Below are 288,358 nucleotides of genomic sequence, written 5' to 3' on the forward strand. Positions count from 1 at the left end.
GACAGCGTAAAGATATAAGTCAGCAGGTACTTCTGCTCTTGTAATGGGGCTCCTTGAAGTATTATCTGGCAGTTAACAACGTTAAAAGAGGCAGGTTTTGTCCTTGCCATTGGCAAGAGTGGCCGGTACTCTCTATGGAGAAACACAATGCCTGCAGCCCACCCGGAAAATCACTTGTCCCCAGCACCAGGGCTCTCTTTCTCTACTCCCAGTCATTAATGATTTGTGTAAATCTTGACTCATTGGCTTTATTATCTTTTGCAAAAAAAATCAAGCTGTCCAAATTTACTTTGACTGTGACAGCCATAAAAAAATGCTTGAGCTTTCTCAGAATATTGTGTAAGCGCTTGGAGGGGAACTGCCCTTATTGATAACCAAGTTTAAATCCCGCATTTGTGAGGATTCGCCATCACCTGACTCTGTGTTAGATGTGCTTCCTGCTCCATATTTCCATTACAGCTTTTCACCACCTGCCTTGCTCTCCTTTCCAGAAGGGCAGCCAGCAGTCATGGCCGCCTTCTAGCGACTGCCAAAGATAGGTAAACTTCTCACTGGAGCAGCAGGTGGAACTGGGGACCCCTTTCCAGCCCCTGCTCCAGCCATACAGGGAGCTGCGTGTCCTGTGGTACATGTGGCTCATACACGCACATCCTTTGGTGGTGAATGCTTTACAAAATTAGAACAGGTTCAACAGACGGGAATGAGGAGGTCCTTCCCCTATGTTACCAACCTCCGGGGAAGTGTAACAAATGAGCTTGAGAAAATTCTAATAGAAGATTAAAATGGAAGTCGAATTTTTGGTAACTTGCACTAACTGCTGAGCTGTGGCGTAGAAGAATGTACTTCTTACGTGAAGTTTGTTGTAAAGGATGAGCTCCTGTGATGGGAGAAATAGAAGGAGACCTAGTTGTGATTTCCAGGGAGATGCAGGAGATCAATACTAATGCATTTTTTGTTAAGGCTGAATCATTTCAGAACGTGCAAAAATGGTATCTGGGAAATTGAATATAGAAAATGTGGGTGTGGACAAAAGTTAGTGAAAGCTGAGACTGGGTCTTGAAGATCTAAATTTTTGAGGTAATGCCTTTTAGTGGGCAGGAATCTTAAAAAAATTTGCTGTATAGCTATTTAAGTGGTGCACTTGATAAGGCAATGTTGGAACTGGTTTAAAACACGAGAAACATGTAAACATTTCACAGCATTAGTGTTCAAAAATGCTTCACTCGGTATTTGTCAAACTTCCAATTTGCTTTGGAACGCAGTAAGTTTAGCAGACAGGGTTCACCCCAAATGCTGATTTGCACATGTGTGCAAGAGCCAGGGAAGGTCACAACAGATGAGCGCCCATCAGTGCTCTGCAGTTAGTTGGCTGTCACACAGTTCAGCATTTCCCCACCCAATCTTTTGTCATTACAGTAACTTTTAGCCTGCTCAGACTTGTGCGTTGCAAGCCTTCTGCAGTACCACAGAGAAAAAAAAGCGTTTCTTATGGCCACTTACTGCAAGTGCAGTTCTCTGTTGCAGTTGAGAGACACCAGTGTCATTCACCAGCACATATCTGTCAAGGGTGAACCTTCAGGAATCAGAAAAAAATCTATGCAGATAATTCTCCCATTCACAGATTTGATTAATATTTATTTCCAGATAAAATTGTAGGAAGAGAAAGTAATTGTGATGGTTCCGCAGCATTACGTGTATTTCAAGAACACAGGAATCTGTACATATAACTGGATCTGGCATCTCCACAAGCTGATTGTTTAGTTCTGATGCTCCCTGTGTCATTTCCAAAGGCTGTTCATCTCACACTGCATTGTGTCTCTCTGACCAAGGTGAGATGACCAGAGTCCCATCAGTGTCACTGATGTCCCTTTAGCACCAGCCCGCACCCAGTCTGGGCTGCGTGTGTGTTCTAGGATACTTCCTCTATGATTAGAACGTATCTTCTAATAATGGCAAGCTTCACCCATTAAATTATACTAAGATGGCATCTACAGTGTGTCTGAGCCTGGCGAGCTGCCCTGGCCTACTGCTGGAGCTCAGCAGAGTGAGAGATGTAAGCAAGTAGAACTATATCAGAAATCATTTGAAAACAGGTGCTACTCAACCGCAGCAGGAAACTGATCTGCTGTTGTATGCACAATATGATTTTATTGCTGTGAATAATCTAATTAAAATGTACCTTATGCAGCCTTTTCCTGGAAGGAAGCATATTTAAGAGTGGAGTAGCTTGTAGGCTTTGTGTAACTTAAAGAATGTATATACAAAGAATGTTTGTAGTTTGGATTTTCCACTTGAATGTAAATGTCAGTAATCATTAGTTCAAAGATGTTATGAATGTGAAAATACAGAAGATTGTATTAAGCTCAGTGTATGCAAAATGTAAGAGTGAGCTGAGGTGCTTGCCCGCACTGTGAGCTACTGAATAAAGATAATGTTGAAATGGAAGATGATGCATATAAGCTGAAAGCAACCAGATGCATGCCATTTTGCACTCCTTGTCTGATAATCATGTCTATCTGTCAAGTCATTGTGTATAAATTACAAATTCCTGTGAAAAGCGGTCATGTGTTATGTCTGTAAACTACCAATGCACAACTGTGGCGCTGTATAGCTAATAATATGTATTAGCCTTTTAAAAATATTTACTTGAGTAATTAAGAATGAATACAAGACCTTATTTTCAGGACAACTTTGTGTCTGAACAGTCGAAGTTTCTTTGAGCTTTGAAAGTAACAGGATAAATCGTAGCAGAATTTCTCATTAGTTTCATTAACTCTGCATTCTCTACTGAACAGACAGCAGTTGAGATAATCTGGAGAATAAACCCTAAGTAAATACTTAAGCTGGCCTGACAGCTGGAGTAAATGCATTGGCCTGTAGTAGGTTGATAGCCCTACATTATAAACTATGTATATTTTACAGTGGTTTTGGCATAGAGTCTGACTAGTCATTTAAAATAATATTAAATAATGTTGGAATATCTTAATGGCCCTGGAAGTCTTGTAACATTCATGTGTTTTCTTTTTTCCTTACTTCGAGATCCAGATTTAGGGTCCCAGCCCTATATAGAAAGAATAAATAAGCTTTGTGTCTTGCTGGACTGAGCTTTAAGGTAGCAGTGGTGTGACTGATCTGTTACAGATCTGTACAAAGATGCTAGAGGAGCTGCCTAGCTATTCCCCAGGAGTCACCGTACACCATGCAAGCAAAAAGATAACTTAAACCCCAAGATAATGTATACCTACATTTGTAAAGTATGTGTTTGCAATGTAATTAATCTTATCACTTTTTTTCTTGAGCTTAAGTAAATAATACCCCTTCCAAAATTGTGAGGAAAGATTTAATGTATCTGGTTGTCCAGCAGCTCAAGGAGAGGTAATTGTTCAGAAAATGGACTGCAACACAAAGTCAAACCTGAGTGTAGATTTATGTGTGTGATTAAAGAAGAATATAAGGGATAGCACAATCAGTAAGCTTGAACTATTTTACCTCTTCTGTTGGTAATTTTTGGTTCATTGAACATCCTGAGGTGCTCTCATACATGATACCACAAATGTACTGGCAACAGCACGCACAGTCCTGGTAGAGTGGTATTGCAGGAGAGATTGCACAGTTGGGAGGGATGTCATGAGAATGGGTAGCACGACAGTACCCACAGACTGACAGCAGCTTGTCCATATAAAAAGCTGAATTTATAATGTGTCTTCCCGATTCTGAAAGTACAAGTGGCTGAAGTTATTGTGAGAGTGATCCCCTCTGTTGGCCTCTTTCCATCTCAGATGCCTTGGGCAAATGGTAAAGTTCTGCTCTTGAGCAGCAGCTACATCAAACCTCCTTACTCAACAGGTCTTTCCTTTGGTTTGATTTAATACTAAATGTTACTAGCTTTTCCTTCTCAGAAAGGAAGTTTAATTATGTCTCCTCTTCTGCAGTATCGATAGTGCACTAATTCGTGCTATTTCCAAGCAGTTCCCTGTGCCTCCAGGTAATGGCTGTGTGTGTGTATTTGAAATTACCCGTCACATCTGGTCCCAGTCCTTGTAATGAAAACACAACAGAACCAAGTGTTTTGGTTATCGTGATATTAGCAAGAGAGTGAAAGACCTGAAGTTTGACTTTTTTGGTCCCTTGCTGAGTTTTTAGAGCTGGCACTTAGCAAATATTTTTTGACCTGGAAAGTCAAGTAAAAGTGACTTGACAGTAAATATTGAATTCTTTAGTGCCATTTTTTACAGTAAGAAATTTAAGAGTAGGACTGTATGCCTAATTTGCAGAAGAATATTCAGGCTCATGATGTAGTTGTGCATATTCAGTAATTGCTCCCTGTTTTTTGACCAGGTTGGGGTAAGGGAAGGCCAGGAAAGGAAGAATTGATTTTTTTTTCTTAATCTGTTTTCAAGTTTGAAGAAAATTGCTATGCAAGAAAAGAAATAAAATTTCATAGCTTAATTTGTAGAAACTGTCAAGTTTTTAAACCAGGTATATTTTAATTTTTTTAATGCGACGTTTAATTTTTATTGCTTGGCAAACAGCATATACTTCAGAATAAACATGTTGGCTTAAATGATTCACCATGAAAAAAAAAGTAGCTTTCGTGGTATCTTTTCTTCACACTGTAATTACAATTCTTCTTGGTGCTACACGATACAACATTTGCTGTGATTCCTTATAGCAATGTGAGGAGTTGTGTATCTCGTCTTTATGCATGAAAATTATTTTCTCCGTTCTGCTGGGGAAAATTATATTTGTACGATGCTACAAAGAGAAATTTAAATGCTTAATCGGAGAAAATAAATCACCTTTAAATGGCTGAAATTGTCCAGATGTGTATTTTATAAGGAGCAAGACTGCATGAGATTTTCACCAGTTTAGTGTCTCCTTAATGTGCCTGCGTGCTAAGGCTGTTTTCCCAGGGCTCTCAAAGCCGGTGGCCGAGCGCGGGCCGGCCCCGTTCTCCCGCCGTTTGCCGCCGCCCCGCCTGAGGGACCCAGCGGCGGGAGCGGGAACGCGCGGGACCTGCCGCCGAACCGGGGCGCTGTGAGGCGGTGAGAGGAACCGGGTGTGGGCGGACGCCGAGCGGCCCGGGGGAGGTGAGGGGCGGCCCCGCTGAGGGGAGGGAGATGGAGAATGGCAGCCGGGAGCGGGAGTCCCGCTGGCTGAGGCCCGTGTGGGAGCCAGGGCCGAGCGGCGGGAGGCTGGCCGCGCAGGGCAGCATGGCGGCGCCGGGCCGGGCTGCGGCTGTCAGGGCTCGGCGGGCGGGGGCTGCAGGTGCCCTCTTATCGCACACCCGCCTCTCTTTTTTTAGGGGCTGAGGAGGGTATCCGTGAATTACCAGGGCTTAATTTGCAGCAGGAAGCGGAGCGATGGCGTTGCCATATATTGACCATGTGACTGACGTGATGTCCATTATTCTCAGAAAAAAACTATATAGATCAGGTTATGGGCATCATGAGTGAGATGATCAAAATTGGTTGGCACTGCAGGCCGCTGGTAGTGCCCACTGCTCACCCCCCCCAGGGAAGGGTGTCCTTGTGGAGTGCTTGGCATTGTAACAACAGGCACCATGGGGAAAGTCATGAAAACAGCCATTGTGCCTGTGGAGCAAGTTTTGAAGGGAATGGCATGGGGGGCTGTGGAAGAGTGAACGAGCACGTCACAGACAGATCCTTTCCCAAAAGAGGTCAGGATTAAAGATGTGTAAGCCACTGTGGTTCAGGTATTTCCTAGCGTTTGACATAACAGGGGGCTTGGCAGTTAAGTACTTAGAGCACAGACTTCAGGGTGTAATTGCCAAGTGTTCAAACTAAAGGGAAACTGAAGTGGGGGGAGCAGCTTTCCTTACGGGTTACCTGAGTGACACAGCCATGTGTTATCTCTTGGGGCAGAGCCACAGGATCCGTCACGTGCTGGATGTGTCATCGATGAGGACGTGTGTGTATGTGTGATAAGCCCCATCACTGGCATTTCCAGGTGCTGGAGAGCAGCAGAGGAGCTGAGGCACACATTGCTCCAGCCTCTGATGGTGACAGACCTCTGTGTCTGCTTCCTGACCATCCCCATCTCTGGATCCACATCCTTCTCTCTGGGCAGTCTCAGTCCTCATCTCCTCATCCATTTGTCTTCTGCCCCCTCCCCCCAGTCTGTGATCCACAGCCCCCTACACCCAGAGCCCTTCTGCAGCCCCAGACTGTCACAATCTCTTATCCATTTTTCTCAATGACTGCTCAGTGCCCAAGCTCCTTGTCCTTCATTTACTACACCTGTTGCTGAATCCACATTTTATATTTTGCCTTTGAGTAGAACAGGCTAAGCAGGGAAGTCACTGAGAGCTCAGGAGGGCAGGCTGGCTGCTTGCACATCCTGCTCGCTATACAGCACTGTGGGTAGTGGTAAGGTGCTAAGACCCATTGCTTCTTTTAAGGTGCCCCTTACACAAAAAAATCCTTAGAAAATTCTAGTTCCTTTTCATCAAATCCCAGCTGAGCAGCATCAGCCTTTAAATTTTCATGGTTTTAGGAAGATTCTTCATACAAGTCAGAGAAATCACCACCTCAACCACCAATCTGAAGTCCTCCCTACCACCTAATTTTCAATTCCCTGCCTCACGCTTTGAGACTGTTAGAGACCTACTGCAATTTCTCATTAAATGACCAAACTATCACAGAAGAAATCTTCCATAGATACTCAGTGTAGGGCACATAGCATATGGTGTTTGAAGTTTGACAGGGTTCTTAGCAATTCGAAACACGGTCTTAGTAAAGGAAATCTCAGGCAATCTGATGATGGTAGCAGCCTTCCAGTGTCAGGTGGGAGTGGAGGAGGAAACATTTCCTTGGAAAGCTCTGTAACTTAAGGCTCATTTGTTCTTGAACTGAAAGGATCCTGCACATTAGCTTTCCAAAAGTGTGTACTAACGGCCTTCTCTTGTCTCTAGACTTTCTTGTGTGGGGGAACTCTCTGTACATGTGCAGGCACGTGGGTGCTGGGGAAAGAAGAGGAACATTGGCCTTCATTACAGAGCACAAGAAGATAAATTGCTTTGGCAGCAGTAGGTGACTCTCATTAACTGCATACTTTGCACAGTGACTGAAGAACGGAATTACGCAGCAGTAGGGGAATCATCTGCCTGTTTCGCTGTTCTTTGCTGTGCAGTGGGACCTTCCTTTTCAGTCACACTGCTGGCTGTGAGCAGCCCTGGGCTGCGCTTGCCCGTGGTGGCTCGCAAACACATCTGCTTGAAGAGACGCCTGGTTTGCACACTGAAAGGATAAACTACTTATCCTGTTCTCTGTAATTCTGTCACAGAGAGCAAAAGCTCATCTGAGTGGTTTAACGTAAGGGTAATACAAGGCAATATGGTTGAAGGAGATAGAAAATAGAGAAGGGGCTCTGAATCAGCTGATTTGTATTTAAAGGGTTTATTCTACTTGCTGTCTCTTTCTAAATTTTTTTTTTCTGGTTTGGAGAAGTAAGATATAAACTATACCCTGGCAAGAAGTGCATAAGATCTGACAGATGAATAAATTGTACTCTCCAGAGCTGTAAGCACAAAAAGAACATTGCAGAGATAATGCATGTTCTTGGCTTGAGAGAAGTCCTGTCCATTAGAAATATACCCCTCTGAAGATTGATCTGAACTTTTGAGCTCTCAATTGAATAGTAGCTTTGTGAGATTTGAAATATTTTGAATTATTTAATTTCCCATCCACCGAAATTGAATAACATTGCAATTGGTGATTTAAAATGTTGTTGAATTAATTATGACATTTTGTTAAATTCCCTTTTGTCTTTCCTCTGTCAGTTTTTTTTTATTTCAAAGACTTCAGTTAATGCAGAAAGCGTATCACCCCAGTGCAGAGGAGAGATGAGTCAGAGATTTGTCAGCTTGAATGGCCTTAGACCTTATGCCTACAAACCACCGTGGTGCAAGTCTCAAGTGATTGCTCGCATGTTAAAGAGCAAGACTGAGAAAGACAAAGCTTCCTTGCTAAGCTCGGTTCTTCTGACCCCCTGTGCTCCAGACTGGCACTCCTGCCACCGCACACCTGCTCTGGGCAGAACGGGTGCTGCCAGCCCCTGCGCCTGCCAGCAGGACCACCTGCATTTAGAGTGTACTATTTATGGGACTAAAATAACTGTCAGCTTGGAGAAGGGACATTTCCTCCTGTATACAATGCAGGTTAGAAGGCCATTAGAAGGTTGCTGTCCCAAAATGGACAGCAATATACCTGTACATGTGTTTCATGTTCCAGTTTCTTGCCATCCTCTATTCATGTAATGAATAGTCTAAGTTTAATTTCAGGACTCTCTATTCTCTTTCTGTTTTAGCTAACCTATAGACTAAACATGCTCTTTTTTACTTGGACTTCCTATGCCTAATATTACAGTTCATGATTATTTTTAGATTATGAGTTATTGCCGTCATATAAATTGCCCTGAGACACTGGTTTTCATTTAAAAGGGCAAGAGCATTTGTTTTGTTACTGTACTCTTGTCTGCATTTTACTGCATGGAGCAAAATTTATTTGAGACAAATGGTTCTTGCATTTTTTTATATATCCTTTTATATGCTGTTCATTAACTTGAAACATCTTTTGCTGAGAGAGCAAATCAACAGCCTAAACAGTAATTCTCTCTCACAAATCACCAATCCTTGATAGAATAAGGCACATTTACAATTTATTCACTGGTGTTTGGTGGCAGCCACTTTATGATAAAACAGAATGCTGATTTTATGAGGTACAATCCAAAGACAAGCCATTATCTAGATAGGACTTCAAGAGTATGATTTGAAAGCTTGGGAACAACAACAACAACAACAATAAAGTGAATTTATATTTTGGGCTTAGAAAAAAAGGTGAAGGCTTGAACTGAGAACAATTACAAACCTCAAATGAAAAAAACCAGTGCACAGTTATCACCTTGCTGCTTGCAGGCAGATGCAAAAAAATCTCAGCTCCACAGCAGGTGCCCACATGAGGGAAAAAAGCAATCTTCCCCTGGGATTCAGTCCTCAGACTAACCACCACCTGCTGTTTTTTGAGAGAGGAGTTATCCCTGGACCACTGCATTTGCATTGTCTCTGCTAATGTCAAGGCTTAGCATAGGACAAAAACATCCTGAATTTAGCAGAAGTACCAATTCAGATAAGCACAGGCTCAGCTGTTGCTAAATTGGCAATTATAACGAGATAGTCTCTGCTCCCCCACCATCATCATTGTTGGCGCCTGAAGTTTTGTCTCAGTTCAGCAAGTATTCTATTTTGTAAGCTCTCATTTGTCTTCTGTTTGACAGCTTACAGTGATTTTGTTTAGCTATACTGAGGAACTGCTGTCAATGGAAAAAGTTCCAACCACCAGAGGCGTACAGGAAGGATTAGCCAAGATCTGCAATTCCTACACAGTTAGAAAATGGGAGATTAACTATAAAAGGACTGAACTAGAATATGAGATCAGACCATCTTCTCAAATACTGCATGTGTTCAGGGATTGCAAACCCATATCCAACTACCTTTATCTGTGACCTTCCAAAGTAACTTTTCAGCATAACTGTAACTACTGGCAGGAGGAACAGAAGCAGGAAAAAGAAGTGCTGGCAAGTCCTAGCATTTTACCTGCTGGGGACCTAGATCTGCTTTCAGAAAATGCAGAATTTTAGAATTCCAGTTATCTGCTCCAGGCTTACATTGCAACCACAGCTGTGATAAGGAAGGATGATCTTGTTCTAGACATGATATGAAATCTGTATCTCTTTCCTGCCAAGCAGTTGGTATGGGTCCAGAATCCCGCTGCAATGCTCTCATTTATGTATTTTGTTATTTTGCAAACTCTGAGGCTAACCTGGCCTCTGTAAAGCTGTTGTACTGAGGTCTGTCCGCATATTGCTGTCGGAGCCTTATAATGCACCACTAAAGGATTTTTAAATGTAGTACCTGCTGGGGGAAAAATGTGCATGAAGCTTGCTCAATAGAGCAAATTAGTCTCAAACCCTTACTTGAAGCGAGTAACAGCTATTTCAGCCGTGCTCTCACCGTACAGCACTGGCAGAGGGCACCTTGTGCCCTTTATGCCTTTGACACCACAGCGTGACTCACGGGCCTTTCCTGTGTCCTAGAACTGCGCTTGGCTTCTGTCCTAGAGGAAGAGAAGGGTGCTGGCCTGCCAGCCCGGCTCCAGTACAAAGCAATAACTTTCAGGTCAGCCCAAAGTTCTGTAGGTGCCTGCTGCCCCAGGACCAGACCCTTGGTGCAGGTATGCAATGAGCTGGCACCATCTCCGGTCTGCACATCCCTCTTTTGTATGTGTCATTAAATAAGAGTAAGGGAAAGAGGGTCTCAGCCCAGCTCTGAGCTTTCTCCCAGCAGCCCTTACACCTGTCCTGCAGCCTGGGTGAGCTGTCAGCAGCGTGGTGGTCGGGCCCCAGGACAGGGCATCTGCTGTGGGCTGCAGGTGCTTCCTCTGGAGGCAACTGAGCCTGAAGGCAGGAACATCATGATCTCACCCAAAGGAATCCCAGTTGTGTCCAGCAATCATGTGGAAAGTAGGAATGGGCAAGGTGCAGTACCATTTGAAATACCAGGTGGCGTATCCATGGATCAGTGCATCACAAAGTTGCTGTATGTGCCTCTGCTCATCCAGCAAAGATCATACCTGAGCTGTGTAACCACACCTTGAACCAGCTGAAATTCAATCTGCAAGAACATCCAGATGTGACAAATTTGACAAATATGCTAGAGAAATCCCACTCCTCCATTAGGATTGACCATTTACGTTGTCAAATGGTTGCTTTGTTTCTATAGATGGAAAAGGGAATTTGTTTGTAGGCCTTCTGGGACTGAAAAATCACATCATGCAGATAAAAGTGACCCTGCAGTCATTGCCTGTAGCATCCCTCACACTTCGGTCACTAGCTGATTTTGTGTCAAGTGATTCTTCACATCCTGGAGCTTTCAGCACATGCTGCTGTCGCCAGCCAGGTGAGACCCCTGCACAAGATGAAGAGAACAGCAGTGGAAGGGCAGGCTGGCCGGTACAGTAGGCTGCCACTCTGGTATTGCCCTTTTGTTTTGCTATCAGTATTGAGCAAAAAGGCAGGTTTTGTTCTGTATGTGCACCCTTTTAAAATGCTAATATATTTTAAAAGACAAATGAACTAAACGCACAACTCAAAACAACACCAAGTTCACCTGTTAACAGTAACAGAATTTAACTTCATTGTACGCTGTCTGCATCCTTCAGCTTCCTTATCTATTAGACAGGAAACATGAAGTCATGTTACTGTATTTTGATGGTGATACTGTTCAGTTCCTTTGCAAGTCAATTAGTAGAGACTTGACTTTCATAAGGGTTGTTACAGAAAAAAGATATTTTGAGACCATCTAATTACATCTCAAAAATGCAATAAGGAGGGAATCGGCTTTGTGAATACAGGAAATGTTAGGATGCAAAAATACACCACTCGCTTTTGGAGTCTGCTTGTCTCATGCCATATCATTGTGGTGCATGTTTGATTTATCCTAATTATATTTCTGTATATTTATTTGGAACTGCCACATACAGAATTCAGCTTGCTTATGCCTTTTGTGCCTTTCCCATGGTGTGAAATATCACAAGTCTTGATCTTTTAAATGCAGAATGGAACTAAAAGAAAAGTAAAAATGACCATCCAAGCTGCATGTCATGTTCGTATGTATGCAAACATGTTTTAACATTGGCTCAGTGGCTGCAATTTGTAAGAATATGTAAGGTGCAAGAAAAGGATTACGTGGCTTCCCAGATCATGATTATGCAGCTGCCAGAAGGGATTAATTCAAGTTTTATGCAATGCTTTTTAAAACACTTTGGTAATTTGCTCCTAAGCAATATCCAGATGCAACTAATTACCCTGTAATGAGGCTCTGAAAGCTGCTGACCATCTAACCAAGGTGTCCAGCTTATTATATGGAATTTTTTGTTTTGACTTTCCTTAAACTGTTCATGTCTGGATGCCATAAATGGTCGTATTCCAAAATGATTAGAGACTCTAAGTGAGGTTTATGGGATTTAATTAATGTGGTAACAAGGACAAATAGGATAACTACAGAAGATGCATTCTGTTTGTCAGTACAGGTTTGCAGATAATTACTTATATAACATCTGAATGCCAGCTGCAGTCAGTAAGGACTTTGGCCACCACTTTGACAGTGAGACACTAGTAAAGTTAGTTAATACATACATCTCACAGCAGTTTGGGGAGCTGTCTGTAGTATTGTTGCCCATTCTAACAAACTCCCATAATTACACTATCTGCAATTGCAGTTTTGCACACAGGGAATTTTTCCTGTCTTGATAGTTGGTTAAAAAGATTGAGGCACAGAGAGCTCAGTGCTGGAACCCACCTGCGACTGACTTTGCAGAGGATGTGCTCAAGATTCATGCATGGTCAAGAAAGGCCCCATGGTGCTCAGATTTTTGAGGAGACATGATGATCCCTGACATCTGGGACAGTTTCCACAGTGTGTTGCTGGAATCATTTCCAAAATGTCTCTACAGATTCCACTAGTAAAGCTGGTTTTGGTTGGCTGTTTTTTGCCCTAATCTTTAGATTAGGATAAAATATTTCTGTGGGCTGCTACTGACTCTGCTCTTACGTGTTACATGAAAGGATTCCACCACATAGTCTGTGTGCTTTAGCTCAGCAAGAACTGAAATGCTTTGAGCAGGAGTGCTAAGGGGAATGTTATGGACTGTCTGTGATCACCCACTCCAACTCTATCCCAAATAGCCTTAAGGCCTGAAGACTCAGGAAATAAACACACATTTTCTGTCATTTGGCACAGAAGTAGCTACATGTAAATGTTATAAATGTATTTAAAAAAATAAATATTATAATGAGTTTCACCACCTATTAACCAGAAGCACTTTCACTTTAGAAAGGAAAACAGAACAATTCTGTTCATAAAGAATCTAGAGCTGAAAAAAGAAATGCAAGCACCCATACTTTTGAAAGCACTTGCAAATTTACTCCTTAGATTAGTTTGCATTTTTATTCATCTTTGAAAGGAAATGGAAAAAGAAGCCTAGTTACCAGCAAGGTGGTATGTGACAAATATATAACACAATTCTGTGTCTGCGACAGGAGACGGGGCTTGGTAATGTGGGAAGGTCAGTTGTATTGCATGGTATTTTATTTATGCTAGATGGAGAGCACTTTCATTTTTATAGTACCTTGACATTTAACAACACTCTGTGGTAGAAAACCCTGCAGTTAAAATATACCATTGCTTTTTCAAAAGAGACCACTGACAGAACAAAAAAAAAAAAATATTGCATTTAGAAGTCAGCAAATAATTTAACAAAAAAACAAAACTGTTGTTTAATGAAGTTCAGACTGAATTATCCTTATAGGTTAGCAATAATTTTCTATGCCTCTCTCAGCTTTCAAAAGAATTGCTATTGTCTTGGTTATGAGAAATCCCAGTAGACATTCTTAACTTGGTACTGAGGAAATTTGGTCTAAGTCTCAGATTCAGTTTGTCAAACTGGCATTTTTTTTCTACCTCTGGAATTATCTTCAAGTAAGCTTTTATTTCTTCAATCCCCTCCTCTCCAAACAACTTTCATCATGTAACTTGCTTTCCACAAAGCTTCTGCAATGCTTCTCATCCAGAGGGAGTTACTAGAATGTGATGTATATTTAACAAACATCTGGCTTGGATTAAATTAAAAAAAAAAAAAATCCCTGAAGGTAAAGCACACATATTCTGGAGAAGCAAGATCTTCCTTCTGCACTGTGGCCTTGTTTGGAACAGAGTAGTGCAAGCGGCTCATGCAAAAGTAATGCTGGAAACTATCAGTAGTAACCAACTTGGAATTACCCATAGGATTTTAACTTAGAACCATGCAAGGGAGGCAAGGTGGTAGAGTTTTTTTTTTCCTATCTGAACCAGCTAACATTTTGCTGCTGAAGAAACAAAAACCACTGTTGATTTTCATAAAAATACAAATGTTTTTGATTCTGTGCTAGTTTATGTATTCTGTTTTCTGTGCATGAGAAGTATCTGGATATTTGTTAGGGAGAGGCTCTTCCAGAGGTAGTGAGTCGGGGAGTTGGTAATGATTCATGGCAGAAAAAGGACAATTACTCAAAAAAATAGTCCTTAGACGTACAGTAAATACTCAGATCAGTGTGTTCTTTTATCAATTCCCATTAGCTGCAGCTAAGTGTTACTGAATTGTAGTAAGTGCAGAAGAACAACTGCGAAATACAAACCACCCAAAACATAGACCTGTGTACATGCTGTATCACGAAGTGGTCTGATGCAAGAAGTGAATTGCCTTTTTTGTTTTTTTAAAAAAAAAAAAAATGCATAGTAGTTCCTACAGCAACCCCCTGCTTCGGCAATTGCTTTTCCATGGCTTCGTCATCCAACATTAAATGAGGTGCCTGCAAGATATGTTTTGACAGGTGCTGCTGAGCTGTTTAGTTGAAGCAGTTTCAAGTCATGTCTGCTATTTGCTTTTAGTGGTTCTGGAATGGAATTTTTCTACTGAACTACTGAGTGTAGTACAACCAGAAAGAACTGCTTTATGCTCACAATATTCAGAGGTGCAAAGCAATTAAATACACAGAGCATGTGAATAACTAGCTGGCAAGAATGGAAAAAGAGGCCACAGATCAGGGGCCATGTTCGAATGGAGATAGTTCATCCCAGTTTACAGAACAGATATTTTCTTTTTTCCCTCCAGTCGCAGTAACATTCTTGTGACTGCTGCCTTTCTGGAAAGTGAGCTGTATTACTCAAGCCATTGAATAAGGCCTTGAAATGAATTAATAAAGCCTATGCTGGACTTGTATAAATGAGTAAAGCAGAAAGAATCTGAATGATTGAAATGCTGGGCAAACTTTGGCACAAATACTTCTCATTTTACAGCTCATTCCAATACAGCAACCTGCTCAACAGCAATGAAGCAAGAAGTCTTGGCCTCAGCGCCTACAAGAATCAAACCAACTAATTAAGGAACACTGGCTTCTCATTTCCCCAGGTTATGCTGGAATTTATTGGAACAGATCTAAGAGAGAAGCTTTGCCCAAATCACAGCAAGTGGGAGAAGATGTGCCTGTTCAGTCAACAGGGCTAGAAGATGTTAGTTCAGGTACTGAGAGGTTGTGAGGGTAAGGAGGATGATGTACTGCCACATTTAGTGGTATATTCTGAGTACACGTGAGAAGAGTACTTATTTACCTCATTAAGTTTAATAACAAAGAGTATGTGTCATTTCTTGAATAACTTGAAGATTTTCCTGCCCAGAATTCCAGGTAGAAACAGTAAGAATAAATTGTCAGTAAGTCATGGTAAATGAAGAGTCAAGGTCTCAGTTTAGGGAAATGGAGATAAGAGTAGCAAGATGGCAACAGCAGGATTCCTCAAATGTTAAAGTGAAAAGAAATTAAGCCATTAGATTAGCAAAGAAGAAAGTAGATAATTAAAACTGCACAGCCTTAATGTTTTTAGGTATCTTAAATACTGCCTGCATCAAACTTTGTTTAGTTGACAAAACTGTAAAGAGTGTTGATCCTGACTCCGTAGTAGTGCAATGGATTAAACCGTTGCCTCAGTCCTAGCAAGAACCATTTTCCAATCTATTGCTGCTTACATGGATGTACTTAGGACACTTTTAGTACAATTTTTTAATTTAAATACACAAAAGTACACTGGAATGAATAAAAACTTCTCAAAATTCAGGACAAAGGTTGGTTTCTATAAAGAGTTCCTCTCGCAGGCTAATGCCCCAGGTTAACTGAGCCTCCTTGAACTTTCTGTCAATCTGGCAAGTGCCATCCCAGTTAAGTACCCATGTGTCCCCATATTTTGAGGAAAAAAAAAAAAAAAAGGAAGAAAATTAAGGTCATGAATAGTACTTACATGCCAAAACAGAATCACTTCAATTTTAGTCACTCTGCAAAACCATTATCAAAACTTATTATCGAACTGCACAAGAACTTATGAATATTCAACTACTTACTGGGTTTGGATAGTAAGTTCCATTTCACATTATGTAGAACAAAGTATTGACTTTGCAAGTGTGCAGAGGAAGGGGCCTGTTAGTGAGAGGACAACCACTAAGACTGTTTTCCAGAATTTCCCACCTTTTACATATGATCCTATCTCATGCTTTCCTTTATCAACCCCCACCCCAGCATGCTTAAACAAAGCAACCAACCAACCACAAAAACCAAACCAATGACCAAAAAACACATAAACATAAGTTTCAGCAGCAGTTGCCTGCTAGAAAAAAATTCCAAAACCAGACTTGTTAGTGAAACTGGCAATTGTACTTAAAAATGGGGAGCAGGAATTGTTATCACAGCATTTCTTATGAGAACAGATAACATGACTGTACTCGATGCAATAAACAAATTTGATCCTAGTTCTTCAAAAAAGAAACCCTGAATAGAAAGTGGCATGGACACAGAACATGAAGGTTCCAAAAGCAAGATTACTGGTGCAACAGAAAATGAAACCATGACCTTTGCAGTTTTACTTCCAGTTCTCTCCATCAGCAAAATCCACTATGCAAAGAAAGAGACATACTTGTCTGTGGTTCAAAACTTTTATAAAAAGCAGCTAGTGAAAAATACTGCAAACAACCTTCAAACGGTTACTCCATAAACTTGTCCAGGTTCCACAGTATGCATTTAAAAAGGGGACTCCTCACAGCTGCCATGATAAACATTATGCAGCTGAAATTCTAGTAAAATTTGGGTCCTCAATTAAAATACTCTGACTGAAGTCACTATACCTAAGAGTATCTTTTCTTATAAGGACAGAACTACTTTAAATGCTGGAGAGGCCTTAAATAGCTACATGGTTGGATCCTTCTCTGATAACCAAGGGAGACAGCAAACCTTTGAGAAACAACACCAGATGAGGAGGGGATCAATATGCTTTAACTAGGCAACTTGTGCAAATTGTTACAAAGCTTTTGCAGGGGAAAGAAGATGAAGGAAAGAAGCACCATTCAAATTAAAAAATACTGAAAAGTATAGTAGGGCTCTGTCTAAACCTAAGAGTTTAAGATAGGAGGGGAGAGAGGAGAAGCATCTCCCATGGATCTCCATAATCATGGCTTAGATAATTTGTGCCTGTATGTTGATGTAATGGAAGACAAAGTTACAGATAAGAAAGTACACTCAGAAATGCTAGATAACATTTCATATTCCTTGTTCTGAAAGTAATGGGACATCAATTCGCTATTAGTGAAAAAATCCTTCCTACAGCTAGTATTATCTTTCTCAATGAAGAGAGATCAGTGTATTCCCCAAATAAATGCTCCACACATCAGCCAACCCAGATATATGTAGTAACTCCCAAGCCGGGTTCTGTATTACCCGAAGTTGTTCATGTTGCAACAATTCTTTTGCTTAAAGGATTTGAGAAATGCATTACCCAAAAAAATGTAAGTTTAAAGTCTTATAGTAATTCTTCCATCATCTCCAAGATATTTCTTTAGGCTATCAATTTAAAAGTGTTTATATAAATCCTTAGATATGCATTAAAACAAAACACATTTTTTTCACCCAGAAGTTTTGCTACAAGCTTTTGTTCAACTGAAAAAATACACAAGGGAGTGTAAAAAATATTTATTCAACCTAATTCAATGTCACTATGATTTGCAATACTTAAAAACAAGATTTACAACAGAGTCATGAACTTCTGACACTTAGGTGAAATAATTTTATAATCCATACAGTATTTTTATAATTGTATTTCTACAATAGCTTTAACTTCCAGAGAAGACCATGAGCTTTCCCATGGAACAAGTTTCAGACTCAGTAATTTTTGCATCATTCACTTCTTCATGAGACTTTAAAAAACAGTAATAAATTGGTTGGAAATATATACAGTGAGGACCACTGAAAAGCTCTTTTCTCAAAATGAGGAATTCTGTAAGAAATACATAATATATTGTTTCAAGACTATCTTACAGAAAGCAGCAACTTTCAGAGATTGCTACTCTATATTTAGAGTTTTTATATAAAAGTGAGCCCACTAAGACAAATATGATCAGCAGACTTATAAGATTATAGTAATTCTTCAGTTACAGCAAGACCTCAGAAGTGTTTGATATTGATTGACTGTATAATTTTCAATACCTGTATAGTTTTGGAATACTAGTTGGCCATTATATACACTTTTGTACAGGTCTAAAATATTACATCTCAGTAATTTAAGATAAACATACTATAGAAAAAGTATCATATTTTGAATTTCTCTAACATACATTATTGCAGTCAAACGTGAAGACCATTCTGCACTTACTGTATTACTGCTGAAGAGAAATATTTACTTATGAATACTTCCACTAAAAAAAATTTTAAACCTTTCTCCATGCATTTGACATACTAATATGAACAAGGAAAAAAAACAACCACCCACAACTTTGAGAAAAATCAAATAAATTGTTGTTCAGAAAACACTTCAACTACTAAATCTAGGTTAGGTGTGGTATGAATATTCAATGGCTGTATCATGTTTGTCAAAATTTAACTTCACAAAACAGTTAATTTCTGTTGAAATTAGGTGCATGAATACATCAAATAACTGAAGTGCTAACAATCTCCCTCAGCTGGCTACTCTGAACATATTGTAACAGTAAAGCTTACTGTATAAATAAACTCAGTTTATTACATATTTAAAGGTGTGTCCTTTACCAAATGGAGCCCAGTTGCCTTAGGGGCGCCTGTCCCACTGCTGCGGGTCAGGTACCACTGTGTAGTGTCATCCCCTCACAGGCAGTCCTGCCTTGGAACCCAGTCCTGGGACTGAGCCACCCCCAGGCCTGCAGGGTTAGAAGGCTGCCCTCAACTGTCACTTAAGTCTAGCTTTAGCATCCATTGTTGTTTCCTCACACTGCCACTGCTCTTTGTACTGGTACAGATATTTACATAAGCAAAAGGAACATGAACGCTAAACAAGTGCTCTAATACTTGAATACAAAAGGAGGAACTGAAATTTATTTCCCCTCATGTAATTATTTTACTGTGGAGGGAAAAAATGCTATCCAGCACCAGTTACAAAACTAGAAGAGCCATGAGAAAGTAACACTAGGCACTGCAAAAGATACAACAGGACAGTAGAAACAACCAGTAATAAAAGTCACCTGGAAGCCGCGCTAATTTCACCACCTAGTTCTTAGGTGGCTAAAGCTGACACACAAGTCTTGTGGAGTGATTTACTGCTTTCTCTGACCAGTCATTTGAGTGTTTTACACTCCCTGGTTGATATCAGTGACAACCAAGGAAATCTTTATTGACTGATGTCCCACAATTACTTCTCCTTGGTAATGACTCTCATTTCTTTTCTAAAAAAAATTCCCTTCATTGTGAGAAATGCTGAACTGGATGATAGCATGGGCATGAAAACACATATAGAAAAGGCATTTGGATATAGCTTACATTAACTACACAATTTAAAATACTTTTGTTCTATAGTTGATGCGCTTTTTTTCCATTCAGCATATTGGCTCAAGAAAACAATTCATAAGCCTGTCACCCAACAGAAATACCCAAATATAATGAAAGTCACATTCTTAGGTTCAGTGGTTGCTGAAGGATTTACCCTGCCACAAGACAGTGCTTTATTATATATCAAGAAAAAAAAAATAGGAGCAGCAACTTATCACAATTCTCCACTACTGTGCAATAAGGATGGAACCAACACAACATGGAAACCTGTTAGGTGAGACTGTACGACATCTGGAGGTCACAGCCTTATGCTCCTTCTTGCTCAGGATAATTTAAAATCTTGCGGTGAGCTTGGCGCAAATATTGCTGCTGTTTGAAGTAAACCTTAAAAGCTCCTTTTATAGCAACAAAAGCTATTCCACCCTGAAATGAAAAGATATTTTGAAAACCTGCACAGTTCAGTGTCATATCCTTAGAAATATTATTTTTAAAAATTTCTGCTCAAAGAAAATTTCTTTTCCAATCACATAGCATTTTCTTTTGAAGTTTAGCTAATTAGACCAATTCCAAATGAGCATCTCAAAGTTTTCTGTCACAGTGCACTATTACAGAGGTTAATTTTACTTAAAGGGATTACATAATGGATCTATAAAATCTTCTGAAACCTTTTATTTGCTTGGAAGTCTGACGAATATTCTAAAAAAAAAAAAAACCTCTAAAAAACAAAAACAAAAAAAAAAAAAAACAAACCCCATCCTATTTAAAGAACAAAGTACAATGCAGATATGTATCTGCTTTCCTCCCTTCTCTGAATATATACTATACATGGCATAAGGAATAATACTATTTATGAAAAAAGCCCCTTGCCAAAAGCAAGTGTGGATTGAAATAAAATCTGCTTTTTTGTAAAGCAAACTTCTCAGAAAGTTTTACAAAATGTTCATCTCAACTCTTCCAAATAAGAAGAGACACTAAGAAGCCTTTAGTATGCATGAACAGTTGTAATATCACTGTTTGTTCCATATGGAAGAGAGGGGCATACAAACATGTTGATATTGAAAACAGGTCTGAAGTGACAGTCAGATGACCAGAGGTAGCATCTTAACCAAATACAGTGTGTTTTCCTCTGAAAGGCTCCAAGCCAGAAAGAATATTCACAAAGGAAGATATTTTTCTCTTTTTCCTCCACCTTCATTCCACTTCTACAGAGATTTCATTTTTCTCTCCTTATTAAAATAAGTAATAAAGTGATTCTCTCAAAGAATCAGTAAACAAACACTAATATGAGCATGTCGATAATATGAACCCCAGACTTCACTTGCAGAGATTGTTCTTAGAAGCTGCTGGTTCCTCATCGTCATTATCACCCTTAATTACTGCTTAGCTCTACCTAGTACAGTACCAGATACAAGTTTCAGCCTTGTCTTGAATTGAGATTAGTTTCAGTCATAAGGATAAAGCCTCTAACACATGTGATGCTTGTCCACTGCCAAGACAGGCAACCTTAAAAAAAAACACCCTTCCCTTAATCAAGTGCCACTCACGTTCTAGATCAAGTTATGTTATTTTTTTCCCACTCCTTCCACAACTCAACACTTCATATTCCCATTTTATAATTGTTTATGAAACAAAAAAAACCCCAACTAAATCTTACCAAGATTGTCCTTTGTAAATTTGAGTTAACGCTGCTGAACATCAGCTTGCCAACTATTGTGGCAATAGTAGGGAAAACGAGTGCTCCACATAGAATACGTGTAGCAGAGACATGATCTGCCAAAGGGTTGGCCTCTGCTGGAATACGAGGAACAGGACATCCAATGCCTAAAGGGATGAGAGTGGGGGAAGATAAGGTTACACAGCCATGACCTCCGACAGAACATAGCACGTTAGTTCCTACCCCCCACTTCATTACAAGTCTATAGCCCAACTACTTTTGGAGAACTAGCCTTCTTCTCAGTGAATGGTCCATTTCTATTAAATGACTGTATTCATTTTTACTTTCAAATAAGACCCAGGATTTTTCAGTAGCTTCTTCTGTTATCAAGGCCTTAACTGACACCATGCTCCTGCTCCTCTTGCCCAGCTTTCTCACCAGGCACTTTACAAACTGAATCTGAATAGACTGAACATAAAACAGAGTGAAGGTGTTAATCACCTTTACTTAAGAATGGCAAAAACTACTTGCCTATCCCCATCTCCTAAAGACACAAATTCAAGCTTGATATTCCCTTTTAAATTTAATCACATTACCTGGAAATATGCTGTTCAAAATTTGTAGCTTATTAGAATATTTGCGCCACAGTCTGAGCACGTAGTCCTCCCAACGAATCATCTTGCCCAGTATTAGCATGACTGGGATAGTGGGAAGTCCAATCAGAAGAAATAACGGATCAGCTCTCTCCATGACATCAAGACCTTCTTTGTGACCCACAACCTGGTAAACATGCATATAGTTGGCAAACATAACACACACAACTGAACAAGTAATATAATTTTTAAAAACACTAGTTTGTTTGGGGTTGCCCATGCATTTTAAGTTAAGAAAAAAGAAAACCGTTTCACCTAAAGTAGTGAGTATTCCCTTTGTGTCCTTGGTTGCTTATCAAGTGTAATGCAGGCAAGCTACCAGCTCTAGCTTGCAAATCATTAATCTTGCAGAGAGCTGTAACACAACTCCTTACCATCTCAAGAAAAGTTTCATGTGCTTCTGTGTTAAGTAAAAGCCTAAATATCTGAAACATCAAACCAGCATGCTTTCCAAAACACATAGAAGAATTTACAATTTGCTCTTTAAAGGGTAAACTGATAGCAAGTATCTCAAGATGTTTTAATAAAAAAGGACAGCCATGAACAAGTCTTTCAATAGTTAACAGCTGACCACCTATCAACATTATTTTTATATTTAAATAGCAAGTTCACAAGAACAGAAGAGAAATAAGTATTTTTCCCTTTCAACTAACCATACAGTCTGAAGTAATTAGAAGAACATACTCTTAATTTGCAGTGTTTTGCATTTGTTGTTTATGAACAAAATGCACCATCCAGACCATGCATTTTCCTTTATAAAATAAAAAAAAAAAGTGGTAGGACTGAAAAATTCATTTCTCAACCCTTTGAATGTTACTAGCAAAATTTTTCTATAGGTAAAAGATTAGTCTCACGTATTTTCTGAAGAATTAGACTATCCATTAATAGTTAGGTGGTAATGGCACCTTTTCTGTAAGAATAGAAGTGTGTTCACCACCATGCCATACAAAGGACAGCCAGCTGCAGGAGTAGGGAATTTTGTTAGTTGCACACCAAACCATGTCTGAACATGCCTACATGGCTTTATACAGTATCATCAGTTAAAAGTGAAAAGCTTTCTATCCAGCCATCTTCAATTCATTTATTAACTACACTGAAAATGCTGAAATCAGCTAAAGCATGTTTTAGGCTGAAGAAAGAAGAGTCTTCATTAATGGACTATTTCTTTAGAAGTCTTGCTTTCAAAGCTGGTAAGAAGGAATACACGTGTACCTGCATCACCGTCACAGCTCCGTATGTAACAGCTGTCCAGTATATAGAGCCCACCATTATTCCAGCCGCAGCAAACGGACATGCCTTTGAGATCAGTCGATCTGCAAGATCCAAAACGTAAACAACTGGACCTATGATAAAGGAAAAGTAAGGTTTCAAAATATATGCATATAAGCATACTGAAGAAAACTCTCAGCTTCTATCAGTGATAAGAAAAAACTTGGCAAAATGCAAATCTGACATCCCACGCATGCTGTTGAAATGACAACATATAATTAAAAAGCTAGTAAGCTAAACTTGTATCTTATTTCTACCTACCATTTCATTCATCACAACATCTTTCTGAGAGACTAATATACTGGTGAGAGCACTGACTAAATTACCCACTAAAGCTGACTAGCTTGCTTTGTGTTGGATCAGAATTTTTCTGTTGTAGAAAACATTTTAGGCTTAGTGGTTTTTTTTATTTGTTAGATATTTTAGTTTTCAAAAAGGAAATACTAATTAGTAGTAGTGTACTTCATGTGCTTATTTTTGACAGCCTCACCTGAGAATTCTGTCACTAAGCTATCCTGCTCTACAGTAAAAAGTAGCACAGTCAATATGAAAGATTCTTTCTGCTGGAAGAGGCTACATTCAATATTTTTAGAAAATGACCTCTCAAATGTTGGAGGAAAAACCGCTCCTATTCAGGTTATTTATTGCTATGGACAACAACACATGAATAGAGTTTCATTGTTCTGCCTATGGACAACTGCACCTTCCAGACGAGACAACTACCCTGACCAACTTTGGTGACATAATCAAGGGTACGCTTGCATCTTTTCTTTGAGAGTGTGCAAAAACACCAGCAAAGCAAAAGCCAGAAACTGAAATCTAAAATGTTTGTATGGAAGTGAAAAATGTCAACACTATGTTCAGATTCCATATTACTTTCCTATTTGTCAACAAATTCTACAGACTAGTCTCCTCCAGTTCTGCATTAGCTCCTTCCTACTTTTTCCTTACCAAAATCAGTGAAAATATTGAAGCATTCTTCAAGTAACTAATCCTTCATGTAATCATCACAGTTTATCCACTTGGCATCTAATTATTTTACTACTCCCTAATCTTTTTTTTTTTTGGTCTTCTTCCGGGGTGGGGGGGAGGCAGGAAGGGAGTGATCTCTTGAGCAATGGTGTTAAGTGGCTTACTGAAGTCCTGAGAGACTAGACTACAGCACTTCCACTCAATGAATTGCCAGGCTAGTTCACATGCTCTGTTTTGTGCACGATTCTGAGTTGTGTCCTAACTTCCAATTAATCCAAACTTGTTCAGAGCTTGCACAGAACTGAGAAGATTAGGTGTCAAGGCTTTTCTCTTTTTTAGCTTTCTAAAGGTAAAAGCATCGTATTTGACATTGTCCAAATATACAAAAATTACTTGCTGTTCAATTCTTGGCTTGAATACTCCTAGTACATAGCAATTTTATATTCCTAGTTTTTTAGGGTAGTGATAACTTATCAACCTGTTCCCACAGAGATTGTCTCTGAGCTATCAGATTTACACCAAAAGAATTAAAAGCTATGCATTTAAATGTATGATCAAGATTTGAAATTCACATTAAAAAAAAAAATTGCAGAAACTTTATTTCTGTCAGCCACATTGATAAAATTGTTTCACGACTTGGTTCTTCTCTTTCAAGAAAACAGCTCTAGTGTGAATGCTTTCAGAACAACCAGCTCTACTCAGCTCAAGTCAGCCAATGAAAACAAGCAACAGGAATATCTAATTAAACTTGTTCATTGTTATGTTTTATCAGCATTGGTATTCTTCTAAAGCATTCCCAAATACATCTGGTTTGTGATATGGCGCTTTTTTTAATTTTTTTGAGAACAGGGTAGGATTTACATACTGTTTGTACAGCAATAGCATCCAGACACCTTATAGAAGGATTCCACCTTTTTTTTCCATACATAGGTGTGTGTGCAAATGCCAGACTGAAGCGCTGCAATTTAAACACATGTAGCTTATATGCAGTCTCAACAGAAGTCACTGTAAATATTGCCAAGTTATTTATCAGACTAGTGGGCAGTGCTAAACAACTTGGGCAGAATCTTGCTTCATGTAGTCTCTAGCTCTGCTGGAGCTTCAAGTTCTTAACCAATTACTCATGTACTTCAAACTGGTTACCTTTGCATACATCTTCTAGCACAGTGTGCATTCTTTGTTTTAGTAATAAGTTCTAGTTTAAAGTACAGGAGGCATCTTCCTATGTGGCTTGTAAGCCACTAAACACTTCACCAGCATCCTGCTTCAAATACATCATCCCATGTAAATTAGTCCATAAGTAGCTGACAAAGCACAACTATAAAGTTAATTTATTCTCAAGTTGAGCATCTTATTATTGATTAGGTACGAAAATTAAAAGAACACTCTACTCAAAATACAAAGAACTGGAACAGGCAGTTCAACTGTATTAACAGTTGCGTTTAACTTTCCAGAACAGACTTAAAGTGCTGGGATGTCTATCAATGTGCTGAAAGTATCAACAAGGTCATAACGTCAAGTGCTAAACACACAGTAACTTACACATCTTGACTGTTTCCCACAATCACTGAAAAAGCTGTTTAATTGTGACATTTTGAAAATTTACATTTGTTTGAAGAATGTGAAGACAAGAGACTCAAAAAACCCATCATATTTGTTGAGTCCTAAAGGGCAACACAAAGCCCTGAAACTTGCCATATACGTCTTGGCAAGGTGATATGGCAACAGAAGTCTAACTAAAAGCACTAACAAATTGCACCTACTAATACTAACCATTAAAAGAAGCAAGCTGCAGAATTAGGTATAGAATCCTGAGAAAAAACTAGAAAAAAAATCTTCTTCCAATATTTTTTGTTTTAATTAGCCTTTTAGGAAGAAAGTAGTGACAAAGGAGGACAAACATAACTGTTTCTTTTAAGGTAGCATTAAGGAAGATGCAGGAAATTAAATATCACTGACACAGAAATTAAAGGAAATACAAAAAATATTATTTTTAAAAAACTATAATGCTTTAACAGAGCTTTTTCTGCAAAATTGTTTTCTATCTATTAAATTGAAATAATTATCTAAAAGATACTTCAGATACTTTCAAAGTAGCAATAATATTTTCCTATTTAGTAAAAAAAGTTCTCAGAAGAGAGGAAAATAGTGAGTAAGAACATAGTTACTACCAATCTCTAAAACTGATAAGCACTATCAAATTTGAATGGAATTGTAATTTTAAGAAGATAATCACTAGGGGGGTTGTTTTCAATTGGTAAATACACAGACACCCACTGTTACTTATAGAGATATTTGCTGATGTCTCCTCAAGTTGACAAAACTATAATCATATATAAAAGCAGTTGTGTTAGGGAGTGCCTTTTCACAGAAATTTTATTTTAGGAAAAAGTTTCCAGCAGTACATCTGAGAAGTCTTAATGTAAATAAGTTTCTGAACTATGATAGCTCCAGGAAACTTTAGTTATTACTTCTTCCCTGCTCAAGTAATTTTAGTTTCTTGAATGATACAACTAGTAATGTCCTCAAAAGATACCTGCAGCAGAGACAGGGCTACTGCTTGAAAACATCTTACTGTCCTAACTCTGCCTACTGTGACCTTGACTGACTTACAGCTCCAGTTGTGTTATAACAGTTTTGGGTTACTATAAAGAGCTACAAAAAGGCCAGACTGCCTCATTTGTTTAAGGCACTTCAACGTCATGTTTAATGGAGCCAAATTAATCTCCCTGCGCTGCTATGGAGGTCTACTATACTCTTACACAAGTCTGAATTTTTATGCCCTTCTGATCTTAAAAATAGAAAAAGATTGTATTGTGAGGGAAAATATAATACATCAAAAGATTACTGCATGCAAGAGCTGAACAATCTTGTGCAAGCATTTAAGGCTGGCTTCAGAAGCCAGAAATGTCAGCATTTAGGGATTTTAGCTTTCAAATAAAGTATGCCACAAATTGCAGGAACAAATGAAAATTCTTGTTGTTGTCTATGTGCACATATCCTCTCCAAACTATACTTGCTTTCCTTTTTTTCTATTACCAAAATAAAATGCAAATGCAGCTGACATTACAATTTCATCATTCAAGACACAAGTAAGAATTTTAAACAGCTTCAAGTTTTGTGGTACCTTGTAAGTGTCCAGATATCAAACCATTCCCCCCCACACCCAATGCTTTGGCATCCTTTGATGCCTTCTTTATGTTGGAGATTAAAATTCCTCTCTACCTTATCCTTATAGCAAAGCTGAACCGTGGTGGATATATGAATAACTTGGTAGTAAGGTTCATGCTGGTTTATGTTTTCTTGAATATCAACAATATACTAGTACATATTTTCTTTCCCATTACTTAGTATTCTATCATGGAAAGAAATGGCATCACCTATGTAAAATTCCCTTCACATCTTAATTTCATCAGCCTTTATACTAAAAGAAAAGAGGTTGTGTCCGAAAGAACTGACAGCGCAAGTTATTTTCGGCTGTTGCATTACAGAAATAAGATACTTAAAATATTATTTAAAATCCTCTAAACAGCTATACTTACATGCTATATCAGCATTTCTTTAAGGTTTTTAAACAAAATTAAAGTTTCCATGGCAACATTTCATTTTCCTGCCCTACTTAATACACCATATAGAACACATTGGCAAAAGAGGGCTGGAATAACAGCAACCACTGCTTATTTAAATATATGCAACATATTGTGCAGTGTCCTACTCGGCTACTCAAGTAAGTAGACTCTGGAAGAGCATCTCCAAGTTTTTTCTTTTGCCTTGACAAACAGAGCTAGAGCAGTGCCCATCAACCACAGATATTCTGCCTCTTGAATACAGGGCAACATTAACTCAGGAATACTTCCCAAACAAAGTAAAAATACGTTTTTCAGGTAATGAAACAGGTTGATCAGTAAAATTTTCAGGATTTCCTGTGATAACAGCTTCTCTGCAAGCTGAGGAAAAACAAAAGGATGTGTTTATGTGCTGACATGTTGCAGTTGGTGAAAGAAGTCACCCTTTCCTCAACAAGAAGTCGCATTAACTGTGAATTAATTATAGATCAATTACTAATAAGATTTATCAATATATCCAAGTGGAACATGTCCAAAATTTTCAGAAGGTATTTAACTAAGCCACCAAATAGGACACAAGCAGAATATAAGGTTATTTCTTTCTGTCTGGAAAAGGGCACAGACAAGTTTGCACCAGAATTGATGTTCTGAACACAAAAGAGAAAAAAAAAAAATCAGAACAACCCATTGTATTATGTTTAACATTTAAATGATACATAACTTACCTAGCTTTGGAAATACTATTAAATATTCTGCATTGCACTGAGGACAAGCAACTCTAGCAGTACTGTTTCCTCTTTGTTTTTCATCCACCCAGCGCTGTAGACAAGTCTGATGCACCCATTTGGTGGAGCCCCTGCACCTGCAGGGTCTCACCCACTCTGCAGTCCGATCGTCCTCATCGGTAGCAAAGCAAACCCAGCAGCTTCTGTAATTACAGGAAAGAAAAAATATATATACTTATATATATGAAAGCATATAGTTTTAGAAAATGTTCACCTAGAGGAGACAATGATTGTTACTTCATTCTTACAAAAAATGTAAGCATTTTGCACCACAGTCTTGTTCTGGTATTAACATAATATTACAGACAGCTAAACAACTGCTGTTAATACATTCTGAATTACTAATTTAACTTTCAGATAATTCATAAATTAAAAAGCATTGAGACTATAGGTCAACCTCAGAATAATGAAACATGAAAAATTCATATATTTTAAATGTATTATCATCTCCTACAGTAGACATTTTTCTAAGTTTTTAAAATCAAAAATATAAATCAATACAGTAGCCTGTTACTTGGGAAACTAACTCCAATCCACTTAGATGACAAAACAACAAAATGATACAGTGTATCACAAACCAAACTGTAAATCATTATATTCAATTCATTCCCTCTCTTTGAAAATAGACGGTACTTCATTCAGATATTGATTTTGTATAATATAAATTAAGTTACAAAGTATTTAAAAAATACTACTGTACTACTAGAGGAGGAATTCTGCACTGAAGAATTATCTTGATATATAAAATTCAAACATGTTAATTCTATAAGAAGAAAACACAAGACTGACAGGCTATGTGACCTGACCTGAAGGGAAGACACATCCTGGCAATTCCCAGACATCTGATCTGATGATTAGGCCAGAGCCTTGTAATGTGTACGACTTGCAAGAGAAAGTAAAATATGGATCTACCTAGGAACATATCAGATATGTTGAACCAATCATTTAGTTTTTAGTGTGAAATAATTTGCTGATTCCCATACTGAAGATATTGAAATTCAGATAACAAACCAGACCAAAAAAAAAAAAAAAATCTAACAAAATAAGGATATACTATATATATATAATCTGGTTAGATCCATTTTTAAAAAGAAATATTTTGCACAAGCCATTGCAATCATAGTCAAACTTTTGTAAGTGTATGGCAATAGCATCCTTATAATTTAACTATCAAAACAGATTCTAATTAGACATTATGCACTAACTGAAGTTTTGCAGCACTGTTTTGCTGCTGAAGTTTTGTTCTCTTAACAATAATGTTAAGATTCAAGCATTGTGATTGTAGTTTCTATGTGGGGATGTTACCGTGGTTGATGATGCCTTTCCTTCCCCTGCCCTAACATTTGTTGTCAGTTATACATTTTCTGCCTAGCCTTTTAAACTCTTCAGTCAAATTTCTTCTTTGTTTCAGCTTCTCAACTACTCTGTCTCCCCTTCATATTTTTGTTTTGGTCTGCCCTTTCTGCATCCCACTTCTGACCTTTGTTAGCACCTGGAAGGAGAAATTACAATTCAGCAGTCCCCTCTAACTCCAGTCATTTTGCCAGATTGTCATCTCTCTTTTATGGAAATCAGTGCTAAATAGCTGTCAGAAGACTTACTTGACAAATTTATACTTGAACATACACATATTGAAGGTCTCTCCTCTGCACCTCTTAATAAGAAAAAAAAAAAAAAAGAAACAAGCTTCTAACTAACAAAAGCTCATAAAACAAAATTTAGAAAGGAAAGACATGCATAGCAAGGGCCCATCTTACTAGAGCCACTTTCAAAGCAACAAAAACGTAGTAATTCCTTTAAAAGGTCACTATTTCTCCTTACCATGTCACTTGTAAACAGGTTGGGGGTTATGTTCTGGTTTTGTTTTTAACTCCTCTATGAGGAAAAATGGGGTAAAAATATACAATGGGAAACCTGAATTTTGTCAGGCTCAGACTTGAGGTAATTAAAAATATTTTTGTCTAACAGCTTCCTTTTAAGACCTCACTACTTTGGATAGTATTCTATTTGTAAACCGAAAATGTTTCTCTACAGGAGAATAATCATGTTTTGTTACTGTGCCTGTGAAGTATCTGTAAGATACTATTTCAAAGCATTAAGTCTTTTTCTAATTTATAGTGGTGAAGTAATCTGAAATTAAGCTGTAAGCATCTAAGAGCAGAACATAGCCTGTAGCAACTTATTACTGGCATGCTTGTGAGAGGGAACACAATTTGACATGGAGATTCCAGGGAAGACTCCAGGAAAGGCAATTTAATATTCAACAATAGGTAAAACAAACATTACTGTCACATCCACATGTCCAGTTGTGAGTACAGAACTTGTCATAGTAGGTATAGATGTAAATTGTTAACATTGGCTCTAAAACCAGAAATGTATCAGTTTGAGTTCAAGAAAACTGTTCAGTTGGAAGACTGACATCTTGAATCAGATCTGCAATTTCTTTCATTTGTCTTAATAGAAATGAAAAAGCAAAGTCTGACTTTGCTTCTTTCTGTCTTTTCCCACATCTGTTTAAATCACAACTGTTATGTTATGCTCTCCTGTAATACCATCCCTCTTGTCACCTTCATGCTCCGAATATGCACGTATAGCAGTCCTAAATGAAAGGACACATTAACCTTCCTAAGCAGGAGGAGGGAAGACGGCCAAGCCACCAGCTAGTAGTAATCTAGATAAGGATGCTGAGACCACCACAAAGGTTGGAAAGTATTACAAAGAATAGCAGACATTTTGATTCATTGCACTTGATATCAAGAAGTTCTTTCAGTGTTTATTAATTTTCTATTTATACCAAGAACCACTGATTTTTCTGTAAGAACAAACAGCACAATACAACACTACTGAGAATTGTTCCTCTTCGACAGCTTTTTTTTCTGCATTAAAGGTAAATGTTCACTCATTCATTCCACATCCTACTTAGGTCTATGACTGCTCTGAATTTGTAATTCAGATTTTTGGTTTTACGGTAAAGGCATCACAACAGAGCTAGTCAGATCTTGTGGGTGCCAGTAAGGTCATATGCCACCATAACACAGAAGGCTAAAGTTTATTCAAATGACAGACTTAAGCATGAACATAGTCTTGCTATACTGCAATTTCATCTAGTGATTTTGTCCATAAATACTACATAGATTAAATTATATTCAAGTTTTCTGTTAAGGTTAATAAGTCAAGAAAAATATGCATCTTTTCTGTAATTGCTTCATCCAATTTCTTGCCAGGCAGTAATACCTGAAAACCTGAAAAACCCATGAAAAGAATAACAAAATCCTTTACAGACTTAAACCTTTAGCAAGTCATGAATAACGAACAGTAAATTCCTTGTATTCTGTCATCAGCTTAATCTCCTTCCATTGACAGCAGCTGTAGCAGAAAGGGCTAAATAAAACCATTTCAAAACAAGTAGCTTGGCTCTTGCCAGATTTTCCATTTTCTTGTACTGAATAAAATATGACCTTGATTCTTACCACTGAATCAGGCTGCTACTCAGATAACCTGAAATAGAAAAGGCTGACAAGGTAGAACAAAGCATTGTTTCTGATAGAAACTCAAACCTTTTTCCTTGATGACTTTCTGCAGAGCCAAATCAATAACACTAATGTATTTTTCCACGCTTCCTTGGCTTAAAAAAAAAAACCAAACCAAAACATATACAAAAAACATGCCAATATCATTATTTCAGCTTTGAATATAGGGTTACAAATGCCTTTTAAATTCAGCTCCCCAGCAACTAAATCTCTCTGGTCTCAAAAATTCTATTCTGACTCCAAAAATAGCTCATTTATCACATCCAGTTTTTTCTCTATCAAAGACAAACTCTCTTCAGGACATTACATACGTTAAGAGCAAGTGGATGGAGAGGAAGTTGTATTCAAGACTACAGAGCCTACACTTGACATGTTATATGACTAATCTAGAAAGCCAAGGACCACCTAAAAGCAGGTTTCTCTAAACCATGAGTTTCTAATCAGTAAGGAAGCTGTTCTCTGCCGTACCTGGTTGGAGTTACGGCTCCCAATGCACCAGTAAGATCCTTCAGCACTAACAGGCATAGCTAGAGGCAGACTGCTTCCCTTTGCATTGAGTTATACTCCTTCTAAAGGTTACTTTTCTCCCAAAAAAGTCTTAGGTTCTGAGGATCTAATTAATGTTATTTAAATCAAATCTGCCTCAGTCTGTGGGAGCTGAATTCACCAAGATACAGCTTTGTTTTCAAGAAGGAATGACTGTGTAGGCAATACAAAACAGTAATTTAATTCTATATACACTAGTTAAAAGTTTGCAGAAATATTTAATGCCCCATAAGCCCAGCAGATATCATGTCCACAAGATGACCTGCAAGACTAGGACAGCACAGCTGCTTTACAGGCTGGTTTCAAATATTTAGTACTGCAAGACAGAATGCAAAAAGTCTTGGAATTTTTCCCCCAGTGTTCAGTGGCACATAAGTATGAATGGCAAGCAAAACCAGGAAACTTCTGAAAAAATGAAATTCTTGCAAGACTTTTAGCAGAACCTGACCCTTGCCATGGGAAATGCAAATTTGAACATGCATTACATGCTCTAGAGCCATGAGCTAAAAAGCATTTTTCCTCTCATTACAGACCCTTCATAAAATGTAAGAAATCTCTTCAAGAAAACTTTTCTGCATTTCTCCCACATCATAAAGCACACTGCTTTCCCTTAAAGCAACAGGAATTTGCTGGTATCTTGCTATGCAAGTCAAGCATCCTTGTTCTGCTAACTATTAAGTGACTGAGTGGCTTATTGTAATTGCATTCCACATCCAAAAAGAAAAAAGTGAAAAAGCTGAAACATAAGTGATAGCAATGATAGCACAGAGAGCCAACACAGCGAGGGATGAAAACATATCTTGGAAGAAATGGCTGAAAGCACTCCAGTAAGTGGCCAGAAAAAGGCACTGTTCCAAAGGATGATCCACAAATCTGGTCTTTGGAAGAGACCATTTTTCATGAGCATCTATAACAAATTTTTATGCACAGTCTATACTGACAGATAAAATATCTTTGATGAAGAATAGTAATAAGCTTCCAATAAACCTGCCAACTACACTCTAAATACCGTAAGATCATTTGTAAGCAGGAAGACTATGATGTTGGAAAAGTCAAGGGAGTTACCTAACAGAATCCAACACAGACAAGCTGCTTTGGAGCTGGCTAGCATTTTAGCAGGGCAACACAGCAAACTGTTCTCTCAAAAAGCAAAAGAAACAATGCATTGCAAATGCTACTGCTAAACACTTCCTTTTCCCAAGTTTGAAAGAACCAGCAGGAGTAAGATTCTTGTGCTACAGGGCCACTATCTGGTCACAACAGGATGCGAGCCTAGCCCAGGTACCCCTGATAAAGGCAACAAAGGGGAATACCACCTAACCCAATAAATGCAGCTCACACCATGCTTCACAGTTTAACTGCTGGAAGAGATGAACTCAGCTGTGAAGCCTAACACACAACAGGAAGACTTCAACAGCAGAATGCATACAAACCTATCAACCACAATAGTAGAAGCTCGTTAGCAGAGCAAGACTGCAACAGGATTACACATGGAGCACCATTCTTTCCCCAATATTTTCCTGGCCATCACACACAGCGGAAAATAATTTTTATCTTTGATCCAAGCTCTGTCATACTCAAAAAATCCTTACGCTCTCCTAAGGCTAAAAAAAACAACACACACAGGCAGAATGAGGAACAGAGATACCAGTGCAAAAATAGTAGTCTTAGATGCTCCATCATGACTTCTGTGGATCCTTTTTAAGGCAGCATGGCATAGCAGCCATATGCCATCCTGGATCGTTCAGCCAGAAAACACACTGTCACCTCCAAAGTCTAAAATCTTGAAAGGAAGTTCCTGAAAGTCATCTAACCTAATAACCAATTCTGCTCTATCTAGTCAGCAAGGAGAAGCTGATGACAGTCTAGAAACAATACTAACTAGCCTTTATTGTAGTAGCGCTTTCATTAAAAACAGCAGGGAAAGGTTAAATAGAGAACACCAAGCTAATATTGCTGTGAGCATGTAGGCACACAATTGGTATCCATATAAAGGTTCTGGCTTCCTCTAATCACAGGATAGCATTGTTTAAACTAGATTTTTTAAAGCTTTTAATAAAAGCCCATGGATGACTGAAAGCCAATAAGCAGTCAGTCAAACACAAAAACCAAAACATAGAATTATTAACTAGAAAGTGTACCAGAAAGATCTAATGATTACTGAAGTTCAACTTAAACTTATTTATATATTCTGAATTATAGCTCTAATTAAGGAGAAATATTTTACACTTGAGTTAACCACACTATATAAAGGCACAGATATGAGTAAAGGACAATTCACAGAATCCTGCTGGCAGCTTTCTAGCTTGTGGATAAAATTAAACCTTCGACTGCCAGCCACCCCCTATTGTGCCTTTGCTTCTACCCGGCTTAGAACAAGACATCCCCCACAGATTTAGCTATCTCATTGGGTTTTAGTCTCTAGCTTGTCAAAGACAATCTAGGCTATCAGTAGAAAAAAAAAAATAATCACCTTTCATTCTGGACAAATTAAATCTTTGCAACCAGTTATTCAGGCATGTGCCTTTTGCAAAGGCTTCAAAACTGAGTTCTCTTAAAAGATTTGTTTAATATTACCAGACTCTCACTTTTTGAAAAGGAAAATCTGATAAGTCACCGAGGCTCTGTGGCCTTGCTGTGAGCCTTTAAATATACAAAGAACTTTGCTATTACAAACATTTGCTTTATTTCTTGAGGGAGGGAAGACAGGGCCCTGCTAAAAAATGTGCAAAAGACAAATCAGGTAAAACTATTACTCATGCAATAAGCACATTACTAAAACATTACACATTTTCCTAATTGAACTGTTACTATCATATATTAGCAGCTGGGCATTCAACAATTTAAGCTCCTGAGTACCCACTAGAGGGCACTACCACTGATTCTTGCCCTCATGTTTAGGAAGAAAAATAAGCGATTAAAACCAAGTGGAAAAAAGAAAAACCAAACAACAAAACCCCATACACACACAAAACAATTAACTTCCAAAACTGAAATATGCCTCAAACACCAGGACTTGAAAAGCTGAACAAGTAGTCAAGTATATACATTACATAGCAAACACTGAAGAATTCTAATAGCATTAAATTACTGCCTTAAATATTTAATGGATTCTTTTTATAGTGCAGATAGCATACACCATGGGGAAAACATTTGCTTGAGCATTGTTTGACAAAGCTGTCAATAATCACAAACATTGAAAGTAGCAGAGATATGAAGCAACTAGCAAATTATGTTTAAAAGCCTATTTAAAGTTACTTCCTTGAATGTTCCTTTAAACACCTTATTTATGTACTAATTGTCTGTAATATTCACAAAATTGTATAGCAATATGTCTGAAAGCTCCTCCTGATCAGAAAAATGAAAACCTGAAGAAATTCCTTTGAGTCTTAGCTTATCTCAGTGTCCAATGGCAAAGCAGCATACTGTCAAGGTATAACTGAAGTAGTAAGAGGCTCGATGAGCTAGAATTCATACACTAATATTTACAGCCACTGATGAAAGAAAAGCTGCTAGCACAGTCAAGATACTGCAAAAACTCTAGACGGCAGGAAGGCCAAATGCAGCTTTCTTTAACAGGTAACAGAACCTACTAGGAATGTAAGACACCCAACTACTGACAAGCTGAAATATATGATTTATGTACAATAAAGATTTAAAGGAGGATGGATTATTATTTGAGGCTAAAAAATTGTTAAAGTTCTAGCAACACTGCCAGATTTAGCAAAGGATGACAGCTTCAGACCTCGAAGTAGTTTTAAAAGCCATTCTTGCTGTAATTCATCTGCAATATATTGTATTAAATTCTGACAGCACTCCTCACTCCCTCAGGATATTATACATTTTGCCAGGTGCTAAACGTTGGGTTTTGACTGTCTCCATGGTTTCCAACACATCGGATTTACTCGCCAGACAATAAAAGTGTAACAAGTAAGTAACTATATCTGTCTAACTTCAATCATTTGAGGCCTCCTGGAAAAAGTATCTTCAACTATACCCTTGATCACAGTCAGCACGACCTGCATTCTACTCTTTTTGAGAAGAAAAAAGAGCACTTGCATCGTTTTTCAATAGCTCAGTCAATACTCTCTCCAGTTAGATAGTGACACTGAAATTAAACCAAGGCATACAAAATGTTGGGGGGGTGGAAACAACAACAACAAACAGAACAGTGCACAGAAAATTACTCATTTAGCTCTCTAACTTATTAATGCTAAATGATCACAGTTAAATAGAGGATAGATGGAAGATTTCTATGAAAAATATCAATGTGGGCAGCAGAAAATTGATCTGAAGCTCTGGAACACCAGAGGTTGTTTCTTAGTAAAAAGAGACTCAAAGTATGCTACAATGCTCTAAGATACTGCTATAGGTTAATTACATACATGAAATATTCCCCAGTCAATGTTCCCAGAAAACTTCCTAGCATTATTAAAGAATCTCAAAATACTAGCATTGAGGCTCCCCTTGCCATCAAGGCAACTCTGCCTACAGCACACTGCTTGCTTGAAAATGCTGCCTATGGACCAAGGTTAGGAACCGCTGCACAACTGCTTCATTGCTTTGCCAGAATTCCCTAATTAGCTGTGCCATTCAATGAGCAAATCTATATCTATTTTTCCTCTATTAGACAAGATGTAAGTTAAAGCAAGTGTTTGGTTGACTTAAAGGAATTTAACCTTTATTCCTTTGAGTTCTGAGATAGAGGATAACAAGCATTAGCCCTTCGTACCTCCTGGAATATTTACTTTTCCATAACAGTAGGTTAACATGTACTTAATAGCTTCCTTAATCGAGCGCTAACCATATCTGTGTTTTCAAAGACTGATATCAAGATTTTTTTAACCCGCTGTTCTAAGCTGGAATGTTAAAATACAATTCCCATTTTCAAAAATAATATAAAAATATGTTCTTTCTATTAAACTAGCATTAAACAATGTTACTTTGCACTAGGAGAAAGGGGAAGAGAGTTACATCCTGAAAAATACCAATACTTGTATTTGTGGTACATGTACTGAGTTACAAAGGTTACAAATATCAGGAGCAACATACATACAGATTAGACCAACTTTGACATGTCTGAAACTGTAACCATCTTGACATTAAACTATTGCTGTGACCAGTAAAAGACAGAAGACAAGAAGTGCAAAGTTACATTCTATGAACAAAGGCTGCATTATGTGAGCTCAATCTCCCGCAGCAATTTTCCAGTATCACACAGGTACCATAAAAATACAAAATAGTCTTTAAGCACAATGTCTTCAGTTACAAAATCAAACATTTTAGCATAGATTAATCTGTTAGAAACCAAAATCATGACTACTCACTTTACCTTCCATTCTTAGGAAAGGCAATTGTGAAATGAAAGTTCAGTTTCTGCATAGAGAATTTCATGGTTAAACTGACCATAAGCAATTTTTCTGTTATCTTCTTCCAAAGAAAAGAGAAGAAAAATAGGAAGTGTAGTCCTAAAGCTGCAAAAATTCACAGGAAGACTCCAAAGCAAGCAAATTGCTTTGAAGTCAAGGGTTTATGTAACATACACTATTTCTCAAGCTATTCTCTATTTATAACTTCTATTTTTATCAGATAATTTACACTGTAAGAGAGCAAACCAAACTACTTAAGTAATCTTAAATCCTCCTAAAATACATAATAAAACTGAACAATCTGAGCCATAAGAATTACCAAAAAAAAAGTAAACCCCAAGAAGGTATATTACTGTGACATATCTCAAGAGAAACAAAACCCACTCAAATGTGGCAGACACTGAAAACTTGGAAACATCGTTACTCTGAATAAATGTGAACAAAACTTCAAGGTGCCTTGGTGAAAACATGAAGTAACTCTCCTGGGCACTCTGTAGAATTGACTGCGTGACTCACCAGCAGAACAGTCACGAGCACTCAGCACATGGCCTTCTGTAATTATATCCTTCACAGAAGGCTAATTGGTCTTGGCACATTTTAGTCCAATATAAAATACCCACTTCTAAACAAAATTATTCTGATCCCATAAGGAGGCATTTATAACAGGAGAAACAAATGAGAAGGTATGTAACGACAACATTACAGCTTTAAAATAGAGGGTCTTTTTTTTTTTTTCTATAAAGATTGTGAAGAAATAACTACGATATTAAAACAGCTTAAAAAAAAGTCTTGGAATGTCAGCCTCCCTTGTCCATAACGATTCTAATATTCACTACTTTCACACTGTGTTAACATTTTCTTTTCATATGGACATCTTGAAGAAAAGATACATGAGCTGAGACCACTAAGCAGTTCATAATGCTTATCAGCGATCAACCACCTAAAAGCCAAGAAACGCTAGCTACACTTATGCAAAAAATTTGTTTTCTGTGACAGTTATTTCCAAATAAGTACACCAAGATTCCATGGTTGGCCCTTGAATCAGCTGGTGTTTACTTATCATAGAGAAACTGTAGGTCAGTTTAATAGCAGGTCAGTTTAATTTTCATTTGTATCTTTGTCAGTTAAGATAATTAAGATTTAAAATTATAAACAAATGAACAGCTAATACCAGATTTAATACAACTTCAGCACAAACATGTGGGGTTTTTTTCTTACAGCTGCATTTAAAGGTAGAATTCTAATTTTTCTTATCCTATATTAGTGTTAGGCAGGAGCTATATAATACTTTCCCCAAAATTACTGTCACAAAAATCCAAAGCCTAAGCGTTTTCATTGAATGGTAGAAAGTTATCATCAAAAAGCACTTGTATTAAAATTAAAATGACATGAGAAAAAAAAACTTAGAGAAAATGAAAGAAAAAAACCAATATTCCAGTCCAACTAGGCAAGAATTCATCTTAACTTTTATGTACAGATTTCAGAACAGATGCTAAAAAAGGCAAAGTGCAGATTTGCCAGAGGGTATTAGTGGACTGTAACTCCCATGTTGGCACATCCAGCACAATATGCTCATGTCATGCAGTGCAAATAGAGCCCTAACACTGTGTCTCCCTGTTTAAATTGGGGTTGCATCTAGAGTTGGTATCATGTAATTATTTGGGTTGGAAGGGACCACAAGAGGTCTCTAGTCAAACCTCCTGCCCAAGGCAGAAGCAACACTGTGAATTCAGACCAGACCATCAGAGCTTTCTCCATCTGGGTCATGAAAAGCCCCATGGACAGAGATCCACAGCTGCGTTGGGCAACCTGTTCCAAAGCTCAACTGCATCACTGACCATCCCCACATGCTGAAACCCTCTCTGTTCAAATTTATGGTCGTTGTTTCTCATCATCCTGACAGGAATCTCCAAAAAGAGTCAGACGGTCTTATCAACAATCTCTTTGGTAGGTATTACAAGGTTAGTAGGTATCCTCAAGCAATCTCTTGTGCAGGCTAAGCAGGCCTAGTTCCTTCGAACTTTTCCTAGTAAGTCATGTGCTCCAGCCCTTTGACCATCTTGTGTAATCTTAAATACAGTTTTATTTAGAAACATTAACCAGAAGCAGTTTGCTTAAAGAAATATAACCACTTCAGATTGGGTCTTCTCATTCTTCCTACCAAAGATGAATTTGCTACTTGTGGTTAGCCACACATGCCAGTTAAAAGTGCGCAAGTCATGTACTGTTTTGGTAAATATAGACATTACAATCTTATAACAAGGTAGTACCAAACTCATTCTGTTGCTGAGAGGAAGAAAATAAGATGCATCAAAAAGCTCTTACCCCTTTCACATAAGGAACTCTGCAGTACTGTAAGACCATGAGCAGGTTAAGATGTCAGAAGCACCAAGCAAACAAGTCCTAAACAGCTGGTACAGTCACTACCATTTAAGTAGTACTTATAAAGATGTTCCGAAATTAATACCTAAACCTTTCAATTTATTCTTCTCTGTAAATTGTTATACATATTAAGATATTTATTCAATACATTTGGATTAATTGTCAAAAGTTTTAACTTCAGTGAGCAATGTAAGACAGCATGCCAAAGGAAACAATCCTAGTTAAGCACTACTACAGAGGTCTGAGTACTGTTATGTGGAAGATATCAATAAACAAGTTTTTGTATAGCTTTTTAAGATGAAGCAGATAAAATGTATGAAAATATTATTTGAAGGCCTTGATAATACATGGAGCACCAAGATTTTTAGTACCAAAAATTATAAGTAGCCTCCTAGCAGTTTCCGCACACTTAAATAGCAGGAACAATTGCCTTCTGTCTGCAGGTAAAAGTTAACAGTTAAGCAGCAATTAAAACATGTATGTTTGTTCCTAAGCACATCAGAGCAGACATCAAAAATGGAAATATAATGCATGTAAGATGACAGAATTTTAACATAGTTTATAAATAACATGCTGACACATAGTAGAGATGGGCAAAAGGCATTCTATAGGTCTGCAATAAGTTTTCACTTATCTTTACTAATAGGACACAGGAAGAACTCAATCTATGCAGAATCTTCAGCATAGACATGGAAGTACCTTGGATGAAGCAATAATGAAAAAGTCAAGCTATTATAAAGTTATTATGGTTTCAAACTTTCATTCTTCAAACCCATTCTAAGATACACAAAATTTTACTTTTTCCTTCCTATATCAACATCAGCTTCCAATTAGCTGGAGTAAAGACAGGGAAGAACGCATTGTTACCTTTCTGGTGAGAGATCAACCCACAGCACAGCCCATTCTTTTTCATACTCTTTCCTTTCTAAACATGCATAACCTAGAGGAACAACAGAAAGCCAGGTACTTCTAGCTGCTGATAGACTTCAACCAGAAGCCAGGCAAAGTCCTCTTTAAAAAAAATGAGTTTAACTGTGTTGTATAGAAAACAATTCTTTCACGTAGGGCGATGACGAGAGGCCAGCTTCATCAGTGCAAGTAGAACAAACAGACAATAAATAACTGCAAAGATAGTAAACAGTTTGTGAGAAGCAAAAATATTGCATAAAACCTATGAAGTGTTTTATGTTGTCTATTACTCTACATATCTTATATGACTGAACTCCACTTCCACAAAGATTTACTCATGTCAGTTTTAGTCAGTGAGATTATTCACAGAGCCCAACAACCAGTAAAAGTTTAAGGAGTTCAGAGTAAAGGTCTTAAATCAAGGACCACAGTGCACTAATTACATTGCCTAGGTTGCAGCATTAAGGTCTTAATCTGAACCTGTGTCTTTAGTTACTACAGCATCAACCATTAATTGTCTAAGTAAACCTAAATCACTGCCCAAACTTCCAAAGAGGGAAGGAAAAGATTCATACCAACGCAACACCACACATGTTAACTGGGAATGAAAGAAGCAACTGGAAATGATGCGCAAAAGCATTGCATATGATTTTTTTATTTAAAAAAAAATTACCATGGAATAGGATGACAGTTCAGAAAACTGAAATAGAAAATCCATTAGTTTGCTATTTTGGAACTTTTGAACATCAACTGATAACATTTTTCTGACAAATCAGTGCTCTGGCAAATAGCAACAGTATTCCACTCTCGATAGTACAAGTAATTTCTTAAGTCAACTACAATTCTGCATTTTATCTTTTAATTGCTTTTAAAGTCTACCTGCAATTTTTACTCTATTGTCTCCTTTAAATAAGGAATGGCAAAGGACAAAACAGTCGTATGATGTTACTCTAGTTTTTATCAAGGAGGGCTGCATATTGACCACAGTTGAATCAACTACTATCCAGTCAGAAAATAATTCATGCTAATTTAAAAGTTAAACCATGCTAAAATTACTGCTATACTGATTCTTCAGCATATACTTGCACAAGCCTTCACCAGATTATTTATCATATTTTGACTAACATCTTCAAATACTGAAAAAAAGAAGGTGGCAAAAGTGCCCATGATCTGGCCAGCTGGCAAATACATGGGAAAGAGCAAGTTGGAGTTGTCTTTAATTTAGACAGTATGAGGAGTACCACAAATCACTACCACAGAACATGCTTTGAAAAAAACCCTACAAAACAAAAACCCATCATTCTGAAACCTTGGTAAAACCAACTGCAAAAGAATTCCACACACAATCCAACTGAAATCAAGAGAACAAAGCTTAAAAACATGACTCCATTTTAGCATTACGGCTCACATTAAGGCAGATATAAGCAATGGCAGAGCTAGGGAAAAGCTGACTGACCAGATTATCTTCACAAACAAATAAATCAGAGAGCATCTGATGATACATTTATCATAAAAGTAACAGTATTTTTTAAAAAATTTGACTACATTGAAGATTTCTTTTAATCACTCAAATATTGACATTGTCTAGGTTTTCTATCAACATGGGCTTGCCACCAACTTCGTTATGGCAAGTACATGTTCAATAACTATTTTTCAAATCTTGTCACTTTAGAAAGTGACTGCTTAACCAACACAGTACAAAGTGCATAGTAAGATAAATAATTCTTAGTTTTGTTTTCTTATATGTATTCTAAGAGCAACTTTGGTGAGACCCGATCAAGTGTTCTGTAAGAAGGCTACATAGGATCACAGCCAACCCATGTTCTGGCAATAACAAGCAAGCTATTACAGAAAACTACAAAATATGAATTGACAAGATGTAACTATAGACATAACTTAAAAACATACTGAATTTACACATTAGTTCTGCTTAAAAAGATAACTATTAAAAACATAGGAGGTAAAGTCAAATTGCATTTGATAAGCAAATGACACAGAAAAAATGCTAAGTATTTAAAAGATTTTTAATCAAATATAGCACCAAAATCTGCCAGAAAGTTCAACATATTAACTCCAAAGTTACCCAGAAAAATGAAAAAGTTTGAAAAATGCATTAAGAAGCCAGAATACCTGTTATGACAGGTACTATACAGGGCAGCTTGAAGAAACCCTTAGAAGAGTTCAGTTGGAAGAACTGTTGTCAAACACTGCTGAGAGACAGAAATTGTATAGGACCTAATTGAATGGGAAACATGAAAAGAAGCACATAAAAGACTGAAGGGTTTTTGTGTATTTTCAAAATTGTATTTGAAAACACCAGAAGGACTGACTCAGTTCATGATCTTCACATACTGGGCACAAGAATTTCACTGTAAAGGTTTGACATCATAATACCATTCAAAATACAATATTTCTAAGTATTTCCTTTAAAAATGCCTTTACATTAAAAATATGTATAGTGTATCAAATAGCCTCTGCCTGTTAAAATTTGGCAAATCCATTAGGACTGACTTTCAAGTAAAGTTTGCCTTGTGCACCCAGTAGAGTCATAGCTATAATTTCTAAGATATTTTCATGTAATCTGGCAATTTAGTTTAAATCTTGAAAAACATTTTTACATTGATTAACAGCACATAAAAACTACTGCCACATAATTTAAATTTTTAATGGAAATTTCTATCTTTCTGTAATTTATGCATTGAAACAACACGAATAAAGGGACTAAAACAAATAAAACCTCACAATTTAGACAGACCACTAACCACTACCTTCAAGTGCACGCATTAGTCCAGGAATATGGCCTTTCACTATAGATTGCAAAGAATTCTGGATAGGGAAAAGGGCAGTATTTTAAGACTATTCTCTAGGCCTTTACCTAAACATGAGTTTGAAGAGAAAAAATGAGAAGAGGGATGGAAATTCCAGTTTTGAGGCCAGAAAGGATCATCACAATAATCTGGATTAGTTTCGTAAATGCTGCAGACAAGAGAACTCCAGAATATAGTGTCACTTCACAGTCATGTCTACTTCTCATGCTTCTTGTATTTATGCTGTAGCCAATCCTCAAAGCAAGTATAAAATCCTTAGCTAGAAATTCCAAATAACAAACTCCTTACACTTTAACCTTTACCTTCTATGTTACAAACATACAGTTAGCTTCCAGACTGAAATTATGCAGGGAAAATAAAGGAGATGGACTACAAAATACATTAAAAAATATTAATCCCAGGCAACCATGTTGAGATGCTACCAAGACACTCCTCACACCGGAGAAATCCAAATTGCTTTATGAAGGAAAAAAAAACCCCAAAACTGTAAATCATATAGTCATACAATCTAAGAGTCAAGAGAAGCAGTCAATTGTTCTCTCTCACAAATACATAATTAAAGAACTTAACATATGAGCTCTGACCCTTGTATACAAAGCAGTACATACATTCAGATCTGCAGCAACAGCTTACTCCTGATACAACAGTACAACCACTGTCAGTGTGACCACCTAGGTATTGTCTTAATTATTAGAACAAAAATAAAGACTTATTCACTGAAAAGCTATTTCCTGAAAGCTTCACTAAAAGATCTGAATTTGATTTAGAAGTACATTCTTTGTGTTAAATTATATTAACAGTTAAGCTTTTGCATATGTACTTTTTCCTCTTACCCAGGAAAAGTCTGTCATTACCAACCAAGATAACAGGATATGCCTAGATGCCTCTAAGCATTTCAAGCTGTCAGAATCCCTACAGAGGATTCATCCCTGGGTTACATCCCCTTATGTGAAATATTGAAGGTTTATCTTGATCATCACTACATACAACATGAAAACAGTTCAAAAATGAGATGAATATTTTTTTTTAAATAACCCCGCTCCATAAACCCAATACATAACTGAAAAATTATTTATACTAACTGTATTTTGAGGTCTTGATTACCCCAAAATCATTCTACTGGTATTGTACTACATTCTGAATTAAATTCAAATCCTAAATAACTGGCTAAATAAATTCAAATCCTAAATAACCATCCCATTCACCAATTCTCACACTGTTTCTAAAATTTCCTACACTGAGCTCAACAAATTCTTATATAAAAGCCACAATCTCTCTTCATACCTTTTATACCACCTAGGTACTTAAAACTTTTTCCCTGCTGTCCTTGTTATTAAGAAAGACAGGGACATTTCCTATTCTTTTAGACGATATCAACTCTCCTACTCCAAGTTTACTGGAAAAAAAAGTCTTTGAAAAGGGCCAGAGATACAACTTACAATGTCACAAAGCTGAAAGGATACAAAAATATTAAGTATACATCAAATCCTACATACCCATTACACGTAACAACTGAAGAACAGTAAACTGGTTTAGGCACTAGCTAACTAATTTCCTTTTTTTAATTAACTGTTTAACAGGATCATAAACACCACCTTACAGCCATTTCCCAAAAGGGTGAACTAGGACTTCGTAGTATGATGTAATAGCCATAGACAGTAGGGAATCCACTCAGAATATCATGGTTTCCTAGATCTTGAAAACATAAAATATTATATATTACTGGACTACAAACTTCAGGAAACAAAAAAAACAAAACAACACAAACAAACAAAAAAGTGTTATTTTCGTTTTAGTTTCAGAGTTAATTCTGCAACACTCTTCCTGATATTTTCCTTTCCCCCGCCACCTCTTGCACAATAGTTCTATCATCCTCCTTCCAATCCTTTTCATCTTCCTTAGCTTTCCCATTTTATTCCCTACATTCACAGGAATTGTATAAAACTGAAAACTTTGCTGACAGTATTTCTAAAAATCTACCTACCTACTTCCTGTTACTTACTGGAAAGGCACTTATGGTTCCTAACTGTTAGACTCCTTGACAGACATTGTTCTAAATTATAGCCTAAATCATCCCATTGCCATATCTCACATCTTCACTTTTTCTAAAGCACAGACAAATAACCTTTCCTCCCTCTTCAACTCACTTTTATCCTTTTTCTACATCAAACTGAAACTTCTGATCCTTGCCTTCCAGGTTGCACAAGTTCTGTCCCTGCCTCACATAGTTTGTATCTCCATCACTTGCCTTATGGCAGCCTGTATTTTGCTAAACTCTCTTTCCTTCGAAGTGATCTGGAAAGGAAAAAAAAACACCAGGGGTTTTGTGCTTCCTTATGATGAAAAATTGATAGGTTCATCAATGGAAGCCTGATTTCCTTCGGGTCGCCACCTTCTGAAATATCAGGCTATCACAACTCCTGCAACAAAGGTCAGCAATTTGTTTTGTTTATAGGGGCAGGTCTTAAGGGTTTCCTGGATGACTCAAAATTACACATAAGGAACCTTAAGCTCTCAGGAGAATGGGGTGAAAGTGCTACACATTCAAGTAAAAGCATAAAAAGAAAACAAATGCAACAAAAATAACTTTAGAGTTAGTAAGCGTCTTCCCTCCCCTGCACGTAAGTCAATGCAGTCTTTAGGTTGCACTTTTTAACAGCACTCCAAAAAGCAATTGTAGGCTTTCTCCAAAGATCATAAAACCAGTAACAAAACACACAAGGCCAGCTAAGCTTCAGTTGTCTTTTGGTGCCTTATTTTAGATGCACATCAATGCTTTCCATACCTACAGTATCTCCCAGACCCACAGAAACCAGCCAGCCTTCTGCAGGCCTCCACCACTGTTACCAGAACCCGGGTCAGCCCAGACACACCTCCTGCTCCTCCTGCCCAAATACTGCCAGACCGATCCTTCCACACCCGCACTGCTGCCCGCGGTACATCGCGCTGATTTACGACAGAGCTTGCACGACTTCGCCCAGACCACCAAAGTTTCAAGAAGCCAAAAAGTGAAACCGGCGCACACCGCTGGCCCAGGCCCTGCCCCACCTCGGCCCCACGCCAACAACCACCTACCGCAGCTCCTCCCGCAGTCCCAGACACGCCGCAGGGAGTACGGACCGACCCCGCGGGCAGCCGGGGACACGCGGGGAACCCACACGCCCACCCCGAGTGTTCCCTCCCACAGCGCCCAGGGGCCGAGCCCTTCCCGTACCTGTCCATGGTCTGCGGCAGGGCCAAGCCCGTCTGCTCGGACATGGCTCCCGGGAGGAGGAGCGGGCCTAGCCACGGGCCCGGAGCCTGACAAAGGCGGCCCCGGCGCCGACGGAACGGCGCGTCACGCGTGTGGCGGAGGGGGAAGGGAAGCCAGAGGAAAGGCAGTGAAACCGCCCTCCCGCAGCCGGAGCGGCCCCTCCTTCAGCAGGCGGGGACGAAGCAGAACGCCGGTCGCTGAGGAGGGACGGAATCACACGCAGAGCCTGCGCGGCCCAAGCCGCCGCGCTGCTGGGGTGAGAGGCGGCGGCGGCAACGCCTCTGTGAGGTCAGTGCTGAACGCAGCCGCGACACCCGTCACCACCTCCCGTCGTCGCAGCGCGCCTGCGCCGGGGCAGAGGCAGCGGCTGCCGCGGCACGCTGGGAAGTGTAGTCCTGCCGCCCTCGGGAGTTTAAAGGTCCGGCGGGGCGCGTCCCCCCTTTCCCATCCTGCCCCCCCACCCCCCGTCTGTGGTGCTGCTCCCTCTCTCCTCCCTATGCCGCTCCTCGCCGCTGTCGCGTAGCCACTGCCCGGCACCGCGCGCGGGGCAGGTAGGGGAGCGCGGTGGCGGGGTGGCCCCGTTGGCGTACGGGGTTAGGCGGGGGAAGGTCAGCAGCGGGCCCGGCCCCGCTCCCGCAGCAGCGGCCGCCAAACGTCCCGCCGCCGCCCGGTTGCCCTGAGGGTCTGGAGGGGTGGGGGAGCGGGAAGGGCTCTCGCGCCACCACCCTCCTTCTCGCGCAGCGGCCGTTGCCCTTCGCCGTGTGTGAGGGGGCGGCTCTGCCCTGCGCACGGGCGGCGGGAGAGACTGGGCCGCCTTCTCCTCTGCCCCCACCCTGCTCACGCAGGGCGTGAGGGGCCCTTAGGGAAGGAGCACCCTCCTGCGTACCCCAGACATTCCTTCGCCTGCTGAACAGGTGCCGGCGCCTCCCGCCTTGTGCTCGGCGGTCGGCTCCCCCCACCCCGGGCCCTGCCCTTGGGGTGGAGAGGCCTGAAGGAAGAGGGCACATTGCCAGGTGCCTACCCCGGTTAGGCTGCGGAGGGCAGCGGTGGCTGGCATGGCAGAAATCGATCGGTTTCTGTGGGCTTGTTGGCGATGACAGGGACAAGCACCTGGCGCCCTTGTAAGTGGCCCTTGGTGCTTGATGGAGGCTTGGTGGCCACTAGCTTCTGTGCACGAATGGGGTGAAGTGTGGGACAGCTGGCGGTAGTAGCAATGCTCGCATTTCACTTTGTGTGCTTCCTAATGAGAAAAAATCCTTCTGAAGTGCTTTTAAAATTTGTTATATGTTCTCATGTTAATACAGACCATCACAGTCTGTGAAACTGGGAATCCAGAAGCTGAAAAGCCTTTAGAGCACAAAGGTGGATAGCACCTAGAGAGAAGTTGCCTTCCTGTTTGTTTCCACTTCACGTATCTGTCTCCACTCTTCTCAGTCCACGTGTATGCAGATTTGCATGCATGTACAGGCTCTGCATCATGCCACGTTCCCCAAACAAAGGGCGAGGTTCCTCTATTCAGAGGCAGTTGTGACATTCCAGATTCTTGGGAAGGTTGGTTAGTGAAAATCAACTTTGAATTTTCCATTTCCGGTTATGTATAAATACGTATGTATGTATATTTTTAATAAATAGCTTGTAATAAGTTTTGATACATGTAACCAGTCACTGATACCTTGTGTAAATTGCAACTTTGTTATGCTGCAGTTGCTGTACAAGGTAGTAATTTATGGGACCCACCTCACAATTGTACAGCTGGATCAATCTACATTGGTTCTTGGTTGAGACAAGTAGCATTTGCCTGGTGGATAGACATGGCTACAGAGATAGGTAGAACAGGAAGGAGACTTCAGTGGATACACTGGATTCTTTGACTGTGCTGCCTTAGCTAGAGAAAAATCAATCTGTCACTGAGAGGGAAGTGTAAAAATGCATGTAAAACATCCAGACTTGGGACTTGTAAGCAGTATTATATGTATAGAGTAGGGAGGGTGGTGTTTATTTTCTAATTGCTGCAAATATCATAAATAGGAATGCTAAAGTAGTTACAGTGATGTAAATGTTCTTTACAGGATGTATAGAAGCGTGTAGGAAGAAGGCATCATGCTAACATCCTGTCCCAGAAAATTTATTTTGTACTTATTCTTGGAACAGTGAGATTCAGTTTTGCTTGCGCTACCGATAAGTCTTGTATGTATAGTGGCTGGAGTAAACCATATGGGCATGACTTCCTGGAAGAGAACCTAATACACATTGTCCCAATTACAGCTGTTCGTGAAACATAAGAGCAGTATTAGATATCAGAGTTTCTGGTTCCTAATCTTGGTCTGGAATAAGTGCATTGTCAATTGGCCAGAGCACTGATCAGCTAGACTAGCCAAATGCTTAGGTTTTTAAAATTTATTCTCAAACATTATGAATGGAAATAGGGAAACTGGTTTTATTCGTTGGATTATGTGATTTGTGCAATTTCTGTATTTTTGCCTTGGAGCGGGAAGGATATGCTAGTTGTCTGCCATTTAGGATAATGCTATGAGGTCATGATGAGTAATAATGGCTGTGAACAAGACTTACCTGAAGAAATGTAACCAGAACTCAGGATCACTTGACTACCATTGGAGGCTAAAGAAGTCTGTGACAACAGTGGCTGCTTTGCTCTATCAGTGGCACAGGGAGGGATGAAAAGACCAGGTAAAACTTGAAAATTAGGTCAAAAAGTGAACATTTGGTAGGTTTGGATGGGGTTTTTCTTAATTTTTTTACCAAACATGGAATATAATAACATAATAGGATACATAAAAACATGATAGGATAAAGGGTAATGATTTTAAACTAAAAGAGGGGAGATTCAGGCTAGACATGAGGAAGAAATTTTTTACAGTGAGGGTGGCAAAACACTGGCACAGGTTTCCCAGAGAGGTGGTAGATGCCCTATCTGTGGAGACATTCCAGGCCAGGCTGAACGGGGCTCTGAGCAACCTGATCTAGTTGAAGATGTCCCTGCTCATGGCAGGTGGGTTGGACTAGGTGACCTTTGAAGGTTACTTCCAACCCAAACTATTCTATGATCCTATAGTGGCAGACCTCTTAACATCCCATAAATAGCTTAAGGATCCTGAAATTTAAAAACTGATATGTGTTTTTTTATTGTTCAGTAGTTTGTTGGAGAACTTGGGGTATGTATTCTCCATTTTTCTGCTCTTCTCAGAATCTAAGTGTGATCCTAAAATACATATATTACCATTTCTTAATTTGAGAAAAAACTCATTCCCTCACAGAGCAAGAGTTGTCATTCCAGCCTCATCTCTTCCCCTTAACAAGACCGGATATGCAGCTGCACTATTCAAATGCTTGCTTTATTCTCCCCGACAATCTCCTCCTTCATTTCACTTTCCCTCATCCCCTTTTTCTCCATTTTCTTTCCACTTTTTATTCTTTATGCTTCCTTCTTTGCATTGGTGATTTCCACTACAAATCTCAGGTTGCCTTTTGCAGATTTTTTTTTTTAACTACTGTTTCCCATATCATTCCTATGTAGATTGTTCCTTCCTTCTGTCTCCATGATGTTCATTGCGCTCACTCTGTCTTCTCTTGCCTTCACCTGGTAGCAGCTGCATTTGAGCCTCGAGAGAACTCTCTTGGGTACAGATTCCCTTTTGCCAATGCAAAGTGAGAGAAAATGGTTGCTACTAATTGAGCTTTAACTGAGCTCAGCCTCACTGATACTGACTGGAGATGGCAGCCATTTTGAATGAAATAAAACTGCACATTTGAAGGCAAGTACAGAACTTAATTAAAATCATCAAAACCAGCATAAGCTATTTTGGGCTTAAAATTGAGCCCTAAATTTGGCTGTCAGATTTATGTCAAAAGATCAAATTTTAAAATACTAAATCGTTTGATAACAGATTTATACAGTTTTAAGCTTAATAAAGGAGTTGACTAGCAATTACTGTAAAAACAATATGGAGGTATATTAAATATTTATCTGACCATTTCTTCAAAGCCTGAAAAAGAGGCTGAATAATGAAGGAGCAGAATCTTAATACAGTTCTTTTGATCTGGCAACATTAAGATTGTTGGAATTATTCACTGTTTTCAGTGAAAGCTAAGTAACCTGGCAATATGAAAGTGTTCTGTTTTGGCAAAACTGCACTTTAATGGCTATGAATGTAATATATAAAATTAAATTACAACATCAGTTAGGCATTTTTTATCGACTTGATTTCATCTTTGGAAAGACAAGGAGACCTCTATTAAACAATGAAACAAATCTAAAGTGATACAAACATTTCTACAATAAAATTTCTTTCAGTAACTTAATTCTTCATTTTAACCTTCAAGTTAGTTGAAGTATTCACTTTCTGACAAAAAGACTAGCATGGTTTGTTAGTCATAAAAAGCTTAAATAGTTTCATAATAAATTTTATAAAATAAAAATACACTTAATACAATGTTGATTGAGTTATCTAGGCTTATTTAGGCCTTTTTTATGTTTGTTTCTTTGGAGCTGGCCCAGGTCAAATAATTTAAATACTTGATTGAATTAAGGTCTTGTGTTCTGATACAACTTCTGTTATTATAGAAACTGGTTCTCTTCTACTGGCTAGTTGATCAAAACCTGTCTTTATGTCCCAGTTTTCTTCAGTTCTGGAGTGTTTCTCCATTTGCAAATATCATAAGGAGCACTCTCCTTATCTTAATAATTGATCTACAAAGTGAAGCTGTGTCCTGGAAAGAACTGACAGTAAGGATGCGGTCCCTTCCACATGCATTCTCAAATAATCTGAAAAGCAATTACCCAGAGGTAAATAGCTATGTAAAGGAGGGGTACAGAAGACCTAGAACCTGCCCTGTGCTAGCTGGGATATTTCAACAAGTGAGGTATTTTCAGCTGCTTTAGGAAAGCAGTTTTCCTGCCCTTAATGATTCAGAGTAGAACAAACAGGTTAGAACAAGTGTTGAGAAACTCTTTAATTTCAGCTTGATTTAAGGCAGGCAGATCATACAGTCCAACACAAACAGACTGTAGAAAGCAGAGACATAAGTGTTTTAACAACCTGTTTTCAACTGCCCTAATTTACCTTTCTCAGCTTTAGTCATCTCTCTTTCACACATAAAGCTATGCATATTTCATCCTTGGGAAAAATCAGCCTCCAATTTTGTTAAACACTCATATTGTCACACTTCTGATTTTAAAAATGTAATTCCCATTTGGTCCTGAATAATTAGTATTATGAATGATTATCCAGAATAAATATCCAGAATAATTCATGGACTGGTACTAAATAGAGCACAAGTGCCAGTAAACAGAATTCTGAAAACTTTACCCAACCTACACTAATCATGAAAAAATTAATATCTTACGAGAGTAACTCCTGTCAGGCTATATGTTGATGGGAAGGCTGGAGATACATGGATAGTGGGTAGTTGAAGGGAGGCAGCCAAAATGTGGAACCACAGTGTACAGAGTAGATAGAATGTTAAATAGTAAATGATTTAAATAGTGCAACTTTTCACCTACGTGCTGATTTTGGTTTGTTTTAAATGTTCCCACTTGACCTATTTCTGTTTGAGTTTCAGAATGTTTTTAGAAGTTGTGACAGGTGATTATTTAATATTTTCTTCAGCTAAGCAACATGACACAATCTCATTTGTAATAGCTGTATATAGCTGGTGTGAGCTTCTAATTAACTTCTTATATTACAAGTTTGAAGTTTGGAAGAAAGTTTGGAAATAGTAGAACTATTTCTTTGTCTAGCAATTGTTGTTGTGAATAGCTAGCTATTTGATCTGGGCTTATAAATTAAACTGTTAAAAGCTCTTATTTAATTACTCACTTTCAGCTCAGTCTGACACATGTTTATGTCCTCAGAGCTGGTGATTCAGACTGCAGCAATTTTCCCAGAAGAGAGGGAGTGTGCACATATTTTGTTTCCTTTCGAGCCCTGTTCCTTTCAGGCTAGCAGCAGTGAAATGCCATCTGTAGACTTCAAGCCCCATGATTCCTTGGGAGAGCATGCGCTGAAAGCTTCCAGTTGTCAAAGTGCTCTTGCCAGTGTGGTCGACTATTTGTCGACCTGAAAGAAGAAAATAAATATACTGTCATTTTATTGATCTTTAAATACAGAAAATCAAAAGGTAACTGTTCCTTAAAAATTTCTGTGTTGACTGCATGGGCTACTGCATGCTGGTATTGCTGTGGGGACATAGATTTCCTGTACTGGATTGTAAATTTGTACAAATACTTAAACCAGCAAATAATTGAGAGGTACTGTGTATTAGCCCAACATTAGATATTGACTGGCTTGTCTTTCAAAGTCATTTATTGTCCAGTGGTTTTCCATTCGGACTGGCATAATTCATTAAAGGTAGATCTTGACCTTGACAAGAGGGTTGAATTGTACAGTGATTTTTACCTTTTAGAAGCAACATGAAAATGAATGTGGATTACAGTCCTTAGGATAAAGCTCAAAAGCAACTAGCTAAGCCAAGGTACATATTTGAAGTAACTGCTGTGCTAGCCACTATAGCTGGTGACTAACTGATTTAAATATACCGTGTTGACAACAGAATTTCAACATTTCAGCTGCTGTGTTTTTTTCTCTAAATATATTTTTATACTGATAGCTCAGAACCAGGGAGGGGGTACATATAATCTTTTTCTCTCTCTGATGTGGATCATCAGTAATTTTATGTAGTCTTAGGAGTAACGGTGATTTTTGAGAGAAATGAAGCTAATGCAAAGCTATTCAGAGCTTGGTGTATTATGGCTTACTGCAGTATTGCTTTAGAGTGCCTCACCAGGTTTTCTGCACCCCCAGCAGCAGCAGAACTGCCTGTTACAGATGCAGTAGTTTACTCCATTCTTCTTAAGAACTCGCTTTCATGTTCTTGCTGCATAGTCTGTTCATGGACCCTTGCTCTTCAATAATAGGGAGCATGATTAGGTAAATAATAGGGAGCATGAGTAATAACTTGCTTGATAGCAGAAACCTGCCCTTGACATTAATTTTAACTAAAAAGTGTGTGTATGGCTCAGAAGACATTTAAAAGAAAGAAAGAAACAAAAATTGTTAAATATACACATGGACCATCTAAAAACTGTTGATGTTGGAAAGGAGAGGGTCACGGACTTCACTCTTTGCCACCTTTCTTGAACAGTTAATTGATTTGGCTTAGCTTTTAGTTTGTTACATGAAAACAACTATCCTAAAAACATGCAATCTTAGGAATGTTGATATCATATGGTTAACTCAATAGAAATGCAATTAGGTATTTAGCAATGACCATCTTTGACATAGTTACTCAAAATAAGTGATTTTTGGCTCATTTAAAATACTTTTGAGATTTATAATGATCTCTTCAATTGACTAAAAATCTGCAAAATGTAGAGGTTCGTGTTCTAGTTTCATACAATTGCTGTTCATTAAAATCTGTATATACATCAGTCCTATTGTGTTTCAAAATAGTAATCAAATTATATGATCTGTCCGATTTCATGTGAAGCACCTTTTCTAGTTGATATATGACTCAACCATTCTACATAAATTTACTTTTTAAACTTAAACTTATGTAGTGATTTCACCAATAATTTGAGTCTTGTGCATATAAAGATGGCTTTTCAAATGTGGCGTGTCTATATTTCAAGTATTTTGATTTCCCCCACTTTTATTTTTCATTGTGAAAGCGTCAGAAACGACACAATCTAATAATACCTCTCAGATCTGCTCATTTTGACCTTATTTTTTCCCCAATGAACAAATTACTGATGACTTCATGCATATAGAAATATGGCGAGTAGAAATACCTTTAGACAAAAGACTGCTTTGATGTAAAATAGCTTTTTACGCAGAAAGCTCTTAAGGTCACCGAAGGCAAATGTAACACCCGTCGGTGTCTTTGCACATTAAGTGTCTCCACATTCCGCCCCCCGGGCCCCCCCCCGCGCCCCGTCATTGCGATCGTGTCTTATGCCCGCAGCAAGCGGCGAGCTGGGCGGCACAAAACGGCCAGGAAAGGATTGTGCGGCTGAGAACCGCTTCGTGTCAGGGCGAGATTTCATCTGTGCTTTCTCTCTGATAAATCTAAATAATTGAAAGCTTGCTTGCTAATTAAGGAAAATCGGTACCCGGCTCCTTTAAAGGTCCTCTAATAGAAAAGGGGGAGGAGAAGAGTGAAGACGGGTGTCTTTTTAACCTTGCTGAAGGACGCAGCAGTATTTATTGACGTATGCAAATAACCAGGGGGAGGAGGTGGAGGAGGAGGAGGGTGCTTGGAAAAACAGGAACCAGAATCAGTTTCTCATTGCAGGGTGAGAGCTCTGAGTTCCGGTGTAAGAGAAAAGAGACGTGGCGAAATTGCTGTATATCTCTGCCCTATAAGCACATCTCTCATTTAGACTGAAGGGAAACAAGGCATCAAAAAGGGTGAAGCATCTTTAAAAATATTTTGAAGGCAATCTAGCACGATCAAAGGTTACATATTCCTAAATGGGGGAGGGGGAAGATTACAGGTTTGCCTTGCAACTTGCTGTAGCATAGCAGTTGGACGAGATTTTTAGTCAGCAAATGATTAAAACAGCCTGGTTTGTGGTATGAATGACAATGTTAATAATCTGTCTTTGTGTTTTTTTTTTCCCTACTGTTTCAGCTGCGCAAACCATGCAGGATGATTTACTGATGGACAAAAGCAAAGCCCAGCCCCAGCAGCAGCGGCAGCAGCAGCAGCAAGATCCAAACTCAGCAGAAGCCCCCTCTACACCCATCTCGTCGGAGGCACCCAAACCAGAAGATAGCAGTTCAGTGACTAGTATCGGCACATCGGCTCCTTCCCAAAATAGCAAGGAGAAGATGCAGATGGAGTCTCCCATTTTGCCTGGGTTGAGCTTTCACCAGCCTCAACAAGAACCTGCAGCTGGCACCTCCTTGTCTCCCTCCTTTGGCAGCACCTGGTCTACAGGGACCACAAACACGGTGGATGATAGCTTTTTCCAAGGGATTACTCCAGTCAATGGGACAATGCTTTTCCAGAATTTTCCACACCATGTCAATCCTGTATTTGGTGGCACTTTCTCGCCTCAAATTGGCCTAGCTCAGACTCAACACCACCAACATCAGCAGCAGCAGCAGCAAGCTCAGCAGCAGCAGCAGCAGCGGAGGTCACCTGTGAGCCCTAATCAGGCACCTTTTGCCCAGAGAAATGCTGCTTACAGCCATCAGCCCATCATGACCAGCAAACCGTCTTCCTCCTCTGCCTCCTCTTCTTCCTCCTCCAGTTGGAATAACCATCAAAATGCAGCTTGGAGTACACCTTCCAACCCTTGGGGTGGGCTGCAGGCTGGAAGGGACCCTCGCAGGGCAGTTGGAGTGGGAGTCGGCGTGGGAGTGGGGGTTGGTGTGCCCTCTCCCCTCAATCCCATTTCACCTCTAAAGAAACCATTCTCCAGCAATGTCATTGCCCCTCCGAAGTTCCCACGGGCTGCACCCTTAACCCCCAAATCCTGGATGGAAGATAATGCATTCAGGACGGACAATGGCAACAATCTGTTGCCTTTTCAGGTAAATGACTACATGCACTTTCTACGTGATGACTGCTATCGCAAAGTTGTATTTTTTGCAGGAGTGTATTTCATGTTACGTTTTACCTGAGAGACACCTCCATAACTCATATTTGCACAAAATAATCATAAGAAAGAAGTGAGGTTGATCCTAGGGAGTGCATACACAACATTTCAAAATTCTGGCATAAGGTTTATAGTCTTATTTTTCTTGTATCTTATTCTTAAATGTGACAGGGCTTTTTGCTTGTTTTTGTTGTTGTGTGTGGGGTTTGTTTGTTTGTTTGTTTTAGCATATAAAAGGTAGTAGCCTTCCTTCGTGATAAATAGGTTTGGTAGGCTACATTCTGTTAGTTCTCTGTGTGTGATAATTTTTTTCTTCATATTTTCCCATATTTGAGAAACAGGAGACATTAAAATTGCTGGCTTCGGTTTTCTAACTGGCATGGTAATTTTAATCAAAGATGCTTTTTGACCTGAAATCCAGTTAATTATTTTATCACCACTGAAATAACTAATTGTCCTTCTGTTGTGGTGGGATTTAATGGGGAGTCTGTTCACATAAGGTATATATATGAAAAGCTGTCTGATACGTACACCCTGCTGTTATATTCACAGTGCACTTTTTGAATACATCTAGAAGCGGCGTGGGTGTGTATGGAAAGAGTGGCGTATCTGTCCTTTCCAGTAAGGAAATGCCTAATACAATTGATGTGATTTAGAAATGGTAGGGAGGTATTGTATAAAATAGACCATTTTATGCTGTTCAGAGTATTTGCAGAGAAAAGAGACAATAGGACACGACCTTCAGAGCCATATTGCAATGGAGTCTATTTACTAGCTACATAGCTCTGAAATATTTAAAGCTGCAGTGCCCTTCACTGTTGTGGTTTGTTTTTTGTTTTGTTTTGTTTTTTTTTTTTAATCTATGACGACAAAGCAGATCAATTGCAGCTGAAACTGGGCCACATAGAAGATTTGCAATTTTAATGCAGAATGAAATCTGTCATGGTGTGAAATCCATTTTAAGTTGAAAAAAGCACAGCATGCAGTTATGGTTGTCTCTATACAAGGTGAAGTGAATCTCAAATTGCTTCTACGTTAGCTTTTTTAGTTTCAGACAAATTAAAATATTCTGTTTTGAAATACAGTGAAATCATATATGCTTTCTCTTTAGGTAATCACTTTCTCAACAAAGTATGAACTGAAAGATTTTCCACTTACCAGTATAGAAAGAATAGCATCTAGATTGACACTTAGTATTAGAAACAAAGCAAAAAAAAACCAACCAACCAACCAAACAAACAAAACAATAACCCAAAAAAACCCACAACCAAACACCCCCTCCTGGTTACTTTAAGAGATTGTTGAAGTAAAATACATGCATTCCTGTGCACTTTCCAATCCCATTCAAAGAGGGCACCTTATAGCCCAGAAATTTCATTTTGCTGCTTCATTCTGTTTAAAGAGAGAGTTGCTAATTTTTTATTGGCTGCCCTAAATGAAGGCGGAGTGGCTGCTGGTGAACTGCTGGTCAATGTGTCTGTAACACTGAAGTCTGAAGAAGGATTATACTTTAGACACAATGTGCCTGGTGAAACAACTATGTTGCACAAAACAGAGCCACACAAAAGCTAATTAATATAGCTCCCAGTTTTTTTTTTTTTTTTTCCTTAGGAATGGGAAATGTGTTTCAATTTACAGCTATTCTTTTATTTAAATTGTCTACATGTAAGATATTAAAAATTCTAGTAGATTTGAATTAGTAGGGAAAGCAACAGTAAATGTTCTTATTTCTGTGGTTTGGTCAGTGAGATACATCTTTGCTAACTAGACAGCTTTATTATCGTGACTGTAAATTGTCACAAATTAAACTAGCAGGTATTTAGTCTTCACTAGGAAAAATGCAGATAAATGTTTTTAAAGAAAAGGTCCTTTGGTTTTAAAGTAAAGGTTTTGAAAATCTAAGTTAGCCAATATGTAAATTTGGAAACTTGTTATTTTCTCTCTGAATTTAACCTGGTATTTCCCTGTTCAACTGAAAGCCAATACTTAGACTACACTCAGCACCAGCTGGAATAACACTGATTTCAGAGACTCAGAAAACTTAAAAACTTAGAAAACTTTTTTTCTCTTAGACTCTTTTTAATACAAGCTGCTGAATTTTGCATAAAAGATTGTAATCTGGGTTAGTCGTTATTGCTCCTATACTTAACAAACTGTCCAAGTCTTGAAACTGTACTATCAATAGGAGGCAACTGTTTAGTTACATTGATAAAAAGAAATTCAAATTAATGTAAGAGTGACTGCCTGGGTTCTGGTTGCGTTTTTTTTTCTCCTGCTCAGAAATCGGGCAAGGTGTTGACACAGTTGACACAGTAAGTTCTGCTTGTCAGCACTATCAAGTAATTCTGGCAGGTTTATCTATGTACATCTGCTACCCTTCATAACGAAGCATTTTTGATCTGCTTCAGAAATATCTTTCAGTAAACTTGATAGCAACACAATAATGCACATTAGCGAGTTCTTTGTGCTAACCCATTCTTTTCTCTTATGTTGAGATTGTAAGACTTCTAAAATTTGTGGTTTAAATTTAATTAATTCCTTAATAAGATATGAAGCCTAAGGTGTTCTAGGTAAAAATAAAAATATGAATACATTTGCTGGTTGAATTAAGATCAGTGATACCTGTTTTTTAATTCAGATCTTTGCAGTGATTAAAAAAATTTTAAGGAGAAGACATCTATAATCAAAGTTTGTGTTCCGAGTCTGTAATATTTAAAGACAGTTGATACTCAGCTGCTGATATATCTAGTTCTAGGAAAAAATGTTGAATTTGAAAATGTTTGTTTGTTTGTTTGTTTTTCTTAAGAACATGTGTATAAAGCAATATGCTAGACATCCTCATCCCGAAATTTGAGTAATATGTTAGTGTACCTTGTACGTCAAAACCAATTGGCATCTGTCCCAAGGAGTTGTGCTGCAGAACATATAAAAAAAGTAAAATATCAGTTGTTAGGAGTTTGGTTGACATCTGGGTTGTAATTGGTGTTGAAAGGCAACCAAAGTTGCTTTAAAGGAGAATGGTTTCTTATGTGTACTGAGGGAAATTCATTACACTGTATTAAAAAAATAAAAATGAAGACATGAAGTTTGTAGCTGGAAAAGAAAAGAAGCAATCAGTCTGGAATGAAATTTAATGTAGCAGATAAGAGTTGGAGACAAGATCACAGGAACAGATGTGGAACAAGGCCAGGTATGAAATATAGATGTTTGGCCAGTTTGTTCTTTCGAATGTTCTTCAGCTTCCAAGTGGTTCAGGGGAAGGTCTGTTGTGATTGTCCTGTGACAGGCACTAGTGTTGTGCCGTTAATGCCAGGTGATCCCCATTTCTGGCATTTGAGTGCTGATTGTCCCTGGAGCCTGGGCAGTGGTTCAGGTCCTTTTTACAGCAGAGCACTGGGGCTTGAGCAGAGCCAATGTCACCTCGTGCCTCTGAGCTGCTCCCAAAAATTCTCTTTTCTTTCACTTCTCTCAGGTAAATAGTGTATTGCTTTTGGCCATATGAAGACATTTGGACACAGCTTGTGGGACTAGGAGGATTGATAGTGCCTGAAATAGACCCTTGGAAGCATGAATAAGAAATTAATGGATAAAATAGAGAAGGAATTAAATGTTTGGAGACCAGTATACTAATTAAGCGAGTCTGCTCTGTGGATGTTTAATAATAACAACACTAAATCTATTTCCTAGAAGTTGTTCAAATTTGGTCCTTTCTGAGTAGTGTTCTTTCCAAACAATAAAAATGTATAATTGCAAGTTTTAGATTTAAAAAATGCATAGCAAGTTGGTGCTCTGAAGAGTCTGACACACATCAAATCATTCTTGACAGTTTTACTGATAAATACTTCTCTAGCAGGAATAAATGAAGTGATATTGTGGATAAAGATAGTTTTAACATACTGTTTTCTGCAGGGAGGCTGAGAAAGGTTGTGTTTGTTTTTTTAAGGCGAGTTGTTTTGGTGTTTGTTTTTTTTTTTCTCTTCATTGATTTCAATAGGAATTAATCTGGACCAAGGTAAAATTTTAAGCTAAATTTAGAAATTATATACAGCTTCAATATTTCATACTGAAACAAATGCAACCCAAAATGTGCAGCAAGTTTGAATATAGGTATATATGCATAAATCTATGTTTGTATGAGTATATATTTATGTATTTAGATATGGGCACAATAATTAGTGATCCATTAGCAATCACAAGTACTTTGTCGTATGTTGTACTTAACACACTGTGGCTGTTTGAGTGAAATGAAGGACAAGGGAATGGCCACTGCATCATGTTTATACTTCCATTGTGACTTTTGGTTGGTGACTAGTAGACAGCTCCTTAAGAAGCTGCTTGCTTTAAACATTTGAAGTTCTTCGGGCCTCTGATATTAGCCCATACTTAGCTTTCTCCATGCCAATACAGATTGATACTCAAAACAAATTATGTGCATACGTGCACATACATATAAATATAGACACATATGCAGTAAAGTAATGCAGAGTAATTTTTGTCTTCAAGTCCTAGGGAAAAGAATATTATATACACTGTAAAGTTCAGTTTTATAGTGTTTGTGATAACTTCTTCACAGGCAGTGAATTAACTGTAACTTAATTGTCATAGTTCTGTTTCTTAACACTATGATGTGTGTGTGTGTATTAAAAATGACTGAATTAAAATGGATTCAGGTATTGGAACATTCACAAGTGTAACAAACACAGTTTTATATTTATGAGTAAGGGAGTTTTACTGGCTAATACCCACCAGTGACTGTCATTTTGAAGTCTGTTTAAATCTAGTTTTTGTTTTTGTTTTTGTTTTTTTAAAACCAGAAATAGTTGTATCCAGTAAGTCTATTTGAAGATTATTTTTGAAAAAAACATGTTTCTTTATCCTAAATTTGACATTCTGAGCTCTTACTTCTTGACAGTTTAGTAGATAACCATACTTAGTTACATTACTGGTGTCTTGAAAACTATTTCTTGACATTTAGGAAAAAGAAAAATGTCTAATCTTAATTTTTCTTACATGGAGACACACAAGTACTGGCAGCCTGCAACCTTATGAACAACAACAGCAAAAAAGGACTTAGTTGCTGGGGAAGTAACTTATCCCACTGTTGTTTTTTCTTTTTCTTCTTCTTTCTTATATGCTTGTATAGGGACTATCAACAAGTATCCTAATTATGAATATTAAAATGTGAGAACACATGTCATGATATCTCAGTAGTCTAACAGATACAAGCAATGCATGATATTCTGGCCGTAGTAGTTCTGAAGCATTTTACAATTTTTGTTAGATTTTAGATCTGAGTTCTAAATTTCTGCATTTTCAAATATGTTAAAATACAGTCGGAGTACAGAACTGTTTCATAGTTAAAGTATGATGATGTGTGAACTAGTTACTTATTGATTGTTGTCTTGATTTGAAGTAACCAATTGAATCATAGGTAAGCCTTCAAAGTCAGTGAAGGTAGGGCAATGGTGTGAGTTCAGTCTGTTGGTATTCTGAGCAACTCCATATATAGGCAGGACTTCCTTAAAAACATTTAAGGTATTAATATAGAACAATGTATCAATAGTTTTGGCTTAAAGATTTGATAAAAGAATTATCTGTCTTTCCTTTGGGAGGTAAGGTAGAAAGGAAGGTGAAGGCAGTTTATTTTGCTATTTGCTGTCTTGTATCAACCCCAGTTTTCACTTTCTTGCCTAGAAGCTGTTCCTGTTAATTGAATGTGAGAGGAGGAGAGACCTGGAAGACTAATGTGTTCTGTTCTAGGTGATTTTCAAGAAGTAGTATGAGTTTGCTGAGTGAATGATGAACATTTCCATTTCTTAGTAGTTGGTAAAAAAGCTCTCTTTTCATTCAGATCACTCATGAGTGATTTCTGACTGAAGCATACGAAAGGGAAGATAAAAGATAGCACTGATTAGTTTGAAGTTATATAGTGATCTTAAACTGTAGAAATCTGAATTTTGCTTGGACTGGGTAGGCTACTGTGTTTTCAAAAGCGTTTAAATTAGGCTGAAGAGAAAAACATCATACCAAAACTATCTAGTGATGAATCTCTGAGAGAGACCCTCTGGCTTTTACTTGTTCTTCTTTTTCCTACTGATCACTTGAGATTGTGTTACAAGTTTAAAAATACTATTCATAAATAAAAGAAGTTTGTCCTAGAAATTTAATCAAAACATTATTCCAAATTGTGGCATAAACTCCCACAGCAAATAAAGGCCTTTACAAACTTATTTGTTTTTCCCAAAATAAGCTGCTGTGATTCTACTTTTATCATAGTAACGTGTAATATGTTATTTAAGGAAAAGGATCTGTTTAAGACCTTTAGCATAATGGCAGCTAGCAGACTTTAGGGAGAGAAAGAGAAAATAGATACTTTTTCTTATTTCCCCCCCACACTCTGTCTTCTTAACTCCCAGAAATCAATATTGAAAGCTTTTAGTGTATAATTGTTGGTTGCAACTAACTGCTGAAAATGGAACACCATATTTTCTTGGCATGAAAGAGGATGGTTTACTTATATTCCACATCTTCAGAAAAATTCTATTTTTATTGTCAGAAGATATAAAAAAAAACTAGGAGAGAAATTCTGTATGATCTTCAAATGGGAGGAACAATACAAGCAGGTGAAAGTTACTGTCTTCTCTCAGGGGTAATCAGATTGTTATGCCCTTCTAACCTATTGCAAGCTCCGTTAAGTGCTTGGTTTTGCAAGATGATGCCTGAAGTAGTTTGTACCGTTTCTGATCTCAACCTACTTGTTTGGTACACTGGAGTAGAACTATAATTTCAGAAAGGTCGGGAAACAGAGTTTTCTAATTGCTGCTTACTCAGCATAAGGTCATCTGAATTTCCCTTTGAACTCTTTCTGGTGCTATGTGGGCTAATAACTTCCCTTCTATAGGGAAACTTTCTACATGTCCACATGCGTTTAGAGATTATATATTTTTTTCTCTCTAGTCAGCAAAAAGAGTAAGTGGAACATGTAGTATGAGAGAAACAAAATATGCATATTTCAAAACTTCAGGGAAATTTGCCATTCCTAGTAATATTAGCATTTTGTGTATAAGTATACACAAAATATATATGCACATCTATAGTCTATATCTGTGTATGTGTAAGCAGTTCATTTTTCTCCAGAAAATAATAGTAATTAATTTTCAGTAACACCTACTTCAGAATACCTAAAGCTTTCTTTCAGCAACTATGCAAGTTGAAATGTAGTAGTTTTCCATTCTCATTTTCTAACAAGTATGTCAGACCAATGTTTAGACTTTCCAGTTTTTAGGCTATCGTGACATTTTATTGATTCTGTAACTAATTCTGCGTTGTTTTTTTTTTAATTACCATGCAGTGTTTCATGATTTCTTCTTTATTTAGTTTTTTCCTGTTTTATTTATTCAAAATTTACAAGAAGTGCAAAAGGATTGCTTTTAAGCAATTACTAAATATTGTACATACCAACAATAAGCAGATGTCTCAAAGTAGTTTGATGAATGAACTACTGTTATATAGAAAGATAGATCTTCATTTGTGTGATCTTTTTATTACTACATGTAAATTTTAGGATTTTAAAAATGCAAGTTGTAAAATACTGCAGAAACGTTGCTTGTGTATCTTCAAACTTGGTCAACATTTTCATAAGCTTCAATTACATGATTCTGTCTATAAGTTCTCAGTGGCATTTGCAAAATACAGCTACTTGATACCTTCCTTTTTCTCATTGTTTGGTGTGGCTTTGTCTCTTCATTGCATGCCTTTCAAACTCATCCCAGAGATAAGATCTAATAGGAGAAGATCTCATAGAAGTAAAGCATGGTGCTGATCAGGACAGATATTGATCTGCTTTGTCACAACAGTGTTAGAAGGGCTGGTGTGATCTCCATTCTGTGGATGTAATCAAGAGGAACAGATGGGGAAATAATTTTCTTCTCTATGTTCAATCTGAGAAGAAGAAAAAGTTGTGTTTTGTTTTTTCCTGAAATACTTAGCATATGTAGCTCTTTGAAAACAGAACATCTATTGACTGTCTCTAAGTCTACTGCTTGTGCAAATCTCAAATTAGTCACCAAAAGGTGTAGAAAACAAATTGTTACCTGTAAAAAGTTATAGTTTAAGCACAAATTATTCAGGAATTTTGAATTTTTCATGAGGGAAGAGAAAAGAAGGAAAATAGTTAATTTCTTGAATTGCAAGACCCGCTTTTCCTGCAACTATCTATGTACCTCTTCCAAATTCTGCAGGAAACACCATAGAGCTTCTATAATCAAACAACCTCTTAATTATTCAAAACCAGCACTGATGGGCACTGGATGAGATAGAGGTTTTGTTGGAAAAATGTTTTTGAAACTTGGTTATAGTTTATTAATGCAAAATGGTAGAACTTAAATTGCACTGGCAGTCTTACTCCTGCACTTCCTAAATTTGTGTGTGTATGGCTTTGCAAAATTTGTAAGAATTATGGTTTTCTTTAAAATTTCCTAGAGCTTGAGTTAAATACTTAAGCAAAACCAGAGATTCTGTTACATGTTAGGATGTTGATTTCACATGATTCATCAGCCAAGTTAGAGTCTTTTGGTCAGCTCAACAGATTGCTCTTGGTTTAACAAAATAATGAAAGTAGTGTGTACAGAACACATACTGTCAATGGCTTTCAGTTGTGGGTGAAACATAATTTTTGTGGGCTAGACCCCTTTTTTTTGTTTCATCCAGCCTTGAACTGTTCAGCTCCACTCCTGTCAAACTTCCGTTCTTCACTTCTTTCTGTTTCTGCTTTTTGATCCCCTTTTTCACTGAGGCTTCTTATTTGAGTTGTCCTTCCCTATTCTGCTTTCCATGTTGAAGCTTCATGTTACAGGCGAGGGCCCAATAAAGCACTGTAGTCATAAGCTGAATCATGTTCACTTTCTCTGTGGGAATTGCTCCTGTGCAAACTTAAAAGCATGAGGGGTTTAAAGTAGGTTTAAATAAATTCAGGGACAATGGAGTTTTCAGATATATTAGCTAGAAGTTCTAAATTTTATAAATTCAGAAATTCTAACCAAGTGATAACTTAGTCTGAACATGCTGAACTGATATTCTTTTGCCATCCCCACACCAATCTTCCAGAAACCACTTCTGACATAAAATGAAAAAAAGCATTATGTCTTTAATATCAGCATTATATATAAATATATATAAAAAATTTTCATTTTTAAGCAAAAGCACGGATAATTTTTTTTCAATCATAAGTGGATGGCCCAGTGAAATTCATCTTTCCTACATGGAAGAATTATTGTGAAGAAAGAAATGTACAGTTCTCCTATAAGGTCTCCTGGATATTTCTTCAATCTTAAACTTGCTATGCTTCTTTCTTCCACTAGCCTCGAATTTCTTCTGCCTCTATATTTATTTTAAAAACTCAAATCAATAAAAAAATTGAAACAAAATGACAGTTTTTATTTCTAAATCTTACTTTACTGCCAAAATCAGTAACCATAATGATTTGCTAAAAGTATCTCACTGGCATCTAAGTGTGAAATGCCATTTAATTTTAGTTACATGTCATGCAGTGTATGTAGTGAACAATTCTGAAAGCATTTAGACTGTTAAACAGAAAAAGGTATGGAATGGGTGAACAACTTTGGAGCTTAGGCCATGTATCGTTGGACCATCTTTTTAGCTCAGCTATGCTGATATATATATCCTTCATACACGTATTTTTACTTTCACCTGGGATTGTGTTCTTTTATGGAATTTTAGATTTTTTTCTTTTCTATTCCTCTCCAACTGTTTTTTTTTTTTTTGTTTCTTTCCTATTAGCCTAAAAAATAACAATTTAAAAAAAAAATTGTCTTTCCAGACCATCCAATTAAGCATTAAAAACACAGTGTTAAGTTGAAAAAAATTGTCTGGAAAATTTAACCCTTATTTATAAGAAAGTAATTGTGGTTTAGCTCAAGTAATGCATTTTTCTCATATGCAGTAATATTTTTCTTTTTTAATCTCCTATGCAGCTATGGCAAGCTCTTCTTGAATTGCTCGGAGCAATTCTTGTTTGTATTTTATTGGTGGTGTGCATTGATTGAGGTGCAGAAGAGCTTGTATCTGCTTAGTTTATCAGGCAGACATCTAGGATGTAAAAGACAGAAACCTACACTTTTTTTGGAAATTTATCATGTGTTAAGCAGCTGGAAATAGGGTAGAGAATTAGCAACATGTGACAGACAATCATGAACTGTTTTATGACCTTACAGCGGTCAACAGAACATACTTCAGAAGCCTTAAATCTAATATATTAGACTTCCATGTTCCCTGTGGTCTCACCAGGAAGTGTTTTCCAGAGTACTACTCTGAGCTTTTTTTAGACAGATCCTTTAATGTAGTATTTTACTCCGTGAAGGAGATTTGTTAGAAACATTAATGAATTAACATGTAGGTAGCTAGTGTTACTACCATTTACTACATAACCTTTACAGTAACTGTACATTTGTAAAGGTTTCATAAATGATTAATGTGTTAACTGATTGCTAGGGTCCAGTACTTTAGCAGATGGCTTGTAACCCAATCTAATACCATATATTGATGTGCTTAGTAAGCATTAAGATATAATAACCAAGTCTGTCAACTGTTCATAACATACTTTGTGGCTTTGACATTTTCTTTAAACTAGTTATAAAGATATGTTTTAGTTTTAAATTATGATTACCATAACAGTCTGACCTAATATTTCATCTCGTTAAATAGTTCTCTTAGTCATGTATTCTTTCTAGGATCATATTGTTTCTTCCCATGTCATTAACCATCCCCTACCACCCCCCCCCGCTCCTGCCCCGCAAACAGTGAAACCTTTCCCAGTAGCAGAAAGGGCTTTTCTTAAACCTCAGAAAGCCCTAAGTGGCAGCGAACTGTGCAGCAGGAAAACCAGGGCAGAACAAGAGGGTAAAGGAAGCAAAACTCAGGGATAAGAAAAAGTAGCATTTTTATAATACAAAATGAAAGTGTAGTTGTGGTATTTTCCTGTATAGTAATCCAAGATGACAGTATACCCATTCACTTTTCTGTGGATGAGAATGTCTACAAATAAAAGCTTGCAAACTTTAGGTTGGGTTTGACACTCGAGCTTGGTGGCTCCTGCTACTTTTGACTGCTAATAAATGAAGCTGTACCTGTGACTTCTGAGTAATAAAATCAACCACAATTGTCAGCAGAGTTTACAAGTAATGTTTTGATGCAAACGTCTGCGGATAGTCTTACCTCCCTTGTCTAAACAGGAACACGCTTTTCTGACATGATAGTAGATTACTTGTAACAATTTTTTTTTTTTTTTGTTAGGCAAGGGAATAGTAACTCATGTTGTGTGAGCCATTTAGAATCCCTTGAAAATGGATTGTAGTAGATCTTACAGTTTGTTTGGAATGCTTCATTTTCCAGAGAAACTGGAAAGTTTTCTTGCTGTTTCACTTACATGGTAGCCTTGTTAAAATATAAACTTGAACTGGTCAGTGTTTCAAAATATAGCTCTGTCCTTGACAATGTTTGGCGTGTAGAGTGAAGGGAATAATTTAAAAGAACAAATGCAATGAAAATATTAATAGCTTTTTTTAATTAATGCAGATGTGGATAGATGCAAAAGGCAACCCTACTAGAAGTATGACTTTTCATACAGACTGCAATTTTGCACACCTTTTCTCGCTTAACATTTGTACTCAGGGTTTGTAAATTGTCCAGAAATTAACTAATAAGCTCTGGTCTGTGTTCTTTCTGTCTCCTTTCTGATTGGTGAGGTCCCAGTTTATTGTGAAAGTTGAATCTTTGAAGTCATAACCTTTCAGTTAGTGCTACTATATCATCCTGCTTTGCTGCAGTTCTTAAAATTTTCAGTGCTTTCTGTATGATGAGCTGATCTCCTCTGTATTAGTGATATCTTGTAAATATTATTAGCATGTTCCTACTTTAATAACCAACATTATTGATAAAATTGATGTCAAGATTTGACTATAAGAAACTCCATTAGTAACTTTCTGTAGTAGATTTCTGTTTAACACTTGTTTCCCTTTTTGTCATTTCTTTTCTTACCTCAGTTGCACTAATTACCATTTCTTCCCATTTAGTTACTTTGCTTGTAGCACCGAATGAAATGCTATATTGAAATCCTTGTTAGGTCAACCAGATTATATTCTTTCAAGAACCAGAAATCATACTTTCCAGGATATTGCATCACCAAAGGATGATGCTACAGTATCTCTGCTTCTTATTTCTTAAAGAGAAGACATCCTGAATTTCAGTCATAAAAACTAGAAACAGTGTTTGTAATCTATGGTTTCATAGCCTGCTTCAGTTGTTTTATTTCTTTCATTTTAATTTGCCGGTCAGATATACACAGTACTGACATTCTTACTTGGACCAGCTTTAGTTGTTCCACTAACTGTGCCTTAGCAACTTTGACTTCTTTTGATTACAGTGTTCACATACACCTGATGCATATTATTGAATTGGATAGATGACACTGCTTTGTCTCTTAATATTTACCCGTCTTTACTGTTTACTCTTGTTTACCTGATTTTCATAGAATCATAGAACACTTTGTGTTGGAAGGGACCTTCAAAGCTCATCTAGTCCAACCCCCCTGCAATGAGCAGGGACATCCTCACCCAGAGCAGGTTGCTCAGATCCCTGTCCAGCCTGGCCTTGAATGTTTTCAGGGATGGGGTATCTACGACCTCTCTGGGCAACCTGTGCCAGTATCTTACCACTCTCATTGTAAAAAATTTTTTTCTTCATGTCTAGCCTTAATATCCCCTCTTTTAGTTTAAAACATTACCCCTTGTCCTGTCGTAACAGGCCCTGCTAAAAAGTCCGTCCCCAGCTTTCTTACAGGCTCCTTTTAAGTACTCAAAGGCTGCAGTAAGGTCTCCCTGGAGCCTTCTCCAGGCTGAACAACCCCAACTCTCTCAGCCTGTATGTGAATACTGATTATGGAGGCTACATTATTTTCTCATGACTACTTCTGATAAGTTTTTGGTTATTCTTTTGTCAGTCTTGCTAGACTTTTTCCTAGGCATTTGTTGCCCAAGATATTAATGCTGAACTTGTCATGGTCTCCCTGAATGTACTTAAGTGGTTGAACATTCTGCTTCTTTCCCTGTAGCAACATTTCTTAGGGCGTCTGTCGCTTCTAATTAAAACATAATTTGGGGTTGGGGTTTTTTTCGCTCTCCTTCTGCCCTTCCCCTAAATGGAGCTTGATGCTATGAGTGGATTGCTACTCTCTGCTGTTTCCTATCTGTTCAGTTCCATTGCACAGCCTTTGGTAACTTTGAAGCTGATCCAATAGTTTATTGCAAATATTCTTAAATTAAAATTTCTAATGTAATGACACTTTAGGAAAAGAATAGACTTGTTTCCCAGTGGCTACACAGGGGTCCCCAACTCATGTTTAGAAGTAGTTGCACAGCTTGAAAGAACCTGTAGTCCTTTTTCCCATATGAGAAAGTGGCTGTGAGAGCTTGGGATTCTATGAAAGATTGTGTCCCAATAAAGTCCCAGAATGCAGAACATTTACTGCCTAACCATTCTCAATCCCCATCAAGAAGAAGGTGCAAGAGTGGATTTTTGTGTGTATCTCTTTAAAGAAAGTTTTAAATTCCTGAGCCATGATTTGTCATGCATATTAATCATGCTGTGATAATATAAAATTAGGACTCAGCTTACACAAGTAATTTTAGTAATTAAAAGTATATGACAGCTAATATTAATAATATAATTTGCAGTGTTTGCGTCTTTGTAGTGCTTTTGTCTTGTGATTTGAAGTTTGCACTTGTGCTGATTTAGCTGACAAGGTGTTCTTAGGTCAATGGTATTTTTCCTTGCTATGGCAGACAGGCATCATTCTGCTGAACAGAGTGGTAGGAGCCTGAAGGTAATTTATCAGCGTTGAACTCTTGCATAGCAGGCCAATGAACCAGTTAAATTATTTCATTTTAATAGCTCAAGGGTATAAGGAACAGCCTTATAAATTCTACTGCTGGCATTTTTTTTTTTCCACTTGCTTGTTTTTGTGAATTGATTATCATCTTGGGTGTAACTACTTTAATCCTATATTTTACAAGTGTTAGAACTGCTTGTTAGTGGAATCAGTAACTATAATAGAAAGTGGATGCATCAGCTTTTTGAGATGTATTCAGCAGCAGGACTGATGAGCAGATTTTTATCTAAAGCATCACGTTGAACAAAATATGACTAAACATAAATCCTGACAGTGAGTGCTCAGCTAGTTGTAATGTCTGCAGATCATTCCCTACAGTAGTGTAATGGATGTAAGGATTATAGCTGTTTTGTAGATTGTTTTGATTTTTTTGGTTGTTGTGGGGTTTTTCTTTGGGTTTTTTTTTAAACACATTGTCTAGCTGTTTTGATGACAAAAGGAAGATGTTTGAAATATGAAGTATATTATACTTCTGTTTTCTGGTAATAAACAGTGTTCCCTATTGGAACATTAGGTTAGGTGATTTAAGGATTTCCCTAGGTGCTTTACTGTCTTTGAATCTGAGGTGGAGAAATAACACTAGTGATCATGTCAGTAGTACCTTTGACCTATTATAGAAATCTGTATTGAAAGAATAACTGAAAGTGCTTCAAATAACACAGTGTGTCAGGCTATGAGGAAAGAAATGAATGATATAATACAGAACAAGAGAGTTTGTATCCAGTAGAGGCATATGGTGGTTTGTTCCCTGCAACTCCAAAACATGGATTGCTTAAACCAGGGCAACAGTTAATGTGTTCCTCTCAGTCTGCCCTGCAGCTACCACTACTAATTTAGGAAAAGGCAGGGTGAATTCTATTACTTTTTTGCCCCGCAGTTTGCAAGCAAATATTGAATAGTTGGTAACATGTCAGAATATTCTGTATAAGTGAATATAATGCCAAGTCTTGTGGCTATAAAGCTTGAACATTTCTGTATATATATTTCAATCATGTATTAGTTGTGTACAAAAAGGGAATCTCATTTGAACTGCAAAGTGAAGTGAGCTTTAAACTGAGTAATACAATTTATATTAGTTTTTGTAATGCTATATAATGCTTGTTGTGCCTCTTATTTCTGTGTTTTTTAGTTTATTTGGAAATAAACATTGCAAACATTTCACTGAAAAACTTCAGTTTTCTTGTAACATTTTGGAGCTCATAATTTTTAAGGGGCTAAAGTTTGAATAGAACCATTACCTGTTTTTCTGAAAAAATAGATGCTTTTCAAGGCTTTTGGATTCAATCTGAATTCTTGAATTTTAACTGTAAAAGTTTATATAACACAGACAAGATGATTAAATATCTTTGGAGTTCTGAAATGCTATTTTTCAAATGATATGGAAATGTTTCCATAACCTATATATAATTATATGTTATTTTATATTTGTATTAAACTTCCTTATTTTTCGTAGAAGCTTTTTGAACAAGCTTTAAAAAATTCACCTTTTGCCCGATGAACTTTTGAACACCTTTGAAAGTAAAATGTGCTACATTTGGTAGTGAGCAAAGAAAAATGTGTGAAAAGTCAATGTGTTTCTTCTGTGGGCATTCCAGGAGCAGTAATAACATAAGAAAACATTCCTTTTTTTTTTTCCACTAAAGGAACATAATAAATCCAGCTTAGCTTAATGCTATCTGAAATTAGCTGGAAAGATCAAAAAAGAGAGTGGAATTAGAATAAAATTCCATTATGACTTAGTAGTTCTACTGTAATGGTCTTTATCATGGACATAGTCAAATTTACCCTGTTTGTCCCTCCTACTTATATTTTATGCCTTCTTATTTGTTTTGTTTGATTTTATATTTTCATGAAATCATAAGGAAATTTTTTCATAAGGAAAAAATTATTGCAATTTCTGGTTATTCTAGTTCTGCGTGCATCCATGTTGTCAGTCATGTTGCTACTGGCAGCATTCCAGCACCAAGCTGCAAAGGAAGTAACACTTGGTGTTTACAGTTTTTTGGTTCTTTTGCTAAGTGATAATTTTACTTTACCATGTGACCATATTCCTCAGATTTTTTTTTTATTTTTTTCCTCCAAAATTTACTGAGAATGCAAGTGGGATTGTTTCACAGCTGAAGCTGCTAGGAGCTGAAGGCTGCTCAGTGAGCATGTAGAGCTTGCTGTGTGTGATCATTCATGTGTACCTTCATGGCACATTGGGCATGTCCCAAGCCAAACTTCCGTAATACTTTTTTTTGCAATTGCAGTTCTTGCTGCTTTGGATTGGGAAAGACAAACTTGTTTTACTCATGTTCTTAGTAGTAACTCCTGTTGCAGGTGTTAGAAGGGAATGAGTGAGTCCAGTTTAAAACAGTGTTGGCATTTTACCCTGTATTTATTTGAAGCTGTGTTTCCGTTGACTTCAGCTTTATTTGGCAATGCATAGCAATTGTGTGCAGCCAAATCCAGGCTTATGTCAGGCGCAGAAGAATGAAACACAGCAGTGACCACACTGAAGAAGTTCACATCGATAGAAAAGTTGTTTAAGCCATAAGAATTTTAGCCATTCCCCGGGATCTCATCTCTTCCTTCTGATCAAAATGCTGCATGTAATGTCCCAGAATCTAATAGGTAAAAAATACTGGGACTTTGCTGAGCCTGACTGGAGTTTCGGTGTTCTCCTGGAAACAGTGAACAAACAGTTCAGTGAGCGGAAGCTATCTTGCTGCTCGGCAGAGCTGGGCTGCGTTGTGCCACACGCTGGTGCAGGAAGCTTGAAAATCTAGGGCAGCATAAAAATGTAGAATGCTGAAATAAATTACTGAAACTGAAATATTGTTCAGCTTGGAAACTTAACAGGAAATCAGTTTGCAGATGGACTGAATTATATAGGCAGAGGGAAATGTACATTTGGAAGTGTCTAGGTACCTGAGGTTTTGCTGCTTGCATACTAAAAAGCAGGCAGATCAGGTGTATGTCTTAGCTTAATATATATTTTATGCTACAGATAGAGATGACCATGCCAACAAGGATTGAACACATGCATAAATGCCTGGTTAAGGATTTTGAGTATGGATGATAGCTAGGCTTGGGCAACATGTATTAGATTCCCGACGTGCCTTCTCAGGGTAAAACTTTTTACTTCGTGACTGTAGTTTAATCAATAAATGGTCAAGTGTCTCCACTGCCTTAATCCCCTGCAGAGACAGAAGAAAAAGATACACCTTGCTCCAAAACTGAAACTGTATGTTCTCCATGTTTCTGCCATGGGATATGTTGGTCATTTTTTTTTTTTTTTTTTTTTAAGTTAATTAGTTCCAAGTACTATGTGTTCAAGCTGAAAGAGGTAGTGAGGAAGCCATGCTGTATTAAGGTCCACTTAACACCTTTTATGGCCCTAGGTATAGACCTGATCTTGGCTTTGTTATCCATAATATAGTCATATTTTCTTTTCTCATTCTTTACCTTTCCCTCTTGCCAGTAAAGACGTGGTTTGTGTATCTACTGGGAGGGAACTGAAGCAGCACTAGGTATGCCTTGTCCTTACATGCCCGTGCTCTGAGTCTGAAGGGGGCAGGACAAAGCACACCACATTACAGGGTATGACACAGGGAAAAAGTTCTTTTGATTACAAATGATACTTAGTTCAGGTACTGCTAAGTAATCTTTGTTTCATAATTAAGATAACACTTAATTTTAAGTATGTGCTTTCCCCTCCTGAAATTTGCTGACACACTGATTATACCTCAGCCATCTCCTGGGATAAGAAACACAGGCATCTGCCCTAGAGATAAACGGATGTCTTCAAGGTCCTGTTTTTGATTAATTTCTGGACCTGGTCCATTATGCATATTGGAGGGAGACTGGAGACCTCTGAAAAATTGTTATGGCTTTGTAATTGAAGACTAGCATAATATACATGCACGAAAGCGTAAAATGTAGGCAAAAAGCAAATTATTGTATTTTGTCATTTTAGTATCTCAACTCTGCAGTTATTTTTGGCAAAGTTACTGTTGTGATTCTTCTGTTTGTTTTAAATTAAAAGACATAGACACTGTACATGTTTTGTGGAAGTCTATGCCATGGATGAATGTATAGATAACAGCCAAGGGCAGGGATTTAAAGTTCTGGGACCCATATCTTCTCTAAGAGTTGTTATTACTAAGCTGTTTTTCTTTTGTTCAAGAATAGAGTATTGTAAGAACTGAAATATGCTGCCATATACACCAGCAGCAAACAATGAAGGAGCTGCTCTCTGTATACAGCAGAAGTGCAATCCCGCATGGGCAGGCTGGACTTAATCTTTTGCTAACTTAATGCTTGCTTGTAGCTGGAGATTTGTCTTTTATCTATAATGTAGTTTAAGTAGGTCTTAGGATCTTTGTCTCCTCTAAAAGATTCCAGCAGATCTTCCTGACTTGCTAGATTTTCAAGCTGCATTTCCGAGTTCTTTATTCTGCTGTATCATTCTGTAGTTTATATTTTGATTTCCATTCAGGGTCCTAGTCGCAGAACTTCCTTGCAAAGTTCTCATGGGTCACTAAGGACCTTTATGAACTGTTTCCATTGTTGGGGTAGTTTGGCAGTAGGTCGGTAGCCTGTGGAAACAATGCAAAAGGCAAATCAGGGAGATGGAACAGTATCGGTTCACAAAAGCGGGAGAACCAGTTCACTCTGAGAAATAAGGAAACATCATTTTGTGTGTGTATCTGCAAAAGCACCAGGCTTCTTGCAAGAAATTGCTGAATTTAGGAAACAGTCTTCAAATCTGCTGAGTACAAATGAGTTGCTACTGAAATGAATACTACTAAGACAAAGAGTAGTAGCTGTTCCACTTAGTAGCTGGAATGTTAGCCCTGACTTGTTTGTTTTGTCACCCATACTAGAAAAATCTGTAGTCAGCATACATTATACTTATGCACATGCCACAACATACTTGTAAAAATCTGTTGTGTCTAGATTTCTGTTACTTGATTTAGCTTACTCTAATACTATAGTGGATGTGTTATAATTGCCTCGATAAAGGGTGTTGATTAAATTGATCTTTCATCTTGAAAATATATTGCGGGTTTGTATGCCCCTTGAAAGGTTAGAAGGGTCCTGCATTCTAGCAAACCTGCCCTGTGAAGCCTTGCTTTTTTCTCCCCTTTTTTTCACGTGCCTCCATCTGTACAGCTCCTTGGGGAGTACGAAGTAGGACCTCCCAGGGTTTTGCTGCTATAGTAGCGTATTTAAAACATAACTAACATACATTTTAATAAAGGAAAATCAAATTCAATTTGTAGGCTGTGTCCTCTTCTGAACTTACTCCTTCTGGCCTTTAAGACTAATCTCAGGAATGTTTAAAGCTGGAATAAACTATCATTGTGGAAAAGCTGCCCTTCTGCTCTCCTGCCGGTGTTGGTTTTGCCAGCTCAGCTCTGCTGCAGCTGTATAGTAAACCAGATCAGATCTGATTGAAAAATACTCTCCCACCCCTTTTTAGGACAAAGTCTGTATGTTTGCTTTCATATCTTCTCTTCAAAAAGGTGCCGTAGTTTAGTACTGTAACACCTGACCTCCTTACATGTTCACAGTACAGGTATTTAAAAGAAATAAATAGAAAAAGATGATCAAAATTTTTACTTTTAGGGAATAATATAGATCTTATTTAATCAAGTTACTAATATATCACAAGAATGAGTTTTACGTTCAAGTTGCACTTCTCAATTTCTTGCGTTTCTTTTAAGAAAGGGAATATGAAATAAAACAAACTCTTCTCTCCTACTACGTATTACCTAGCAGTGGGTTGTTTTAACCAAAATGAAATCTTCTGTTAGGAAAGTTTTGGTGGTTTTTTTTGGTTGGTTGGTTGGTTGGTTGGTTTGGGTTTTTTTTCCCCCAAGATCTACTTTAGATTTCCGGGGCATAAATTTTATTTTGCATTCCATATGTGTTGATCCATTTGGAGAGGTGAACAAGTACTCTTTTGAATACAGTGTACAAATGTGGCCATTCTAAGCAGCTGTTGAAGACATACAAATCATCAACAATTAAAATTAAAAATCAGTGAGCTCATTTGAACTTTTGTGCTTAGTATAACTTCTAACAGAAATCAAGTATTATTCTTTGGACATCATGTTTGACTGCCAAAAATGGTCAATAGATGAAACAATGTGTGAAGAAAATAACGGCAGTCCACTTCCAGAAAATACAAAATTAGCGTGTTGGAGAAGGGAACTTGGATCTTCAGTTTAGAGTAGGTTGACTATGGGAACATGAGATTTTTTGCAGTAGGAAGATCTGTATTTCAGAGCTTTTAGTAATAGCAAACTTTTAATAACATGTATTTGTTTGAATTCCAGAACAGGAATATTGAAAGAATGCTTAATTATACCAGTGAGCTCATGCTCTCCTTTAGTTTTATTTGAAGACAACCTAAGAAAAAGAGGGTTTAAGAAAAATAATACTTAAGAAAAAACTTGTGTTACGTTTGCTACAGATACTGGTGCTTCTTGACTGAGGATTTTAAGTTTTATTTCAAGCAAGAAGATTATCATGTAGTAACCAGCAGATGGAAAACATTGTTCCAGGAATTTGGGGAGCATATTAAAATGAAAGTTTCATTTTGCACAGTAGAATGTTATAATACTCTTCATTAATTGTAACATAATATAGGGTACAAAGAAAAATTGCTATCTTTTACATACTTCTACTTTACTTTTTTTTAATGATAGTGATGAGAATAAGAAAATCAATGTTTTTTTAGAAACTGTTTGGCTACAACAAGGGGACTGTTCTGTTATATGGCCCCATTGTGTACAGTACTCTAAATACATGGGCATGGATAGATTGTTCCCGAGCTTTGCAACAGTCTAAGGGTTGGTTGTGTTTTATGTGTTTTGTTTGTTTGTTTTTCCTTTTACTTAAACAGAAGCTGAACTACAGCAAATTAAAAATGAGAGATCCAAACAATACAAACCAACCCTGGCTCAGGTTTTTGAGTGCCTTAGTCTAGAAGTGTTGCATATCCTATCTTGCTTTTTTTTTTTTTAATTTTGCATCTAGTGTACTTTATTTAAACATGTGAGATTCATGTTAGACATTTGAAGAATTGCTTGGTACTTTCTGGAACAAATGTGCCTGCTGGCATCTTGAGCATTGCTTGCTTCTGCTCTGCTGGTAAGGTAGCACTGTGACAGACAACAGATGATGAAGCTGTATACCAAAAATCTCCGAACTCTGAAACAATTTTATTTCTCCAGTGTAAACATTAATATTGCTGTATTTTAAAGTTCTAATTTAAATGATAATTTTTAGAATTAGCTACTAGTTGTATATAAATTTTTAGAAGTATTAAAAAGCCTCTCTGTGTAGCTATATTGGTGAAAGCAGCAGTTTCAAAATGAAGGGTATCATTTTAATAACTGTAGGCTTATAGGTTTTTTTTAATTTTATTTTTTTTTTTCGGTAATATAAGAAGTTCTATCAAGGAAAAAAGTAGAATTAGATGCTGGAGTTCTACAAAATAAAAAATGAGCCTGTGTTAGAAAATGATTTTTTTTTCTATAACAGCCTTTCTTTCCTTTCATGTTTTTTGTTTTCTCTTCTAGGACCGGAATAGGCCCTATGACACTTTTAACTTGCACTCTTTGGAAAATTCCTTAATGGATATGATAAGGACTGATCATGAGCCTCTGAAAGGTAAACACTACCCTCCCAGTGGCCCACCAATGAGTTTCGCTGATATAATGTGGAGGAATCATTTTACAGGTTAGGAATATTCATATGTCCATGCTTGCTTGGTGTTTAAACAAAAATCAGCTTTTCAGTACCGCTATAAACTTTTTGCTAATGAATGAGTTGTCAGTTATGTAAAACTTCTTTTTTCCCCATCTTAGGACAATAAACTCTATGGTAGGAAGATAAGGTGAAATGTGTATACATTTCTTATAAGTGTGCAATCATAATATTTTCTAACTGGTGTTTCCAAAACTTGGTTTTGCGTATCAGCAAATTGCACAGTTGGGTCTCCTGCTGCAGTCATTCAGTTCAGAAGATGTGTACTGCAACTGTTCAATTGTTATGTTCAACCTCTTTTTTAAACTTAATACTGTTCTTATTTTTGGATCATCAATCTAGTATACAGGGTTCTAAAACAAACAATGTATCAAGCTTAACCTCTACAGTTGTTTCAGTTTTCTTTTTTAAAAATGTATCCTAATTTGGATTTCACATTGTTAGGAGGAACCAAAATCTGTTAGATGTTGTAAGTGCTGGGGAAGTTTTGATTATTTATGCTACTAAACTGTGTTTGTTCTACCAGATGTAGCATTGGAGATGATACTGAATAGTGAAATGCTGCAGCAGCATTTCAATTAATAAATATTCCTGATCAACCTGCACATTCCTCTGACAATATTTCATTGATTAAGCTTAAAAATAGGTACACATTCTTGCTCACATGCATTCTTAGTGACTTTGAAGACTGAAGCTAATAGTAAACCAAATACAAAGGAAGTCTTGAAATAGAAATGATTTCCAGTCTTTAAAAAGTCAGGACACTGAAATTGATAGAGAAGAAATTTACTCATGTATGGCACTTCCTATGCTAATGCTTATATACATACTTTTCTGATGCTGTGACTTCCTTATTTGTTCTCCTCCCCATTTATATATTATCTGTGGGAAAATATTTCTTCTGGTCTAAGGTCGTGTTCCTCTTTCACCATTTTTCTGGGTACAGAGTATTTTTACAACCATAACAAACTGGGTTCTGTACTGTCAACTATTTTAACCTGTGCTTTCCACTATTATCTTGCATTTTGCCCTGCTATAGCCTTCACGTGTCTTTAACCATTTTTCAGCTGTATAAAATGTCAAGAAATACTGTCTCATATCTGTTCTGATCATAGTCCTCCAGAATAAGTGTTAACCTGAAGCCACTAAAAACAAGCTTAAAAAAAATTGAGACTTCTTCCAGATATAATTTTCATATGGCTGTTATAAAAAAAAAAAATTAAATATAATACATTTAATAAGATACAATGAATAATCTAGCTAAAAGTTCATGGTTTTTAAATCAGTATTTATTTAAATATACAAATTGAGACTAATTTTTTAAAGACTGAATTTCCATATGAACGTGAGTGAACTATATGAACTTGAACTCCTGTAGGAGTGGCTGTTTCAGGACATGTTCATTCTCCATTCCAAGAAGTCACAGAACCCTAGAATGGATTGGGTTGGAAGGGACATTTGTTCCAACACCCTGACACAGGCAGGGGCACCTTCCCCTGGACCAGGTTGCTCAAAGCCCCATCCAGCCTGGCCTTGAACACTTCCAGGGATGGAGCATCCACACCACCTGTGGGCAGCTGTTCCAGTGCCTCACCACCTTCATGGTGAAGAATTTCTTCCTTATATCTAATCTAAATCTACCTTCTTTAGTTTAAAGCCATTCCCCCTTGTCCTATCACTCCATGCCCTTGTAAAAAGCCCCTCTCCAGCTTTCCCACAGATCTGCTTTAGGTACTGGAATGCCACCATGAAGTCTCCCTGGAGCCTTCTCTTCTCCAGGCTGAACAACCCTATCTCTCTCAGCCTGTCTTCACAGGAGAGGTTCTCTGGCCCTGTGAACATCTTTCTGGCCCAGCTCTGGAGTCAATCTAATGAAGTGTTGCCTTCCTCTGTTATACAGGTCTATGTTCCTATTTTAATTGAATCCTTTTCATGAAAACATAACATTTTTCTGAAAACATTGATCTACTCCTCAGATCACTTTCCTATTGTGTTTTCATTGTTGCCTTGGTATTGATCCTTACCCTGTACCTCCAATTTTCTGCTTTTCCTCTTGCAAAGATGCAGAAGGTTTTCAACTACTGTCCTTCTCTGCACCTTCCTCAGAGTTCACTTACTCTTGTCTTCTAAACTCACTTGTTTTGTTTTTTTCCTTATTTATCCCACTCTCCTCTGGCTTCCCCCCTTAGAGTAGAAGCATATTTTGGTCTGTAATCATGTTGAGAAAGTAAGTGATTGGCTCTACTTGCTTTTGTTTCTTCAGTTGTTGTCACATTTTCATTTATTTTCACCTTGAAGCTTTTTGAATATACTGTTTATGTATGTTCAGCTTGATTTTTCAGTTCCTCATAGACATTCCTGTGTGAATGCCTTTTGTGCGAAATTTCAACTACTTTTTCCAGAATCTTATTAACTTCACCAGATCTCAGAGCTGCTTCTTCATTTTACCTCCCCTGTCTTTAACACTAAACTTAATGAGTTTTTCCCCTTGGATCTTCCCTTCTCTGGCATGTGTGGCTGCCATCTCTTTTTCTTGTGTACATAGAAAGTAAAACAACTACAAAAATACCAATTTAGAGAACAAACAAAAATAATGAGGTGGCTTTCAAATGAGTTTTTAAATTGTTCACCCTTTGGTAAGTGAACCTTGTTTTCACCAACAATTTTAGCTAACAGCACTTACATGTCAGTTGGCCTTATATTTACTATTCACACTTCTAAACAAAAGAGATGAAAAGATGAGTACCAAAAGCCCCTGATTTTGAAAACACAGACAAATTTAATTCTAGAAAAGCTCTACACGTCTTGGAGCCTCCAATGCATGTCACAAAGCCAATGCAGCTATTTCAGGATAATCTCAGCCTGCTGCTGGCAACAGAGTGTTCAGCAAATGTTTATTTTTAGTAGTACTGTCTGTATATGTATTCATTAGTAAAATATTGCAGGTGGTTTATCTGGAGTTTGAAACTTTGCTTGGAACATAGCCCTTCTTGGCGTATGTGCCCCCTCACATCCCAGAAGATACTTGCAACAAAAAATAATTATCTTGGATATAGAACAAAGGCCTTAGATTAGAATGTGGATGAGAGGCTTAACCATAAAAGATTCTGATGTGAAGACCAAACTGAAATGGTTCTGGGATATTTTCTTCTCCTTTGGGGTACAAGTTCCTCATGAGAAAGTGTCTTTCCTCTTGTTTGTAGCAGCTGAAGCTGCGTCTCTGAATCTAAGGTACAATCAGACTTTGTCCTGCATGCCATGGAAGTTTGGTTTATTTCAAGGTCACCAAAGCAGGTCACTTTTTTCAAAGCATGATCCAGTTGGCCTCAAAAGGGCATGTGATTAAGTGACTTTTTTTGAGGGGTGTTGCTTTCAATTGTGGAACAAGAGAAAGGCTGAAGGATTGTTAGAGAAGCAGAAAGTAACTGGTCCTCAGTCTTGCAATATTGAATTACTTAGCACTCAGTGTGATTGGCATGCTGGCTTGGTGCTCTTCACCTAGGAGAGCTAGGGTCACTTAGTTCTTTTTGGGTGTTTCTCACTGTAGGAGAGATTTGATACCTAGCTCTGAGGTTTCTGGACTTAGATAAATTACCAGCTTATCCATCTATGTTGCACTTTTTCCGGAGCCCAGTCATGTAAGAACACTTTCAGTGTCAGCTCTCACTCTGTTTCTGTCTAAAACCGATTTATTTTTCTCAGCTTGTCCTGCTAGATAGGTGTACCCTGCTCTAGGTTCCTGTTGTTCTCTTCTCATAGTCTGGGAACTGTGTAACTTTACAAATTGTTTGCCATTTTCATGCTTTGAGATCTAACTCACTCGTTAAAAAGGAAGTCTCATTTTCTTTTCTTCCAAGACAGCTAGGCAGACTTCCTTACCTGCTTTCTCTGCCATCATGACTGGCCTCAAATTTTTTCTTTCAGTCAATACTTGTAAATATTATTCTCCTTTCAAAAAGGGGAGAAAAAAGAGCAAAAAAAAAAAGGTATAGTAAAGGAATTGTAAAGCTTCTTCTAATTAAAGGCAAATTACTGTATATGGCCAAGAGTATCTGGTTGCTCCCTGTGTCAGTCATAAACATGCCCATATGACAGAATTGTGCAATATTTTCTAAAATGTTTTTCCTGAATTGTCTGATTTATTTTCTGGGTTGCCAATAAAATATATTATATGCTACAAAAACATGTGAGAGAGTTTAGCTTTAATGAGGAAAGTATATATTTGCAGTATTTTGTAACCTGTTGGTACTTACATACTACTTCTATCTAATGCTGTAGGGTGAAACTGAATTATCAGAATAACTATAGGTAGATGCTACTTATTACTGACCAAACCATTTCTTTCCTACATCAAAGCATCTCCTGCCTATGGTGCAATATGTCACTGTTGCAATATGTTTATCTGTGTCAAACTATTGCATTACAACACAAACACATTCTGATCTATAAAAAAATATTTTGATCAGTAGTAACTAACAGCTGCCTTTGCTCTATTTTAAAATAATTAAATAAAATATTTCAGCTGTGTTAGATCGTATGCTGTGCACATGTACTACTGACAGATCATGAAACTGAATCAAAATATAAAATTGAGGAGAGAAATCATGTCCCTTCAAAATATTTTTTAAAATTTACTGTTACAGTAGATAACTGTAATATTTGGGTTTTATTCTATATCAGAATGGAAAGAAACTTAGTAAAGTGCAACTAACAAATTCTGAGATTTTTATGTGTATCAGTGTGACACACCTTAAAGTATGAGTATTTCTACACAAGTACAAGGTGAATTTCTACACAAGTATAAGGTGAATTTCAATTTCAGTAGAATGTACATGCTCTCTGACTATCTTAGCATTTTTTATTCTGAGATTGTTTGAGACTCTGAATACAAATGTACAACAGTTTGGAGGTAGAAATAGCATCTGTGGGGAACCTTTTTATCTTGGTTTTCAGTGCCTAATATGAACTACACCCATATATTTGCACAAGAGAAAACTGAAGTTACTCGGGTTACTACTTTTTAACTACTGTAAAGACTGTATCAGGTCATATGAAAACTAAATAAATTTCAGATTTCTGGTTTACATTTAACTTAACTATGTTGTTAATGAGTTATGACAGCAGTGGTTCAAGATTATATGCAACTTAGACAATATTGTAATACACATAGAAGGGATCTTTACTTTTCTATCTTGATCTTCAGTTAACTTCGTTGCATGCTACCAGATTCTATTCCTCTGTAATTGTTCATCAGCTTTTTGTAAGCAAAATGGTAAGTTTGCCACATGACCTGAGAAAAGTGAAGGTGAATAGATGATATTTGTGTTTGCAGTCAGCAGCTGAACACAAAGGTCATGCAAATAGAACAAATGTTGTCATCTCAGTCCTAGAAATGGTGCCACCCAGGAGAGCGTTTTGCAACACTCCCATTAGAAAAAAGTGCGCTGTAACAGTGTTTCTCAAAATCTCCATGCTCATCAGACACCTTTCTGTAAATGCACATGAAGACCAGAGTGAGCAGACAGCTGCATTTGCACATCTATTTGTGTGTTAAGGCAGGCCACTCAAGCTAATTACAGAATCATAGAATCATTTCAGTTGCAAGAGACCCTCCAGATCATTGAGTCCAACCATAACCTATATCTAGCACTAAACCATGTCCCTAAGAGCCTCATCTATATGTCTCTTAAACACCTCCAGAAATGCTGACTCAACCATTTCCCTGGGCAGCCTGTTCCAATGCCTGACAACCCTTTCTGTGAAGTAATGTTTCCTAATATCCAGTCTGAACCTTCCCTGGTGCAACTTGAGGCCATTTCCTCTCATCCTATCACTTGCTACTTGGGAGAAGAGACCAACACCCTCCATGCTACAGCTTCCTGTCAGGTAGTTGTAGAGTGCAGTAAGGTAATCCTCTTAAAGGAAATGTGCTCTGTTTCCTTTCTATTTGAGTCTCTGCTTAGTGAAGAAAATACTTTTTAATTTTTTTTCCAGTACAGAATATGACCATTAAATGGTTCATATTTCTCTAAGTGCTTTCTTCAATGATCCTGTATTATGATTGTACTTCCTAATTTCCTACTGGCATCCAGCGTGACCTTGTCTTTGACCTACAGAATCATTCTGGGCCAGACTGATGGGATTTTTTGTTTGCTTTGTTTAGTTTAAAGAGTGGTGATACAGATATCAATTTTCCCTTTCTTTATTTCTATTTTTTCATCGTACTACTAAGACTGGCCTCACAGACACCTAAAGTTGGTTTGTTCCTCCCCCCCTTCTTTTTCTTCCTCACTTCTGTACTGTTTTGAGGGTTTTGTATATTTTAGAATAGCATGCTAATGTCTGCTTTCATATTGGTTGATTTTAATCTCCCCAAACTGCCCAGTAAGAATACCAATATTGCTCTTTTTAGTACAATTCTAGAACTATATGTAGAATGGATATATGTGTATGTATATTATACCTGTCTACCCCTTACAAGTAAAACCAGATTTCATTTTATATTCATCAGCTCTTGCTTTTAAAGTACCAAAATTTTGAAAATATAGCTGGTTTTGAGCTAAAAATGTTTGCACTACTTAAATACATGCAAGACCTTTGTGCTTTATTTGAGCAATGTAATTTACTTATGAAGAGTACTTTTCATTGTCTTGTATATGCTGTTAGATTGTATAGGTTGCTTTGTCTACTGATCACATGTATTTGTTTAGTCACTAATAGGAAGCAGTTCACATCAGCAAGCTTTATTACTGATATTCATAGCTGATAATTATACACTGCTGTTCACATTGCCACAATATGTATTTGCACAGTAAAAATCTATACATGTAAACATAGTAAGAGTTCTTCATATTTCCCTTCTGGCAAATAACAGTATTTTTGTTCCACTGAGTGCATTAATGTGTAAATGATATGTAGGTCCCTAATAGTTGTTTAAATTATAAGTGTGAACAAAAGACAGACTTACAAAAAAAAAAAAAAAAAGAGGGGAAGGGAAGGGAAAAGAAAAAGGAGAAAAAAACAACAAACTTCTTCAGTGAGTTACCTTTTATTTTTCTAATTCTTTATGCAGACCCTGGCTTACAGAGTTCTTGCTTTTGGAATTGTTTTGGGCATGTATATTGAGTTAGTGTAGCATCAGTTTCAGGTGTCTGTATTTCAGGGGGAAGAGGAGAGAGAATGTACTGAGGTCTAGTCAGGGAAAAATGATTAAAATTCTTATATATACACACACATGCTTCATGCTTTTAGACCATTTGTGAATCATGGCGCAAAGACTCATGGTTGAGCTGGGGTATGTTGAGTGAGAGTTTGGGGAGGCTGTTAGGTTTTCCTGTAAACTAGACCCCCAAATACATGTCAGTTAAAATAACCTTCATTCAGATGTTTGAGGGAATACTGGTATTGCTTTGATTTTTGCACTTTTCTGTGTCTAAACTTTACCCACTTGCTACCTGTCCATCCAAATAACTATTGCTGTTTTGTAATGCCTTTTGTTGGCACCAACTTTGAAATCACATGCTAGAAAAAATAAGAATGATAAAGGAGGTATTCATGCTAAGGAAGTATAGCAGACCTAGTTCTGTTGCCAGTTTCATTTGACCTTGCCACTGGAGTCTCTAGTCATAACTTGTAATTGATATCAACAATGATCTTAAAAACTATGTAAGAGGAAGTTCTCATTCCCAGTAAGTTCGGGAAGGTCGGAAGCAGGCCGGTTTTGCTATTTTCTAGCAAATCTTATGCCAAATAGCAATTGGTGTAAGTGGTCAACCTTGGTGAAAGCCATGAGGTGTAACAGTGGAAGAAGTTTTACTCAGCATATGGTCAATAGACATTGTTTCTTGGAATGTTGATTGTGACATCAAAATGATGAGACTAGGTATTATATCTACAATCTTAAAAATTCTTAACTGAGTTATTGTTTCATGTCCAGGAGATGATTACGATTTCACAAATTCAAAAAACCATAGAACACTTAGGAAGAGAAAAAGAATAAAAAGAGAAAGTGAATTCAGAAATCTCTTCATGCAAAAGCAGTAATGTTAGATCTAGAACTGATTAATCACTGGTGTTTGTTTCAAACCTAGAAAAATAATGATAATGGCAGCACATATAAACAATGATGAAATAAAATATTAGTTTTACACTTAGTTGTAAACAGATTGTGCTCATAAGCTACAATATCTGCTAAAAATAGTGGATTTTAAAGTTGAGATTAAGGGGACCACTATAGGCAAGTCTGGCTCTAGAGACTGTCAAACAAATGCCATAGTGGTAAAACCATGCCTGACCTACAGGTTTGTTATTTTTGGTGCAACATTATTTCTCAGAACTGTTCATGTAACTTGCAATTATCTAGATGATTAAAAAAAAATCAGATTATCTACTTGTGAAAGATTTAAAAAAGAGATTCATATCTGGGAAGGGTATACTTAAGTTATTGGAAAGATTTCAGAATAGTTTCAAAATCATGACTTTTCTACAAAGACTGAGGTGAAGTTAAATTACATTTGAGATCTTCTTATTTCCTATATAATACAAAGAGAAGACACATATGCTTGAGATGTGCTTCAAGAAGGAATGGGGTGCTCTGCCATGACAAACATGATGTTGGACATACAGCAGAGCATTTAGGCAGTCCAGCTGGATAAGTCTCATCTCTCCAAAAGCTGTTAGGAGAGAGAATTTAAGGAATTTAGTGACAGAAGATATGCAAAAGAGCAGCCCAGATTAAACTCTCATTTATACCCTGAGCAAGAAATATACAACTACTCTTTCTTTTTTTTTTTTTTTTTTTTTTTAGGTATTGAAAAGACTTATGTAAAAGAGTGATTATTGTTGCAGCCTGTGTGTTATAAAAGCACATAATTGAAAATATACTCAATAGATAGTTATGAAACCAAGACAGGCAAACTGAAAATGGCAGATGTCTGCTGAATACAAGTACTGGGGATGTTATTACTGGAAGGGTTCCTGTTTATGATTTCAGTGGACTGCTGGAGTCCATAGCTTCTGTGCTATAACTTCTCTGTGTTTGTGCTTATTGTGCTTAAGATTCTTGAAAACCAGACATTTTATCCAGAGATGTCATTTTTAAACTATAACTAGAAATATGTGCTTGTATGGACTTCATAAAGGTCTGGGTAGCACATATGTGCTTTTCTGAAAATTGTTTTCCTGTAGTAATTTCTGTGTTTAACCCAAATATGTCATTGAAAGTACATATTCTTATTTACATTTAATAGTTTTACATTGTCCATTTAAATGAACAAATTTATAATTTTTTTTTCCTCTTTCTTCTTGTTCCTTAGATAACTATGTAGTTTTGTAATCTGCATATAGCCTCTTGGTTTCAACTGGATAATTTGCTTTCAGACAGCAAGATACTCGAATGTTGTCGTTAACATGAGAGGCTGCATAATTTTTTGGTAACTAATTGTCTTATGATTGGTGCATTACCAGTCTGTTTTGAATGCTTTTAATTCAGGTGTGTTTTGAAAGCATTCCATTAGTTTGTTTCTATAGAGTTGCACTAGGGAACCTCTGAAGGTGCACGGAATCATCCCACACTGTTGCTTAGCTCAGTGTGAGAACATGTCCTTCTGCTTGTGCTGCTCTGTATTTTCTGCTCCTCTGAAAAGATAGCTGACAAGAACGGTTTAAAAATAGCAGGCCAAGGGCAGGTGACAAAATGTCACACCAGCAGCACCTGGTCCAGTGACAGCCTGGAGGGAGGAAAAAACCAAACCCAGATGTCACAGATACAATTCTATTTCTGAAGCTGGTCAAACAGCAGAATTTCAGCTTCAGCAAAGGAAAAGGGAAGGGCCTGTCCAAGTATTATGCATTTGAATTTTACTCGTCTGTTTGTTTGTTTGGTTTTTTAATAGCAATTCATATTTTTTTTCTGTTACAAGTATTAACTTAGAAGTGTAGATTATTATATACACCTTTTCACAAGTAATACCTGTAACCTCACACTCGTTAATATGCTGTTAAAAAAAAGGGAATTAATGTCAATCTGGCAGGACTCCTGACTTATTTTGGCACAAGCTTATTATACTAAGTGAAATCATAGCAGCTTTAATGTTTCTGCAGTGCCAGATTAATGTGAAAGTATGTATAGGAGAATGATATCTGTAATTAGGAAATCTGAAGTAGTTAATGAAGTTTTCTTTAAGAAGCTTTGCTGAAGGAGTTGGAAAGTAAAAATGAAAATTTTATTTACCTTCCTTCTGCCCCTCCTTCTTTCTGGAGGTGGGATTTGCTTCACAGTCTTATTGCGGGGGCAGTTTTTTCTAAAAGAGTGAGAAAATGATAATGTGAATAATATATATTTCCTTTTCTTAAACTGCTTGTGACTTCGTTTCAGAAGTGTACTGAAACTTCGTGTTGTATCTATTCAGAAATAATGCTAATTACAGCACAGCAGTCTCTGTGGCTGGAAATAGAAAGCTGTAACTTATTAATAGGAACTAAAAATGTTGGATTAGATTGGCTTTAGTTCTGCTTTGTCAACACTTGTTAAAACTTGGTTTTGCAGAAGTATGGAAGAGAATTTACACTACAGGAACTTAATGGCTATGTTAGTTTGTCAGTATAGTGAGTGAGTCTTGATCTCCCATATATGAGTGCCAATATAGTGAAAAAATGTAAATTGCCTGCTTAGCTCCCAAACTTAACCACAAATCTAGAGACATGGAGAGCATATAAAATGGATTACAGCACTTGTAAGTAACGTAAGTTACTTGCATTACTTAATTAAAATATTTTTTTATGCAACTATAGTGATTCTTTTATATCTTTTTCTCAATGAGGACTAATATAAATTACACCTTTCAAATTGTTATGTGGTGTTTGATTAAAATAGTCCTGTTACAAAGTTTCTTCAGGGTAAGTTTTTAATACTTCAGCTCAGTTAAATAGTATCTAAAACTAATCTGAATAGTAGGAGTGTTGTCTCATTCATTGCTTTGATGGTAGAAGTAGACTTCCGTGGACTGCGTCTCCTGTGAAACAATGTAATTGCATGTGAATTTGTTCCCACTTCCAGTTCTTAAAGATCTTCTTAAGCCAACCTTTCGTTTGTTAAATTTCACCCGAGAAAACTGGTACTATTTTGCGTTCCTCTAGCTTCCTGAAAACTAACACCCGCAGAGTTCATTTGGGTTTAATGGTATATATGATGGTCCATATTGTGGGTCAAGAATCCATGTTTTTCAAATACACGTGAACGTACTCCATGAGAACAACACTCCCTCCAGCTCAATGTCTTATCTCAAATAGTAAGTGATGGCAGATTCCTAGAGAAGATTATAAAAGAAGGGTGAGCACTCCATCTCCAACAATCCATTAACTCTAGAGTTTCTGGTGTCACACGTAGTATAGAAAATAGTGGTTTATTTTTACCAATTGAGCCTTCGTATTGCTGTACTTATTATTTGAAGCCTACTATAAATGATGCAACTGCAGCAACATTGACATTTGAATCTCTATTTTGAATGAGTAAATGTAATACTTTCCTAGTACAAGGCAAAGGAATGTATTAAAAATTATTATTTACGTGTTTATTTTGTGATTTTCAGTGTTCTGAGTGCATAACACTAAAGGTGCTATGGTGTTAAATACCTTGAATGTGTATTCTTGCAAAGTTGCCTTCAGTAGGTGGAAGATTTGGCTACCCTGGCTGCTGTTCTCCTTTTAGTAAAATTTCATATTATTGAATGTAATTCAGGTTTGAAATAAAGACATTAAAAATAGCTTTTATTTACATTGTAGGACGTATGGGAATAAACTTCCATCATCCAGGAACGGACAATATTATGGCTCTTAATAGTAAGTAGTTAATATTTAGTGACTTACTGTCATATTGAGTATTATTTTTTTACATCTACTGTGTATGTAGCTGTACAGTCAGACATAAATATGTGTAATAATAATATTTGCACAGAAGTTTATGTGCACTATCTAAAAATTATTCTCATAAATCAATTATCTCTGATTTTATTGGTAGAATTGGTGATTCTTTATATTAACTTTATAATAGATTTATGTGTTCCACTGGAAACTTCATAATGCCTGCTATATATAATACTGCAAAACAATCTCTGTTGTTCCCTCTTTTGTGGGTGTGTGTGTTAAATTTGGAACTTTAATTTCTGATATCTCTCCAGATATCTTTTTCTTGTTGGGATGAGTTGTTACAAGTTTTGTATACACCTACGTTGACTGTTGGAGTTTACTTTCTTGTTTTCCTTTAAACATTATGTAGACAGGACTGGAGAGTATGTTTAGACATCTATAGGCTACAGGAGAAGTGTGGGGCTGAAATTCACTGAAAGATTATTGCTTTTCTTTCTGTCAGAAAATAAAAAGTAATTAAAAAAATATCCAGTCATGAGCACACACATTGAAAAAACCTGCCCAAATTGATGTGGAGGCTCTAGAGCCAGCCCCCAACGTTGTGGGGAGCTGTGGGGGACGTCGGGTCAGGCACCGCCATCATAACGTAGAATTGAACTGTGCAAATTAAAGCATAGTTTTTGTCCACCTAATCCTAAGAAAAGCTTACTGCTTTGAAATGCCTGGTTTTGCTTACAATGTTGTATGTTATGATTAATTTACTAACTGCTCTAAAATTTTTTGCCTTTGCACCATCTATATAAATTATGCTGTGTATGGTTGAAAGCTGCAGGGTTTTTTAGAGTCTTAAAATTAGATTGTGTTTTGTGTACTGCCGAACAGAATTAAAAAAGAATATGTCAATGTGAAGAACGAAATATCTGTAATAGACAGGATGCAAGGACTTTGACATTTGGCTTTAAATGCCAGCTTTTAGAACCTATAAGACCATGCTTGTGCCCTTTTATTTGGTTTGTTTTACACTGCTAATGATGTTGAGGTATTTTGTGGAGTTTCTATTGTCATAGTTAGCATATATGCCCCATTTTATTATGGGCACATGACATTACAGGAAATCAACTAGGGGAAATGCTCCATTTAATTAAAGACCTTATTAAAAGGGAAAGCTGGGCATGTAGCTCTGTATGTGTGTGTGAATAAATTCCACACAGTACAGTCTGCTGCTGTTGAACATAAATTCTGGTCTCAGAAGGTATTTGTTTCTCTAATGTGGGCATTTCAATAAGCTGATTGCAATAGTAATATAGTTGTGAAGATAGGGGATTAGAAGTGAATTTTGAGATTTTTTAAAAATTGACAGTTACTATGCAATATATAGCAGTATTTCTTACAGGGTCTTCTAGAGGTTTTTGAAAGACAGGACTGAAAAACTGATACAAAAATCTATACTATATACTGTATTATATCATATCATGGTTGTTTCATTTTGGGACAACTCACTTTTATCCTAAGCAGTTGAATATATTCTATTTTGATTTTTGTCATTGCTAGATAAACTTAAAAAAATCAGTTGCCCTTTTAAAGGAAATAACATTTAAGAAATTATTTCTTTCTCCCTGTCTAATTACTGTGAAATTTTTAGAGCAGCTATATAATGTAATAGTTTGTAAAAATAATGATCCTTTGCAGCTATAGTCCTGGTATATGGCTAAAAGATTAGTATAACTAACTGAGTGACCTAACCAAGATATATTTAGGCATTTCCAGTATTTAAAATATTATGCGATTATTGAAATATATGCAAGTTTACAGACTTGCATAAACCTGGAAACATAAATATGCAATTTATCCAAAATAATAGTGATTGTTCTTTTGAATGAAATTAATTGCAAATCAAAAGTCTGGATATGTTCCCATAAGTTTTCCTTCTCCTGCATCTCTTCTCCCTCCCATTCCATAGTAGGCGAGGCCATACTGGTTTTGGCAGTTACAGAGTCCAGAAACCAGAATGATTGTATTGGGAAAGCTATTGGGTTTTGCTCTTAAATCTTCAAAGAGTGGAGAGTAAAAGCAAGTATTCAAGTACCTGAGCTTAAAAATTACTTTCTGTGATTTAAATCTTCTTTTGTCTGCAGCTAAAACTGAGAAATTTAGAACTATGTAATTCTTGTGTCATCCCTTACTTCTGCATGGGGAAATATACTAAGGAAAGTTGGTCCAAGAAGAAATATTCTTTCCTGTGCTGGAATGGTTATGATTTGGGATTAATATATAGATATAAAAGTAAACTAAACTAAAATAAAAATTCTCCAGATATATTTAATCCCAGTAATTTATGGAACAATTTGGAGAACTTATGTAACTTCTTTAAATCATAATACTTGTAATATCTATATATAATTTCTGTGAAACCGAACACTGTCTGCTGAAACTGCAAATCCAGCCTTCACATTCTATTTATAGTCATTGCTACATAGGCATTTTCCTCTTTTGCTGTGAAGACACAGTAATAATCTTTAAGATTTATTACTCAAAGCTCAATTTCTCACTAACAGCATACACAGTCTTTTGAAGCTGGAAGACAACATAGGCTGATGCCAACAGCAATGCAAAACTTTAGTTCACGTGGTATAGGAAGAGAGGAAGTTTTCTGGGGGCCATTCATCTCTTTAGCTCCTTTTTATCCTTTGTGGCAACACTTTCAACTGTACTTCAGCTGTTATTCTGATTTATTGATTACAGCCTTTAGAAAGTAGGGATTTTCCTGACTGTCTCGAGCTACTGCTTGTAAACATTGAAAGGGATGGTTTGGCTTGAGGGAAGGTGTTACTTGTTTAGTTGCCAGTGCTTAGTGTAGAGCATACTACCACCCTTTTGTTCATGATTGTGCAAAGCTATGAATTGTCATCACCTCACAGCACTGAGTTCTGAAATGACAAAATTAGTGAGACAGAAGAGATTGCTTTTAAATGCATAATAACTGTGAATCTCTGCTTCTCACTAATAGCATTATGTTTGTGTATAGGCATACAATACAGGCACTTGAAGTTTTCTGTCAGAATTAGGCTTCTCCTGAGGAATGCAGTGTTCAAATATTCAGAGATATCTGAGCATAATCCTAAAGAGCATTTAAACAAAAGGAAGATGCAAATATTTAGATTTGAAACATTGTGCAAAGGGAAAAAACTATAGCTTTTGTCTATGTGAGCTCTAATTGAAATTCTCTAATTGAAATAGTGTTTTTAATCAAGTAGTGACACCTGTTTGTTAATTTTGTAATAGTGTTAGTCATACTGAGCTAAACAGTAAAATAATTCTAATGAATTTTTCATCTGCAGCACACTAATAAAGACAATTGATACTGTAATTTTAGGGGAAATCTGGCATAAATTGAATAATTGAGTTTAGCTGTGTAAGTTACTGTATGGACTTAAAGGGAAACAATGTATTGACAATATTTTTAGGAGATGTTTGCAAAACTAATTAAAAGTTATGTTTACAATAATAAGGAAAACTTGAAAAGAAATCAATTTTCTTTGCCAAATTTAACTCAAAAGGTCTCCTCCATCACCTTCTCTTGCTTGTACTCACAGTCATTTGTAGTCATACATTTCTGCAGCGTTCTCTTGAATTAATATGTCCTCCTTTTTAATTAGCTCTATAAATGGGACTAAATGACTGGCATGAATACACAGTCACCTATGTGCTAGGTAGTGCGCTGTCTTCATTGCTTCTTATGAACTCCAGAAAGCCAACAGTCAGCTTTAGTGGGAGACAAATTTAGCAGGTGAAAACAGGAGATGGGGAGTAAACAAGCATGTGTGATCTTTCTAAGGAAGCACTGAACTGTATTGCTGGGATCCCAAACAAACTTCTGTAAAATGAGTTTATACTAAAGGTAGTTAAACCAACAAATGAGACAAAAACCCGTTGTGAAATGTCGAAATTGTGTTCTTTCTAAAGCTGCTCTGTACAGGGACTTTACTGTTGGGCTTCAAATGTTCCATCTGCTTCCAATGTTCATTCTTGTCTCATGAAAATATGTCATCTGTGAGGTCTGGTGGTGTTTGCTCTCTATCCGAGTGTCTTCTTTTCATTAATGTCATTTAGTTCTGTTTGTTCTGAATAAAATAACTTGAAAAATACATGAAGGCAAGGATTTGGAGCACCTTTTTAGAAGTTTGTGTAGAGATTTTGGGTTTGTTTCATTAACATAAATAATAATTATGTGGGGAAGTTGTCATGCCATGACAGAAAATGTAATGGCAGCAAAACAACTTCATTTTTTATTTTCATGCTTCTATTGTTTTTAAAATTTCCTTGTCTCTTTAAGAACTGTTGTACTTTGCTCTTCTGATATTCTAGTGTATTGTTTTCAAACATATACAGTGTTTAGATATACTAAAGTTGCTGAAATAGAATTTTATATTGGATTTTCCTGCTCATGCTTTTGGTATACCTTGGAATGAACTACTCTGGATAGAAAGTTTATTGAATTATTTTTGTTTTGCAAAATCTTGTGTTGACAGTGTAATAGCTAATAAAAGCTTGGTTTTTTTAGTGAGAGAAGTCTGGGAAAATGTGCAGCTAAATTTTGAGATGCATTGTTCTGTTCTAATAGTTTGGTACCTGCCTATAGGAATTTGCTGAGCTTATCAGCCCAATTGCCAAGTTGGGTTACTAGCTTATTAAGATATAAGGAATAATAGGAAGGAATAAGGGACACTGAGAGAAGTAATAAGGTTTGCAAAACTAGACCTAATTTAATTGTAAAGAGATCAGACTTTATTTAACTGAAGGGGAAAAAATGAGTGATGTAAAGTGTGACATAGCAAAGGTAGCAGTGTTCATAACAGTCTCAGAGTGTGCAAACTGGCACTTCATACATAACCTTGTTAAGTTTTTCAGAACCAGCTGTACAAACAGTATTGATGCTGCCTTGGGGGTTATGAGGTGGGATAGCTGATATCTCAGAGTCCCTTCTATACCTGTTTAATTAAAAAAAAAAAGTGGGGGGAGGGGACAGAGAAAGACAGGGGAACAATAAAATATGTTTTTTCTTCTTTCCTCCCTTCAGTTTTTTTATATTAGCATCTGCAATTCCCATGATCCGATTTGGTTGTTACTGAAGGCAGGATCTCTTATCAGTGACTGCTAAAGTCTGTCTTTAGTAGAGGAAGATTGCTTAATTTTTTTTACTTTTAATCCAACTTTGTAGCTCTTTATTACCTTCTTGTGGTTTTCTTTTTTCTTTTTTTTCTCCTCTCACCATGTTTCCTGCCTTATAACCTCACCAATGTGCTTTCCTTTCATCTGTGTGATCCTCTCTGTTGTGGGCGAGTGCCATCTGTTTCTGCAGAATTTTAAGAAAAAGATTTGCCAGGCTATTCCAAAAGCATTATGTATGATGGTAAAAGAAATGAGACTGCAGTCCAGAATTAGGTTTGATAGGTTGGAAGCAATATGAAGGAAGTTCCTATCGAGCTCACTGTTAGAAATGTGAGTTTTATCATTAATCTATTTTTTTAAACTAAAATGAAGAACTGAAAATAGATAAGTCTTCCCTCTTGCACAGATGCTTGGCTGCTTAATATGCCTAAGGATGAAAGACCTAAACTGTTTAAACAATAGTTTTGAGTATCAAATGCAGTTCATGTGTCTGATCAAGTGTTTGAGGCCTACAGCTTGCCATGTAGGTTGTATTTTTCTGATGATGGGATTTAGTTGTGTATGTATGTCATCATATATTATCAAGGAGATCGTTGTAATGCTTTCATTGCTATCATTGGGAAAAAGGCGAACCAGAAGAGACTGTTGAGGCTAATATCACCAAATGATCACAATACCTATCTGCATGTCCAGCCCATATATCAGTGGAAATTGAGAACCACCTTTTGAACCACTCTTCGATGAGCAATAATCCTCCCAATCCCAAAACTATACCTCTTTAAAATGACCAGAGGGTAGAAGTCTTGTTCTTTGTGAATAGCTTTTCTAGCTGTAGAAAAAGGGGAAGAAAGAGCTTTATTTTCTTAAACAAGCAGTTCTGTTGCATTGCTTATCATGAGTGTGGGTCACTGGCAGAGCTTTAAACTAGACTTGAAGGGGGAGTGGGATAATATCAGGCTTGCTGGTGACAAGCTGTGGGGTGACACAGCGAGGCTGGAGGGATGGGTTGCTAGTGAGGGCCCGTAGCCTGTTGCTCTGAGATGTGCTGGCTACACTGCAGCACACGTGAAGCTTAATGGAGATGAGCCAGGGGCTCCTGAGGTAGTAGGAGCCAATGGGGAAACACCAGTGAAATACCTCAGAGGAATAAGGCGGGCATGTCCAACTCATTTTCACCAGGGGCCACATCAGCCTCGTGGTTGCCTTCAAAGGGCCAAATATAATTTTAGGACTGTATAGATATTGTAGTAGCTGACGTACTTCTACACCAGTGCATGCAGTATAGGTAAAAAACAGGAGGCAGCTGGAAGCCATCACGCTACTAGAAAGCCACAACCTAGTTGCCATTACTGAAACTTGGTGGGACGGATCCCATGACTGGAGTGTGGCTATCGATGGCTACAGGCTGTTCAGAAGAGACAAGCAAGGAAGGAGGGGTGTAGGTGTTGCCCTCTGCATCAATAAATGGATAGAATGTGAAGAGCGGTCTCTGTATAATAGCCACAAGCAGGTTGAAAGCTTATAGGTGAGAATTAGAGACCGAGGCAACAAAGCGAATCTTGTGGTTGGTATCTGCTACAGGCCGCTGATCAATGGGAGCCTATTGATGAAGCCTTCTTACTCCAGCTCCAGGAGGCATTGCACTTGCAGGGTCTTGTCCTGCTGAGGGTCTTCATTTTCCCTGGCACTGTAACTCACTTGCCAGATCTCTGAGAACTTCAGAGATCCACTATTCAAAAGAAAAAACTTGACATATTTTCCTTTTTGATCTTAGAAAATTATTGGACAACTCTTAATGTCATTAAAGCAAGTATTGTTCTGAACTGCTGACTGCTTCAGGTTACAAATTGTTTTTTCAAGTTAGAAATAAGATTCCGGTACCTTAAATATCAAGGTTAATCCTGTCCATACCTCTGCTGAAATCTGTGAGGAGAATCTTTCACAGTTTGTCAGTTCTCTATCGCTGTTAGAATCTGGATTAAAAGGCAAGTCAACATATTATAGAATCTGGATTAAAAACCGAGCCAACAATTTATTTGGGTAATATTATCCTCTGAACATACTGGAAGTACATCAGCTTGTCTATGGACTTAAGCTATTATATTTTTAATAAGATATGATGTATTTGAAAAGGTTGTCAGAAAGTTGTCTGTCGCAGGTTATTAATTAAGCCATATTGAAGCTGCTGAAAGCTTTTGATCTGCTTGATGTAGGTGAATGATACTCAAGTTTCTATACAGAACATTTTCTTGATGGTAGTGATAGTATCATGTTGAATAAATATCAGCATGTGATTGGTTGGCTTTACTAAAAAATATGTTTCAAGAAGGTGATTGTATTTCAGTCAAGCTTAATTGTGCCACCAACTTTCTCTCTTGTGTAGCTAGCTGTCTTCCCAGGGGAACTTTTCCCCACGGGTTCTGATCCATAAAAATTGAACCCATAATTAGAGATTAAGCTGTTAGACTGGATACTCATTGTTTCACATGACTAACATCTGTTGTCTCTAGGAAATGAAGTAAGGCCATTTTTGTTTTTGCAAGTGCCTCTTAACTTCAAAGGCTTGGTTCACAGAGATATTGAACTGTAAGTTATTATTACGCCTTCTTGTACTGATATATTGTGACAGTGTTTAATTGAATCATGTCAGATGATATGCATTCCTAGGTTGGGCTTTTGTGTAGTAATCGCTGCCATCGATTTTTATTTTCTGTTGTCTTGTAACTGAAGTGTGTTCTGAACAGGGCATACAACATGCCTTACATGAGTATAGCCAGGCCAGTTACAGGTGTGATTTGAGACTAGAATAATAAACCAGTACAAACCCCAAAGCATGCGTATATTTTCTGTGAAAAAGTGTTCTCATGGCCTTCCTATGGAATAGTCATACTCCACAGGAATAAATTAAGGCTGTGACACTACATAACTTTGGGTTTTAGAAGCTTTTTGTCTTTACAGCCTTGGGAAAAGTTAATGAGGCTGATAACGAACATGAGTTTCACTGCTCTATTTCAGTTTCTCTGTGCCTTTTGAAGTGGTTTTTGTTTATTTTTCTTTTTTTTCCCCTTCTTTTTTTCCTTCAGCTAGCTATGTTCTTATTTTGTATTATCAAAATAACTGACTATTAGAATATACTTTTCTCTGGATTTTGTGATTTGTCTTTCTTCTAGTCTCTTTCTAGTCTAACTGTACCAAGTTACCAAGAGATTAATGAAGGTGAAATGTTTCAGTTTGGAAGGGAGAAGGTTGAAAGTGAATGTGATGGTGCTTTAGAAAAATCACAGAGGAATGCAGAATTCCTGTTCACCATGTTCCCCAGAGCTGGAATTAGTGAGGCAACTGGTGAAACTTCTGGTAGATCCACTTAGAACCCATAAAAGGAAGTGCTTCGGTAGTTTACTTTTGGAACGTGCTTCCACAGGAATTTCTAGAAGCAGATAGTATCAGCAGGTTCAAAAAAAACATTAGACAAACGGCTAACAAAAGACCTTTAAGTAGGTATTAGAAGTAGGTGAGAGTGTGCCTCCTAACTTGTTTCATCCAATGACCATGAATAGTAAGGTAACAGGAGAGAAACAGATCGCTGATAGTGGCCAGTCTAACGTGCTCCTTCTAATGTCACTATTGAAGACTGAATACTTGTCTGGATGGTTCATTTGTCTTACCTAGCAGGGCATTGCATATGAACTCTCATAGATTTTCCAGATGAGTTCATGTCTACATTATAACATATGCTAAAAATAAGTTCATAAGAATATATTTTAGTCAAAGTCCATACTTTTCTGTAGATCGCTATTTCATTTCATGTCTTTCAAATAAATTGCCGAACGCCAGCCTTACTAATAATTCTCAGAAATAGTTTGTGCAATTCTGGTATTTGTTTACATGGTTTGCTTTTATCACACAAATTACACAATGTCCCTTTTTGTGTTGGAACCTTCCAACACAAACAACAGGGCAAACCTAAACTTATTCCCAGCCTAAGTAGTGACCTGAAGAATGACGTTGGTTTACTTGTTGAGATACAATAGGCAATATTCTGTTTCTTGATTGTTTTCTTGGTTAACAGAGCAAGAATAACTTTAAAACGACAGAATAACTTCCCTCATCCACGTAACTTTTTTTCTCTTGCCAACTTGTCACACTGTGGATATTCTGGTCCTCTGTCTTTCCAGGGCCAGAGACAAGGATTATGTCACCGCTTCCTTTGGAATCCTTGAGGGCTGTCTTGTGTGGATGTGTGCTTCTGTGTGCTATGTGGCTGTGCTCCTCTCATAAACCATGTTATGTCAAAAGAGTTTTGTGGCTCTTGATAAGATTTTGCAAGTGTGTTCTGATGCCACCAGTACAGTGCCAAATAAATGTTTGCAAAATGCAAGCCTTTAAAGTTCTTTTTAATCAGTTTCATATAGGTTTCTTTGAGATTAAGTTAAAAATCAAGCATTTGGGTGTGTGTTGAGTTATTGCAACAATTGGTAATCTTAGCTGCAGACTTTCAAGAATTCCAGTAGCATTAGCACTAAATTTACTCAATTTCATTGGGGTTTGGGGAGTTTGCTTCGCTTGTTTGGTAGAAGCTTAGAGTTCTGCAACATACAGGTTCATGTTTGTAAAAATACACTTTCTTTCTGGGATGAGGTAATAGTTTCAGGAGGGTTATCAGGAGGTAAAAAAAGAATGTATTGTTCCTTTGTATTTGAGTAAGTGCAACTTGGGACATAGTGGTTATGTAACTTTCTACCTGTCAGTTAAGGAAAATTACAAAGGGATGGAGAAACTTGAACACAGTGATGATCGTTCTTGGAGTTGCACAACTGATCAGTGCCTGCTTGCAACAATTTCACATTTTACATGGGAAAATGTTTTCATTGCTTCTTAAAGCATCTATGTTGTCATTAATACTGTAATGTTCTATGACATACCTAGAGAAGAATCAGTTTTGCGTTGAATTTTGAAACCTTTCAGGAGATAGTTTTCAGTGCAAAATGACATCCATACTTGGCACCAAAATGAATAAATCTGAGTAGCTTCATTTTTTCTGGGTACAATTTTGGGAGCTCCCAGTCTCTTATCTTTTTGTCTTCCATTGGAATTGCCCAAGAGACAAAGTAATTTCAGATATACAACACTTGAGATTTAATTGTAATAGTACAACCGTTTTCTTATCGCCTCCCAAATGTCTTAATTGAAGAATAATTTATAAACGGTTTATTTTCTAAAATATTTACCCAAACTGGAGGTGTTATTAAATTTACCTGATGAAGCATTCCTACTATTAAATCTGTTCTATTCTGACCTTTGATTTATGAATAAGATGGGAATTTTTCTATTAATGTGTCTGAAATGACACATTCTTATTTTGCATCCTTTGTAAACAACATAATAAAGTATGTGTTGACATTCTTATGTTGCCCTAGTGAATAACTGTCTGCTTTTTGGAAAAAGTAAATTTTAATTATAGAATCATAGAAATATTTTGGTTGGAAAAGAGTTTTAAGATCGAGTCCAACCATTAACGTGTCACTCTTAAGTCCACCTCTAAACCATCTCCCTGGATGAAATCCTGTTCATTTTCTAATTGTGTGTCTATATATAAATCTATAAAATAAAATCAACAATGGTGAAACTTCACCTTCTTTGAGTGTTTAAATGTGATGCAAAATTTTTAAATCAGCAAAAGCTGACTAGGCTGATTGTTTTCCTATTTAAGTGGATCACACTGTTTCCCCCCTAAAATTTACAGACAATTATAAATATACCTTCAGTAATTTTTTTATGGACATAAAGGTTATGTCTGTGAGTGCATATATAAGATAAAAGTAGTATTATGCAGTGTAGTATAACATAGAAGTGTTATAACACATGAATAGCAATAGTTTATTCTAAAATTTACAGAAGTCTGGTAGATTTCTGTTGTCACATACTTCTATTTTGTTCAGAGCCTAAATGTTTATGTTAAGCATATAACGCTTTATTTTCTTAGAAAAAAACACCGAAGTCTTTAATCTCATACTAAAGTAATACTTCTTTATTTAGTTTTTAGATTGGTAGCATTCTGTTTGAGAAACCTCTCTCAAATGAATGTTTCTCAAGACTTGTTGGTAGCTGTGCTTTGACACATGCGCTTTTTTTTTTTTTTTATGTGGATATTCAACAAGACAAGGACTTGTGACGTAAGGTCTGGCAGTGTTTCGTTGCCATCATAAGTAATAAAATATGGCTTTAGCAGTAACTAGAAAGGAGGAGGATTAATTTTATTTTTACTGCAAAGCCAACCCTAGTATTAATTCTCCCTGTCACTTGCTGTGCGAGGAGCAGAGTCTGTTTCAGGACTTGCAGCTGCCTCGCTGAAGTTGAATAGTTATTCACACAAAAAGCTTCTTCTGACTTCGTTAAGCATGAATTGTGAAGCAGTTCTTCAGAGTAGCCCTTGAGATATTTTAATCCCCCTAATGAAACACTCATTCTTTTGTGGACTCATTGATGGCAGGGGAAAAAGACATGTATGCTGTCTGAGACTGTTCTTCTTCAGGGCTTGAGGAAGAAGCTGCTTGAGTAGAAGAGAGGTAACTAGTGCCTGTGCTGAAGGAGACTCAGCCTCGCTCTGGGCAGCTCCTGGGGACAATCAGACGTGACAGCCGGGAGACCAGTCAGCAGATGAGTAGTTCGCAACCAGCCACGACTCATCTGTCATGTAATTGCTGGCCAGGGAAAAGTAGACAGGAAAAGCTGAGGAGATATGGTGGGTCACCTCAGGATGCGCATTTGAAGACAGAAATAGGAGAATGGGATGAATTGAAGGCTTTATGGTAGAGAACACTTGGTATATGGAAGGAGGGAGTGGGAATGAGATGAAGTGGGCTAAGGCGGAGTTTAGGGAGAGCTACAGGAATCGCACCTAAAAGCTGGGCATGTAGGGCAGGAGCGGAAGGCATTGTGTTAGGTTTGGAAATGGATGGGGTTGGGAAGGAGGAGGAACACAGGTAGTATTGCAGTGGCAGTAGAAAGAAGCAAACCAAAGCTCTATCACGTATTACCTAAGCTCACTGTCTGATAAACTATCTGATCCCAAGCCTTACACATCTAATTACCTTGGAAGACCACAGATACCTTTTGTGACAGATTGAAGTCCCTGTGTAGAAGACACTGTTTTCCAGATTATTTTCTGATATTCTACAATTTCAGATAAAAAATTGCAGCTTTTTGCATTTCCCATTTTATCATGAAATATACTTCTGCATTTGTACAACATTGTGGATTTTGCCCTCGAAGCGTGTCTCATTGAAATGCTGTATTAATTCTGGTGGTTACAATGACATTTTGTCAGTCTGTTTATTCATCTGAACATACTGGCTATTGAGTTCATATGGTTTTGGTAGGGTTTTAGTACTTAGAGATGGTTAACTACTTAAATTGAAACATAATCAGAAAATATGTTCTCCACAACTAATTAATAAAATGCAAAATGAATTCTTTTAACTAGGATTACCATTGATGATGTTTATTGCCTCTTAAAACCATAATCCTAAATTAATATTTTATAGTACTGTATGTCTGATATGCCTGACTTTTTTTTAAAATACTTTTGCTATTTAGAGAACTTGCATAGCAGGTATGTTCTTGTTCTTTTTTTATTTTTTTTTTTTTTCCTTTTTCCTCCCCTGGCTGTGTCAACTTCAAACTTTTTCTCTTGTATTGGGTTGTTTGAATTTCATCTTGCACTTTTTTGAATGTCTTTTCCTTCTTTATGGTGGGAGGGGAAAAAGAGAAGAGGTAGAATCTACATTTTCTTTGCTTTCGGAGCTAAATCTAATGACAGCTGTACCGACAATTTTCTTCTGTGTTTACATGCAGCCAGGAGCTATGGGCGGAGAAGAGGTAAAAAAATTTACTAAATGTTTTGTTTGCTGAATAGTGGGAGAAATAAATATTTATTTCTCTTATGGTAACATGTTACCAATTTTTAACATTATTTGGTTGATCAATTGCTTCATATAAATCGATCTCATATTCTTCATTTGCAGAATGTCTCCCTTTTAATAGCAGCTTAAAACAAGAATGATCTTGAGCTGATAACTTCAAGTGTGTTGCTATTACTAGTGAACTGGAGGATGACTGAATGTAAAGACTTTTTTATTATGCATATTTATGACTTTAAATGCATATTGTTAAAAAAAAAGATTGTTTTCAGTTGTGGTTTGGTTTTATGGTTGCGTGTTTTTTTTCTTTTTTTGTAGGACTGCAATGTTTAACTAGTGCATTGAACATCTAAAAAGTACTTTTTTTTCTTAGATGAAACACTTTTTGTTTAATATTTCACTTGAGTATTAAGTTGGATTCTCTTAGGTAGACTGTTGTGAATACCAACACTAATAACTGTCCTCAACAGTGAATATTGATAATAATAAGAAAAGGTACAACGTTTGAGCGCATTTTAACTTTATTTCATCATAGGAAACCCTTAAAAAACAGAAGGCTGAAAACATTTTACAAATGTACAGTGCTGCACAGAAGTTTATTCTGAGAGATTAATGCACATGGACAATTGCAAGCTCACAGACTACCAAGAAAGCTACTAATGTACCTTATCTTTCTGTACTGTACTGTAGCCTACACAGAATGTTTTTATTGAGGGGAAAAAAAAGTGAACATTGCAGCTTTTAAGAGTTAGAGTTGGGTAGTGCCATCTGCTTGGAGTACTTCAGCACTGAACTTCATTTTGCCTTCTTTTTCATGTATGATCTGTGACAGCTCTGCATGTGACATCGCTGCTTTTTCAAAATGTAGAATTTGCGTCATGTTTCCAAAGTAACCCATGGGAGACAAAGCTTACCACACAAGCAAGCTGATAGCCTATAAGTGACTCGTAGTTTGCACATATGTATGGATTGAGGTAGTAAGCTGTACAGGCTGTACTAATACAGTTGGTGATATAGAAATTGAGCTGATTTTGTTCAAAGCTGACTGGTTTTATTGTTTATTTGACAACAAATAAAAAAAAATGCTTTTTTCCCACAAACGTACCTTCCTATTTTTCCCTGCTTCCAGAGAACAGACTATTGTTAACAGATATTGAAAGCATCCTAATACTTAGACTTTTTCAGTGCTCTCATAGCAGTGAAACAAATGGGAAAGTATGCAAACTATATAATATTGTATACTCTCTGTGTATGTGAACACTGTTCAATTTCATTTTAAGATTGTGTCACGTGTTTTCAGGTTGATCAAATGGCACCAAAGTAGGGAAGGAGGTGGGAATCAGCTGGACACCACTAGCTTCATGCAACTCATGTTTACTTGTAGAAGCAAGATTAGTAATGTGGCAGTAATTGTGATGAAGACAGTGTAGGCTGTTTTATACTAACTGTAGCCATGACAAAACAGGGCAAACAAGTTCTGAATGTGCTGGACTTTCAGATTTATTTATTTTTTTTTAATTCTACCAAAAAGCATGTTTCATTCCATAATAATCATTTCCTATAGGAAATTCAGGTTTTTCTATAATAACAAGTGGGTGTGTGTGCGTGCGTGTCTTGTCATTAACGTTAGGGATTTTGTAACCTGTCTTATTCATACAATACTGAAGTTTGTGATATTTATAGTTTTTAATTACCTTTAATTTTATAATGTTGTTTTGAGCTTTCTTAACCTTAAGGAACATGAAACTCTGAAACAGTGTGTTAAAAAATGATGTGTTTGTCAAATGTTCCCATATATCCCTATTATTGTTTTTAATATTTGCATTGTGGTAATATGCAGAGTACCCAGAGGCCAGTCTGTACAGGGATTAATTTCATGTTTATTATACTTGGATATTTTAATTAGCGTTTGATTCTGTCACTGTGACTAAGCATCTTCAGAGAGAAGAGGTTTTGTCGGAAATTTCTTGCCATAGTCAGTTCCTTACCTGATCCTCTGTTTTCTTTGAGTAAAGAGGCAAGCATTTATTTGAAGGTATCATGCTTAGAGCTGCTGAGTCACGTTCTTCCAGGTACCTTGTTTTCAACTTTTATAACCAGTTTTTCAGGTATAAGATGTAAGCACAAGCTACGGGAAATCAGCCCAAAATCTATTCTGCTACACTGACAACTCAGAAGGCAGGGCAGGGGTGCAAGAGTATAAAAGCAGGGCATTTAGCGATGCTTTCCCATAATACTCTCCCAGAGATTTGCCTCTGGGGGCTTCTTTAGTTGCTGTCTCAATATTTATTACATCAGAAAGGGTTTTTCTCCTCTTCTTGCTCATTCTCTTTTCTTGAGCCTACATAAACTTTTCAGCATCCTAAAAGGCCCATGGCAAGGGGACCCACAGTTTGATTTGCTTGCAGCCCTGCATGTGCTGATTGGATTCAGTGTGCTTCAGTTTCCCATTACTGGAAGAGACAGTGAACAGTCACTCTCCATTCCCTTCTCTGTATATTTTCCATTATTGTAAATGTATACTTCATACATTTAACTCTACATTTGACTTAACTATACAGTTATAGATCATCTTTTGCATTTACTTGAGTACAATGCTTCCAGAGTGTCAAGCATCTGGCGGAAGAGGTGATATTTTGCTTTTTAAGCTGCTGTGCATTTTTTTTTCTTCAGAACTTTAGCACTAATTCAGCTTCCTCAGTAGATCTGTACAGACCTGTTAGTTGTTATGGTATCTCTTAATTTGACATGTCAGCTTCCACTAATGGCTCATATAATGTAATTCTCTTACAGATATTTTGAAATTTCCTAATTTTCAATGGGGCTTCTGATCTTTTTACACAATTTTAGCCTTGCTATTTAATATTTCCCTCATGCCTGTGCTGTCTTTTATGCTGAAGTGCAGACGTCTATATATGTGCGTGACCTGTTTGCCGATTAATGGAATATTCATCAATAGTCTTTACTGTTTTATGCTCTAAACTCCCCATTTCTGACAACAAGCTATAGTAGATTTTGAAAAGCACCGTCTCTAAATCCTTCTCTGATTGTGGCATTTACTCTGTTTTTTATGTTGGTGCTTAAAAGCACAGTGGGATTTTTAGTTCAGTGGACTTTTGCATCCGTGATCTCTGTCAAGGTTGTGCATTCAGTGTCTTCTTTCTGATCAAGACTTTTCTGGCATTCATAAAAAAATCAGGCTGGTATTCATGTCAGAACATCTTTCATGGCTTTTGTTCGTGACCTTGTTTTCCATATATAGGGTTGCTGCTTCTTTTTGTAATCTGTCCTTTATGACTGGAGACTCTATCACTGATATTTTCAGTGTATACATTTTTCTGATTAGTCTCCCTCTGCACTTCTTGATTTTGCTCCCTGTTCCTGTTTTATTTCCTGTGTTTCCCTGTGCTTTTAATACCTTTATGATATTAATGCTTCCTTAGGTCTTGCTGGAAGTCAGTTTCATGTGATCCATTACTTTTGAGTTTATGTGTGCTGCTATTTGTAATTAACACCTGAAGGCTGTTTGTATCAATTAATTATAATTCTATCCCTGGAAGCAATCCTCCATGAGATGAGGTGACAATCAGTCTTTTCAGAGTTGAGATATGGTTAAAATTTATACATCTCTCTACATTGCAGGATTTATTTTTCAACTCTGGTATAAGGAATTCTAAAGCTGGTGTGTTCTGCAGTGCTGCTTACACACGGACTTTGAATATTTCTTTATCTTCTGAGTTAATAAGTTTGTTTTTAAGACAATGTGTGTATACTTTGGCAATAACAGCAACAAGTTAACCACATCAGGTGATCACCAACAAATTCTTCACTTTTCATTAACAAACTGAATAGCAGCCATTTATGTTGCTTTTTGTCAATTCTTTACTGAAAGGGTGTTTTAACACTGAGTAACAGCTCAACAGGCTGTCCTACTTATGAACATTTTTCTTCAAGCACAAGTTTTTGTGTTTTATTTAATAATATTCTAAAGATTTATTTTTTCTTGTTAGCTAAGCTTCTTGCTTCACCTACGTGTTCAATATCCACAATACAAAGCTCTTCTATGTTTATTTTGCTGTTTGCCCCTGTGCTCAGCTCAGGCCTCCATTCACTCAGGGAGGGAGGTGAGGCAGCCCTTGCGGGCAGGACCCTGCCAAGCGCTCTGAAGGGACCGTCCTGCTCTGCCCCACGGGGCCTTGGGTGATCTGCTCTTTAAATCTCAAAGAATGGGTTTGAAATGTAAATCTTACAAAGGTTCTTTCCGTAGCTATTATACACAATTTCAGCAGATAACTTCTTGGGTTTCATTGCTATTAATTTGCAAGGGATTGTTTTAAAACTAAATTAGGTTTATTGTCTTGTAAGGATAAATTAGTACTGGAAAAATAGAAGCTATACTAATGAACCTCATTTCAATAACTGGACCATCTAGCTGGGACCTTTAATGCAAATTCTGTTAAAACAGTAAAAGGAAAATGTAACATTTTTTTACTGAAATACTTGCTTCTCCAGGAAATAGCGTTAACTATGAATACTACAAAATCTGTTACAGGTCGGTCTTCACTTTTTCCTTTTGAAGATGGCTTCCTAGACGATGGTCATGGTGATCAGTCTTTATCATCGGGTCTCAGCTCTCCAACACGCTGTCAGAATGGTGAAAGAGTGGAACGCTATTCTAGAAAGGTGTTTGTTGGAGGTCTTCCTCCTGACATTGATGAAGGTACTGTGAATAAGTTACATTGGTGACATATGGGAATTACTTTTAAAAAGTCAGATTTCCATAAAAACAAATGTTTTCCCAGGTATATCGCTTGTAGAGCTTGTGGCGTTATTCAAAACAAACACCACCACCCCCTGCAAGACCTGAGCATTTATTTGACATTCTTCTGTACCTTCGGTCAGAAGACATGGGGATAGAAATGCCTGCATAGCAGGTCTTCTCATCTGCAATAGCGTCATGTGTTCCCACGTATGTAAGTGGGAAAACTGAAAAAGGGAACTTGGTGGGTCCTGTCACTCCTCCACAGTCTTTCCCTGTTCTTTTAAAAGGATGGGGTTGACTTTAAGGACTTAGTTAATACAGTCCTTACCAAAATAAGTTAGGCTTTATTTAATCAGCTCTGATATCCAGCAGACATGCAGAGCAATTAATATGATTACAAAATAATAACCAGTTTAGTGGGGCTGGTCAGGTTTTTTCTCAATCGCTGTCAGCTCTACTTGTGTGTTCTCCCACACACCCTGACTCCCAAAATAAAATTGTGAGTTTTTGGTGGTTTTTTCATATTATAGCTGGAATCCAGCACTATCTAGCTTCAGTTGGCATGCACAGGGAATTTGATGATGCCTTATAATGACAAGAGAGAGATCTCTGAATCTGATCTACTAAATTGAAGCCTAAACCACATGCAATTTTAATAGAAAAATAGTAGGAGTTACCAGGCTATGGTTTGCAAAGAGCTCAAATACAGTTCCCACGTCACATCATGAGTTGCAGGACTGTTGACAGAGAAACTGCTGCGCAATCTGAATCCCCAGCTGTGAGAAGCAGCAGACCAACAGGTACGACTGATGTGACATTGCTTTGTCACTCAGAATCAAAATATATGCCCAGCCTATCCTGCAAGGAAGTAACATGACTACATGGGAGCCGTTACCCTCTTCCACAAGAGGTTTACTCCAGTAACACTTCTTTTCCTTCAGCTCCTGAGTTATACAATATGTGTGGTGTGGCTCTAGTCACTTGAAAAATCTGAGGTGTAGCCCATGGGGTCAGACAAACTGGACGCATCTGAAACAGCAATCACAAATATTGAAAAACCACTGCCTTTCTCTTCAAACTTTTCTCCTGATGGATTGTTGTTCCTATCTATCTAGCATCACATTAGACACAATTGTAAACAACTTCTTTCTTTAAAGTACATAAATAGATGCATTAAGAAAAATAATTTAAAAAATAACTTAAAATACTTTTTTGGGAAACATTTGTGTGTAAACCAAAATTGTCCTCTAAGTTAGTTTTAGATGTGTGTTCCACGGTGTTTCTAAACTCATGCACAAAAAGCAAAGAAATAAGTTGGTAATTCAAGGCAGATTTCTAGAGGAGACTGAGGAAGGTGAAATCCCTGGAGTCGCATGACCTGACGCAGCCTGCTTTCTAGGGCATGCTGCAAGGAGTGGCCATGCTGACATGTCGCTCCTCCGTCAGTCCCATGTGGCTGCATCTGACCCTGCTTTGTGGCTATAATTAGAAATAGACCGCAGCTGAAGCATATTCACTTCTGATAGATCATGTTTGCATTTAATCCTACTGCAAACGTGTATTAGTGGCATGTAAAATTACTTTTATAAGCAGCCCTGTATAGCATAGAGGTGAAAGAATATTTAGGCATTCTCTATGTGCATTACTGCAGTTTTCACTGCTCTTAATAGGTGTAGAAAATACTGGTGGTGTTTGGTGTGGATTTTTTTTTTTTAGTAAGAATTTTTACCTTGCCACTGTCAGTCTTCAGATTTTCTCTAAGGTGCTTCATTTGTTTTTTGTAGATGAGATCACTGCCAGCTTTCGTAGGTTTGGACCTCTTGTGGTGGACTGGCCTCACAAAGCTGAAAGCAAGTCATATTTTCCACCTAAAGGTAATTAGTTTAATATATATTTATGCAGGCTGTTTTGGTAAAAGGAATCTATGTCCGCAATGTGGCAATCCATTATAAAGAAAAGATTAGACTCTTTATGACAAATTTTCTCTCAACAAGCATATTTTCAGCAGTTGTCATTAAAGAAAAAACACAATTCAGTGACTGAAATGTGGTTCTGTATGTGTACTTCTTCAGCAAATCTGGAGTTCTTGAATCATGCCTTAATATACATTAGGCTTACTTTAGAAGGCAAGTTGCAGAAATTTCCTGGTGCTGATTCTGTTGCAAGTTTGCATATTGTAGAGACTATAGGAATAATGCCAGAAGACACTGTTGGATTGGGTAACTGGGTATTTTGTAGAGAAGCATGAGTCCTCTGTGTGTGTTCTGAGCCAAGATGCTGCGATCCTGCTCGGAACCCCAGGCTCTGGACTGCAGCAAGGAGCTCTGCTAAGGACTGGGCAGGCTGGTGTCATATGCAGCTGTCGCTGGGATTCTAGGTTGGAGCTTATTTGGTTCAGGGTGCTTTAGAGCGCAGGCAGGTGAGGTAATTTTTTGTCTGCCAGCAAAATATTACGCAGACCTGTTTTAGCTGAGAAAGAACAGTTTACGGGGAACCTGCCTGGGAGAGTTACTTTGCTAAATCAAATTGCTGTTACTGTATCCTAGTCTCTCCTGTGAGTTTTTATTATAGTATATTCATTCCATTTTCAGTCATGCGTGCCTCTTGCATGTAGTTTGGGAGTTCAGTCATGATCTGAAACAGTAGCATAAAGTTATACACAGAATTTCTGACCTATATGTTAAGATTCTCTGTTCTCACTGATCCTGAAAGCTCTTAATTGCTCATTAAGGCCACTGATTATTTTGGCAGAACAATGGGCTGTTCAGTCAGTGGACCAGCTTATCCTACAATATTTTGATAGATTTATTTGACTGTAAAATCACAAAAATAAAAGCCAACTTAACTTATCTGGAAGCTTAAGTTGCTGGAGGTGAGAACTCTGTGACAAATGCTTGCCCTGTAAACAGTATTTGGGGCACTTAAAACCAGAACAAAACCCCATGAATGCTCTCTCCTTCCTGTTCCATTCTCACAACTCAGCCTTGCTGTCAGTAGTTATGCAACATCTGTTATTGAATCTAAAAAAACAAAGCAAGACAAGCAAACCAAAATTATTAAAAAAACACCCCAAACCTCAAAACCCCTGTATTTTCCTAAGGACAGTTGATGAAAAGATATGATTTTCCCTTTTTATTTTATTTTTGAAGGCCTTTAGGGTGTTTTTGGCTAGTGAACTCTGATTGTGGCTTCACATAGAAGTTAAAAAAATTTAGTAAAACCAGCTTCTCCTTGTCCCTAATATCTCCTAGTACTACTTTCTTTTTTCTTATTAATTCAGTAAGTAACTATTCACAGTAGATCAACATGGGACTTGCAATTATGATTTTGTTCTGTATCTGACAGTGGACTAGTTATGCCTCACCATACTTGTAGAAATGTTTTTGAACAAGATCTATTTTAGCAGAAGACAAGGGAATGCAGCCTCACTTCTATTTTTGTCATGATTCTAATATAGGAAACAGCTTTCAAAGCCCCTGCCAGTTGCCCTGAATGTCTGTCTGAAAGTGCTAAACAACAGTCAATCCCAACTGTTCCAGATTTATTTATAACTGACTTCTTAGTTATCAGGCAGGGCTGCAGCATCAAGCGTCCTGCATTCCTGTCTTTGTGATTCACTTACATTTATGTTAAGTTTGGTAGGGCAAATGTACTTGACTTACTGTGATTCTGTACAGGCAGCATCTGCATAGGAGAGAGAATGTTATTACCAGGAATCAAAGGGTGAAGTTTGGATGTATATTACATTTTTTTTTCACAGCTTTTGGTCTATTTGATATATAAAGAGTACTTATTTTCCAAACTTATTGTGGAATCATTGACCACAATAAAAATTCTCCACTGCTGTTTTTCACTAGAAGTTCCTGTAGAACTTCTTTTTTTTTCTTTTACCTTTTTATTTTAAGCTGGTTTGATGCCTTATCAGGCATTTCTTTGGGAAATACAGTGAAATGAGAGGAAATATTTGAAATTAGGCTTGGTACAAATTCAGTGACATGATTTACTCAGCTGTCAAACACTTGTGAATTCAAATGGTTTCTCCCTTTTTCTAGGCATCCTCCACATTGCATTGCTAGTTTGTAAATTCTGTGACATTTGGAATATGATTCTTTCAAATGGAAAATATGTAAAAAAAAAAAAAAGCACAAATTAAATTATAGAGGAGAGAATGAGTTTTCTCATGTGTGAGCAATCTCAAAGGTAAATGAAAAAATGGATTATTGGAATGCAGCAGGGATGATGTGGAGGCTAATCTTTGTTCACACATTAATAAAGCTTGACTCCAAGGTTTCTCCCACCTACCTGAATGTGCCCCACTGGCAGTAAAACTGAACTCTGCTCTTTCTGAACATACGGCATCGCTTCCAGACAGACATGAGTGTCCTTTTGATGGATGTCCTTTTCATTACTCCTTCGTGTCTGTAGGGTCAGACCAGCGGGCAGTGTCTGGACTTATAACCAAGTTCAATATTTTTTTGTTTGCTTGCTTCGATAAGCTTTCAGTCAGAGGTTGGGAGCAGACAGCATCAGCAGTTGATGCTGTGGGTCAGCAGAGTCAGCTGAGTTTTACACTGGAGCAGCTGTACATCATGGTTTTTGTCTTCATAGTTACATCCAGGTGATGAGATCCCTCGCAGTCCTGAGTATATTAATACAGACTTCCAGTATCTACTTACTGGTATAATTTATTGAATCTGTGGAATGTTTACTTATTTGGTGCAATATATTAATTCCTTAGAGTAACACTATGTTAGGAACACTTTGGTATTCTTAGGACTAGGAACAAAAGGCAGTAGGAACTATTAGCCACGACTAATCTGATCAAGCATGAAATCTGAAAGATTAAAATAAAATGTTGCTTCCAGTCTAGTGACCTCGCCCCAACCCTGAGGGCTTTATTTTAGTCAGCAAGTCAGGCCACAGATGTGTAGTCAGTTCTAACAAGCCGTATTAGTTAATGTATTAGTTGGTATGGTCGATTAGCTTAGGTGCAGTTGTATGTGTGCTGTGTTCAGGACTAGCTGTGCTCCAGAAACATTCCTGCAGCAATCAGCTTGAATAAAGAAGGTTTCCTGGATTTGGGATCCTGAGCAGGATGGTGTCACCACAAGCTTGTTTTGGCGCATTACTTCAAGTTTAGTATTGGACCTGATGGACATAAACTGGTTGTGTGTGAAATAAGCTTAACTGCAGTCTCCAGCATGGTGACTTACACAAGGCTTATTTCAGTGCAATGCCAACATTATGACTGTGGACCTTGGGGGACTGCAGATCAACATGAATGTGGCTATGCCAAAGTCCCCAGGCACATCTGTACTGTCTGTATTATCCAGGTTTTACACTAGGTTTTCACTACCCTTACTGAACCTTGCCTGACATCACAGAATACCCTGTGATCATGTGTTTGGGAAAGTGATCTGTTTCGTGGATGGTTGAGTTTTCGTTATTATAATAACAAAACCAAAATAATCTGATGGATCAAGTAGCCTTTACAGGATGTGTTGGTTGCCAGCGAGTTCAATATTTAGGTTGCTGAGAGAAGAGGGACCGGTGGCACCCAGTGTTTTGTCTCTGAAAGTGTGTAGTACGCACTTGGGCAAGAGAAGCTGGTAATAGCTGACAAAGAGTACAAGAGGTTGCTATTTCTAGTTCTGAGCATCTGTATTGTTGCCTTCACATTTCCTTTTACTCCTCCTATGCATTGTAAAGCTTAAAGTGATTTTAATGCCTTGCTTCTGAATAAGGCCAATTCATTCCCATTGCCTGAAAAGTCTTTGGATGACTTCTTTCGAATCTGTTTGGATGTGTTAGTAACAGAACTGGCAAAATTGTATATGCCATGTGTTGGTCTTGGGTAAGCAGGTGCCCAGTTCGGAATGTATTTACTTGGCTTTCAGCAGAGTTTTGGGAATTAATCACAGTATCACAGTATCACAGTATGTTTGGGATTGGAAGGGACCTCAAAAGATCATCCAGTCCAATCCCCCTGCTGGAGCAGGAACACCTAGGTGAGGTCGCACAGGAATGTGTCCAGGCGGGCTTTGAATGTCTCCAGGGAAGGAGACTCCACAACCTCCCTGGGCAGCCTGTTCCAGTGCTCTGTTACCCTCACTGAGAAGAAGTTCTTTCTCAAATTTAAGTGGAACTTCTTGTGTTCCAGCTTGATCCCATTGCCCCTTGTCCTTAGACAAGTATTTTTTAAGTACCTATGAAATGTTGAGAAATAATGAAATATGCACTGAAGAATGTAGTTATCGAATGTAGTTACACGTTACCATGACACAATCTATTTCACTCTGGCAAAATCCAGATAATACATATTTTATTGAAATATAAACTGAGGGGTTTTATTACTTATTTGCTGGTCTGCTGAGTTAAGCAAGGCTTATGCTAACCACAGTCATTTTTTTTTCCTTTTTTTTTAATTAAACAGATGGTGCCGACTGTTTCAAAAACATTCTTTTAGGTTATTTTTTAGCAGATTGCTAGCTTTAAAACAACTTTACTGATTTTTTTCCTTCTGATAACTACCATTTTTCTAGCAATCACTAAAAACTGCACAACGTATTTTAAAATGACAAAAATTATGCAAAAGCCTTCCTCTGTTCCTTTCCATTGAGGAGGACTGATGTTTGGATAAGGGTGAGAGATAGGGTGATAAAATAAAGTCCAGCATAAAATGCCAAGCCAATTTCTCTCCTTTAAAAGCAGAAGTCAGAGATCATAGCATTTGCTAGAACGGAAACTGATGTTCCTTATCCAGAAATACACTGCGTGGCAAATAGCGATGCAAGATCTTTATTAAACTTTATTTACATATGTTCCAACACACATGTGTGCAATATCAGCCTTTCACCCACTGCCATCTGAGGCCATGGATACATTAGGTTGGCGCAAAAGCAGTTGCAGTTTTGGACCATTAATTTTAAATCATTATAACTAGGATCAAACATATCTCTATTAATCAAAATAGGAACCAGTACAATCAACACAGTTCTGCCAAAATAAGAAATAAGTTGATTTATTGCTATAGTGTAAAAATCTGTGCCTTGGGATTCAATGAATTCTTGCAAAGCATTTCCTGCATCTTGCTGGTTGTGGAAAAGTTTTCTCTGCAAAACATTGTCAAGATGCTTGAAGAAGTGGCAGTCAGTTGGCAAGAGGTCAGGGGAATATGGTGATAAAGGCAAAACTTCGTAGCCCAATTCATTCCACTTTTGAAGTGTCATTGGGGCAATGTCTGGTTGGGTGTCGTTGTGGAGAAGAATTGGGCCTTTTCTGTTGACCAGTGCCAGCTGCAGCTGATGAGTGCATCTCATTGATTTGCTGAGCAGACTTCTCAGCTGGAAAGGTTTGGCTGGGATTCAGGAAGCTGTAGCGGATCAGACTGCTAGCAGACCACCAAACAGTGACTGTGACCTTTTTTTGGTGCAAGTTTGGCTTTGAGAAGTGCCTTGGAGGTTCTTCTTGGTCCAGCCACTGAGCTGTTCTTGTATACAATCTACTTTTCATCGCATGTCACAATCCAATCGAGAAATGGTTTGTTGCTGTTGCATAGAATAAGACGACACTTCAGAACGATTTTTTTGGATTTTCAGTCAGTTCATGAGGTGCCCACTTGTCGAGACTTTTCACCTTTTCAATTTCCTTTGACTGCTGAATGGCCATGGAATGATTGATGTTGAGTTCTTTGGCAACTTCTCATGTAGTTGTAAGAGGATCAGCCAATCAGAGGATTGGCTGAATGGCCAATTTCCAATGGCCAGGCACTATGTTCCTCGTCTTCGAGGCTCTTGTCTCCTTTGCGAAACTTCTGGAACCACAACTGCACTGTACATTCATTAGCAGTTCCTGGGCCAAATGTGTTGTTGATGTGAGTTGTCTCCGCTGCTTTATGATCTACTTTAAACTCGAATAACAAATCTGCTCAAATTTGCTTTTTCTCTATCATTTCCATAGTCTAAAATAAATATAAATTAAACAGCAAGTTATAAGTCAGTAGCAGAGAAACCATAAAGTGACAAAAGCACATTCAGATGACGTAACCACATTTAAGAATGTATTCCAATATCAAATGATGAATTTCAACAATGCAAAAACCACAATTCCTTTTGCACCCACCTAATAATTTCTAGTCCCTGTTGTCTTCCCACAGCAGGGCAGCATAATCTCAAATCAATGCAATTCATTTGATGTGTGGTAGCAAAATGAAGCAGATACTACTGCTCTTCTTTAGCTGTGTAACTTAAGGCTGGTTTTGTATAGAATTTTATTTTAGGTTTTCAATGACTTTTGTTTAAGACTCTCTTTGTAATACTCTTCACACTATTTCCTGTCTTCTCCTAAATGTTGGAGGGTTCTTGGTGTACTGATAATGGTAATTTTAAAATATCTATCTTTGAGACTGCTGTGCCAGTTATCAAAGAGCATTCAGGGAGATTGCTTCACAGAGAGAATCTCTGTCCCTAAAACTGTGTCATTTGCAATTTCTTTTTCTAGGGGTAAGCAAGAATCTGATGAGGAAAAATATAAACATATTTTTGAGCAATCAAGCCTAGGCAGAACAAATCTGATTCTGAAATAGCTTTGCAGGATTATTGTCTCACAACTTTCATGTTGCTTTCAACAAAAGCAGTTTTCTTTTGTAATTGTTAGGTTGCTATAGAATTTTTTTTTTTATCCCTGAAGAAAGCACATTTTTTTAGCAATCCTTTGTGGACCCTTCTCCAGTCAGCCCCTTGTGATGCCTAAGGAGTGACCAGGGCTCTTGAGAAAGGGCTCAGCATCCATAGTCTCCACTGGATGTAGAAGTGAAGGTGTTTGTCTTACCTAGTTGCTTACTAGTAACCAAATAAATTTTAAAAAGCTATTTCTTATGAGACAAATATAATGACTGGAGCCAAATATTCCTGAGGTAGTTTACGTTATTACTGAAAACCTTATTTTGAGAGCCAGGCCATGCAAGTTTAGAAAGGATGTGTGGTGTAGAATTCAAGAATGAAATTTGGGTTTCTGGGTTCTAGCACAAGTCATAAAGCAGAGTAAATCCAACCCCAGCAGCTTCTGTCTTCTTCAGTAGTATAAACCAAATGTTCTTATGAGAGAAAAATCTTGTTTTTCAGAAACTGATTTCTCCCTTTCTGCCTACTTCTCTCTCTTCTTTAGTCTCCTTATGTGGTGTCAGAAGGCTTGTTCCAATCAAGACAGGACAAATCTGATGTGATGCCCGCAATTACTGGGTTGACTCATTTTCAGGACCGGGGCGGGGGGAAGGGCAGATGTTGGTCTGCCATTACTGATAGTGGCGCCCAATTATTATGCTGTAAGAATAGATCTAAGAACAGATCTTGTGGCACCACATGCTTGATAACACTCTGTAAGATATTTTCCTAAGCGGAGTAAACTCTTGTGAGATTTTATGTAATGGGACCAAATCAAATTATTTTCTGCCTATAACACAAAAGGCTGTTGTCCAAATTTAGATCTGTCCTATCAATAAATTTAGCCCTCTTTTTTTTTCTTTTTTTTGGTCATGTTCTTAAGAAATTGTGTTTGACTTTTAGTCTACAGGATACTTGTCTGTGTAGAGTTTTTTTTAACCTTCCTCCAAAGATTTCAAAGTTCTTGAGATATGTCCGACAGGCTGCAGTACATCCTCCATCCTCAACAGGTTCTTGGGTACTTGCCGGTGTCCTGGCATTTCTGGTAGTTCTTTTGTTCCGCTAAATAACATTTTTAGGATAAACAGTCTAATCACATTGGATGATACAATGTCTGTGTGCTGTAGGATGTTGTATGTGTACACCAGACAAACAAAGGACATTTTTCTGGTTTCTGAAGAAGTAATATGCATTTGGGGATAATGTGTCATAGCGGAAATAAATCCAGTAGCTCTCCATCCCCCGGGTTCCTCTTTATAGCTCGACCAGATTATTTAAGCAGGAAAAGTTCTGTTGCCTCCGAAGTGAGAGTTCAAGGGCTGTTCTAGAGTAGCCTTTCCAGTGTCTTTTGCTAATATGATGCATTTTACTGTCAGACATACCTGTTATCCACATGAAAATGAAGATTTTAGTATTTGGTATCTGAAGACGAATACAACCCTACAGTTTCTCATGGCTGCACTCTAATCTGCTGGAGAAACAACTTGTTTTCATACTCTTCCTCACTAATGTATTAGTGCCCAGAGTCTCCAGAAAAAAAACTGGAAAGACAATCCAGTGATATGTTTTCAGTTTTAGCCTGGATATGCATCTGTCAACCAGCCTCTTTCATATCTGAATCTATTGCAAAGTGTTTTATATAATCAGGGGGGTGGCTGCAATTAACCATGTAACTCCATTTTACAGCATGAGTAATAAATTGCTAGAAGAGTTTTATAGTCATAACTGCTCAGAAGCTATTCAGAGGTTTTTAATACAGGCAAAATACCTTTTTTATAACACAGACGTCAATTAAGTTGTTTTACTTCTGTTCAAAACTGTGTTACATTGTAGACTTCTTCTGTTGGATTATATGATTATAGGAAGAAGATAGGGTGTCTCATAACTGGATCAGCAGTCTTATGGCCAGTGTTGTCAGAAGGCCTTGAATTTCCCACAGGAAAAACCCATCAGGTTTCTGAAAGACCTAATTGATTTCTTGGTAGCAATTAAAGAGGCTACTTGGGAAGCCTATATCATGGTCTGCAGTCTGTGTATCCCTTTCCTGTTAAGTTGTATCTAATACCCCTCAGCTTTGCTTTGACTGATGGGCTCCATAGTGTGTTACAGGAGGAGAGATACTTAGGCCACATCCATTGCTTCCAGCAAAGCCGGTTTTGAAGTTCATAAGCATCACGTCTGCACCTACTGATGGGTTTTTTCATAAGCCTCCTGACTCTTTAGCGAAAAGCTAAAGGTCACATGTTTGATTTACATAATTTTCTATTTCCAGAACAAATTCTTTCCATAAATCATCTAGACACTTTTCTGTTGGCCATTCGCCACAGAGGCGGGCTGTTTCTTTCACTCACAGCCTGGAAGGGTTAAAATTGCAATGGGATTTCTTATACTTTACATGAACTGTTTTATTAGACTACCTTGAGTTACGTCACGGTTGATATTTAAGGCTTGTCTCAAGGGGATTGCTGCTTCTAAAATCTGAAGAGCAGCTGGTTGGAGTCTGGGTCATGCATCTACTAATCACTACTCATCACCACAAGCTTTCAATCAAATGTCCAGTTCAATAGGTTCTGTTTAAATAGCAATTCCAAGCATCCGCTTTCTGGACTAACTGTTGCAGTAAATTTGTTTGGGTACATGCTGAAATAATTGACTAGGATTCTTCAGTAAGACTTAACTATGTATAGTGCTCATATATTTTTCTTCATTGTTGTGCAGCTGTTACCTGCAGTAAAACCTCTTGAAATTTTCACTTATTTAGACTAAAAATTCCTCTGACTTACATGGAAAATAGTCAAGTGTTTGGTTAAGTGATGCAGTAATCTGAAGAATTGATGGTGGCCAAAAAATAAATCAAACTGCAGACAAGTTTACTGGATGTCTCTTTTGCACAAAAAAAGGAAATCTTAAAGATAATCCTTATTAAAGAATGCATTATTTTATGAGATTTTCAGGAATGTGTCTTGGGTATTCAGTATTCTGTACTACATAGGTAACTGAAACCACCTTACATGCAAATTGAATATTTTTTAATTTATTGGGCAATTAATTTTAATAGAGCTAGACATGGTTATGAGCACAGGTTTTGAATCTTAATGTTCTTAAAGATTATCTCAAAGAGAAAGGAGGAGCCCCATGAATTTATCTTCTAATAATCAAACATGAGTCTTACAAATCACCGGCTATCCAAATCCAGGACACGGTTAAGTTCAAAATTTCAGCTATTTTTAGCTCTTTCTTTGGGGGAGACACATCCTTTTTTAAGGATGAAACAGAAGCACATAGAGCTTGATGATTGACTTAATGCCATTTCCTAAATAAGAGCTCCGAATCATGCATCTTTAGGGGTGTGCATCTCTGTCATTTTTGTGAATTATAAATATATTAGGTTGTGATATATGGTATACTAATTGAGTGTATATGTATGTTATACTGCTATATCAAACTGAGTCGCTGAGTAGCTTACACATCACACGTGGCCTACTCAGGAGGGAAAAATACAGTCTGGCATAGATTCCCACTGGATTTGTAGCTACTATGAAATGTCTGTATGGAGAAAAAAAGTCTGAATTCTGATTGAGAAGCCTCTTATTGAAGAAACACAGGATGTTTCAAAAAGATGGACCCAATTTCAAAACAGGCATCGTTTCAAGTGAATAGACATTTAAGCTAAAATGAAATATATTAAATAATTCTATGTAGCTGCTGTCTATAGTGAAATTTTGCATGGACTAATGGCTAAATGTCTCATAAGCAGACTGAAAAATATGTTCCTTCTTCACTCTTCTCCACTTAACAGGACACATATGAAAGAAAATGCTGTTTTGAATGACAGTTCACAATATCTAGCTGAATTTTCTTTCAAAACCCACTAATGACTGAGACACCAAAAAGAGGTTTAAGGCAGCAAAAAGAGTGGAGAAGTGAAAGCATTACCTGGGATCTGAACATATCTAAGTAGAGGAAAAGCTTTCCATCACTCACCTATAGGAAGTAATCAGACCTCTTTTGTGAAATGGAAGCAGTAGAATGTTTATCAGATTCTCATTAACCACTTCTAAAGCTAAGTACGTTCTACTGTGGTTTGCACGCCCCACCCTGCCATTGAAATGCGACTTTCTTTAAATGTTGCCTTTTGTTTTGTAAATGGTAATACATGAATTGATCTGTTAAGTATTACAGGCTCTAGGATAAAAGCAGTCGTTTCAATAGTGATATCAAGGACTTGATAATATTTAGTGCTTTGCTAACAGCTTGTGCCATGTTTTGTTTTGCTAATAATTTATGAAGCACCAAATTCTTCCTTCAAATCATTGAAATAAGTTCAAGGGCATGACTGAGCGTGGTGGTGAAGAGAGGGATTCTGTACTAGTACTGCAGCATGTTCACTGTTTCCGAGGGTCATCTGAAAACCACGTTGTCTCCTACTCCCACCCCCCTGACAGTTGTAATAGCTTCATGCATTACAAGCTCATGCTCTCTTCACTAATTCCTATAAGCATTATATTTTTAACATTCAATTTTCCATTCCTAGAACCACTGCAGTGATGCACACAATTCTACCCCTAAGACAATGATACGATAATAGTGCAATATCATCTGAATATATAAATCAACAATTTATCAGAGGTAATATCCCAAATTATACTTCCATTCTCTGATTTCAGAGGTTAGGACTGGCAAGGAGAATTCATCAGATGCTGGAATGAGAGGTGCTGTGGCTGCCTCTGCCCAGGCAGGGTATCTGCCTCCCTCTCATTTCAAAAGCTGGGAGCAGCTGAGAGCTGCTGTGTGTCTCATATCTCCGTGCTCTGGCTGGCAGTTTTTAGCTACTTTATACCATGCAAATTCTACATAGTTTTGGGACCTATGATGTACATGACTACTGATTATACTATATCTATCTATATAATCAACAGTCTGTTGTATACCAATGGAGGCCATGAAGTTTTCATTTAATAAAGTGAAAACCATAATTTTTTAGAGAATTTGATAGTTCAAATATTTTATTTTTTTTAATGTACCATTCTAATCTCCCAGGAAAACGCATAGTTTTGGAAAAACCTTACATTATTAAGGAAGGTTTTTCAAGCTGCATCTTTTCTGTATAATTAACAAAGACAAGAAGCTTGAGCAACTACAACCTGAAAACAATTGACATGTGAGTGGACATTCAAACCAGTTACTAACCAGCCACGCACCACAGCAGCAATTAACAAACTGACCACTTGAGTGAAAGAAGACAAGTCAAAACCTGGTGCTGAAGCTCTGCATTCTGTTTTAAAACTGTCTTACAGCTTCAGTTCCTCTGTAGGCACAGTTCACTCAGTGTGCAGAGCAGATCATCCGTCTGCTCACTGGAGAGTTGGAATCATACAAAATCAGGAAATACGTTGCTGCTTTGATCTGTGTAAATGACGCTGGCTATCCTTTTGATGGAAATCCTTTACTTTGCATGAAGCTCTTGACAACAGTCCCAAGTGTTTTTTCTAGTACAGTGCCGTTTCCTTCCTTCTTTAAAAACAAATTTTAAGAAAAACATATCATTTAAAATGAAATATATTGTAAACCCCAATATCAAATTTTATTATTTAAAAGTAACTGACCTCACCTAAAAAGTAGCCTAGAGTTTTGGACCTTTGCTTTTTTCCCCTGAAAATATTTGTTTTGAATTTATTTTGCCTCATGCTAAGACAACTGAAATCAAGCAGACAATTTATATTTATCTAGAATTTTTCTATGTTAATGTTGGTTGGAGCAGAATTGGAAATTGGCTTATTTGCAAAGAAGAGTAACGGGTTTTGTTCAAGCTTGGAAACTGATCTCTTTTCAGCCATCTGTTCAGAGTAACAGCAGCAGCTCTGACCCCCTCCAGAGGATGACAATGAGCTGCTCTGCTCAGAGCAGCCACCATTTCATATTGCCCTTGAAAACCAAAACCGAAAAACTCAATTCTGTATTTAATTGCTCTTTTGATATTTATGAACATAAACAAATGTTTTTTTCAAGCTGCTAACCCAGTAAACTTCACAGAGATAGCTCTTGCCTCATCAAAAATTTAGTCTTTGTCATATGATTAATTCATGTGGCTACTCTTATAACTACAATAAACCAAATTGTATGTTCTAGCCTTTATGTTTTTATACCCTTTAATGCTGATTTATAGCTTTTATAGATCATGTTGCAGTCTGAAGTTTTAAAATGGCTATGACCTTTGAAAGAAGAGACAACCCTATAAACTTGCTGTTGCAATGTTTTACGCTACTGTAGAAGTAAAATGCCAGGTAAAAAGATACATTATTTTAGTTGTTTGGTTGGTTGTTTTTGTTTGTTTGTTTGTTTTTTCAAAAAAAGGCATTTCAATGTTTTCTTTCTCCATACAGGTGGGTAGGAGTATTTTTACTACAGGACAAATTGATATGGTATATGTATACTGATGGCTTTTTTCCCCACAAGCAGTGAAAGTCTTGAAGTAGTGATGACTAACAAATCCTTTCTGCTTCTTGACTTGTTTTTGAATTGAAGGCACTTTGTGAATCTTTAGCTGTATATATTCACTATAGCACTTGGGAAATGTCCTTTCTGTTCAGCACTGAAGTGCAAAGGAAACATTTGGTTACCTCTCTCATGTCTCAAAAATAATGTATGTCCTCGTGGAGCAAGCAAACATTCTGGGGGTGGGTAGGTTTTTTTACGACAACATAGAGTATTTCTAATTTCTCTGTTGTGATATGGTAAGATCATTAGTAGTAAGGGTTAAATGTTCATTTCCATTTAACTCTTCCATATGATCTACTTGCTTGCTGCCTTTTCTTGGTATGCATCCTGTCTTCCATTGAACTTCATGCACTTCATTGCTACTTAGATTCAGGATCTGATAATTAAAACAAACAAAACCTACCCCAAAACCTATCTTTAATGTGGCATATGGGGAATTTCTTCCATATCAGACTACTCAGGCTTAGTCTGAGAAACATGTAAAAATGAACAGGAGTCTCGATGTAAGATGTTAAACTATTCACATTTCTTATACACATTTTGTTTTTCAGATAAAGGAATCAGCTGACAGGGCCATACACTGACATTTAAAATTAGACTCACTCAAAGAAATTCATCTTTGCAGCTCTGACTAATACATAATTTCACTCTTCTGCAGTAGCTGAGATTACAGCCCTATTTTGAGGTTTCTTAAGTATTTAAAGCCTTTGATGTTTTTTTTAACAATCCAGTCATGTCACTGCAATGTTTAAAAGAAATTTGGCATTTTTTTTTAACACCTCGGATTTTTATTTTCCAAAAATGAGTTTCATTTTTAATAGTAATTTATCTTTGGATTTAGAAATATGTTTTATTCATGTTCAAAGCATCTTCTAATAAGATTACTTTGAGCAATGACCCTTTGTCGTCACATTAACTGATTTAGAAATTTGGTTCACACTGTTTCTAAATGTTCTTTTGCTGTGGGTTTTTAAAATAAATTTATTCTAGAAGTTCTAGTAAATACAACTGTAATCCAATGCAAAAGTATTTTTAAAAATCCAGAAAAAAATAAAATAAGTACTATTTGGATTTCATTTAAAAAATGCATCTATTTAAATCTACTAATTGAGGTAACCATCTAAAAATAATCCCAAAGACATGAGACTAGAACAGTAGTTTTCTTTGCCAGTTTAACTCCACCTTATTTTTTTTTTTACATAGCAATATGAGGTAGATATATATATTGAAATACTTTTACAGAGATCTTAAGTGGATGGTAGATTTTATTGTAATCTTGGAACCTGTAAAAGATCAGGAGAGACATTGTCTAAACTTTAAAAAGACAGAAAGAAAATGTGCTTCAAGGTAGTTTTACATTTTTCAAGTAGTCTTTCCATTTTGCATATGAAATGAATACATGTGACTACCTAAAGACTCTCCGGACTTGCTATACAGTACGCAGAGAGATAGACCCTTAGAATATGATTTCTGTATCTCATTTTGTAAGTGGGCTGAATTTTGCCCATTATAGATTTGAGGTCAATTACACAGGAAATCAATAGATAATATGCAGACCTCTGACATGGGTATTCAAATACTCTTTGACCGTATATATAAATCTTCATTATAATTTCTTTTTTAAATTAAAAAGTAGCCCCTATCCTAAGGGCCAGCAATAGGTTAATCTTTCCCTATTGCTTGTATAAAATGTTTGAATGCCAAAATGGTGTCTCTGTATCAGAAAGCACAGCTCATGGTTGATGTATTTGAACAGCAATTTATAAATTGCTGTTCTTGAATGCAGTAACTTAAAGAACTTATAAATTACATTTAGTATTGACAAGCTGTGCATCAAATGGTAAACTTCAGCTAATATGAAGTAATGGAGCTAAGTCACAGTTAACTGAAATTTCTAAGAAAACCTTCTGATGGAGTCCAATCCATCCAGACTTCCTTAAGTGAGAGATCTGTGCAGCTACTTCATTAGCACCTTTCTGAAATATTCCTGTATCACTAAGTAACCGGAGACTGTTCAGACAACCTTAGCACTTTGACATTAGTAATTAATCACTTAAGCTGAAAGGAGTGTAAAAATTCTAGTATATCCAACTTCTTTCCTATCTTCTCCCATAGGTTATAAAATTCAGGAAACTATTTCATTTTACTCCACCAAACTTTGTGCCTAATGATGGCACTGTACAATGAAGGTGTTACCAGGTTTAGAAGAATGAAATAAAGCCTTTTAAAATTTTTTTAAACATATTTTATTCATGGATGCTCTGAAATGCAGTCAGTCTTTTTCTGGTGAGCCATGAAAGGAATGAAGTTGGGTCATCTTTAAGTTTTGAGAAATACTTTGGTCTAGAAAAGAAGATGATCTTCTCTGATAAACTCTACCAGCTATGGCTGGCTCAGTTGAATGGTGTCTACAAGGCCCATAAGTTTATTTTCTCCCTTGTCTGGTACATTTAATACACATTCTGCCCTAATAAAGGTTCGTGAGTAGTTGTTTTCACTTGACATTGAGAAAGGATGGGTAGAACACATGCATGATGCACTTGTAGCTAAAACTCCAATATGATTGCCTATAATTTGTACCATAATGCCAGTTTTTAACGTGAAAGTATGAATATCAAGATTCCGCTATCATGAGAAAGGCAGAGTAAACACCTTAATAAGCTTTCCATTTAGCTTGTTCTGGAGAGATCATGGAGGCCTTATTACAAGATGTGTTTTCAGTAATACAGAAAGGTTCCCATCACTAGAGAAGGTTTGCCTATGTCGATGTTGAAATAAGAGATTTTACAGACTGTCTAGGCTGACAAAAATGCATTTTCCAGACTTTAGCAACATTATATGGTAGTTGAAGAGTATCTTGCATTTCAAGCGATAACCTTGTTTCAAGCTTGTGAGACACAGTGTATGTGCCAGATTTTCCAGTTTGTTCTCAGCAAGGTTAAGTGAAATTAGACCAAGTGATCTAAATTATCCTTTCTTATGGAAATTGTGTCACTGTTCAGATGTCAGAATGGGACATGTACAAAGGAGCTTGGTTCTTGTACCGCTTTCTGTAAAATAATGAATCCTTGAGCTCACGGTTGAGGAGCTCCTAGGCTGTGCTTCAGAATCTAGGGAAATTAATCTTCTCATCTTCCCACTGCTGTACTCATTTAAAAACTGTAGTGAGATTTTACAACAAAATACATTGTTGCCTTTTTCCAGTGAATTGCAAAGTGCAATGTTTATTGTCAGCACTGCAGTGATGTGTTGTACCAACAGCTGAGGAGCTGGATTGTTTCTGCTCAGCCAAGAAGCTGTGTAACTGTGCATATAGAATATTCAGCTGCTGTCAGGTACCTTGCTGTTTTCTGGGGCTTCAAATATCTTGCCTGTTTGTGGAATCTGTGTCAGGAGCAGTCTCTTGAACCCTCAAACATTTAGAACATCTAGTCAGGTAAGAAAGGATCACTGCTGAGGTCTGTCTGCAGCGTACTACCACAGCACGCTACCAGCATTCTTCTGTAGAGGATTCAAATGTTGAAATTCAATAAATCTCTTACTTCTTGTGAAGTAAACGCATATGCTTTTAATTCATATGATATCTGTGATACACAGAGAGGAGAATGTGCTGAAGCACACGGTGCTGAGGAATTTTAAACAACTTTCAGCATCTGCTAAATAATTCAAGTTACTTGGATTAATAAATTTTTATTTTAGAAACTGATCATCTTATTAATTCTACCTCTACTGTCTTTAAACATGGATTAAATTTTGTTTAAACCTAGATGCCCCTATAATTGACCATTCTGACTGTTGGAAGTGAGTGGCCATGGACTAAAGCTTTTTGGGGACTAGGCTCATCTCTCATTGTGTGTAGTAGAAACAGGAATGGTAATATACAGTAGAACCAGGATATAATGCCTAAAGTAGATCTTTTTGAGAATCTCTTAAGGAAGGAATACTCTTAAGAGTTTTATAAAGTTACAGCCAAACTTGGCATTTAAACACAGCTGATGGAAAAAGAAAATTAATTACTCTTGATTTACAAATTGGTGTGCTGTTTCTGCTTTAAATTGTGGCTGAAGTTATTAAATATGATGTTTTGTTCCTGTGTAAAAAAAAAAAGTTATTTCATTATTAAATTGCACCTAGTACGAGATAATACTTACCTAATGTTAATTTTGGTACATGTATTTTCCAACTCCATTTTTTGTACTAGAATCTGAGTTCATTTTTTACTGGTACTGGTATCTTTAATCTACTCCCACTATAGGTATGCAAGCTCCTTATTTACCACCAAGAGTGATTATCAAATTGTTTTGTTTTCTTGGGCAGATCATTCTTTCTAGATGTGTTCTGGCCTATGTGTATGTTGTTAACACAAACTTTTTTTGCCTCTGAAGCCAACAGCTGCATAGAATTTAATATTCTTCAAGAAGTCAAACAGGACTAGAGACAGTAGGATAAGAGAGAACTTGGTAGATAGTGACTGTACAGAGGAAAACACTTTTTCAGTGTCCTATTTTTTTTAATAAATCAGAGATGTGTAGTATTTATCTGAAAAGGACATGTCAAGAAGTATTCATTCAATGCTCAGTGCAGAATTAGAGTCACTACTATATTAATAGCAAATAGACTGTGTAAAGCTCAATCAAAGGTTGTCCTGATTTATATATGGTGTATCATCGTGTAGGCGCTTGGTTTGTGTCAAAGTCTTAGGCAGAAAAAAGTCTAGCAGGCTGTGCTGAGACTCCAGCTGCCTCTAATTGCTGCAGGTTTTCTGAAAAGAGGTACGCTGTAAGACACACAAGTGCCAAATAATAAAGGTCAAAGCCAACAGTTCACACTCAGTGAGAAAACTGACTTGTCCTGATTATGGAGCAAAAGATTAATGCATGCTCCACAGAAAGTCCAGCGGCCAGTCTGTACATGGCTTTGCTTCAGGCAGGGTGTGCTGCATGAGTTTCGCTTCTGAGGTAGCAAAAGCATGGACTGCTTGGGTCAAATCTTCATTCAAATGTAGTAATATTAGATAAAACTGAAGAAAACTTTCTTGCCAGCTGCATTCAGAAGAGCACTGAATGCCACACACACTTAGTTTTACTGGCTAAATTAAAATCCTAAAATTCTGAATCACTTAGAGCAATTTTTATTTGACTTCCTTTTTTCTGTTTTTTGAACTGCTTTTTTAAAATATAAATAACAACAGCAGGTCTGTTACTTATAATAAAACACAACACATGCCATTCTTTTTGGCTCATGCTTATTGTTTTTAGGTAAAAATTTTTTTTCATACTTAAGTATGTGATCATAGAAGTCTATTTATCTGTCTACCTGTCCACAGTTTTGACACTTTCTTCTAATATTTATTTGTTGTATAGTAACCACAAACTCGGTGCCCCCCTTGTAAGATGATAATCACTGATACTAGCAGATACCACTGATAATTAGGTCAGATACAGTCGTTGGATAATAAGAACCCCTTATTCACCAGCATATATTATCACACTCAAAATCATTAATTAATCCAATAAACATACGCAGCAAACACACTTGTCTCTGTTCTGGAATTCGTACTGGACAAAGGTATGATCTCCTTGGTGAACTTCATTTATGAAAACAAACTAACAGCCTTAACACTTATTTGTAATTTGTGTATCTCATTAACTTCTTGGGTTTGTTTTCTTATTAAAAATGCATTATAAATTAATCTGGTTATTTTTTTTTTTTTCTTTCTTGTGCCTTTATCCTTTCCAAGGTTATGCCTTTCTGCTGTTCCAGGAAGAAAGCTCTGTGCAAGCTCTGATAGATGCCTGTCTGGAAGAAGATGGGAAACTTTACCTGTGTGTGTCAAGTCCCACAATCAAGGATAAACCAGTAAGTAGCTTATGCCATGACACGCTGGTTGCTAACCCATTTGCTGTTCCTCTTTTCAGTTAATAAAGACAGACATACTTACAGTTAATTGACTTGTCCATTTCCTGTTGCTGTCCTTGCTGTTACATTGAATTGACTTTCTGTATCAGTGTAACATGGTTTTAACATTTGCTTCTTTCTGATAAATGCCATGTTCAATTAAGTTTTATATTTGATACTTCTGGTATCACACACGAGTATGGATCCTTTTACAATGTTAGCTGTAAAACAATCGGATTATGCTTTTTCCCTCAATATTATTTGAAAGGAAGGAAAACCTTATGCAATGAAATGAAGAAACTTTATCCACCCCCATTAAAATCCAGATAGCTTCAAATATCCCCATACTTCATTAGGTTTCTTAATTACTATTTTTATTGCATGCAATAACTAACCAGTTTATAATTTAGGTCTCATTTACCTTAAATAAAACTGCAGGATAAAAAGAAGTAATGCAGACAACTATAGCAGAATAGAAGAAACAGAGTAACCTGCTTCTATTGTTCATATCTCTAACAGTCTGTAGTGTGAGTCTTTTTTGTGACTAGGGGTATATACAGATGAAAACTACAGACAAATATGATTAGATAAAAAATGTGCTGCCTTTTAAAAATACTATTTAAAAGCTTGCACAGATAAATGAAAAACCCCACAGTGAGTGTGCCTCTGTGGTTTCTAGGATCAAAAAACTACATGGATGAACAGCTTTATCCAAGTAAATTCTGAGGACTTTTTTTTCCGTGTGATCTAAAGATTCCTTATGAACTCTGGTGCTTGCTGCTTAACAGAAGTGAGCATTCATACATTATAAAAATTCCTTTTGTATCCAAGTACAGAAATTAATTTTATCTCCACCCTATCAGTGCTTAAAATTTGTAGATCACTGTATGTCATTTCAGAAAAGCCAGAAGCCCCAACTGCAACTGTAATAGCACATACACAGTAAAATGTTCTGAAAGTCCTTTCACAGGTTTCCTGTCATAATGGCGATTAGGGGCAGGGAATTAATGAGGTAGTTTGCTCTGCTGGAATTTGACTCAAGCCTGGCCTCTAGAGGTGATAGATGAACTGTCCACCTTCTTTCAAACACTTCAATAAGCTTATGCCACTGAGTTGCTGCTTTTGCTAAGTTAAAATTATATCTTTAATTACAGAAAGATTTGGAAGTTGTTCCTTAATTTTAATGGAGTTATCAAGTTCCTCTACTAAAAAGAATCCTTAATACAGGTGCAAATCCGACCTTGGAACCTAAGTGACAGTGACTTTGTGATGGATGGGTCTCAGCCTTTGGATCCAAGAAAAACTATCTTTGTTGGAGGAGTTCCACGGCCCCTCCGAGCTGGTGAGTACAAGGAAAATGTAGGACATGTAGTACCAGCTTCCAGATTAAGCTGAAAAGATGACAAAATATATATAGTGTATGTAAAAGAGCAGAAAGTATACCCTGTGTTTTCCAAAGATCGTAGCTCACTTTCTAAGTCAGTAGTGTCTTCCTGTCTAGAAAATACAAACTGTGAACATTTTTTATCTTTCATGTAAGTTACTGATTAGGATTTTCAGTCGAAACAGTTTTCCCCAAGTTTGCACAATATCCTAGAACTTGGCTGATTTTTTGTAATGTATACCACCTTAGTCTGAACCCTGACTTGCTTGCTGAGATGCAGACAAGTTCCTTTTTCCTTTGCCTAGAGGACAAATTTCTCCCAGCCCCTTTCCAAACCAATTCTAGCTGCAGCTCTATGATTTCTTTCACTTTTTCTCAGCCTTAACCCTAACTTCCCCATGGAGCTATAGACAAGGCTTCTCAGCCACTGTTGAGAAGAAAAATCTCTCCCAGTCCAGGTCTCTTGGTGGCCCCACTCTGTGCTGAAGACCACTTACCAGACCCGCACCTACTGTAGATCTTTTTCTCAATCTTTTTTCTTCACCCTTAACTATTTCTTCTCTTTGATTTGCAGAGCCATAAACAAGATTCCTTAGTCTTTGGCCAGAGGAAAAGATTTATCCCAGCCCAGATCTCCTGGCAGCCCCGACTTTGTTTTGAAGGCCCCCTTTCAGCACCGCTCCCAACTGCAGCTTGACACTCTTTTCTTCCTAACCCTTATATTTTTGTTGAGCCAATGACAAGGTCACGAAGCCAGTTGAAACACTTCTCCTATCTAGATCTTTTGACAGCCCTCACTTGCATTCAGTAGTTCCCTCTCCATCCTCACTCCAAGTCAGCTGCACGGTTTCCCTTTTTCATTCTCTCAACCCTAATCCTAATTTTCCAGGGCTGTAGTAGACAAGGCCCCTCAGTCACTGTCCAGGAGAAACACTGCTGGATCAGGTTCCCTGGTAGCCCTCACTTCCCTTTGGCAGCCACTTTCCAGCCCACTAGAACTTCAGCTGCTCATTTATCCTTCTCCTAATACTAATTATTTTGGGAAGCTGTACACAAAGTGCCACGGCCATTGCTGACAATAAGATTTGTGCAAGCCCAGGTTTCTTTGCAGCTTTCACATTCCTCACCATCTTAAAATAAGGCATAATTATAAGATGGCAATTATATAAATAGTAACAATTAAATATTTCCTCATTTTTAGTCACAGCCTTTATAAAATTCTGTCATTTGGCCTGTTGTAGCTTACATTTGAAATGCATTACATTTGAAAACTGATGCCTTTAAATGGTTAACTTCTCCAAGTCTTCCAGTTTTTCTTGTTTGCAACTTTAAAGATCTGATACAGAAGTTTTTGCTAAGATGTCTGAACGCTGTATGGTTTCCTTGCCCAGGAATCCTATATATTCTTTGTCTATTGGCAAGAGTAACTTACTAGAACCCCCTATTGTAAATGTTTTTAAGTGTTCCTGATGTTTATTCTGTAGTGTCACTTTCTGAAATCATTAACTAAATGATGATTCCAAATGATTAATAAGCAGAAGAATCTACTAGTCACGACATTATGCTGACGTTATGCTTACTTTTTGGAGCAAGAGTAGTATCTGGTTTGATAGAATGAGTCAGACATTTGCTTGCTCGTTACAAGTGGACAAATTAGCGTATGGTCTTCCCTTAATGTGACACATACATTTATACTCAGTCTAAAAATTTTCTCTATACGTAACTAACTAGTGAGAATTTTGGATGTAAGTATTTAGTATGTATTTTTCGTTTCATCTTGGATAGCTAAATTTTACTTTGCTACTGAAAGTGTTTTCACATATTAGCATAAAAAATAGCTGACTTGGCAGGGTCTGTATGAGTCCCAGTATCTTGCTTTTCAAGGGTCTGTCCTTTGTCCATCTCACAAATTTGTCTGCCTGCCAACTGTTATAGAGAACTTGGTTCGGTGGCCATACATCTCCGCACAGTGTACATGCTGCTTCTGTACTTCCTTCAGCCTCTTTTCCACTTCCTTCAGTTCTTTCCCTTAACTTTCCTCCTGTATGTTTCCCAACCAGGTGCTCAGCCTGTCTTATTTTATGAATAATATTTATAACTTCTTCAGAGTTATTCCTAATGTCAGAAGAAGCAACAAACCATCTTAAAAGATCCACAATCAAGCTAACATTCTACAAAAATACGAAGTTGCACTCAAAATGTAGGCTTACTTTAAGTGTAATAACTTCTGATGTTTCACAAAATTTTGTTTCAAATCTAAAACACTTCCTTCATGTCTTTTCAACCTTAGTACTTAGGGCAAAATATCAGATTATAAATAACAGGAATATCTTTAACAATCTTATATGTAAAGTAGCATTAACAAGCCTGGCTGGAGCAGAAGGAGATCATGAATACCTAATCCCAAATTCCAGAGTTTTAATTTACAATATGATAAATTCTAAAACAGTTGACCTGGTACCTACTTTAACAATGTAGCTCTACATTTTTTTCACACTTCAGTCACACCGAGTTTCTTTTATAGAGCCTAGTTTTTGCCTTTCTATTTTACTATCATTTATGTAGAGTTGATTCAATCTGCTAAAACCAACTTTTGGGTTTGCTGGTTTAGACTTTGGAAGACAAGTATGCTAAGGCAAACAGCACTTTTTTGAATGTAACAAACCAAATGCAACACTATTATTTATGTTAAATCTATAATATTTAACAATTGACTTCTTGCAGTTGAATTGGCGATGATTATGGACCGTTTATATGGAGGCGTCTGCTATGCTGGCATTGATACAGACCCAGAGCTGAAGTATCCAAAAGGTGCTGGCAGAGTGGCTTTCTCCAATCAGCAGAGCTATATTGCTGCTATCAGTGCTCGCTTTGTCCAGCTCCAACATAATGACATTGATAAACGGGTAAGTAAAATGGCATGGAACAGAATGATTGTTACTCCAAAAACTGTACAGAAATGAAAAACATCCTTATATTAATACTGTGTTGGAGAAAACTGTAACCTCTATTCTTCAGGTGACATTTGTTAATTATTTATATGCCTGTTTAAACAGCTAAAGTAGAGTGAAAAAAAGGATCTTAAACATCTTAAATAACTGTTTAGCACTAAAACCAGAGAACGGTCATGAGCTCATTTCTTTTTGGCTTTGTTTTGAATTCTGAAGGTCAAGCACTACAACTTCCCAGCTTCTTTTTTCTCTTTAGATGTTTGCTCATTCTGCAACAACAGCTTTTAGTTAGCGGCTACCTCTATAGCTTCTGGCATTTCTGCTGTTCTTAGGCAACATTTTCTCTAAGCAAGGCTTGAGGATCATAAATAGGTTTATCACAAGTATAATAGGTAATGCTGACCTCAAAAGTCTTGAGAATTATTTAACTAAAACCAAACACCAACTAATGCATGATAGGCAAAAGGGGAGAAAATGAGATGGTTTTGTTGAGTCTAAATGAAATCCTGGTGTCTAAAGGGTTTTTCAAGTATACAGTATAGTTAAGGTATTTACTAAGATGTTAAAAGAAAACATTACTTAATTTCTGAAATTTATTTTTTTTAGACCTTCAGTCTTCACTTCTTTATTACATGTACAAATACCACCTACGATTTTGAGGACTTTTAGACTTACTCAAAAGAACATACAAGATGTACTGCTGCTATGTATTTTTACAATTGGGATGGCGTATTTGCTACTTAATCTGATATAAATTGTTTCTTAAGCAGTCAGCTTCACAGGTATAGGGCGTGTCTCTGATGTGCAGTATACAGAAATAAAAAAAAAAAATATATAAAATCAGAACTCAACTTTTTGTCAGATTAGGTGAGGTAATGGAGTTATAAATCTTCAAACTATTTTTCTATGGTCCTACTATACCTTATGATTTTAACTAAGACAAAGCTGTTCCTAAATATTTTTGGTCCATTGAATTCTGAAAAATTTTACAGAGAGACTAAGATGATTAATTTTGGAGCCTTAATCACAGTGGTGAACTCTTTGAGATTTATGTATCTACCATGCTTAAAAACTTGACATTTTTTCTAAGCTTTAGGATAGAGCCAGAAATTATGCTAGCTGGTAGTTTTTTCCATTGATCAGTACTTTTCCCAGTTCGTTGACTGATAATTTAGGTTTACTTAATTATCTTTTAGGTGTTTTTAAAATAAGTTTATTGTGAGTTTGAAGAAGTATTAAGTCTCTTAATCCATCCTTAAATACTAGTTCTTAAATCTAATAGATTGAAATCCCTGAATGGTACAGCACACATTCTTGAAATTATTTTACTATTAACCAAAACAAGAAAAAGAGTGCGAGAGAGAATCTATTTCAGACCCTCACAATTCATGCCTTGGAAATGTGAGTGGGGATCTAGAGATGTACTGGACATTGGACCTGCTTCCTTCTAGTGTCATTTGGAACAGTGCTATTTTACACAATGCTTTTAATTTTACTGGTAGGGTATCTGATATGCAAAATGGCACTTATTCAGACTTGGCCCTTAGAATACTAGTGCAGTGTAAAAAATAAAAAAAGGCAAGAAATATAATTCACTATATAAGCTTTACTTCAAATGAATGATATTTGTTGAAATGTGATCAGGATAAACTGAAGTAAAATTCAGCTTAATGCTTTTTTGTATAATAGGTTTTTTGATTTCAACTTACTATCTCCTTCTGTGTTTAATACTGTAGGCATTTAAGCATAGTTACCATAATTAAATTTTCCTTGCAATATGCAAATTTTGCCAGACTAGCACCTGTCTCTTTCAATGTAGTTGACTGTACTTAATCCACTTTATAAATAGCATCATAGAGCCATAAGAATTACACATGCATAAGCTAATGAATTCCCCAGCATGAATAAGCACTCAATTTAAATTGAAATGTGTAGGTTTGATTCTTAGGAACAGACACACAGGAGAAAACTTGCATGTTGTCAGCTTCTGTAATAGTATTGTTGCAAGTGCCCAGTGAGGCATCAAAATACTGCTGTATTTGGCACAAATGCTTTAAAAACAAAAAGAATTCCAGTCCTAAGATGTCTACAACCGAGCGTAGGACAAAAGTCAGCAGCTCTCCAGCCTATTTGTAATTGATGGCAAGGCCACAGTTGGAACAATATGAAATCTTGCTACATTTCTAGAGCTGAAAATCTTTAGATAGTGATTTTTTTGTCAGCAGAAGGCAGAATATTTAATACAAATGCGTTTAATCTTGTTTAATTTGAATTTTCTCTTCGTGTATTAGTCTAGTCCTGCATTTTGCTCCCCAATAGAAAAAAAAAAAAAAAAAAAGGGGCGAAGAAAAAACAAACAAACAAAACACCCAAGAACCTACCACAAACACCTCTCTGGAAAAAACCACCACCACAAACCAACCACCACCAAAAGAACAAAACAACAAAACTCTGAAGCTCACCAGACCTCTGAAGCTTAGAAATATATGTTTATTCTTTATAATTTTTCTTCCTAAATGGTGCTCTCTTTGCACTCTGCCCCCCGTAACAGCTGTATTCACATTCTGAAGGTTTCTTAGACAACAGCAAAATCCTTGGAGAGGCTATTTTTACTGTATTTCCATCTTAATACTTTCACATACCTAACTTTTCCAGGAAATGTTGAATAGTTACCAAAGCACACCCTTTCTTGAGATTTTTTTGACAAGTGAGTGATATGAAAATTGAACTACAAACCTCTTTGTTTTAATCCAGCATCAGCTGAAAACCTTCAACAGACTCAAAAGAATTAAAATTATTCCCTCTGTTCATACTTAGCAAAACTATGTAATCTTCTTACAGCTATTTTTCTTCTTCCTGGTGCAGGTGGAAGTGAAGCCATACGTGCTGGATGATCAGATGTGTGATGAATGCCAGGGCACTCGCTGTGGTGGAAAATTTGCTCCATTCTTTTGTGCCAATGTTACCTGTTTGCAGTATTACTGTGAATACTGCTGGGCAAGCATACACTCTCGTGCTGGGCGAGAGTTCCACAAACCACTGGTAAAGGAGGGAGGTGACCGGCCCCGCCACGTCCCGTTCCGCTGGAGCTGAACACCAGGCCTCACCCAGCAACAAGTACTGGAGTAGATAAAATCGAGTGAAAAGAGAGCGCTGCCTCAGGGCTTAGTGTTCTGGAAATCTGTGCATTCGTCCTCGACTTTAATGAAGATATGGGTCTTTTTATTACTATGATTATTATTATTATTATTTACAGTCACATTACTGAACTCAGTGTCCAGTATAATACAAACCGGCAGAGTGTAACTGTACTGATTTTGCACTTTGATTCACACAAACATCTGCTTGGTACCTTAATTTCCTACACAAGACTTGTCACTAGTGACATTACGTAGACTGCCATTCTCATCAGCCTTTACTGGGTTGATGTGTATGTGATGAAGATTTTTTTATTATAGTTCTAATTATTTTTGTTTATAAACTGGAGCATGCACTTATTTTCAGAAATTTAGACTTGCCCCTAGCAGATGACTTACCAAAGGTAATATTCACAAGTAGGTGGCAGATGTAGCAAAAACTTAAACAGATATTCAGCAATCGTTAGTTTGGGTCATTTAGAATAGTAATAACCCTTAAAGAAAATAAGCGTTTAGTTGCTCTCCATTTTGACTTGTAAGGATGATACCTCATAAGCTGGATCAGACTTTTTTCTTTCGTTTTGCTGAGGGTTTTTGTTTGTTTTGTTTAGTTGTGGGTTTTTTCTTTTTTTTTTTTTTTTTTTTTCTGTTTTTTGGTTAGGTCTTTTAGTGTTATGTAAATGTATGCTGCAATAGCTTTTGCTGCTATTAAAATGGTATTACTAATACCATAATACTCTATTCAGGCTAGTGTATCAGTTTAAAAATGAATATGTGATTAAAATAGTGATGGCTGCTGAAAGGAGATCAGTATAGCATACAGAAAAGCTTCCAAGGAAGGTCAATATTTTTTGACTGCATGTTTACTTAATCAGGTTGCTGCATGCAATAAATTTTATATATGTCTAATATAAAACCTGCCCACGATGCACAAATTATGAACCTACGTAGGCTACAAAATACTCAGTAACAAAAAAAAAAAAATGGATTACTGACTGGAGGAAGGCATGCCTCAATAAATGTAATGCTTCTGAAATTAGGATCAGCCCATTACAGAATGACCTATATTACCACAGATATAAAAACTAGCTGTAGGATATTCTTAAAACAAATTTGTGGATGGTAGATGAAGTACTTTGCGGTGCTCTGTTATATATCGTGCAATTTATTTTATATAGTAAGGTGATTATGTCTAGTACTGTGATCAAACTTAACTGTTAAAGCCTCTGTATCCAACATTAACACATTTTTTGACAGTTCGTAACAGGTACATAAACAGAAATGAGCTCTTAGTTACAATCTCTCTCCTAATGCTTGCATCTTTCACATAGCTGCAGACCTTGTCCAGAAAACCAAAGAGCTCATGTTAGCGTACATACACTACCGATTAGATAGTCTGTCAAACTAATAAACTAGGCACATTTAAGAAAGTTAGGAAAAAAGTGGTGCTAAAGAAATGTCTGCATATAAAAGTAACATGAGATGTCTGCTCTGTGGATGTGGTGTTATCTCTCTAATCCCTGGATGTATCCTGTGAAGCTTGAATATGATTAAGACCTGCTAACACAGTGGACATTTTTTTAGCATGAACTATGGGGCTGCAGATAGCATATAAATATAAACACACTTGGTGTACTAATGATTGTGAGAATGTGTACACTATTTTTTTCTTTTTCCTCCTTTGTTCTTGTAGTTCTGGGGACAATCTGACTGGATATGACACCGCATAGTAGATTTAAGTGTTCTGGGTTTTGTTTGTTGTAATGTCCTTGTTTGTGTCTAATTTAGTAAAATGTTTTTCCCTGTGTTTAGTTGCAAGTATTGGCTTTGAAAGGATTTTTTTTTCTGTTTTTGGAGAAAAAAAAGAAAAAAAGAAAAAGAAAAAATAGTTTTTTACTGGTTTAAAATGCTTATTATAATTACCCTTTCGAAGTCACTTCTGGGCATTTTGTGATATTGCTTTTTGCAGCCCAGGTGTCTTTTCTGTTTTTCGATTATTTTGTTTGTTTGGTTTGGTTTTTTTCACCTGTACAAGACATTTTGTTATGCACTACTTTTTGTATCTAGACAGTTTTCAACAGTCGGCTGATGATTTTTTTTAGAGAAAAAGGCATGCTTTCTGACTGACATGATCTTTTGCAATACCTCAATTTTGAAATATAGGAAAGAAAATGATATTTTCTAAGTAAGTTTATTCAGAAAAATATATATTAATTTAATTCTGCAAGAAAAATGATTTAACAGATGGGTAACTTTATTTTTTTCATGCTTATTTGAGTTTTTTTGAAAATGAAGAAGTTAGAGCTTTATAACTGTAATATTAAAGATCATAGCTAACCTACAGAAATCTACCTAATTATGTGAAAGAAGTAAACCTTTTTGAAGAACTACCCCTCTTTCATGTAGAAAAATACCCCCCAGAGAGAAAGAGAGAGAGAAGCAGGAAAAAGTACAATATAGCATAATGTTTGATTAAATCTAAAGCAAAATCATCATCAAGAACAGGTGTAAACACAAAATCCATTTGGTGCTGAAAGTTGTGAATAGAAGGTGAAAAATATTTTCCCTTAATTTGTATATTTATAATCAAGTGTGATTATGCACGACTGACCAGAATTGTGAGTTCTTCTGTTTGTATTTTTTTAAAGAGAACTTTTTTTAGTTTATTAAATTATGACATGCTCCCTTTTGTTTTGTAAATGAATGTGCCCCTGAGTTGTTAATATGTTATATTAAAAGAGAGTCCTTCAAAAAAAGTTATTTTTTAAAATACGGAGTTCTGAACTGCAACTTGACTAAGAAGCCCCTGGGTACAACAGGTCCTATTGTGGCCTTTTCTGATGTGAGACTTGAACTAGTCGATTTTTTTGAAGGCTAACCTAACCTCGACTATTTGTTGTTATGTGCAATACTGTTTGTACTGTTTGTATAAAAAAAAAAAAAAAGAAAAATGAAAAGAAAAAAGGCATAAATCTTTATTGCAGATTTATTTTCATTGCAGACTTTAGACATTGTGATTCACTAAAATCATTTTTCTACTGTCAAATATGTACCTTTTCTTCATGCTGGTATTTTTTCAATAGTAATGTAGCCTTTGTACTGAGACAAATTTTCATTGTTATTTTTAGAAAGATTTTTTGCTAAGAAAAAAATTAAACATATTTACATATTTTTCATTTTTATTTCGTATTTTCTTTAAGGAGTGCTTTCTCAACCATTAATATAGTTGTTTCTGGGAGAGACTTTCATATCTGGTCAATGTCATTAATATTATTTTGTATTTTTACTTGGAATAAATTAATTTTATGATGCTAATTCTTTAAAAGTTTATTTTTTTCATTTTCAGTTATTTTTGAAGCTAAAATCTTTGTAATATTGTTACTAAAGTGTCTAGTTTTTTGAAATGCAAAGCTTTATGTATTAACTTGCTGATGTGGTTTACAATAGTGTGGCAATGATGAAAATGGTTGGTTATGTAAAGTGATTGGAAAACTGTAACAAAGAATTGGGCAATAAAATGACAGAATGAAGCAGAAAAAAATGTGATACTTTGAAAAGCCTTTTCCTTTATCAAAATGATTTAGGGAGATAATAGGGATGTCACAGTACCAGTTCGCTGTCTAGATTTATACACCACCAGTGCTGATGAAATACTATTGCCGTTTTAATGAACTAAATCTATTGAAACAATGGGTTTTTGACCCTGCCCATTCAGCATAACGCTCCATTACTTTTCTCGTCATGAACTCGAAAAAACTCGCTTTTCAATAGTCTTAGATTGAACCTCCTAAAATATATATTCTGCATTGTATTTTGCCACCGTGTTATTTATTAAATTGACGCTTTCCTGCACAACTTTATTCTTGCATATGTTCATGTGGCAGCATGGAACAGACTGTAGGTACCCACATAATTTTCTAATGAAGTTACCACACAGTGTTGGTAGCTGCCTAGCTAATGCAGAATAATGTATGTCCATTCCCCGGTAGCAATGCACTTACATTGCCACCACGTCTGAACATCTGTTCAGCTTCTTTGTCTTTCTCTGTTCTTCTCAGCCTCTCTTGTGTCTGTGTCCTTTTTTTCTTTTGTACTGGCAATACCAAGTGCCAGTATCAAAACACCTTTTGCTTCACCTCCATTTACATCACCCTTGTTTCCCTGTGCAGCCAGAAGAAACCCCTTCCTGAAGCCACTGACTCTCTGTTCTGGCACCTAAAACAATCCAGACTAAAACTGGTGATGCGTAAACAGGGCATACAATGACTTTCTCTAGACAAAACAATTACTTCAATGAGTTACTGATGACCTTGTAGACTAACTTATGCTAGAGTGTTAGAGTGGCTCATCTGTAACTTGTGGAAAGACACGTCCAGAGCTGGTCTATTGTGTGTCCTCTGTGTGTTCAGTTCTGTAAGTAATGTATAGACTAGATCAAATAGTGAAGTAAAATTTAGACTCAAATTAGGTACTACTGGTTGGAATGTATGCAAATTGCAAACAAAGGAGATTAAGGAATGAAGAAGGAATGAAAAAATTCCTGCTAAGTGGTACAAAGTTTATGCTTATATTTCTGCCTACATGCTTGTATTTTATAGCCTGCTAGCAAGGCATGGGCTAAAACAAACTGTATTGCAAATATGCAGTTAGCAAATACCTTTGCTAATTTCACTATCTGTTAGAGTAGTAAAAAAAAAAAAATAAAAATAAAAAAAAGGCGCTTAATTGGGAAAAGCTCCCATGTTAATATTTCAGTATTGTGACATCTCTACTTGCAAGGTATGAGTGAAAGATTAGTCACAGATTTGTAGAAATGTTTCTTTTGTTTAATCTGGCTTATATGCAGTTGCTTTTATGCTGGTTTGTATGATGTCAGCTAAACCCTTTTTCTTCTTTTTTTTTTTTTTTTTTTTTAACCAGACAAACTTCCTAATCTCTACTGCTATAGTGTTCTCTCATACCACAGAGTATTTTATATTCATGTTAGTGACTACTCTATACCCCAAATGGGTAGCTGGTCAGAAATCACATTGATCACATAATTCTGACACACTCAAATTTACATCAGAAAAAGTTTAGCAGTAAGCAGAAAACCAGGGTGCTAATAAGAGATAATTTGGGGTCTTTTTTTTTTTTTTTTCTTCCCTGGATGCAGTTCTGTTGGGGTATAAAGTATTAGGTATTTGTAATTTTACTGTCAAAATAATGGACATAACTTTTAGAGCGTTCACAGCTAAGATCTCTGTACTTGTTTTTCAACTAATTTTATATGTACTGTATCTTTTATTACATGTTCTCTTAGATTGTTTTTGCTAGTAATTCTAACAAGGCTTCTTCCTTTTTGGCTTGGACTAATGCTTGTATGGAACTGCAGTACTGTGACTAAACATGGAGCTCAATGCTGCTATTGCTTACAACTGCTTAAACTTTGTAGTTTGGACTTTATTTTTTTCTGTAATAACTTATTAAATATAGTTGTATGAAGTACTGATACTTGTCATCCTTTGCACATGCTAAGGAAATCCTGGGATATGAATTATGGGATTGTGAACTACCTAAAAGAAACCCCAAATCTTGTATTGGAAAACCGTTTACACTAGATAAGGTTAAGCAAATACACAACATACTCACATGCACAAAGACTATGTTTTCTAGTAATTTCATAATATAAGTTTACAGTCCACTTATGTTTTGTCTCTAAAATGGAAAAGCCATTTATTATGCTAAGTCAAAAGTAAATAAAAAATTTATACTATGTAAATATTTCTGACAATGTAGTTTTCCCTCCCAAATGCAGTATTGAGTGCCTTGAAAAAAGGAACTGTTGAATTATTTTCTCTGAATTTGACAACAATTGCTGGCTTATTTACTTTGCACTTTTTAATTACCAGTTTCACAATAGCTGCAGGCTAAAGATTAAGCTCATCAGTTGTAAAAGAAAAAAGCACAACACCACTATTTTTTAATGGTTTCTATTTTAAGAATACGAGGCAATTAAAGCTCAGCAATATAGCTGTTTGGAACTCTTAGAATACTTCCTTGAATAAATGTGAATTCTGCTACATCAGGGCAAGTGAAGACCACAAGAATAGTACATGTTCTATATCACTGCTTTCTTTTGATGTCTACCTAAATGCAGCTCAACAACCCTGCTGGAACTATCAGCACTAGAAATTAGAGGCTGACTTCAATGTATGTGCTCTACTTAAACAGGAACTGCCTATGATTACACTAGAAATTACATGCTGATGAGATTATGTGTGCTGACTAGGTATTGCGCATGCTCCTTTAATGCGCAGAGACCTGTGGCTTGTGTTATGCTATTTTATCCTAACACTACCATGTGCAATAGCTCATATGCATGAAAGAAGAACGGTTGGATGCCAGAAAATAAACAGGATGCTCAGGCATGGACTTATTTTCAAACTGATAGTGAATAACCAGAACTCAGGAGAATGGTCTACTGACCGTTCTTCCAGAAGTGGATTTACAAGACAGCCATCTGTAATAGGAATTCTAGTAGTAAATACATTTATGAGAATTTGTAGGCTTCTGGTAATTTCCGAGTTAAATTTGAGAAGGGAGTTCCTACAAACACCTTCCAATTAGTGAGTGTTAAACTGCTTATTGTAGCTTCTGTCTGCACAATGTTCTGAGTCCATCTGGACAAAGTCAGCCTGGATTTACACCTGTCCCTTACTACAGAGAACAATTGTGGAAAGGAGCGCAGCCGCTCTGGATCTTCTAATCCCCAATCCTTCCATTACTGATAAAGTAAGCCATGCCACTTGTAAGGTACTGATACTGACAATTTTCCTTCTCGAGTCGATAGCAGTATTTAACTCAGCCATTGCATTAATTCAATTTCAACCAATACCCTTAAGTACAAAAGGCTGCATGGCCTCTCGCTTTTGGCTTGTATGCATTATTTTTGCTAGGCTTAAACTGAACTACCTACCTCTATGACTATTGAAGCTTGTATATTAAACCTATTTAGGCACACTTCTAAACTAAACATTTTTGTACTCAAGGCACCAAAGCAACATGTCACCCCTCACACAGGCCTGCAGAAAAGCCAAAGCCAAAGCTCTTACAAGCCATAATCCTCCTTAGCAAAAGCTAAACAGCATGAGTGCAAGGTGAGAATTGTTGCATTCTCTCTCTTAAGGATCAACCAGAGAACGGCTTTTAAAACAAGCAATGTTCTTAACCTGTTATCATAAAAATGTTACTAGCTACTTGCAATACCCTTATACCACATAATTTTATTATGAACACAGGGCAATGTTGCATACGCTAGCTGCACACACAAACTATGTCTGTTCAAATGCATTCTCTCTCCCCAGTGGCAAGCAAAGGTATGCAAGGTTTATCTTGGGATGACAAACTGTACCTAGAGCAATTTGAGATGGAAACGTGATAGAAGTCCAGAAATCTCCCCCTTTTCCTGTCTTGGAAGGCAAAATAAAATACCAGCAAGTATAAAGTCACATGCAGGCCCTTGGCAATAGTTAGGACAGATCTCATGCCGCCCCATTCATAGCACAGTGGCTTCCCAGTGTGGCCACGCCAGCCATTCCTTGAATAGCATGGTAGGCACTTGGGGGCTAAATTATTAAAACCAGTTATCCATTTGCTACTTTTAGGTGCCTGAGTGACATTTAGTTGCTAACAACTTCCTAAAATCTCCTCTGAGCTGTTGCCTAGCATTGCTTGGCCCAATGTTTTTGAGAACAGGAAGATTAAAACTGCTTAAATACTTCTAGATTGTTCAGTACCCAAGATCTACGTAGATTCTCAAAGTAATTTCTTGTATTTTTTTTAACCTGCAAGACTAAACACAGAAAACACTTGCAAACATATGTATCAGACCAAGCGTCACATAAAGGAGAAGAAAAGTGTAGTTCTCCTTCTCTATGCAGTAGAGGCTTTTTGTTTTGGGTTTGGTTTTTATTTCTTTTTCCAAATTTCTTGCACTATGGAGCAAGGCCTAGACTTTTTTGCTCATTGTTGTAGCAACTACATTGAATATTTTGAGACACATACTTTGTCACAACTCAGAAATGGACAGTTTTACTCTTCAACACGTACATTTTCATCCCTTCATCTGCTGCTTGCAATGACAAAAGGAAAACATCAAACGTGAATGAACACAAACAAAAGCATTCCACTCGCCTTAAGAACGTGCTACCTATGTTACAAGATGTAAATACCTTTAGACAACACTCAAACAACATGTCACCTCTATATAACAATCATTTTATGCTGAACACATTGATTTGAAATCACTTGCTAATCAAAATTGTAAGCAATATCAAAGGCCAAAAGATGCGTAAAAGGGACAGAATATTGTTCCCACTAATTCAAAGACAGAATTCTGTCTTACGGACTTCAGTGGAGTACCACTTCACCAGAAAGTGTTTCAACTTTCACCCAGTTCTCATGAGTTCCAGCTTTACACAAAACATTAATGTTACTCTGGTTACTTTCTTATGTTACAGTCTTATCTAAACATGTTCTAGCTTAGGAAATGTCTAATCATTGCTTTCTACCCACTGATGAACTTAATTGCATCTAATGACCTGCAAGTGCACACTAGCAAATGTGAGGTGAGGTAAGGTGAAGTGGGCAGAAATGGGGAAAGGTTAAGAAGTCCATTTTAATTAATGTTTCATCCAGAAAAAATTATCTGGCAGAGATAAGTATTTGATACTCATTATAACATAAACTCAGAAATGGCAGAAACCAAGAGCTCCTCCCAAATAGGTGTCCAAGCCTTTCAATTTCTAAGTCATCCCTTTGCTCTCACCGTCTTAGCCCAAAGAGTCTTGACTTGTATATAAAGTGGAACAACAGAAAGCAAAAGCCTTCCTCCGGCTGTAGGCAGCATAACACAAGCTAACTCCACTGTCATGATCATGAAATTCTTTGTGTGTTAATCCACCCTCAAAAGCAACTTAATTAGCAAATGTTAAAGCACCTTGGGTATCTCTGCACCACATTTACTGTACAGGTGCCTAACTCAAGGACATGGATTATGCTCTAGCCACCACAAACCAGACAATTAGACACAGTGATGCTCAAATTCACATCACCTATATAACTTTGTGGATCTGGCTTTGTGACCTTGACCCTTTTTTCCTCCTCTTAGCTGAGATTTGTTTATCTGCTGAAATGTTTACATAAGGTGATTATGTTGTTCTATTCAAAGATGGTAAATATTCATGCTTGACAACAGCAGAAATAATATACTCCAACAAACACTGAATAAAAGACCTGCCACACAGGAAAATGACAGTAAAGCCTCAAAGTGCTGAAGAACCTGCAACCTAAAATATGAAACAAGTGATAATGCAAATCACAGACACATAACCCTAAAATGACAAAAAAAAGCAAATCCAGAGCTAGAATGTTCTAGCACTTTTCTGTCAAGAGAGTTTATAGGCAGAGCATTACTGTTACTTTACGGCCATGTAATGAAAGCACTACTCCCATGGCACACAGGATATAAATATGACAAACCATAGCAGTCTCTCTTGCTGATTAAAATAAAAGTCCACAGTTGTGATTCTGGGACACATTTTCCTAATGATCAGCCAGCAATCTGGTAATGCTTTGTTCTGAAAAAATCCCTGAGGCACCAAGAAATTTCACTGCTAAAATTCTTCAGTTACACTACTTCAATCACTGCCCTGAAAAAAGCTTAATATAGACTATATAGCCAGAAGACAAAAAGAAAAAAAACCGACCAACCTAGTCATGAGGAGATATGACTGAGTCTGCAAATCTTTACACCATTATATAACACAGTAACTCTTGTATTTAACTCACTAGGCTGTTGATAGCTAATCCTCAGTGAGGCTAGGTGTAGTATGAGACAAAGAAAAAGGAAAACAAATGCTAAGATACGTGGAATCTCTGCATTTGTCAGACTATTCATGCAAAATATACTGAAAAATCTATCTTAAATTCACACCCATCTTACGAGCCTGGGCTCCATTGTACAGTGTAGAGAGTATACAGCAGGTGTACAAAGTAAGAGGAAAAGTGGCAAAGTGTGGGGAGGATGAATCCCTCTTGCAGTTTAGCTTTTTGTTGACCCCAAATTTGAGACATAAAAAAGGGCTGCTCATAGAAAACATATTTCAGTATGTCCTTAGACAGAGCAACTGCAACCCTGAACTGAAGATGCCTGCCTCTGCTGTAAAGTAGGACAACAATTTCTGTTCAGAAAAGGATTTTAAGGAACATCATTTCTGTCTTGTTCTCGATTTCTTGTTTCTGAATGGCATATGAGGCTAGATGGGTGATTGATAATGGCCTCTCTACTGAGGAATGACAACAGAAATAGAACACTATATGAGATTCTCCTTTTGCTCTTTTAAATACTATCCAAACTCATGCTTTCCTAACCTGAGTACAATTTAGAACTACATTTATAGCAGCTTTTCTGCTCTGGAAACTGCCTTCACTTGCACAAATTATGTTCTCTAGTAATTAATTGGTACATTATAAACTACGGTATTGCCTCTGAGCAGAACAGCTCGGCCTAAGCCTGCCTGCTTCTGATACAAATTTTCTAATTTTCACGGATTTTTCACTCTTTATCTAGGTTTCTGTCAAGTGTGAAGAGTTCATGGCGACTGGTTGTGTCAGCTCTTTTCGCAGAGAAATTAAGCTGCATACTAAATGCTGCAGGAGCAAATGCAGAGTCAGCAAGTAGAAGGGCCTTTCTATCAGAGAACACTCTGAAATCACACTCTGAAAGAGGAATGCAACAGAAACAGCATTAGCCAGAAGTGAACATTTCATATCAAAAGACTCAAACTAAATCTTTGCCCAATTCCTAAGCCAATTCCAAATACTCTGTCAGATTAGAAATTTGCAGCAGGGGGAAGCTGGTCCTCTGTTCTGTGATCCTTGCAGAAACAGGACTGTAAGAACAACCCACTAACCCCAGGAAAGGGAGTCACTGGGCTGCAGAGTCACTCAGCTACAACATGCATGTTTGGAAAACTTTGTTCTCTCAGTGTCCTAAAGCTCAGGCTGTACAGCTGAGCCAGGTCCATGTGACTGTGAGTCTGCCCAGCTCCTGATAAAATGAGTTCTCCCTGGCTATCTCCAGCACACACACTGTTTCCCACAGACCCAGCCTGTCATCACCAGCTGTACCACCTGCTTGGACTCCTGGGGCACCTCTACAACTCCTCCTATTACCAAGCCATTTACTTGTAATAGCCTCATCCTGGCAGTGGGACAAGGCAACCAGTGAAGACGCTGCTTCTGTGTTGATCTGAAGAACATGATATCCCTTCTGAGGCATCAGAAGGTGACTTTTATCACCTGTCAGCTCCACCATTCCCCACGAGCAGGGTCACAGTCGGGCTCTAGGACCCCCACCCCACCTCTCAGATCATCCTCGCTCTTAAGTATGAAGAGAAGTCTCAACTGCAAGATTGCACAGCTGAGGAAAGCAGAGAGCCATAACAGGCCATGCTGTCTGACACAATCCACAGAGCTATGTGCTCCTATTTGTGCTACAGAAGCTGCACCTCACTTCTTGTTGCTTTGCTTGGAGATATTTGGGCTGCACCTGGGAAGAGCTGTGGATTTCCTGACAGAGAAGACACTAGATACAGTTGACAGCACTCCCCAGCTATTTGTGGCTTTTCCCACTGCCTGGAAGAAGAGCTGAAGATGTGAACAGCAGCTAGGATGTAGAGGGGAGAGTGGGGAAAGTCTCTCATTCATTTGGGTTAGGGTGCAGTAAAGTGAAGGATCCATTTGAAAAAAAAAAATCAGGACAAGGAATAGCATCACAGATTTAAATACATTTCCCTCACCTACAAATGTCCCAAACAGTCCCTCCTCTCCCTAAAGAGTTAAGTAGCTTTACAGTCTCAAACAATATTTACCTCATGTACAGGATGGAGTTAACGTAGCTTCATGTTCAACTAGTTCAAAGGAGCTCACATATTTCTTTCACAATCTCAGTGCAAAAGCAATTCAATTTCTAACATGTCTCTTGGTTCCTATTCTGTACTGCCCTATTTAGATTCTGTAAACTTCTGAATTTTGTGGAATAAGTGCCCAACTTCATAAAAGCTTGTGTAAGATTCTGGCAATTAGCTAGGTTGTACTTTCATGAAACCTAGCTAATGAATATCAGCTTCAACAGTACCGAAGGGAGGCCTACAAAATACCTGGAGAGGAACTTTTTACAAGGGTACATAGTGATATGACAAGGGGCAATGACTTCAAGCTGAAAGAGGGTAGATTTAGGTTAGACATAAGGAAGAAATTCTTCACTGTGAGGGTAGTGAGGCACTGGAACAGGTTACCTAGAGAAGCTGTGGATGCCCCATCCCTGGAAGTGTTCAAGGCCAGGTTGGATGGGGCTTTGAGCAACCTGGTCTAGTGGAAGGTGTCCCTGCCCATGGCAGGGGGGTTGGAACTAGATGATCTCCAAGGTCTTTTCCGACCCAAATGGGGATGATTCTATGATTACATTGTTTAGCCTCTCCAAGCTAACCATAGGGTGTTTATTCCCACTAAGTCATCTGTCCAATGCATAAATGATAGATCCTCACAAGATGGTAGCTAAAGCAGATTTGCTGTCTCTGCTGACAGGGCAAAGCAGGCTACCACTTTTCTACCACAAGAGAGTAAAGCAGAAATGTTGTTAAGTTTGGAGGAAGACTCCTGGGAGCCAAGATCCGACTAGCTATAAGAGCCAGAAATTCCCCATTCAGCAATTCACTTAAACAAAAGCCGAACTGACTAGAATTGCTTATGTGCTTAAAATTACATATACACTGAAGTAATTGCCAAACTGGGTCCAATGGCTATATTTGACATGCTGAGCCAAAATATTCCCTATCCCAGTTCATACTGCTGTTTCTGCTTTCGAACCTGCACAAAAACCTGTACCATTAATACACAACTGAAGCCCTTGATTGAAAGGTTATGAGGGCCTTAGTGCTAAACATTAAACTATTTGTTTGTTGATCTGGATATAGATCATATAGGTGTATTTGCAGCACATCAAAAACAGATGTAACCTATTAAAAAAAAAACCAGGAGCTGGCCAGCAATCCTTTCAGATTCTCTGGACAGCTGTATCCGTGCTTTCAAAACACACTCTGATGACACCCAGGACAAGCATATTCCAAATCTAACTCCTGAGTGAGGACACAAACCTCAGACTGAAGGGGATTCCTCCGGTTTGTTATCTGTTATCTGTTGAGCCTTTCATCTGCATTTGCATCCCACCAAAATAGATATGCATCACTTAGAATGTCTGCCACATAATTCAGGGCAGAGCACATGGCACAGGAATTACCTTTCATTTCCATCTGTGGCCCTTAGAAAAGAGACCTGTCAAATCAAGTTCATTTCAGAGAAAAATCTAATATCTGTCCCTTTTCAAATCAGGTGAGTAGGTGAAAATTCAGGTTTGTCAGATCAAACAGACAGACTGCAGGCAGTGAGACTGCACATAGAGTCAGGATGTTCTCTAGCACAATCCTATTTATGAACAGTGAACATGAATTCCTCCTTCTGTCAGTAGAGAAGAAATAAGTGAAACACAGAGAGAGTGTCAGAGGTCACAGCTGCAAATGCCTTTGAAGGTGAAATTCCTGGTGTGGAAAATCTTAATCATATTTCACTGTAGGGCCAAATTGAAAAAATAAAAAAGGATGTAATTAAAAATTAATGTCCAAAGCTGTTCCTGAAAACCCCTACTCAGCTGCTGCATAACCTTGAAGCTGTCTGAACTCTCTGGCTGACTAGACTTGACTAAAGCTGCCTCTGCACAGACACAGAATTACCTGTCCTGGCAAAGCAGAATAGGTTAGTATGCAGTACCTGCCTGAACAGTACCAAAATCCAAAGAACAAGTGCTCTTATAGACTGTTGTACATTTACATTTCACACCATTAAGCTGGCAGGTGCACCATCCACTTTTTGGCACAATTCGTCAGAAGAGTTTCAGTTATATTGACATGTTCATAGGTATGAATCCCATGTGACATTCCCACATGTTAAAGAAGTGCAAGATCTCAGCTATGCTGCTGTCTACACCACTTGCTGTTAGCTAGTGAAGTTGCATTGCCAAGTATGAAAGCATTTAACTGCCCTTGACACTGTGCAGGTTCAGGATTCTCCAACTATCTCACAGCCCATACAGATGCATCTAATTTGCTGGATTTATGAGATACTGCCTCCATCTATATATGCTGCAGGCAAGTGAACAATGGGCCTGCCTTGAGCTCTAATGACCTAGTACTATTTCTTAACTAATTACAATTACTATAAATGCATGTTATTGAACTAGAAGATGAATTAGAACAGTCCGCCATGATGATACCAACAAACTATCTAAACCTGGGCCACTCTCATGATAGAAATATTTTCTCTGATTACAGAGGACATTTCAGCAGCCACAAGTCTTCTGAGTGAAAACACACACACCACAACTTTCATGTTGCATTTGTGGAATAATTAAAAGCTCCTTTTACACCAGAAGTGAGGTGAAGCAAACTGTATATACTCTACCTGTACTTAAATGTGCCCTTCTACTATTAGATCAGTCACTGTGTTAACTAAAACCATCTTAGTGGGACTTCCTTTAGCTTTTAAAACAAAGAAATTAAAGGCCAGAGTAATTTCAATGGTGGACTATCTTTGCAGGTGCCTCTCATCACAGCCTGGCACCAAATCAGTGAGAAGGAATTTCTGACTGCACTTATTTTCCACACCCATGAGATCAGGACTGATTTAAACCAGTGCATGTTCACTTGCTATGTTTTCTGCTGCTGATCGTGGTTAAGAGGTTTCCACTCCTAGGATACTTAACCCTATGTCTCTGCCAGAGTTCCATTCATCTCAGATCTTCCATCTAGTTACCACAGAATGCAATTTGACTCTACAAAAAAGTCAAGGTTTAAAAAACCAAAAAAAAGATCAACCGGAAGAACTGAGATGACAGGAACTTCTGGAGAGGAAGAAATTATAACATGCAGTCAGACCACACATCTCTTAACTTCATTTGCCCCTCTCACTGTGCCCTGAAACCAACTACTCAGCCCATATCCTTCAGTCTGCCAGAACTGTGCAAGTATTCTGAACATTTATAATGGTCACAATAATTCCCAATCTCCTGTTTCAAAGACAATATTAATCAGCAGAGGGGGAAGGACTACAAGAATCTCTCCTTCTCAGGCCAGGCTATGACTTCTCATTCAAAGCCCATGTTGCTAATTCTCTTTGAAAGTATTTACGTTACAGCAGTGTCTAAAGGGCTCAAAAGTAAAACAGAGCTTTGTTGGCCCTGACATTACATAAAGCACAGATTCTGTCCTGAAATGCTTTCAGTCTAAGTAGGCAAAACAAACAGAGCACATAAAAAGAACAGAAGGACCAAAACTAAGTGACTTGTCTGAGATCATGCAGCAAGTCAGGAATGTGCAAGTCTCACTTGTGTAACCATCATCAATAAGCTCAGCCCTTTTTATGAAAGAAAAAAACTAATCACTGTAGAAAACATTTATTGGTGCCTATTAATTTTTACACTTGACAGCTACAAGGATCTAAGAAGCTTTAATTGCTGGTTCTTTCCCACTGTGTAAAGAACTGATGTTGAAAGTCTGATCTCTGTTTGGAGGGACTGGGTTGGGCAGAGAGGGTGGTGCTTGTTTCACATTTAACCAGCTCCCTACCCTCAGCATGAGATTTTATTAGGTCAGTTCTTCAAAGACATAGCTAGGATGTCCAATAAAGCCTACAGCACCATTCAAACAAGCCTTGTACTCAGATAAGCACAATACAAGAGGGTTCTTCTCAGAAATATCCCATTACATACACACTTATTTTCAACTGAGACTGAATTAGTCAAAATCTATTCAGTGTACTTAACAGCACAAACTCCTTTGGATTGCAAATCAGATTGTCAAAACCAGGAAGGCTCACTCAGACATTAGGAACAATTCAGGCATCCAAGCTCACAACAGTTATGACTCAATCTGGCTCGATTTCTCGTCGGTAGATTAAAATGTGTTGTTTGTACCAAATAAAGCATGAATAATAGTATAACCTTTGTCTGCCTCTTGCACTGCACTGTTGCTAGACCTGTAGGAGACAATTCCCACTACTGGTGATCCTCACAAAGAGACATTACCTTCAGCTTCCTTCTCATAAAAGCCATTTTGGGGGGTAAGGCTGGGTTCAGCGATGCAGAAGACTGTTCAAGTAGCTCTCAGCTTCTCTTCATCTTGACAAGTTCTAAGGTCGATACGGTGAGGTCACTGCTGGATTGTTTCTATTCTTCAAGTTGTTCTGATCCGACCACTCTATTCAAAAAATGATAACAAAGTGTTCTTATTAGCGCATTTGACGAATTAAATTCTAAAGGATGCACCTCTGACCTCTGCATTAACCTTTTTGTTTGGCTTCATTCTTAGAAGAAGAGCTAACAGGGCTGATTTCCTCACTGCAGGCCAAATCACTGTAAGAGTATGTTATCATTTCTCTGGCCCAGTGGGTAGGATGCTGTCATCTTTTTGAAGCAATAGAGATATTCTTAATTTACACTGAAAAGAAGCTTAATAGAAATTCGAGTGATGTAATTTTGGGGAAACAAATCCCCTTTTGTTTGTTTTGTTTCTACATCCACTAGACAGTCAAGAAAATATTTTTTAAGAACTGTAGGTAAGTAGCAGTTACATTATCAGGACTTTTTTTTGCATTTTAGCCAAAGGAAGTATTGCTTAACATGCATAAACTGAACAGTCCATGATGCAGAAACACAACTATAGTCTCTCCCATGGAGAAGCATGTAATACACCAGACTACAGAGAGCAGCCTTACATGCCATCACACTCCCTGCTCCTTACGCAGCTTTGATTTGTTTTGCATTGTGGCACAGTTTCAGGTTAGATAGGAGTTCCACACAGACATACTCAGAGCCTCGTGGGTTGCACTAACATTGCAGAACAAGCACTCCAGTCAGTAAAAAGAAAAATAGAAGGACTGGCATTTCCATTTCCCCCTAATGCTCCATCTGTGCTCTAAAAGAAAAGTACAGAAGTTGTTACCAGGTATTCATGCCCTGGAAGAGGAGTGCTTGTTTCTGAATCCAGCTTTGGTTTAGGTGAGACAAAAATACCAAACTGCTTATAAAGGAAAAGTTATAGGCATATGAGACAGCAGAAGTTAGATACTTAGAAACACCAAAGTTTGCGTAATGAGAGATCTCTGCCAGCATTTTGTAAGCTGAAGTTAGCTCACAGCTTTGGACCTTTGTCCTCACCCCCAGTCAAAGGCCAAGATACAGGCTTGTGAGTGGTGAACGTCACTGTTCCTGACTATCTGTTCTCACTACCACACTTTGTCTAGCTGTATCCTGAATTAGAGCTGAGCAACTTGCTTACCCATTTTAACTCCCAATGAACTCCTCGGAGTCCCACTGTTAAGTTTTTTTACTATTGTTCTTTTCATTTTAACAAGCTATGGACTACGTATACCGAGGTGTTACTGCATCATGGAATATGTAAAACTGCCTTTGTATTTGTTCCTGGGAGCAAACTAGCTAACTGAACTCTTGCTGTACTCACTGTAGAGACCTGTTTTTCCCAAGCCTTGGATTGCTGTACCCTTCATTCTCCCCTGAAGCAAAAAGCTGACAATTGTACCATCTATCACTGCATAAAACCAGATTGCCTCATTGCACTTCCTCCTGAAACATAGTCTTAGATTTTCTGCCTTCCAGAGTTCTATTTTAACAGGATCCACCTACTTGATTTTGTTTTCCCTACTTATGTTTCAGAAATTCAGGTGGCAAGAACACATTTCAGTAATTCAGAATGTCTCCAGGAGTAAAGCAGCACAACTGGACTACTTTGGAAAACATAATTACTGGGTTAGAGTTTTCAATACATCTCTGAAAACATAATCTCTTATAATTTGAGTCCTGATTATGCTACCACCTACTAACACATCAAAAGAGTCACCAAAGTGGAACTGCTCCTTAGTCTCACCATGATTAACCCCTGCCACTGGAAATATAAATTCCCTAGCAGCTGTGAGCTAACATTAGAGCAAGGTCAAGGCTGGGGCTTTTTTTGTTTGTTTTGTTTTTTTCTTCAAGTGCTGAAGAAAATCAGAAAACCATAGGAGACATGGGAAGCAACATTTTTTTCCACTTTTCCTCTTTTACCATTTCTCAAACACAAGAGTTTGTTTATTTGTTTGTTTCAGAATTTGCTTTTGAAAATTTAAATGCTGATGGGGAAACTTGTTGCAACTATTTTTGGAGCAACCTTCCTCCATGTACTTCATGTGCTCTGTCAAATTTATACTACCTTAACTACAAACTCTACACCTTCCATCACTAGGTGCTTCTTAAAATATAATTCCCAGTTCATGAAACATTTGCTGTAGGTGTGCAGAGAATTCACTGATTACATGATCCCAACATCTTTCAGCAACTCAGTAACTAACCTGGACAAATATATGAAAATATTTTCTTTCTTCCTATCACGTTTCCCCACAGGCACTGGCAATTCCACAGTAATTTTTAGCAGTCATCCATGAGAAGCAATGAGGTAGGATTCAGCACTGCTGACTCCCAAATATTTAGGAGAATGTTTCTTGCTCCCCTTCCCTCCCCAGTAAAGCTCTCAGCTGGAATCAACACGTTTACACAAGATCCTTGAAATTCCAGCTATAATTTCAGCCCTCTTATGGCCAGATAAAAGTTTGAAAACATGATACTTAATAGTTTTATTATTTTGTGAACTGCTGTAGTTTACAACTAACATCTGATTCTGGTGGAAGTGTGGGTTGAGTTATGTGGAAACAGCAAAACTTTGCACTCATGCCGTAAAAAACCTTGCATCCATGCTACAAAACATAGTCTAGTGGATATCTAAGGTATTGAGTTGTTCTAGTCAAAAACAGATCTTGATGCTTTTCAGCTGCTTTGAATTTCTAGAAGTGCTGATATACAAAAAGTCATGATATATGAAGCAAGTATACATTTGAAACCTTTCAGTATGCAAGAGAAGATCAACTTTTGTTACTGTGTCCTCAGCTTCAAATAGTCCTAATTAGCAGCTGTCTCCAATCTTTTAATGACTTTGTAACATCATTTAGTTCTAAAGCCACATGCTGTTCAAATTGTCCGTCCAATTTTAATGCGAGTTAAATTTGGGTTTAACTTCTACTCACCTCCCAAGTTTCTCAGCTGTGAATAATTCTCACAGCTCAGTGATTTGGCTGGTATTTGTTACCTGTGCCATGCTGCTAAATTGCTCCTACCTGTTGTAACAAGCTCTCTGACTGGGCCAGCTGACAACTGTCTAAACACAAAATGAAAGGGAAAACAGCAACAAACTCTCCTAGGCCACCCAATTAAGGCTGGTGTGAGAAACAGGTTACCTCATCACTCTTTGTAATTTTCAGGGATTAATTAATGGATGTTCGCTGCAGAGCAGTTTATGAGGCAATAAATAGCTTTTGTGGCTGATTAAATGCCTCAGCAAAGCTGATAAAGGCATCTAATAACTGCAGAAATAATTTAGTGCCTTGAATACATCTCTGCCACAGATGCAAATCTTATTACATGACAGCTCAGCAGCAGACTAAGAAAACAGTGAGACATCTCCTTGCCCCTAGAGACCCTGAATATATAAATATGCAACTCTGCCCCCGATCAGGTTGATCCTCACTTGTCAAGCAACAAACAAAAGGCAGGTGAAGATGGTGATTTTGCTGCTCTATGAACACTTCAACGGCACATATACCAGCTCCTTGGGCCAAGTACCACCCTTTTACTTGCAGGGCTACAAAAAACCCTGAAAACCCCGTGCAGCGCTGGGCGCTCCCCAGCTTTTCAGGCAGCAGCAGAGCAACACTGCTGCCGCTGGGGGACAGGGGCTCAGCCAGAGCCGCCCTCCTCTTGGCTGTGAGGTGAGTTTTCCGGGCAGCGGCCGCTGGTGCCTCGGGGGCGCGGCCCGGCCCACTCGCCCCGAGAAACCCGCCTCACCTGGGCACGCGGGCTTCTGGAAGGCTCCGCGGGCGGGGCACGGGGCTGCGCGTGCTGCCCAACGGACACTAACGGCCGCAGGGCCTCGCGGGCCGCCCCCGTGCGTGCTGCGGGCGGAGCGAAGGTGAGCGCGGGATCTGGGCGCGGGCGGATGCAGGGGCACTTCTAATTTAGAGGATTTTTCTATTGTTGTTATTACTATGATTATTTTCTGAGCCCCAGGGACAGTGAAAGTAGGAAGGCAGCCCTGACTGCTGCATCCACACAGCCAGTGTTGGACCTTGGAGCCTGTGCGTAAGGGTTGTATTTTCTCTGGTTTTCTGTGCAGGTGTAAGAAGCTGTGAGCTCTGCAGTCATCTGCCACTTCAGCTTCTTTGGACTTCCGAGTTGGTTGGTTTGTTTTCTTCTCTGGTGGTAGTTGGAGCTGCTTTTCATGCTCAAGTGGGAAGAGAAGGAAGCAGCACAAGGCTCTCAGGGTTAGGGGATTCAAACCTCTGCCACTGCAGTGCTGTGGTGGCTTAGGGAGCTGTGACCGCATCTACATTGAAGGCAACAATACTGCACAGTGGGAATTTGGAGAAATAAACCAAACTGAGCCAGGGAACATGGTCTGATTGCAAGTGCAATCTCATGTCCCTCCATTCTTCACTTTGCCCTGACTCCACACAGCCCAGGTAAACACTCACGGTATGGGGTTTTTTTCCCACTCTTCTTGCTTTGTTTGTTGCCTTGCTTTTCAACTGATAAATAATAGGCACAGCCAAAGAGTGATGTAACTGCAAGAACACACAGTTCTGCATTTTATAAACAATAATTAACAACTGCTGATTGTGCCAGCCCCGGAATGCCTGAAATGCTGATCGCATCTTGTGGCTCTTAGCAGGGCAGCAAAGAAAGCAGAAGTATCAGCTTTGAGTTCGGCCATGTTGTCCTTTCTAGCTTGCAAATGAACTGACTATTTAACTGATATGATGCCTAAGGGCATGACCGTTAAATTAATCATAAACAAACTCAGGTGGGCTGGCACTGACTGTTGATTTGGTTAGTGTGCATGATGCTTCTCTTGGCAGTCTCTTGAAAACACATTCTCCTGAATATGGGTATGGGCAGTATTTTGACTTTATGCACAGATATGGACTTTGTTTATGTTTATACAGGTATTCAAAGCTTCCAAAACAACAGAAAATGGCACCGTAGCACTTTTAACTTGGTTGACAAGATTGTTGTGTTTTGTGAGTGATGATATTTGCAAGATAGAGGTACCAAGGATGTACTGCAAGTGTCCTGGAAGTGTTTTACAATTTGGACAGTGTGGAAATGTGGGCAGCATGGAGAAACAGATCAAAATACAGTCCAGCTTTCTCATAAAGCCACACTTGTCTTGGTAGCACAGAGTCAAAAGTTGGTTTTGTCCCTAAGTGAAGTAGCTCTGATTTAGAAGAGAGGCAGGAACCACAGAATCAGAGAATGGCTGGGGTTGGAAGGGACCTCTGCAGATCATCCAGTCCAACTCACCTGCTAGAGCAGGTTCACCCAGAGCAGATCACGCAGGAATGTGTCCAGGTGGGTTTTGAATGTGATCAGAGAAGCAGATTCCACAACCTCTCTGGGCAGCCTGTTCAGTGCTCTGTCACCCTTCAGAGTAAAGAAGTTTCTCCATCAGAGTGCATTGCTTTCTGAGGGTTGACAGCTTTTTTAACAACTTCCTTCTCTGGCTGTGGCAGAGATCACGTACAATTCAACTGACTTTTATCAAGCTGTGTTTACTAACTTGCAAAGGCAGTTAGATTTGAACATCTGCAATAGCTCTTCCCTTGCCTTCTCTTTACAGATTTCTACTTGAAGTCTTTATTTCTAGGATGCTAGGCCGTGATTGATAATGAAATCACTGAAAGTGAAGTATGAGTCACGCAAAACAGGATCAGAATACACAAATGTGTATCTGGAGGGAAGAATATTTATTCAGAGAGAAATAACACAGAAACAGTAGCAAAAAACATACCACAGCTAACCACCCAATTCACTTGCTGCCAGTATACTGATAGGTATTCCTGTTTTCCTGATGGCATATCTAAGCAGCCAGCTTGCATAAACTATGAAATGTAATTACTCTGACATATGGGAAATCTCTGGCAGGCACAGACTTGGCATGGACAGCACAGCATCACCCTGCAACGGCCCCTGGAACTGGAGTGTATGGGAGACATGGCCAGCGTGTTCTGACTGCTCGGCTATTTCTGAGCCTCTGACTGAACTGCAGATTAGTTCAATTTGCTGCATTCCTGGAACGGCCCTTTGGCAGGATGCAGGATACTACTTTTTCCTTTCTCCCCATCTCTGCATTTCACCCTTCCCTACTTTTCCTGCAGTTTTTGTACCTGAGTTGAAATCCATGGTCTTGAAGTTGCTGTTCTCTGGGTCGACTTACCTCATTTTAAAAGGGAAATTGAACAGTAAATGTTTTTCTTTAGTACATGGAATTTTCCTCTTATAACTTAGCAAACCCCGGTCTGAATTTTACTTCACAAGGAAATATTGCAGGTCATCATCTGTAAGAATGTATGTTTGTTGATTACTTGCTAAATTAACAACAGATGCCCAACACTGAGCTAGCTATCCCCATGATGCAGAGCTAAGAAAACAGCACAAGTTTTGAGTGTGTGACTTTTTAAGGTTTTTGGGGAGAGGAGGGAAAGGAAAGAAAACCTAACAAAGTTCCTAAATCCATGTTTGAGTTCCCTAGTGTTATCTGGTGTTAAGTACTTTGTTTCTTCAGCTATTCCTTTCTTCCATTTAAAAGTATTCAAGATTTGGCACAGTTTAGCACTAGAGTTTGTATAATATTTCAGATATTTATATACTAAAATGGACTTAAGTGGCAATTTTGTAGGCAATGTAAATTCAGTCTTGGCCCTCTTTGTGTAAGCAGCAGATCTAATTTTTTTTATACAATCTCAGACTGTTCATCAGTGCAGAAACCAAAAAATAACTGCTCCACAACAACAAAATTAACAAAAACCAACACACAAACCAGGAACATGCTCTGGTCTCACCAAGAACTATTTAATACTTACCACATACAAGTGAAAGTGTAGTCTCAACTTCCAGCTTTCTGTGTTATGGTAAAGAAAAAAAAAGCAGGAAAAAAAATAACACATTTCCTACAAAAAAGTACAAACAGTATGCTTCTCCAGATAAAGTTTAAAGGATAATCACAATGTTGCACCACAATCAAAGTCGCCTTCATAGTTTTAGAACACTGAAATAAGGAAAAAAAAACCAAAAAACAACAGAAGTTTACAGAGAATTCAAGTAATGTTCATATGTGTCAAGAAACAGGAAAAAACACCTTTTGAGAAGGACAAAGTATTCTGTTTTATTTTTCTCCCTTGCACTCTTTGGTATTTTCCATCAGCTCTGATGAGTACCACTGCAGAGTTCTGTGCCAAGGGAGGTGTATTTAGTTTGGGGTGGCTCCAGCTGCAAATGGTATCTGCTCCATCAAAGCACAGGTTGGTTACACAAGCAGGATTCTCAAATTAGAATGCAGTAGCAATCAGCTTGCTGCTAGGCATGCTCACACAGAAAGATTGGATACATGCACATAAGAAAGCTTGAGCCATAATCTCATTTAGAAATTCTGATGAGAATGAACTCCTCATAGCTCCATCTCCAACAGAGAGCTGTCCCTCCTTCTGAGGTTTCATCAGAAGGTCTGAGCTACTGGTAATATACTACAAATACAGTGGTATTGGTAATACAATATAAATACAAACCAGTAAGTCACCATTAATAGAAACATAAATGTTCCTTGCTTCTATAACATAAACATAAAATGTTTCTATCCCACCCTTCATGTCATGGACTCCTGCACATTCAACAGGGACATTGTCAAGTACTGGAAGAGCTGGATGTGAACACCTTTGTATGGATCACAAAGGTGGGAGAGCTTTTAAAAAAAAATAAAATAAAAATAAGTCAGCCTAGGTGAGGTTAACATTTGATGAGAACTTCCAGGGAGGGCAGAGGTCACAGTTTGCTGTTGGCGCTTCTCCTTCCTCCTTGGCTGTCAGACACAGCAGAAACCCCCAAGAAAGCACACTACACCTGGACCTGCTGCTGCTTCTCAGACAAATGAGCGCAAATCATAGAATCATAGAATGTTTTGGGTTGGAAAGGGCCTTCAAAGCTCATCTAGTCCAAACCCCTACCATGAGCAGGGAGATCTTCAACTAGATCAGGCTGCTCAGAGCCCCATCCAGCCTGGCCTTGAATGTTTCCAGGCATGGGGCATCTACCACCTCTCTGGGCAACCTGAGCCAGTATTTTACCACCTTCATTGTGAAAAATTTCTTCCTCATGTCTAGCCTGAGTCTAGCCTAGTCCTCTCTTTTAGTTTAAAAGCATCACGCCTCATCCTGTCGTAACTTCTAGTTAGGAGGTCTGACCTCATATAGTTGAACTTTTTGAAATTGAAAGACATATACTTACCAAAGCTCATATAATCACAACCTAGGAATACAGAAGTATACAATAATGTTAAAAAACCCGAATAATTTCTTAAACTAATTTATAAAACATTGGAAGAATTCAGTCGAGCTACTTCTCTGGTTACTATGTAGTTACTCCTTGTCTTTCACAGGCATTATGTCACACAATCAGCATGTCTTTCTCCTAGAAGCAGCAAGTCCCTTCCCAAGCGGAAGGAGCGCCGAACTGTCTGCCAAACTTACCTTTACACTTGGCACATGAGCAATCAAACTGATCAGAAGTCTTACCTGGAAAATATGGAAACCTACAGGATGACACGTGCTATCCTGGCAGTGCTGACAGAGACTAACTAGATTATTTGCACAAGACAGATGTTTTCTCATACCACACCTGTATAGAGGCTTTGAAGTTGTTCTTCCTCCTTGACTGGAAAGCCAAAGGTAATCTCATCAAATTCCCTGCAAAATTTCTCTTCATCAATGCAGAATTTTCCCTTTTGGATCTGTGAGAGCAGTTCTGAGGCAACTACTGGATCCAGCTGGTTCCATCCTCGACCACTGCACATCAGACAAAAGTCAACATCTAGTTCTTCACCCAATAAAGTTCCATAACAATGTTGTATCAAGTATCCTATGGAGCAGGACAATAAGAAGAGGGTTTTTTTTTTCATTTTATTGTCAAATAGTTGCTTTTAATATTTCCTATATACACATCACTAGCAAATGGGAGGGATAACAGAAACTATCAATCACAGCTTATCAAAGAAAACTTAGAACCAACCTCACAGCAGATAGGATACAGCAGCACACTTGTAGGTGAAATAACAACTTTGCTTACAACAGACAGTACAGTCAAAAGTGTGATGGCAGAATAAAGATTTTAACAGTTGTTAAAAATACTGACAAAAAGGTAAAACAAGCTGCACAGTGACTGTTCTGAAAGAATTTTAATGCTCTGTAGTGAACATCAAAACCCACCATTTGTATGAAGCAGCCAGTTATTCCCATGAACCTTCTAGCTAAGTCACGATGAACCAAGAATTTAAACACCTCATTATTTAGGGCCCATTAAAAGCTTGTGCTTTCAACATTTTTTACTATTTCACTAACAACAAAGAACAGTTCTGCACTTGAATAAAACAGGGCTCTAAGGTCACTTGGTGAAATGCTGTCTTATTGCAACTACATGACAACTTACTGTTTGGCAAAGAAGCTACAAGAGCCCAACTATATAGGCAAAACTCTGCCAAGAGCAAAAACCATGAACTTAAGTCTCAATTAATGCAATTAAGCTGCCTTTTTAACATGGGACACACACACCCACACACCCCCCGTTCTCTAAAATTAACATGATCACACTGTTACCATATTTTAATGCTGATAGCTTGCTCCTTGGGTCAAGAATTGCATGTTCTTTTGTCCAGTCTAAGTATGCTAACACTTGACAAAACAAGCTAGTAGTGTCTGTCCTTTCATTTTTTGTTACTTTGCTACATGAACTGCTAAACATATTTTTTGCATTTCCTTTAAAACAGATCTCATTTCTATCTACTCAATTCCAGTTTATCCTTCTTATATTAATCTACACAAATGACAGTGCACAAGTAAAAAACATAAGTATCCTTCTGCTGTGTTTTGTTTTATACATACTCCTTTGCTTGTCTTCTGCAACTGAGACAAGATCGAATGAGAAAAGCCAAGTAAAGCTGAGTGAGTGCTTACAAGTCACAAACTTCTTATGAACAAAGATACTTAGATCAACTGCAGAACAACAACAAAACCCCACACAACAAAAATCAGAGAGAGAAAATAAGCCAAAGATCTTATCTCTACAAGAAGACACAATGCTTTGATTAAAAAAAAAAAATTGGTATTAAAAAAATGTTAGATTACCAGAACAAATCAAATGTGTAACCTGGAACCAATAAGCTGTGTGAACTACTCACCTCTCTAAGGGACAGCACACCAACTCAAGTCTCTCTCCTCCACTATAGCCTATTAGCAATATTTGCCTTTGCAATACATAGATATGCTTCGTGCTTCAGAACTTTGACAAATGATTTTCCAAATGAAAATAAACTTACCCTTCACACCAGGGACCCCTCCAACACTGCCTCCCCCAAGGATTTGCTGTTCATAGTAGGAAGATTTCCTTGCTTGACACTTCAGGAAGATTCAACATGTCTATGACCATAAAGGCATGAAATTCTCTGAGTTCACTTGCACCAGAATAGAATGAAAAGCATTTGAAAGTAAACAAAAGAACCTGCTCCATGTGTTACAATGAATGACATTAAACTATCCAGTGAAAGAAGGCAGTTTTGAGCTAAGAGGAAATTAAAGCAGTATACAAACAGCATTAAAGAACCTGAACAGTTTGACTTTAGTTGTGACTATACAGAAATAAAATAAATGGAAAATTTAAAGCATATTAACTCACTGCTTGATCTCAAACACGTACAAATTCTCGATGCCAAAATTCATTGAGGTTTTTAAGGGGTTTTTTAGGTGTTTTATCGGGGAGTGTGGGGGTGTGTTTCTTTTTGAGAACTGACCAAACTGGTATTGATATAAAAACAGTCCTCAAAAGGACCCTCCATCCTGAACTCAACAACTTTCTTAGATCTTTTTTTTATCCAAGGTTATGTGAAATTGCAGCATGACACTGGTATGGTACTAGAATCAGCACTATGCATTTGTGGCTGCCTTGTGCTCTAAACCATGTTAAATCAAGGTATTTACTTAAAAAATGTCTAGAACTTTACTATCACCTTGCCTGGAATTTAGGACTGAGCAGCTTATTACACACTGTTCCTTCAGATTCATTAATCTCCTTAAACACTTTCTCCAAAACCATGCCAGTCTTCTCTTTTTCTGTGTTTCTTCCAGGCCCTGTCAGGATCCATCTTTCAGCAATTCTTCCACTCAGGTCAACCAAAGCATCTCCCACCTGTCCTGCTCACAGCTGTTTGTAAGACCCATCCACTACTGAAGACAAAAATAAGAAAAAAAAGAAAATTTCTGCAAACAGCAGAACTAAAGAAACCCTACCCTACCTCATATCCCCAAGTAGGCGAAAGAAAGAACATACTAGTTTATTTACAGAATACAACAACTAAAGAATGCCATTCCCATTCCATTGTTTGGGGGGATGTTTACCACAATTCATGTCATCCTCTACAGAAACCACTCTAGTCTAGTCCTAGTCATTTGTACCTTAGCATTTGTGCACTACGTCATCTTCCATGATATACTAACATTCTGTATGAAAAAATAACATTTTTACCTCTCTATCAGTTATTCTTTGTTCATTTTGCACAACCAACCAGAGTAGCACTTCCTTCAACAATTTAAGGAAATCAAGAGACTACCCTACCTGATGGCACAGATGCAAAAGAGAGCAGAAGAAATCAAGACTATAAAAGAATGATAGGACAAGAGAGTACCATAAGACTCTACAGAAACAAACCTTTCAACCCTACAGGGAAGCTTTAACATGCCACCGCTGCTTCACTATTTCTGCTAAACATATCTACAGTTGAATACGTTACTTCATATTTAAAGTCTTTTTCTGCCCTCTGCTGGCAACCACAATGTGTCATCGCAGTTCTTTTGGCCAATTGATGTCTATCTTACCAGTGCACTTTGTCTCCAAATTGCTTTGTCTATCTGGACAGCATTTTGGTGGATGTGTCACAAAACATAATATAGCTGCATCTGCAAACACATGAACAATACGGTGGTTTCTTCTCAAAATAATAAAACTATCAAATTAAGCAAGAGCATCAGTGAAACTCCTACAACCAGAGCCTCCACTAGCATAAAATTACGTCATGTCATTGCTTTCCATGAAAATATTTGCATGCTTTCTGCTTTTGATTGTGCTGTCTTCATCTACAAAATGCTGCATTAGTAAAATATTTCCCTTTAATAAACTAGATGATCAACAGATAGTGACTTAATGAACGTCGTTGGAATCCTGATAATTCACTTCAGCTCTTGCTTTCATCGTAATTCTTGCCCTAAGACTAACCTCATATGCAACTAGAAACACACCTTTCGGATCTACAGTTTAAAGACCAACTTCTGTACAATCCAGTATGGAAAAGCTGGCAGCCATTGTACTTTGTATTGAATAATACACAGCTCTGTGCCCAAAACAGCCACATTGAAGAAGTAAGTGGAAGGTGGACAGGTATGGTACCTCCCTTTACTTCCCTCAATAACAATGTTTGCATACTTTGCATAAGCTTTTTCCAACAGTGAAAGCCAAAACAAATCCTCTGTCTGACACTGGAAAAAGCAGAGTTTACCACCAAAGCAAGGCAAATGATCCTTGATGGTTACTTCCACCCAGTGTCCAGATTGCCAGACTTGACAAGTGTAACAGCTTTGTTATGACTCATCCGTCCAGCTGGGCTGACCTGCATGAATTACCTAGATGATAAAAGCAAATATCCAGAAAAAGAATGATTTTTTAAAAAGCTTAAAATAGTATGAATATTAACTGTTTGTAATAGTCACAGGGGAAAAAAACATCAGGGACAGGTCACTGCATGCCCCACAGCTGTGGCTGGGCAGGAGCAACGGCAGCCACCCACACGGCCCCAAAGTGATGAGAGAGCAGTTCGGGGGCCAGGGATCCCTAGGCACTGTGGGTTCCTGAGCACGGGCGGGATTCCGTGCCAGGAGTACCTGGAAGAAACTGGAAATCCTCCTGCTCAGAGCTGGGGGAGGAGAGAGAATTCATGGTCATCTGAACAGCTCTGAGAGGTTAAGGGAAACAAAACCCAATTACATTTTTGTGAAGAATATGACAGAGAAACCGTCAGATAAGTTGTTGATCTTGACCAAGTGGTCTCCTGAGATAATGGCAAAGATTACATTTTCAGATAGTTGATCTCTCAATAGTTGTCCAAGGGCTGAACTGGCAGAGTAAATACGTCAGTTCTCATACTTGGATTACTACCACTGCCCAGTAAAAAAGAGAAAACAAAACAAAACACAAAAAAAATACTTTCTGTAAAAGAAGAACAATGACAAAAAAATGCAGAAATACAAGGCCCCTGGCAGGCTATCCCTCACTAAGCCACTGCTACTTCCAAGCTCTTTGGGCTGGGTCAAGGCAACTTTTTAATTTTTTTTGTATTTGAGGCATTTACATTCATGTCTCTTGGGAAGTTGATGTGGGGTTAAGTAAGCAGGCTGCTGAGCCAGCAGGAGAGGACATGATTCTTACCAAAATAGCAGTTTTTCACACTCACCTGTAATGACCGGATTGAGTCTAATGGTTGCACCACCTGGCCCTTGGGCAGAGAGGTTGTCTTAATGAGAGAAATCCACAAAAAACACTCCTCAGAACGGATATACTCACCAGTCACTGCAGTACTCAGCTGACCACTGACTGATCCAGAAAAATGTTCTCAGTCCCTTGTCTGTTGTACAGACAGAAGGCTTCTCCATTGCATACAATCAAATGTAATCAACAAACAAGACTTTTTATGTTTTGAGCCTTTCATGAGCAAAGGAAACATTGTGGTTGGTAAGAATAAGGACCCCTCTCGTCCATTGCTCATGCAAGAGCTGCAGCTGCGTAGGCTGCAACTGAACAGATCCAAGAGAGGCATGTTGGGGGAGGGAAAGGGAAGAAAAGACTGAGAACAGTGAAGGTGCCTGTCAAGCCTAAAGTGCATGCAACATTGTTGTAGGTATGCCCGCATTTTGGTGGTGGAGCAGGCTTCTCAAGCTCCTATCTCCTTTATAAACTGTCCCTGTACAGCCTTGAAATGCATTTAGACCTGGAGGTTTGCTGAAGATGGTAGTAAGCTCTCTAGCAATGGTAGATCAGCTCATGAGTATGCAGCCAGCCAAGTCAGCAACCATAGGTCATGAATAAATGATTGGCCAGGCTCTTGCCCACCAGCATGAGAGAGGCTGGTGGCAGCTCCTGCTGCCCATGGTGCAGCTCTCTTCAAGTGGGACTCCCTGTGGTTGCTGTAGGATGCTCCTGCTGCACTGCCCACCACTGCTACTGCTCAGCTCGAGGGCCCAGAAGTTACTTGCTGGAGATGAGGAGCTCTTCCAACTGCAGATCCAGGACAAAGCGTTTTTCATGATTCATTAATCATCCCAGATGGAGCTGAAATTAGCAGCTGCCTCTTCTGAGACACCCCTAAAAGGTATTTCTGTTTGCTTCAAGTGAAGAAGTTGTACTTTGAAAACGGCAGCTTTATTTGCTGGGTGTTTTGAAACTAATATAGGATCCAAATCACAAAATTGTAAATGCCAGTGTTCCATCTGGTGAAGTAAGTAATTATGTGAGTTTCCATCCCAATCTGGCCTCTGAGGGTCTGTCCAATTAGTTTGATTTCTGTGATTATATTTGCAGAAGATAGATTTCCATTTAGTTTCAAGTAGAATTTCAAGCAGTCAATGTTTTGTTGAAAAGCACCAATACATATACAGTTGTTTCAAAATTGTTCTTCCAGCCCAGAATGCGGTCACTAGCAAGAAGTACTTAGTTTTCACAAATTAGCAAGCTTTTACTCCGGGACTACATCATTAGAGGTCTGCCTTGGGTGACTATTAGTGTTCTTTTGATGCCATTAAACAGAGTTAGAGTAGTACTTCAGTGCAAATTACACACAATTTGCACTGGGCATGCATGGTTCTACTCACAGGTCATGTTTTTTTGGGGCCTGCAATGACTGCAGTTCAAGGTTTAGGCCACATCTTCATTAACAGGTAACACCCTTCAACAGCGCCAGAGCTGTAGAGCAAAATGGCTGGTGCTGATAACCTGACATTTATGCACTACCTTTGAAGTTTTTATTTCAGCCTAGTTCTGGTCTGGTTCATTGCAGCTGAATATTCATTAAACAGGTCGAATGCATTTAGAGGCATTCCAAAAGCATGTTTCTTGAGTTTTGCGGTAAGTGAACACAGCTCATGCAGTGACAATACTGCACTAGAGCAAGCCAGATCATGGTAAGTGGTCTCCTAGCTTGGAAAGAACAGAAAAGCTCTTAGTTAAATACTAAGGTGAATAAAAATGGGGTTTTTTGTGTACTTAGTGCAGTGTTCCTGCTGGTTTCCATTTTGAAAGTGTTAATTCACAGAACATCTAACATCAGTCAGTACATATAATAATCTTGAAATTATTATTCTAGGTTCTGCTCCCCCCATTTTTCAGGTGCAGGCGTCTTTTTGATGTCATATCCAAGAGAGCCATCACAAAGAGTATTATGGTTGCATAGCAACCTCAGTGTGATAAATAAGTGGTTTAAAGCAGTCCTTTGCTGTGTATTTTTCTCCAACAGGAGCCAAACAGTTTCCTACCACTGCAGCTAATAAAACTCTTGAAGTCATAAACCACTGCATATGTTTTTCTAAGTAAGAGGTTTCTTTATTCAAATATCTTGGTACTTCTGGGCACTATCACCAGATTACTGCACCAAGTTCTCTTAAAAGTGCCCAGTATTCCAGCATGATAATTTCTCTGCAAACAGAACATCAATATCCATCTTGTCCTCACCTCCCTTGGATTATCAGTTGAAAGCATAACAGAAAAATTCTACGTATGAAGGCAGAAATGAACTAATATAATACCAGTAATCCAGCTGTAATGTCCAAAAGCATTAGTCTCTTACCTAGTCAGCTACAGGGAAAAAAGTATTCTCCACAGAAAAGACCCTGAACATGGACATACACAACATGCAAGATATATATTCCCAGTTTTGTTTATTTTCATGGAATGCTAATTCAGTTACAATATGGCAGTTCATAACTACTGAAATGTGACATTAATTCCTCTCCAATGCTGCAGAACAGTCTTGATTTATATATATTGTTTTAAAACAATCTTATTTTACATCGTTGAGGTCTCTGGTGGTTTTTAAGCTCTGATGCTTAAGCACACAGCAAGCTACAAACCTTAGGTTTTTATATTTATACATATATTCTACGTTTTCAGACAACTGCTGTAAGTTATCTATAATTTAATATTTATAAAAAGTGCATATACTGGTACATATGCACATCTAGAAACACACTTTTACTACTGCCTCCCTTTTATAAAAAGCTGCATAACACACAGCCACATTATTCTCACTCACTGTTAAAGTCCTTTACTATCTTTGTTACACAATATCAACTATTCAATTCCCGCAAACTGAATGTAGGTATTTCGATGTTTATTTTCTCCTAAAGAAAAGAGTCCTTCCTATTCCTTTACGAAGCTTTAAAGTCATGCATCAGTTTAATAAACAGTCACTTTAGCATGGATTTTAGAATCCTAGACAGTATGTAAAATCTACTTCTGGAAAACGTCTGTCTGTATATTTAATTTTTTTTTTTAGTTACAAAAAATATATAGGATTGAAACATACTGAATACATGCATCTCTCAAAGTGGCTATATTCTAGCCTTATAGATAAATTTTAAAAGTACACCCCTGCTAACAGGATGCAAACATGGCCTCAAATAGGCCATTACCTGCATTTAATATAGCTCCTTACATTAAAAAGTTCAAGTCAGATGTTCTCTCAAGATGCTGTCAAAAGACTGGAGAGCCTAATATATTTATACTCAATATACAAAGGTGGGTGCAAACACCTAGTGCCATTTAATTATTCAATACTTTCAAGGCTTCTAGGCATTGCCTCTTCTGATACAAGTCCTGAAATGATGTGAATGAAAGTTTAAGTTGAAAATTGTTTTTTAATACACCATAAAAGCAAGTTATGTTTAAAAGAAAAATGTACACTGGACAACTGGAAGTACTCACTGAAACAACTGTACAAAACTATTATAGATACAGAAAGAAATAATGGTGGACTTAACTTCAAACAGAAGTAACACTTGTTAACATATGTAAAAACTTGCTGTGTTTTATTCTTCTACCAAATAAGAATTTGCAGCTGTTCAGAACAAGTAAAATTTAAACCACCTTGCAATGTTTTACATTTTTAAGTTTTTATGCAGTGCAAACGTTTAAGACAGAATAACCCCCCAGTGAAACAGGTGACACTATTCAGTGCCAGTCTTTTGAAGAAGATTCTTTCAATAGGTCTATTTACACATTAAGCTAAAGGTTCACTATATATGCTTTGAAGTTTGCTGAATATCAGCAGAAAAATATGTGAACTAGCAGCAGTTGTATTATGAATATATGATGGTTACTTTAATGAATGCATAAAATTTTCAAGACTGTATTCAGTGTCATACTGTTCTTGATCCCAAAGTTCGCCAAGGTTTTCGAGTATTGATTTCATTGATGCTTTGCCAGAAGAGGTAGAAGTATCTGCTTTTTCAGTTTTTCCATCCTTCACAAAAGAAGAAAAAAAAGAATCGATTAACATACAGTTCTTTGAGTCTGATGATTCTTTTAAGGAAATATCACTTCCTCTTGTTTTTCAGAGAGCTATCTACTATGTGTTCATCTGATTAAATTTTACATTTCAAAGCAAATATTTTCTCCAAGCTTACTCTATTTTTGGTAAATATTTGTAAAAATGGTTCTTCACCTTGTCAAGAGTGAACAGATCAAGCAGCTGTTCTGTTCCCATGCTCTGTAGGCTTGTGTTTTCTTGGCTAATCACTGTATTTGCAATATTCATTTTGAACTTTTGAAGACCCATGATCTTCTCCTCCAGAGTTCCCCTGGTTATCAGGCGATATACATTAACAACACGTTTCTGAAAGGAAAAAAGCACACTTAGCTAAAAATAGCATCTTAGTTATTCAAGAAATCACAGCCTTTTAGTATTCCTCATGGACAGTCTGGAAGCAGTTTGGCCTGGAGTTACACTTCAGTAATTGTACTCAGTCTGATGTTAGATGAAAAGGATGAGACTATACCAGCCTATAGCAGAGGCACCTGCAATTGCATCTGTACTCAGGAAGTTTTGAATTCATGGCTTTTTACAGCTGTAGAGGGAGACTAACAGTAGTCATCCTTTCCTTGTCCAGGCATCAGAGAAGGGCAACCCTGTGGGGCTTCCCTTCAGTTGCTTGTCTCAGCTACATCTCTACCTCCACTGAAGGGTGATTCTTCACTGGCCTCTCCTCAGCAGCCCAGGGAGTACAGAAGAGACAGCATACCAAGTTGGGGATAGGATAATAAAGTACACACTCCAACATACGGCATATTTGCAAGACAGCAGTATGAACGAAAACTTGGTGAAACCACCAGACATCACTTTTATTATATCCTACAACCTTATCCAAAGTTGAGTAACAGGACTTCAGCAAGAAAAAAAAAAAAAAGAAATGGAAGAGTTTTTCACCTGCCCAATGCGATGTGCCCGATCCATGGCTTGCAAGTCTCTCATTGGGTTCCAGTCATGTTCCACAAATACTACTGTATCAGCCCCTGTTAAGTTAAGTCCCAGTCCACCAACATGAGTGGTGAGCAACAGAACATCTATAGATGGGTCATTATTAAACCTGCATTCAAAAAAAGTTAAGCATGGTAAAATTCATTTAAATAACAGATTTATGAATCTCAACTGCTTTGAGGCAGACAAAAGAATGATTTTGTACCATATAAATAATATAGTTCATTACAGTTTACCTTGTATTAGCTATGAAGGGATATGCTTACCGTGAAACAATGGAATGCCTCTGACCAGCAGGTATGCTGCCATCCAGTCGTAAATAAGTAACTGAAGGTAACTGAGGTCTGAGAAGGTCATGCTCCACTATATCCAGCATGCTCTTAAGCTGACAGAAGATCAGTACTCTGTGCTGGGCCACAACAGCTTCTGTACCGCTTTCTGAAGATCCACCATTCCCCAAACCGCAGTCCAGCAGCAGCTTAGAGTAAAAGAGCATTAAAGCATATCAGCAAAATGACAGCAGATCTCATGTAAATATTTACATTGATGGACTATCAAAATTAGAAATAAGATAAACACTACTGAAGGAAGTCTGTAAAAGACAGTCACTCAAATGACATAATGCAGAGTTTGGCTTCATTGTCAAACCATGAAAAATTTAAGAGTCATCAGAATAGTAATTTTCTTCATTTTGCCTTACTTGCAAAAGAACTTATGTATGTAATGCAACCTAACTTTATCAAGCTAATAGTCTCCTGTATAATAAATAGAAAAAGAGCTTTTCTGTAACAAGGAAGACAGGAGTAAAGAACAGAATAAAAGTAAGGTTTATCATGTAAATGTCATCACCTTGAAGCAACCTTGTGCTTCCCCCTCCTCCTTGAATTAACAGGAAAAATAAGACATAAGCCTAAAAACCTCTAGTAGTCCTTTTCATTTACTACTTAACTAGCATTTTAAGATCAGTTTTCATATTGACGAAGTCTTAAAACCTTCTGAACTGCAACATTAGCAGAGACGTTTAGAAAATTTATGGCACAACATGAAAGCCTACTTACTTGTTTTAAAGCAGACAGCTTAGGTGCATGTTGGATGTCTCGAAGGGATGAATTATGAGCTGCAAGTTGCTCTGTAATTCTTTTATATTCTGGATGTTGAGTTGTTAACACTAATGCTGGATGGTTACATAGCTTCCGTAAGTATTGCAATGCCTTTGATTATTTAGGAAATTAAATTCAAATAAATGGTTAACAACAGTGTAGTTACAGGAAAAGGATAAACAAAAGTGATTTTTAAGTACAGGGGCCATGCAACCACATTCCACAAGTTGGACTTCATTTTAATGAAAATGTATCCTAAAGTTGCACATTTATATTAAGAAAACCTGTATTTCAAACTGTATCCAGTAACAGTTCGAAGCATAATGATCTTGGTTCCTGTTGCAGCAACAGTGCAAAGACCATTTTCCACACCTTCACATCAGCGTGGGATACAGTCCATGGCTTTGGGAGCTGTGCAGACCCTTTGAGAATTGTTTCCAGGCAGCCATGACTTAATCTGCAATTCTGTAAGACCATGAACTTTCATAAATTCAGATCTAACCTTAAGAAAGTGGTTTTGTTCATGTTTTAGAATCTTATTTTTCTAATGCAACAATTGATGAGATCAAAGTTAGTTGCCTCTTGTTTTGAGGTTTTGCACTTTCGGTAATCAGTTTTTAATCAACAGTAGTATCCAAGATCTACAGAACAGCTGAACACTAGTTGAGCAAAACACTAAAAGACAGTTTTATATCATTTAAGACATAAAAACACAGTTTAAGCATACTAGCTATACATCACCTTCTGGGCAATCTGATCCAAAAGCTAAGTATTTTTTATTAAACCCACAAATATAGTTACCAGAAATAAATTAACAAGCAAGTAAAAGTTACTGAAGAAACCTGTACCTGAAATACATGACCTGTGGCTTTAAGCTTTGGTTTTTCAGTTTCTTCATTCAGTGAAATTGAAGAAACTGTTTCATCAATATCACATTTGGCACGAGACTTGGCAAAATCTTCATAGAGCTGAACCTGTAGACCAAGCCCCAGACAAAAGAATGACTTAAGTGTTTTCCCTGAGAGAAGACAAATGGTCACTTTTTGGAATTTAGTTCTGAATCATCCTAAGTCAAGAATGCTATTTTCTATGTAGCACAATATCAACAGTAATAGTGGAATTGCTTGCCATTTTTCTTTCAGCTTGGAAAACATTCTTAAAAAAATCTGCAGATGCCTAGATGTTTTTGTAGAAGAATGCCAGAAATCAATATAAAGAAATACTCTATTGCAACTGGACTGAAATCAGTTTTTAAACATGTGCTAGAAAGCTTTTTAGTCCTGTGGTTCCAGAGAACGTCAGAACTGACATCAGACTGAGCCAGGAATACAGAAGTGGTTCCTTTGTGGTCTTAACTATACTGGAAAAACTAAGCTTCCAGCCACTTTTTAAGCATACCTGTAGAGGACTGAGAATACAGTAATAATCTTGAATAATTTTGGGTGGAAGATCTTGTAGTACATCCTCTTTCATTCTCCTTAACAGGAATGGCAAAACTTGGCGGTGCAGTGCTTCCATTGCAAGAACCCCTAGTGAAGCAACAGAAGCAGTATTTTACTGATGGCAATTTCTCCTTTCTTTAGCAGTTCTCATTTAAAGGAAAACAACAAGAAAACCAAGATTTAATGTCTGATCCCTACCAGCCTCTTGTTCACGACTGGAGCTTCGGGCATCTCTACTTGCCAGTATTGGTTTCCCATAACGAGCTGCAAATTGGCGTTCAGTACCCAAAAATCCTGGCATAAGGAAGTCAAACAACGACCACAACTCTAAGACGTTGTTCTGAACATAAAAGAAACATTTGTTCAATTATTTTCAAAAGTAATCAATTGTTATCAGAAACATTTTCATGCACATTTAACGCTGTATTAAACACTACAAACAATCCTTCAACATACTTTTCAGGTTCTGGAACTTTGTGGCTCTTTCATCAATTTAAGCTATGGGGAGACTTCCATGTGTACTTTAACGTATAAATGGACTTTGTCTTAAGCCAAACCCTGAGTTCTTCTGGACAAGAAAACCCAGGAGACAGCAGTGGTCTTAGTCATGGATGAGACAGATACTCCACAGACAAATCATTTGGCCAAAGCCCAAAATCTGGAGTTCTCAGAGGAGAGTTTCTTGCCAATGTCACTAGAAGCATAGGAAATGTTCTCTCCCCTTCCCAGCCTGCTGCTTAAAGAACAAGTGAAAGAGAAAGTTGTGTTGCCAACTTTTGAACCTAATTAGTACCACAAATATTGCACTCCATTCCCCTATACATAGGTATACTAGGAAAAAGATGCAGTTTCGAGCATTTAGGAATGAAAAGCTTTTTTACAATGTGTAGTTTGAACAAGATGACTCTAATAAAAAGCACAATAAGATGGACTGCAAAAATATATCTCTCTTGCATGTTTTCTACTACCCACCCAACTCCTTAGGAAAAAAGAAAAGCAGTTACCTGGATTGGTGTACCAGAAAGAATTATCCTGTAATTGGCAGTCAGCTGTTTTACTGCTTTTGACAGTTTGGTTTTCCCATTTTTTATTACATGGCCTTCATCAAGAATGCAGTAATTAAACTTAATATTTCTAGAAAAGAAAACACAGACTTCAGTAGCATTTAAAATTCTAAACTATTAAAAACCTCAGAAAACATACCAATTCTTACCTGAAAAAGTCAATGTCATTTCTCACAACATCATATGAAGCCACTATGAGATTGTGTCTTTTCACCTGGTGTTGTAATCTTAAGAAAAAAAGAGGAGATCATAACTGAAGTGTTTCTGTCACGTTATTATTTCAGCCTTTAAAGTACCATCACAAGTCTTCCCATGCCCACAAACTCTGCTTCAGTAGTAGTAGTAGTAAAGTGAATTACAAAATTCTGAGTGTGATATTTTACTCTACCCAAGTCATAAATGCAAAGCATATTACCTTGCTCTCTCAGTAGGAGGTCCTGTATAGTGCAAAGGATTAAGATATTCTTTTGAGCAAAATTTGCCTACTTCATCCACCCAGTGTCCTGTGAGTGTAGGAGGGCACACCACCAAGGAGGGAAGAGGAACGCTGTCCACCAGTTTTGTTCTTGCATATTCCTGAGCCCTTTATGAATATAAAAACAATTTTTTTTTTTTTTTTTTTGCACAGAATAGTTGAGGTTGGAAGTGACCTCTGAGGGTCATCTGGTCCAACCCCCCTGCTCAAGCAGAGCCACCTACAACCAGTTGCCCAGGACTATGTGCAGAGTCATTACCATAGAAAAAGCTCTATGATTAAGCCTAGTAAAGTCCTTGACACCATATCCCACAGCATTCTCCCAGAGAAGCTGGCAGCTTGTGGCCTGACTCTGTGATAGATAAAGAACTGGCTGGAGGGCCAAGCCCAAAGAGTTGTGGTGAACAGAGCCACATCCAGTTGATGGCCGGTCACGAGTGGTGCTCCCCAGGGCTCAGTACTGGGGCCAGTTCTGTTTAATCTCTTTATCAATGATCTGGATGAGGGGACTGAGTGTACCCTTAGTATGTTTACAGATGACACCACACTGGGGGGGAGTGTTGATCTGCTGGAAGTTAGGAAGGTTCTGTAGAGGGATCTGGACCAGCTGGATCGATGGGCTGAGGCCAACTGTATGAGGCTCAACAAGGCCAAGCGCTGGGCCCTGCACTTGCATCACAACCACCCCATGGTGCACTACAGGCTTGGGGAAGAGTGGCTGAAAAGCTGCCTGGAGGAAGAGGACCTGGGGGTGTTGACTGACAGCTGGCTGAACATGAGGCAGCAGTGTGCCCAGGTGGCCAAAAAGGCCAACAGCATCCTGGCCTGTATCAGGAATAGTATGGCCAGTGGGACTAGGGAAGTGATTGTCCCCCTGTACTCAGCACTGGTGAGGCCCCACATTGAATCCTGTGTTCAGTTTTGGGCCCCCCACTACAAGAAAGGCACGGACATGCTGGAGAGAGCTCAGAGAAGAGCCATGAAGCTGGTGAAGGTTCTACAGCACAAGTCTTATGAGGAGCAGCTGAGGGAATTTGGGTTGTTTAGCCTAGATAAAAGGAATCTCAGGGGAAATCTTATCATGCTCTACAGCCACCTCAAAGAAGGTTGTAGGGAGGTGGGTATTGGTCTTTTCTCCTAAGTAAGAAGCAATACAATGAGAGGAAATGGCCCTCAAGTTGCACCAGTGGAGGTTTACATTGGATATTAAGAAAAATTTATTCACAGAAAGGGTTGTCAAGCACTGGAACAGGCTGCCCAGGGATGTGGTTGAGTCAGCATCCCTGGAGGCATTTGAAAGATTTGTAGATGAGGTTCTTAGGTACTGTGTTAGAGGCCAGTATTAGGTTAACAAATCTTAAAAGGTCTTTTTCAACCTAACCAATTCTATGATTCAGATCTTTAAGAAAGAATGTTATTTGCTTAAGCTTACCTGAGGCAATGATCACCTGCAAGAATGCAAATGGATTGTAAAGTTTTTCCTAAGCCCATGTCATCACAAAGAATTCCATGAAGTTTATATTTATTGAGAAATGCCAGCCAATTCACTCCATCCTGAAATTAAAAAAAGATGAAATTAGAAAATAAAAATAATGCATTGGAAGTAAAAACTGGCTTTCGGCTAGTTAAGCTTCACTTCAAACGTCTGTATGTTCTGTCATCCATCACTGCCAAACTAGGAGCTTGTTTCCACTATAAATGCATCCACTACAGCCCATTCGCTGAAAAGCAGAGGGAAACAAAGGGAGAAACATAAGTGGCTGAACAGTACAACAAGGCCTGGCTTTGCACTAGTGAGCTGCCACAGTCAGCCTAAGCAAGGCACAGCCCATTGGCCATTCCCTGAGAAAAATGACAGAATCAAGAGGCGAAAAAACCCATTCATTAAAAGAAAAACAGGATAAATGGCATGCATTAGTTAATTTGTTGTTCCTTCTCCAAGAGTCCAAGATATACACTGCACAGCTAAAAACAAAACAAAACCCACAAGCAAAAGCAATCCAGCATCTAAACAATGCCTATCCTTCCATAAAACCAGACTGGAACTTATTGCTCTTCTAAAATAGAAGTATAAGCTGTTACCTGCTGATATTTTCTGAGTTCTGCTTTGATTGGTACTGGAATTTTATAATTTTCCAGTTTTTTTCCATCCAACAATTGTTCCAGAAAGTGACGTTCTTTAGCTTTCATTCGGATTAATTCTTCAGACATGTTTGGTGGATTTGGTATACCAGCCTAAGATAGTATTTTGATAGCAGTAATATAAGTACAGTACTCAATTTTCACACAGACAATAAGAAATAAAACCTCATACTAGCTTAGACATTTTAAACAAACAAACAGCAAAGATCCGCAATCTTCTGAACTGTATAAATCCAAACTCATTGCTATACTTGTTTGATTCCTTGCAGATCAACTCATTTAGGGTTGTAGGCTGCAAAAGACAAATTCTGCCCTAAAGGACACACTGAAAAGCTTGACAGAGTCACATAGAAAAGGGGAAATCCTGGTCACACTTCTAAGACTTTAAAAAGACTGAGCTGCTCTACCTCTGATTAGAGAGTTTGAATGACCAGCTAGAGAATCCTCTGACACTCATTTCTCCTCGGCCACAAGCAACCGTCCAAAGTTATACAGGTTTTTCTCCTACAGATATTAGCAGAATTAGATCTGAAGTGATGCTGAAATCCACAGGATGAATTCAAGCAGTTGGAAACTACTGGGGAAAAGAAAATCTAAAGCCCTTCCAGGTTTGTAGCAGCAGACCATGGCTGCTTAGGTACTGCCCATACCAGGCCAGAAGCCCAAGGAAACTATGTGGGGATGAAATACGCTCAGACACTCTTGCCTGCTAGTAGCATACAGCAGCAAAAGAGGTACTGATATTTTCCATCATCACACCTGTCATCCCAGCTTTGAGTCACCTCTGTCTTTAGCTAGCAAACCCAAGGAGGCCTCATGGCTGGGAAGAAACACTATCAAATAATTCTACCGTGTATGTGGTTAACAAGGAAGGGAGAAAACTAACCCAGATTTCAAATGCTAGAAATGCTCCAATAAGGTATTTAAGAACATACATACACACAGACAACAGCCTACTTGTTCAACTGCTTTTCCTACTCTCCCTTTTATAAGAAGTAGTCTGAAGTGTGACTATCATGCCAGTTAATTTGGTTCAAGTATATTGTCAACTTGCAGCATGATTGCTTATCAATAAAACAAAACAGATTAAGTTGAACCATTGATCTTACAATCTCTCAGTCATATTTTCATTTTTTATCGTTGAATGAATAATGAAATTGAGAATACACACAGTAAACTGAGCACAGCTAAGCTCTCCCAACTAATTTATTGTTATTGTTTCCAATTCCTCACAATTAGAAACCAACACAAAAGCACAAGTTCAAAACTCCCAAGTTTATTCAGAGCCCTATCACTTATCCAGCAGATGAATTTGAGTCTTGAATTTTAGGCAGTATATAAAATGCCAGCAACAAACACTAAAGACTAAATAGAGACTCCGTTTTGTTACAGAACTATAAGTCATGCCTCAGGGACACAAAATTGAAAGAGTAGAAACGGTTTTTTTTTTTTCCTGTTTTAATAATACCACTATAACTACTGAAAACTCTAAGAGTTTGGCTTATGAAATGTCTGCAAGACTGCCCTAAAAAGTATTCCTGTTTAAAAAAGTAAAACTGTATCCATAAAACAGCACTCCCTAAGTCTCTTTCACACAAAGTGTGTGTTAAACTTTGTCTGTGAAAACAAAGTTATTTCTATCTCAAAAAAAGGATTCCTCAATAAAGTATTTCCCCATAAAACATGTATTTCCATAGGCCTATCAATCTACCCTATTTTTTCCACCAAGGTGAGTCCAACCCCTCTAGAGTTATTAATTAAATGTTAGACCAAAGGCATTTAAAAATTGCTAGCTGTCCCACAACAATGCTGGTATTTTCTCTCATTATTAATCTACTTCACTCTACGTTTGCATAATTAATATAGTTCAATATCTGATACTGAACTTCCTTTAACTGAAATGGGAAATCCTAAGGGAGTTCTTGAGTAACTATGGAGAAGAAACACGAACTGATCATGCATACATACACAATTAATAAAACAAGTATTCTACATTTTTAACAGATGCTCACTAAATTCTGTCAAAATAACTTTAAAAAAATTTAAGATATATGCATTCCATAGAATTGTATTTAGATGCATAAGAAGGGCACTGGTGGGAATGGAATTGGAATAAACAGTAGAATGCCAGAAACTAATTTCTACTTCGCTCACTTTCAACTTTTTCAACATTTCAGTATAAGCATACGGAAATAATTAAGTGCTCCATTTAAGGCAAATTGCTAGTTATCAGATTCTAAGGTTCTATTATGCTAAATTAAAAATTGACATAATAAAAGATACTAAACCCATTAAACTGACTTTTTTTTTCCATTAGAAACCTGCAAATAAATTCTGAACTGTCTTCTATTACCATCTGGTGGTGAAACTAAGTTACCTAAAGCCTTGTAGTCCTTGAAGTGGCATATGAGAAGGTGACTGAGGTATGCAAGTTGTAGTAGGTGTGAAAAACTGAAGCAAATCCATATTGATTAAACATTACTGCATCATAATACATTTAATATTTTGCCCAAAGCTGTAGGGTGGGGCTTTTTCATTTTAAATACTAGGAATAAATAACTGTACTTGTCTTTACACTACTTCTATTGCTGTTATTTCTTTTTCCTTTACATCAGTATTGCTTTTTTATGCATTTCCCTTGACCACATACACAACAAAAATCATACCTAGGGACAGCACACAACTCTTAAGACTTTTAAGGTAAAACTAGCAAAGGCAGCATTACATGCAAAGGTAATTAATATACACTTTAACTTAATGTACACAGTCAAAATGAGTTTCTTAAAAAGATAACTTTTTTGGTAACATTAATTTAGAAAATTACTAACAGAGGCTCCAATTTTACTTATTTTACATTTTAAAGGATACAGCTTCAATTATCTGATATGGACTCAAGATTTATTAAAAACAGTTACTTGTTCAGCATTTAATAAGCCAGAAGCTTGGACTTTGTGGCTGGTGAAAAAGTGGATACAGGACAGTTCACATACTCAGTATACTCCCAGTCTGAACTTACCTCAAGAGGCATTAGTCTAATTAGTGTTGCAAAGCACTGAGTAGCCATAAAGCGTACACTGTCTGTCTGATCACTCATTCTGCCCAGAACGGGAACCACCAGAAGAACAATGTATGGAACAATACCAACATCCAGCTGCTCCATTACACCTGGATCAGCTATTAAGGAAATACTTTTTACCACTTCAGGATTGTCTGACATCAATATAGACCTGGCAGATTCCTCACTCAATAGGTAAAAGTTATTAATATGTTACAATCAGATGAGCAAGATTTCTACTAACAAAGCAATGGGAAAAACAGCCCAGAAGTCTGATCTACCCAGTGACATTTAGCCAAATGAATTCCATAGTTTGAGAAACCGAATTACCTCCAGCAAAACTTGATTTGATAGATAAAATAAAGGTGATAGAAATAAAAGTTTCCTTCTTGTCTACAGTAAGAAAACAGCTTAACATTTTATTTCATTCCTACTCCCATTTTTTTCAAGGCAAGAGTTTTTGTTCCCCCAAATTATACAACTGCAAAGAGGTTTCTGCATTTTTGAATACTCAAGCAAGGATACATGCAAGTGCTTCAATTGCACCTTCTTGTTTGGTGTTGTCATCTATTGCTCCCAACCACGGCAGAACTTTCTCTAGAAAGATATTCATTGTTTCCATGGTAGCTATTTTGCTCATAACACCTACACAACGAGCAGCCATGTGTCTCACTGCAGTGTTGGGATGTTGAAGGCACATAGATAGATGAGGCAAATGCTGTATTAACTGAAGAGAAGAAGAGGGTGTGTGGGGGGAATGGTTAATATTGATTATAAACAAATTACGGAATTTGTTTGAAGTAAACGGTCTTTTAATGTCACTGTTACCTCCTAAATGATGCTTGAAATGGCTCCTTCACATGATCACATTTTCATTTTGTCAAAACTAATATTTTAACTTGAAACAAAAAATTGAACTTTGAAAAAGTACTACTCCCAAATACAGTTAAAATTCAGACAGTAACAGAATGTTTAGTGTTTTAGTCAAAATGCAAATTAAGAAGCCCTTGATAATTAAGGAATTGTTTCACAGTGGAAATATATAGTATTCAGAACTTTTTATAATTAAAATACTTATTGCTTAAATACAGATACATAGATTAAATAACGCCTTCCAGCTAGCAAATTTGTCCTAGACTTATCCCGTTTATGTTTAGGCAGATGAATTATCCATCTTGGGTGTCTTATTAGCTCTGTGTTACAAGACAGACACCCACAAGGAAATGCCCATCTTCCCAGGGGGGTACACATGTACCTACATGCCTTTTGCTTATCAGCAAAAATGTGTTTGTGTCAGATATCCTAAACAGATGGTCATGTTCCTCCTAGTCTGTCCCTAACTGCTAGCTTTGATGAACCAATTCTGCACTCTTCGACTTTCAATGATTTTTTTAAAATCTGTATAGAGTACTAGCACCCCCAAAATCAATCTACACATGAACTACTATATAAAAACCCTTCCACATCATGTGCTAAATTCACTCAAAATCACTTCAATGTTTTATTAAAATAGGTAAGAAACAATTTCCCATCTTCCATGTGAATCTTCTCCATCTGCTCAGAATTCTACAGCCATTCCTTATGCCCAATCCTTTCCCATCATATTCCTTCTAGAGTTCTGCCTAATTATTCCTTGCATGGGAGCCTTTTTGTATATTTTTATCATCCTGTTGCCCTTCTCTATGCCTCTTCCAGTACTACTATAATTATTCTGAAGTAGAGTACTGCAGATAGGTTACTACTGAAAATTGTATTCCAATTGGGCATAATGGTGACTTTCTTGTTCTGTTTTTCTTAACTGTATTTTTTTTGTTATTGTTCTTTTTCTTCCCCAGTATTTTACATTCAGCTGATATCTTCACAGAACTCTCTTAACTCCAAGACCTATTGCCTGAGTAGAAATAGTCAGGTCAGAGCCTACTACTGCATATAATGTATTAAGGCTTTTACATTGAGAGGTAGGTAAAAAGAAATAATTTTTAAAATTAATCAATCCAGTCTACTTGGGTGTAACTGATGTCTCCCACAACTTTTGCATTCCCTGCATGTGGACCCTGTCTATTCTCCAGGTTCAGCAAATCTGGAACTAGGATAAAGCAGAGTTGAGATGCTGATTTCAATGTAACACAATAGCATAAATATTATCATAACTCAAGCTGTGGATACTATCTTGTTTGGGCATTTCAGGAGGACATTTTTCATGTCTATTGGAATAACCTCCCCAGGGAAGTGGTGGATTCCCCAGCACTGGACACTTTTAAGATTCAGCTGGACAGGGTGCTGGGCCATCTTGTCTAGACTGAACTGTGCTTTTGCCCAGAAAGGTTGGACCAGATGATCCTCGTGGTCACTTCCCAAGAGACAAACTCCGCATTTGTGCTGTCCCCAACAGACCTGCAGGCTTTGCTTCTCTTTGGAATGGCCTGAATGCCTGCAGAAACACACACCAGCTTAATGGCACTTTTTTGTGAGAGGACATTAAGGACAGTTTTGGTCAGCAAGTTTTGAAGATGCTGGAAATTAAGAGCAGAAATTTGGACATGCTTGACAGGATACAGGACTTGGAGAACAGGTGGGCTAGTAAGTGCAATAAAAACACCATTTGAGCATTAGAAAAATATCTTAAACTGTGGCAACAAACAGACTTAATTGCTTCATACAAAAGCTGCTTTGGAATATGATTACCAGAGGATGGAGCTGAGTATCCATTGAAGCTGCTGTTGTTTCAAAAACCTGTAAAGAATTTACTAGCTCCTGGGCAGGAACATCTCCTTTTTCCAGTAAGGACTTTCGGTCTGTTAAGAACAGAAAAAGTGTTTAGTTAAATACTGACATACTGCATCCAGCCCTTCAGCTCCCCTAAGCTTAAATCAGAAGTGTAATTACCAAAATTATTTATGTGAATGTTGTTCTTTAATGAGCCAACCATAGCATCCCAGAGATGTGGCAGTCCCGTTGCCATTTCAGCACCAAAATGTTTAGCTATGGTAGATAAGGCAAATTCAGCTCCTCTTCTCTGTACAACATAAGGTTTCTGAGCCTAGAATTAAAAAATTTAACCAAGTAGTGAGGACAAATACATTTAAGAACAACAGTTATTTTCAAGAAAGCTCCTACTGTTATATAGGCATTCAATACTCCTTGTCTTTATAGCTACCTATGACATTTGCTGGTCAGTGTTTACTTTGAACGTTATTAATTTTTTAAGTAGTAAAAAGTAGAAGTATTTTATAGCAGATTTAAATCCTATAAATTTGGGGATATGGCTCTTGTTGACACATGCCCATTTCAGCAAGAGGTTTTCCAACTGGTTCCAATTTCAGAAACTCAGATATTGCCAATGTAGGGAACACCAAGAACAATAACACACTAGCAATGCTTCTCAAAAGCAATATTTGGTTTATTATTAAGCCCTTTCTCTTCACTCTCTTCAGGAAGTGAAACTGATAAAAATAGCTTTAGCAACTAAGAACAAAATCCACAACACTGTTTAGGAATCCCAGTCCTGAACAGGATCTTATTAAAACACACTGAAGAATTATATAAATAGAACAGTAACAAAGAAATTTGGCATATCAAGTGTGGAGTCAGATGTACATCCTAAAGCCAGTCGTGTTCAAGTTTTTAATGCTTCAAAGCTTCCATGTTACGTCAAGATGACGAACACTAACATGGGTAATAGGACATAATCACAGCACAGTTTGTGGAAATCCACTTGCATGGATTTACATTGATATATTAATATCCTGTACTAAATGTAAAATTTTCAGAAGTATTACTTTTCTTAATGACACATTGAAGATTTAAAACATCATCATCAACAACTAATATATGTTGCTTGCATCACAAAATTTTACATCAGCTCAGTTCTCTCATGAAAAGATTCTGGACATCCCTATTATAGTGTTATCAACTCCAGTGAATTCAACCTAACAGAAGGTAAGGATGGATGTGCAAGCTGCAAAGGCAAGTTTTTGAGATTTACCTCATCAAGTTCTGTAGGAATGCTTCCACTACTGCCAGCAGGGAGATCTGCAATTGGGGCTTTTGGAGCTTTTGGAGTAGGACCTCGACGACTTGTGATGGCAAAAGCAGCTTTCTGATGTCTGTACAGTGTGATTATTCCCCTATGCTTAGTAACTGTATGATGCATCCCATCTTTATCAGAGTTGGGCCCTAAAGGAAAAGAGAGAATAGCTGACAACTCAAACTGCAGTTTAAAATGTAGGTGGAAGTGACAGCTACCTACAAGTTACCTGCAAATCTCAATGTTCTTAAACACAAACAAACCAGAACAAAATCTCAGAAATATCATCCTCCTCAAGGATGGAAAAAATTAAGAGTGCAGAGCAAAGTTACTCTGTTAAGAGCACAATACAAACTTGGCAAGAAAATTTAAGTGTGTCAATTGTCACATAAATTCTTATTCTGCAAGAAGTACAGGTAATAAAACTTCAGGCAAACATGAAAAGTTTAAAGAAGTTTGGTTTTCTTAATATAAAACAACACATTATGTTCTAAAGTTTAAACATACATGTTCTATATCCTTCACAAACAGTTCAAGACTTCTACCATGATACAACAGCAGATGCCATCAGTATCTTTGGATTTGGTGATGTTTCTATTTATGCTAATCAGCTTAATTTTCAACTCTCTTCAATTTCAATTAAAAGCTTCATAACACATGTAAGTGAAATGTGATCATAACAGTTAATAATTGAACAGTAACTGAAAATTGGAACAATGTTATTTTATACATATAGTTTTTGAAAACTATACACATCCTTAGCTGCACATAGTGTGTAGTTTTGGACACCTAAATGAAATAATTACTAACAAATGACTAACAGTTGCTAGCATTTTAAAAAACACTGAAAACAAGACTTGCTCAAGCAGACATATTTTAAGAATCCCAGGAGTCTCAGACAGCATACCTTTGGAGTTTTCATGGCTTCCCTGAGGCTGTGCAGGACATGCTGCTAGTGGGGTAAGATGCGGATCCACACAGAGGGAGTTGCAGAGATTTTTTATAATCTTTGAATTGGGACAAGGAGACCTTGTTGTACACTGCTGAAGTAACTTCGCTATACATGAAGCCACGTAGTTTTGTATAAGTATATTCTCCTCTTTTTTGATGGCTTCCATTAAGGGTTTTATAACAGGATTCAGCTTTTCTGGAAGTTGCTGCAAGTTCACAACTGCACATGCAACAAATGTATGGACTCGCAGATGCAACACTTGCCATTCTTGATTTGTTTCTGTAACAGTCATTTGGACCTGTTGTCGTTTACTGTCCAACTGTTGTAGAATTTTAGGATTCAAAGTAAAGGATGATGTCACTTCATTGAAAACAGAAGTAACCTAATAAAAAAGAAAAGAGTTACAAATCTGTTTCATTTACTGTAAAATTGGATATCCTCTGAAAACTGTGGTATTCACAACATAACAAGTCACTTCACCAGGTATTATCATCTCCCTTGGGAATTCATTTTAGATGGCAGCTGTAATCAGACTGGCTGTCAAAATTCCCTCAGCCCATATACACAACTATCTATAACTTGAAAGATATCCTGAGATTTCCAAGTTAAGCTACTGCATATTACTACATAAATACTACCATCTGAGAATTTCAAGATCCATCATCCTACACTTACCATGACCATAATCATACAAACTTAAACCTTCCTATAGTTACCATCAGCATCTCAGTTGCATACACAAACACACCCAGGATCCTAATCTCCCTCCTCTCCTGCCCCAAGCTGCACCATATCCATCACAATTCCTTCATCCTCCCAAATCTACACACCCCTCCCACATCAGTCCCCTTTTATTCTGCAAGCTCTCAAACCAACAAGCTCTTCATCTACATCCTACCTCATCTGTCCATACTTCTATCTTTCTCTCTCCTTAAGAAGCCAATTTGGGGTTAAAAGAAAAAGTTTTTAAATTGTTGGCCCAACATTATCAGCTGGTTTTGCTTACAGAGCTTTTTATGTCAAGAGCTACATTTTATTAGCACATCTAACACTGATATTTTCAGATTAAAACACACAAAACAATTGAACAGCCAGGAAAAAACACACACTTTAAAGCACATGCTTGGCAGATTCGGGCAGGGGGAAGTTTAGAATTTACAGTTTGTCTTTGACAGTGGTTTTGAAAGAATTCCAGCCCGCTTTGTTTTCTATGTAGATTTCAATAGGGAATATACACCTGCATTCAGAACACTGTACTACTTTCTCCTGTTAAGTATCTACATGGCATTCTACTCGATTTTCGACATAGTCTGTAAACACCACAGGGAAAGTGGTAAGTATCTATCACGTCTCGCGTCAAAGGACGTGTGAAGGCACCACATTATTTCTGAAAGTTACTGTCCATGTAATAATTATGCTGAAGACTTATTTAAAGACAATAATATATTTGAAAGAAGGGCAGACATGCCTCCACTTACCAGCTCATTAGCTTGATCTATTGTAAATACACTGCAGTTTACCCTGTTTCCAATGTCAATGTGCGCATCAGCTAACAATGAGATGAGTTGTTTACATTCATTCTGCATTCGTGTGAAAGGAACAGCAATTTCATCATAATAGAGATGTTCAGAAAGGACCCCAAGTAAACGAGGTTGCACACAAGTGGCCACAGTTCTACACTCCTAGAACAAGAAAAGACAATTTGTATTTCTGAGTAATCACAATTCTTCTTGTTCAGTTTGGGCACTAAACAGTGCAATCTAGCTACAAAAATCCAGTTTCCAGAGGGACCGTTAATATTTGTAACCCAGAACATTAAAGACAAAAAAAACCCCACACACCACATTCAGTCTGCCACTAGCACTGCATTGGTAGTGAACACAGAAGACAGTCATGTTAAAAGGAAGCACTGACCTTAGATAACATGCATCTTGAGAACAGACTTATTTGTAGAAGAAATGTGAACATATTTACTGATTCATAGTTCTGACAGTTGTCTTGAGCTACCAAGTAATTTATTCCTCCATTTTCTAACAATCAAGATTTTAGTAAATAGATTATCAACTGAGATTTTATTTCAAGCTAAGTAGCAGATTAGTTGTGGATTAAGATAGCAAGTAAGATGTATTTTTGCTGCAGAAACATCCTACCTTTTGCAAGGCTGCCCACTCACAAATTACTAATGCAACACTAATCCTCTGCAAGGCAGATTTAGAATTCAAGTGGAAAAGCAGCAGCTGAGCTAACGATTCAGCTGGCTTTATTTCTTGAGTAACAGTATTTACACCTGGGTCACACATGCAGCAACAAAGTGCTCCCAGCAACCTGAAAAAGGAGAAAGAACAGCCACTTCAACATTACAATTACTCTGCAATTAATGAAGATGCCAAAAAAGTCTACTCACATTTTGGCAAAAACACTATATAATGAGAAATAAATTGATTTAAAATATTTTTTTCAGGTTTCCAGTAAACTCACTTTGCTGCCATCATCCGAGCTCGCATGACAACATAATCCCTGGTTGCTGGATCTTCTGCAATGCTGTCTGCCCCAGCAATGTATTCCTGAATCACTTCCTTATTCTGGGTTTGACCTTGACGCAGTTTAGCACCTGCCTTTTCCTGCCGAATAAAGTTGGGAGAGGCTGAAACTAAACTTATTTGTAATAGAAAAGATGAATTCATATTCCATAATGTTTCAAATAACCATCATACCCCACAAACGCTGGAAAAAGGCAGAACATTTCTTGGATAGCAGACTTCTTAAAGTAGTGAATCAGTATAAATCACCTCTCTACTAATAGTATTCCATGGTCCTTTCAAAATGTATTATATGATTCCTTCACTTAATATTAAAACTAATACCCAACATACAGCTGATGAACTGAGTCCACACAGAAGAAAAAGGAAACCTCTTTCAGCATGTTTTCAGAAATAATGCAGCGCTTTTAGACTTAAATCAATCTTGCAAACAGATGGTTTTGGTACCACGATAGTTACAGAACCAGGTAAAGATAGATTTATAAAGTAAAGGACCCATAGGGAATGTGCTGCATGATGGAACTTTGAGTTCGCATGGATAACCTGAGAAGAACTATTTTGCCCTACAGACATCAGGTTTGTAAGATAGGTTACATTTAGAGTTATAGAAAGGCACCACCACTCCCCTCTAACATCTTTAGAACATGTTTTTGTATTGCTGTGCAGCTAATCAACTCCTTCTTTCCCCCAAACAGTGAGGTCACATTTCACTTACTTTTGATCTGGTTTTTACTTCCAGCAACATGTTTAAGTCAATGGGCAAATGAGATGGCTGCATCATTAGGCAGAGCCAAGCTCCCATCCATGGACAAGCAGCTGCAACCACATACTGTACAGATGCCTTGTTTAACAGTTCCAGCCATACCTGGGGAAAGAAACAGTGGAAATAGTGACAAATCTGTATGTGGTCTATGTAAGATTGCACATGTGCTGATACATTGTAGGAACCACCCAATTCTCCTTCACTCTATGCTAAAGCATCACATAAGCTAACTACAAAATAATTAACATGAACACACTATTCTTTATCTACATAAAAGTGCAGATGATATGAAAGAGCAGGATACAATAAACACCATGTATCTATGTCACGTAAATACCTTGTGAATAAGATCCAGAATTTCTTGGTTGCTTTCTAAGATACAAAACTGAAATATGTGCCTCAACATGTCTTGCAGAATTGGAGTCAGCCATGTTGAAGAGCTCTGAAACGAGGGTATCATATGATCAAGCAGATTCCAATATGTATCACAGTAGAACACTAATAACTAATTCTTACCTGGTCTTGGGTAGACAGCAGCGTGAATAACGTTTCCAGTGCTGCTTTTCGCACAGAAGATATAGTATGATGCAAGAACGGCCACACACGTGGGACCAAAACTGTGAGTGACTGCTGAATACTAGCACATGAAGGGGAGATGTAGAGGCAGTGACAGGGAAAAACAAACACACAGCTAAGTTAATTTTGTTTATCCTCAATGATAAAGTTTTATCCAAAATAAAGCTTTTTTTTTAAAAAGGTATTATTGCAGATGCTTTGTGATTTTAACTGAAGGCTCAAGTTACCACAGTTTAAACATTTAAAATACTTTGAGTCAGTATCTTTTTTTTTGCAAAAATACTGTTTTTTCTTACTGGTATAAAGAAGTATTCTATTCAAGCATGTCTTTTTACCATGTTGTTTCCAGATTATACTCTGGGCTTTGTTCAACTAATTAGAAAAAAGTGAGGTTTTGTTTTGAATTTATTATTAGGCATTTGTGAACTTAGAAGTAATTAAAAACAAGCTTGGATCTTTTGTGCATGAACTTCCACATCAACTGATGCAAGCAGCACATGCTGAATTAAAGATGGCATTAGTGACAAAACATCATTCTTAATTTTGGATTTGGGCAAAAATCAGCTTCAGCAGTGATGATCATATAGGATGAGAAAGATAAGATGTGTAAAGCATCTACCTTAAGTGTAGATGCTGTGAGTTTACCATGTGTATAATGAAAAATGTTAACATACTGATATGCAATTCCTTTAATTTGACAGAGTCCCAAACAGAGAGGAACTAGGCATAGTCTTCAACCAGTGACAGAGTTACTGGTTGTACTATTGATGTGAATTTTCAAGTCTGTAGCTCTCTCTTCAGAACAGGTCCAATGGTAAAGTTCTACAGGTACACACATATTAACATGCATAGTTTGCTCTCTTGTTTGGAGTTTGTCAACACAGGGCAGACAAACCAGAAATTTGTGGGCAGGACCACCATATGAGCAGAGACAATATCCTTTTACTAAAATAACCAAGATGAATGGAAAGGGGAAAAAATAAAGTCACATATAAACAACGTCTAGTATCCTTTAAGTATTTAGTTGCCTTTTACTTGTGTAATGAGAATAGAAGCACTGTCCTAACCTTCACTTTATGGAAAAGCAAGAGTAAAATTAAAATACTAATTTAAATCAAGCATCTCCTTGCTACATGACTTGAAAACAACTTTGATTATTCCAATTTGAAAATAACCGGATAGTCAAACCTGCAATATTGAAGCAATACTAATTAAAAAATTACCTGCATTTGCGGACCTGAGGATAAGTTAGAAGGGAAGAAAGAAGGATCATGATACTGTTTGTGGAAGCTGTCAAGTCATCCAGCTCCAGAAGTGCATCCCACAAGGTATTAAGAATAAAAGGCACCTACATACATAAGCAGAAGAGACTAAATTAAAAAAAAAAAAAACCAGATGCTGCCTCTAAGTGTTATTTTTCTTCACTCAGATCAAAAGTGAACTTTGCAATCAGAGTTGATGGAAAACATTTCAGTCACCTTCTGAGACTGAAGTTGGACCAGGCTTTCCACTACTGGTACCAAAGATGCTGCAGCAACAGCTCGGACATCATCATCCAGATCTTGAAGACCTTCAATTATTGCAGGCAACACTTTAGGCAATAAAGTGTTGATCATGTCCTGCCAAAACAACAAAAAGCATTTTTAAAATTAAAAAGCATATAATGCCCCAAAGAACTAAAACATACTCTGAGTGTGTGAATAAATCTGTTTGTTACATCAAACAGAAGCTATGGGTCCAAAACTCTAATCTAAACATTGTCAGTTAATATTCACGAAGTAAAAGCCAGGTTATAAATTTGAATGAACTGTAAACACAGCTCACTTCTGCTGTAAACAAAGCTCAGTATTTGCAGAATAACACCATGAATAAACTCTTGTACCATTCAGCTCTGTTAGTCAAAGTATTATCAAAACAATGCAAGCATAGCCTCTATTTATCATGTGTTGTGCAAGTAACTTATCAAGTTACAACAGTACAACTTTGCTACATATTTGCATATTTCTGCACCCTGGATATAAAAGTAGTCACAACATGTCAACGTACACATGGCTGCAGTGCAAGCAAGCTCACTTTGTCATACCTATCTACTGTCCAGCAACACCAACTTTGAGCAGAGTTTTTTTGTTCCAGACCTTTCTGCAATATGTCATGAGGGTTATTACCTGGCGTACTGCCAAAGCATACTTTATTCCTAGGAGACCACCATGTCTCACTTCCCACTGTTCTTGTGCAAGCAGCTTCAGGAGAACATCCACTGTTTTATGAACTCCAGCCTCATTCATGTGTTTCAATACTACTCCCAAAGTCTGCGCACAAGTCTCACGAACTGGTGCTACCACCTAGGATAAAGTAAATGATAAAACAGATACTTCTGTATGAAATTTTACTTAGAAAGAAACAAATATGAGTAGAGTCAGATGACCGAAACTGCTATACTAACAAGGTGAAATGTATGCATCAGCTACTTTGTAATAGGCATCTCTGAGCAGTTACAACAGGCACATGCAGCGGCACTGCTGCAATACTATCTCCTGCATACGCTTGCCGATCTACTTGTGCCCTCAGAGACAACTTACTTCATCTGAAACAAAGTCTCCAAATCTGTCCAGTGCAAACACACAAAGAAGCCTAATAACCAGATCTTCTAGCCACTCCTGATGCTGCTGAATCATCTGTAAAGAGAGAAAAATTGAACACTTGATTATATTCATTCATAAAGGATTTCTGATATGCTTTCTTTAGCTAAAATTTATCTAAAAGATATAACAACATATGTTTAAATTGACTTAATATAGTTATCTTGCACAGACAGTCAAGGCAAAATAATTCAGCTCACCTGACTTATTAAAATCATAGTTTATTAAAACAAACAACCAACCAACACCAACACATAGTAACTTTATCAAAAGGCTAGAGAGTACTTTGTAGGGTAGACAAATAATTTCATCCCCACACAGCACATGAAGGTAAGATCATTCAGATAATATACACTGACTAACATCAACATGTCCCAGGCAAATGAATTAGTGTGTTTGAAGGATATTTACAAATAAACTATGAAGCGGTACCTCTCTGCTGTGGGAGGTTCAATGAAAGGAACTTGCTCTTCAGCCATGCCTCTTCCAGACTTAACAAAGCAATTTAGACCAAGCTTGTTCTGAACCTCTGGTCTCTGTTGGAGACCCACTAGATGTATAACTCAATGTCAGAGCAGAAGCCCCATAAAACCAACTGCTCAGGCATCATCTTTCTCATCTCCACTGTTTGCCTACTACATCACCACTTCCCTTGAAAACTACTGCTTTAATGAACAGAACTTTCATCATATTATGGATTTCATATTCCCATACATGTCAAAGAATTATAACCTGCATACAGCACACATAGCAGCCTTTGAAGTGAGCCTGGAGTACACACACTCTTTCCATAGATAGTTAATGAACTGTTTAAAGTACCATATTGCAGCACATGTTATTATTACCCTGCAGTCTCCATGGAACAAATACTGCTACATATGGAAGCAAGGACAGCTACCAGCTTTTGCTTTCCCTATATACGAAGTATGCCAAAGTAGCTTGATTTACAGTTGATAAATGTATATCCTCATTCTTCAACACCCTCTAAACCACAAGCTCTGGCAGCCGCTTTTACAGCAGAGAAATCAGGATGAATCTGAATGAGACTCACTATTAGTAAACAAGTTAATACTCTCAGGATGCTTTTTAAAAGGGTTTTCCTATTAAATAGACTATTTAAAATACTTTTTTGTCATAATAACAAAGCAAGCAAATCAATCAAGTCACTATTTAAGTGACTAGAATTAGATGGTCTAAGACATTTCACTAGAGTTACAGGATCAGCTTGTCAATTTTGTTTCAGCATACCTTTACCATGACCTGAAAATAGTATTTTCTAGTATGGAAGCTGGTGTTTAATACCTTTACACACAGTCTACACATTAATGGCTGCTTGTACAGTAGTATGTTTTTTGCATCAGCTTTTTAAAAAGAATGTAAACATTTCATCAGGGCATACAATTATTTCATCCAGGTTATTTTGAGCAGACAAATCTCACGGTTTGTATTGCCCCAGATCAACCACCTCCTGCAAAGCATAAGTATTTTAAAAAGTCTGCTTTCAAAGCTTCATTTAAGTAACACGTTAAGTCTACATTACTGGAAACTTACCTCTTCTAAAGAGCTATCTCCCATTTTACCACCGCTTTTACCATGAGCTTTAAGTATCTCTCTCAATCCGGTACCTGCACCATGTCGAACCTAGAAAAGTGAAATAAAGAGTCGATTTTTGAATATTTAGGAAAAAATAAAAATCACACTGAGTAACTGAAACAACACTTTGTTCTTGATAGAGACATTTCAAGTACTGCAGAGTTAGTGGTACTTAAAGATTTGTGGGAAAGGACAGTATTTTATTAGATCAAATCATATACATAATAGTAATCTGTCCAAAGCCAACCTGTTCTTTTCCTAAGTATTTGGCAACTTATGGACAGAAACAATTAAGAATTGCTTCTGCTTTCTAACACAGAAGATATTATCATATTCATAGTAATGTAGCCAAAGACAGTTTTCATTTAGTTTTACCTCACTACAAGACACTGGTTTTCAGAGAAAGAGTAACTGGAAGATATTACTGGTTTTAGTAAGCTTGCAAGCTAGAGAAAAGCAAAAATCCTGTATTTCTTAAAAACTCAATATTTCTCTACAATCCTCTATATTTCTTAAACAAAGTTTGGATCCCCATTGAGTATTTTGGGGTCTGCACAGGCTAAAAACCTGCCTTGCTTGGCTGAATGTTAACAAGTAAGTGAATAAGTGACATGGAAAAGCAAATTATAGCCACTTGTATGTTCCCACCAAACATGAACAGTTGAACACACTAAGAAGAGTTTGGGAAATGTCAGAACACCAGTAGAAAGATGTGCTACAGACACCTGTTCCTGGTATTTTTGATAGAAACTGGCTAATCAAGAAAAGCCCACTCAACAGATACATAGGAAGTTGCAAAAGTAAAGTTCTGAACCAGGTTTTCATTGAGAGGTCTTCACACAGGTAACAGCAGAACTTCCTGGTGGTTGGTTTTTTTGTTTTTTGTTTGTTTTTTTGTTTTTTTTTTTTTTAAAGGGCACTTCATATACATGGTTGTTGCTAGCAGAAAGTCATTGTATTTCATCATAGCAACAACTAGTTGGTGGCTCCTCCCTTAATCAGAATATCTTAGATTAAATGCAAACATACACATCTGCATATATACAGCTCAGTGGCTACTGGCAAAAGCTATAAGCAAGCCAATAAAAAACAGCCAGAGAGCCTAGTCTTAAAATCCTAACTGTTCATAATAAACCAATCATTTGCTTATTTGGTCCAAGATTGCTTATGAGATAGAAGTTAACTAGCAAAGTCTTCCTCTTTTGGCTTGTAGAAACTAAGCTTCTGCAACATAAACCAGCAAGACAAATGTATAAAGAAAACACCAGGAGCAGGATTCATCTTGCTGACTTCAGCTGCCTGGAAGCCCAGCAAGCAGTCTGAACTAGTCATCCAGGATATCTCTAGACACTATAAAATGGCCCTCTGGCATCTTCTGGAAACACATATTTTGAGGTAGTTTAACCTGTTTCTCATGTAGAACATACTGTAATAATGATTCTGTATTGATCTACTTAATTGCGTGCACCCTATATCAAATGTGCTAACAAAGATAGAGAATGTCTGCATTACAGAAAACAAGTGGACTTTGGCTTCAACTGCAAACAGCCTGCTTTCAAATAACAAAAGGCTTATCAGTTCAGATGCAGTGATGTGCCCACAAATATAATTATCCTTCTCTGGGCTCAAAATAATTGTTCTAGCTGCATATGATCTATCTCTGCATTTCCAAGTTTGAGATCAGTATGGGTAGAGACAACTTGCTATAACTGAAACTGTGCTGCAGATATACCTAAGTATGTTATAGTTGGTGTTAACATTTGATCCTTCAAAAAATCAACTCTCATTAAAAAACTGAAGTTAGCTGAGAACAATTATTTCCTTCTTCAGCTCAAGGAAGAGATACCACTGTCAACTACACCATATTTTTGCTTCGAAGTTTGTGGAAAAGAATATAAGGACTGAATAAAAGGGTGGTCAGAAAAGGTTTTGAATCTCAAAAACAAATTGTCCAGGCAAACAAATATATAGTTTTTGTACTTTGTATTTACTATAATTCTAAAAAAAGTTAGAAGTTCATTTTAATAAATGAAGAGAACAACTAATGATTCGTAGCCTATCCTGTTACCAAAGGATTGATCCCCCCCGGCTTTTTCTACTAACTTCGCATTAGACAAGCATGCCACCATCATCCTGTTTTAATTGTTTAATCTTTTTGACCACAGATGCATGTGTTTATTTTGCTTGAGTTTCAATACTTCCAGAATTCTTACTTATAATCACTGCTTTCCATCTTTCCTACTCTCCACTTGAGTATACATTACAATTCTTCATTTCTTCTTTAAACGAATCTTAAAACACACTTAAGTTCTCCAAAAGCCAGGGTTTTTTAGCTATGTAATCTGTATTTACAATTGATTTAATTTTTGCTATCTAGCAAAATGCTCTCAAGTGCCACATGTAACATTTCTATGTTTCTATTGAAACCCTTTTTTTTTTAAATCTATAGCTACATCTAAGATACTGCACATGTCTTACCTCCCAAGAAGGGTTAAAGAGATCATTGCACACCTCTTCACAAAAGCTTTCCAGAGGCCATTCATTTGCCTAGATTTATAAAAATTTAAGTATGAGATTAAAGAGATCAGGTGAACACTTCTTATATTATATACCACTTAGATATGTGAAGATCACAAAGACCTACAAAAGCTTAAGTATTTCTTTGTTACTACACAGAATTGAAAAACAAAACAAAGCACAAAACAGCAACAACCAACCTTCTTCCACACTTCAGAAACTTTGCTTATCAGCACCAGATCTTTTAAAAAGCTTAAGAAGATTGTCTGTTAGTAATGTAACCTCTTCTCTATGGTAATTAATTTTGATGTTCTGGAATTCAACCTCTTTTACAACCACACTAAGGCAGAATATTAAGCAAAGTTTCTTATCCTCCCCAGTGATTTCTTTAAATTTATGAACTCTGCCTTTAAAGAAAGTAATTAGCAGGTCTCGGTTTTAAATTACACTATATAATCACATTTTGTCAGTTAATCCAGTAAAAAACACCACCTTTTTCAAAACACATTCTACATTTTTGAAAACCAGCAGCATATCCACTATCCCAAAATTTCCTGCAATGAAACCAAGGTGTCTTTGGAAAGGAGATTATGACACCAACATCAGTAAGTTCACACCCTCACAAACACAAAGCATTTAAAAGTCTAGCAATGAGCAGCTATTGAGCCTGCAGTTACCATTAATCTCTCAAATTCATTCTCCAATCACCATTTTGCAAAGAATTTCATTACTAAGATATGTTTGGTAAAATATTTTTGTAGAATAGAGTCTACTCAAGATAAAGTCTCTACAAATGAACTTCTATGTACCATTTGTATTCTGGTACAGCATTTCTTACAATTTTTCAGCTTTTCATTCTATTGAAACAAATGCAAGTTCTTCTAAAACCAAGGTAATTGTTTAAATCTTCAATTACTAAAGACAGAACTTAATTCTAAATTAAGCCTAGTTAAAGTAAGGCAAAGATTAAATGAAGTGTAAATGATCAAATTATTTATGGCTCAGAGTAATCCTACCATTTAAGTGTTTAGCACAGCATTACAATTTAATACCGAGGTCTGACACCTATAATCCACCTACTCAGGTTCATTTGGGTCACAAACCGCTACTAATGGGTTAAACGTGTTTTCTTCCTCCATGCTATACACAGTTTGAAGCCCATTTGCTTATTTACATATAAAAGTAAGCTGGCAATGGCATTCTTTATTTATCTTAATGCTAAAATATCTAAAGAATTTGGGAGCATAAAGGAGTTTTGTTCTACATCATTCTGCTAAAAAACCTGAATTATCATTCCAGCTACAGCAGAACAATACATAATACCTCTTCTGGAGCATTTTCTACTAATGTTTTTGAGTCTGTGGCAGGCTGGTTGATGACAACATTTGCAACTTTTCTTCTCTTTTCTTCTGGTTCCCCATCAGTGCTGTCATTGCTGAGAAGGAACAAGTATACGTTCATGAACTGAAACTATCCTTTAGTGGAAGTAATTACATCTACAAGTGAAGTCTCAGACACAATACAGTGTGGCAAGAATACAAACCAAAGAGGTTTAACAGTGAAATACGAAAAATAGATAGGTTTACATGTCAGAAAACTCAGTGAGGAGATGGCAGAACACTGTCCCAAATAGGAAATCCTTCAGAGTCTTTTCCAAGAAACACAAATTAAAGAAAAATCAAGGAAAGATAATTTTGTTTACTGCTTGTTATAAATGGATTATGTACAATAACACGTCACTATTAATCACAGTGGGGAACACAGCATACATGAGAAAGTTACATCTTAAATCTGTAGTTATTGTTTATCTTTTTGAATACCACATTTTCATGTGCCCTTCTCAAGCCATATTTAATAACAGGGACAAATCACAAATTTTAACTGAAGCATCCCATTATTTCAAGACCACTCTAAAGCTCAGTAATTAACAAAGCTCTTCTGGGAATAAGTCAGGCACACAAGTGTTTCACCATCAGCACAACTGGCACACAAAAGATGAAGATGCAAAGACTGTAGGAAGTTTTTCAACAAATAAATCAAACCACAATCCCAGCTTAACTGAAATAAAAGCAAATCAGTTCACTATTATACCTCTTCTCATTAGCTTCCACCGCATCTCTGGATCTTTGCTTTGCAAATAGCTTAGCCATTCTTTTGGCTTTATTCTTTTGTCTACTGCTCATACCAGCTCGAAATTCTGAGTCTATTAACTCAGCAGCCTGAAGAGTCTGAAAGAAAAGTCATTCATTGTCAATTCTTACCAGGAAGTTCCTGAAAAATCCTTAAACCCATATTGCTCTCAACTTCCCCAACCATCTGTCATTTCAAACTCAGAGCAGCAGTTTGACATCAAACAACACTAACATAACTATGTGGCATAGAAATTCAGGAAGCCAAAGGAAACCATATTAGATAATCTTCATAATTCAAGTATGATAACTGCAGAAGCACAAATTTGGTGGACTCGGCAGTGTTAGGTTTACAGTTGGACTGGACCACCTTAAAGGTCTTTTCCATCCTAAATGATTCTATGAAATAAAGCAAAACCACTATACTATTCCTTGCAGCCAAACAGCTCAAGGTTTTACCTACAGGTTGTTTGTTTACTAGTGAAACTGAAGAAGGCGAATAGTCCAGATCTTCATCATTGAACAGATCTTCAGTATTCATCCCAATTGCAGCACCCATATCTAAGCCAAGTTTCTTTTGCAACAGTTTCCTTTGCCGTGCTATCCTCTCTTTAGGATCAATTTCACCTTAAAAAAAAAGTTTTTTGAAAAGGAAAGATATGTCAAATTTCTAACCAGATGTATTATTAAAGATTTATTCAATGAAATCACATAAGAAAGTCAAAAATTACAGAATGAAGTTGTACTCTGCTAATAAATCAATACAATATTTTAAACCAAATCACACTGATTTCTAGGAAGCCCTTTTCTGCTGCTGAACCTATACTAATAGTTAATATGCCATCAATTTTTAAGCAGAAAGATAGTTCTCATGAAATTCATTAAATTACATTTGGTCTACAGAAGTAACAAAACAAGTTTCCCACAATTTTTTAGGAAAGTGTCTTGGAAAAGAGTGAATTAACACAGTAAAAAAAAATCCAGCAACTGATTCAAGAACTAGTGCTTTTTTTATTGAGCATACGCATCCTTGTTGGATCTGTTGATTTTGGCAGGTTTTTTTTTTTGTTTGGCATTTGGTTTTGTTTTTTTAAAAGAAAGGTTTCTTTTTCTCCTAGACTTTATCTTCTGTTAGGAAATACAAACCTAAGAAATAAGAACCATCAATAAAACCCCTCAAATGATATTCAATCCAATATCCTGTATTAAGCTAGGTTGAACGTGAACCCGTTTTCTTCAGAAACATTCTTCTTTGTAAAATGCAATAGACTCAGGTGTCACCTTTCTTCCTACCCAAACTAACCCCTGATGGCAATGTAGATTGAAGCATAAACATGATTTTCCTAGGGTGCTGGAGTCTGTTAACAGTTTTATCCTCAAGCTTAATCATCAAGCAAGGCTCCTTTAGGAGGTTAACAGAAGTTACCTCAAGAATGTTGTGAAGCTTCCACACTTCAACTACTGAACACCTAGACTTTGGGAGCACACACATTTACATTAAAAATCAGAATGTTTTTAGTGGCTGCGTAGAATAAACCTTTCATGTAACCCAAAACTTGCAGTGTGTAGGGCTGACTTCACTCTCTTTATATGTGTGATACGGAAGCCAGGAAGGAGATTTTTTTTTTTGTCAAATATCTGCACATAAACTTGTAAGCAGGTGACAAATTCTGGCAGAATTTGGGGGTACATACCAGGTTAAGCAGTAATTAGTAGTTAATTCTATCTATACCAATAAGCCTTTCTTTTAAAATTGCATTTAACTGACAAGCAAATAAATACAATCCAATTCCATTTTCAGAATTTTTTTTTTCCTTTCACAAGTTCATCTTAGGAAAAAAGTGTCAAAGACTGTTAATTCCAAAGATTATTTAGCTTGCTTTACATCCATTCACATTGCCTACACCATAGTTGCAGTTGCTTAAGCGTATTTACCATTCTTCTCCTTGCAAATCTTATTTATCCTGGTATGAGAATATAACATATCAGACTACTATGAACTAAAGTGTCCTATTCCATCTATTTGACTTCTGAACAGGTAGGGTTTCATTAGAAGAGATGAAACTTGTGCAACAGCTTATTAAGCTACCATAAAAGATGGCAAGGAATGAAACAGCAGCAAGGTTTAACAGACAGGATACTGCTGAAGCGTCAGCAGCCATGGGTTCCATTCCTTGCTCAGCTGGTGATGATCTGTGTACACTGCAAGTAACAAGTGAATCAGGGCTATGCAGTCAGAGCAGATTCTTATTTATAGCATCATTTCATTTGGTTCAGAAACTGGAAGATGGAGTAGAATTAGAGCAAGAGTACAGGAACAGCAAAAAAAAATCTTAGATTAAAATAATTAAATGCCATTACACTGAAATAAAACAACTTTCTCAGCTAAGAAATGTATCAGACAAGTAAACCGAAACAAAAGACATCACACAAATGCTGATATTTGACCTTCCAACTTTAACAGTTTTATCACAGTATTTTTCATGCAACGTTTCTATATTTGAAACCTTCAAGCGTCTAAATAAGCCACACCCTACTTTTTTATTTGGGAACACTGTTCTAATGAAGAACAAGCAGTGGTAGTTCCTGTACCTCAAGAGTCTACAGAAGCCTTTAATATTGCTTTTTCGCTCTCTCTTTCAGGTTTCCACTCTCCTCTTCCCCCCTGTACACATACTAATTCTAAGAGAAAAAAAACCAAACAATATGCACCCCCTTAAACTGATCAACTTGAGAAAGATAATACAAACCAGTTATGTTGGGGAATATTTTCTTTCATTATTTCCTAGCATTCTGAGAAACCATGGATGACTAGACTCGTAATATTGCTACAACAAACTTCTTCAAATCAGTAAGCTTTCTTGTCTGCAAGTAAGATATAAAGATATACCTGATTTATCATCTTGGACTTCAAATTCTGCACCAGCAGATCCAAGAAGAGATGCACCATGTTTTAACAACCGACATATATCAAATCTGTCAAAACGTAACCGATCTGTTGAAGGTGAATCTTCCATAGGACTTTCTGAGCCTTGTTCTGGAGAGGACAGAGAAGAGTTAGCATTGGAGTCCTTCGGGGACCAGCACTGCAACCAATTCTATCAGTCTTTAACAACAGGAAGGAGATTTCACTACACACTCTTCTCTGAGCTCTTTTGGGTAACCAAAAGTCACAATGGCACTAAGGAATCCAAAAAGGACTCTCAGAACAGACTAATGGCTAAAGAGGCAGATAAGGTTCAAAATTAATGACCTACACCATGCCTACACAACACTGAACTCAGAACTGGCAGTTAACATTCAATAAAGACCTTGGAGGCACTTCTGACAGTTCTCTATATTCACCAGCTTACTGGGCAGTGACAATCAGAAGAGCCAACTAAAAACTGGGCATCATCAAGAAGGACACAAAAAATGGCAAAGTGCATCATTTTGCCACTGTACATTCTAGAGATGTGGGTACACTGTGTGCAATTCTGTGCATCTCAAGAAGAACGCAAGTAAGAAAAAGAACAGAGAGGACAAAGTTATGTAAAACACAAAGCAGCTGTCTTGTGAGGAAAAACTAAGAGACAGCAACTCATTAATCTGGAGAGAAGAAAGATGTTGCAGAAGAACAAATATGATGGCTTACAAAAATCATACAGGCAGTAGATGCGGCAAACGCAGAACCTGTTTGTCAAATTCTATAGCAACAGAACCAGAAGGCATTAAATGAAACAACTATGAGATGACCTCAAAACAGGTCTGTTTTGTTGGTGGTGTTTTGCTTTCCTTTTTTAAAAAAGTTAATTTCTGGAACTTGTGCCACATAAGGTTGTGAATACACAGTGCCAACAAGTTTAGTCAAAAGCACTGACAACAGGTCCATAAGTTGGCAATAAAAACAACTCTAACATCCCTAAGATGACAATTTCAGATGCAAGCTGAGGACAAACAGAATAAATTTCAGCAAGTTGCCATTTCACCTCCCTTAGAAAGGTGCTTTGAGCAAGGTAACAGAAAAGAAAGTGTCTGCAAAATATAATGACAAAGTTGATCCATTAACATTTTCTCTATTTTACTAGTTATTATTCTTTTTATTTATGAAAGTAGCACTTTATGAAGGGTACAGAGCACAAGACCAGGAATCTTAGAAGAAACAAAGATTAGGCACATCGTTGTAATTTAATATTAACATCTAAAGTCAGAGGTTTTGATATACATGGACTGTAGTAAAAGTCTATACTCATTAAAAAAAACCCACACAAACAAAAAAAACCAAACCAGAATGACATAGTAGCCTTGAAAAGTCTCATGTCACAGTCAGTTTGCATCAGATAAAACACCAAATTCTACATAATTCATTTAAGAAGTACCTTGTTTTGATCTTGGAGTTGGATTCCACTCAGGTACATTTCTCACTATTGCTTCAACAGCCTGTCCAGCTGCAATACGAGTATCCCAATTCGTACTTCTTAAATACACTAAGACCTTTAAGGAGAGATTAATAAATAAATACTCACTTAAAATGTACTTTCAGAAAATCCATCAGCTGTTTTGCTCTACTAAAATACACTTTTAAGGCTATGGATTAGGACAACAGTCAAAACAACAAAAACAAAGGACAAGAAAACAAACCAAAGAAATGTGAGCAGCCTTCTCTATATTGCTCACCACTTAGCCAGACATTAAGAATTCATAAGATATATTTAGTCCCATCAGTCAAACTCAGCCTTGATTTCCTCCAGGTACTGAACAAGGCTTGAGACTTCCTTTTAGAAAGCAAAAAAACAGAAGTGTTCAGAAGAGATCAACAGACCTTAAAACTGCAAAGTCATTTAACCCAAGAAGAGGGACAACATGGGTCACTCAAAGCAACATGCTCTTCCTAAGTAATTTGCAACTATGTCTCAAATCTGGAAAAACTATTTCTTTCTCTGAAAGTGGTTTGATATTAATGATTCCTTGGCCACTCTGATACCATCAATTGTGGTGAGGCCACCTGTTTGTAAGAGCAGAACTGAGGTCACACAGCCATGTCCAGCTGTCAGATATAGACTATTCTGCTGCTTTTACTGGACTTGGCCAGATTGAAATCCCAAACTAACAAAAATCTCATTTTCCAGCCCTTTTAAAGACAAGCAGGCTCCTATATTTTTAATGCTTTATCACACCAGTAACAATTTTTAAAGGCAGGAGGAGAAAATTCTATAAGGCAGTAGAGCTTTTCTTTATAAAAGAAAATCTGAACTTACAGGAAAAATTGACTAGCAATACTGAATGCAAAGTGAAACCTGACTTATGTAGACATTGCAGAAGTTGTGAAAACAGGTTTAACAGAAGTAGTCTCCTATTTTCAGAGAACACAGGACTACTATGCTGCTTCTTCATCCCACAGAACCCACAACACTTTAAACCAGTTTTATTCTCACCATTAAAGTACTGAAAGCAAGCTCAATTAAAACAAACAAACAAAAACTTACTTTAGATAAGAGATTATTCAGTTCATGAGGATGCAGTTTCACTACTTCCCCGAGTTGCTGTGCAGCTGCTTTTCTTGTTACTGGTGTTGTACCGGTGTCCAGTAAAATAAAGAGACGATCAAGCCTAAATATGATTGACAAAAACCAAAAAATCTTATGGCATTCATAGTTCAGCCATGCATTTCTATTAATATTTCCCCACATTTTTCACTTTATCGAATGCAAACAGAATAAATGTTTGTCAGTTGACAGGGTGACAAATTTACTTTTTTTCTAACAGTAAGCACAGTTGTTCTAAAAGCACATTTAATTTGATAAGCAAAAAAAAAAAACTGTAAAAACAGTTAAAAAATCTGTAGTTACAAGAAAAATAAATTGTTCTCTTTGTTCTGTGATAGAGCATTTTCAATCTTGAAAAATAAATACTAGTAAGTTGTAAGTGATCTTCAAATTCTGAAGTAAAGGGCTTAACTCCTCATATTGCGTATTATCATTTCTTTTGAAGACATAGCCTGTGATCTATAATATCAAACTGCTTTCTCAGGATACCACAAATATTTACTTCCCATATATTTTCCCCCTAACTACCTGGAATACGTAAGACCAAACCTGTTGTTGTATTTACAGCTTTGAAATAATACAATACCTCTGGCCTTCCCATGAAACACAGTAATTTAAAAGAACAGATCTATTTTCACAGTAATTCTGTATTTAGTAAAAGATACCTTGTACATCTATTTTCAGAACAGCTAGCTTACTCCTCATTCAGAGCTACTGAATGAGAAAGTCATCACATAAAAACACACATAAAAATATACTTTACCCATATAATCAAATCAATGACAGAAGTAACAAATGTTCATTACTCCACCATAAGTGGGACAGTTAGTCTTTTTACAGGGTGCGTAGTTTATCAGTTAGTTATTCAGCAGTATGAGACTACTACGGAATACAAACCCAGAATCCATTCACGTAATACAATCAGAATTTTTATTTCTACCCTTAACCATAAATATACTTCTCCAAACACTACAACAATATGAAGCTGAAATTTACAGAGCAGCAAAGCTCACCCAGATCTGTCTAATGAAACAAGGACACACATACACTGAACGGCTCCCGTTCTTGTGAACACGTATCCTGACCCAATACAGGAAAAGGGCAAATGTTTTGCCTGTTGTCACTAATTACATTTATTCAAAACTGACATTACCATTAGTTTCAATCATAAAAAAACCCAAACAACAAAAAAACCTCCAAACACCACTCTTTCCAACATCACTGAATTTTCTATTTGCTTTGACATACTTAAACTGCACTTACTCCTGACAATAGCTTATAATGTGACACAACACATCAGCAATAATAGTGCTACAGAGCCAAAGTAGTAATGCCACAGAAACAGTTCCAAAACCCCAAATGCTTTAACTGGAGAAACTAGATAAAAAAATCAAACAACAACAACAAAAAAATCTAACTGAAAGTATTTCAAATCATCCTAGCATTTCAGACACACTTCTGATATTTTCCAGCTTTGAAATAATTATCTTCCTACTAGTAAAACAGGCAAGCTCATTTCAGTTTCTGTAGATGAAACCGGAGTTTCAATGCTATGATTTAGTGTTTCATAAATATCTAAACCAACAGTTTTGTGTTACAAGACCATCAAATAGGAAAGCAACAGCTTTATAGATTGAACTTTTCCAAATCACTGATGGTGGACTAGTCAGGAGGAACATACTAGGTACTTATTTACCTTAGTACATTTAACAGTGTTAATCCACCCTGATTTGCAGCACTCAGTATTATTCAGTACTAAATATCCTAGTGTGCAGTGCAACCACATCTTGCTTTAACATGCTTGTCCTCTTACTGTCAAACTCACCCTTTTCAGTCTCCAACTCGCTGGGAAACAAAGTTCACCAGTTAGCAGCACCCACTCCTTTAACTCGCAAAGTCAAGCACAATGTGCAATTAGACCACTGCCTCAGCTAGAACTCTTCAAGCATAAAAACAGGAGGGAACCACTATGATGGCCTACTCTCAAAAAAACCCCAAAGTTTAATTCCAATTATTGGTTACAATACTAGATATTCACTCCTAAACCCCACAACTTTTTGAAGCTGTATTACCTACAAAATACAGTTGTTTGTTTGTTGAGTTTTTTTAACCTGCAGTATGCTTGGTTTGTAACTATTGATTTTTAAATTGTAATATGCTTAATTTACACACAAATACAAAACGAAAACAAAAAACCTTCCTGTTGTCTCACATCACTAAGTGATAATCCTTCTGTCACCTTCCAGTCCTGAGCCAACTACATCCCACTGACAGGACAACAACCATACACCACCTCTGTGTGAACTTGTGCTATACGAGCTCATTACAAAGCACTAACTTGTTCAAAGAGGTGGATACTTTTTTCCTCTCACTTCAGAAATTTGAGATTTTTCTAATCGCTGCTGAAGTGTATCAACAAGATAGAACTTGCAGTGGCAATTCAAAATTCTTATGAACAGCATTACATTCAAATTACTTTTTCTTCTAAGAAATACCACACGAGCTTTTACACTGACACAGAGCTCATTAGAAACGTTTCTGACACAAAGACATCAACTCAGGTGCTAAAAACCAGGCATCTAGTAGCATTTGAGATGCTTCAGAATGAGTCATGCACATAGGGTGAGCAGACACGACACAGAGCACAGGAGCCCCTTGTCATTCTGAAGCAGCGAGGACATATTATACCATCTCAACTGGCACCAGACATCTAGATTAGGCAAGTGAATCCTCACCACATAAATATTCCAAGTCATCAAACCCAGAGCATTTCATTAAAGCACACTAGCTCTGAAAAGACTAAAACTTGAAATCTTACTTTCAGACTAGAACCACCTGAGAAATACTAAAGAATAATCAGTAGGTCTGTGATCAGGATATCAACTGTAACAGCCATCCCAAACTGGACCAGACTCTTCCACCACTAGACTACAACAATTTTATCTAACCACCCTAAAAAAAAAAATAGTAATTAATTTTTAGAGAAAGATCGCAGGCAAGAAGAATTCTAACAGTACAAAACTTCATTTACATTGCTATTTGTCAGAATAGCAAGGTTGGCTGTCATAAGGGGGATCATCTCTCTAATCAACTCTGTTATACAGAATGATTATGCACACAGGCTTAGTTCAGTTAACTAAAGGCAGTTTTGTGAATAAAAGTACACAGAAACTATTACTGACCCCCAGCCACTAAACATAATAAGCCCTTTGCTCTTCCGGTGCACTATCACAGCAAAGAAAACATTTTTGAAATTATGAAGGACAAACTGGAGAGCAAGTACCTTCAAAAGAGCCATCACAACTAACTCAGTGGCACTCTGCAGGTAGCATGATTCTCTGTTCTAGTCACTGTCTCCTGATAAATTTTGCATATTCAGCATTAAGGCCAGATTAGATGAGTCTGAGCAATCTGATCTAGTTGAAGATGTCCCAGGCCATGGCAGAGGGGTTGGACTAGATGATCTTTAACCCAAACCATTCTATGATTTTATGCCTGAGGAACAGCTCCAAAAGCTGGGGCGGTAGGACACACTGTGTTGGGTCCCTCCCTGGAGTCAGAGACCAAACCCTGCACAAGTTTTATGGTTCTAAACCAAGTCAGACATGACTGTATCCAGGCAGAGCAGGCAAACGTTGCAACAAATGACTCGTTCTGTTCTTCGTGCTAATCTTGAGTTCTTTGGTGCCTAAAGCTATGTCTCCAAAGAGGGGGTTGATCTCCATCTGAAGGGGTAGTTACAATGTTCGAAGTGAACCTTATGGCACTCCTGTGGAAACTGGATGATGCGGATTTGAAAGCCATTCAGCATCAGAAAACTAGCAGTGGGATAGTTAATGACCAGGACAAGATACAGACGTTATCAACAGTATCTCTAAAATGTTTCCAAAAGAAGATGTATGCAGCTGAATTGTATAAAGATCTTGATCATCCCAGCATAAGTGTTCTGACTGGACTGGGGCCTGGACAGGACTTCAGATGGGGAAACTTCCAATTTTGTTATTCCAATGAGTTGAGGTTTAAAAGGGACAGTGAGCTGATCCTGGCTGCCACTGAAGTGATCTGTTTGGACTCTGCATCTCTGTGTGCACCAGTATATTTAACAGGCCAGGGAGTAGAACCTGACAGGAAAGGCCAACTGGTACAGAACAGCTCATAACTATCCTAGCATATCCTCCAACTCATTAGAATTGTGTGACTGTACAGGAAAACCCGCTTAGTGGTGTAGTCCCTGGAATGCTCTAATGTCAGACTGTGTCTAAAGCTCTTTGGAAGACTACCAGCTGACACCCATCAGAAAGCAAGGGAATTACAAATTTACACTGTAAGTCATATTTGATCACCCAGTAGCTTCCTCCCAAACACTATTTCTGAATACAGAAACTGCCCAGAAACCTAGAAAACATCACTAAAAAACATAGTCTGACAGGGGTTCACATTCACTCTGAAATTCAACCTAATTTTTAATAGAGATGCCTTAGTTTTCCTTGTTGACCTGATAATCCTTCGTTCAGTGCGGTAGTTCATCATTTGGTGATATCGCAGATTGGTCAGCTTCACAGTTCAAAAATGCTCAAGCCCTGACTAAATCACATATAAACTGTTGAATAATCAATAAAACAACCTTCCAATATATAATCAGCGAGCAAGGAAAAGAAAATCACAACTTAATTTAGAACAAAGAAGTATAATGATACACAAAGAATGATCGTGATTTTACTTCTCATAGGTGGGAGACCATGAAGTAAATTGTTATGAAGGTGGGACTGTGGACAACAGAAATTTTGTTTCCTACAAAACAGCAGAAGGGATACCTGGAATAAAACAAGAGCTCCATCACCACACTGGTCACAGTATTACATACTGCATATGGAAGTCAACCAAATGCTACAATTAGTATAATTAAATCCATTTGGAATGTATAGTTCATACATTATATGATCTGTAGCATTAGGGTGTACAAGTTTTCTTTGTGAACTACTACATATGTATCTGCATCCAAGAAGGCAGCCCAAACACATATGATCAATTACATAAACTGTGAGAAAGAACAGGAAATTAAAATAGCTGTAAAGACTAATAATATAAGAAGTGTTTCAACGGGTGATCTAGGGAACTCCTCGATAAGAATTCCAGTTCAAGCTGCTGGAGTAGGTTAGAAGTCTTATCAGAGTGCAACCCTGAGTTTCAATTTCCATTTCAGTTTGTCAGGTGTCTGAGAAATTTCTCAGCTCTATCTCATCTGTGCAGCAGTGAACATGCTACTTTTGCTTCCCATGAGGGCGTGCGCACTCCCTCCTACAAACAGGAACAGGGAGAGCAGTCCACTGTTCTCCTCTTCCAGTTAATCTCCATCAATAAGAAGAGCTACACTATTTTGCCTCCTTTTGAGTCAGGACTTCTCTAATCACATTGGTTAGAGCATTCACCTATTCCGACAGTTCAAGCACATGCCTTTACATAGTAGGGAAAATATACTTCTTGTTCAGTTTAACTCTCGCTTTTCATGCAAGAGCAGCCATGGAAAAATAGTTTCCGAACAAGCTAGAAGCTGAATTATTTCTTTAGAACATTTGTTACTCCAAAAGAACAATTTCTAAAAGGTACACAGGGCCCATAAAAGAGATTTTTGGACAATGCTGGTATCCTGTAAGAACTCCATATTCCCAAGGATGCAGTATTACACTGGAAATGTCATTATTTATGTAACACCAGTCAGTGCAGCCATTTATTCCTGGGAAATCACAGCCCTCCACCCCAAAAGCCAAGAGCAACACATGAGGCCCACTTATTTTCCAGGAGCTTTACTATCATAGCCTTCTGACATTATTTAATTTTAAAATAAAAACCACATTCAGTTATACACAAATCCAAGTATATGAAAACACTGGGAGCTCTAGCAACTAGTATTAAACTTAGATGGCCCAAATAAAGGATGGCTTGGAAGAACAGCAAGTTGTTATGCTTTCCCATATTTGCTTAAGGAAGTGTCTTGAAAAAACCCTGAAGAGGAATGTCTTTAAGTTATTTCATGGTGAACTTAAAGATATACCTATTCAATTAAAAGTATTTATTATTAATGCATCTTGCCAGCCTCATGCATTTTAAAAGCACATTTGTTCTCCTTCATATTGTGAAGGCCCCCGAAACCAGGCAAAAGCCATTAACAGCCTTGGTGTTCGAATAATGATCATGAGGTGCCTTTGAACACATTAGAGAAACTGGAAAGAAGTTTTATTAGATATTGAAAGAGACTATCAACACTATCATCTACTGAAACTCAATCACCATGAGTAATCTGTGAGCATTGCCATTTCTCATAAATTGGCAGTACTGCTTTTTCATCAAAAGTGTCTCAAGAGATCACTAGCAATCCATTGCATTTATTCACTTGGATCATATACTTTGTAGGAATTAAGCTGAAGCAAAACTTGTCACTTCCTTTTTTTTCTTCTCAGTTCCACTATCAAGAATAAATTAATTTAATTAGCTATGCAAACATTGTACTACTTCATACATACTTTTAAGACCAGAGACAGGAGATAGAGTCTACCAAATTAGCTTGCACATTCACAGAAAGAACATCAACCTTCCCACCCACCTACACATACTTCTGGAGGATGGCATTCATTAGTTTTTTCAGCATAACACTATGAAAGAGGTGAGCACATACAAAGCAACTGTTCTGCAACACCTTTTGGTATGAGGTATCTACTGTATATAGAAAGCAGGTCTTCAATCTGTGTAACAGCAGAATCTGGTAAAACATATGCATACATATAATGCAGGATAAAATATCAGAATCTCTTTCATCAACAGAATGAATTCTTCCTGAACAGACTAGGGGTTTGAGAAAGCTCTTCAATCAGCAGAAACTGAACTTGACTGGGAAAATGACCACTTGATAATTTACCGGTTTGAAATGTAAAAATACCCTTCCCCCCACCTCCAAAAATGGCTAATTTTAAAAATATTGTTCCAATACAGAACTAATCCTAATGAAGTTTTTTCCTTAGTATCAGTGTCTGGTGTAAAGTCAAAGACTATGGTTCTTGGAGAAAGATTCATCTGAATCAACTTCTTCCTCACCCTCCACACTTGTACAGTTAGAATCATTCAATAATGAAGTATTGTGGTGGTCCTTCAAAATTATAAAACATAACAGTAACTACCTGGAGGAAAAGTACAGATCTCTACAATTAAACATAGCTGGTACAGAAGCTGGAACAACTACATCCTTTACAGAAATATAGTTATGTGGTATATAAGTGTACAAAGCAACTATTTTTAAAATGTCTGAAAATAAACGACCTTAGAAATTCAACATTCTGAAGTAAAGGGTAAATACAATTTATTTTATTTACAAAAGCAATACTGACATGATATCATCAGTGTTCCTATGGTCCAGCAGCCAAAAGACTCATTTATCAAGAGCTGCTGTGTAAGTTCAAAGGGATAGGGACAGGTTTTGCTGTAGCTATTAAAAAAAAACATACACAAGGCCAAATTTACACAGTATCTACTGTGGAGTTAGCCAGGAATAACCAAGGCATTACAGCACTCCAAAATGTACAATTTACATGTGGAATTGAAACAATGCTATACCAACTCACATGTATTACAGCACCATCATTAGAGTTTTATACCTTATGTTCAACTAGTGTAACATTTTGTTCCTAAAACTGTACTCTGAAATAACGTATCACATATAACATTAACACACCAATTTTCTTAGTGCTCCACACAGAAGCTTTAGAGCCTTATCCAAACCAGAATTTTTTTTGCTTGTCAGTTACCAGACCGAACAGGTGTCAGCTAAATCTTTACATAGAACACTACTGCTTTCCACTAAAGCCACGCGGTGTTAGAGAAATACAGGAATGTGAAACCAAGCTTTACAGTAGACGCAACCTCATCGTACAGCTGAAAAGCTGTATCTTGACATTCATTAGCCCCATATCACATATATGTTAGCAGTTATTCAAGCAGACTGCCCCAGATCTCATGTAATTAGAATACAACTATTTTACATGATAGCTTACAGTAGTATTTTAATATACATAGTAGTCTTGTTACAGTAATCCTTACTACTTCAAATTCTTATGGAGACCTTCAGGAAAAAAAATAAGTGTTGAGCAGAATAAGATAAATGGATGCTTTGTAGAAACTACCAAGCTCAAACTAGAACACCTGTCACTAGAAGTCTTAAAAGTGTGTATTACCGCTATAAGTTTCAGTTAACAATGGATTTCCATTACAAATGTGCACACCTTTACTTTGCTACATAGAACTGTAAACTTATTCATACACAGCTTCAGAAACAAAATTTACTTTTGTTATAGCACTTCAGAAGTGCAGAGATACTACCAACACATAACTTGAAGCCAATCTATCACAAGGTTAATTTGGATTTATGGTTTCAACTATCCTGTTAGGAAGCATTTCCAGACTCCCTCCCCCACCCCCACCCCCCCCAAAAAAAAAAAAAAAAAAAAACAAACAAAAAACAAAAAAGCAAAGCAGGAATCCTGGCTCAGCATTTTTTACAAAACAGCTCTATTAAGACACACTTCTGTATCTGTGAATACTTCAAACGCTGGCACACCCCAGCAAACATGTGTGTAAGCAGATACTACCCAACATCTTGAGGCAGAGCCAGAACACACTAATCGCTTTTCTCCATGGAAGCCCTTTTTATTTTGGTTACTTTACAGCTAAGGGCTGTGAAAGGCAAAAAGGTTCCTTGCCAGTTTTTGAGACTCGATAGCATTTCCCTTATACCCTAGCAGTTTAACCCAAGAAAACACTGGGCAACAAATCAAAGGCGTCAAATTAAGGAGGAAGCCCGAGGCGGCCCAGGCAGAGCCCCTGCGGCCTGCTGAGGTGAGGGGGCCTCCCTGTGCGCCGGGCACGGGGGTCACCCCAGGGCAGGCAGCACAGCCAGAGCCGGGGCACGGAGCCACCTCCGACCCCACCGAGGCGGCACATGCCGCCCAGGAGCGCGGAGGCCCCGGCAAGGCCTCCGCAAGCTTCCGAGACGAGCGGGGGCGGAAACCGGGCACCCCTCTTCATCCCCGCACGCCCCGAAGCCAGGCCACCCGGAGGGGCGAGGACTCCGGGCCGCCGCCGCCAGCTCTCCTTCCCCCACCCTTCCCGGCTCCTACAGACCTGGAGACGGCCATGACCGCCCGGAACTGGGCCGCGGCGGAGGCTCGCGGCGGGACGGCAGGCGGGGGGGCCGGCGCCGCTCTCCCGGGGAGGAGGGCGCAGGGCCTAGCTCGGGCCTCTCGGGCGCCGCACCCGGCCTCGGCCCCGCCGGTGATCCGCGGGGAGCAGCTGAGCGCAGCTGTGGCCGGCAACGGTCCGAGTCTCGCTCCCCCCGGGGGCGCAGCAGCAGCGCGGGCGTGAGAGACGCACGACCCTCGGAGCGCGAGTTAAAGCTTCTATCCCCCCATCGCCAGGGCGAAGCCCAATGCCTGGTTTTATATGAGCAGCCATCTTGTATTTATTCCCTTCCTCCATGATAGCCGCTTCCTGATTGGCAACAGCGCTCGACCGCAGCCAATGGACAGAGCGCTTCTAAGAGCAAGGAGGGCGGGCGCACGCAGCGCCCGGACTGAGCAGGACCGGCCATGGAGCCTGCCGAGCCGGCTGCGGGGGGCGCCGGCCTCTGGCGGGGCGTGCCATCTGCACGCGTGTGTGGGGGAAACTCAAAGGAGAGCGTCCCAGTCCCTCGCCCCGAGGGGAGAAGAGAGGCACTAGAGCGCGAAGTACACGCGTGTCCTTGCCAGTCCACCGGATGGCAGTGTTTCTCCCCCATCACCGTGGCGGGAGAGAGCAGCCGGGAAGTGGGCGAGCTCACCCTGCGCTCCCCATTCGCCGAAATGCGCTGCCCCTCGGCTTACGCCCGGTGCTGCGGCGCCGATGCCCAGCCCACAGAGACTACGGCTCCCGGCGTGCAGCGCGCTCAGCACCGCGCCCTCGCGCGGGGACGAGGGGACGCGGCCCCGGCCGAGCCGTTGCCCCCTATAGTCTGTCCCACCCGCTCTGCGCTGCTGTCCCGGCCCTGCTGGGAGCGAGTTGGGCGCTGGGGCTGGCGGTCGCCTCAGGGCGGTTCACTTCCGTTACTCACAAGGGTTTATGAACCGGCACCAACCGCCCCAGGCAGCAAAGGGGCCGCTTCCCCGGCGCGGCCCAGTCACGGCGGGTGCGTAACCGGCCGCGTCCCGCTTCGCTTCCTGCCGCCTCCTCCTTGGCGGACGCAGCTGGCCCGTCCTCCGGGCCCGGCTGACCTCCGGCCAGCCTCTGGAGCAGAAGGGGCTTAAGGCTCCCCGGGATCCCCCGGCGGTGGCCGGTGCTGGGCGCAGACCCTGGGCAGCTGCCCGCGGTTTGCTCTTGACTCTTGGGAAAGAAGCCCAGGCTCTCCGAGGGCCTGCTGTCAGCTTCGGTCACATCAGAGAAACACCGACTGAGAAATTAGTGTCATTTAAATTAATTATCCCAGACAGGGTTGTAAATTTAGCTGACATACATAACCTTTCATGTGATTAGTTGAAAACACAATAATAGATTTTGCTTTCCTGTAAGTGATGCATAAACTTGCATAAATACATGAATTTGCATAATACCATATGATAAAGTTTTCCTCTAAAGCTGACTGTGGTGCATATTTAACATCAGAGCTTTCTGCAGGGGTCTCCGCTTTTCTGCTGGTTGGTTTCCCTTCCCTGTGGTTATTAACTCTTCAAGTACAGGGTCCCTCATTCACAACGCACTAATACATCCATATTCCAAACATACCGTCTGCAGGTTCACAGTCTTTTTACAGTTCTATAAACAAGACACCGGTACATAATACCTCAATCTGTTCTTATCCATGTGGGTCGACTCTATGCTTGAGTCCTTTAGAAAGTTTTGCTGCGGGCACTTCTTCCCTGCTGGTTCCCTCTCCTGTCCTTTGGTGGGAGCTCTGTGGTGACCAGCAGCTGGTGTAGCGGCATCAACCAAACACCAGCAACATGAGTTAGCCCAAAGCCTCTGTGTCACAGAATGTGGCCAGAGCAAACCACAGGCTTCATTTTCTGAGGTAGAGATGGTTTTTGTGACAGTGCTACACTCTTTGACCCAGATAATGTCTTTTCTCTGTCACGTCTGTGATGTAGTAACTAGGTTTAGGAAGCTCAGTATGCCTCCTGTAGCAGAATACACACAAAAAATGCAGTGGGTTTAGTTGGAGGTCAAGAGCCTCTTACTGAAGTGCTCCAAAACCACACGCACCTTCCTTTCTACCGTCATACGCAGTCATGTGTTGCAGGTGCATCTGCCTGGGCCCCTGACCCATGATGTGAGGCACATGTTTACTCGCATCACATGTGTGTACATATTTTCACATGATGGAGTGCCTGCTTTTCAGCCACATGATGGGGAAGAACAGCAGGGAGCTGGGGTAGGGAGCAGCAAGGAGCAGGGGGGATGTATTTTCCTTGCGTGTTAGATGCTCTTGACAGGGATGTACAGCAAATATCCCTGATAATATTCCCACATTTGTTTAGCCAGGAATCAGCAGCCATCCTGTCTTGCTGTGGGCATTATTGAAATAACCCTCAGGTGCTGTTTCCAATTCTAACACCCTATTTCCGCTTAGGTTCCTTAAAAACATTTTGTGCATTGTTTTAATAGCAGTCAAGGCAGAGTGCCCAACAAACATGCAATAAAATTTGTTTTGAACAGCTCCATAGGGGTTATCCTACCTGATAAAAATACTGGTGGTGGGTCTTATGCACTGAGTACTTGCTGAAATGATGATAAACCGCAGTCCAAGCAAAACAATCTACAAAAGACAGAAATAACGATCCGTTATTTACCTAACAGTAGGCATTCTGGACCGAAACAATATTCGTTCAAGTTTCATACCATATATTTTTGTATTTTTATGTGACATTTATGTGAAGCACATCATTACTTAACTCTTCAATTGTATCTTCTGCTTAGTTCTTTCCCTACACCCTATGAAAACCAATTTTTCTTTGTCTATACCAATCCTTTTTGCATATTTTTTCACCCATTTTTCAAGGAGTATCACAGTATGTTTGGGATTGGAAGGGACCTCGAAAGATCATCTAGTCCAATCCCCCTGCTGGAGCAGGAACGCCTAGGTGAGGTCGCACAGGAATGTGTCCAGGCGGGCTTTGAATGTCTCCAGGGAAGGAGACTCCACAACCCCCTTGGGCAGCCTGTTCCAGTGCTCTGTCACCCTCACTGAGAAGAAGTTTTTTCTCAAATCTAAGTGGAACCTCTTGTGTTCCAGCTTGATCCCATTACCCCTTGTCCTGTCATTGTTTGCCACTGAGAAGAGCCTGGCTCCATTCTCATGGCACTCACCCTTTATATATTTATAACCATTAATAAGGTCACCCCTCAGTCTCCTCCAGACTAAAGAGACCCAGCTCCCTCAGCCTTTCTTCATAAGGGAGGTGCTCCACTCCCTTAATCATCTTTGTTGCCCTACGCTGGACCCTCTCCAGCAGTTCCCTGTCCTTCTTGAACTGAGGGGCCCAGAACTGGACACAATATTCCAGATGGGGTCTCACGAGGGCAGAGTAGAGGGGAAGGAGGACCTCTCTCCATCTACTGACCACCTCCCTTGTAATACACCCGAGGATGCCATTGGCCTTCCTGGCCACAAGGGCACAGTGCTGGCTCATGGTCATCCTGTTGTCCACCAGGACCTCCAGGTCCCTTTCCCCTACACTGCTCTCTAATATGTAATTTCCCAACCTATACTGGAACCTGGGGTTGTTCCTGCCCAGATGCAGGACTCCACACTTTCCCTTGTTAAATTTCATCACGTTATTCCCTGCCCAACTCTCCAGCCTGTCCAGGTCCCGCTGGATGGCAGCACAGCCTTCTGGCGTGTCAGCCACTCCTCCCAGCTTAGTGTCATCAGCAAACTTGCTGATAGTACACTCAATTCCCTCGTCCAAATCGTTAATGAATATATTGAATAATATTGGCCCCAGTACTGACCCCTGAGGCACTCCACTAGATACTGGCCTCCAACTGGACTCCGCACCATTGACCACCACTCTCTGGCTTCTCTCTTTAAGCCAGTTTGCAACCCACCTCACTACTCTATTGTCTAGACCACACCTCCTCAATTTAGCTGTGAGGATGCTGTGAGGACTGTGTCAAAGGCTTTACTGAAATCAAGGTAGACCACATCCACCACTCTGCCATCATCCATCCACCTTGTTACATTCTCATAAAAGGCTATGAGGTTGGTCAAGCATGACTTACCCTTGGTAAAGCCATACTGACTGCCTCTAATGACCCTCTTATCCCTGATATGCCTTGAGATGACACCAAGGATAAGCTGTTCCATTACTTTCCCAGGAACAGAGGTGAGGCTGACCGGTCTATAATTACCCGGGTCCTCCTTCTTGCCCTTTTTAAAGACTGGAGTGACATTTGCTTTCCTCCAATCCTCGGGCACCTCTCCCGTTTCCCAAGACTTGGCAAAAATGTTGGAGAGCGGTCCAGCAATGACTTCAGCCAGCTCCCTCAGCACCTGTGGATGCATCCCATCTGGACCCATGGATTTATGGATGTCCAGACTACTTAATTGCTCACTAACCCAGTCCTCATCGACTAAAGCAAACTCCTCCATTAACCTGGCTTCATCCGGGGTCTCAGGGGTACGGGGCTCCCCAGGACAGCCTCCAGCAGAGTAGACAGAGACAAAGGCGGCATTCAGCAATTCTGCCTTCTCTGCGTCTTCCGCCACCAGGGCACCCACCTCATTCATCAGTGGGCCTACATTGCCTCTGGTATTAGTTTTATCTGCTATGTATTTGAAAAAGTTCTTTTTGCTGTCCTTGACCCCTCTCGCCAGCTGTAATTCTAAGGAGGCCTTGGCTACCCTAGCTGCCTTCCTACATCCTCTAACAGCAGCCTTATATTTCTCCCAAGTGGCCAGCCCCTGCTTCCATGACCTGTAAACTCGCCTCTTCTGCTTGAGCATACCCAACAGATCCCTATTCAACCACACAGGCCTCCTGGCTCCCTTCCTCGACTTCCTACGTGTGGGGATGCTCTGATCCTGAGCATGGAAGAAGCAATCTCTGAATGCAATCCAGCTCTCTTGGGCCCCTTTTCCTTCAAGCAGTCTTGCCCATGGGATTTCCCCCAGCAATTGCTTGAAAAGGCCGAAGTTAGCCCTGCTAAAGTCCAGGGTTGCAATTCTACTTGCTATTCTGTTCCCACCACACGAGATGCTGAACTCCACCATCTCGTGGTCACTGCAACACAGGCAGCCCTCAACCTTTACTGCTTCGACCAGACCCTCTTTGGTAGTGAGGATGAGATCCAGCAGTGCACCTCTCCTAGTCGGCTCCTCCACCATCTGCATGAGGAACCTGGAGGAACCTCCTGGACTGTGGCTGGCTGGCTGAATGGTCCTTCCAGCAAACATCAGGGAAGTTAAAATCACCCACAACAACCAGGGCCTGTGACTGTGAGGCCACTCTCAGCTGCGCATAGAAGGCCTGGGTTTTTTTTGCATATGTTGAAAGAACCCCCCCACTGCAAATCTGCTGTGTGTCTCTCAAACCTGTTCCTAAATTAGATAAAATTCAATAATTTCAAGTCAGGTGGTATGTTATGATCATTAATTCCTTCATTGATCTCAATTAATTTTGTTTTGTTTTCCTTCTCCTTCCAGCTGTGTCCACCTGTGAACTCTTATTGTGTAGACTGCAGCTTTCTTAGTTGCTACATGTACCTACAGAGCCCAGGGAAAAAATGGCACAGTTTTCAAGTGCTAGAGCCGTGCAAATAGTAGATGACAGAGGCACATTTTTCCTGGTGGAATCCCTCCTGATTAGGCCTGACATACCACAACCTTCTACATGTTCTGGTCTTCTAGTTTAATTTTTCCAGTTAGTTTTTTTGTGTCCTGAAGGTTTGTAGATTTGTAGTGCTTAAGATCACACCAACCTCTCTGTAACAGTTGGTGTAACATTTGATACCTCCTAGTCTGGTAAAAAAGATTATTTTCATGATAATTTGCATGTGTTTTAGTGTTTGTCTTATTTGATTTCTAAATTCCCTTGGAAATCTTGTCTGAAGAGACACTAGTATTAAAAGTTTGTCCCTGCTTTGCAGTTTGTTCAGATATCTTCTCTGCTGGTGTCTCAGTCACTATAATTATTTTGATCAATTGGGGAAATTTGCTCTTAGATAAACTGAAAAATAACCAGTTATCTTGCAGGCTATTCCTAGCATGTTTTAAATTTCTAATTTATTTATATATATTTAACTGTTTCTTCTTCAAGTATTATTTACTCTTCCTAGTTTTTATTTTACATTTTATCTCTGTAGGTTAGGCCCCTTTTTACTGGTGCCACTAAAATCAGATTTCTGATTGCTGAAGAACATTTTTTTCTTGAATAATCTCTTGTTTCTTGACACCTAACTAATACTTTTTAATTGCTATTCAACTTTTTTTTTTTTTTAAATGTAAAGGTGTACTTATTTATTATCATTTAAGCTTCACTAGTTTCCATGCTCTCATGCTTTTAATTGTCTCATTTTTACTGAAAGGAAATTTTTTACTAGCTGCATAAGCTTCTTGAAAACCTCCTTAAAAATAGGCAACTTGTACATGGTCTTCCTTTTAAGTTCTTCACTGTAAGCAATGGTGGTAGGAGGCTGGATGCTGCCTGATAGCTCTCGTAGTGCAAAAAGCACCTAGATATACTGATTCAATGCCGTGTTTCGAGAGACAAATCGGGGTGAAGTCACTGCCTCCCACAACACAGATTAGCAACATTAGAGGAAAAAGTTTGATGGGCTCCCATTTCCCAACATCAAACAGGATTGTGATAACAATTAGTTAGTAAAAATCACCAGTCCCTGAAAAGTTCCAAATGTCACCAGAGCTGTACAATTTTCTCATTATATTTCAGTGCCTCTGATCATATTTAACATTGTACATTCAGGACAATTTTCCTGAATCAGTGTTTCCTGATGTGACAAATAAACAAAACTTGTGATTCTCTTTGGAGAACTTCTGTTCTCAGGGATTTTATCTCATGAGATTGCATAATCTCCATTATAAACAGATGTTCTGCACAACTGATCCACCTTGTTGTACAAGGTTGTACAACCTAATTTTTGTTAACCATGGTCTGTAATTTCTTCAGCATTTAGTTCCATGATCTCAGACTTCCAATTTTCTAAGTCAGCTCTACTTTCCACTCTAGTCTGTAGCAGATGAAGACTTAAATTACTGATATTCCTTGGACACACATGATGTAAAAAACTGGAAGTTCCTTAGTTTTGTCTTGCTGTTATCCATGCTCCTGATTTAAATAAACATTTTATAATTTGGGTAGTTTATTGTTCCCATGGCATATTTTTTATTTTTATTTCCAAAATAACTTTTATGCTTATGTTTAAACCCTCCCTCTTTTTACCTCTCTCTGTAGGGTGTTATGAACTCTGAAGTATTAAAAAATTAACAATAGTAACTCCAATGGACATCTGCATCTTTGCACCTGATCTCTCACTGACATCTGGGAGAGCAGACATCTCCGTTTATATACAGAAATTTATATAGGTGTTTATAATGCATGTATATGTACATTTATACATAGGTATACACGTATATAAAAATGAATTTAATATTTCATATCCGGAAAGAAGACTGAAGGGGAGAAAAGTTCCTGTTGAGTACCTAAGGTTTGGGATTTTTTGATCAAGGTAACAGGCAAAAATGAGCCACAGTTAGAGACAAAGAGAAATGAAAATAATGAGGATAAACTCTTCCTATAAAGCTACAGGTCCTTCTACAGAGGCCTATGGAAAAATGCAACACAAAAATAACATGAGAGAAGCAAGTAGAGACCTTTTATGAAGTTCTTCTGTTATTTAAGGTTGTGTGGCTGTACATTGGTGGGTTTTTTCTTTATTTAATTTCAGTAGTCAGATTGTTCTTTCATAAGCTAAGGCAAGAGAGACATTAGCCTGTGCAGTAACAACAACCAAAAAAAATGCACGAACTGAATACAAAGAGCATAAATAGAAAAGCACCTCTGTCATCAGGGACATAAGGATTCAGAAACACACTATAATGCTGAATAAACAGGGCCAGAGTTTTCACATCTAGTCCAGCTCTTTCCAAAAGCTGTTGCTTTTTAAACACAGAAAAGAAGGCTAATCTGTGGCCATCATCACAAATTCTCCTACAGTTAATGAGTTTAAATTAGATTTAAAAACAAGCCAAGTGAACCTATCCTTTGCTCTCTATATATTGTATTATAACTAGTATATTAAATGATAGAAATAATTAATGTCTTTCTTTTAATTTGTAGACACTGTTTCTTGGAATATATTTTAGGCCTACTAAAGATTTCTGGTGTGTAACTTCTGAAGAATCAGAATTTACCATTCACCATGTACCAGAATTGCTATTAAATAGCTCCAACGTGATGTAGATACCAATATATGGTGATCCCATTTTTCATCTGGGGTGTGCAGACAAGGATGAAACAGCTGTAGCATTCACTTTGCAATCTTAGCTTATACTTAATTTTTTATTTACCATATACATTCCAAAGATGAATTGAGGTGTGATTAACAGGTATCAACAATAGCTTGTACTCTCTTATGTTCTCCTTTAAGGGTTAATTTTGCTGTATAGACTTTTGTTTGGTAGTCTAACTTGCAAAGTTAAAACTTCCCTCTGTTCGTGTTAGAAAAGGTCCTTTGAAGAACTACATGAAGATCATCCGCATCTGTGTCAACTTTTAAGTTTATCAGTCTTGGGGGCTCTTTCATCTTCCTTTGTGGAACATGCAGTGCTGAACGTTACTCAAAAAGGAAGAAAATGCCTCTTGCTTTTGGTATGACTTTGTCTTGACTTGCTTGTTTTACTTCTTATAGAGGCAGTTACCTCAGATTTGTTACACTTGAACTAATTCATAACTGTAAGTTTTGTGTGACAGGTACAGTAATAGCAACATTATAGTGTGTTTTGATACTGTCCTGAAAGTGTGCAATAAGATGGTAGGTATTTCTGAAAAATTAGATTTGATTCTCAGATTCCTCAAATAATGGTATTCCTGATATCCATTAAAATCTGGCTTGTATTTAGTATGTGAAACAGATTTGTGGAGTAGTTTCTTACTTGTCTGAAATTCTCACTGCATTCTGGAGGGAATATCTTCAGGATATTATACTAGACATAGACTAGATTTAAAGCTTAAAGTGAAGCCTTAAGTAGTTTTAAGCTCCCACATGACTGTATTGTAGGATTAGAGGTCTGAGTGCTCCTGTATTTTTTTGATAACTGTTATTTACATCAGCATGGTGCTTACACAGAGCCACAGACACAGCGTAGAAGACCCAGATAAGAAGTTCCCAGGAACTCCTCCTCCAGCATGTGCCCTCATTTTCTACCCAGTAATCTTTTGCCAGCTTTTTACACATGCATCTTTTGCACATTTCTGCCTTCGCATTAATAACTAACATTTTCTCATTTGCTCTCCTCCTTCATTTTTCTCTTTTAAGATATTTTTTTCCTGTCCTTTTTCCTTTGACCCCCCACCCCCATTGTCTTCTCACCTCAGCAGAAAGGAGACCCAGGTTGCCTCCTCACCTGGTTCCTTTTTGTCATGCTTTTTTCTGAATCCGCACAAGAAGAAGAAGAAAGCCATTTGCGGGTTTGGCAGCTGCTGTCCACTGGGACCAGTAAAGCACTCTGCTGACAACTGGAGCAAGTAAGAGCCAGCCTGGAGAGGAAGCAAACACCAGTGGTTGGTAACAGTATGGAAGCTATGGCTTTTTGTTTGCACACATATTTTAAATAAACTGCTGCTTACAGCAGCCAGGAATTCATATCCCCTTGCTGAACCCCAGATGGGGAATACATTCCTCTTTTCCCCAGCACTGAGCAGATTCTAAATCACAAATGATCTTAAGGTGTCTGCATTTCTGGACACCTCGTGTGAGACATCTTAAGAAGGAACTGATCTTCAGAAACTGGTGCTCAGGTCATTTAACTGCTGGTCCCAGCACACTGGCTATAGCAGTGCACCCCAAATTTGAATCGTAACACATCACTGAGCCTGCAACTTGCTAGCATTTACTATAGATCCAAATACACAGAAAAGGACCCTAATCATACTTGTGACTCCTAGGTCATTTGCCTTTTGCCCCAGCTGAGAGAAGAACAGTCACATGCAAACCTTTCTGGCCCTTTTTCAGTTAACTGTTTATTCTTCAAACACAAAAACAAGCTAGCTGCATGTGTAATGCAGGTTTCTATGTCCAAACTTAATTGTATCCCTGTGTTCTAGTTTTCTGCTGGAGCTAACCTTTCTTTTTCCTAAGCCCTTGTTGGGAATCAGCCTTCTGCATAGAGCTTATCCAAACTTTCTCCCAGCATTTTCCAGGAACCACCTAAACATTTCTTGACTCAGTACGATCACACCTCCATGCGAGCTGGCCCCATGGCTTCACCACCCGACCAAAGTCAGGCCTCCAATTAAATCATGACTTCCAGACAGCGACAGGAAAATAAGTTTTCTGTGAGTGCAGAGTTCAATAGTTCTATTTATTAAAACTCTTACAACTTCTTCAAATAATTTTGTGCTGCCTCTGGATTTTCTGTATCCTTGGGTTTTTCTTCAAGGTTTCGCACTTAGGGCAATGGGAAACCAACACTGTCCATCCAAGTCTAGATTTTTATTGCTCTTTGATAGAACAACAGCTATTTCTCTGTTTGCTAAGAACATACACAAGAGGCCAGAAAGATTTTATGACATTTTAATAAAACTTAAATAAATAAAGGTGTTGAGGGTTTTTGTGTGATTTTTTAAATGAGTGCCACTGTAATACAATATTTGGTTTAAAAATGAGAAACATTTTACTTCATTTAATTTCATTCTCCACCATGTGGATCAATCAGTAATTAAATACTACAGATAAAAATATGCAGTGACGACTCAGCTATTGAATTCAAGGTAAGTGTCAGTAACAGCTTGTAATGTATTATGTGGGTAAGCTCTGCCTAATTCCATTAGGAACAATAGGCTGGAAAGCCTTATCCTAAATTCTAAAAAAATAAATTAAATATACAAACCCAACTTTGGCTATTTTCATATAGTCATCTCAAAGCTATTTGTGGAAACATCGCATCTATTTATTTTGCTTGACAAGAAGAATCCAACATAGTTACAGAATTGATGTTTCTTTTGTCAGATAATAAGAACTACACCACCTGACTGTGTCTAAGCCCTCCAAGGGTCCTGCAGGATCTGACCAAGGACTGGTAATAGCTATTGCTGATCCCAACCCTGTACGCCACATTTCTCTTTGCCCTGAGCTTTCCAGTGCACCAGCTTTTCAGCTACCCAGGCAGCCCTGGCAGCCCCACTGAAGTAATGAAGGATTGACTGTAGAGTCACTTCAGTCCTAAAATACATAATTCAAACCCCCAAAGATACAAAGGGGAAACGTTTGCTCTTTATTCACTGTCTGAATATTGCACACATAATATTAACAAAAAAAAAAAAAAAAAAAAAAGGCTTGTAATACCAGTCTCTAATTCTTAGCTCTCTGGAGAATCGCAGGGTGCATTTTTGTTGTTGTTGTTGTTGTTTTTTTAAATCTAGAAATATAGTGGCCCACGTTGCAGACCTTCCTCACATCCAAATGAACAAGTCTAAATAGTCTCAGCTTAACCTCCATTCAAAAAAAAAAAAACCAAAACAAACAAAAAACAAACCAAACCAAAACAAAACCCAAAACAAAACAAAACCAAAAAACCAACAAACCACCGAAAAAGGAAAGTGAAAGAACAAATGCCTTTTCTGAACATTTGGTGCTCAGTTGCTCAGTTCCCCAACCGGTTTATATATAGAGAACTTCATTCCTGAGACCGCATGAATGAGGCTCACAATCAGAGATTTAATGGGAAATATAATTGACTAGCTGCTGTGAAAATGAGAAAACTATTTACTTTGCACAATAAAGCCAAAGTTGTTCTACCAGTTGCAAAGGCAATGAAGCATTTGCAGTTTGAATTCATATCCACAGAATCCTTTGATTTTGGGAACTTTTTGCATGAGTTACATAACAACAGGAGTTGCCAGATATTCCACATTTTTCAAATCTAGTCCTTATTTAGTAGTCATAGAACCATGAATTCAGAAATCTGGGGTTTATGCTGCTGCTAAAAGGCGAAAAAGCTCTGTGGGTTCTGGCTATGAACACATACACACTTTTTTTTTCCCCCAGTTTTCCAGTGCGTACCTACAACTCTCTTGCTTTATGCTTTAAGACTGTGCTGTTTTTGAGGCAGTTTCTTAATTGCATGAATTAACTATCAAGCATTGATTTTAATTGCTTATTTTAATATCATGGTCTAGTTTTATTCTTATTGTGATGCCTTTAAAATACTAATTTATTAAAATGTAAAAATGAACAATATAATTTTTAAAAATTACCTAAGTATTACATCAATACTGCTTTCCATCATATGAGCTAAGATTCCTTTATCCACAGTAGGAGCTGCTGGTGCTACCGTGCAGCTGCTGGCGTGACTTCAGTTCTCGTTTATTGCAGTACCTTCTTGAGACTCGCTGAAGTGCCAGTTCAGAGGAGACTGTTCAATACGTGACTCATAAAAGTAATTTACCTGAAGAGCCTATTCGTCTATTCTGAATACATCACGCTGCTGTGCTGTAAAAAAAACTAGTAAAAAATAGATCCAGAGAGTAAGACTGATATGACTGACAAACACGGAGGTGTAAATATATAGGCACTGTAAACTGATGACACATAAGCTACCTCATATGCATGTGTTGCTGAGAAAATTGTGCAGTTTACTTGCACTTGGCTATTCTGAAACATATATAACTCATGGGAGTAGAAAAAAAAATACAATCAGAATGGGATATTCAGATAACTGAAAAGCAAGTTTGACATTTAGAGTATTCAGACTCCATCAGTTTCTACATTCTTAGCAATCTGGGAAAAATTCTGCTTTGAAAAAAAAGTGCAACTATAATAGGTCAGTTCTGTTGACGGTACATAAAATCTAGAATCAAACTGCAATGCTGCAGGGATTAAAGGATGAAGTAGACATAACTTTGCTTCATTCGTTTTATAGTATTTTTTCTATAATCTCAATGCTAGTATTTTATTATTACTTTTGCATCCTGAAATCACATCATTTTAAATAAATGTAAAACAAAAAACACAACTGCAATCACTCAGAAAGTTGGTTTAAGGTACAGGGTTCCAATTTCACTACGAGGAAGGACTACTTTAATTCCATGTGTACTCAGACCTTGTCTCCAACTACACTTAACAAATAGACCCTAATAAATTTAAAGAACCAAACATCAGCAGAAGCTAATCTTACAATATTGACCAGTTCTCTACTACTGAAATTTGCATTTTCCTAACTCATCTAAAAAAAAAAAAAAAAAAAAAAATTGGTCCACATACAAAGTAAAATGTGTAAAATTAAGTCTAAGCTGAGCAAACATTGTCCTTTTTATTCAGTTCCAGTTGTAGTGTTCTCTTGGAGGTAAATCATAATGTGTTCTCTCTTCATCTTCAGGTCTACAACCTGATGGCAGACCATAATTGTAATCAACTGTTACAGCTGGTAATCTTTTGCTTTGTTCCATCTCTCTGGAAGTTTCACCTTGAAAAGGTGTTTTTTCATAGTCTATTGAACTATCTTCTTGGTGTGCAGATGAAGACGGATGCATTGTTCGTGAAGAATATGGTGCAAATCTGTTTTTTCCTCTATTAAATTCATCTGAGGGATGCATTCTTCTATTGTCTTCAGGACAATTTGGTCGATTACTGTAAGAAGAACAAATTTGAACAGTGAAATCCTTAGAAATAAGCCAGCTGATTTGTTGTTGGTGGCCACCATTAGAAATTCCTGGGTTTATCCCCTAAAATTAAAATCTTCTGTACTGGATGTTACAAACTTGTTTATCTTTTCAATTCTAATGATTACAATCATAGCTCTTTATAGTAAGTCATTCTACTGGAAGATGTTTGTTTCAAGTGCTGTTTCTAATTAAAATTCCTTGTCTACTGAAGGTTTCTTTACCTAGGGGCCATTTTTCTTCCTAAGCCCATGTTTTCATTTTTATGAATAATATGTAATAGTAGCTCTCTAGTACATAGGATCAACAGGCAATAATATACTTTCAATTTATACCTCCAGATACTTTAATTATTAATTTTTCTGCAACAGAAGAATCACTCTCCTACAAAATGCATATGGAAGGATCTAAAAAATGCATGTACAATATAAATACCTTTTGGTTTGGATTCTCCTTACTCTCAAGTACCTTCCTTACTTGGTAAAATAAGTGGTCTCTAAAGCCAATTCAGAACAATCTTTGTCATTTTAAAATCATCTCCCTCAGTGAACCACAGCTTAATTTAAACTGGAAAGAATCTCTGGAAGTACCTAGAGCCACCTGCTCAAAGTAGGTCTAATTAGATAAGTTTGTGCAGGTGCCACATCCAGCTGTGTTCTGAGTATCTCAAAGGACAGGGATTTCACAGCTGCTGTGGGCAACCTGTTCCAGTGTCTGACCACCCTCGCAGAAAAACTCATTACCTTGTTGTAGACCGCAATTAAGAGTCAAATATAGCATCTGTATTTTACTTTTTTGCTTACTGACAATAGCTGTTCATATTTTGTAGTACATTAGCTTGAACTGTGCTTGTCATGTCAATGGCTAATACCAGGGAATCTCAAACCATTTCATAATCACAATATAGATGGACCACAAATTAGCGATATTATTTGCTCAGTGTTCAGATTTAATGGTTTAAACTGAATTTAAGCAAAAGTACTAACATCAATTTTTACAGTGCACAGTTTATTTGTATTTTTTAGTTAGGAAACTGGGGGAATAACAGACTTACCATCAAAAAACAACGTATGAAGCTATGAAATCTGGTATTTACCTATAACTTCTTTGAAAGTCATCATTATCAGATCCATAATCTCTCTGAAGTGAAGGAGATGAGGGGAAATGAGGTTCTGGTGCATTTTCATGGGAAGAAAAAGACTGAATTCTGCAAATAAGCAAAAGAATCACGTTAAGAAGATTACAAGTGGTTGAAAGCTTTTGAAAACTATGCATTTATCAAATAAGATAAAAATATTACTTTAAATTAAAATTTACTTAAAATTTTAATTGTATTAATTTAACACGTTGAAATGGTACATGTCATTGTCATGATATAATATCCTGTTTCAGCTGTACAATGGAAGAGACTAAATCAAACTTTACTAGTGCAACAAATATCTGAACTATGTTCTGAAATATTAAAAATATTTTGAAATATTATGTCAGACTCTAATAGGTTTACTAATTAGTGATGTATGTATTTGGGAGAATATGATGCATGTTCAAAAACAAAGGCATTTCTAACAAACTATTAACTCATGAAATAAACAAATGCAAGTCAAATTTCCTTGTGACATTACTGGTTATCTCTGGCTGAGGGCATAAATAAAATTTCATATCCTCTTCTGTCTTGAGTATTGCTTTTTAAATGTAAGTTTCTATACAAAGCAAAGTGAGACAAAGAGTTTTGTTTCAAGCTGTCTCTAAAACAGTAAAGGAAATACATAAGCTTCTAAATTAAAGAAGCACAACCTTCTAATTTAGGAAACATTGATTTTCAAAGCTGCAGCACTCCAGCTTACATCAAACCCTTCTGTAAGTAAAAAGTCAATTAAATGATTGTTTTTATATGATTTTAAAAGGATGATTAAATTATTTCAAATTAATTTACTTGGGAAATAAATTAATTTTAAGTTTTAAATTAAAAGTGCTGAGGTTTATACTTTAGTTCTCCAATTCTGTTCTTACAGCTCAAGAATGCTTTACCTGTCTGAACACCATTCACGTGCCAAGTCACCGTGACCTGGATGACCATGAAAAGGTCTTGGCCTTTGTCCATGCCCTTTATTAACATAATCAAAGTCTTTTAACTGAGTCTGTTCCTGTAAGTCATCATAAGGTTGATGGTCATGAAAAGGTCTGTGTCTTTGTCCAGTACCTTTATTATCATAATCTTTTAGTTGCACCTCTGCTTGTAAGTCATTGCGAGGCTGATGATCATTGAAAGGTCTCAACCTCTGCCCACGACCCCTATTAACAAATTCAAAATCCCCTAATTGTGGCTGTATGTCATAATGTGACTGATAGTCATGGTAAGATCTCAGTCTTCGGCCAGGACCTTTGTTGACACGATCTACCTCTTTCAACTGCATCTGAGTCTCAAATTCATCATGAGACTGGTGATCATGGAACACTCTTCGTCTCTGGCCACGGCCCCTGCTACCAAAATCAAAATCCTTTGACTGCCTGTCTTCCTTCATGTCACTCTGAGATGGATGGTCAGGAAAATATCTTTGCCTTTGCCCATGGCCTCTCTTAAATTCAGTGTCCCTTGATTGTCTCTCTGCCTGTAAATCCTCATGAAACTGGTGTCCACGAAAAGGTCTCAACTTTTCTCCAGGTCCCTTGTTACTGAAGACCAAGTCCTTCAGCTGCATGTCTTCTTGATAATCATCACAAAACTGGTGATCAGGAAAGGGTCTTCGCCTCTGTCCTTGTTCTCTATTGCAGTCCCAATTTCTCATCTGCATTGGTGCTCTTAAATCATCCCGAGTCTGATGGTCATGAAGCGGTCTTCGTCTTTGTCCAGGTCCCTTGTTAATAAAATCAAAATCTCTCAACTGCATCTGTCCTTGCAAATCATTGTGAGAGTGGTCATCATAAATTCTTAATCTTTTTCCAGACCTGTAAAGAAGTTTTTGTCTTAAGTATAACATCATATTTTTAAGTGCTACAAGTCATTAATGAAGACAAGTTTTTTTAACTAAGAATTGATAAGAAAGACATTGCAAGTGAAATACAGAGGTATCAAAGCTACTAAGAATCCAGACTGTAATATTATACTGTGACAAATGTTCAATGAAAATTCCATAGCACTTGTTAAACAGGCAAAACCAGTGATTTCAAATTAAATAAAAATAATTGCAGATTACTGTAGAATAACAAAGGATAGACAAAGTAAGACTCTACATTTTTCCAAGTGAACTAATTACTTACGGACTTCTAATAGCACAAATTCTTTCTTTATCTTTTCCCTGATTCATCAAATTCTGCAAATATAGTTGGCATGAGCAGGCTATATCCATAAAATCTCTTTTAAATTAGAGTATCTATAGTATTTTCAATAAGAAACAATTATCTTTCCCACTATGTGGGTTTTTCTGGCTATTAAATCCATGTTTCAGACTATTACCCCTGAAAATCCTCATTTGGGAACCGCTCTACAGGTTCTTCCATTGCATGTGGTGGGGGCGTAATATCTTCATCTGAATCCCATACATCCATTCCAAGGTTACTAAGAAGAATAAAAACACCTCACATAAGCTTCCTTTTTTAAAATGTACTATTGAGAAAAAACAAAACAAAACCAACAAAAAACAAAAGAAAAAACACATACAATTCCTCTGTTTAGAATGACAGAATTTTTTTTATGTTAACTTAAATTTACAGATATTTGTAACTTAGCAAATTTTAATCTTGTGCATTCATTTGAGGAAGGGCTGCAGGGAAAGCAAAGAGAATACCTAAGCTTCATAACCTTGGAATAACATCCTAAAGGATGTGAGACCAGCACTACACCTATTAAAAAATCTGACACAGAACTAACGTAATCATGCATGGACTATAAAACCATGATAACAGTAATACACATGGCATTCAATTAAACTAAAAAAAAAAAAAAATCAAATCAGCCAGGTATTATTTTAAAAACAATTTACTGCCACAAGATATCATTGACACAAATAACTTAGAAAGATGTAAAGATTAGCTGTCCTTAGGTAAATATTATGAACATGAAATTCTTACACAGCAGCGATACAAGTTCTATGAATAGAGGAGTTGAGAATAATCTTCCACTTTGGTAGTTTTTCCTATACTTATTTATTCCTAAAACTGTTGTATTTTCTTTTTTTAATATCTGGTTCTACCATGCCAATAGCAGCAGGCAGATCGTAGAGGTTATAAATAAATCTTTGAAGTGGCTCCTTTCAGCATATAATGAGAATACAGACTCCATACACTTGTCATAGTATGATAAAACCACACCAATGTTCAACAATAGTTGTCAGACTAAAAAAAAAATCTTTCGAACCATACAAATTCAAAAGATGAACAAAGGCAGTACACTGCACGTTGTGTTATTCATATCAGAAGTCTTGCAATAAATGTGTAGTTCCATACTAAAGGTTTAAGAGGGGTTAATTTTGGCTTGTAACTGGAAGTGAACTTTCCAAAATACCAGTAGACATACTGGAAAATCTTATCCACACAACTAAAGGCTTTTGTTTACCTTCTCATTGGTTGTGTTCTGAGATCTGTGAGATACACAAGACCATCCATGCGATGACCTCTAGCATCACCAAAAGCTAAAGGAAAAAAAAGATACAAGTCTAATGAAACGTGCTCAGACTGAGCCACAAAAATGTTAAAGGCAAGTTTGTGTTCAGCACGAGATGCTGAATTTGAAAGAATTCTAACTTGACACTAAATACTTCAGCAAGCTAGCATCATTGCAGCATTTTTTAGAGCAATTGAAACTAGTAGTGGTAGCAACCTATGACTGAAAACCTTTCAAAGCAAAAGGAAAAAAAAAAATTAAGCAGCTGAAACAGACTCCTACAATGCTGTCAGTTTGCTAATGCTGAAGCCTTACCTGGAATATAATCAACAGTCAGATAAAATCATCTATGGAAGCCAGCACATGAAGTAACTCTAAAGATATTAAAATAGAATTGTCCTATCTGTGAATACAATTGCAGTAATTGTGAATTACAAGCCAACATATGCCTTAGTTCACACTGTATAATTACCTTGGATTGCTGCCTCTGGATCCCAACCTTCAACATCTACAAGATATCTGAAGAAAAATATTATTAGATTATTGTCCCAAAGGGATCACAGATTAATAAAAGAACAATAGATTTTGTGATCATTGACTTCTGTTTTTATACAATCCTTACCTACATATAAGGTAGCCAGTTCTATTAATTCCATTAGTACAGTGAACGCCAATCAGTTTCTCTATCAAAAAGAAAACCAGAGTCTTTAATAGTTCAGACAGTGAAATTACTAAAAAAAATCAGTGCACGACAGAAAAAAAAGCTGTACTTTTCTAGCAAAGTAATGATAAATAATGCTTGCTATTTACAAAATGTCAAGCGTGTACAAGAACAGACAAATTCAGACTTTGTTCTCTTCCTGCTGGATCTCCAGCAGCAGTTAGCTTACTACATACTTCCAAACCTAGCAAGACTGAGATTAACTCTGCAGAACGTAGGAAAAAAGAAAGAGGAGCGATGAGAGGTAAAGTGGTTGGCCTCAGCCAGAACTGCAGTAACAGAACAAACAGAATAAAATACGGTTTTGAAAGCAAATCTAAACATGTAAAATTGAGAAACTTAACTTACACATTCTTGTAAAACTTACAAAAATGAGAAAATATGCATAATGCCTCTAGTGTCTAGAAGTATGAAATAAGCGACTAGAAGAATTCGTTTAAATGGACTAAAAATTTGAATCATTATTGGGATGAACCATAGAGATGAGGAATTTAGGTTCGTGCCTGGATAAAAGAAGCACTCTAGTGGAACTCAGTAACCTCTAAATAGATATATTTTTTCCTTCCTTTCTTTGCCCCCCTGGCCTAAGCCCCCAGGTTATACTAAGCAGCTAAAGGTGAAAAAGCAGAATAACTTACTATTATTAGGGTGTTTCAAATTAGGTGTTTCCAACAGAAATAGGAAAACACTAATATGATCATGCAAGGCACCGATAAAACTGCATCCAGACTATCCCCATACAATTCTAATTATCCATATTTCATGGAAAAAAATGAAAAAAAAATCAAATTGAAATAGAAAGGACTGCTATGATGGTCACAAAAAAAGGTCATGAGAAGGGCTCTAGGAAGCTTGTCTTATTTAGTCTGTAAAACCAAATCTGAGATACTGAACATAATAATGCGGGGATGTGGAACAGCAATACTTAAGGGCAAAGCTGGCATGAGAATAAAGGTATATTAACTGATTGAGAGTTTTAGGCTAGATTTCAGAAGAAAACCTTTAATCATCAGATGAACAAAGTTCTGGTCTTTGAAATGGGACTGTGATAAATTTTTGCATGAGATAAAAATGTAACTGCCACAGAACAGGACAGTCACGTTACCATATAAGTTTATTATAAGCTGGTATCCTAACAACTCAGACACTAAAAAACCCCAACTTCCCAAAAATTTTTTGTAAGAAGAATCCTGAGTAACCTTAGGGGTAATCGAAAACAGACGGCAAGTTACGAGTGAGTTCACATCAAAATGAAAGTTCTCCCAACTCTCAAGGTACATAAACCCTGCCAAAACTGCCTTACTTGCTGGAACCGCACGTCTTCATCCAGTAACAAATTAGGAATTGGTTCTCTCAGTTCTGAGAATCAGAAATAATTAGATTCAAATACAGACTATTCTTTGTCACACCAGACATCATTAGATCAAAACCAGAAGAAAACATAATACTTTCCAAGTAACTTCCCTAAGCTAAAAAAAAAGAGCAAAGGAAGAACCTACACACTGAATTCCTGAGCAAGGACAAAGACTTCTTCTCACACCTTTTAATTTTCCCACCACTTGAATTCAGCCTCTCATACCTGAGATTTAGGTCAGAGTTCTTTCACAAAACTGAGTAGACCATCCACAGCAAAACCAGTTACACTCTGCAGTGAAAACTGTGTGTAGTTGGGCAGTTAATATCCCTGCTTTCTCACAGAAAAAGCCAAAGTAACCACAGCAAAGAGCATGGAAAAGCTTGAAAGAATGGTTCTCCAATATTGAACAAACAGTTAAAAATTTATTTACCATTTCCTGCGTTTTCCCATAGGAATTTTCTGACCCATTTTTTGAACTGTAGGATAGTAGCATTATCAGGGACTTCAAGTCCAATGGTATAAAGCTTCTTATACTGCACACTTTTAGGTAAATCCTAGTGACATGAAGAAAAGAAAAAGGTAAAAATAATTGAAGTCTTGCATAAATGAAAAACCTTAAGCAATATCTAACATAATGCCAATGTAAAACAGTAGTTCAAAGAAACCTGAAAATGATCTTGACACAATTCTGTAGAGACACACTCTCAGAAACTACCATTTACATTTCCACCTTAAAGACTGATCTCAAAGAACAGTTTCTACAGAAAACTTACTCATCCCTACTAATAAGGCAGCACATTAGCTAAAGAGCACAGAGTTTTGTAATTTCCTTCTAACCCATTTTACAGTTATGAGCAATATTTGTCCTTTCCACCCACAACTGCACATACACTCACATTCTCACAGCTTAAAACCTTACAGCCCATGCACATTAAAAGATTAACATTCAGTTATAACATTACTATTTATTCTCTCCTCCAACAGAAGTCTGATTAATAACAATTGTTTGGACCACAATAGTAGAAAATTTCAAATTAGTAATTTAAAAGTGTACTCGTTCTTCATGGATTCTACTGAAGATCAGTAAAAAAAGACCCCAGGGATAAATGAGAATGTCTTCAGGGCACAGACTGTGAGCCTTCTGAATCTTTTCTGTGGTGTCTGGCACCAAAGTCTTGATCCATCACCCTGAGTTATCATAAGACAAATAAGTCACAAATGCTCCTAGGTGGGAGAAAGAGTTATTTCCTCTGCAATAAAGCATTTAGTTTGTATTCAAGACACAAAATAAGTCTAGATGGCTCGCTTGTCTATTCCAATTCAAGGTAAGCAAATGTATAAATACTTTAAAACAAAGGTTGCAGTAACTATTCTGTTATTATGCTTATATTACCTTAACTTCATAGTATCGTGTGGTGTATGTTAAATCAATAATTAATCCAAGTTCCACATTTAGGGCTTTCATTGCAGCAATTAAGTCTTTTGGTGTAAACTTCTGGGTTGGGGTAAGCCTCTGGTTAATTGCCTACAATGAAAATAGAAAGATTTTATTTTTAAGTTCTAATAACAAGACATTTGTAATTCAGCTGCTTAATTAGGACTAGGAAACATCAATATTCAAAAGAGATGTTTACAGTATCAGAACCATACCCGTGTATCATAAGGATAAAAAAAGGAAGCAAATAAAAAGAAAGCTAGAATTTGTTATGTATTCAGATGAACATGCAAGAAAATGTATGAGAATTTCCACTTGTACGACATTAACATTATTAAAATAAGCACTAATTTGATAGACACAAAAATCCTGCAAAACACAACATGTATATACTGATTTTTAAGTAATGAAACATCTGCAAAAATTAGAACAGCAAAATCCCCTTTCCCCTAAACATACTTTATCCTGCACAATAATACAAAATTAACAGTGTATTTCACATAAAACATTATGAGTTGTGATACAAGAGTTCATTTCTTTCAAAGGTTTTAACTTTCTCCCCACAAACACTGTGCAGACATTTTTACCCCTACTTCATCTCTTGGCAGAGTGTACTTGCATGTCATTTAGCACTGCGAATTATTAAATAAGACTAAAATATGGTGACTAAGAAAGCTGCGTGTTGGTGGGTAACAAATAAGTAACTTCATTTAACAGTGGGAAAAATGTTTACTCACCCTATTGTAGCTGTATTTTTGGAAATATGTTCTTCACTCTAGGTATGAAAATGCCTCATGTATGCAAGACTGGATTTTCTCTGAATAATGTACGTGTCTGTTGTGAGAGCCTTTTGACACAGGCTCAGCCACAACCAGTAATGACAATGGCAAAACCTGCAGCAGCCTCAACCACCTCTCAGTTCCTTTATCAACAAGAAATTCAAGCAGACTGGACTCAGAACTAGTGGAAAGGAAGGCAGCCACTGACCACATACCTCTTAGAATCACTGATGGTATAGCGTAACTAACCATTCCTCCTCTGACTGTACAGACTATAATCTAAGATGCTAGCAAACACTTATCCCAAGTCTGGAAACAGAGACAGGAAACCAAATTAAAGAATAAACAGCAGGACAGTCCTGTCAAAGCTGTTATGCCATCAGGGAGCTTGAACTAAAAAGAGTAGGTAGAAACCATATAGAAAGTATTCAGTCCTGTGTATTTCAGGTACTGGTGTGCTACTGAAAAAACAGTAGAAGTTGTTGAGGTTCAAACAAAATGAACATGAGTCAGTTATCTCACCACTACTCAGCAGTGACTTGTAGTAAAATCAGAAACAGAACTGCTAACTTGGAGGTGACAATGGTGAATCTGCAAAAGGTCTATGACAGAACATTAAAGAATTATTTTCCTTTACTACGTGAAGTCACACAAACTGAGGTGGAATACAATTACAAAAATAAGGTCTCTCTGAACATATTGCTTGATTGAATAAACAGTTAAATGTGTTATGAAAGGTCATTTTGAAAGACTGCTCAGTATTCAGTAGTTTAGGTGTTTAACAGGGCTTGAGAACGTGAGAAATTTTTATCAATTCTAAAATCCTTTTAATGGCATGGGAAAGAACTTGCTCAGTCCTACTGTACTACAATGTTACTTTTAGCATTACAGTGATGATCTGCAAGGAAGGACAGAAAATCCTTCCAAGTAAACCCATGCCTTTACTATCAGCACATCTTCTGCTAAAACAATAACCATTGAGTCTTGACATGCTGAACATGCTTTTTCAACATATTTTTGATTTTTTTCAGTTTTTCAAAAAATGCCTTTTCCCTTTGGGTAAAATCACCAATCATTGATTTCTTAATGGGCAACAGAGGGAACCTGCTGCATATTTACAGGTCTGTTCCACTAATTTAATAATACAACTTCTGACAGAGTATGACCAATCAGTTCTTCAGCATTTCCAGATCGATTTACTGACCTCCACCATCTTTGCAAAGACATCAGAGTTTAGCCAGTTACACATTTTATGTGTATTCTGCCACAAACTCCATGAGCATCAAGCACAGGGTCTCTGGCAGACTTGTCATTTCAGTATCTTGCATAGTTGAGACTGAAAAAACTGAAGGAACAGAAATGTTACTGACTTTGCTTTCTTGGGTACCAGACTTTATATCTGGCCAAGTTCAAGGAGAGCTTCACAAAACAGGGATCTGTGCCTCAGTGAGATCATTAGGATTGGATGTAAGCAACACACTAGAGTGCCTACTTGTGATATATTGCTATGAACGCTCCTGAGAATGTCTGCCCTTTTCGTGATCTCTGTCGGAGCTCCTTCCAGACCATCACAGGAGCTAAAGGGAAACAGCAAAGTTAGCAATGAAGTATTTTCCTCTGAAATCTGGAGTGACAGGGAACTGGAAATACATACACTGATCAAATCCTGCCTATTACAGTATATCTATGCAAAAAAGTGGATGCTGGATCAAGTGGAATTACCGGAGCTCATGATGCAAAAAGTCCTCTCTCAAATACCCCAATACTGAAGAAGCTAATTATAAATCTACTGAATTTTATATTCATTGCTAGATCTGTCCACTGGTAGTCTTTGGTAGAAAGACACATAGCTATTGTACTATGCACCAGGATCGTGGAGAACACGACAAATGTCAAGTATGAGATCTGTGGTGTCAAAGGAACCAAATTATCAGACTAAAGCTGTAAAAGCAGCTGCAGGAAGCAAACCCTGCAAGCATTCCACTTCAGCTGTTGTTGATAAAAGCGAACTGAATGGTGACTGAAAATGTAACTGGCATTAAGATACCTGAAGAACCAAATTTTTTGTATATGAATATTAGAGTGCAATCTGTAGACAACAGCTTAGACAGCATATTTAATCTTAACTGCTAGGGTTATGTCTAATCACTGAACTTTAAAAGAGTGTAGAAACTTTTATTTCCTGTCTATCTGAAGCAAGGACTGTAAGAATTAATTTATACGTTTGCCCTAATTTGCCCAAATTAGTTGTATGCCTCAATTTACCAAAGAACTGAAGAGTCTAAAAAAGAGACTCCACATTTTATATTGTTACAAAGAAGTAAAAGATGTGACTTAGCATATTTAACAGATTAAGACAGCATTCCATGCTAGTAAGAAGCTAAAGCAAGTACTAGCACATTAATACATCTATGAAGTCTTCTTTTTTTAAAATACACTGCATTCCTCCAAATCACTGAAGCTTTTTTATTTATTACATTTGTAATGTGAATCTATAATTTTAGAAGTCCTGCAGTGGCTGTTATCATTTAGTGAGTGTTTGATTCCTGTAATATTATATTTTGGCTTACATTGCCCTAGATTGTTATTCAAATAATAATCCCTTCCATATGATTTTCTTACAACAGTCATGAAAAGATGTTAAAGGAGATTGTGGATTTAGGCCACTTAATAGTGACCAAATGAATCATGCTGAACGATTAGAGACTTTATGATTTTTAAAAGATAAATAAAAGGAGTAACACCAAATCAAAATTTTAAAAGAAAGAGGAAAAATGTAGAATATGATGTAAAAAAGCCACTAGCAGATGACTGGAAGGGCTAAATCTGAATAAATTATTTTTCATAACACTTTCTTGAAGTTTATATGAATATTCATTCTATTTTTCATTACTTCTGCACTGTATCTAATAGAGCTAATCTGTAGTTACTTTTTATACATACGCCTTTTAAAGGTACTTTGAATGCAATAAATCTTGTTCCTGGTATAGGCTGTCCAACTGGTGTCAAACTCCGCCATCTGTAATGAAACAAATATTTATTTTTAAATAATTTCAAATGACACGATTTAACAGAAGACACCTGCAGCTTCATGTAAAACTTTGTCTTTCTTTTAAAAAGATACTTGCTCTTAGGATTAAAACTTCGGTAAAACAAAGCACATAAAAATTAGGCTCCTTTAAAATTATAAGAGCAGTTATTTCAAACTATATGAAGTAGCTTACAAATATCAGGCAATCTGGTGCCATACTTCACAGAGTTTGAATACAACAGTTATTTCAAACTCTTCCAATCAGAAAGATATGATAGTTATCTTTTTCTCTATGATAGGCCATTCAGCTACCAGAATATTATAAAGATTTAGGTTACCAAACAGCAAGATCCAAAGGTTCCTAAAATTCCTTGACCACATAAGCAAGCAATCATAACTGATGTGCACAAGTTTGAAAAAATGACCAATTAAATCCTGATATGTAAGTAAAATATTAAAAAAAAATAAATCTTCCATTAGTAGCCTGGCTGTTTCACCAAGAAACTAAGATAGTTCTAGAATATGTATAAAATTATGTTATAATATATTTGAATAAAATTAATAGATTAGCATAATTTTGGGATAAGGTAAACACAGAGTTGCCTAGAATATACTGGAAGAATATCAACAGAATATTGCCACAGCACTGATAAGGGCAGAAGCTTATTTAGCACACTACCCAGCTTAAATAAAGTTCAAGTTTAAAGTCAGGAGCCATAATAAAACAAATCTTTATTACCATAAAGCATCTAATCTCTATTACCATAGAGCACTACCACAAAGAAAATAGTTCTTAGAGACAATGTGCATGATTGCTCTTATCATACAGTAGAATTACATCCCCAAATCTGCACCTATTCCATGAGGTTGTTTCAATGTATCACCAGGACATTTGAAAACAGTCTTTTTCCTTTCTTCAACTTCTAAAAAATTCTTCCCTCAAAATCGTAGGAGAGCATTTACACACAAGTAGCACCAATATAAAGTATAGCAGATGGGTAAGGTTCAACAGCTAAAAAACTATTATTATATTATAGTTGGTGGAAATTTTTCGACTTGGCTGAATCAAAAAAAGTTGTCATATGAGTATATAAATAATTTATTTGACAATGAAATCCAAAGTTTACTTTTAATAAAAATACAAAGCTTCTAGATTTTGCAAATGTGTTTAATTTGTAATGTGCTTCTTTTTCAAAGAAACATTCTTAACTGCACTTTCTCTTGGTACTTTGAAAAATATTCCATCACACCAAAACTTAGCAAAAATCCCCTACTAATATGAAGGTCTGTTACAACACCCAAAATACTAGTAATTCTAAAACTACACACAACTGGCATTCACAAAACCTACATTGTACTGAAAAAACTCTTGATGTATCACATCTCAGAGATTTCAGGATTTTCAGAAAGTATAAAAAACTTTATCTGAAGAGGAAAACAAGTTAGTGAGCAGATCAACTTTACCTTCAGAGAGATAACTTACTAAATGTATGACTTTTATTTCTTCTCCTCATGTGAGAACAGATTATCACTATGACCTCAGAGGATGCAGCTGGATGAATTAAAATCTACACGGCCTTTTTGTGTTTTCAGCTTGTACTTCAACTATTAAAATACAAAACATTTTCCTAAGATTCTTTAACACCGGTGCTCGTTAACTTAGAGTTTTCTGAATTAATGTTTAAATTAATCTCTCCCTTTAAATGGAATATCCAACAGCTTTTAGATTCCTTTCTGATTTCCATAAAACCACATCATTTATGAAATAAACTGAATGCTATACAGAATATTAAATACTGTGTATTTTGCTTTGTTCACAATTTCCATATTGGACCATAACAAAACTACATGTTGGCTGGATAAACTCTGAAATATCCATAATTACACTTGCCATAGTATATAAATAATGTTACCATTCATAGATGCTTGGAAGTAGCAAAGGAAACACTTACAGCATGGCGACTGTAAGCATAATTGATACTAAAAAAATAATGTAACAATATACTACATCAATGTCTTTAGCACTAACTTATCTTTTTTGTCTTCATCATGAGCTAAAGAACAGATTGAGGCTCACAATATAGACATACAGATGCTTAGTTTAATGGATAACAAATGGAATAACAAGAGAAATAACAACTCATCCTTAGGAAGGCTGTTGCAAACAGCTGTCACATAGAAGACAGACACAAGGTGAGAAGGTATAAGGGCTAGCTAGAGATTAAATTACTGACAGGTGTTTGCAGTAAAACCTTTTACTAAATTCCAAATTATTGCAGGAACTCTGTATCTCATAATTGCAATGCAGGAACAACAACAGTCTTCTACTTCATCTGTTCCCTTAGCTTCAGATAGTTACAGGGAAAAAAAAGAACACATTCTTAATCACCATAGTTTGAAAAGCAGTGCTCAAAAAGTTACACATCATGTGTGACAAAGGAAAAGTGTCTAACTTGATAAGTCTTCCCAAGTGAATTTTCAGGCTTGTAAACTTTGGAGTCTGGCAGCTGCAGAATAGTTGTAAAATATGCAAACAAATATCTGAGACTATGTTCCGTTTATCCTAGTTTAAATAGATAAATTGTATATGAAGCAATTAACATAATAAACAGTGTAAATGGACAGAAAATATTACCAAAGATAACAAAACCCACAACATAATGAAATACCTTAGTTGCAAGAAGTGCTCAGTTAAAAAAAAAAGAGGAAACAAAACATACAAAAAGACTGTGAAATCTGCCCTGTGCATAGTTTAATTTTATCTCATTCACTTCCTCTTAGAAAGGCACTAAATGCATGAACCATATTTAGATGTACATTTAATATGAACTAGTGTTAAAATTCATGATGGAGTCAAGTTTTAACACCAGCTCCTGTGTCTTGCTCATTTTAATAACTCTGGAAATTACATGTCGTGATTTAAAACATGAAAATACTCTTCCTGCTTTTGCTCTTAAACTTCCAAATAGAATTAGAAAATGGGTTGTACCTAGAGATATGGAAACAAGTGCTGCAAATGCCATCATAGAAATAAAACAAGAATACAGTATTTTTTCTTCAACCTAATTCAATTACTCTTTGATGTTGCCTCTACCAATAAAATGTAGAAAATGCTTTACAAAATTAGGATTTAATCTGATAGCAAGCCATATTCACATATACATGTTTAGAAACATTGTGAAGGAAAGTAGAAGTAAAAAAAAAACCAACTACAAAAGACCAATTACCTTAGGTAGTAAGAACATTTAAAAGATGCCATCAATTACAAAATTCAGATTTTTTTAACCTGCTTTCTCTTGGAAAACCACTGTGATTATCATAAATATGAGGAATGATAAGCCAGTAAGAAATTATTTTTTAAAAGCTTAAAAATCTTATTTTTTTAACTAGCAATATAACAAAGACTTCGTAAAAATTCTGAACTTTTTTCAGATTAAGGGATTGACAGAACAATGCGCCAGGATTACGTAGTTTGTTGTCAGACCTTAATAAACTTGGGGTTTTATTCTCCTGTTTTTAAAGCCATCTAAATCCACCCAGAAAAAAATCTGCAAAATCAGCAACAAACCCAAAAGCTGCTGGCAGTGCTATGGTAGAAAATGAGCAGAAGTGACTCCTCATCAGAAAATACAAAAGGTATGTGTTCCACATTATCTTTAAAATTATATTTTAAACAAAAATTCCAGCATACTGCTGCATAGCTAAAAATTATTTCAAATTAAACCCAGCAGATTGAAATTAAGTACTTAAGAGAGATAGCACTTAAAAAATAGTGACATTGCACACATGATACATTTTCAGTTACAGCTTCATCCTTCTAAGTTTTTAAACAGGTAAACAATCCATGGACTACACACAGATTAAGACCTGAAAATCAACAAAACATAGACATTAACAAATTATTTAACTATTTAGCTTTTGCACTTCCCACTTTCCTATCACGTTTTGTCTTCATCGCTCCCCAACTACCATGAATTATTTTAAAACACAGGCAGAATTTTGCTTGCTGTTTTAAACAACAGAATCACTCCTTGGTTGAGAAAACGTGTTAAAATCAAACTAAAAATATTGTTCTCCTTTTCCTCTGAAATGTCTGTGATGCTTGAATGGCTTCCAGTTAAATAAACAAGTAGAATTATTATTGATACTACAGCTAATCTGTTAGAGGTTTTTAAGCCTGTTTTACATGAAAATATATTACACTGCTTATCTCTTTTTATTTAAATGAAAAGCAATCCTGTTTTATTGTCTTTTACTTTAATCTTAAAAATTAAGAATTATTCAGTAATACAACAGAAAAGAAACTAGCTTCATGCATCCCAGTAAAAGTTTATGAGCTATGTGATCTAGATTAACCTATGAATCTAGCAGCAAAATCTTTTGCAACAGCAACAACCAGTGAAATCGCTGCTGTTCAAGGATAAAAGAAAAAAACAAACAGCAATAAACTTAGAAAAACACTTTTAAAAACCAAGCAGCTTCAAGACCAATCAAACCAGGATCATCAACAGGGCCTGCGTAGCAGCATCCAGCTTCACATGGGCTAACAGAAGTCATTATAGAAATGCCCAGAATAAAGAGAGGCTTACACAAATTTGAGTAAGGCAAATGTAGCATTCATCCTGAAACCTCTTTAGTTAAGCTCAAAGGTATGTTGAAAACCAAGATAACAATCCAGGCAAAGAACATTCAGTCCACCCTCTCCTCTCACTGCTGGAGCAAAGATGGTGCAAACAGCATCAGATCAAATGTTCTGGGCTAGGACTGAGAGACAGGGACACAGAAACAAGACTGGGACAAGAACAACTAGGTACAAGACTGGTAGTGCAGATCCACTGGTAACACTGACAATTAATACCACTTTAATGTTACCTAAGGTGCCAAGTACAGTCAAAGAGCTGATATCTAGCAAGGTTGTGCAGTGTTATAGCACAACCCTTACATAAAGGCAACTTCAAAGACACTGCAGACACAGTGTTGTAAAAGGTGATAGTATTAGCTGACCAGTTAAAAATAATCACCATTTCTTGTTTAGTTGCACTATGCCTAGCTACTTAGAATTTAACTGAAACCTCAAATTTATTGTATTGCTTTAACTAGCATGGTGGAATTTGGATTAAAAGTATTACAAACTGTATAAAGAATTGACGCAGTAACAGAAAGACTGTATTTTACAATGTCTATATGTAGTGTGACTTTCTTTTGTTTATCTACTACAGTGTTTCTCTTGCACTATCATTAAAAACAAGAGTTACTGTTAGATTTATTGCTGTTACAATACTGGTATGATTCAAGTGGTACTTCCATAGTACGCTAGCATCTAGACTGGTCCATTTGCTCTAGTGTACCACAATCTCATTTCTACCAACAATGATTTCTGGGGCCAGTAAATTGCATGTGCAGGATCACCTAGCTTAAAACTAGTTTTCCTTAACTCCTCTTCCAGGGTTCACTGCATGAGATTGGGAGACTGACAATTCCTTAAACTCCTTTACTGCCAAAACCCCAATACTGTTGATGTCTAGCCTGATTTGTTAATAGTACAGAAAAGTGACTATCTGGAGAAGCTGAAAGCACTTCAGTATCATGAGCTTTGTGACATGGTAACACTAACTTTATAACCAGTTCCTCCACAGTAGATGTTTCTCTCCCCGAATGATAAATAGGTATTAATTTCCAATCATAGAAGCCAAAAGTACAGTCCACTGCTTCTTCTGTACTTAAGAGAAGAAATGCACGCAGCCTGAAAGCTGCTCCAGTTCAAATGCCAGGGGCAAAAAAGAAGTGAGAAATGAGCACCCAATTCTAAAAGTTTTAGCAGTAGTTTCCAAGTATGGAGAAAACAAGGAAGACGGTTATTCTTTCATGCTTTCTGCATCACTGTTTGCAAACCTAACCCACTTTAGCTCAATATTGTCCAACTTTTAACAGAAATTTCACAGAAAGTTTCAGAGAAAAACACGCTTAAATAGCTTTTCTAAATTTTAATCCCCAAGTTTGTCAGCTATGAAAAACACTTAAAAGTTTCTCGAAGTTATTTTTAAGTGTTTGTTCATTACTTTTTGGAAAAGCGTATTTTGCAGGAAATGCTTTTTGTATTTTATTGCTCTTCCCAAGAATGTTCTTAATTAACTTATTTCTTCCCCTGAAACCAGGAAAATGTCAACCCTTCCTCAAATAACATGTAAACTACAAGTTATTGCCACATTACAGGGTGCCTTTATATCTCAGCACACCCTCCTATCCAAGAAGTTTGTATGTTGTAACACATGAGCTGAACTTCCAAACTTGCACTTCCTTTTTTTTTTTTCAGTACAGCTGGAGAATAGAACTGTGTCTGCTTTAAATGAGATCATTCTGTGGTCCTCATATGCACTCCCAATCAAGGAATCAGAAAGCCTGTATAGTGCATTTGGGGGTCTTTATTTTTGCTGATAGAACATTTTTGTTGTCCTCTTGCTAAAAACAAAAATGCAGGATGTTTCTGGACCCAAATCCATGAAAATAGTCCTTGATAACATGCACGCAAATACCTCCTCCCATCTTATTAGCTCTTCCTCCTCTCCTGGTTGCAAACATCTGAGTAGTCGGAAGGATGGACTATTTTCGCATTTCCCCAGTACGTATACACCTGGGGTGAAGGAGATTAGGAAGAAGGGACTGTGTTTGACTGATGAAGTTCTCACAGACAGGCTGGAGCATTATACTCACCCGGGGGATGAAGGGCTGTGTTGTTCCTGTCTTGGAGAAGATACCTACCTTACCTGGCTGCAGGTGGTGAAGATGCTTGTGGCAAGAAAGCACCTGGGGCAGTCAGCACCCCTTCTCTGTAGGCAGGATTATGCCTGCTCCTGCTTCATGCTTAGTGTGAGGGATACTTACCCATCAGGGATAGTATTCTTCTTTACCATGCTGAAAGCAGGAGCAGGCAGAGCAGGAGACAGCGGTGGAAGTGGGCACTGCAGCAAAGGAGAGAGAACTGCGCAGTTAACACGGTGCTAACCTCTTTCTCCATCAGTGGGCCTCCTCACAGGGCTGACTCTCAAGTATTATAAAATAAACCAGTCAGCTGGGGCTTGAAGCCATCCTGAACAAGTCCTGCAGCTTGCAAGCTAGCATACTTTCTCCACGGATACAGTAAAACAAGTTGGAAAAAGAAAACACCTCACTTCTCCTCTCCAGGAGACCAAGAGAAACAGAGAGGAGAGGCAGTAGGTTTCTCTAACTCTAGAGGCAGCACTGCAGGGATGAAGATGCTCTGGCAGCCCCTTCTGTCCCTCTCCTGTGGCTCGGGGCAGTTGCTCTGCCCTTGTGCTCCCACAGCTACAACTCTTGCCTCAACGAGAAAAAATTCCAGGCAGCTGCAAGAGACGAGGCCGGCACTTCAGCAAGGGAAGGACCATCCCCTGCCCCACTTTAACACTGGCGGGTCTGATCCCGGGCACTGCCAGCGCCCGCCGACCTCAGCCGGGCCAGGGCAGGGAGGAGAGGCGAGCGGGGGCTCTCCCCCGCCGCGCAGGGCCCATGGCGGCCGCCGCACAGAAGACTCCTGAGACCGGAATGCGGCTCCCTCCTCAACCCGCTTGGCTCCGCGAACGCAGGCAGCCCCGGGCAGGACCGCCTCCGAGGCCTGTCGGGGCGCTCTCGTAGCGGGAGGTGACTGAGCTCCGGGGAGCGAAAAGGAGAGCGGGTCGGGGCCTGACTGCCGGGGGCCGGGCAGTCGGGGTGGGTGTGGGTGGCAGCAGGGGTCGGTAACAGGGAAGGGCCCGTGGGGCGGGGAGGAGCGGGGCTGCGGGCGGCCCGTACCCTGACAGGATTTCCCTTGCAGAGGAAGGTTGCTGCGAGACAGCGCGTTCCCGAAACGGTCTCGACCGCGCCTGCGCGGCAGCCAGCCGGCTGCCCGGGAGGGAGGAGTGCGCGTGCGCGGCGGCTGCCGGTCGATGAGCGGATGCACCGCTGCAGAGCGTGCGATGAGCTGCCGGCCAATAGGACGCGAGCTGCTCCTGCGCGTGCGCAGCGAGCCTGTGGGTGAAGGGGGGCACGCGCTGAGGCGCATGCGTGCTCGGTGGGGTGAGGGACTGGGGCGCACGCGCAGTGGCCGGTGGCGGGAAGTGCGTTCGGGGGCTGTTTCGGGCGGAGTGGGGGTGGCGTGTCGGTGGACGGGCTGCTGGGGCGCGGCTGCTGCGGCAACCGGTGAGGGGTCCCGCGGATGGAAAAGGGCGAGTGCGCTTTTTCTCGGTGCAAGGTTTCGTGTCAGGTGAAGCCCTGGAGTGCTGAGACGTTGGGAGCTCAGCGGTGCTGTGGCGGTTTGGAGGAGCCTGTGAGGGGGAGCGCACGGAGCGGGCGGGTCGGGAAGGATAGTTTGGCCTCGTCTTACATTGAGGGATGTGCTGTGTTCCTGTCCCCACCTTTTCTCTTGGAAGAGAAGCATTTGTTTCTTAGAGGTAACTATGATTTGTATGCTTACCACAACACAATTGTGGAGAAGTTAAATGTTGTGAAAGCTAATCAATGGAAGTACAAGAGGTTTTTGTAAGTTTTTGTTTCTGAGTATAAAATGTATTTATCATCTGAGAATAGTAAAATGCAGATTTTATATTGGGTTTTTTTCAGGTTTGTAAGTGTTGTGAAACTACTCATATTTTAGCCATCAAATGTAACATAACCATGTTTCATAGTATTTTCAAGAGTTCACGCAAGGATAGTGCTGTGTTGTCTTTTTCGCTTCCAGAAATGGACAAAAAAGATTCCTGTGCCTTCAAGAAAGGCAACATAAAACCTGTAGTCCTAAACTATTTTAATCTGAGGGAAAGCAAAAAACCACAATGTAATTTACAACTACTTAGGGGAATCCTGTGGAATCATATGGTGCTCTTTTTAAGAGAGGGCCATAAATTATTAGAGTTCTCATAACACTTCATCTTTGAAGAATAGTTGAACTTGACTATTGTACACTTAAGTATCAAGTATTCCTCTTGAAACCTAATATTTAAAATTATAACTTATCTCAGTTGTTTAGTGTCCTCTTTGTTTTGCCAGAAAACATATGCTCATCAGTAAGGTACTTCTAAGCAAAGTGCGATGTAGTGAATGCAATCACTTCATTGCCTAATAACTTACAAAGCCAACATCAGAGGAAAAAGTTTTAGAACCTATAGCACAATTTAAGAAAATGATCTTCATAGACCTAGAGTAAGAGGGCTGATATATTTAGTCTGGTATGTATCTTTTAACAAACCAGTTTTCTGGTTTCTGTGTCTTCTGATTATTTTGCATAGGATACTTCCAGAGTTTGTTGCATCAAGTTAGAGAGAGTACAGTAGGCAAACAGGTAGTTAGCAGTCATTCAGCCAGGTAGTGCAAACAGGGGAAAGAGAAGAGAGTAACTAGAACTCTTCAGCTCCACAGTTTAAACAGGATGTCACGGCAGTGACTGATATCAGAGACTTCTGAGCTATTACCTTGTGTGTTATAATAACACTGATAATAAATTGTTATAGTCTTTTACTAGTGATGTCTATTCTATAAACAGCAAACATATAGTCCATCTCAACAATGCTACTTTTAAATAGCCGGAAAGAATAAAGAATCTTGAGGGGGGGAAAAAAAAGTAAAAAAACAAAAACCAACAAACCAAACCAAAACCAAACAGTGCTTTGTTAATGTTGCATTTTAATATAGTATAATCAAATGTCACTATTGAAAGGCAAAAATACTTCATCTTTGTAATTAAGATGCTGTGATTCATGGATGTAGTTTTGGAATACCTTATGTGTCAGTATGAATGGCAACATTTGCATAAACAGTACAAATAACCAGTGATACTCTTTTCTACTAGTTATGCAGTTTTAACGCATCTGGAAAAAAAATCTATTAGTGGTCTTATAGTTTAAAATTAACTTTAATTTACTAAAACATTAATAACATTGCTATTTTCTCGACAGAGGGTATTTGTTACTGTTAGCAGAACTATCCTCTAAGGAACCGAAGTTTTAAAAAATTATATTTTGTAAGAAAGTACTTTTGGACCCTTTTAAAATAACTTTTTCTTCAAAGGGAAGGTCATTGGCTTCTTGTTCTGAACAAGCTTTGTTTAATTGTTAATATTAAATTTTCTGTTTCTTTTGAATTTGAGTCATGTTTGGATTATAGTAATTTTTTTTGTTTGGAAATTTGTAAGTTTCCATTATTTTTGACAATGGGAACATTTTTATTCTAATCTTTGAACAGCTTTGATTACTGTCTGAACCAGATAAATGGTTGCTATAAATTCTACTGTGTTGAATTATTTTTAGGTTTGTTTCATAGATGCCTGCAGTGAGTGGGGTGGAAAAGCATGTTATTTTTCAGCATGAGCCCTTTGTATCTCAGGCTGCTCAACTGAATTGATTTATGTCTATATTAAAGGTTACAATGCAAGCAAGCATCCCTGCTCTATTTGCACCTTTTTGGAGATGGAGAATCCCCTTCCTTCTCTCAGTTTATGCCCATATTTAATTACTAACATATTTTATTTATAGTTTGTATTCAGTTTCTTGACTTTTTTTTCTCTGCAAAAGTAGTCATTGTGGACATGTTAAGTTCTTCTTTCAGTGTGCCTATCAAGACTGAAATGTGATTCAAATACTATGTAATATATTACAGTTCTCAAATCCCTCTGTAAGAAACTTTTCCAGGCTTCTAATATTTATTTTACAGCTTTTTCTGTATTGTTTCTTGTTTTCCTCTGTCTTGTTTTAAAATATGGACCCCTAAGTTGTGTTAGTGTTGGCTAAGTCAGTGCTATATAGATGTGCAATTCTTCTGTACTCTTTACTTAGTGTTTCTACAATGAAATATTATACCTGCTCTTTTTGCTTACATTTACATGACATTTTATCTGCAGTTTGATTTTTTTTTTTTGTCTAACTTCTATTGAATTTTTTTACTGTGACTGCTTTTTCAGGATACCTCTTTTAAGTGTGATGTATATTCTTTACATAGTGCAGTTTTGTTACTAGAAAGTATCTTGTATGAGGCTTGAAGAATATGCATTGCCTTAGTTCTGTCAGAATTTACTGTTCTTTCACCAATTTTGTGCTGTCATCTGTACAGTCATCTTTGAGATTTTATACTCTATATGATTAAGAAAAAGTAAAAGGTGCTGGTCTGTGCTGTAAGCCGTTCCATTTGTAGGTCACAAGGGGCTCTGTAGGTTCAAGTCAAGTTCTCATTATCACTCAATTCTGTTTAAACACAGCTTTCTGGTAGTAGCACTAAATGTGCCTTGAAATCATGGCACATTCCCAAAGGTTGTGCTTTTCTTCACTGTCACTTGAGTGTAGTGTCAGATATAATAGCAGTATTAGAGTATCTCTTTCACAGCTGGAGCCAATGCCAATTTTTTTTCCAACTAGATGTTTCAAAATAGACCATCTCTTTAGTCAAGGATGTGCAAGTAATGCAGATTTTAAAAACAGCTAATCATCTTTCTTGATTAAGCCAATTTATTTTTTTGTGTGTGTCCTTGAGATTTCGTTAGATGGTGGTATTTGGTTTGCTTAATTATTGCTATGTATTCCTGCACACTCTGAGTTGTCATTAATGCGTGACAACCAGAATGGTTGTCAGTACTAGAAGCATGTTCTGAAAATCCAAACCATGATTTACAGTAAAACAACTATTGTAATCTTGGTCCTCATAATTTGTTTATTAATAAGTTTGTACAGCTACTTGATAATGAGTCATTTAACATGGATCATGGAACAATAAATACTTCAAGCAAATACTTCAAGTTTGTTGTTCTTTGCTGTATCATATTTCCTCAGACTTTCTTCCCTCTTGTCCTAGACTAAGTGCTTTCATACAGCAGTTTTGAGATGCCTAATTTTTGAAACTTGAAAATATGCTTTCCATATACTGTTTTTGATGCTTTTCATATTGGATTATTCCTATTGTTTTTCAATACAAACTGATAATTCATACCTGTTCATTTTGCATATTTCTTTTCGTGTAACTTTGGATTTTTGATCTCCTACATAGTTATTAAACATCAGATGGACACTTGGATTTTTTTAATTGAATAATTCTTTGAAGTTATGGAGTCTTTATTCTTTTCAATCAAAGAAGAGTCTTTGAGATGTAAATGAAGAATGAAAGTACAAAATGCTGGCATAGATTTGTAATAGCTCTTGTTTTGTTTTTGAATGTAAGTAGTGTGGATTTGGATCAGTGTAGCTGATGATAGCAGAGTCCCATTAGAAAAACTTGCATACAGTGATTTGGCTTGGATTTTTTCAAATAAATATTTGTGCATTATTCAGGGATGTTTGTGTGCAGTTTGATTACATAGTTAGATTGAAGGAAGATCAAGTACTCATAGTTGAGCCATGCCGTACACGAAATATCTTGAAAAGGTAACTTTGGCATGTGGAAAAAATTTAAAACAGTCCTCTGAACAACAGCTGTGTTCTCTTTTTAGTGGTACAGTGTGATACTACCCAATATTCCTGATTAAATTAATATTAAATACTGGTTTGAATGTGATAGGTTCTTCAAAGCATTTTACTGGTTATTAATCTCTCTTCCTGTTTTGTGAACCAAGAAGCCTCCACTTTAGTCTGATTTTTTTTTTTTTAACGAATATTTTAGTAAATTAGAAACAATGCCGATTAAGAAAAAAAGTGGGGGTTTTTTTGTTGTATAAAGTGCTAGTCTCAATTTGGAAACACCCTAACCCACCCTTCCACCCTCCTTCCCCCTTTGCAGTCTGCTCTGAAACACAGATTAGAGCTGTAACCACTGGGGGGAGCAAATTGCATGATTTGGACTCTTCACTGAAAATGTCTCCAGTTGTCAAGAACCGTAGGCTAGGAACTAACTCTTGGCTAATTCACTCTCCTGTTTTTTGCATCAGAAAATAATCCATTTGGAAATTAACAATTAATGTTAAATGTAAAGTATAAGAAACATTGAGCATTTTAGTTTATCAATATTTATGTTGACTAATGCAAATGTGACAGCTCTTGATCAAAGAGTGAACATGTAGGAAAAAATTATATGTGATTTACATTTTATTTAAAACATTGAAAGCTTTTCCTTGATCTGTTTATCATATTCTACTGAAGACATTGAGTATGTTGGTAGATGACAAATAAAATAACCTGCAGGAAGGTAGTACAATAAACATTTACATATTTCCTGCTATTGTGCAGCAAAACTTAACCAGTCAGCTAGAAGGCCATTGATTTTTACATGCTTACATTGAATAGTCCCATTGAAGTCGGTGGCAATTCCCATGGTTTACGGTAGGTGTTCCTGACTTTAATTTCCTCACATTCACTCATCAGCAGCAATACTAGGTCCAGGCAGTGTATGAGGCCTTATTGCTGGGGAGTGGTGTCTCCAAACCTCCATAAAGACTTCTACGCCCTTAAATAAGAAACCTGTGTTGCTGTCTTTGCGTCCATGCCTCCTCAGCCTCCACTTTGCACCTACCTGAGCAGTCTCAGTGCAGTGGCTGGGAAACAGAGGGTGGACACAAGGTCTATGGCCATGTACAGAAAGAGGCTGTCAGGAAGCATGATGGATGTGACGCTCTTAGTGCTGTGAGGAGCAGGAAGTTGGACTCGATCCTTATTGGTCCTTTCCAACTGAAGACGATCTATGATTCTATGAACAGAAGTGGCCCATGTGGAGATACTTTGGATTAAGTTTGTATCTTCATTCAAGCAGGATTATGAGCTGCTCAGGCATGCCACTTTGAAGTGTATGTCACACATATAACTGTTGCAGACAGACTAAAAATGTTTTATTTCTGTACCCTGTTTCCAGTAGTCATGAGTATGTGCGTACAAAGGCCAGTAGCACTTGTTTGGAGAGAATACAAAACCAAATACTGCTATAAGGATGCATTGATTTGGTATACATTATGATTATTTAAATAAAAAAACCTAATAATTTGGTGTTTCTAAGTGTACTTTTGTGTTTCAAGGATTCTTGAGATATAACATTGACCAGAAGGAACTGGAAAAAACTTCAGGTGGGGCTGGGGGATGGATGTATTTACATAGACTGCAGATATGTTCAGTGTCAAAGCACAAAACAAAACACTGGTTTAAATTAAAAAAAAAAATGAGATACATCTGTTTTCTCATCTCAATTCACCTAGCATCTATTCTGAGAATATAATAGGTTGGAGGATGGGTATATTTCTGCTTCTTTAGTCTTGCTTCTGTATGAAATTATTTGCAAAGTGTAGTCTCAACATCTGTGGTTGTTAACACTAGCTTGTATAAAATGTATTTAAGTCAATCTTGAATTTCAAAACTGTTTGAGATATTTGATTTATATTGACCTTACTAATCAATAGGCTGTGGTTGTTAGACATTTGAAAGTTGTAAATTGTCAGATTTAAATTATAAATTCACATCTATGGAATCTAAACTGCAAAGGTGTTTCGGTGATATCAATCCTGCTTTCTTTTAAGTGAACAGTTCTTTTAGATGCATGAAAATCACATCTTAATTTACCCATTTAAATGGTATCTCCTTTTTTAGATTATAGCATGTTATAATAAAGGAAGGGCAAGATAAATTTTTGGCTACTGCTTGAAATGAACTGAGCATCCCTGCAGTTGTCTGTTTCTCCCCCAGATGGAGTATTTTGTAAGTAGTAATACTGCAATAGAGAATATTTGATGTCGTGTTGGACAGGGTGGTTTTTAAGTTATTGAACAGAGGAACACTCCCTGTTTTCTAAAGGAAAGTTTAAGTTTTACATGGTTAGACTTCATAAGCCAAAACTTGGCTGAGGTAACTGTTCTAATACTTTCTGATATTGCATTGAATTTTGTGTGAATGTGATGAGGAGTTGCTCCTGATAGTTATTTATCAAACAAGGTCTTTCGAACAGAAGTCTCAGCTGGAGGAATAGAGAATATCTTCTACTGTATTGAGTTCTATGCCGTCATACTTAGGCTTTTCTCTTTTGTCAGTTTAAAACTGATGCATTTGTACTACTGTCTAGCCCCTACTGTGACTGCATTTAACTATCACTTCTAGATCTTTTATTAACAAATGTGTGACAGATGTGCTCAGTTGTCTTACAGCTGTCTTAAATTGAAATCATTTTTCAGTGAGAATGTTCTAACAAAACCTGACCCAATATATAGTAAACCTTAAGAAAAAGTTAAAACTACAATTAAAAAGAAAGGTTTTACTTGGATTATGTAATGTACTTTAGGTTAGTTTGAGTTCTGTAGAATATTCTCATCAGTTACTTCACAGGATTTTTATTCCAGGTTAAAGCAGATTGATATGAAAATAGGAAAGAATATCCATGAATATGTTCACAGAAATTACTTGTGAGCTTTAAATCTTGTTAGGCCACAGTTTCAGAGCAATTTGATGAAAAGGTGTAATGACATATTTGCTTATGATAATAAAGTGTTAGACTTAATGACCTGGGGATCTCCTCCAGCACAATGTTGTTATGAAAGCTTCCATCTATGATAAGTAGTTTCAAGATTTTTATAACAAATTTCAGTCAAAGTCATTTCCCTTGCCCCACAGAGTTCTGTAGTAGTCTTTGGTTGTTTAGGGTCTGCTTTTCCACTTAGGAATTCTTACAAAAATGTGTAGGGATTGTGGAGATTGCTACTTTTTTTTCCCATAAAGTTTTTAAGAAAATTTAAAGTGAAATAACATGCTTCGTAGTAGAAGTGCTCAAGTCCATGACTGTATCATTTCTGTAGTAAGTTTTGTTATAGCTATAGTAAGAGATAGCTTAAAAGAAGCAGATAAAGTCTGGCTTGGTTTCTGAACAGCACTCTCTTTATCCTGAAAAGAGACACCAAGAGATATGTCTTTTTACTACCAAAAAACCTTCTCTCTGAACTCTGATCTCACAGGCTGTCAATAGTGACCTACCTGTTGTTTTTATGTAGTTGTGAATTACATGTTTTCTGGAGGCTTTCAGGAGTTGAATTTTTCCTGATGACTATTAACTCGAAATTCAATAAAGCATCCTCTTTCAGGAAAATATGTAAGCAAATGTTTATCAGCCATTCAGATGCTAAAATGCAGGTGAGGTGCTACGCCTGTGATGTAGTGGAGTATAAATTTTGTTTGAAAGCCATGTAGTTGCTATGGTCAATTAAAATTAAGCCTCGTTTTATTTGAGGGGGGAGAAGGTGACCTTTCAAATATACTTTAAAAATATATATACACGCACAATTTTATTGAATGGCTTTTTCTCTTATGTCAACAAATTTTGGCTTAAATCTACCTTTCTTTCTAGATGAAAAAGAGAAACTACATCCTTTGATGTCAGGAAAACTCATGCATGCTTTGTCATGGGCAGCTGGTGAAGGAAGTGCTTTCCTGTCATACCGGTTTCTCAGCTGATAAATTCTGCTTGGTGCAGGTGGTAATGGACTGTATATTTTTAAGGCTGGCCAGGATTCTGATGTGTTAGGATTTCATGTTCAGAACTGTGGGAAATGTTTGTATGATAGCTTAGGGTTTTTAGTGCGTCCTAGTTAAATATCCTCAAAGTGAAGCTTAGTGGAAAAGCTTTAAAACGTGGTCGAAAACTGACATTTTTATTAGATACTGCATCTAGCATGATGATTTTTGTAGACTGGAAGACTTGTCACTCATTCTTTATGGATGGGACTGTATATCCTATGAAACATTGTGAGCCCTCAAACTGAGCTGCCACAATTTATAATGAAAGATGAAGTTCTGAGGCAGACAGTCAGCAAAGACAATGGCACTCACCAGAGTATGGACACTATTCCATTTAAATGTTTATTGTTTTGGAAAAATTCTGGGTTCTCTAAAGTGTTCAGCTTTTCAGCTACAAGTACAAATTTCCCAAGAAACTTGACATTCTATGAAATACTTTTACTGTTGAAACTCTGGGTTAACTTTCTTCGACAAGCAAACTGATAGGAACTTTTCCTTCATTAAAAAGTCTTATAGCTCCTCTTTCACCTAGTCATTTGAAGAATTAGGTATCAGTATGGAATATCTATCATACCCTGAGAAGAGTTGTCCTAATAATTAGTAATTCACGATGCTTTACTTCTACCATGTACATGCAGTGTAAAATTATCAAGATTCAACTTCCTGCGATTGTTTTTTGGTACGCCCATATCTGCTATTTATGACCTCATATTAGGTATGTTCTTGTGATGCAGACACTGGTGAACTGTTGATAACACTCTCTGTATTTATAATGTTAAATTCACTTTCTTCAGTCTGTCTCTAGAATATAAGCTTTCTTGTAATTTTTTTCTGCAACTTTTTCTGAAGCTGTCCTGTTCATTAAATGAATAATTTAGGGATTATTTTTTGATAAATATTTTAATAGAACTCTGTCTTTATGCCAAGATTAGCAATGAAATTATTGGTTCTTAAGCCCTTCCATGCAGGGGGTGGATGTATTCTGGGAGTTATTAACTTTCGATCTCCATTTTTATGGAGATTGTCTGTAGAGGTCTGTAGTGTTTGTGTTTTTCTTTATTGTTGCCCTTAGGACCAGAAAAAAATTGTGTGAATTTCCAAGTCATACAGTGAATTTAAATGGAAATAAAGCCTGTGATAATGATTGATATAAACAACTGACACAAATACTGGTAATCAGGTATAAACAACTGACATAATTTATATTGATAATACGAGGTATCTGCTATCTCAGTTCTCAAACCTTTTGTAGCATGATAACCTTTTGAAAAATAATTTCCTGAGTAACTACTTCCAGTTATTACAATTATAGGCATTATAAAATTATTTTAGACCTTTCTTATAAGCATATGTATCCACATGTGCTACATTATCAGTGACAGCTGAGTACAGTGCTGTTCATTGAATGCTTAACTGAAAAACTGTATATTTTTAAAATTCTAGTAATTCCAAATAAATATATATTTGACGATGTCAGAAGTAGTAACTAGCTGAGTCACCTGCCCATCTGTTGAATATCTTATGAGTGAACTACCAGGTAAAAGAGTGAACTGAAATATATCAGTAGGTGGCAGAAAGGCACTAGCATTGAAATGAAGAAAACTGTTGCTTTACCTGTGTAACCAGAACCTAACATCTATGCCTTTATAATAAAGTTTTGATCTTTCTCTTCTTTGAGCTCGAGACCCTTTGTCAAGACTTCTGTCTTGACAACAACCTTTTCCTACATTGCCATTTACTGTTCTCCAGTTAGTTCAAAATCTGCCATCAGAAGGAACTTTTCAGATGCTTTGATGCAAGTAAACAGGTTCTCTTTCTGTGATGCTCAGGGAAGACTGGGAGCTGGTGAAATGAGCAGGTGCTCACAACACTGTGATAACCCTTCATCTGATACAGGAGTTCCTTGAGGATACTGCAGCTATAATATGGAATAGTTATTTTGCTGTTCTGTGGGAGATTTTTGCTAGAGGTCATTTTTGTGTAAGTTTGAAAAGGTGAACTCTGAGCTTAGGACGCTTGAGTCTTTGATCTGCACAGCACCATCTTGTATCCAGCAGTGCTTAGTGGTTAAAAGTGCAATGCTGTATGAAAAGGAACTTCCATGGGCTTTGGAAATTATATGACTGTGTCAATGCTCTGCTGTATCTTGAGCTAAGAAAACCAAGCTAGCATATGAGGAACCAGTTCTGGTATCTGTACCTGCAGCACTGTTGGTTGTTACTGGTCGAGTCTGCCAACAAATAGTTTTATCTTTGTGTTCTCCCTTATATCATCTTTGCATTTTGATAGGATGTGTCATAAGTGTTGCAATGGGCACTCATACAAAAAAGAACAGTCTTGGATCATTTACAATTTTGTTCTAAGGTCCTCTGGAGCAATTGAAAGTAATATGAAATTAAATATAAAATATTCTTATGGTATTCACAAAACTCTGTAGGAGGTTTGGGTGTTACAAAAACAAGGTGATAAGATTTTTAAATTTTCAGAATGATGATATTCTACAGTGTCCAGTATTATAACAACTGCAGTGGGTATTATTGTTTGTGAGTACTCTGTATGTCTCGGTGCTGATGTGAAGGCAGCCCCCCACTTTGCTACTGCAATTCCAAAACAGCCTTTTCCCCAGACCTTTTAGGGAAACATTTCTTTTGTCCAATTTGTGACTACAATGGAAGGTGGGGGTGTATTTCCCTCTTGATGAGGAGAACATGACACCCTGAAGGAGGAACTGAAATGAAGTTTGTCTGAGCAACACAAAGACTTCAGAGAAGAATAAAAAGTTCGGTCACAATGTTTTGATTATTCTATTCAAGTTCCAGATTCTGCATTCAGCTATAGCTGGTGCCTATCATGAGAACATACACAGTAGGAAGTTTGAGAGAAAAGAATGAACTAAGGGCTATTTAGATTATACCTGTGCTTGTAATAACATTTTTAATTGGCTATTTAATGAAGTCCTTTTATTTAAATTATCTTTGTCAACTTGAATAGGATAATGGAAAGTGAACTGCAAAATACTGGAGGTCTTAACATCATAGAATAGAATCATTCAGATTGGAAAAGACCCTTAAGATCATGGAGTCCAACTATAAACCTAACACTGACAATTCAATTTCATTTTACAAGTTTCTTAGATTTTACTCTTTAAGTGCATCATTCTAAGATTTCTCTTCCACTTCTCTGATACTGGAGGGCTAGCAAAAGACTGTTTCCCAAGAGAATTTGTCACAGTATCTGTCCTCCTGGGAGAAGTCCACAGCTGTTCTTCAGGTGTTGGTGTTCTTTTCCAGAACTTAGTGAGTAGAATCCTTTGAAGAAGATATAAACAATTATTATTTCCATTTATTTCATATAATTGGAATCAAATTGATTTAATACCTTAAATACCATCTCTTATATTGTATTAAAGTGATTTTTATATAATACAGATCTGGGCAAAAGTACGTAATTGTACTGCATTTCATGTGACTTATCACAAGTTTTACTCGGATACATTTATTTCCTATGGAAGTGTGTGGTGGCTAGAATTTTAATATAATTTTTGACCATTGTTGCAACGATCAAACCTCAACTATCATCCACTGAAAATAGTTTAAAATAATTTCAATTGAATATTGGTGGGTATGTTTATTCATTAAGGATTACAAACCAGGATGGATTAATGCCTTGGAGCACACAATATCATTTACCTACAAGATTCTTCTCCGTAGTCAGGCTTTGAAGTTACAAATCAAAGTAATTTGTATGTTCTACTTTATAGAACACTAAAAAGAAACAACTCTTCAAAGAGCATGTCTTTTAAAAAGAAATGTAAAGCACAATCTCCAAACAGAAGAAATAATAAATTGTGGTTTTAACAATGAAAGAAGAAGAGTTTAATCATGAACTGTATTAAAGTTGCTGAATCTGCCACAAGAGCTATTGGATCCTCATCCTAACTTAAGTAATTGAGTTTATTTTCTAGCATCCAGTAAAAAAATAAAACAAACAAAACCAAAACAACAGCAACAACCAACCAAACCACCAGAATTTGTGAAATTAGTCTGTGACTCACAATTCAACACTGTAATTGATAACTTCCTGGTGGTGCTTATGAAAGCTAATCCAATAGAGTATAATTTTTATCATAAACTCTATAGATGGTTTTGAAATAATGTGGATTGTGATTCATTCCCTACTATTTATTACATGCATAGCCTACTTACATTTATTTTATTTTTTTGTAGTTTCTTTTTTCTTGACTTGTAGCTTTAATACCTTATGGATCAAGCACACTGGATGAAGATGATGCTGATATTTAAAGGACACCAGAAGTAAAAATTGCATAATAAATGTAAATGAGGTGGGAGATTACTGAAACAATCTGTTTTAAGTTCATTTTAATTCTCGCAGAATTATTATTTACTTTATAGTGAGGAAAAAAGTAAAATATTTAATTGCTAGCTAAATACAGACTGTATGATTTGCTATGATAGTCAAACCTGAAATAGCCATATAATAATACAGCTCCAGAAGAGTTTTCAAGACAGATGATGCAAACCCTGGCAACTCTTTCCTCAAAGATCTCTAGAGAAAGTGTGGGGGGCAGAGGAAGAAAACACACAAATTTTTTATATGTAGGCGAGAAACAGTATTACAGAGAGGGGAAAAAAAAATTCTGGTAACCAGTTTATTCCTTATACTTCTGCATCTAGTATTGCATCAGTTTGGCTGTGGGCAATAAGAACAATGTGTAGTACTCTTGTGTAAATATTTTCTGTATTTTTAGGAAAAAAAAAAAAGCATGGGTGCTTTTGGGAATGTCTATTTTAGAAGGAAGTCTTTAAATAAATGTTGGCACATTTTTACTTCTGTGCTTAAGAAAAGCATACAGCATATGAAGTGCTTAGCAGAATCAAATATACATCTATTTATACCACAACAATTTATTGAAAAGTAACTGCTTTACTGTATCAAGTCTAGGAAAGCCCTCTGCTTTCTGCATTTAGTTTGATCCACTAAGTGGAAGGTGCAAGAAATCCTGTCATAGATACTTATTGACTCATTTGCATTAAGAGATGCTTCTTCCTTACCTCCATTAGTATTTGGCATAAATCCTGAATGATTTAATTAGCTACGTAAACGTCTAATCTCTTGAAAATCCTGCTAAGCTCTTGCCCTCATTGAAAGCTGTGATAATTTGTTCTAGTTAATTTCAAATTTAAATGCAGTGCCTTTCAGTTCCACTAAATGTTCCTTGGTGGTTTTTTTTTTCTATAATGGAGACAAGAACACCAATTTTACCCTGTCTGTCCTATTATTTTGCACCCCTCTGTTGCTTGCTCTTACTAGATTTTTCTTTAAGTAATACCATTTTTTTCAGTGTCTGTGCAGTCACTGTGATTGTATGTAAGGTAAAATTAAATGCTTACGGAAGTTGATGTCATTAATCCATTTTTTTCAACGTACACTAGTATTTGAAGACAGATGTAATTTGGGCTTTAATTATTCTTCTGACATATGAAAGGCTTTGATCTATTCAGAGTTGTCCTGTACCTTTTTCGAAAGAAAGAGAACAATCTATAGAAGGTTGCAGAAGAAAGTGTTGCTTTAAATCTCTTTTATAGTCTAACTGTAAATATGTAAGAAAGTGTTTTTACTTTATTTTCCTAAGCAAGTGTACATCATTGCTGATATTTTCTGTTGACATAGGGGGGAAAGACAGCATTTGTACTAACTCTGGAAAAATTACTTTGGGATCTCTTAATCGGGCTGTATTGTAAGGGGATGTGTTAACAAGCACTTTGTATTTTTATCCCCTTCAGAATGTTGACTGTTTTATCAATGGGGAGATTGTAAGAATGTGGAGTTAAATCACCAGGGAGATAGTTTCCTGTTAAAAATAAACCGATGTATGTACTAACAGAGTATAAACAGGAATATATGAACAGGGAATGGCTTGTGGAAACAAACAAAACAGGCAGCATTTTCAAAGAGACAGTGATGATGGAAGTGCCTCCAAGCTACTTTTGTGTTCTCACAATCCAGTTGATCAAGGAAGTGGAAAAAATTCTTGATGTATCTTGGCCTTTGTGGTCTCTGCTGGGTGTGGTGCTGCATGCTTCCTACCTTTTTACCAACCAGTTCTCCTAAGTCTTAGGAGACTTCACATGAGATTCTCACAATGGACTTAAAACCATCTCTGTGTTGAGGGAGGATCCCTTTACAGCATGTAATCTGAACCCAGGTATAGAAGCCTCATAGGGCTTTTCTGCTAGTGGAGAATGGGTTTCCTGGTAGAATCTTATCCTATTTTCACATCTGTCATTCAACAGTCTTTTGGATGCATGGAAACACACCCACTTCTTCATCTGTCAATAAAGATAGTCTTCTTGGGATTCATAATCTTTGCTACAAGTTTATGGAATATCCAAGTCCTTGGTGCTACTGCACCACAGCGAACAAGCACTAAGATAAGATATGAGCACTGACAGAGGACGCAAGGCCAGAAGCACAGAACCACTCCAAAATACAGGCACTTTCCCTGGAAACTCAGGCTCTGTCACATTTCTGAAGAATTTCTCAATCTCTGGAGATACACAGCGATGCCATCTGTAGTGTCATTTACCTTCCTGCAACATCTATGCATCTGAACATACTGCAACACTTAGCAAACCATTAGTGTTGTCACTGTTTTAAAAACAAAACAACTAGAAAACTGTTCTCTAAGTAACAGAGTTGATAGGTGGCTGGAATGCAAATGTGCGTGTGTTTGACCTCTGTAGAAAAGGCTAAAGCAGAACACCATTTGGTAAAATCTTCCACAGTGTTGTGCTGACAAAAGGCAGCATCACAATCTGCCCTTCTTATCTACTGTGGAGTCCCATTAATAAATCTGGAGGTCAAACTGTAAGGAGGGTAAATCTTAAAAGTACCCAGTCAGATGAGCTCCAGTATTGGAACCTCCATAATACAACTGTGTCAATACACATACAATAATTTTCAGTTCTATTCAATTGTCTGTTTCAATTTTCTGAAAATTTCTAGGAAACGCTTCACATGTCTATCTTTGTTTTCTTAAATAAAATAAAGATACCTAGATACTGAGGATGCATGGAAAAAGGTGTTTGAGGAGCAAGTAATTTTGGCAAGAGCTTGGTTACCAGATAAACTGATTGAGTCCGCAAAGAGTAATTGTAAAATGCTTCATTTAAACTGAAAGCATTGCACATATAGTAGAGCATTTTTTTATATATTAAAAGGTTTTAGCTAGAGAGTGGTTATTGATAAAGATGTGTAGCAATTCTTTGTTAAATAATCCTTCCAAGTTGCAGTTACAGCTGTAATACTTTTTTTTTCCTCCTCATGGGAAACCATATCCAGATGCTATACATGCCTTTGCAGTAACTGAAGCTGTGTATCAAACCAACAGTCATTTTTCAGAAATTACCAGCAAAGAATTTTCTCTCTATGCCTGTTTTCATCCATATCCAAATAATGCGTCATTTGTGCGTTCTACTTAGTTTCTGATCAATCATAAATAAGTATCCTTTAGTTAAATTATAATCTTTTAAAAAAAAGTTACTGTTGCTTACCTCTCATGGAATATGATAATAGACTAGAATATTTCAGTTGGAAGTGACCTACATTAATTATCTACAAAAGGTTTGAAAACTAGGAAATTAAACTTCTTGGTTGCGAAGTGTCACAAGACCATAACGCATCTTTTCAGTACTACATGAAATGAGCCAGTCTGTTACATTGTTTGTATTTTTTTGTAGGAAGACTAAGTATATGTTATCTGTGGAATAAACTATAAACTGGCATTCTAATAGCTGTAAATCTCTTAATAATTACTGACTGATTAGCGTGAAAAAATTCCTACAGAATATATAGTCTTAGAGTGGGCTTTTACATGATTCATGGACTATGGAAAATGAATACTTCAATGGGTTGTTCTATGAAAGTGTGCTTTTATCTTGCTGTTTCAGGAGAGCCAATTCAAATGTTTGAAGAAAACTGAGTAGCATTTCCAAACAGTTTTAGAATGTGTATGGCAGCTCACAGGTGTGATGACAATTTAACTGACTTGCAGTGTTGAACATTATACAATATACTGAATCCCAGGTTTGCTCTCTTGGTAGGACTGGCAGCAGGAGTCACATCCTTCTTTGCACTGAGGATGTTCAAAACCTGGAGCTACTTTTAGATATTTACTCTTTAGTGATTCAGTTACAAGTTTATGGTGTGTGAGGGTTTTTGTGTTTTTTTTTTTTTTTTTAATGTTTAGTAGCAAGTGCATTCCTTTGTCAGAATGGATGTCTTGTTTATTGAAGTTATAGAAATTCATTACATAACATCTAATTACCAGGAAAGAGCAAAATGTCTAACATGAACTTCACAAATGTGCTTGTGCCATAACTTCTAAAATACTATCGTAATGGGGACTAAAAAGAACAGTGTGTATTTTGTTACTACTGCTAATTGCTATTGACAACCTTGTAATAAAATAAAACTGGGCACTTGTGTTCAGTCAGATAAGGCTTTATGTACCCAAGAGACTCTTGTCCTGTGAACATTCAGAATGTAGATCTAATCAATTATTAAAGGAGGATGCTACATTACTTTCTGGCTTATATTATTCTTCACAGCAGTTTTATAGTTACAAAAAATCTTTTTTTTTTTTTTTTCTGGTGATGTGCCATTTAACTTTAATCTTTTAGGCTAAATTTGCAATGCTGGAAGAATATAACTATGCTCATATTTAATGTAGATAACGAGCCTGGGTCATGGGAAGCAGAGATAAAGTTTTTCTTTTTGTGTGCAAACACAAAATGCCTCAGACTTGAGATTTAGAATCTGAAGTTGAGACTTCTGCTGAAATATTGAAAAGTAGCTGGCAGCCCTTGTAGTTGTTTGAGACTCCTAAAGGTCATGGGTAGTTCCTGTTTTGTACTTAGAGTAAAAAATATAAAAATTTGAGATTTTAAGGAGACACTCTAGGTAGACTTGATTTTTGCTGCCCAAAGGGGTAAAACTTTGCAGATCAATGTATCTCTGTAATATGTATGCAACCATTGTACTGGAGCATTGCCCTTGTTCCTTAGTGGGACAGGACAGAGCTTGCTCTAAGCCCTCTAGAAGGGTTTTAACCATCAGAGTTTATTCCTAGATTGATGGGTACAAGCTAACAGAGAGCTCACAATTTCATTTTCTAACTTCAGAGGAATTAAATTCTATGCAATGTACTTAATTTTTGGAGTTAGCCTTGTTACAAACATGAATTGTGTCATTATTAGGAAGGACATGATTTTATGCTGCCTTTGGCATGATTGGGCCTTCACAGCTATTTTAAATAACCTAAGTGCTTGTAGCTCTTGACAAAAGGCTATTTCTGCATCTTCTCCTAAATGATTTCTAGTATTAGAAGTAGGAGAGTGTATCACTTTTTTTTTTAATGAGAACAAAATGAATTCAACCCCAGCTCTTGAACTTCTCTAGTTCTTTTGTTCTTGATTCCTTTGTTACAGCTGTGCACTAGACACATTGTTGAAATATACAATGTTTAGCATATGCTGTAGATGCAATTAGTTTTAAGTCCCTTCCTGCATGATTTCCTTCCTTTTTTTTTAAATTGTGAAGTCAAGGTGTTCCTGAACCTTATTATAGTGTCACAGAAAGGGTGGGGAAAAAGAAATCCTTACATCTTCAGCCCATACACAGGGATGATGCAAGATGGAATAGGGTCAGTTTATGTATGTTAAATGTCCCTGTCCCTCCTCCCTCCTCCCCGCCCCCCCCCAAAAAAAAAAAAAAACAAACCATAATACACACTGGAGCCTTCTTACTCAAAACTAGTTTTATTTTTAAAAATAAGTTGAATGCATAGCACTCACAAAGATTCCATTGTTTTGGACATTTTGCATTTAGGAGCACCATTCTTATTTATGCCATAAAAAACACATTTTGGTTCTAACAGTAAGAACAGTGTATTTTTAATGTACACTGGTAAAGCCCTTTTAAATAATATATTGAAACTGTTCAGTGTACATTTTCTCTGTAGTCATTATGCAGCTGTAGTGTCAGAAAAACTCAGACTAAGTAATAAATTAAAACCAAACAGCATGTAATGGATCTTTTTACAGTTGACCTAGTATCTTAAAATAGTCAAATAAAAAATACCCTATTAAATGTAAATTTGCAGTATTAACTAAGGGAATAAGCCCCCCGCCCATTATAATTCCAGTGTTAAGTATTAGTTAAATTTTTATGTATCAAATGTCTATGGAATAAATTTACTAATACCCCCAAACAAGAAGAGCCTATACTGCTGTGTCACAAATAAAGATGACAAGTTAGCTGATCTAAGATTTTACAGAAAAAAAAATTGCTACAGGCATCTGCTGTTATTTCAAGTCATGGTCTATTGCAAGACTGTACATTCATAGCATCAGAGGTAGTTAGAGCACTGAGGACATGGATATAGCATTGCGACAAAATGAAACCTGCAGAAAGAAGTCCATTTCCCTCTTAAATGGGTCACAATGCTGAATAAAAAGCATGGCATCTTCTGAGGTGGAAGTCTCTACTTAACACTAGTCTCAGACACAGGGATATTCTTTAAGAACCGAAGAGAGGGGAGGGGGGGGACACCACAAAACGAAACCAACTCGCACTTTAATGAAGCATTGACCACACTATGCCTATTTCAAAGTTGATTCTCTAGCATAAAGCAGAGAGCGTTGTCTCTTTCATTCACTCTCCAGTCCCTCTTGACTTGCACATATATGCTACAAAAGCCCACAACAAAAATTGGGATTTATGGGAAAAAAAACCCCACAAACAAACCATAAGCAAAAAAAAAAAACCCACAACAAACCAAGACAAACAGGATTTTTTCTCCTCAACAATAAATAGGTATTTGTAGCATGTTATCACTCAGCCCCAGAAAGACTGAACACAGCTGTGCTGCCCTCCCCTCCCTCCATTCTGAACATTATGGTAAGGCCTCCTCTCCTGTGATAAAGCCTTCATTTTAATATTGGTAATTTATGTGCCCCTGCTTTCAGACAGTCTGTGTAAGATTTGTAATACTTCAGTGTCATTAGATGGTACACAAGTTTAAGTGCTACCACTAAGACAGGGGAGGAGGTGGTAAAAGAACAAATAAACAGAAAAAGCCTTAAGCCCACATACTATAAAGCTATTATTTTAAAGTAGTAAGAATCCTGTCATCCATACATCTTGCTCCCATATTCTACCACAGGAGAAAGTCAGGTATCTTCTTGTATGTTAAAAAAAAATAAATTCTCCATTAATATCTCTACCACCATTTTCATCCAAGAGTTGGACGCATGAAGCTTTCTGCCATCAGACTATACACTCCACAGGAGATAGTGTAATTTCATACAGTTATGTAATTAGCACCTTAATTGTGATAAAGCAGTTAACTCTTCAATATATTTTAGATCCACCCATTTAGAAGAATAAATCTCTGCATTTTCTTCTGGAACTCCCAAATAGTAGAAAAAGTTGTCCCGCTGTTACCTGAGAATTTCCCTCCACATTGAGCCTGACAGAACTGGATTTCTATAAGCATTTAACCGTCCTTTTTTTGTTTGAGTGGCATGGTCAGTGCAATCAGAGGATGTTTTCTGTTGGTTAATAATACGTGTGTGTGTGTGTGTGTACACAGAGGCATCACAGCCACTGTAGTAGTTCTAGTACAGTACAAGTCCAGCTGAAACTTTCTCTTTTTTTCCCGATTACTCAATACCACGCTGCTGGGCAGTAGTTCACCTCTACATTCTGTGAACACTAACTTATCCCTTTGGTACTCTGCATATAGAGGCCCTGAAGAAAAGCCACTCCACTTGCTGTAGTCTATATCTCTATACCTTCCTCCCTCAGGTTATACTCAATTAAGTGTACAAATCAGCAGCACAGAGTAATGAGTAGAAAATTCCCTGAGTTAGTAGGAAAGTGTTACTTTAAACATAAAAAGGGTAGGGAGAAGAAAAGAAGCAAAACCATAGTGTCTATCTGGCAAGGTACAAAACTTAAAAACTAGCCAAAATACCAGTTAATTCAAATGCCTTAGGCTAAGTCAAATATCCAACACAAGTGCTGAAAAAGGGGCAGGAGTATGGAGTTAGCCATATGAAGATTTGTTTCTTCTGTGGTCCTCATGGATCTGGAGAAGTCTGGCATTCAATGGATTCTTATGTTTCAGTAAATTTGAAGTAAGTGTTAATACTGTATGGTGATATTACATAAATGTCTTCAAAATAATACTGCATATCTCCTTCATTAAAAGCTACGTCTGTAGTTAGTCCACAGCTATTTTTCTTTTGACTAGTATTTCAAACATGTTAGAAGCACAGAGTATTCTGAGTGCCAGAGTAAGAATTTCTTATCCCCAGGTATACACATTCTTTTTAGAGTGTGTTCTGTGTGCTTATTTTTTGCAGTCTGTATTTGAGCTATGGTACTGGTTGCCAATCCACTTGCTTTTTTTCTGGAAAGACACTTTTTTTATTCAGTTTGTCACCCCCAAACTTATTTGAGGTTTAACAAAAAAACCCCAAAACAACTCCCCTCAACACAACTTCCCACCCCAACCAAACAAGCACAAAACCATTTTGTACTTATCACCTCTCAAAGCAGGGAGTAATACAGGAATACCGTCCATTCACTTGATAACTCCGGTTGTAAGAGACACTTATACATGGCTTCACTTCTAGCGGAACAGCTAGTGACATTGCAGCACCAGTCTGTACGTGGCCTCGAGCCTGAACGCTAGACTGTAAGGCAGCGGGGCAAGTCTGAAGTGAGTGAGATGTTGTATGATTAGATGATATCTGCTGACAGTTTTGCTGCTGTGATGTCTGATGGTGATACTGTAATGAAGACTGATGAGCTTGGAGATATGGTATGTGCTGTTGAGCATTAGCCTGCTGGGGAGTTGGAGCCGGTGTCTGAAATGCAGTATGTTGGGCAGACTGAGCATGTTGTCCTTTTTGCTTGTTTGCTTCCTTCACATCATTATCATGTGCACTAAAACAAGTTTAGAAGACAGAATAATAAACAAAAATACATATTAAAATAAACTCTTTTGGGTTAACTTGTAAGAGCACTCTAAAAAATTGTGCAATTATATGAAAGCTTCAAAGCTTTTAAAAAAAGAATAATTTTAGCCTACCCTTTAAAATAATCTCAGATTTAAGAATTTGTTTCTTTAGGATACAGGTTTTTTTTCAGCATTTTGCTTCATTGCACAGCAATACAAAATGCAGATAAAAGCCAAGTACAGTACAAATAATACAGCAGTATCTAAAATTACCAGTGCAATAAAGCCTACTAGTGTACAGCAATAACGTGCCAGATTACCAGAACCTGAAATCAAAACTTACTTACTGCGTCTCATTTAAATCAGGTGACTATAGGGTTTTTAAAAGATCGACTCTACAATACTCAAAGATCATATATATATATAGTTATATTGGATTCTGTTCTGGAGAGTAGAAATGCATTTTTACTATTATTATTTTTCCTTTTCTCACCTTTTTTCTAGCCCACCCAGTACTTAAGTTAGGCAGTTTAGCCCACCTGAATTCCCCTTAATTTACACTTGTCTGAAATACATTTAGACGTATTATTTTGTCTTGCTCTTATGCTGAAGTTAAGCAGGTACCACCTACACACTTCAGTCAGGCCTAAAATCATCTAAGTTTTTCAGTACTGCCTACATAGAGCAGATCTCTAAGACCATTGTGGTTCAACCCCTAAGCAGTTTTTTTTTCTTAAAGATTACCAGCTTTTTATGGTGTAGTGCAAAGATGACTAAAAGGCTTCCACCTTCTCCCCGCCTCCCTAAGCAATCCTGAAAACAGTTCTGCAGCAGCACTCTCATGTTCTGGGTCCTATTCCTTTTATTGCACATGTTAGCAAAGCCAAAAGAGGCCATTACGATGATAACGTCATGCTTATAAGGAAGATGTGATTCTTCCAGATACAGCTGTTCCTGTGCTTCTAGGGACCACAACTGTGTTTAGGTCTGGGCAAAAGCAAACTTCTGTAGGAAGAAAGCAGCTATGGTAGGCATAGGTTTTGATCTTTTAGAATAAAAAAACCTGACTGTGTAACATCCCTTCCCAGCAAGGTTCACTGGGCATTCGTTGGCATTTTTATTGCATGCCAGCTGTACCTCTCTACTGTAGTGCAAAAATGAATACAGCAAAAATAGATATAACCTCTTGGTCATTTCTCTGCCGCTAAGCTGGCCACTTAGTCTGCATGTTTGATCCATAATCTGTTTGGAGGCATCCCTTGAACTTCCAAGGCATACAATCTAGAGAGTAAGCAGCAGCTCCTGTGCCTTCAGTACTCCTCACTATTTCCTTCTACTCTCTGAGTAGACTACAGAGATCAGCAACAAGCCATTTAACAGATTCTCAAAGCATGCCAGAAGATGGAAATGCAAGGCTGAGTTTGTTTGTTGAAAGAACAGGAAAAAAGTTTGATCTGATAAGAACAAACAGTTCTTATTTTGAAAAGAACAAAACAGTTATTACCTAGCAATATTACCTAATACCAAAGTAGTTTTAGAATAGAGAAAATGAAATTCAAATAAATTTACTTTCAGTACTAAGAGCAATTAAGCGTACCAACAGATGCGGAAATGGCCTTCAAAAAAGCTGCTTTGTTAACTTACATTAATAATCGTTCAATACATGGCACTAGGAAATCCCAGGAGTATGCAGTGAGATGATGCAGTCGGGTAGGCCACGTGGGCGAGAGACGCAAGATAATCCGTGAAGAAGCTACACATGCAGTAGCAACTAAAGAAGGGGCATAACTTAAAAATGCATGATCTAAAAAGAAGGAATAAGAAAAAGATTCATTTAAGTTAGACGTTATCTGTCAAGACAAAGGAGTCATTACCTGAAATACGTAACTCACCTTGCAGTGACACCTCCAGAAAGTAATCAGCGTATTTTGCCATATATAACTTGGTCTTCTCTAAGCAAACCATTGGCCAGCCATCATGAAGATCAGTCTCATGGACAGCAATAGAAAGATAATAGTCGATGAAATGAGCAGCAGTTGGGAGGCACAAATTCCACTGAAATGTTTCTAGCAACAACAGCTCCATATGAAGCAAATTCTGTTTTGTTAGTACCAAATTCATGTTAGTCATACAACCCAAGCTGTTCAACTGTTCAAGTTTGGGAACACTGTCTTCCTTTTCTTCAAATTTACCTTCAGGTGAACAGAAAGAGGAGGAAAAAAAAGGTTCAGCACAAATGAACTGTAAAACAGATTGTATCTAATGTCTGCGTTGGTCATATTTCAATTCTGCTGTGTCAAACAAGCTTGAGACTTTCCTGCACACGGAAAGCTCAAATGGAAGATATCATCAGAGACAAAAAGGGATATGTACTATAAAGGGCTACATTTCAGCAGATAACGTCAAACACTGTGTAGGATATTGTGCAGTGAGTACCATGTTTTCTGTTGGTTTTCCCACCCCAGCACACAGAAGCCAGTTGCCAAGAGCAGAAGTGAGCTGCATTAGGACATAACTGGCACTGCATATGCAAGTTTTTGTCACCAAATTATTATATAATGTGTCCTCATCATTAATGAAATACCACTGTGATGTGATTTGGCATATGCAGCACCACAGCATTTGACTTTAATCACCCTCCCACCCACTCACACCCTTTTTTCTAAAACTCACTATATTATAGCTACAGCTCTAGTCAATGTGGCTGCTTTTAATACCTGCTATGGTAAGTACGGTTTTAGACTTGGTAGCTGATAAGCTGTTGCAGCAGTTCAAACAAGTGGTTTTCAGCAATGTTCATCTGAAAACCCACACTGCCAGGTATACTGTTTCTACTTTAATACTGCTAACAGCTTCAGCTTTCCTTGGACTTTTAACTTGTCAGGCCTGTATGTTTTTAGCCTGAAACAAACTGTGTATGTCAAAAATCCATTAATAAGAGAAACAAGTGTCATATTTCCATACAGTTTTCCATATGGTCGTGCTCTTTCCATTTCATTGCAAATCCTTTCCATCTGACGCTCTCTATTCAGTACTACATGATATGTTGTAAATCCGCCTTTTTTAGAGAGCTTTCCAGGACCGAACATACTGAGCATTTACTTTTTTTTCAACAGTGGGGGTACTTATACACAACTCAGAACCCAAGACCAGTCTCAGTCTGTCAGTTTTTGTTTCTCATACTCTAGTAATTATAGAAATAAAAGCTTTAGGAGTCACATTGTAATTTCTCTTATTACTTCTATGACCTTATCAGATATATCACAGTGTGATTTGTCCAACTTAGTGCACTGCTGATTAAACTGCTTGTTTAAGCCACACAGGGCAAAAGTTTAAAATAGCATTCTGGTTTGTGCTTTCTCAACCAATTCATACACTGCTGCTTGGAGGAATGAATACTCCAGGCTTTCAGAGCTCTACTTGCAGCATCATGAAAGATGGCAGAGGTGATTTTTTTTTTTTTTTTTTAATTGTCTTCAGAACATGATTTGCATTTGAAAATCTGGCATTAGTTCAAACCAATCAATTTTCCTAAATGGATTACACTGGTTTCTGAGGCCAGGTTTTCATACTCAGCACCTCACCCTTTGCAAAGAGAAGATTGCTGGCTCGTGGCATCCAGTCAAAGTTTACCCCCAGAAGAATCTGAAAAAACCCTTTCCTTGTTTAACTGCTCTGCTGAATAACTGTATTGGTGGAGACAGAGGATGCAATGAAAGGAAGCAGCATACCCAAAACAGCAAACACTTCAGTGCTCTGGTTTTCTAGCAAAGAGGGCCTAGAGCTACCATGCAATATTTCTGAGAAAAATGAAAATGGGTTCAGAGAAGCATCAGCAGAAACGAAACCAACAGTTAGTTCTGCTGACAGGACCTGCTTCTCTGAATCTTTTGGTCTAAGAACAAGTGCCAGCAGGTATCTCAGCAAACTGCACCTGTATTTCTTTGGGGACTTCCAAAATGGGTCTACAAATGTCAAAAGATGGATACACTCCACAAGAATCTAGCCAAGCTCAACATAAGCAGCACTGTTAATAATGAGTGTTTGTCATTAATTCTGTCTTCAGAGTACTGTGCATTTGCCGATGTATTTCACCAGTATTACATCTGGTATGTGACAATACAGGATTTATGTTAGTCTTAGCTTGCTTAAAGAACACTGCAATTTATGAAATCTGAAGTATTCCAGAACTACACAGCAGCATCAACAGGGTCAGTCTACATATGGTTTATTTAATTTCTTCCTTTATCACAGGTATGCACATTTCTCATTTGCAGCATTGGATCTGCCTATTTTGACATGCCCTCAGAAAGACAGTTTTTCTATTCCTATAATACAGCTCTGAAAGTTCACCTTAGAATAATTTGTTACCGAACATAAACATTAGTTTTGAATCACAGTTTGTTTTTCCTCCCCTCAGTTTCATCAGGTGCCAACAGAAGTCAAAATAAGAGTCTAAAGAAAGGCTCTGTCAATTGGGCCAAATTGATATTCACTAAACTGCTTGTCTTTTATAACCACTTTGTTTCCTCCACCTGCTAATATCTCATCAAGACACACCTTTAGAAGGAGAACCTATATTGCTCTAGTTAAAGTTTGGTGCTACATACTTACTTGCTAAAAGTAAACAGGAAAGAGCAACTACATGCAACTGCTGTATAGATATGTCATAACGATCCATAAAGAGGTCCAGGAGATACACAGCTAGATGTCGTGCAGCAGGACAGAGTCTGAACCGATTGCTCACAATGGCAATCAGATCTGCAAAGTATCTTCTCAGATGTAACTGGGGAGATTGTCCTTTGTAGGAGGGCAGCTTCAGCTCCTAGATGGACAGCAGCATGTAATTTTATTAAAACCATCATTTAGTTTGAATTGATATCAGATTAATATAGCTGAAATTCTCAATTTTATCATGAAATTTTCAAAGGATTTCTCCCCTCTTCCTTCTGTTCCCATCGTTTCAACATCCCTTTTCACAAAAAACAAAACCTATTTGTTGTATTATAGAACTAAGATATAATTTGGTTCTGCACAACACTAATATAATAATTTAAAATCTTTCAATTGCGCAATCAGCTAGAGTGACTTTAGCTTTTACCATTTCTGTTCTATAACGTCTAATGCAAAGGCTGTACCTCCCAGCAGGGAAACAGCAAGGGCATGTGAGCTTCGGCTCAGCTGCTTCAACACAAAGTCCAACAGCTTAACTCAACCCCCTCTTGCTACAGCTCAGTCTAAGCAATCAGACTTTGTACTGAAGTGTTTGCATGTTCCAATGCTGCCCCATCTCCTGCAGGTGCTTCCAGAAGGGCACCAACAGCTGGCTGAGGGTAGACACATTAGGAAGAGGAATGGGGTGTGCATGTGTCAGTGCTTGCTACGTGCATACGCTTAAACCCTGACTTAATTGGGTCCGATTGATGTTGCACTGACACTGATTACAGCATGCTCTCGCGCATTTAGTTAAGCGTACATAAACGTAACATGGTCTCAGATTTGGGGGGGGGCTCCACAAAACAAAGGCCCTACCAACACCATAGATGAGAAAAATCTGAGGCATGATCTGTTTTAAATACAAAATTTCGACTGGTAGAAACAACATTTCCCAGGCTCCTGCCTGGTAACTAGTATCTCCTCTGGTACACAGCAGAACAGCAGTGCCGTCTTCTGTTATCACGAATAAATTTATGTGTTAGATTGTGCAACCTACTTACTGCGTGTAAGTAGGATTTTGAATACAATTAAATTTCCAGCAGGAAAATCTGATGACATAAGGTCGGAATGGAGTCACAAAATTTTCAAAGTTACTCTAGAATTCACCTTTCCCAACTCAAACTTATTAGTTTAGTAATGGTAATTTCGGTAGTAAATAAGTTACCCTGTCCTCTTGTGTTCCCCCCAACCCCTGAGGGAAAAAAAAAGCTGCTTTAGAAGTCACACCTTCAAGAAGGATAATCGACTCATCAGATACTATCAGGCAGAAAAAGAACATTTTTAGTAGGTTCAATCACTGCAAACTGATTTTTAGCTCTGGGCATAAGATGTGCTTTATTATGGAATTAGCCCCAAAGAGCAACTCCGAGTCAGTCGAAGCAACTGCAAAGCAGTGTTGCCGTAGCCCTCTCCTATCCGTACTGCATCTAGTGTTTGTTTGTTTGGGTTTTGTTTTGTTACAACAGCATCACAGTGCTTTCTGCAGAGTTTAAACTTGGACGCACTCCCGCATCCCAACAGGAGAACCAGGCGCACAGTGACCCCTTTGCCTTTTAGAAGTGTAGAGAGAGAACAGTCCGCTCAGTCCCATAAACTGTCAGGACTGATGACAAACAGCCTGAGCGTTAACTGAGGGCAGACACCGTGTTTTTCCACGTCTCAAAAAGCAAACTCCACCGAACCCCCGCCGGACCAAGCCCGCCCCACACACGCTTCCCGTCCCGCTCTGAGCCGCCGCGCCAGCTCCCCCCGGCGGGCCGGCTCCGATTGTTCGAGCCCTCACAAAGGCGCCGGGGCCGCCGGCCTCCGCTTCCCCCGCGCCGCGGGGCCGGGAGCGGCCTCCGCCCCCCGCCTCCCCAGTCTCCCCGCCGCCCCCCGCAGACCAACCACCGCCGGGCCGGCCTACCTTGTAGCGAAGCGCTTGGTGGATGTCGGCAGCCAGCTGTCCTGTCCACCACTGCGCCTCTAGCTCCATCGGCGGGGCGGGCGGCAGCCGGGGCCTGGGCGGAGGGGAGGAAGCGGCACTCGCTGAGCGCGGGCGGGGCAGAACGGGACGGGCAACACCACCCTCGCCCCTTCCTCGCTTGCCCCCAGTTAAACACGATCAGCCGCTGCCCGCGCCGCGGGGCTCCCCCGGCGCCCCGGCCCAGCTGGCCGCCATGCAGGGCACAAGTGAGGCTCGTTAAGCCGCCCCCTCCCGCCGCGGAGCACGGCCGGGCGAGGGGGGCGCGGAGGAGCCGGCGGCCCCAGGGGCGCGTGATCGCGCCCCAACAAAGGGCGGCAGCGCCTCCCCCACCGAAGCCACCACTCACCCTACGCAGCGGCGCAGCTGGCGGCCGCGGCAGGGCCGGGCCCGGGACACCTGAGCGCAGCGCGGCGTCCCGAGGGCTCCCCCGCCATCACGCGGCGCCGCCCGCCTCGCCCATTGTTAAAGGGCCGAGCGGGCCGGCGTGTGTACAAAGCCAGGCAGCGCCCGCACGCGGCCGCCCGCCCGCCAATCAGCTGCTGCCTTACAGCACGGCCCGTCCGCCGGGGGCCAATCAAGGCGCGGCGCTCACGAGACACGCCGACCTCCGCGGCCACGCGCGGGAAGGTTTTGGGCCCGCGGAGCTCCCGTAGCCGCCCCGGTAAAGGCCGAGGAGGGTGGGCTTGGCTGGGCTTGGCTGGGCGCTGCGGGGGCACCCAGAGATGCGCTGGGGGCTGCAGTCGTGCCCGTTGGCAGGGACCCCGGGTGTGGTGTAACCCGTACTGGGGACTGCAGGACCCTTGGGGTCTCCCCCCGGGTGTCTTGGGAGAGCCGGGTTAGCGGGGCTCTCCCCGGCCGGAGCAAGATGATGCACCTGAGCGCACCTGATAGCGCCCGGAGCACTTCGTCCGCCCGCCCGCCCCGTCTTTTCCTCTCTCATTTTCCCTTTTCGGTTCAGCGGTGAGGTTTTTAACATGTGCGGCGATCGAGTCAGGAGCCGTGTCTCGTTCAGCGCTCTAGCACTTCAGACACATTTTCACTTGAGCAGAAAAACACACATGCCACTCGGGCAGAAAAAGCTGTGAGGCTCAAGTATTAGATGTATTTTGTGGGCGAGCTCTTGTTCGCTGCTAGTAAAATGCCAGGGAGGTGGTTTGTAATAGGTGCATCCTCTTGTGAACAGCCTGTGCCGTTCACCTGTGCGAAAGGGCCTGTGTTACTGACGGGTGATCAGCAAACACAGTTGCCACTTGTGCTCTTGCTTTAGCGGTAGGCGCTGTGTACTTGGTTTGTTTTCAGAAGCCCTTTTTCTAGCTACTTCCCCCTCGTTTGTAACCCCCTGCTATAGAGATCTTAATATCTGATGCTTTATAGTGGTTTACATCTTTGAATTCTCAAATACCCACACAACTGGCTTATGAGAACGTAAAACCTAGTACAACAAGCAATGCAAGCAATGAAGAAGAAATGCGTTGGATGCAATTTATGTTGAGGAAGCATATTTTATTTTTTCATTTCTACCCATGCTCTGACTTCTTTTTTAATTAAGAAAGTGGAAACCAACTTTTTGACATAACCGGTTTAATGACTGGAGCCAGGGCTGTAAAAGCCTGTTCCTTTAAACATGCATGTCTAGCTTTAATGAGTAGTCCTATGGACTGCAGTGGCTCATTTCATTAGAGGAGGTGTGGTCAGAGGTGGTGGCTCTTGTTTTTGAGGACACATTTCTTGGGCAGTTTCTATTTATGACAGATTTTGTTATATAATGCCACATAGTTTTATGAAGAAAAAAAGCAGAAAAATATTAGTATTTTTGATGCATACATAATTGAGAAAATAATTCAACTATTTAGATTAGCTATCTGAGATGTATGGACTATTGACAAAGCAGCATTTTGCTGTTCTGATGGCTTTTTGTCTCATACTTATGCATTGCTTTATAGGCAAGTGCATGCTCAAGCTAGTTTTAATTTTAGAATTATTTATCCTTGAAGAAAGGTAATAATAAATCTCATATTTTAAGGGTAGGATAAATCTCAAAAGCAGATTCCTAATGGAGACATAATCATTCAGGACACCTCTATGGCCTTCAAAAATGCATTGCCTGCTTGAAGAGGAGAAAGCTAACAAACATCAACATGCTAAAAACCTGTTGCAATGTGCCCAAACAAGGAAGTGACATTCTAATCTTCGGTGTTGGGAGAAATTACTATTAGCACTGCTGCATCCCCATAGATCTATTTAACCACCATGTGGATTAGTCTGTTGCTGAACTGTTAAGGGGTGTATGTGTGTGGAGAGAATAGACACTTGCTGGTTTAGTTCTCAGATGTGCTTGTCTGACTTGAATAGGAAGCATCATCCCGATAAAGCTGTGTACTCTGAGAGCTATTCATTTATATATAATAATCGTAATAATTGAGAAGAACAATGATATTGTAGTTACCTGCCACACTACAAAGATGACAGAGCTGTGGAACTATCTATTTCAGATCCTTGTAACACTTCTTTGTTGTCTTTTTCCAAGTTGCTATGCACCCACTATGGCCTATTTTAATTGAGTTGGTGATCTTGTGTACAGTTACATCTATTGTATACAGTTATGTCTGTGTCTGCTTTTCTTTCAATCAAAAGATAGGATTGGAAAGACCCTCATTATCCTGCCCAAGGCCAGGATTGCTTCTGGCATGTGTTTTTCTGATTTTGGAGGCATGCAGAAAATAACCCTATTGAAAAAGCCAAAGCTCTTCTGTGCAGCCACATTGTTATCTGCAGGAAGCATAAATCTCTGTTTGCACCTTAACCCTGACTGGAAGAACTCTTGGAGCCTCTGAACTGAGGCAAATTGCTTTCAGAGTCCAGAGTTTCCAAGATGTGAATTTAGAGGTTTAAATGGAAACAGTGCAACTGGAATGAGAACCGGTTAATACAGCTTCTTTGCATGTCTTACAATTGGTTGTAAAAGTAATAACCAGTGGTATTTTTTTAACTGTTGCGGATTTTATCTACTTTTGGTGGTCAAGGCTGTGTACAGTGCTCTGAGTATTTCCACCTTCATCCCCTGTGTGTAAGCCAGGGCAGAATTAAAACATACTCAGTCCTTAGAATAAACAGAGGATATTAAAGATTACTTTCAGCAGCAGTAGTTAGGTTTTCTTTAGCAAGAAACTGACAGTGTGAAGTTTTCCACTTATGTGTAGTATATGGAACCTGAAAGAATAGAAAACAGAACAAAAGGTTATGAAACCATTTTGAAATGGGTATCCTGTCTGTGAATGGCCGTGAATCACCTAAGCAAATACATGTGTCTCAAGGGGGAAATGAGATTGGCTGTCAGAGCTGCTGTCTGCTTTGTAAAGGTACCAGATAGCAAGAAGCGCTGTTATTCTTGGAATTCCCCAAGAAAAGTTATGACCCTGAACTACATCCAGAACAGGTTAGAAGGTAACCTGTGAAATCTGGACTAAAACACTTGTAACATTTTTGTGGACTCTTCTAAAGAGGATGCTGCTGAAGTCCTACAATTTATGGACCTGTAACTTGCAGGTTATAGTCCTAACACAATTTCAGACATGGTGTGTGAGCTGACTTCCCTTTGTAGTTCCTGGGAGGTTAGATCTGTATCTCTTGAGTTGATGCATGTATTTATATGTTTAATCTGTTTTTTCCTCCCCTAATTTCTTGGTGGTTCTTCTTGGCCTGTGAAAAAAGGAATGTGGTTTTAAAAATACAAATGAAGAACTTGCAGGTAATTGCCAAGTACAGCAAATACTCTGATCCTGAGAACCACCATCTCTCTACATTAGAAACCATTTCCTCCTCCTATACTGTTTCTGTATATTGTGTCCTAAGATACATCTTTGAACTTTGGATTTGTCTTGACTGGCAGAATTAGATAAATCAGTATGTAAGCGGAGTCCAGAACAGAAACTGAATTCTGGGGTGACAAAGCACTCAAAGAAATATTTAAATAATGGCTCAATCACTGTATTAATTGTTGTTTTGTTTATTGGTTCTTGCTTTTGTTTTGATGCTCCTTGTTCATTCTCATCCCAATAAAGAGATGGTAATTCTGTAAAAGACATTTTAGGACTGCATTTTTAAAATTATAATGTAAGAGAATCTCAGTTTTGTAGAACTGAGCATTATATTAAAAAAATGTTCAAACAGTTCTTGTGTTTCTTAGGGCTCAGAAAGTTAGCTCTGCTTTTGTTACTGTACTTGTTGGTCTTATTTTCAAACAAAGACTGCATCTGATGACATTTGTAGCAGTAATATTTCAAGGGCATTTAATTAAGGGGAATGAATCACTCTAAAGACAGCACTGTAACTGCTCACAGAGCTCTTTTGCAGCATGCTGGTAGATGAAATGTGACATGTAAAAAGAATTGTAATACTTCAGAGCCATTAGTGAGTGTGGTCTCCTACTGAAAGTACACCAGGGTAGTATTTGTAAATGCCTGTATTGAATGTTAAAGCTACTCTGTGGGTAAGACTTTCAAAGTTGTCTGGGGATTTGGATTCCCAGAATAGCTACTAAAATGTGGCTATTAGATTTGAATTTAGCTGGTAAATATCATTTGGAACCGTTGACTTTAGTTGTTATAATATGACTGTTAAGAGAGAAAGCATCTGACAATGCTCTGGCCTGAAGGATACATACTTTTCATGAAGCATTTCAATAAACAATTTGGCTTTAAGTGTTTTCCCATCCTCTGGGAAGCTATTGTAAAAAGTGCTCTTGTGAATGTTTTATTTGGCATTAGAATAAATGTATACATTTTTGATAATGTGTTGGATGAAGGAAACATTCATATAAGTAGAAGAGTGTTGGTGGATATAATTTGTACTGAGGGGTTCTTCTTTTCTGTAAGTCACACTCTCAGTTTAGGAAATAACTTTGTTAGTAACCAAAAAGACCAGAGGAATTTTGCATCTAAAGCATATGTACTTCCTGCTTGGAAAGCCTCAGCTCATTTGACTGGAATTTAGGAAAGGTTACTTGTCGTGCAGTTAGCTCAGGGATGGAGGGGTAGAGCAGTTAGTGATATGTTTTTGTTCCTGTCAAACATGTTTTGATTTTGGTTATACCCACAGAATGTGAGGCAAAGTGGCCTGTTCCTTTTCATTTCAAACTTAAGGTCCAACAAAGAAGATTTTTTTTTTTTTTTAAATATGTATAGATATAATATCCAGGGCTGCCAAATTAGGAGCCAGCCCAGGCAGAGTACCAGAAAGTTAATGCTTTTGTCTGCTGTGATTGCCATGGAGGAGAGCTGCCTGCACATGTGGGTTCACATCCACAGGGGCACCTGGGCTTTGTGATGCTTCATGTTGAAGTAGTGGGTTTTCTCCTCTGTAGCCAGGCACAAGTGGAAAACTTTGCACTTCCAGCTTCTTGCTAATGAAAACCCAACTACTGAAAGTAACCATTAATATCTGCTGTTCGCCAGACTTGCTGAGCTTGTTTTGAGGCTGTCCTGTTTTACATGCACAGGGGTAAGGCAGGGATGTATAGAGCACTGTACTTAATTTTAGCTAAGGGAAGGCTGCTATTAGGTCCTTCTGGAGCTGTCTCTGGGCTGAACAAGCCCAGATCACTCAGCCTCTCTTCAAAAGGCAAGTGCTCCAGTTGCCAACCACCCCAGTGGCCATCCAATGAATTTGCTCCAGTTAGTCAGTGTCTTTGTTGTACTGGGGGGGGAAGATGGTCCCAAAGCTGCATACAGTATTCTAGATGTAGTCCAATGAGTGCTAAGTAGAAGGTAATAATTACTACTTTTGATTTACTTGCTATGGTCCTGTTAATGCAGTCCAGATGCTGTTTGCCTTCTCCAGTGCCAGGGCACACTGTTGGCTCACGTTCACCTTGCTGCTGTGAGAAGCTTCAGCTTCCCTGGAGCGCTGGCTGGTCTAAGTTGCGCTCTCTTCCAGGATGTTTGCCAGGGTCACAGCGTGGTCTACTCTGTGTCCACGAGTTAAAAAACCAAAACAAACCAAACAAAGAAACAACAAAAACCAAAACCCAATAAATTTCATCAGACTTGAGGCTGGGGTAAATCCTGCCAAATCCCACAGGGTTTATGTGTGTTTCATGTACTGTGCTCCTTGATCTGTTATTTAGAACTGCTGCACCTTATTTGGTTGTGTTGGTAGTGATGAGCTTGTGGTTTTGTGTTGCATTATGTTGGAATAGTGTATCCTAATCTGACCATAGATCACAATGAGATCTGGGTCCTGGTTCTGCACGTGCGTCTGATGGATGTCGCCAGAGCCCAGGGGCTTCTAATATAATCTTTGCATCACACTATGCTGACAGAATTTAAGATTTTCACATGTTTGTGACTCATTTTAGTGTAAGGCACACAGTCATGTGTTGAAGGAGCAGATTAGCTATATCACATCTGATTAGAGTGTGTATGTACCTTTCTCAGGCTTTATGGACAAACAGACCCTTCACTTCTGCTTCATAGTATCTTCTCATGCTATTCAGTGCATAATTCTCTAGTCACAACACATCTAGTTGAGACATGTTTTAATAGACATGAGTCAGTACTCTTTCTCTCATTGCATTGTGACTCATTACACCCACTGCATTATTAAAAATGCAGAAACATACCTCCATTTGCATATCGTTAAAAGCACTGTGGTGACTGTTTTAAAAAGTGTCTTAAATGACCAATCCAGTTGAAAGGATATCTGGATGGATGGAAGGGTAAAATGAACCCAAACTGTTTGGTTTCAGAGCTCATTGCCAGTTGTACTCCCACCTTTTTTTTGTTGTTGTTGTTGTTTTTAAATTTAAATTGATCGGCACTGGCTTTCCGTAACAATAAAAAAGGAAACAGTATTAAGGTGGGCTCTGCTCCAGGAAGAAAAGAGCCATCTCCACCAGATTGTGTAAGAGATAAGTGGAACTGGTATGATATTGGTCATTCTGCACCTTAACCAGCCTCAGACTTGGAGGAAAGGTGCTGTCAGGAGTCAGCCTGCATCTGTGACCGGGCTCTGTGTAGTGGCTTTGCACATTGCATTGCCGTGATCGTGTGCACTGTTTCTAATAAAGCCATATGTTTGTTTTCCTGACCCATTTAGGATTACCTTGAGAACAATATGGAAGAACTATCTCTTTTGCACTGTTGGCAAAACGGAGCCACATTTGCTTAGCATTTTGAGTGAGAAACACTGCATATGAAAAAACAATATAAATCTCAGCCTGAAATTAGAGATATCAATATGGTAAATAACCAGTATCTGTGAAACACTGATATATTACCGTATTTTAAATTTGTACAGTATTCTCTTTGGCAAGAAAACAAAGTAGCACTTCATGTTTCTCCTCTCACTAATGGTCTCAGACTTAAGAAATGCCAGCTTGTGTTTTTTCTTGAAGTGGTGGTCCAACAATTTCAAAACAGATGGCAAAAGTCAACCTTTGCGTTTGAGTCATTGCTTTGCTTAGTATGTGACTGTGATTAGAGTAGGTATTGCTTGTAATAAATAATTTTATTTATATGGCTAGGTGTTTGTTTTGTGAAAGTTTGTTACATTTTGTAAATTAGTCTCTTCTTGAAAATGCTTCTAGAATTCTTTTGAGTTTACTCTCTGTAGTTTGCAATTTACTGCATTACTTAGCTATAAAAGCCAAGTGGTATTATTTTTGGTTCCTGATCGTTTTTTGTAAATAACTACCAGAAGTGAGCTGAGTTTTGATCCTCTTTTAAAAGCTTTATGACCATAAACAGTCCCATTTAAAGCTACGCTGCTGCACACGTCAGTGTGTTTACATGCCCAGGACTGGTTTTTTGTGAGTCAACATAGTGCTGTAGTGGAACAAGAGCTCTGCACTGCAGAAAGTGAAGGGAAATGCTTCTCAGTAATTTTGGGGTGAATATGTGGCTGCAGGTGATTGATCAGGGAAGGGGGCATATGGTGGGATGGAGCTGGAGAGGAGCAGAAGGTGATTCATAGGAGTCACCACGAACTGCTAAGTCCTCAGAGACTGATGTTCCGAGCAGTGCTCAACAGTGATATGCTTGGCTGGGGTCACCATGGAAGAGTTGGCTTTTCAAGCAACATCAGATGTTCATTGCTAGATCAACATGTATGTTAGATCACGGGGGCTAAATATGGAAAAAAACATGTCAGATTAGACTGACTTTTCCAATGGCTACTGAAAACAAAAGGACAGTGAAAACTTCTATTTTTTTTTACCATCAATGGAAGAAACTGCAAACTGAAATGATTTACCAAAGTTTGAGTGAGATCCTTCTTGCTTAGCTTTGTGGAACTTTAATACAGATGGACTGAATTCAGAGAAAAAATGCAGAAGTAATAAAAGAATCTACTGGTTTTACTTCTGAGTTCAGATTAGGTCATACTGAATATTATTTCATGGCCCTTCTCTAGTGGTTTGTGAGTACTTCCCAAAGCCATAATATATTTTTTGGCTGATTAATGGTCTGAGGGCAAGCAGTGAAATAATCTGAAGTTGCAGAACACAAAGTGAATTGACAGAGCTCTCCGGCGTAGTTACAACATCTTCCTCATGACAGGAGAAACATTATTTCACTGTCCCTATCCCCTTTGACTGGGATTCTGTGTTTTCCATGAAACTGCTTCAGTCATGATGTAAAATTTAATAATAGCAAAACACATTTCACTTCTTAAGACATACTTTCAGCAGAGAAAATGAGAGCAAACCAGCAATGTATGTTCTCAGAAATCTCCATGGATCTCTAGTAGTCCATGGATCATGAAGTAGGGAAAGTGGATACATGGATGTAGGAGAAGTTTTATGCAGTGCATGCATTTGTTTTCAACTATTTTCAAATTTGGATTATTTTCAACATAAATCTATATGAGCATATCAAGATTAATTCTATAGTGTTGTGGAATCATCACTGTTTTATATAACTGTATTATGAGGAGCTGCTAAAAGCACAGAACGGCATTGCAGAACAAAACGTTTGTCCTGCCTCCTTATTTTTAACTTCTTCTTGAAATAGAGGGATAAATGGTGTAATTCTAACCAGGATTTTCTCATGAACACCTGAAGTGCTTACATAACTAGGACCTGATATGGAGAGAAAATACCATTTTGGAAAATGCAGTGTAACGTGGGTTATTTAGAAATTGTTCTCGGGAGTAAGATTCCAGGGTAATTACTCATATCTGTCAGGGGCCCACCCTGGAAGCATTGGCCAACTCTGACCTGCTTCCAACCAGCTGGGAAACTGCCAGGTTGCTCAGTGAAATTAATAAAACATTCAAAGGCTGTATTAGCATAAACTAAGCATATCATAAGCATATCATCACCAAGGTTTAATGGTGGGTTCCTCATAAACCAGGTTTTAAAATCTGATACTAGTTACGGCAAAAGCTGGGTTATGTTCCCACTAAAGTCAGTTGGAGTTTTGAAACTGAGAATTTATTGTTCTTAAGTTGTCAAAATCTGCACAGGCTTTATTGAATAATTTATTACTTCTGTGCCACATGCACCAGAAACAGTTCTGGTACCATTCCTGTTCCTAACGGTAGGCATAGCTGTAATCGGAGTGAGTAGCTCCCTGTCTCACAGAACCTATGTGTCTGGGATATTGGTGACATAATTGAGGAAAAGAAAATCCCTCAGAAGCAGAAGACTGAGTGGTTATGTATACATGCTATATTGAGGGCCTAGAGGCTATATTAATGACCTGAACAGTCACTGAGCCTGTAGCACCTGACACAGGAACAGAAGCTCTTTGGAAGCCCAAAGGATGGTGTTTGCCTCAGCATGGCTTTTGGCTTGGTGTGGCTTCAGTGTGTCTGACATCCACAGTATGTTCCCAAGCACTGTCACACTAACTGCCAGCAGGCTTTTTGCAATATGAAGCAAATGAATTTAGGAGAATGTTATGTTTCTGGCTACTTTGAGGACCAGTATTTAGAAAGAGCATGGATATGGCTTGCTGTGAGAACTGTTGTGATTTCTTCTCATGAAGCCCTGGCTGAGGATGATGGAGACACTGCGCTGAAATTTGCTGAAGTTGCCATGGCCCTTTTCCTGATAATGAAATGATTCTATTTATGGAGCTGTCAAATCTAGCACAGCCACTTGCCTTCTAATTCTCCAATAGTATCTAGTGATATTGCTCTTTCAGTAGTATTCACAGAATGTCCTGGTTTAAACAGAAGGAAACAAGTTATTAACAAACAAAACCCAAGTGCTCTTCCTAACTCTCTTTATCCATCACTACAGGTTTATTCCTACTAACAGAAGCTTTTGAGGCATGTATCCAGAATTACATTCTATCTCAAAGTCTAGCCATGTTAATGCATTTTAAAAGAAGGCATTGAACATTTTTATAAAAAAAATATCTGGGTGAATTAATGTGTGTATGTAATAATTTCAAATAAATGAGGATATTGCATGCAGAAGCAAAAGTCACCCAGTCTTAGAGTAATTTTGTAATGAGAATAAGGAGAGAACAGCAAAAGCAGGCAGGTTTTACTTCACAGCAATTTGATGTTGACTGCCACATGCACACTATTAAAAACACGTTTTTTTTATATGCTGCTTAGGGGTTTGACTTCCAAGGCTCAGCTTGGAGTTGCTGGATAGGAAGCTGTGACAGATAACAGGTCCTTTGCAATAACAGGCTGTGCAGGCTCTTGGTACTACAATGTGATTTGAAACTGCTTGCCCCGGTGTAAAATAAAAGCCAGGTACCTTCTGTACGCTGTGGACAAAACCACAATGGGGTGGTTGCTGTGAGGAAGCCTGTCAGGTTTGCTTGTGTGCAAAGTATCCTCACTTGAAACAGAGTTGCAGTAGACACAGTTCTATTTTAAAAGAAATGTAAGTGATTAAGTGTGCTCAAGTTGAAAGTAATTTCAACTCTGAGAATGCATCAGAGTGCCTTAGATTCAGGATCATCTTCATATATGAGTGAACTGGTAGATTCTCAAATCTCACGTCATTCTAGCTACAGAACCTTCCTGACATTCATGGACATCCTGAGTGTGCAATTGTGATTAGTCACTTCAGCTAAATACTGGAGAATTTTTTATTTCTCATGATTTTATCTATTAGATGCATTAGCTATCTGTAATCTTGATACTCCTTTGCCTGTGTTTAAAGTGTATCTTGTGCATCTTTTAATCCATGGAAGCCAGGAGTACATTACCAAAGATACCTCTTACAAGTTGTCAGGATATTTTGAAGTCTTGTTTGTTTGGAATTCTTCAAAGCAAATTGAAGGAAGGCAAGAATATACATTCATTGTATAATTCTAATGTCCATTACTAGCCAGAATACCCAGAGCAGTTTTCATCTACAAATATTTTAAAAATACCTTTTTTCCTTATTGGCAAATTATCATCTTTAATTCCTAGACAAATTAAACCAAGTCAGAAAGTTGAGGCAGTCATCTGAGACCAGGGAGAACTGGTACCATGTTCAGTGTTAGCATGTAGAAACGTCAGGTTGCGGTTGTGGTGGTGGGTTTTTTCTGTTGTTGTTTTTTGTTGTTGTTGTTGTTTTGTTTTGTTTTGTTTTTTAATGGTGGGTGACTCAGATACCATTAAATTGAAAATTGCTGACGCTCGGTGTCAGTCAGTGGTTTGGCCTTTCCCCAAATAATGGAATGAGCTGGATGAGTATCACTGAATCATGTCTAGTCTGGCAGGAATGACTGTAAGAACTGCCAGCGTGTAAGTGGAGAGGTTGTGGGATGCTCTGGAGACTAATGTCTGGGTCACATTAAAGGTTTTAATGATCATTGATCAGGGAGACTCCTTTGGAGTTGGGTGAGCCCATTATCAGACCTGAGGCCGCAGGACTGCCGCTGAAAACTTGTATTGCACTCCATGCAAAGTGCAGGGAGCCTCTATACTAAACCATGGAAAGCTGGCAGGCTAGATAGAGAGGCTTTTTTTGACACATAAGCTGTACGCACAAATATTTGATTTTGCTAGCTAATGAATCATGTCTTGGCTTGAGAAGGCTGGTATCACTCTAACCTCTCTCTGGTATCACGCTAATCTCTCTTGGCTCCAGAAGACTTATCCTGGAAAGTCTCCCATGATGCTCTGATCGATTGGGATCTAGTGAAGGGCTGTGGTGAGAAACTAGTGCTGATACCAATGACTCCGGTTTGGAGTGGTGCAGCCTGTGAGTGCAGCCAGGAGCTGCACACTCCTGGACAGACTGCCACAACCTTGGGAAGTGCAGTGCCTTGCACTTGCACTTGTGTCAGCTCTGGCTTCCACATTTGTACTTTTGTTTTCTGTACTCTTCACCAGGGATCTAGCTGACTTCCCCTGAAATGCAATGGCAAAATCCTGGGCAGCTCCCCTGAGCACACTGCTGATTTGAACTGCACAGTTCATCTGGTAACAGTAAGTGACAAGCTGGTGGCTTAGAGCTCCATTGACTGTGTGTGTCTGCAGAGCAGACAGCATATGTGTTTGCGTGTGTATGTGTGTGTGAAATTGGGTGTGCATACTGTGAAATGCTGCCAGCAGAGCAATCAGACAAAGAGCTTTTGTGGCCATCTCTGCTCTTGAGGAGCTTGTTGTGATCAATATGTAATCACTGCAAGAAAGAAGCAGAAGAGCCAGTATTCCTTATTTTTATATATATATATATATCTATTTTTTCATTAGTAACAGTTGGATCTCTTTCCTGAGTGAGGTAACTTAATTTAGACGATATATTAAAAAAAAAAAATCAATAAACATTGATATCATTAAGATTTTTTTATTCATATAACAGTCCTCATTTAAGTGTTTTTAGTTTTACCTTCAGTGCCCGAAAATGAAGATATGAATGCTGGGGGAGAAAGGGTTGAATGTATGGAAAAATAAAAAGAAACCTGTCAAGTATAAGCATTCCTACTTAGGATATTGAAGTCTTCAGTCTCGGTCTTCAAGGAGCTGGGAAGGAGGCAGAGCTGAGTGCAGCACCCGAGCCTGTGCACAGCTGATGGGTACGTTAAGTTGGTGCAACTTGATGAATACTAAATCATGGTAATTTGTAGTAGATGATTCAGCCTGAGACCTGCTTGAATATGTGCCAGTGTCTCAGAACTAACGCTCCTAAGTCTAGTTTGCCAGCTCGGCAGGGATGTAGAGGAATAAATAGATTTGGAATCAGCCCTACTTTTTACCTCTAGAGGGACCACCAGGATCA

General features: G+C 37.9%; 5 protein-coding genes and 1 long non-coding RNA gene across 18 annotated transcripts; 1 reads left to right on the top strand and 5 right to left on the bottom strand.

The window, feature by feature from the left end:
• Positions 1 to 17,607: 17,607 nt before the first annotated feature.
• MARCHF5 (membrane associated ring-CH-type finger 5) lies at positions 17,608 to 47,257 on the bottom strand. Of its 2 annotated transcripts, none has more exons than XM_065843135.2 (6): positions 47,124 to 47,257; positions 28,286 to 28,488; positions 22,966 to 23,066; positions 21,697 to 21,880; positions 21,101 to 21,267; positions 17,608 to 19,869 (listed from the first exon to the last, which is right to left on the bottom strand). In XM_065843135.2, exons 1-6 carry the CDS (start codon positions 47,165 to 47,167, stop codon positions 19,753 to 19,755), a joined length of 816 nt encoding a protein of 271 aa, XP_065699207.1. In that variant the 5' UTR covers positions 47,168 to 47,257; the 3' UTR covers positions 17,608 to 19,752. The 2 variants fall into 2 exon arrangements, with proteins under 2 accessions (XP_065699207.1, XP_065699205.1); XM_065843133.2 differs by having other exon boundaries at positions 22,966 to 23,096.
• An 80-nt stretch (positions 47,258 to 47,337) lies between these two features.
• Positions 47,338 to 142,243, top strand: CPEB3 (cytoplasmic polyadenylation element binding protein 3). Of its 10 annotated transcripts, none has more exons than XM_071812013.1 (11): positions 47,338 to 47,450; positions 55,812 to 56,719; positions 78,325 to 78,484; positions 90,293 to 90,349; positions 103,400 to 103,423; positions 108,017 to 108,184; positions 110,011 to 110,100; positions 129,125 to 129,243; positions 130,510 to 130,624; positions 133,391 to 133,572; positions 136,483 to 142,243. In XM_071812013.1, the coding sequence occupies exons 2-11, from the start codon at positions 55,823 to 55,825 to the stop codon at positions 136,708 to 136,710; spliced, it is 2,040 nt and encodes a 679-aa protein (XP_071668114.1). In that variant the 5' UTR covers positions 47,338 to 47,450; positions 55,812 to 55,822; the 3' UTR covers positions 136,711 to 142,243. The 10 variants fall into 10 exon arrangements, with proteins under 10 accessions (XP_071668114.1, XP_071668113.1, XP_071668120.1 ...); XM_071812012.1 differs by lacking the exon at positions 47,338 to 47,450 and adding an exon at positions 47,470 to 47,580; XM_071812019.1 differs by lacking the exon at positions 47,338 to 47,450 and adding an exon at positions 53,232 to 53,300.
• On the bottom strand, positions 114,828 to 156,883 carry LOC139828560 (uncharacterized). Of its 2 annotated transcripts, none has more exons than XR_011740312.1 (4): positions 156,802 to 156,883; positions 152,935 to 153,106; positions 129,326 to 129,503; positions 114,828 to 116,186 (listed from the first exon to the last, which is right to left on the bottom strand). It is a non-coding gene; the product is annotated as an uncharacterized lncRNA (long non-coding RNA). The 2 variants fall into 2 exon arrangements; XR_011740313.1 differs by lacking the exon at positions 156,802 to 156,883 and adding an exon at positions 155,256 to 155,353.
• Positions 156,884 to 169,014: 12,131 nt separating this feature from the next.
• On the bottom strand, positions 169,015 to 213,697 carry BTAF1 (B-TFIID TATA-box binding protein associated factor 1). The gene is made up of 38 exons (XM_065843900.2): positions 213,336 to 213,697; positions 204,108 to 204,231; positions 203,001 to 203,115; positions 201,533 to 201,679; positions 199,106 to 199,269; positions 198,605 to 198,741; positions 197,837 to 197,948; positions 196,475 to 196,543; positions 193,955 to 194,044; positions 192,344 to 192,439; positions 191,930 to 192,106; positions 191,243 to 191,383; positions 190,988 to 191,112; positions 189,705 to 189,825; positions 189,526 to 189,630; positions 189,141 to 189,290; positions 188,364 to 188,506; positions 188,036 to 188,210; positions 187,364 to 187,567; positions 185,841 to 186,267; positions 184,892 to 185,082; positions 183,793 to 183,946; positions 183,592 to 183,701; positions 181,432 to 181,633; positions 180,868 to 181,016; positions 177,792 to 177,944; positions 177,142 to 177,263; positions 175,650 to 175,817; positions 175,384 to 175,461; positions 175,175 to 175,304; positions 174,369 to 174,510; positions 174,127 to 174,257; positions 173,577 to 173,702; positions 172,687 to 172,839; positions 171,895 to 172,106; positions 171,578 to 171,737; positions 170,816 to 170,986; positions 169,015 to 170,614 (listed from the first exon to the last, which is right to left on the bottom strand). The coding sequence occupies exons 1-38, from the start codon at positions 213,347 to 213,349 to the stop codon at positions 170,468 to 170,470; spliced, it is 5,535 nt and encodes a 1,844-aa protein (XP_065699972.1). The 5' UTR covers positions 213,350 to 213,697; the 3' UTR covers positions 169,015 to 170,467.
• An 11,869-nt stretch (positions 213,698 to 225,566) lies between these two features.
• LOC136104724 (uncharacterized) lies at positions 225,567 to 246,952 on the bottom strand. Its single transcript, XM_065843903.2, has 12 exons — positions 246,810 to 246,952; positions 245,886 to 245,962; positions 238,916 to 238,991; positions 235,152 to 235,283; positions 234,189 to 234,312; positions 232,303 to 232,363; positions 232,153 to 232,199; positions 231,633 to 231,708; positions 230,535 to 230,636; positions 229,109 to 230,026; positions 228,177 to 228,287; positions 225,567 to 227,048 (listed from the first exon to the last, which is right to left on the bottom strand). The coding sequence occupies exons 2-12, from the start codon at positions 245,912 to 245,914 to the stop codon at positions 226,736 to 226,738; spliced, it is 1,989 nt and encodes a 662-aa protein (XP_065699975.1). The 5' UTR covers positions 245,915 to 245,962; positions 246,810 to 246,952; the 3' UTR covers positions 225,567 to 226,735.
• Positions 246,953 to 265,271: 18,319 nt separating this feature from the next.
• CCNJ (cyclin J) lies at positions 265,272 to 275,680 on the bottom strand. 2 transcript variants are annotated; one of them, XM_065843569.2, is made up of 6 exons: positions 275,528 to 275,680; positions 275,122 to 275,215; positions 273,114 to 273,324; positions 270,392 to 270,691; positions 270,144 to 270,303; positions 265,272 to 268,486 (listed from the first exon to the last, which is right to left on the bottom strand). In XM_065843569.2, exons 2-6 carry the CDS (start codon positions 275,188 to 275,190, stop codon positions 268,081 to 268,083), a joined length of 1,146 nt encoding a protein of 381 aa, XP_065699641.1. In that variant the 5' UTR covers positions 275,191 to 275,215; positions 275,528 to 275,680; the 3' UTR covers positions 265,272 to 268,080. The 2 variants fall into 2 exon arrangements, with proteins under 2 accessions (XP_065699641.1, XP_071668121.1); XM_071812020.1 differs by lacking the exon at positions 275,528 to 275,680 and having other exon boundaries at positions 275,122 to 275,506.
• Positions 275,681 to 288,358: the final 12,678 nt, after the last annotated feature.

This window comes from Patagioenas fasciata, chromosome 8 (assembly GCF_037038585.1).
Source record: "Patagioenas fasciata isolate bPatFas1 chromosome 8, bPatFas1.hap1, whole genome shotgun sequence".
NCBI lineage: Eukaryota > Metazoa > Chordata > Aves > Columbiformes > Columbidae > Patagioenas > Patagioenas fasciata.

Bases quoted from the DNA above. Each gene is read 5' to 3' on its own strand.
- MARCHF5 (XM_065843133.2), bottom strand. From the start codon at position 47,167: ATGTCCGAGCAGACGGGCTTGGCCCTGCCGCAGACCATGGACAG. The intron at 21,268-21,696 runs GTAATGTGATTA...TCATCCCTTTAG, and splicing joins TTTGAACAGCATATTTCCAG to GCATTGGATGTCCTGTTCCT. The intron at 19,870-21,100 runs GTAAGATTTAGT...TTTTCATTTCAG, and splicing joins ATTTACAAAGGACAATCTTG to GGTGGAATAGCTTTTGTTGC.
- CPEB3 (XM_071812013.1), top strand. From the start codon at position 55,823: ATGCAGGATGATTTACTGATGGACAAAAGCAAAGCCCAGCCCCAGCAG. The intron at 56,720-78,324 runs GTAAATGACTAC...TTTCTCTTCTAG, and splicing joins ACAATCTGTTGCCTTTTCAG to GACCGGAATAGGCCCTATGA. The intron at 108,185-110,010 runs GTACTGTGAATA...TGTTTTTTGTAG, and splicing joins TCCTCCTGACATTGATGAAG to ATGAGATCACTGCCAGCTTT.
- BTAF1 (XM_065843900.2), bottom strand. The intron at 197,949-198,604 runs GTATAATAGTGA...GTTCCTTCTCAG, and splicing joins GTGGAAGCTAATGAGAAGAG to CAATGACAGCACTGATGGGG. The intron at 186,268-187,363 runs GTAAGTGGAGGC...CTTTTTTATTAG, and splicing joins TAGATCAAGCTAATGAGCTG to GTTACTTCTGTTTTCAATGA.
- LOC136104724 (XM_065843903.2), bottom strand. From the start codon at position 245,914: ATGGTAAAGAAGAATACTATCCCTGATGG. The intron at 230,637-231,632 runs GTAAACAAAAGC...TATTCTTCTTAG, and splicing joins AGAACACAACCAATGAGAAG to TAACCTTGGAATGGATGTAT. The intron at 228,288-229,108 runs GTAAAGCATTCT...GCTTATTTGCAG, and splicing joins CGTGAATGGTGTTCAGACAG to AATTCAGTCTTTTTCTTCCC.
- CCNJ (XM_065843569.2), bottom strand. From the start codon at position 275,190: ATGGAGCTAGAGGCGCAGTGGTGGACAGGACAGCTGGCTGCCGACATC. The intron at 270,692-273,113 runs GTAAGTATGTAG...GTTCACCTGAAG, and splicing joins TTCCTGTTTACTTTTAGCAA to GTAAATTTGAAGAAAAGGAA. The intron at 270,304-270,391 runs GTGAGTTACGTA...CCTTCTTTTTAG, and splicing joins TCTGGAGGTGTCACTGCAAG to ATCATGCATTTTTAAGTTAT.